This window comes from Plasmodium vivax, chromosome 12, assembly GCF_000002415.2.
Source record: "Plasmodium vivax chromosome 12, whole genome shotgun sequence".
In the NCBI taxonomy this organism is placed as follows: Eukaryota; Apicomplexa; class Aconoidasida; order Haemosporida; family Plasmodiidae; genus Plasmodium; species Plasmodium vivax.
The window spans coordinates 1,791,802-2,059,061 of NC_009917.1; the positions used below are offsets into that span (position 1 = coordinate 1,791,802).

The 267,260-nt window shown below is 44.5% G+C and overlaps 67 protein-coding genes across 67 annotated transcripts in view, besides 130 other annotated features; 32 read left to right on the plus strand and 35 right to left on the minus strand.

Annotated features, from left to right (window-relative positions):
• Positions 1-3,339: 3,339 nt before the first annotated feature.
• Positions 3,340-3,364: a microsatellite.
• A 681-nt stretch (positions 3,365-4,045) lies between these two features.
• PVX_117340 (hypothetical protein, conserved) lies at positions 4,046-17,542 on the plus strand (the record flags this gene model as incomplete). The annotated part of the gene is made up of 1 exon (XM_001615713.1): positions 4,046-17,542. One exon carries the CDS (start codon positions 4,046-4,048, stop codon positions 17,540-17,542), a length of 13,497 nt encoding a protein of 4,498 aa, XP_001615763.1.
• Positions 5,445-5,502: a microsatellite.
• Positions 8,216-8,242: a microsatellite.
• Positions 12,585-12,605: a microsatellite.
• Positions 17,543-17,690: 148 nt separating the features above from the next.
• Positions 17,691-17,716: a microsatellite.
• A 359-nt stretch (positions 17,717-18,075) lies between these two features.
• Positions 18,076-18,102: a microsatellite.
• Positions 18,103-18,514: 412 nt separating this feature from the next.
• Positions 18,515-18,543: a microsatellite.
• A 1,610-nt stretch (positions 18,544-20,153) lies between these two features.
• On the plus strand, positions 20,154-24,516 carry PVX_117345 (hypothetical protein, conserved; the record flags this gene model as incomplete). The annotated part of the gene is made up of 1 exon (XM_001615714.1): positions 20,154-24,516. Exon 1 carries the CDS (start codon positions 20,416-20,418, stop codon positions 24,514-24,516), a length of 4,101 nt encoding a protein of 1,366 aa, XP_001615764.1. The 5' UTR covers positions 20,154-20,415.
• Positions 22,255-22,324: a microsatellite.
• Positions 24,517-25,679: 1,163 nt separating the features above from the next.
• On the minus strand, positions 25,680-26,371 carry PVX_117350 (hypothetical protein, conserved; the record flags this gene model as incomplete). Its single annotated transcript, XM_001615715.1, has 1 exon — positions 25,680-26,371. The coding sequence occupies one exon, from the start codon at positions 26,369-26,371 to the stop codon at positions 26,150-26,152; it is 222 nt and encodes a 73-aa protein (XP_001615765.1). The 3' UTR covers positions 25,680-26,149.
• Positions 25,711-25,790: a microsatellite.
• Positions 26,372-26,782: 411 nt separating the features above from the next.
• Positions 26,783-31,990, plus strand: PVX_117355 (hypothetical protein, conserved). The gene is made up of 2 exons (XM_001615716.1): positions 26,783-30,967; positions 31,187-31,990. The coding sequence occupies exons 1-2, from the start codon at positions 27,399-27,401 to the stop codon at positions 31,542-31,544; spliced, it is 3,927 nt and encodes a 1,308-aa protein (XP_001615766.1). The 5' UTR covers positions 26,783-27,398; the 3' UTR covers positions 31,545-31,990.
• Positions 28,717-28,749: a microsatellite.
• Positions 31,991-32,012: 22 nt separating the features above from the next.
• PVX_117360 (valine-tRNA ligase, putative) lies at positions 32,013-36,037 on the minus strand. The gene is made up of 2 exons (XM_001615717.1): positions 35,892-36,037; positions 32,013-35,764 (listed from the first exon to the last, which is right to left on the minus strand). The coding sequence occupies exon 2, from the start codon at positions 35,301-35,303 to the stop codon at positions 32,088-32,090; it is 3,216 nt and encodes a 1,071-aa protein (XP_001615767.1). The 5' UTR covers positions 35,304-35,764; positions 35,892-36,037; the 3' UTR covers positions 32,013-32,087.
• Positions 32,510-32,531: a microsatellite.
• A 585-nt stretch (positions 36,038-36,622) lies between the features above and the next one.
• Positions 36,623-42,997, minus strand: PVX_117365 (hypothetical protein; the record flags this gene model as incomplete). Its single annotated transcript, XM_001615718.1, has 1 exon — positions 36,623-42,997. One exon carries the CDS (start codon positions 42,995-42,997, stop codon positions 36,623-36,625), a length of 6,375 nt encoding a protein of 2,124 aa, XP_001615768.1.
• Positions 41,298-41,318: a microsatellite.
• Positions 42,359-42,392: a microsatellite.
• Positions 42,998-43,807: 810 nt separating the features above from the next.
• Positions 43,808-45,624, plus strand: PVX_117370 (hypothetical protein). The gene is made up of 4 exons (XM_001615719.1): positions 43,808-44,128; positions 44,459-44,563; positions 44,794-44,824; positions 45,012-45,624. The coding sequence occupies exons 1-4, from the start codon at positions 44,006-44,008 to the stop codon at positions 45,152-45,154; spliced, it is 402 nt and encodes a 133-aa protein (XP_001615769.1). The 5' UTR covers positions 43,808-44,005; the 3' UTR covers positions 45,155-45,624.
• Positions 44,725-44,767: a microsatellite.
• Positions 45,409-45,451: a microsatellite.
• A 425-nt stretch (positions 45,625-46,049) lies between the features above and the next one.
• PVX_117375 (splicing factor 3B subunit 2, putative) lies at positions 46,050-48,659 on the plus strand (the record flags this gene model as incomplete). The annotated part of the gene is made up of 3 exons (XM_001615720.1): positions 46,050-46,395; positions 46,587-46,698; positions 46,879-48,659. Exons 1-3 carry the CDS (start codon positions 46,306-46,308, stop codon positions 48,657-48,659), a joined length of 1,983 nt encoding a protein of 660 aa, XP_001615770.1. The 5' UTR covers positions 46,050-46,305.
• A 647-nt stretch (positions 48,660-49,306) lies between these two features.
• Positions 49,307-50,881, plus strand: PVX_117380 (hypothetical protein, conserved). Its single transcript, XM_001615721.1, has 7 exons — positions 49,307-49,466; positions 49,573-49,642; positions 49,819-49,872; positions 49,997-50,081; positions 50,202-50,353; positions 50,471-50,557; positions 50,668-50,881. The coding sequence occupies exons 1-7, from the start codon at positions 49,328-49,330 to the stop codon at positions 50,693-50,695; spliced, it is 615 nt and encodes a 204-aa protein (XP_001615771.1). The 5' UTR covers positions 49,307-49,327; the 3' UTR covers positions 50,696-50,881.
• A 211-nt stretch (positions 50,882-51,092) lies between these two features.
• Positions 51,093-51,131: a microsatellite.
• Positions 51,132-51,591: 460 nt separating this feature from the next.
• On the plus strand, positions 51,592-53,876 carry PVX_117385 (phosphatidylinositol-4-phosphate-5-kinase, putative). Its single transcript, XM_001615722.1, is given in 5 exon segments — positions 51,592-52,263; positions 52,390-53,008; positions 53,197-53,333; positions 53,550-53,723; positions 53,739-53,876. The coding sequence occupies 4 exon segments, from the start codon at positions 52,102-52,104 to the stop codon at positions 53,610-53,612; spliced, it is 981 nt and encodes a 326-aa protein (XP_001615772.1). The 5' UTR covers positions 51,592-52,101; the 3' UTR covers positions 53,613-53,723; positions 53,739-53,876.
• Positions 53,081-53,107: a microsatellite.
• Positions 53,634-53,654: a microsatellite.
• Positions 53,709-53,729: a microsatellite.
• A 64-nt stretch (positions 53,877-53,940) lies between the features above and the next one.
• PVX_117390 (50S ribosomal protein S28e, putative) lies at positions 53,941-55,168 on the minus strand. Its single transcript, XM_001615723.1, has one exon. The coding sequence runs from the start codon at positions 54,687-54,689 to the stop codon at positions 54,486-54,488; it is 204 nt and encodes a 67-aa protein (XP_001615773.1). The 5' UTR covers positions 54,690-55,168; the 3' UTR covers positions 53,941-54,485.
• Positions 55,169-56,451: 1,283 nt separating this feature from the next.
• Positions 56,452-57,892, minus strand: PVX_117395 (U3 small nucleolar ribonucleoprotein protein IMP3, putative). Its single transcript, XM_001615724.1, has one exon. It carries the CDS (start codon positions 57,265-57,267, stop codon positions 56,716-56,718), a length of 552 nt encoding a protein of 183 aa, XP_001615774.1. The 5' UTR covers positions 57,268-57,892; the 3' UTR covers positions 56,452-56,715.
• Positions 57,893-58,261: 369 nt separating this feature from the next.
• On the minus strand, positions 58,262-60,715 carry PVX_117400 (hypothetical protein, conserved; the record flags this gene model as incomplete). Its single annotated transcript, XM_001615725.1, has 3 exons — positions 58,262-60,140; positions 60,385-60,532; positions 60,661-60,715. 3 exons carry the CDS (start codon positions 60,713-60,715, stop codon positions 58,262-58,264), a joined length of 2,082 nt encoding a protein of 693 aa, XP_001615775.1.
• Positions 59,932-59,951: a microsatellite.
• Positions 60,716-61,462: 747 nt separating the features above from the next.
• Positions 61,463-63,586, minus strand: PVX_117405 (hypothetical protein, conserved; the record flags this gene model as incomplete). The annotated part of the gene is made up of 5 exons (XM_001615726.1): positions 61,463-61,541; positions 61,799-61,865; positions 62,028-62,074; positions 62,181-62,266; positions 62,504-63,586. 5 exons carry the CDS (start codon positions 63,584-63,586, stop codon positions 61,463-61,465), a joined length of 1,362 nt encoding a protein of 453 aa, XP_001615776.1.
• A 615-nt stretch (positions 63,587-64,201) lies between these two features.
• PVX_117410 (30S ribosomal protein S10, putative) lies at positions 64,202-66,215 on the minus strand (the record flags this gene model as incomplete). The annotated part of the gene is made up of 5 exons (XM_001615727.1): positions 65,527-66,215; positions 65,147-65,343; positions 64,886-65,007; positions 64,414-64,690; positions 64,202-64,277 (listed from the first exon to the last, which is right to left on the minus strand). The coding sequence occupies exons 1-5, from the start codon at positions 65,593-65,595 to the stop codon at positions 64,202-64,204; spliced, it is 741 nt and encodes a 246-aa protein (XP_001615777.1). The 5' UTR covers positions 65,596-66,215.
• A 146-nt stretch (positions 66,216-66,361) lies between these two features.
• On the plus strand, positions 66,362-68,161 carry PVX_117415 (hypothetical protein, conserved; the record flags this gene model as incomplete). Its single annotated transcript, XM_001615728.1, has 1 exon — positions 66,362-68,161. One exon carries the CDS (start codon positions 66,362-66,364, stop codon positions 68,159-68,161), a length of 1,800 nt encoding a protein of 599 aa, XP_001615778.1.
• A 939-nt stretch (positions 68,162-69,100) lies between these two features.
• PVX_117420 (60S ribosomal protein L27, putative) lies at positions 69,101-71,115 on the plus strand. Its single transcript, XM_001615729.1, has 4 exons — positions 69,101-69,821; positions 70,173-70,412; positions 70,597-70,707; positions 70,901-71,115. The coding sequence occupies exons 1-4, from the start codon at positions 69,811-69,813 to the stop codon at positions 70,977-70,979; spliced, it is 441 nt and encodes a 146-aa protein (XP_001615779.1). The 5' UTR covers positions 69,101-69,810; the 3' UTR covers positions 70,980-71,115.
• Positions 69,281-69,303: a microsatellite.
• Positions 69,517-69,549: a microsatellite.
• Positions 71,116-71,415: 300 nt separating the features above from the next.
• Positions 71,416-72,527, minus strand: PVX_117425 (hypothetical protein, conserved; the record flags this gene model as incomplete). The annotated part of the gene is made up of 1 exon (XM_001615730.1): positions 71,416-72,527. One exon carries the CDS (start codon positions 72,525-72,527, stop codon positions 72,072-72,074), a length of 456 nt encoding a protein of 151 aa, XP_001615780.1. The 3' UTR covers positions 71,416-72,071.
• Positions 72,528-74,474: 1,947 nt separating this feature from the next.
• Positions 74,475-74,506: a microsatellite.
• A 105-nt stretch (positions 74,507-74,611) lies between these two features.
• PVX_117430 (hypothetical protein) lies at positions 74,612-79,786 on the minus strand (the record flags this gene model as incomplete). The annotated part of the gene is made up of 1 exon (XM_001615731.1): positions 74,612-79,786. The coding sequence occupies one exon, from the start codon at positions 79,784-79,786 to the stop codon at positions 74,849-74,851; it is 4,938 nt and encodes a 1,645-aa protein (XP_001615781.1). The 3' UTR covers positions 74,612-74,848.
• Positions 74,713-74,734: a microsatellite.
• Positions 75,665-75,707: a microsatellite.
• Positions 76,561-76,610: a microsatellite.
• Positions 78,803-78,853: a microsatellite.
• Positions 79,659-79,683: a microsatellite.
• A 3,301-nt stretch (positions 79,787-83,087) lies between the features above and the next one.
• PVX_117435 (ubiquitin carboxyl-terminal hydrolase, putative) lies at positions 83,088-86,266 on the minus strand. The gene is made up of 9 exons (XM_001615732.1): positions 85,590-86,266; positions 85,357-85,410; positions 85,151-85,219; positions 84,896-84,968; positions 84,570-84,637; positions 84,131-84,211; positions 83,925-83,978; positions 83,777-83,836; positions 83,088-83,609 (listed from the first exon to the last, which is right to left on the minus strand). The coding sequence occupies exons 1-9, from the start codon at positions 85,719-85,721 to the stop codon at positions 83,514-83,516; spliced, it is 687 nt and encodes a 228-aa protein (XP_001615782.1). The 5' UTR covers positions 85,722-86,266; the 3' UTR covers positions 83,088-83,513.
• Positions 86,256-86,373: a microsatellite.
• Positions 86,374-86,571: 198 nt separating this feature from the next.
• Positions 86,572-87,976, plus strand: PVX_117440 (hypothetical protein, conserved). Its single transcript, XM_001615733.1, has 3 exons — positions 86,572-86,937; positions 87,245-87,310; positions 87,558-87,976. The coding sequence occupies exons 1-3, from the start codon at positions 86,902-86,904 to the stop codon at positions 87,657-87,659; spliced, it is 204 nt and encodes a 67-aa protein (XP_001615783.1). The 5' UTR covers positions 86,572-86,901; the 3' UTR covers positions 87,660-87,976.
• Positions 87,344-87,385: a microsatellite.
• Positions 87,977-88,699: 723 nt separating the features above from the next.
• Positions 88,700-88,723: a microsatellite.
• A 547-nt stretch (positions 88,724-89,270) lies between these two features.
• On the plus strand, positions 89,271-90,131 carry PVX_117445 (hypothetical protein, conserved; the record flags this gene model as incomplete). Its single annotated transcript, XM_001615734.1, has 1 exon — positions 89,271-90,131. One exon carries the CDS (start codon positions 89,271-89,273, stop codon positions 90,129-90,131), a length of 861 nt encoding a protein of 286 aa, XP_001615784.1.
• Positions 90,132-90,178: 47 nt separating this feature from the next.
• Positions 90,179-90,198: a microsatellite.
• A 118-nt stretch (positions 90,199-90,316) lies between these two features.
• PVX_117450 (kelch domain-containing protein) lies at positions 90,317-92,095 on the minus strand (the record flags this gene model as incomplete). The annotated part of the gene is made up of 1 exon (XM_001615735.1): positions 90,317-92,095. One exon carries the CDS (start codon positions 92,093-92,095, stop codon positions 90,317-90,319), a length of 1,779 nt encoding a protein of 592 aa, XP_001615785.1.
• A 419-nt stretch (positions 92,096-92,514) lies between these two features.
• Positions 92,515-92,557: a microsatellite.
• Positions 92,558-93,568: 1,011 nt separating this feature from the next.
• Positions 93,569-94,492, minus strand: PVX_117455 (hypothetical protein, conserved; the record flags this gene model as incomplete). The annotated part of the gene is made up of 1 exon (XM_001615736.1): positions 93,569-94,492. The coding sequence occupies one exon, from the start codon at positions 94,490-94,492 to the stop codon at positions 93,569-93,571; it is 924 nt and encodes a 307-aa protein (XP_001615786.1).
• Positions 94,493-94,725: 233 nt separating this feature from the next.
• Positions 94,726-94,752: a microsatellite.
• Positions 94,753-95,480: 728 nt separating this feature from the next.
• Positions 95,481-96,927, minus strand: PVX_117460 (hypothetical protein; the record flags this gene model as incomplete). The annotated part of the gene is made up of 2 exons (XM_001615737.1): positions 95,481-96,455; positions 96,558-96,927. The coding sequence occupies 2 exons, from the start codon at positions 96,925-96,927 to the stop codon at positions 96,211-96,213; spliced, it is 615 nt and encodes a 204-aa protein (XP_001615787.1). The 3' UTR covers positions 95,481-96,210.
• A 1,486-nt stretch (positions 96,928-98,413) lies between these two features.
• PVX_117465 (hypothetical protein, conserved) lies at positions 98,414-98,995 on the plus strand (the record flags this gene model as incomplete). The annotated part of the gene is made up of 1 exon (XM_001615738.1): positions 98,414-98,995. One exon carries the CDS (start codon positions 98,414-98,416, stop codon positions 98,993-98,995), a length of 582 nt encoding a protein of 193 aa, XP_001615788.1.
• A 1,823-nt stretch (positions 98,996-100,818) lies between these two features.
• On the plus strand, positions 100,819-102,511 carry PVX_117470 (Bax inhibitor-1, putative; the record flags this gene model as incomplete). Its single annotated transcript, XM_001615739.1, has 4 exons — positions 100,819-101,602; positions 101,892-102,026; positions 102,171-102,234; positions 102,419-102,511. The coding sequence occupies exons 1-4, from the start codon at positions 101,154-101,156 to the stop codon at positions 102,509-102,511; spliced, it is 741 nt and encodes a 246-aa protein (XP_001615789.1). The 5' UTR covers positions 100,819-101,153.
• A 714-nt stretch (positions 102,512-103,225) lies between these two features.
• On the plus strand, positions 103,226-105,277 carry PVX_117475 (hypothetical protein, conserved). The gene is made up of 8 exons (XM_001615740.1): positions 103,226-103,484; positions 103,643-103,915; positions 104,027-104,087; positions 104,252-104,340; positions 104,505-104,571; positions 104,713-104,830; positions 104,991-105,034; positions 105,167-105,277. The coding sequence occupies exons 1-8, from the start codon at positions 103,293-103,295 to the stop codon at positions 105,190-105,192; spliced, it is 870 nt and encodes a 289-aa protein (XP_001615790.1). The 5' UTR covers positions 103,226-103,292; the 3' UTR covers positions 105,193-105,277.
• Positions 105,278-105,707: 430 nt separating this feature from the next.
• PVX_117480 (hypothetical protein, conserved) lies at positions 105,708-109,532 on the minus strand. Its single transcript, XM_001615741.1, has one exon. The coding sequence runs from the start codon at positions 108,886-108,888 to the stop codon at positions 106,060-106,062; it is 2,829 nt and encodes a 942-aa protein (XP_001615791.1). The 5' UTR covers positions 108,889-109,532; the 3' UTR covers positions 105,708-106,059.
• Positions 109,533-110,169: 637 nt separating this feature from the next.
• On the minus strand, positions 110,170-113,654 carry PVX_117485 (hypothetical protein, conserved; the record flags this gene model as incomplete). The annotated part of the gene is made up of 1 exon (XM_001615742.1): positions 110,170-113,654. One exon carries the CDS (start codon positions 113,652-113,654, stop codon positions 110,673-110,675), a length of 2,982 nt encoding a protein of 993 aa, XP_001615792.1. The 3' UTR covers positions 110,170-110,672.
• A 1,822-nt stretch (positions 113,655-115,476) lies between these two features.
• Positions 115,477-116,502, plus strand: PVX_117490 (hypothetical protein, conserved; the record flags this gene model as incomplete). Its single annotated transcript, XM_001615743.1, has 1 exon — positions 115,477-116,502. The coding sequence occupies one exon, from the start codon at positions 115,477-115,479 to the stop codon at positions 116,500-116,502; it is 1,026 nt and encodes a 341-aa protein (XP_001615793.1).
• A 779-nt stretch (positions 116,503-117,281) lies between these two features.
• On the minus strand, positions 117,282-118,393 carry PVX_117495 (hypothetical protein, conserved; the record flags this gene model as incomplete). Its single annotated transcript, XM_001615744.1, has 1 exon — positions 117,282-118,393. The coding sequence occupies exon 1, from the start codon at positions 117,828-117,830 to the stop codon at positions 117,282-117,284; it is 549 nt and encodes a 182-aa protein (XP_001615794.1). The 5' UTR covers positions 117,831-118,393.
• A 1,659-nt stretch (positions 118,394-120,052) lies between these two features.
• PVX_117500 (hypothetical protein, conserved) lies at positions 120,053-122,359 on the plus strand (the record flags this gene model as incomplete). Its single annotated transcript, XM_001615745.1, has 1 exon — positions 120,053-122,359. One exon carries the CDS (start codon positions 120,053-120,055, stop codon positions 122,357-122,359), a length of 2,307 nt encoding a protein of 768 aa, XP_001615795.1.
• Positions 121,236-121,264: a microsatellite.
• A 245-nt stretch (positions 122,360-122,604) lies between the features above and the next one.
• Positions 122,605-122,625: a microsatellite.
• Positions 122,626-122,655: 30 nt separating this feature from the next.
• Positions 122,656-122,691: a microsatellite.
• Positions 122,678-125,065, minus strand: PVX_117505 (hypothetical protein, conserved; the record flags this gene model as incomplete). Its single annotated transcript, XM_001615746.1, has 1 exon — positions 122,678-125,065. The coding sequence occupies one exon, from the start codon at positions 125,063-125,065 to the stop codon at positions 122,678-122,680; it is 2,388 nt and encodes a 795-aa protein (XP_001615796.1).
• Positions 122,690-122,785: a microsatellite.
• A 1,053-nt stretch (positions 125,066-126,118) lies between the features above and the next one.
• PVX_117510 (DEAD-box RNA helicase, putative) lies at positions 126,119-129,098 on the minus strand (the record flags this gene model as incomplete). The annotated part of the gene is made up of 1 exon (XM_001615747.1): positions 126,119-129,098. The coding sequence occupies exon 1, from the start codon at positions 128,480-128,482 to the stop codon at positions 126,119-126,121; it is 2,364 nt and encodes a 787-aa protein (XP_001615797.1). The 5' UTR covers positions 128,483-129,098.
• Positions 127,145-127,165: a microsatellite.
• Positions 127,547-127,566: a microsatellite.
• A 1,528-nt stretch (positions 129,099-130,626) lies between the features above and the next one.
• PVX_117515 (hypothetical protein, conserved) lies at positions 130,627-131,717 on the minus strand (the record flags this gene model as incomplete). Its single annotated transcript, XM_001615748.1, has 3 exons — positions 130,627-130,975; positions 131,178-131,303; positions 131,494-131,717. The coding sequence occupies 3 exons, from the start codon at positions 131,715-131,717 to the stop codon at positions 130,639-130,641; spliced, it is 687 nt and encodes a 228-aa protein (XP_001615798.1). The 3' UTR covers positions 130,627-130,638.
• Positions 131,718-132,702: 985 nt separating this feature from the next.
• Positions 132,703-132,725: a microsatellite.
• Positions 132,724-136,001, plus strand: PVX_117525 (hypothetical protein, conserved). Its single transcript, XM_001615749.1, has one exon. The coding sequence runs from the start codon at positions 133,284-133,286 to the stop codon at positions 135,600-135,602; it is 2,319 nt and encodes a 772-aa protein (XP_001615799.1). The 5' UTR covers positions 132,724-133,283; the 3' UTR covers positions 135,603-136,001.
• Positions 133,757-133,799: a microsatellite.
• Positions 136,002-136,149: 148 nt separating the features above from the next.
• Positions 136,150-136,173: a microsatellite.
• Positions 136,174-136,671: 498 nt separating this feature from the next.
• On the plus strand, positions 136,672-138,285 carry PVX_117530 (hypothetical protein, conserved; the record flags this gene model as incomplete). The annotated part of the gene is made up of 2 exons (XM_001615750.1): positions 136,672-137,007; positions 137,216-138,285. Exon 2 carries the CDS (start codon positions 137,221-137,223, stop codon positions 138,283-138,285), a length of 1,065 nt encoding a protein of 354 aa, XP_001615800.1. The 5' UTR covers positions 136,672-137,007; positions 137,216-137,220.
• Positions 136,834-136,858: a microsatellite.
• Positions 137,720-137,790: a microsatellite.
• Positions 138,286-138,332: 47 nt separating the features above from the next.
• Positions 138,333-138,356: a microsatellite.
• Positions 138,357-138,765: 409 nt separating this feature from the next.
• Positions 138,766-142,707, minus strand: PVX_117535 (hypothetical protein, conserved; the record flags this gene model as incomplete). The annotated part of the gene is made up of 1 exon (XM_001615751.1): positions 138,766-142,707. One exon carries the CDS (start codon positions 142,705-142,707, stop codon positions 138,766-138,768), a length of 3,942 nt encoding a protein of 1,313 aa, XP_001615801.1.
• Positions 139,581-139,632: a microsatellite.
• Positions 140,164-140,183: a microsatellite.
• Positions 140,536-140,611: a microsatellite.
• Positions 140,739-140,832: a microsatellite.
• Positions 142,290-142,425: a microsatellite.
• A 1,201-nt stretch (positions 142,708-143,908) lies between the features above and the next one.
• On the minus strand, positions 143,909-148,699 carry PVX_117540 (hypothetical protein, conserved; the record flags this gene model as incomplete). Its single annotated transcript, XM_001615752.1, has 4 exons — positions 143,909-143,931; positions 144,156-144,274; positions 144,393-144,457; positions 144,584-148,699. The coding sequence occupies 4 exons, from the start codon at positions 148,697-148,699 to the stop codon at positions 143,909-143,911; spliced, it is 4,323 nt and encodes a 1,440-aa protein (XP_001615802.1).
• Positions 145,589-145,625: a microsatellite.
• Positions 146,212-146,276: a microsatellite.
• Positions 148,700-150,329: 1,630 nt separating the features above from the next.
• Positions 150,330-151,666, plus strand: PVX_117545 (hypothetical protein, conserved; the record flags this gene model as incomplete). Its single annotated transcript, XM_001615753.1, has 1 exon — positions 150,330-151,666. One exon carries the CDS (start codon positions 150,330-150,332, stop codon positions 151,296-151,298), a length of 969 nt encoding a protein of 322 aa, XP_001615803.1. The 3' UTR covers positions 151,299-151,666.
• Positions 150,814-150,838: a microsatellite.
• Positions 151,346-151,377: a microsatellite.
• Positions 151,667-152,834: 1,168 nt separating the features above from the next.
• Positions 152,835-152,898: a microsatellite.
• A 118-nt stretch (positions 152,899-153,016) lies between these two features.
• Positions 153,017-153,120: a microsatellite.
• Positions 153,051-157,477, plus strand: PVX_117550 (hypothetical protein, conserved; the record flags this gene model as incomplete). The annotated part of the gene is made up of 2 exons (XM_001615754.1): positions 153,051-157,225; positions 157,366-157,477. 2 exons carry the CDS (start codon positions 153,051-153,053, stop codon positions 157,475-157,477), a joined length of 4,287 nt encoding a protein of 1,428 aa, XP_001615804.1.
• Positions 153,297-153,394: a microsatellite.
• Positions 153,630-153,817: a microsatellite.
• Positions 153,849-154,031: a microsatellite.
• Positions 153,915-154,070: a microsatellite.
• Positions 154,613-154,696: a microsatellite.
• Positions 154,733-154,762: a microsatellite.
• Positions 155,060-155,093: a microsatellite.
• Positions 155,208-155,311: a microsatellite.
• Positions 155,332-155,422: a microsatellite.
• Positions 155,642-155,737: a microsatellite.
• Positions 155,819-155,885: a microsatellite.
• Positions 155,981-156,042: a microsatellite.
• Positions 157,035-157,061: a microsatellite.
• A 198-nt stretch (positions 157,478-157,675) lies between the features above and the next one.
• Positions 157,676-158,241, minus strand: PVX_117555 (hypothetical protein, conserved; the record flags this gene model as incomplete). Its single annotated transcript, XM_001615755.1, has 2 exons — positions 157,676-157,833; positions 158,064-158,241. The coding sequence occupies 2 exons, from the start codon at positions 158,239-158,241 to the stop codon at positions 157,676-157,678; spliced, it is 336 nt and encodes a 111-aa protein (XP_001615805.1).
• Positions 158,205-158,227: a microsatellite.
• A 100-nt stretch (positions 158,242-158,341) lies between the features above and the next one.
• Positions 158,342-158,361: a microsatellite.
• Positions 158,362-158,511: 150 nt separating this feature from the next.
• On the minus strand, positions 158,512-158,688 carry PVX_117560 (hypothetical protein, conserved; the record flags this gene model as incomplete). Its single annotated transcript, XM_001615756.1, has 1 exon — positions 158,512-158,688. One exon carries the CDS (start codon positions 158,686-158,688, stop codon positions 158,512-158,514), a length of 177 nt encoding a protein of 58 aa, XP_001615806.1.
• Positions 158,689-158,699: 11 nt separating this feature from the next.
• Positions 158,700-158,725: a microsatellite.
• A 409-nt stretch (positions 158,726-159,134) lies between these two features.
• Positions 159,135-159,178: a microsatellite.
• A 406-nt stretch (positions 159,179-159,584) lies between these two features.
• Positions 159,585-162,067, minus strand: PVX_117565 (cysteine proteinase precursor). The gene has a single exon (XM_001615757.1). It carries the CDS (start codon positions 161,748-161,750, stop codon positions 159,999-160,001), a length of 1,752 nt encoding a protein of 583 aa, XP_001615807.1. The 5' UTR covers positions 161,751-162,067; the 3' UTR covers positions 159,585-159,998.
• Positions 159,945-159,965: a microsatellite.
• Positions 160,784-160,833: a microsatellite.
• Positions 162,068-162,738: 671 nt separating the features above from the next.
• Positions 162,739-162,771: a microsatellite.
• Positions 162,772-164,339: 1,568 nt separating this feature from the next.
• PVX_117570 (hypothetical protein, conserved) lies at positions 164,340-175,133 on the minus strand (the record flags this gene model as incomplete). Its single annotated transcript, XM_001615758.1, has 1 exon — positions 164,340-175,133. Exon 1 carries the CDS (start codon positions 174,450-174,452, stop codon positions 164,340-164,342), a length of 10,113 nt encoding a protein of 3,370 aa, XP_001615808.1. The 5' UTR covers positions 174,453-175,133.
• Positions 165,598-165,622: a microsatellite.
• Positions 167,676-167,701: a microsatellite.
• Positions 168,191-168,217: a microsatellite.
• Positions 168,360-168,383: a microsatellite.
• Positions 171,718-171,781: a microsatellite.
• Positions 172,480-172,577: a microsatellite.
• Positions 172,639-172,673: a microsatellite.
• Positions 175,134-176,604: 1,471 nt separating the features above from the next.
• PVX_117575 (hypothetical protein, conserved) lies at positions 176,605-178,068 on the plus strand (the record flags this gene model as incomplete). The annotated part of the gene is made up of 1 exon (XM_001615759.1): positions 176,605-178,068. The coding sequence occupies one exon, from the start codon at positions 176,605-176,607 to the stop codon at positions 178,066-178,068; it is 1,464 nt and encodes a 487-aa protein (XP_001615809.1).
• Positions 176,737-176,763: a microsatellite.
• A 2-nt stretch (positions 178,069-178,070) lies between the features above and the next one.
• Positions 178,071-184,102, minus strand: PVX_117580 (hypothetical protein, conserved). The gene has a single exon (XM_001615760.1). The coding sequence runs from the start codon at positions 183,303-183,305 to the stop codon at positions 178,854-178,856; it is 4,452 nt and encodes a 1,483-aa protein (XP_001615810.1). The 5' UTR covers positions 183,306-184,102; the 3' UTR covers positions 178,071-178,853.
• Positions 182,203-182,237: a microsatellite.
• A 1,304-nt stretch (positions 184,103-185,406) lies between the features above and the next one.
• On the minus strand, positions 185,407-187,733 carry PVX_117585 (hypothetical protein, conserved). The gene is made up of 2 exons (XM_001615761.1): positions 185,842-187,733; positions 185,407-185,624 (listed from the first exon to the last, which is right to left on the minus strand). The coding sequence occupies exons 1-2, from the start codon at positions 187,335-187,337 to the stop codon at positions 185,495-185,497; spliced, it is 1,626 nt and encodes a 541-aa protein (XP_001615811.1). The 5' UTR covers positions 187,338-187,733; the 3' UTR covers positions 185,407-185,494.
• Positions 187,734-189,044: 1,311 nt separating this feature from the next.
• PVX_117590 (ATPase, putative) lies at positions 189,045-191,103 on the plus strand (the record flags this gene model as incomplete). Its single annotated transcript, XM_001615762.1, has 2 exons — positions 189,045-189,928; positions 189,989-191,103. The coding sequence occupies 2 exons, from the start codon at positions 189,045-189,047 to the stop codon at positions 190,362-190,364; spliced, it is 1,260 nt and encodes a 419-aa protein (XP_001615812.1). The 3' UTR covers positions 190,365-191,103.
• Positions 191,104-191,107: 4 nt separating this feature from the next.
• On the minus strand, positions 191,108-200,470 carry PVX_117595 (hypothetical protein, conserved; the record flags this gene model as incomplete). Its single annotated transcript, XM_001615763.1, has 1 exon — positions 191,108-200,470. One exon carries the CDS (start codon positions 200,468-200,470, stop codon positions 191,108-191,110), a length of 9,363 nt encoding a protein of 3,120 aa, XP_001615813.1.
• Positions 194,140-194,159: a microsatellite.
• Positions 196,051-196,072: a microsatellite.
• Positions 196,988-197,024: a microsatellite.
• Positions 197,780-197,807: a microsatellite.
• Positions 197,957-197,997: a microsatellite.
• Positions 199,106-199,148: a microsatellite.
• Positions 200,471-201,077: 607 nt separating the features above from the next.
• Positions 201,078-201,113: a microsatellite.
• A 510-nt stretch (positions 201,114-201,623) lies between these two features.
• Positions 201,624-201,657: a microsatellite.
• A 120-nt stretch (positions 201,658-201,777) lies between these two features.
• Positions 201,778-201,826: a microsatellite.
• A 1,153-nt stretch (positions 201,827-202,979) lies between these two features.
• PVX_117600 (hypothetical protein, conserved) lies at positions 202,980-205,793 on the plus strand (the record flags this gene model as incomplete). The annotated part of the gene is made up of 2 exons (XM_001615764.1): positions 202,980-204,868; positions 205,676-205,793. The coding sequence occupies 2 exons, from the start codon at positions 202,980-202,982 to the stop codon at positions 205,791-205,793; spliced, it is 2,007 nt and encodes a 668-aa protein (XP_001615814.1).
• Positions 203,070-203,196: a microsatellite.
• Positions 203,317-203,458: a microsatellite.
• Positions 203,625-203,721: a microsatellite.
• Positions 204,400-204,435: a microsatellite.
• A 1,557-nt stretch (positions 205,794-207,350) lies between the features above and the next one.
• Positions 207,351-209,325, plus strand: PVX_117605 (thioredoxin, putative). Its single transcript, XM_001615765.1, has 2 exons — positions 207,351-207,629; positions 207,764-209,325. The coding sequence occupies exons 1-2, from the start codon at positions 207,602-207,604 to the stop codon at positions 208,048-208,050; spliced, it is 315 nt and encodes a 104-aa protein (XP_001615815.1). The 5' UTR covers positions 207,351-207,601; the 3' UTR covers positions 208,051-209,325.
• Positions 208,094-208,133: a microsatellite.
• PVX_117610 (hypothetical protein, conserved) lies at positions 208,777-211,209 on the minus strand (the record flags this gene model as incomplete). Its single annotated transcript, XM_001615766.1, has 1 exon — positions 208,777-211,209. One exon carries the CDS (start codon positions 211,207-211,209, stop codon positions 208,777-208,779), a length of 2,433 nt encoding a protein of 810 aa, XP_001615816.1.
• A 1,785-nt stretch (positions 211,210-212,994) lies between these two features.
• PVX_117615 (signal peptide peptidase domain containing protein) lies at positions 212,995-216,018 on the plus strand (the record flags this gene model as incomplete). Its single annotated transcript, XM_001615767.1, has 9 exons — positions 212,995-213,356; positions 213,633-213,745; positions 213,890-213,981; positions 214,129-214,237; positions 214,668-214,743; positions 214,843-214,973; positions 215,099-215,149; positions 215,311-215,376; positions 215,512-216,018. Exons 1-9 carry the CDS (start codon positions 213,260-213,262, stop codon positions 216,016-216,018), a joined length of 1,242 nt encoding a protein of 413 aa, XP_001615817.1. The 5' UTR covers positions 212,995-213,259.
• Positions 215,589-215,611: a microsatellite.
• An 864-nt stretch (positions 216,019-216,882) lies between the features above and the next one.
• PVX_117620 (hypothetical protein, conserved) lies at positions 216,883-218,566 on the minus strand. The gene is made up of 6 exons (XM_001615768.1): positions 218,310-218,566; positions 217,960-218,046; positions 217,711-217,813; positions 217,476-217,574; positions 217,295-217,350; positions 216,883-217,201 (listed from the first exon to the last, which is right to left on the minus strand). Exons 1-6 carry the CDS (start codon positions 218,433-218,435, stop codon positions 217,136-217,138), a joined length of 537 nt encoding a protein of 178 aa, XP_001615818.1. The 5' UTR covers positions 218,436-218,566; the 3' UTR covers positions 216,883-217,135.
• A 1,552-nt stretch (positions 218,567-220,118) lies between these two features.
• PVX_117625 (V-type H(+)-translocating pyrophosphatase, putative) lies at positions 220,119-223,310 on the plus strand (the record flags this gene model as incomplete). The annotated part of the gene is made up of 2 exons (XM_001615769.1): positions 220,119-220,335; positions 221,157-223,310. The coding sequence occupies exon 2, from the start codon at positions 221,157-221,159 to the stop codon at positions 223,308-223,310; it is 2,154 nt and encodes a 717-aa protein (XP_001615819.1). The 5' UTR covers positions 220,119-220,335.
• Positions 220,893-220,917: a microsatellite.
• Positions 223,311-224,591: 1,281 nt separating the features above from the next.
• Positions 224,592-224,650: a microsatellite.
• Positions 224,651-227,866: 3,216 nt separating this feature from the next.
• On the plus strand, positions 227,867-229,999 carry PVX_117630 (hypothetical protein, conserved; the record flags this gene model as incomplete). Its single annotated transcript, XM_001615770.1, has 1 exon — positions 227,867-229,999. The coding sequence occupies one exon, from the start codon at positions 227,867-227,869 to the stop codon at positions 229,997-229,999; it is 2,133 nt and encodes a 710-aa protein (XP_001615820.1).
• Positions 227,900-228,025: a microsatellite.
• An 876-nt stretch (positions 230,000-230,875) lies between the features above and the next one.
• Positions 230,876-230,954: a microsatellite.
• Positions 230,955-231,612: 658 nt separating this feature from the next.
• PVX_117635 (hypothetical protein, conserved) lies at positions 231,613-232,458 on the plus strand (the record flags this gene model as incomplete). Its single annotated transcript, XM_001615771.1, has 1 exon — positions 231,613-232,458. The coding sequence occupies one exon, from the start codon at positions 231,613-231,615 to the stop codon at positions 232,456-232,458; it is 846 nt and encodes a 281-aa protein (XP_001615821.1).
• A 289-nt stretch (positions 232,459-232,747) lies between these two features.
• Positions 232,748-232,789: a microsatellite.
• A 1-nt stretch (position 232,790) lies between these two features.
• Positions 232,791-232,823: a microsatellite.
• A 69-nt stretch (positions 232,824-232,892) lies between these two features.
• Positions 232,893-240,101, minus strand: PVX_117640 (hypothetical protein, conserved; the record flags this gene model as incomplete). The annotated part of the gene is made up of 1 exon (XM_001615772.1): positions 232,893-240,101. The coding sequence occupies one exon, from the start codon at positions 240,099-240,101 to the stop codon at positions 232,893-232,895; it is 7,209 nt and encodes a 2,402-aa protein (XP_001615822.1).
• Positions 238,896-238,921: a microsatellite.
• Positions 239,053-239,088: a microsatellite.
• Positions 240,102-242,317: 2,216 nt separating the features above from the next.
• PVX_117645 (hypothetical protein, conserved) lies at positions 242,318-245,462 on the plus strand (the record flags this gene model as incomplete). Its single annotated transcript, XM_001615773.1, has 2 exons — positions 242,318-242,669; positions 243,031-245,462. The coding sequence occupies 2 exons, from the start codon at positions 242,318-242,320 to the stop codon at positions 245,460-245,462; spliced, it is 2,784 nt and encodes a 927-aa protein (XP_001615823.1).
• Positions 242,769-242,793: a microsatellite.
• Positions 243,104-243,150: a microsatellite.
• Positions 243,207-243,229: a microsatellite.
• Positions 244,281-244,303: a microsatellite.
• Positions 244,562-244,584: a microsatellite.
• Positions 245,032-245,064: a microsatellite.
• Positions 245,340-245,371: a microsatellite.
• Positions 245,463-245,905: 443 nt separating the features above from the next.
• Positions 245,906-245,932: a microsatellite.
• A 464-nt stretch (positions 245,933-246,396) lies between these two features.
• Positions 246,397-247,749, plus strand: PVX_117650 (hypothetical protein, conserved; the record flags this gene model as incomplete). Its single annotated transcript, XM_001615774.1, has 1 exon — positions 246,397-247,749. One exon carries the CDS (start codon positions 246,397-246,399, stop codon positions 247,747-247,749), a length of 1,353 nt encoding a protein of 450 aa, XP_001615824.1.
• Positions 247,750-247,929: 180 nt separating this feature from the next.
• Positions 247,930-248,035: a microsatellite.
• On the minus strand, positions 247,942-250,449 carry PVX_117655 (hypothetical protein, conserved; the record flags this gene model as incomplete). Its single annotated transcript, XM_001615775.1, has 1 exon — positions 247,942-250,449. The coding sequence occupies one exon, from the start codon at positions 250,447-250,449 to the stop codon at positions 247,942-247,944; it is 2,508 nt and encodes an 835-aa protein (XP_001615825.1).
• Positions 250,145-250,164: a microsatellite.
• A 1,150-nt stretch (positions 250,450-251,599) lies between the features above and the next one.
• PVX_117660 (serine hydroxymethyltransferase, putative) lies at positions 251,600-253,012 on the plus strand (the record flags this gene model as incomplete). The annotated part of the gene is made up of 1 exon (XM_001615776.1): positions 251,600-253,012. One exon carries the CDS (start codon positions 251,600-251,602, stop codon positions 253,010-253,012), a length of 1,413 nt encoding a protein of 470 aa, XP_001615826.1.
• Positions 252,445-252,469: a microsatellite.
• A 483-nt stretch (positions 253,013-253,495) lies between the features above and the next one.
• Positions 253,496-253,530: a microsatellite.
• Positions 253,531-254,053: 523 nt separating this feature from the next.
• Positions 254,054-254,083: a microsatellite.
• A 3-nt stretch (positions 254,084-254,086) lies between these two features.
• Positions 254,087-256,548, minus strand: PVX_117665 (hypothetical protein, conserved; the record flags this gene model as incomplete). The annotated part of the gene is made up of 3 exons (XM_001615777.1): positions 254,087-254,163; positions 254,397-254,628; positions 254,875-256,548. The coding sequence occupies 3 exons, from the start codon at positions 256,546-256,548 to the stop codon at positions 254,087-254,089; spliced, it is 1,983 nt and encodes a 660-aa protein (XP_001615827.1).
• Positions 256,517-256,606: a microsatellite.
• A 587-nt stretch (positions 256,607-257,193) lies between these two features.
• Positions 257,194-257,216: a microsatellite.
• Positions 257,217-260,196: 2,980 nt separating this feature from the next.
• Positions 260,197-260,230: a microsatellite.
• Positions 260,231-260,299: 69 nt separating this feature from the next.
• PVX_117670 (3-oxo-5-alpha-steroid 4-dehydrogenase family protein) lies at positions 260,300-263,077 on the plus strand. The gene is made up of 9 exons (XM_001615778.1): positions 260,300-261,048; positions 261,183-261,216; positions 261,406-261,538; positions 261,720-261,825; positions 261,979-262,018; positions 262,124-262,253; positions 262,374-262,417; positions 262,564-262,615; positions 262,760-263,077. The coding sequence occupies exons 1-9, from the start codon at positions 260,737-260,739 to the stop codon at positions 262,791-262,793; spliced, it is 885 nt and encodes a 294-aa protein (XP_001615828.1). The 5' UTR covers positions 260,300-260,736; the 3' UTR covers positions 262,794-263,077.
• Positions 260,511-260,531: a microsatellite.
• Positions 263,078-263,192: 115 nt separating the features above from the next.
• The window catches only part of PVX_117675 (LCCL domain-containing protein CCP2, putative), a 5,999-nt gene continuing 1,931 nt past the window's right edge, over positions 263,193-267,260 (minus strand). Inside the window, exon 2 of the mRNA XM_001615779.1 lies at positions 263,193-267,260. This exon is cut by the window's right edge and continues 676 nt beyond it. Coding sequence (XP_001615829.1) covers positions 263,501-267,260 — 3,760 coding nt within the window. The 3' untranslated portion in view covers positions 263,193-263,500.
• Positions 263,431-263,460: a microsatellite.
• Positions 265,032-265,053: a microsatellite.
• Positions 265,250-265,346: a microsatellite.
• Positions 265,661-265,747: a microsatellite.

Genomic DNA, 267,260 nt, shown 5'->3' on the forward strand with positions numbered 1-267,260 from the left:
AAGGGTTACTTTTCCTTACGGGGCTGGTACATTTTTGTTTTATTTTCCAAAATTGTACATGAAAAGACCTAAGTTTTTTAAGGGATACATTGAATTTTTGGAATGGCTTCCCATTTGCTATATTATAAAGGACAAAATGGGCTTGAATAGTTGGAAGTTGGGAATTTTCTCCTTTCTTTTTTAATTTACATTTTTTGGTAATTTTCGAAAAAGCAAAACGAAACGAAGCGGGTAGTGCACAAATAAATTTACGCAATAGTTTTACAGTGCTATAATGGGAAATGTCGCATGGTATGCTCTTTTTTTGCCGTTTTTTTCGCGTTTTTTTTTTTTTTTTTAATTCTACATATATCAAATTATGATGGTGGTCTATTTTGGCAAAATTAAAATTGGTTCACATGTTCCATGCGTTAAAATGAAACGTTTTAATTCCTTTTTTTTTGGCAAAACGGGTATTCATGAAATGTTGGAAGAAGGAAAAAAAAAATTGCTTCCCATTTACCAGTTGTCACATTTTATGCGTATAAAAAACGCGGTTTTACTTTGCCTAATTTACCCTACCATTTTTTTTAATTTTAAAAATCAAAATTCGCCAGCACTGGTTGCCATTTTTTTTGGCTTTTAGAAGCGATAAAATTTTTTTTTATACTTAAGTGCACTTGGCAAAAAAAACGAAAAATATATTTACATGTAAAATATGCATGGCAGCAAATACGCGTTTGAGTAATGGGTACACTGTTTAGTTTATATGCAGAATTGCCCGTCCACGGCGAAAACGCATAATGAACGAATTTTCTATGCGTGTTGAAAAAATCCGGTTTGAAAATTTAAATATAAAAAAGAATTATTGAAAATGCGTGTTTCCAAGAAAAAAAAAAAAAAAAATTATATACATATTTTGTATATACGTATATATATATATATGTTCATATTTGTTCATTCATTCGTTCATTCGTTCATTTGTTCAATTTTTCGCGAAATGCTTTGATATAAAAAAAAACAAAAAAAGGATTTTTCGTTTAACTAAGCCCCCATGCATGGTTATTCATGTACATATTATACATATATTTTTTTTTTTTTCCATAACGGATGAGTAATGTAAATGGTTTTTTAAATTGTATGCGTTGCGATTATTTACCGTATACATTGTACATATATAGGTAATTATATGCATGAGATGTTTGCATGTTTGTTGTTTCTGATGTTTCTGATGTTTTTGATGTTTCATGTTTGATGTTTGCGTATGTAGATTATTTCAAATTGGCAAACTTGCGCACTTCCTTACGTTTGCCTGATGCATAAATACATGTACAAGCAGTGGCGCAATTGTGCTGTATTTTATATGCGTATATATTGTATGCATTCACGTTCGGTCCGCGTCGGCATGCACGTTTGAGCGGCCCCTAGTGCATATATATATATATACATACATACCTGGCATATACCTCGCACAAGTGCCCGCGTACATTTATATATTACATATTATATATTATATATGCATATTATATATACGCAGTTCCGCGCGCAGATCACGGCAGATCGACCGTGCGGGGATCTCAAGGATCGCGAGGATCTCGGCAGATCGTAGCAGATCATACGCATTTACGCGAGCACTCATTTGTACATTTGCGTGATCCCTCGTTTGTACATTTGTACATTTGTATATTTGCGCGTTTGCTCATATGCCATTTGCGCATGCTCGTAAACGACGTATTTTTTCATTTTTATTTTTAAAATGCATGTTCCCACTGCGAACAAAACGTTCGTACCATAAAGCGCTAATTAAAAAAAAAAAAAAAAAAGCGATGCTACGTACACGCCGCTTTTGCTTATTATTCATTGAAATGTTCATGTAGTGTTCATATGCGTATGTATAAATTAATAAATGGCTTACTGAAAACACAGGCCTCACAAAAAAGAGCGAAAGAGAAAAATTCGCCGAGCCGCGAAGCGTCAGAGGTGACATGGAGTGATATCGAATGGCGCGAAACGATGTGAGGGCCATGTGAAATTGATGTGAAGCGGCACGAAATGGTTTGCATGTCAAGCGTACGCGTGTGTATGTTTGTAAGCATATGTATGTATATATATGTATATATATATATGTATGTATGTATGCATACATTTGTACTATACGTATTATATATTCATATAAACATACGCATGTTACATGTACCTTTGCGCGCGCGCGTCCACAGATAAAAATGAACACGTGAGAACACCCCTCATCTTTGATTGCGCGTGCACTGCGTCGTACCTGTGGTTACATTCCAAACCGTACGTGCGGCGCGTGTGTACATATGCATGTGTGTTCATGTATGCCAAGGCGTCATATGCTCTTCCCTTCCCGCCTGCGCGCATTTAAACCACTTCTTAAAACAAGTGAAACGCGCCAGTGACACCAAATGTAGCAGGCGAATGAAGCATCCCTTTACAGCTAACATGTTACTGAAATGGTAAAAAAATGAAAATAGTTCCATTTATAACATTACATTTATGCATTTCCCTCCCGCGCAACACTGGCACATATACAGTATTGCAATCACTGCTATTGTCACTGCCAGTGCGCGGCTACCATTACACTGATTAGCGCAATTAGCGCAGTCGGCACAATTAGCGCAAGTACCATCGTTACCACCAGTACCACCATTGTTATCCCCCCTTCAATGGCATTTTTTCACCTTTACATGATTATCCCCTACCCAATGCCCAAAAAATGAGCCCTAAAAATTAAACTTCATTTGATGCATGTACTCATTTACATTCATAGTGGCAAAGCATTTTTACTTGACCAAGCGAAAAAAACGTACGCAGTGAACAGTTCCTTTTTACCATTAACTGTTTTTCATTTTTGCTTTCTCATGTTTACATGCCCCTATGTAAATGTAGGATATGTAAAGCTTCTCCTTCGGTTGTGGCGAAGAAGCGAGGCTACACGTGTACGTATGTATATCTCAGTATGTAACTCTGCAAGCGTGTAAAAAGCATGTGAACCTGTCGCTATTGTGTGGGCATATCGCGAGCATGTCAACACAAGCAAGCACGCCAACGCATCGCTAGCCTGTCAGCGCATCGCTAACCTGTCAACACTGCGATAAGCACAGAACACATGTGTATATTCATTTTTACATGCGTGCGCACGTACATACTTATACATACCCCCGCAACGCATTCGCATAATGCAATCATTTGAAAAATAAAGGCCATGACAAAATTGAATTCAACTCACATTTTTTAACATTCGGGAAAAAAATAAATAATAAAAAAAAAAAGCTTTGAGAAAATTAGGTTCTGCTGTACTACATAGTGATATCACGAATCATCCGTGCCCCTTTTGCTAGCCTATTTTTTTTTTTTTTTTTTGGCCCTGTAAAAGATACATATATTTATTTTTTTCCCTTGCCCTCTTGCATCTGTAGCACCATACGTATATATGCATACGTATGTACGCGCGCACATGCATATATATATGCATATAAATACATACGTACACACGTATGTACAGAAGTATGCATATATATATGTACACATGAGTGCATATGTATGCATATGTACAGAGGCGCGAATGCACAAGGGCACAATTGGCAAAGGCACAATTTCGAAAGGCACAATTTGAAAAGGCGCAATTTGAAAAGGCACAATTTCGAAAGGCAGGACTGTACAAAGGTACAACTGCACGGACGCACGGATGTGTAAACGAACGAACGCACAAACGTGCGAACTGCGATAAGGGGGACGGCGAATTGGGGAACTTCGCCTAGGCTGACCTCGCTTAGGCGAACTGCGCAAAGGCGAAACGCGAATAGATGCACAAATAGATCCACGAATAGATCCACGAATAGATCCATAAATAGATTCACAAATAGAACCGCGAGTAAAACCGCGAGTAAAAGCGCGAGTAGAACCGCGAGTAGAGCCGCGAACAGGCGAACCCTCGAATTCAGCTCACCGCCCAAACGCAACCACGCGAAAACACGAATGCATATATGGATGCACGCACAGCATCTGCACGCAACCCACTCGTCAATGCCCCACCTGTAAAATAATGAACGAACTAAACTCCGCGCACCTGTCAAGCATTACTTTCATTAATAGCAATGGGGTGATTATCACTACTGAAATTAAGGAGGCCAATAAAAAGATGCAAGGAAACCTTATAAATGATAATGAAGGTAACTATGCTTTCTGCGATAAAGATTTAGATCACATTAAAAACCTTGTTCTTACCCTAAAACCATTTCACAAAGAATATGAAGATAATATTTTATTTCGTATAAAAAAAAAGGAAGATAAATATAGGTGTGAATGGGTTTTATTGCTTAAAACGGTTAGGGAAGATTTGATAAAGCAAAAAAATGGTACCTTCATTGACGTAAGTCTTAAAAATGACCTCGGACAGGTGCGCGAGCAATCCGGCTGTGTACTCGAACAATCCGGTCGCGTAGCTGAACAACCCGGCCGCGTAGCTGAACAACCGGGCCATGTGCGCGAACCCAAGTGGGTTCATGGGAAGGAGGAGGAAGTGGAAGAGAAAACTTTCGACTGCACCGATATAAAAGACATTATGCTGAAATACGTGTACTGCATCACCTATTTCGATAATTACATTATCAACTTAAGAAACGAAATTGGCATCATGTACAGTTCGGACAGCGACAATTTTTTAAGTCAACTGATTAAAATAAATAACGACTTTACGAAAAAGGGCAGCAAAAAATGCGACGAGTTTGTGCTTGCGAATGGGCATATGGAGGCCGACGGGAAGCTTATTCACCACCGCGACGCGGGCAAATGCGGTGCGAACGAAAGCGACGCGAGCAAAAGTTACGCGAACAAAAGCGATGCGAACAAAAGCGACGCGAACAAAAGCGACGCGAACAAAAGCGACGCAAATTTGGGCTTGCTCAACGGCGCGTTTGCCAGCATCAGCGGTGGAAGCAACCTTTCCAACGAAAACCTAAACGGAAACGTTCGCAGCAGCGGTGACAAGCTTCGAAGTTGTGGCCACTGCGATGGTGGATCCAGCGCGGATGCCACCCGAACCACCTGCGATAACGCGGGCCTCGAATTAAGGCAAAAACTGTCTGTGAAAAACAGCACGCCCAAGTACAACCTTCGTAAAGCGGTGAATGGCAGCTCCAACGCCAACTCGAACGTCAGCACATGCATAAGCGCGCGCGCGAACGTGCTGCCCAGCGTGAACTCGAGCGTGACCGCTGAGAGAAGCGCGGACAGGAGCGCGGACTCGAATGCTGCCTCGAATGTTGACATGAGTGCCGCCTCGAACGCCGACTTGAGCGGCGACCCGAACGACGACCTGAACGACGACTCGAACACCTACGCGAGCGCCCACGCCAGCGTTGAGGCAAACGTGGATGTGAATGCCAATTATAACTACAACGAGTACGCCTCGTGCGCATCGCCCAAAATGGAAGATACGCACAAGCCACGAGACGACGAAGCGGCTGTGAAAAATTGTGATGATGAGGAGGAGGAAGAGGAGGAGAAGCACTTGAGCTTTTTTAAAAAACTGTTTTACAGCAAATTCGGATTTGAAAAAAGTAGCAAACCGAAGGAGAAAAATAAAAATGCAAAATCGCATAATTTGTCCGTGAAGAAGGAAAATGAGGAGTATTCTTTGAAAAAGGTGAAAGATGAAATTCGCGAGCTGGAGGAACCCAGCTCGGCTGTACATGCTGAGGGGAGCCGCCCGGCGGACGTGAGTCTCCACGATAGGGGTGACCTCCACCAGAGAGGAGATAACCCCGAAAGGGAACAAATTGACAATAGTAAAAGTAAAAATAGCAACAGCAACGAGAGCGGCGGCGGCAAGGAGGAAGGCGGCGCGCCCGCTATGAAGCGGAAAGCGAGCGGTGACAGTGCCGCCACCAATGTACAGAGCGGCGGAGAAGAAAGCACAAACATTTTAAAAAAAAACAACAAAGGGGGGAATAACATCCTTGTGAACGTGGATAATTTGAGGAGAGAATTGGCCAACTTTTTGAAGGAAAATGAGATGAACGAAAAAACGGAGGAAAAAGCCGTTAAAAATAGGAACTCAAAAGAAAGGCATCATCACATGCGGCATAACAACAACAGTTCCCTTTTCCATGAAAATGTCAACATGTTAAGTGAAATTTCGACGGATGCTCTGCTAAACATTTTTAACAAGCAGAATTGCAGTGCTGTGAAGCACGATTTGCTCCACCAGGAAAATGGGCATCCAGGTATTCCCTCATCGAGCAGCTTTCAAAAGTTCGTGGAAGACTCTGCAGAGATGCACAAAAAGTGGGCGCATAGGAGTGGCAGCCGGAGTGGCGGCAAAAACGCGAACAGCGTCGATAGCAGCTGCAGCCGCAACGTGAGTGGAGGCGGGCACGGCGCTGCCGCTCACCGTGAGAAGAACAGAACCCCGCAGGGGGCAGAGCCAAATGGCGACTTCGAGGATGAAGCCAACATAGAATTAATCAAACTAATTCTGCAGCAGCAAATGAAAAGTAACTGCAGTAGGGGAGGAGCAGCAGGGGAAAGCTCCCTCGAGCGCAGCAGCAATATGTTAAGCAAACAGGTACCACTAAATGAGTACAACAGGAAGGACTACTTTGACCAAAGATATAAGGAGGAAGAGTCAAAAAAGAATTTATATTTGGGGGATAAACATGGGAGTGATAGAACGAGGAAAGATAAAAGCTTCCATTTTCATCACTACCATCATCAGCGCGACAAATCGTTGGAAGAGGGGAGTGGCATGTTGCCCAGCGTAGCAGTGAGCGAGGAGGAAAAAATCAAGGAGGGCTGCCTGAACGCAGGCGATTATGCCAGTAACAAAGTCGGTAGAAGAGTCGCTAGCAAGGTAGTTAACGCAAAAGCTAGCGGTAGTAGCGCCCCCGTGAGCCGTAACACCGATGGAGATATTAACAAATGCAAGTACGATTTCCGAAGCAGGAAACGGAGGGACTGCAATATTGACCGAGGAGAGTATACCCATTACAATATGGTGAAGCAAAAAAGAGAGCCCGCAGAGGGTAAGGATGAAAACAGGGTAGCAGATAACAACTCCCCTTATGAAAGCATCGCAACGGATGTAATAAAATTTATGCTGCAGTGTAACGATCACTGTAGGGTCATGAAGGCAGATATGAACGACAACACGAATAACACCACCACGAGTAATGACAGCCAGGAGGGGAACTACGGCCATGATGGCTGCGGAAGTAGCGACTACAACGGTAGTTCAAACGGCGGCAGTTTGAACAGCTCCATTTTGAACAACGCCATAGCAGATTTTTTTAAAAACCTCCCCCCCAGTGAAATAAACCACCTAGTAGCAAATAAAGGGGATATTTTGTCCAAAATGGTGAAGGTCCCTAAAAGTGGCAAAGATAGCAGGGCGCAAACAAAAAGCGGTAACGAACCCCTCTGCGGCAACATGACGAAGAAGGAGAAGGAAGTCCCATCGCATTGTAGCAGCGCATACAATAACGCTAGTAGCAACAGTCACCTAATTAACAGTTGCAGTAAAGCGAACAACCTAAGTAATCCCGACGATGGTTCCCATTTTTTCAGCAACGTGAACATGGCACATATAAGCATCAACAAATTGTGCGAACAGGCCTTGGACCCACATTTTCAAAGCAGCTCTGCAAAAAACGAGACTGAACTTAGGAACCCACATTGTAATAACATTGAGAATATAATCAATTTGATAAAAGGAACAATGAAAGGTAGCTATGATGACGTGGGAAATATCCACAGTGGGTTGCTGCACAGTGGAAGCAGCAGTAGCAACAAAATAAAGGTAAAACAGGATATTACGAGGAGGGGCATTTCCCCCCCTTCGGCAGCTACAATTGTTGGAGGTTCAAACCACGCAGATAGTGCTGATTACCATCTTAAGAGTGAAACGCTGCCGAAGGATAAGGTGATAGGCAGCTTGGTGGAGGGCGGCAAAAGGAAAAGTGATCACCCAAGTGGCCGTGTTGATAACGAAAACAGCAGCAGCGATGTTAGCGAAAATATTCTCAGCAATGGTCTGATTAACAGCGCGAGCAGTAATAATAAGAGCAGCAGCGGCAGCAGCAATAATAGTGCCCTTAAGGGGGTTCACCCCAAAGCGCGCGAAGAAATAAACGCCAAAAATTGCACCAACGTGTGTTATAGTAATAACGATACGAATGACAGCAGTGGTAATAGCCAGGTAGACAATTTTAACCACCCGAGCGATGCTCATAACAGCGGCAGGCAAACCTTTAACCTGTCGGACGAAAATATGGACCTATTGTACAACTATTATCTGCAGGCTTGTAAGAACTGCATGGCGCACACGAAGAAGGGGCTACATAATGAAAAGGGTGACGCACCAGCGGGGGGGTTGGAGCCGGAGCTGCACGCGAAGTCGAGCAGTAAGGGCCTCGGCCTCAACCAGAGCAACCATCTGCTAAGCGGCAATTGCAGTAGTGGCGGCCACAACGTAAAAGCGCCAGCAGGTAAGAGGGATGACCCGAAGGAGAGTGCCAACTACGGCAGCGGCGGCAACCTTAACGGTAATACCAACGTTAGCGTTACCTTTAGTGACACCTATATTAATGCGAACAGCGTCGCGGATCAAGTGAATAGCTTCTTTCACAGTTGCCTTTGCAATTTGAAGAGCATGAACGATATGGCTGTGTATGACAAGCTGGGCAGCGTCGAAAAGGAGAGCAGTGGTGGGAGGGATGATGGCGGTAAGGACGGTGGCGGTAAGGACGGTGGCGGTAAGGACGGTGGCAGTAAGAACCATGGCAGTAAGGACCATGGCGGTAAGGACAATAGCGCTTTCTGCAATAAGCGTAGTGGCAGCCGCGCCATCAACAGTGCGTATGACCAAATCGAAAGCCACATAAAGAACAGCCTCAAAATTAGCGGCAACGCGAAAAGGGGGGACGGACAATTGAAGGAAAAATTGAAAGCCACTGAAGAGCAGCACCACCACTACCACAAGGGGAACGCCGAAGGGAACGACCTAATTAAACTTAGCGCTCTGCAGAATGTCCAGGCCAGCAATTTGTTAAAGGCGATAAGGGGGAAGGACCTAAGCGGCGCGAGTGGAAGTGCGAGTGGAAGTGCGAGTGGAACCGCCAATGAAGTGAGCCTGTTGAACGATTTGAGCGACTTGAACGATTTAAACAGCATGAACAGCCTGAACAGCACGCACAGCCAGAACGGCATGCACAGCGTGAACGGCACCAAGGAGAGCGACAAAGCGGACGCCTTCCAAAATTTCGACAGCGAATTTAGCGCCCTGATGAACAAGTATGAAAATAACGAAATGCCCGGCAACTATCAGAAGAGCCTTTTGAAAATTGTAGAAGATTTGAGCAGCAAGAAGAACGCGAGCTTTCCTTCCTTTCAAGCGGGAGGCAGTGGTGAAAATTCCAGCGGGAAATACTCCGATGAGCATATTTTGAAGGCCATATTAATTAACATGATAAAGGAACTGTCTGCTGCGAAAGGTGACGGCTCCTTTCCCCGGGGTGCATCCACGTCAAAGGGTGCCAGCGGGCGAGGCGGCTGCAGCGGAAGCAGCGGCAACAGGCATAGTGGGCACCCCCGCCATGGCAAGGGCCACATCAGACATGGCAATCACGGGCGTCGCGAAGAACACAACAGGAATAGCGGCCACGGGAGTAGAGACGAACATACCAGGCATGGCAACCACGGGAGTAGGGACGAACATACCAGGCATGGCAACCACGGGAGTAGGGACGAACATACCAGGCATGGCAACCACGGGAGTAGGGACGAACATACCAGGCATGGCAACCACGGGAGTAGGGACGAACACGCCAGGCATACCCGCCACGAGAGCCGCGAAGAACACAATCGGCACAACCGCCATAACAGATATAGCAGACGAAACAGCCACAGCAGCTGCAGCAGCCAAGCAAGCAACGACAACAACGGAAGCAACAACGAATGCAGCAGCGTCTTTACCTCCAATTGTGACGGCAGAAAAAAGAGTTCCTCCAGCCAAAAAAAAAAAAAAAATACAAATCAAAACAGTACAAGTGCTAACCCTACATTTGGTAATTTCCCCAACAGTATGAACAGCAATATTAATTTCCAAACCAACGTAGACACCTTCAACAATATTTACAATAATCTTGTCATCAAAAATAACATAAGCAACTCGAATAATTACTACAGCAATTACTGCCAGAATAATATCATCAATATTAACAACTGTGGGGGGAGCAATTATTTTTATAATAACAGGAGGGCCAGCAAAAGCGAGAGCAACCTTCTGAAGGAGGGGCACGTAATGACCGACGCGATAAACATAAAGAGTAACGTAAAGTGCAAGGCAAACAACAATGTAGATTTTAACGCCCCCAGCAATATAATTAGGAGACTGCAGAAGAAGAACATTAGTGCCTTCCACATGTCCGAGTTTAAGCACCCACATGGCGACTCGCTCTCCTTGTACGAAAATGACGCCTGCGAGGATAGCAAGCCGCGTGGCGGCGCGGTGGATGCGGGGGCCAACGATGTGAGTGCAAACGACGTTAGTGCAAACGATGTTAGTGCAAATGACGCGAGTGCAAACGATGTTAGTGCAAACGATGTTAGTGCAAACGATGCGAGTGTAAATGATGTTAGTGCAAACGATGCGAGTGTAAATGATGTTAGTGCTAATGACGCGAGTGTAAACGATGTTAGTGCCAATGACCCCAGTGCCAATGACCACAGCGCAAACGACCCCAGTGCTAATGACCACAGCGCAAACGACCCCAGTGCTAATGACCACAGCGCCAAGGACGACAGCTTCAGCCATGCCAATGCGAATGAGGTAAATGCGGACCGACGCGGGAGCGACCCGTTCAGCGGAGACGTGCCACATGAAGACGAGCTGAACATGAACGAGGCCAACGCGGATGACACGAATATGGACGAAACGAATATTGACGACCCAAATATGTTCGATGCAAATCTCTACGAGGAGAATATCTTTGACGCGAATATGGGATCTACGAACATTGGAGACGTCAACCTTGATGTGGTCAGTATGTATAACGGGAATGTGTACAGCGGCAACATCTGCAGCGGTAACATCTGCAGCGGCAACATCTGCAGCGGTAACATCTGCAGCGGTAACATCTGCAGCGGCAACATCTGCAGCGGTAACATCTGCAGCGGTAACATCTGCAGCGGCAACATCTGCAGCGGCAACATCTGCAGCGGCAACATCTGCAGCGGCAACATCTGCAGTGGGGGCATTTACGCGAGCAACAATTTGAACCACACCGATAATAATGAAGACACCAACAACGATGAGGCCAACAACGAGGACACCAACTACGACGATAACAATAACAATACGACCAATGACGTGCAGGAGGAGGAAGAAACGCTGCTCGTGCAAGGGGACACCATCCTCATGCAGAAGGAGAGGAAAGAGGAGGAGGAGCTGCAGCAACGGCAGCAACAGCAGCAGCAGCAGAAAAACGAAACCCTCTCCAACCTTAACGCAGAGCATGCAAAATTTGACCAGTTAAAAATCGTCCAAATGGACAACTGGAAAAGCGACCTGAAAGGAGGGAACATTTATGACGATGATGATTTTTCCCAGGTGAAGGAAATCACCCTTTGCAAAAATGGAAGCGCTAAGGATGAGGAGGGAGACGCGGCTGCGGATGCCATACACCCCACTTTTGATTACACCGTTGGTAGTGTTGACCATGCTGGAGAGAACGCTCATCATAGTGAATGCCAAGCCGACCGGGGGAACACCCAATTGGATGAGAGTGGCACCAAAGTTGAGCACCAAATTGACGAGAACTTCCACACACCAAGGGCGGGGGAGGACGAGGCCACCCCGAGTAACGCCCTGCCAAAGGTGACGAAGAAGATGGAGTGTTTCGACGAGTTCCAAATGATGAATAGGGAAAAATATGCCTTCATTTTTAACTCAAATGTGGAAGATTATTATATGCCCGTTTGCAATGCACCGAGTTATACGCACACTGGTGGGAGGCAGAACGTGCCAGATGGGCTAAACGCAGACCTGAAGGAGGAAGAATATGTCAGCTTAAGGGACACACCCTGGGAAAAGAAAAGGAGCCACGTTTTTAACGATCCAATTGGAAGGAACCTTCACCAGGCGGATGAGGCGAATGGCTCTCTGCCCATCGATGTGAAAAATTTAACGCAGAGTGATCTCAAAGAAATGCTCTTCCAGAAGATGTGGTACAGGGGCGCCGTGAAGAGGGAGGAGCAGGCCGAAAGGGGGAAAGAAAGTAAAAGAGAAAAAGGGAAAGAAAACCAAGCGGACGAAGAAGAGGAGGAAGAAGAGGAAGAGGAAGAGGAGGACGAGGAGCAGGGAGAAGAAGAGCGACCCCCGCAGCACCAGCGGATGAAGCGTGAGGAAGGCAAATCGGAGGGTAGCGGCCCCCACGCAGTGAAGGAAAGGGATCCTCCGGGCCAAGAGTTATACTACGATGATATGAACAAAAATGCGGGTGCGAGTGGAAGTGCGGGTGGAAGTGCAAACGGAATTGCCGGTGGAATTGCCGGTGGAATTGCCGGTGGAATTGCCGGTGGAATTGCCGGTGGATGTGCCGGCGGGAGTGCAAATCCAGACGCGAGCGGAAGAAGCAACGTGTACAACAGCTTCTCTTCATACATCTCCCTGAACATAAACTTTTTCTGCCTGTTTGACGACATGTACGATAACTTTTTTAAAGCAGATTTTGACGATCGGGAAAAAATGCTGAAAATTCTCAACCTGAATAAGAGCCTCTGCTACAATCAGCTGCTCATGTTTTATAAAAAAAAAATATTCTTCGATTGCAAAAGTGAGAAGGATTCTAATTTGCCTTTGGACTGTTTACCCGGGCAGGACGGTTCCACCCGGAGCTTAGAACAGGCCAAAGGCAGCATCAGTAGTGGTAGCAGCAACGGAGGAAGTAACCTCCTCTATGGAAGGGGCAGTACAGTGATGCCCCCCTCAAGTGATCAGAAGAGTAATGCCATTTTGCTGGAGAAGAGAAGTTCCGTGGATGCCCCCCACGGTAAAGAGAGCCTTATGCCAACCGCGCTCTACAACGGGATCGCCCATAAAGGGGATGCAGACACCCACGTTAAGAGCACCAGGGAGGGTAAAGAAGTGATTCGGAACTTTAGTGGGCAGTACGGCCTGAGCAAGGAAGAATATGCAGATACTCCCCCCCTTCGAACTAAGGAAGAAACGTTCTGCTTCAAGAAGGTAATAAACCAGCTGAGAGATTTCCAAAGCGCCATTAATAACAAGCTGCACCAGAAGGGCAAAAGCCACATGGGTGAAGTAAAGGCTGAGGAAGATGGCCTCGGTTTAGGGATAGCAACTCCCATTAGGAAAAAGGAAGAACTAGACATGGATGAGATGAAGAGAAGAAGGGGAAGCATCCCGCTTGACGCTGCCACCACCAACGAAAGTGATTACAAAGGTGTGGTGAAAAATGAGTTGAACCTTTCACACGGAATTGTACAGAAAAGTGAAAAGGGGGAAGAATGCCACCCCGTAGGAGGTATTACCTGTGAGAAGAACTTGGCTCCCAAAAATATAAACGACTCAAGGGAAGAACAGAACGTCAAAAGTGACATCTCCTTTAAGGTTGACGAGGATTGCAAGGCCGCTCTGAAAAGTAAAGTAATCAAACCGAAAGAGGAGAAGAAGATGAAGAGTGATACCAAGGAGGAGCTTGAGGAAAGCAAAAAGAATGTGGAGGCGTACGACGGGTATGTGAGTGAAAATTCGTTCGACAGCGACCACGCGCATGAGCTGGTAGACTGTGTGCTGCAGCCCGGAGTGGAGAACAGCAGCAGTGCTGAGGTGGGTGGTGGCCACTACGCTGACGGGGAGTACCCTCATGGCGGCTTCCCAACGAGCACGCAACCCCCCGCGGGCGACGCACCCATCGAGTTCGAAATAAACGTGGACTGCCCCGAGGAGGAAAACGACGTCATGTTCAAATTCATATACCACAAGGTTAACTGCATACGGAACAACATGTGGACGCAAAGCATTGACGAGCTGCAGAATAAAGAAATACAGGAGACGCTCCGAAAGTGTCGCAAGAGGGGCGGCAGGCGGAGGGGCGCAGCATGCGGATCGGACGACCCGTACGGCGATTACAAAGTGATGAAGAGGGAAAAGGAGCAGTGCGCAGGGGAGGTTACCCCACCAATCCACGCGCAAGCGCAGACGAGTCAGGCAAAAATGAGCAATAACAGTGGCAACGATATTTACTACTTCAACATTTACACCAACCTGTGGGAAAATATCGACCTGAATGTGAGCCACAAACTGCTGGAATCCCTGGAGGTGAAAAAGAAAAGGATTAACAAATATTATAAAAATAATTCGTATGAGGACACGAAATTTATAACCTTCACAGAATGGCACCTCTACAATTTGATCATTTCCAAAATTTACAAAAGCTTCGATGTGAAGAAATTCGAGGAGTACCAACTGAAGGTTTACAACATGGACAAGTTCCAGTACGAGCTTAAAAAAAGGGGCACCTACAATTTTGGCATCAAAATTATTGGAGATTCGACTGGCAGAAGGGGTGTTGGCGGCGTTGGCGGTGTTGGCGGCGTTGGCGGTGTTGGCGGCGTTGGCGGTGTTGGCGGCGTTGGCGGTGTTGGCGGCGTTGGCGGTGTTGGCGGCGTTGGCGGTGTTGGCGGCGTTGGCGGTGTTGGCGGCGTTGGCGGTGTTGGCGGCGTTGGCGGTGTTGGCGGCGTTGGCGGTGTTGGCGGTGGAGGCCCCCGGGGTGGTAAAGGCGCCAAGGGGAGAGGGCCCAAGCTAGACAAAGAACACAATAACAACAGCCGGGCGTCGAAAATTTCGGATCATTATTCAGACCTTAACTACGATGAGGATGATTACTACGTGGAGGAGGGAGACGACGAGTTTGAGTTTGAGGGGCAGGAAGACGATGTGGAGGAAGAGGCTGAAGAGGAAGAGGTCGAGGAGGAAGAAGAGCTAATGGATGACGAGGAGGGAGAGAAGAAAGAGTACAAAGAATTGGAGGCAGAAGAAGACGATTCGAAAGACTTTGTATTTATCAATGGAAGCGCAGGCAACTCGAGAGACGCTAAGGATGCCAAAACAGGTGGCAATGTAACCCAACAGGATGGAGAAAAAAACTCCCCAATGATAGCCAAAAATTTGCGAAGCAGCAATGGGAGCAGCAACAACAGAGGGAGTAGAACCTTCTGCAAGAGTAAGAGCAAAAATGGGAACAGATTATGCGTCAGCAACAAGGATTACCAAATGTATAATAATAGTGCCGACCAGAAGGGCGCAAAGGAATTGAGGGAAGACAAAATTAAGATAGTCACCAGGGAGGAAGTGGTCTGGAACAAGAAAATGAAAAGTGCCTTCCCCGCCAATGAGGAGAAGCAGCCCCTGGAGGAGGGAGAAAATGGCAGTAAGAGAAACACAGGCATGTCTTTGAGAAGGAAAAAACGGAACAGCGTGTTAAGCGGAAACTCCACAGAAAACAGTTTAATTAAAGCCAATAAGAGGAAAAACAAAAAGTTGAAAGTTAGCGCAAAGGTGGATAAGTACGCTGAAAAGGTGATCGACCCAGGGGCTACCCACGTTAGAAGTGGCCGCGTCACTAGCGGTGCCGCCAACAAAGGAGGTAACAACGGACACACCCGAAACAGGAAGGTGCACGTTTTCAAAAAGAGGGTAAGTCGCAGAAGGAACTATAACCCCCTGGTGGATAAGAAGCCAAATGTATACCACCTGATACAGCTGCCAGATTATGCAAGTCACAAGGAATTGATAAAAAGCAAAAACGACTGCCTACCCACATACATTCTCCAGTATGAACAGTTGAAGAAAAACGAATGCATCTTCTTTAACATTCAAAACCATTATAACAATTTTATTAATAACGTTTACCATTTTGCGGTTAGCTATGAGCAATCGTTGAAGCATAATGAGTACCTCAATAACACGCTGAATAATGTGAAGGCCAGATTGCACATCAAGAGGTTGTGCCTTAAGAAGAACGTCACCTTGAGGGATAATTTATTTGATGTATGCAACACCTATTTTAATGATATGTATACGTACGACTCGGTGAGCAACACGTATGTTCTGTATAAGACGAAGAAGCTGCGGATGGATAGACTGGAGAAGACAATAAACAATCAGGACTACTACAGCATGTATGTGAATGACTACATTGAGAGCGAGTTGCTGAACAAGCGGAAGAGGAGCAAGAAGAAGAGCCCCGCGAATGCGCTGTGCGATGGGGGGGCCGCGGCGGGGAAGAAGTTGCCGCTTTGGGGCCGTCAGGTAGGGGGGAGCGCTTTCGAAGTGGGAGGCGGTTACCAAGAGGGAAGCGGCCACCCCGAGGGAAGCGCTTATCTTGGAACAAACGACTACGCTGCGCGGGACGATTACGTAGAGGCCATTGCATACGACGTGGCCAACCAGTACGAGCTGGTTAACCCGTATGGCAGTTCATTCCAGAACGGGAATGAAGTGAACAACCAAATGGAAATCGCGCCAAATGACCACGTACAGGGAGGACGAGCTAGCCACGAGGATGGCATCTACGTGGCGCGCAACACGTACCATGTGCAGAGTGTGCAGGTTAATAATGATGAGGACATTGGGGGTGAAAGAAACGGCAACGAGGGAAGCGTAAACTGCATGGGTGAGGACCACATTAACCGGGAAAACTGCATAAACAGCGTAAATTGCCTACCACAGGTGGACGGCGGGGGCCACCTCTACGGAGCGGCAGAGCTGGCCCGTAGCGACCTCGAACTGCGCAACCAGCCGAAGTACCTGAACTACTTTGTGGACAACGTGGAAGACGACCTTGACTGCAACAATAATGGCACATGCAAAACTGTCATGTCCTTCAGCGAACGGACGATCGAAGAGGAGTTGGGGGATATGGACCACGAGCTGGAGCGGGGGCCTCAGCAGGGGCTCCAGCGGGAATATCAGCGGGAGTATCAGGGGGAATATCAGCAGGACTTCCAAGGGGACTACCAACAGGACTACCAACTGGAGCAACTCGAGCGGGACGAGCTCTTGGGGGGGACAAACGCCTTTAAGCCAAAGCAAAACAGGGCCTTTCCGCCCGAAGAATTAAGCACATACACCAATCATTTTGACGACGAAAATGATAAAACCCATTTTAATAAAACGAGCGAACATTTCTTTGACTACTACGAGCAGAATGGTCTCAACGGTAATGATAGGAAGGGCAACAATGACCACGAAAATTGCGACGACCACGAAAATTGCGACGACCATGGCAATTGCCACGACCATGACAGTTGCCACGACCATGACAGTTGCCACGACCATGACAGTGGCCACGACCATGACAGTGGCCAGGACAATGACAACGCCAGTGAGGGTAGGGGGAGCTTTTTCCAGGAAGCGGAAAATGGAAAAAATAAAAATTTCGGCGCGAACAGCAAAGAGTTTTATTTTAATGGCAGCGTAAACCACGATGACATAATTCAGTATATTGATATACAGTAGGCAGGCGCATCTGTGGTTTGGGAAGTACATTTGGACACATGCACATTAGCCTTGCAAGTAGTATCATGTGCGGATATGCAGATACATGCCATAATGTTACGTGCGTGTTGTCCCTATGTACGTGTGTGTATGTGTGTAAATTAACTTTTTTTTTTTTTACGTCATTTTTTAATATCCTTTTTAATCATCCATTACTGTATTGTTTTTTATGGTAAATATCGTGATGGTGATAATTACTGTAATGGTGATAATTACTGTAATGATGGTAATTACTGTAATGATGGTAATTATTATTTTTCCTTTTTTTTTTTTTTTTTTTTATCGTTTGTTTCTTTTGATAAATCCCCAAGACATAATCGTCTATCCCTTCCCCCCCCTATTTTTTTTTTCGCTCATTTTTTTTTTTTTAAGTGTACTTTTTATAAGTATAATATACCATACTTTGACAAGTATGTTTTATCATATTGAGTTATATATCTCATATCCAGAGATATAGAGATATTTGTTTGATATAATATATTTAATTATTAATCATAGAAAAAGTTGCGCTGCATTTTTACGCGTACTGTGTGTGTATATTCACAGCCTTATACATGTGCACGCTTATTTTAGTGGCCCCAATTTTTTCCTATTCAATATGAATTTTTTTAAAGCTATTGCAATTTTTTAAAATAAAACCCATTTATTTATTGAAGATGAATGGTTACTCCTGTCAAATTGGCGCTTACGTTAGGGTGTACAAAAAAAGGTGCACCCGCCGCGTAACCGTGGTTGCCTCCTCCCAGTTTTAATTTTACATTTCTGGCGAGCTTCAATAGGGTTATTCTGCGTACCAAGTATTTACCCTATTGAAAAAGTGTGTAGCCATTATTAGATGATACACACATCCGCATGGCGAAACGGATTTGCCAGCCTCTTTTGCAAAATTAAGGGAGGAGGCCCTTCCCATTCGTTTGTAGAGTTAAAGGCGTGTTTTGCCCACCTCCCCGTGTGGCACCATTTTTAATGGGCAATTTCTCCAGCGCGAAGTCCCTTCTTCGGCACGTTTCCTTAACCCCGTTTTAAGTGCGCACCGGTGGCTAGCTCGCTTGGCAAGTCCGTCCATTCGTTTATGCGTCTATGCACCTATGCGTTTATTCATTTTTGCCGCGCGACGAAAAAATCACACGCGTGGCCTATCTCTCGAAACGCGCCTCCTCACCTCAGTGCGTACGACGGAGCGAAAATGACAGAACCGTTCTGCCTTTAAGCGTGTGCCCATAGCGCGTTATTTACATCGCCAACGTGCGCCATTTGGTGTGCGTGTTTGGGGAGCCTTTTCTTATTCTTTATCCCTACGTCGGTGCGCGCTGGTATGTGTTACGTTCGCATATTTTTTTTCTCTCTCTTTCTTTCTTTTTTTTTTTTTTTACTCGAATGGGCAGCACGCAGAAGGAAATATTTCCATGCACATCACATGCCGTCTTCAAAGCATATTCAAAAAAAGTAGTAAGGTCATTTGTACATTCGCATGCATACTTATGTGTATGTGGGAACGCCTCTTTAGTAAGCCCCCTCCATTTTGAAATATTCAACGAAAAAGTGCGTCCTTCTGCGATGGGGGGAAAATATACATAAAGGGGCCACACAAATGAGAAACGTCATTTTACGATTCCTGCCATTTAAGGCGAACGTGAGCTCCTCACAATTAGGGACAACTGTGCCAAAAAAAAAAAAAAAAACATTAAAACGTTGAAACATTAAAACCTTAAAAGATATTTTTTGTTAGCTCCCCACGAACTGGCCTTCACTTTGTACATTTCGCGCGCCTTAAAGGTGGAATTTTCCCTCAAGTATGATGTGCCCTCCTCCAAATATAACTGGACGGCATTTTTCTTCCTTTCAAATTCACACTCTTTTGTGAAAAGAACGAGCAAAGGAAAGTACTCCCACGTAGTGAGGCAGTTACCGAGGGGCCAAGAGCTGACACGCAAGTGGGGCACGCACAAATTTGTATAATAATATGCGTGCACGTATATATGTCATTTTATTTGCTTACCCGCTTGTTTGGGCCGCGCTTGCCTGGCGCTTGAATTGATAAATTTGAAGAAAAGCATCGTGACAATTGTGGAAAGTTTGCAAGAAAAAATTGACGTCTGCGTTGAGAATTTCGCCGCATTTTTCGCCGCATTTTTCGCCGCATTTTTCGCCGCATTTTTCGCCGCATTTTTCTCCGCATTTTTCGCCGCAATTTACGCCGCAATTCTCACCACAGTTCGCGTCGCTTTTTTCCCCATTTTTTTTCCTCCCCCCAACCTCGTCATTTTTCCCTTCACGGAGGCTTAAACTGCATTTTTTCATTTTTTAAGGTTTCCTTTTTTTTTTTCACTTACGGATAATTGTTAAAATGAGAAGCACGACGAAAATATTTTTTCTTCCCCTTTTGATTTAACGTAACAGAGGAATTGCTCATCTGTGACGAACATATACAGGCGAGCTCGTGTATGTACAATTCCGTACGATTGTATGCATAAGCTTATATGCATACGCTTATATGCATAAGCTTATATGCATACGCTTATATGCATAAGCTTATATGCATACGCTTATATGCATACGCTTATATGCAAATGCTTATATGCATACGCTTATATGCATACGCTTATATGCAAATGCTTATATGCGAACGCTTGTATGCTAACGCTTGTATGCATGTACGTACGCACGTGATTACGAAGGGCTAACTGAGAAGTGGTGAATCGAACGGGGGACACCCAAGCTGTGAGCTGCAAAGAGGGGGAATTCACTTGTGCGCTGCGAAGAGGGGGAGCCGCTCTCTCTGCAAACGTGAGAGAGGAGAACAACTGGCAGCAAATGTAAGCAAAAAAAAAAAAATGAAAAAACTATTTTTTTGCTTCCTACTCGTCCTTGCCAACTCAGTGACTGTTCATTGCAGTGGTGGCGATGACGACCAGGGAGTGGCTTTTAAGGAGAAAAATGTAAAAACAGAAAAGGGGGCAGAGGAATGGCTTCCCAACAGTGATGTGTGGGGCAGTGGAAATGGCACTATTGGAAGGCAGGCCAATGGCCGCACTTTGAGAATGCTAAATGCGGGCGAAAGCGGAAGTGGCGACGGAAGCAACCCGTACGACAGTGACGACTCGGATGAGGACGACTCGGATGGCGACGACTCAGATGATGACGATGAAAACCAAGACAGCGACGAGAACAACTTTGAAGTGCCCATCAACTGCACAGATGGAGAGTGCCTGAACTCGATGGACGATATTAACAAAATAATCGATGATAAGAAAAAAAAATTAAAAAATAAAAAGAAGAGAGGAAAAGCTGTGCAGATAATAAAACCAAATGTAAACCATACGGAACTGATAATCATTGAAGAAAATTTAGAAATTCTCAAAAGTATTGAAAAGCCAATCGCCATCGTATCCGTTTTGGGAGACATGCACACAGGGAAGTCTTTCCTCCTAAATTTGCTCAACGAACATGTAGTGAAGGACGTCAGTAAAAGTGAAAAAAATATCGAAAAGGGATTCAAAGTGGGAAATGACATCACGGCGAGTACGTACGGTATATGGATTTGGTCAGAGCCAATTAAAATCACCGTAGGGAAGTTAAAAAAAATGTATGACTATATAGATCAAAATTTCACCAACTTTGTAAAAAATTATGAATATGAAAAGGATGAATATAATGAAGAAATTATAGATTTGCTAAACCTGTACAAGACAGACGATTGGCTAGCCAAAATTGACGAGTTGAATTTGGCTGAATCTCAGGAAGTGAATTTAATTTTAATGGACACCCAAGGGTTGAACAGCCCAAATGTGAATAAGCGGTACGACGAAATATTGTACGCCCTTACCAATTTAATATCCACCGATATTATCTTCCTAACCATGAAAATGATTAACAATAAGGACTTGGAGTTTATAGAAAATATTACGAAAGATGCCAACCTGTTTATGCTCAGAGCGTACACCCGATCTAACGGATCCACTTTTTCTATAAAGAAAAATAATTTTGACAAAATTTTAGACCATATGGAAAGCGTAGAGAATAACTCCCTAATATTGGAGAGCATCGCTTCGAAGAACCTGATGTGGGTGGTGCACGATTTCAGTCAACGGCTGGACGTGCGGAAGGGGAAGCTGTGGCTCGACATTTTGTTAAACTCTGACCGGAGGGACCTGGACATCAAGTATTGGAAGAAAATCATTTCCAATAAGAGCAAGGAGAAGTACGACGCGTACACGACCAAGCAGAGGAAAATCGCCTACCTGGGTTACTCCGATGGGGGGGCCTCCAACCAGGCCGACCAAAGCGCCGGCGCCGTGGCGGAAACGTCCTCCAACTACAAACTGAACGTGCTGTACAAAAACATAGACTGCGTGCTGCTCCGAAATATGTATAACAACAAGGAGTTCGATTTTACGAATGCGAACCTGGCCGACCTGAACGATGAGTACAAAAATGACGTGATGCTGCTGAGGTATAAAATTTACCTGCGCGCTTTGCTGTTCCCAAAGAAGATGTATTCCAATGTGCAGATGAATTACTGGATGGGGAAAATGAGGAAGGAGCAGCAGATGCGCAACCAGGAGGGGAAAGGCGGGGCCGCAAAAAAGACCACCGATGGGGGAGAGAACCATAGCAGCGGTAGTTACGGCGCCGAGATGAGCAACAGATACATGTCGGGGCAGGACGTGCACGACTTTATCACGTTTCTAGTCCGATCGGCCAACCAAAACCTCTTCACAAATGTCAACCAGTTTTTCAAACAGTTCAAAATTAACAGAGCGGAAATTAGCAGAAACGATTTGGTATTCCTCTACAAGAAGTACCTCCTACAGTTTATGGAAAATGAGGATGTGGAATTTATAAGCTACCTGAATGACGAGGGGGACGACTTGGCAGCCAGTTTGGGAAACAAATTCAGCTCACATGAGAGGAAGAGCACCTTCGAAGAGGAAGAACTCTTCAGCGAGGATTTCCCAGAGGAGGAAAAAAAAAACACGGAGGAGCGAATGGATATGTATAAGCTCCCCCCGCTGCTGAACGAAATTAGAAAGTACGAAGAACTCATAAGGGAACAAATTTTAAACATCTGGTATAAGTACACGGAGAGCGATTTCCATGACGATGAGGAGAAGGAGCTCATCAAAGATATCGAAGCGAACTTGTATGAAAGGTTGGACCAAATAAAAAACGAAATGGTCGAGTTGGGCGAAGCCAACATTAAAAAGTTTTGCAAAATTGCATGTGAAGATGCGTTGCAAATCGTCGTGGAGGACATCAAAATGAAGAGCGACCAGTACCCCATCAAGCAGAAAGATCTCATGAACTTCTTCGAATCGGTTAGCTACAATTTGTTGAAGTATTTGGAAAAGAAGCTCTCCAAAAGTGCAGAAAAGTTAGACTTAATATATTACAAGGACGAAATTTGCAGCCCCCTGATAAATAGCACCTTCCAGGAGTTTTACTATTTAAAAAAGAAGAACATTACCTTAAATGAGAGCCGTCTGAAGTTTCATTTTTCCAATGCAGTGTCCAAGGGGAAGGAAGTCTTCGAAATGCTGGCAGAGAGCACCGATAACATAACTGAATATTTCAAAAACAAAAATTTGTTTTATGCCATTTTGGACAAGTGGAATGCGGAAGCGGTCAACGTGTATATGACCTCGTTGAGTGATTTTTCAAAAGAGGAAAAGGAAATCAGCGAGGAGTACCTAATCATTCTCGATAACGACATAAAGGTTCTGAAGCAAAAGGCCATGGAAAAATGGCACAACCATTGTAAGGACAAAACTAGCGCCCTCTTCAACATGCATAAGGGCAATTTGAAGAAAAACTTCCTCGAAAATTTCAACTTCCCACTAGACGAACTGGTACTGCAGGATATATTCCTGAGTCTTAAGGGGCAGGAAGAACTCAAGTACATGGATATCTACTGCTCCAATGAGGAGTCCTGGCAGGGGGAATACAAGAAATTTCTCCTTCTAACAGATGAGGTGTATAAATTTATAAAGGATGAAAATTTGAAGGCCATTCAGATAACCTGCCAGCAACCGCTAGACGATTTAAAAAATGGCATAAGACACGAAATAAAGAAATACTACCTGTGGAGGTCCCTAAAAAATGAACTCTACAGTAGAGCGTTGGTTGTACTGTCTAGCAACATTGAAAATATTTATCTGAAAAATCAAAGGGAAAACAAAATACAGTCTTCTATAGAGGAAAAGCTCAGCACCAAAAATACACACTACAGAAAAATTTCGAAAGAATTAATGAGCAAAGTTATAAACCGGTGGTTAAACAATGATATATATAATATTTACTACCCCATAATTAGGAAGCAGCTCATTCATAAGATTATATGCTACCTGGGAATGCTCATTCTGATGTTCATAACGTGTGTAGTGTTGTATTTTAAAAAGTTTCACATCAGCTTCTTCTTCTTAATAATCATTTCGCTCTTTATGATATTTGGATACGCTCAGATATCGCTCTACGTTAAGAAGTTCTTCCGCCATGTGGTCTTTTACTTTTACGAGGGAATTGCCAACGTGTTTGGAACGGAGGGAGCCATCATTTTCACCATTCTGTTCATCAGCGTGACAGCTATTTACCTGTACAATTACCACATCGTGAGGATTAAGAACAAAGTGGCAAAGAATACCAAGAAGATTTTCCAGTCCCAAAATCTTATGAACTTGTCTGGCGTGAATGGCTTTAAAGATATGAATGGCAACCCCAAGACGAGGATATTCAAGCCGAATATAATGAAGTACTCCGATTATGATAAGAGGGATGGCAAGTACCTCACTTCTAACCTCACGCAGGATTACAAGATGCACAATGATGCCTCGCAGTTCATAGACCTTAAGAGTAGGCCAAACCGGGGCAACAAGGTGGACGACTACCCGCCGTACAGCAACCCCAGCAAGTTTCAGCGGCGCTCCTACTTGGATTAGCGCGCCGCCCATTGGCGGGGAGCGGCCATTTGGTGGGGCAGCGGCCATTTGGTGTAGCTGCACATTGGCGTAGCTGCACATTGGCGTAGCTGCACATTGGCGTAGCTGCACATTGGCGTAGCTGCACATTGGCGTAGCTGCACATTGGCGGAGCTGCCCATTGGCGGAGGAGCGGGATAAATGTTGCACCACGTAAACTCGAGCCCCCTTTTGTTTGCCCTCCCCCATACCTTGCGCACATCTTTTCCCCCCTTTTTTTTTGCGTGTTTTCACTGCGATACCCATCTTTATACCAATTTACAGAAATATAATGCGCGTATGAAGATGCACAAATTTTGTCCCCACAGGGTTGGCGGCATGCAACTGGGCCCACTAATCCCGGACGAGCACATCGTCCCCCTGGCGCACTTTGTTTAAATATGAACTGCCATTTATTCTTCCATTTTTTGAATATGCATTGCCATTTTTTCTTCCTTTTTTGAATATGCATTGCCATTTTTTCTTCCTTTTTTGAATATGCATTGCCATTTTTTCTTCCTTTTTTGAATATGCATTGCCATTTTTTCCCCTTTTTTTTGCTGCCCGGTCAGGGGTGCAGTGCGTCTCCCCCCGCACGCTGCGCCTTCTATGCTGTGCCCCCTCCCCGGGGGATACACTTTGAATTGCAGCCCTCCATGCAGAATTGTAAATTGTAAATGTAAAATGTTAATTGTAAATTGCAAATTGTAGAATGCACGTTGTGAATTTTAAATTGTAAATTGCACACTGCGCGTGGCAAATTGCGCGCTGCAAATTTTACGTTTATGCCTTTCTCCTACGTTTACCCCCTCTGCTTTTCCCCCCGCGCTGCACCGTTGGTTTACCACCAAACAGCACCTCTCTGCCCCTTGTGCCACCAGGTGTGCCTTACCCCCACTGCCGCGCGGCGGCCAGCGCATCTGCCCTGTGTACCCTTTTTCCACCTCCCATGTTGCACATCAGCGGACTGCCTGCATCAGTCTGCATGCAAAAATTAGACTAAAGGAGACGTGCGCACTCCCTTACCCTTTTATTAACCAGCGCAACCTTTTTTTTTTTTTACCCACCTACTCGTGTTCGCCTTTTTATATGAATACAAATTTTTTGTTTTAATTTTTTTTCCCCCAAAATAAGACTTACTCATTTGGGCATGAAAAGATCGTATTAGTTGTTTTAGTCTGCTGTGCCCGGGCGTTTTTTTCGCGCGGCCTTTGCAAGGGCCCCCATTTGCAGTTTTAAGCAGGGAAAAAAGAGCGGTCAAATGGAGAGGAAAAATTTACGCAAAAAAGGAACCCCTGTGGGGACAGTAAAGGGGCCACGAATCGGGCGCACTGGGGATGCAATAAGCAAAATGGGGGGGAGGCTATCCTCTGGGACGTCTTTTTCATGGCCGCTCTTCAGATGGTCAATACTGTACAGCATACGGTGCCCGAATGGTGAAGCTTCTACGCAGTTCCTTCTTTGCACTTCCCACCCCCCTACGATTTAATCCCCCCACCTTGCGCACATTTTGCAGAAACGAATGATAGGTCGTCTCCCCCTAGGTGCCCGTCCTGGTACAGAAAAAAGGTGCCTACCCTCACATGTGTAAATAATATATATGTGTAGCCCCCCTTCAGATGGCCCTTTTCCCCGTGTATAGGGTGTTCCTCGTATCATCTAGGCCGATCCGATCGTGCACGTAATTCACACTCTTGCTGCAGGTTCGTTCGAAGATGTGGACTTCTGGCACGCACTTGCTTATATCATCGTCATGCTTGTGCAGGCACATGATTAGGGGTTGCATGTTGCACACGATTTGCTCCTTCAGCTTCGACCCGACTTTGAATTCCCCCATCGGCGGCAAGCAGGCGTGGACAGGAAGGGTATCGCTATGGCGCTGTATGCATACGTGAGTATACTTGCCGCACGGGCGAGCTGGCCAAACGTGGTACCGTCGCTTGGCTGGTCTTCCGCCGGGAGCTTCAACCCTGCGGCAAAAGCGTGGGCGAATGGTTAAGTGAGTGCACATGGGTTACATAGGCATGTTATCTTGCGCACGTGTGGCCTTTCTCTTGGCATACTTAAACACACACCTGTTTCGCTTGATTATGTAGGACCAGATGTTTATCCTTTTTAAAAAGGAGGGCAGATGAATTCGCCGTGATGGGAGGCGTTTCTTTTTTCCTTACAATTTTTTTTTTCTTTTTTTTTTTTTTTTAATTTTTTTTTTAACTTTTTTTTAATTTTTTTTTTTTTTTTTTTGTTCGCCCCTTCGGCGCACAGCCAACCCGGTCGACTCCCACCATTTTGCGAAATCGCTTAGGAGTTGCCCTCAACGCAGAGTGGAACGGCTCGAAGGAACGAATTGTTGCTTTAAGCGGATGTATGAGATGGCCCTGTGGTAAACTGAAGGGGATGATAAGCAGCAACAAAAGAGGAGAGCGCCACCTGCACGTTCGGTCATTCCGTGCCGGCGCTGTTTGACCGATTCATTGATTGTTCCCCAATTTGTGCATTTGGCGTTTCCGTCAAAGAGGCCCAAAACATGTGCTTGCTTTGCGAACAAAATAGTGAAGATTCTCCTTCACCGCGAAGGGATTCCCCGTGTGGTTCCAAATAAGGGCACATTCACACGGCGCCTTTTTCCTTTCTAAACGTGGGGTAGCCTCCCCATGCAGGGTGTAGGAGCACACATGTGGGATATTCCCTGACATGGAGGTGACCGCTCACACGTAACCGCTGACATGTGACCGCTCACACGTAACCGCTGACATGTGACCGCTTACACGTGCACTCCTACGCGTAGGTAGAACCGCCGACCGAAGCGGGGGCTCTAAACGAGGCCACATCGAATAGCGAGATCACCCCCCCCGGCTGGCACCATGAAAGTTGACGCTAGTGAAATATTTCGAAACTACGACCAGAGGAAAGCAGAGGAACACATTGAGAGCCTGCGAAATGACATCAGGAGCAAGGAAGAATCCATAAAAACATTTTTGAAAGAAAAAAGCAGCCATGTGATAGACAACACTATCAAAATTAAAAGTGTGTATGCAAGTGTAGACAAAATAAAGTGCCAATTGGAGGATATCATTTGCACTTATAAGGATTTAATCGGTGGCGTTCGAAACACAGCGTCGGTGAATTTTGGAGAGTCATCAGTGCACACAGAAAAGTTTAGCGAATCGGAAAAGGACATCATAAAAGAGGTGTGGAAAAAAAAATGCGACAGTTACTATTTTTTATTTGAAGGTACCCATTTGGGAAGAAGCGCAGGAGAGGGGGAAGCTCCGCAATGTGACGCTGCCTATCACATTGTAAAAACGGAAAAGGAGGAACTGCTCAATTACGACTGCTTCTTCCTTAACAACTACATCAACCATGTGTACCTTGATGTGAATAAAAAGATGAGCGAGGGAAAATACTCATTTGTGCTGAACAAATTATACACAGATATATTTCTCTGTATGAAGGTCCTCAGCTCTTTGCTCAAAAATGAAAAAATGAAAAATATTTACATTAACATGTTTAATAGCAACAGGTCCATTTTGTATTTAAATACGTATGTAAATAAGCATAAGGAAAATTTCTGTGAAATTTTGCTCAAGTTGATATATTCCTCGTATCACAATTTGGCATACAACAACGCATGTACAGTGGAGAGCATTCCCCAGTCGGTAATCGTGCTGTTGCTTTTTTACAGCAAACAGAATTGCCAACTCGTGGAAATTGTGAAAAACGATTTGTTTGGGGAAATTCTCAACGCGAGGATAAATTTGTTACACACCTTTGTGCGTAGAGGGAGCCACGTACAGGATGGACCGCTCCCCCTCCGCAAGGTGAAGACGTTATTTTTGCAAATCACTTATCTTGTTTTGCACACGAAATATATGGCCCTTCTGCTGATTGATGTGACAAATGAGGGGTTGCGCCGAGGGGTGAAAAATAGTCAGGTTGGCGGTCTCGAACAGGGATGTCCCCTGCAGTGGGAGGAAAAAAATGAACAAAGTTGTGACGATAACGCTCATGGGGATGAGGCAGAGGACGCTGAGGGAAACCCCTTCCTGCGGAGAATGCAGAGGGAGCTGTTCATCCTGCAGAATATACCCCATGAAAAGGCAAAAAAAAACAAACAGTACTTTAACTATGCTGTGAGTAGCATGGAAGAAATAAAAAAAAGTTTGAACGAAGGAATTGTTGAGAAGTTCAGCTTAGCACAAAAAACGTACGTCCAATTTGCCTGCCTGACTTATGAGTATATGCTCCACCTGCTGCACGTCTACTACTGCAAAAATGATTACGGCGTAACGTGCGGCCAGCTATTCACAGAGTTTGCAGACATAAACAGACTGCACAACAAAATGAAGGGGAAAATCGAAATGAAAGAAAGGCACTATCGCAAATATGTTAAAGATGTCGATTTTTACCTGAACAATAGTTATTTGCATGCTATTCATGATGAAATTTTCGAGATATTTTTTTTCCTTTTTTTTAACAAATTTGTGTGTGCAATTCCGTTTTTTGATCATAATCCAGTTGACAAGTGGAAGCTCGTAATGAAGATATTTTTGCACAATCTGTTTTGCAACATTTCGATTTCTTATGAGCGAAATTGCGAAATTAAAAGTTGGGTGTTTTACTCATTCCTGCTGAATTTATTTTACTACTACTACGAATTTTTTTCCATCGATTTGGGGAGAATATACGCGCAGTTTTGCACCGTGGACAGGGACTCAAGTGAAGACCAGCATACAAAAAAAGATGATCAGAAAGAGGCGGCTGAGCGGGCCAAACCGCGGGGTAAAACATCCAGAGAGGGACACTTTCATAGGGGCTTTAAAAAAATTTTAAAGGAAAAAATTCACCCCCTTATATTTTCAGCCTACAAGCTGATTATCTTCGTAGAAACCAAAGAAATCAACCACAGCGCGAATGCGGACTTTCTGCTCGTAGACCAAGGCGCACATGATGTTGGCGATTTTTCCAAAATGTTCGACTCGTTTATGAGTATTTTGAAAAGCCACACTGGGGAAGGGGCACACGCCAGGGAGAGTGCAATTGCAAAGGCGAACGTGGAGGGAGAACCAACGTCCACACGCAGTTGTAGCTTAAGTAGGTGCCCTAATCTGGTCCGCTTCTTAAAAGTGCCGCTGGGGGGGGAGGCCACCCATGTGCAGAACACCCCAGAGGGGGGGAAGCGCCCCAATAGTAGTGCCACCATGCGTGATGGTAACGTGGATTGCGAAACGGTGAACCTCCACCAGGAAAAGCAGAGTGGCATGCAGGAAGGAAGGGAACCCCCTCACACTGGGAACATGCCCAATTGTGGAGACCAAATCGAAGAGAGAGAAAACTCGGAGGAGCAATATAAGGAGCTCCATCTCTACGTCAACCTGCTTAGGCATAATGATAAGCGATCGTGGACCCATTTCCTCAGTCCCCGGGAGGGCAGTGATAAAGAGGAAGTAGCGAACGGCTTCGGGGGGGAGCCCAATTTTTCCCTCAATGATTTAAAGAGCATTTTTCTACACATTGTGTACAAAATATTGAAGACATCTGTGAAATGCTTCTGCGTGGGGTACCTGGACAATTTGAAGCAACATTTGCATTTCTACCTGAACATGTTAATAAATAATGATATAAAAAATATTTTATGCGAAAAAATGAATGGCCACTTGGTGAATATTTTCTCCTTTTCCAACCTGTTCATCCTCTACGTTGAGAAGTTATTCAACACGGACGTGTATCGAAGCGTAGCTATCTTCCTAGTAAAAACTGCCCTACAGAAGGAGGTATACAAAATATATGCGCAATTTATTTGCCTGGTGAAGGAAGTGTACGCCTCCCAGTATGCACGTTCGAATGAGAAAAATAAAACGCTGTTAAATAAAAAAGTAACCGAACTGTATAACATTATTTTGCTGGACTTATCATTTTGTGAATATATTTTGGACAATAATAATATCATACACAAATCCACGTATGATTATCTGATGCGGCGGTATAGGAATTACGAAACGTATTACATCAAGTCCTGCCTTTACTTTGTTCACATATATAAAGAAAAATATAACGTGTATAGTGAAAAGGATATGAATGAATGCAGTGCGGGGAGGCACCCATTTTGGGGAAAGCTAAACGAAAAAGACGCGGAAAAAAAGAAAAAAAAAAAAAATGCAGAAATGTACCCCTTCAAATGCTTAATTGATGACGTTTTGACGGAACTGAATAAGCTAGATAATCTTAATGGAATTATTTTCCAAAAGCATATACGCCTCTTCGCTCAGAACGTGATACGCGATACGTATTTATTATATTACTTATTTGTGCAAGGGCCCACCATTAATAACCTTTTGGGCAATGTGCAGACGGACGCAAATACGAGTTCTTTGGAAATTTTCCATTTTAATCAAGTCAGCTCCGTTGGCGACAATTCGATAGAGGACAATTTGTTGAAGCTTTTTTTTTAAAGGGGAATTTTTCTCCGCAGTTTGGATAAACCCCCCCTTAATGTAGCGCCCATGTTTGATCTTATGTAATATTCCCTTTTGTCATTACGTCTGAAGAGATAGAGGGGTACTTCTTCTTTTTGTTCTTTTTTTTTTTTTTTTTTTTTACGAATTGGACCACCACCTCCTTTTTGCGTCGCACCCCCGTGCAAAATGAAAAGGGCTGAGGACAAAATGTACGAGGAAATTTGCAACGAAGAGGAGTATAAAAAACTGTTTGAAGAAAAAAACGACGTCCTCTACATCGTAGACGTTTACACGAAGTGGTGCGGACCATGTCTCTTCACCTTCGAAATTATAAACAAAATTTACAAAGCCAATTTTACCTTCACAGAGAGCGTAAAAATAGTAGCCGTGTGCGCGCAAAATATCGCCTCGCTAAAAAACTACGATAACAATTCCAAGCCGTTTTACTTAATACTGAAGAATGGAGAAATTATTCGCCAAATTCAGGGATGCAACACGCCCCATATATTTGCGCTGATTGATGAACACTTGCTGGGTACCAAATTTAGTTGAGGGGTTGTGTGGTGCGAAAATGTGCCACGGGGAATGTCGCAGGCGGGGGGAAGAGCAGTTACTGCGCTGCGTGGAGAGGTGAAAAGCGCACACATGTGGAGGTGTCCCAATGTGGAAGTGGTCCAATGTTGAAGTGCCGCAAAATGGCTAACGCGCCTCTAACGGCATATCGAGTTGTCGCATAATTAGCACGCGTTACAACGCGCGCGGTTGGAGGAATGCCTCGCCATGCGCCCCGCACACCTCACCCCGCATGTCATGCATCTTCTCTCTTTATTTGTGCTTGGGCGATATGTCCACGCACATGCGTGTACACGGCTGACGCTGCTATCTGTGCATGTTCATTTGCACGGAGGGGGCTGCTCCTGGCGCCGATGCACACGTGCAAGCGTGCACACTTATGTGCAAATGTACACACGTGTACCTGCACACTGCGCGCAAGATAAACTCCGTGAAGTTGTTTTTTTTCCCAAAGGGGTACTCCCCTAGTTGACCCTTTTACGCGAAATTTCCCCTTTTTTCCCCTTTTTTCGTTACGCCGAATTAGGCATTTTTTAAGCACTCGTTAATCTCCGAAATGATGTTTGACACGGCCAAAATTTGCGCGTTGAGCTCCTCCATCTTTTCCGCGTACAAATTTCTGACCTGTTCAGGCACTTTTTGCTCATAATTCGGATCATTGGTTTTTTTCAAATAGGCGTCTAGCGAACTTTGGAGTTTTTTATTTTTGCTCTGCATATTGGTCAGCAGCGGCTTGAGGTACTCCTCACTGGACTGCACGTAAATAATAAACTGGTTGGCAACAATATCCTTCAAGCATTTTTTTATTTCAGCTTTGACATCATCGGAAAGCTCCTCCACGTTGTACTTGATAACAGTAAGGGTAGCCAATTTGGCCAACGTCTGTATTTTATTCTTCACCTTTAAGATAAAACATTCGTCTTCCTCATTCTTCGCAGCAATGTAGCAGTTGAGTTTCGTCTTGGGAGGAATTTCCAAATTTGAAATGAACGACCTGAACTGCTTAACAATGCTCATAAATTTGTTCATTTCGGAGTTAATTTTTTCATCGTTCCAAGATGGTATGTACTCTGGGTAGGGCGCCACAGAAATGGACCCAAATTTGTGTCCCTCCGCTGCGATTTTATGGTAGAGCTCTTCCGTTATGAAGGGCGAAATGGGGTGCAGCAGTCTCAGCCCATAATCCAGGCACGCGTGCAGTGTTTTGTTAGCATGGAGTGCCGTTGAACCGGTGAGGAGGTGTCCCCCACCGATGGTGGTGCTCTCCTGGATTGGGCTCCCCCCCGCTGCCGCGTCTTCCCTTTTCCCCTCAGTAGGCGCTTCCTCCTCCTTGACTGCTTCGGGGGGCTCCACATTGAGGCGGGCCTTGATAAGCTCCAAGTACACATCGCACAAATCGTACAGCCAAAAGTTATACGCAGAAAAGGCTGCCTCGGAAAAGTTAAACGTATCGAAGCTTTCATTGGCATTTTTTATATAAACATTTAACCGGTGGAGAATCCATTTATCCTCCCACTGCAACGACTGTACACAGTCCGGTTGTGAAAGGAGGACGTTACAGTTGTCGTAGCTATCTGGCAAAGTTTTCAAAAAGAACTTAACAGCATTCCACAGTTTATTGCAAAAGTGTCTGTACCCAATTATTCTATTAATGTCTAGGTTAACATTTCTACCCTGCTTCAGATATGTTAGGAGACCAAATCTTAGAGCATCTGTTCCACATTCTGGGATTCCCTTGGGGAACTCCTTTTTCTGCAATTCTAATGCTCTTTTGATTTCTTTCTCTGGTAAATTCCCTTCATACAGTTTTTGATTTAGCCCGCTAAGGCTAATTCCATCGATGATGTCCAGGGGGTCCACGACATTACCTTTACTTTTGCTCATCTTCTCTCCTTTGGAGTCCCTAATCATGGCATGCAGGTAGATGGTGTTAAAAGGGAGGGTCTTCATTAGGTGGAGCGAAACCATTACCATTCTAGCTACCCAGAAGAAGAGAATATCCTGCCCCGTCTCTAAAATGCTGTTTGGGAAGAAGTGCTCCAGATCTTCTGTTTTTTCTGGCCACCCTAAAGAACTGAATGGAACAAGGGCGGAAGAAAACCACGTGTCTAGTACGTCTTCATCTTGCACCAACTGAAAGTGTTCATTTGGGAGCACCATCTGTTTGGCCTTCTCCATGCACTCTTCGTAGGATCTGCCGACGACCCACGTTTCCTCTCCTTGCTGCGAAGTGGGGTCTGCCTCTTCCGGCTGATTGGAGTTGTCCCCACTTTCGTGTGCAGCGCCGATTGGCTCCCCGCTCTTTTTGACAATTTTGTAGGCCGGAATTCGATGCCCCCACCACAGCTGCCTCGATATGCACCAATCGCGAACGTTTTCCAGCCAGTAAAACCAGGTGTTCACATGGTGGGAGGGAATAATCGTGAGTTTCTTCTCCTTCACGCAGTTGATGGCTTGCTTGCCCAACTCACTACAGTTTACATACCACTGTGGTATGAGCATGTACTCGATGATGTCATTCGTTCGGGAGCAAAGCGGAAGAGACATCGCGTTGGGAACCTTATCCGAAAGAAGATTTAACTTTTTTAATTCTTCCTGAATTTTAAACCTACACTCAAATCGGTGGAGCCCTTCAAATAATTTCCCTCCATTTCTGTTAATACGTCCATCAAGGGTAAAAATATTTATAGCCTTTAAATTATGCCTCTTCATCATTTCGTAGTCATTCTTGTCATGCGCTGGCGTAATCTTCACAGCTCCTGTACCGTATTCCATATCTACATAGGAATCCGCAATGATGATCACTTTTCGGTCGGGGATAAAGGGGTGTAAAATTTCTTTTCCTACTAAGTGGGCGTACCTCTTATCATTTGGGTGTACAGCCACGGCGACATCTCCCAACATGGTTTCTATCCGTGTGGTTGCCACTTCAATTTTTTCCTCGCTGTCCTTAATTTGGTAGAAAAATTTATATAACACGCCAACTTCCACCAAGTGATGAAATGAGGGGATTTTAATTTTTGTTGGTTTTTTTATTTCCTCCAGGTCTACCTCAATATCTGAGAGGGCAGTCTTCAAATGTGGGCACCAGGCAACCAGTCGGTTGTCTCTATAAATCAATCCGCTTTCATAAAATTTAATAAACGCCTCCTTCACAGCTGCTGACAAACTCTCGTTCATGGTGAAGTACTCCCTGGACCAATCAACGGATGCACCGATTCTCCTAATTTGGTTGTTAATTTTATTTCCATGCAGATCCTTCCATTCGTGAATCCTTTTCACAAATTCCTCTCTTCCATAGTCTTGTCTTATCTTTTGCTCCTTTTTAAAAAGCATTTTTTCCACAACGGTTTGCGTGGCTATCCCTGCGTGGTCCGTCCCAGGCACGTACAGTGTTAACAAATTTTTCATCCTCTTGTATCTAACTAGGGAATCCTGAATGGCGATGGTTAACGTGTGGCCAATGTGTAACGTCCCTGTGACGTTGGGTGGGGGTAACACAATTACAAACTTGTCACTCTGCCCCTTATTTGCTAGCAACTCCTTTTTCGGTTTGAAATAATCATTTTGCTCCCAGAAGGAGTACCACTTGGACTCGACCTCCTTCGGGTCATACGCATCCTTCATGCTCTTCAAATTTTCTTTTATGTTTTTTCCTTCCATTTTGCTCAACGTGTGGTGTAAGTATCTCCTGGGTTGGTGGTACGCGGCTATCCGTTTGGGGAGTCGTGCGTTCATGCGAGGGGGGGTGCAGGGCAATCCCAGGCGAGTTTGGCAAAGCGGTTGTGCTGTTGGCGGTGATGATGCCGCTAACGATGCCGCTAACGATGCCGCTAACGATGCTAACGAGGCGATGGCGGGAGCTCAATGCTCAGGGCCACTTCGCACAAGCGGGTGACGCGCTCCCCTTCGAGGGCGAAGGCCTCCTACCTGCAGCGGCACCCAGCGGGGGGATAATTTTTCAGAGCTACTCCTACAGTGTATCCCGCATAGGTAGTGTTATATGCTTGCCTTACAGGGATGTAAATTTTTCTGGCCAGTCAAGCGCCACATAGGCAAAGGGCACATGTGAGTAACGTTTTGGGGGGGCTTCTTCCTTCCGAGAGGTGACCGGATCGACTGGGGAATATTCTTCTGGGGCGTCAAAACATTCACAAGAGCTGCTTTTTTTCGTTTTAAAAAAATGTGGGACAGCTTTCCTGCGGGGCGCAGAGGGTATACTAAAATGAGGGGGAAAAATGGCCAAGTAAAAATGGCGATGTGGCAACGGCGAGGGGGAAGCCATAACGCCACCCAGTTGATGGCGACACTTAGGCAGCGACCCACCTTTCGGAGTTTAGCATGGCGAGTTATTTTACCGCTTCTATTCAGCGCAGAGCTGCGCAGTTATCGCTGATTACCCGTTCGGTAGAAAAATTGAAAAAAGGCCTCCCACCATTTTTGTTTCCCCCCAGAGGCTTCATTTTTGCCGTGAGGCATTTTGCATGTGAAAGGGTGGCAAAAAAGGGGCAATTTTTTCGCTCGCCATGGTGCCATTACGAACAGTCCCTTGTCGAATCGGGCGAGGGAGCAGAAATAATGCCACACGGGAATTTAAGAAGGAAAAATACACGGTGCATCCGTTTCACCGTTCGGGGATGTGCTGCTTACATGTGCAAGCGCGGAAGTTACACTCGTATGGGTTCTTTTATGTGTACAATGGGCCCAAAAAAAAAAGAAAAAGAACCGCATGGACAGCAGCCACACAGTTGAAGTGTTCCCGTAGCTCTTTATTCCTACGGCGAGCTCGTGTATACCGCCGCGGACAGAGGTAGCCTCTCTCATGGGTGGGCGCTTCTTCCAATTTTGGCGTCTACCCCCCTTTGCCGAGTCTGCTGAGTGGAAATATTGCATGACGCGCCCAGCACGCCTGTCGCTACGTTATGGAGTGCCCCCAAGGGGTAGCCGACCCGGTCAGCATGTGTAAACGCCCACCAACGCTTCCAACACCTCGACGGCACTTCCAACACCCCGACGGCACTTCCAACACCCCGACGGCACTCCCTGCACCCCCTTCTCTACATATACTCGTCAACGAAGCGGCTGCCGCTCTTCGAGCTGCCCCAAAACTGAAACGAATCGGCGGTGCCCCCCGTGTGGAACAGATCACTGAGCATTCCCATTTCCAAAGCATGCTCATTCCGCGTACCGTCGTATGTAGAGAGGTCTCCCATTACCGGAATGTTGCCAGCAGGATGGCTAGTGTCCCCCCTAATTGTTATTCCTCCAATGTGGTCAGCATCTCCCATTGAAGCCGTGCCAGTGGAGTTCCAATTTTGATGAGTAGGTGCCCCCCTTGCATGCAGAAAATTTGCATCAAAAAAGTGGCAGGTGTTTTGGAGCTGGTTGGAATTCTCTACGCCGATCTCATCTGACATTTCGGGGTCATCCGTCAGGGTTCCACTGAGGGGTCCTCCTACTACGTTGGAAAATCTATCCTGTGTTGAATAGCCAAACGGAATTTTACTTAGCGAGTTACTCCTAGTGTCTGCACTCACGTAGTTTGAAGCAGCTGTGTAAGCTACAACTGGGGCGTTACTCATTTGGGGGGGTGGAGACAACTTGTCCTTATGCTTCTTTACGAAGTCCGTTTTTGCATCCCTGCCGCTTCCAATTTGGCAACTCCCATCATTGGTAATTCCCATTTGATTTTTCTTTAACCTTCTGAGGAGTGCATCCCTCCATTCGTTTATGTGTTCACTAGGGAGATTGTTCCTTGGAGATGAGCAGCTTACCTGGTTGGGAGTTCTCTTAGCGTCTGCCATTTTGGATTCTCCTGTGGAGAGGTAGCTCTGCTGTTCCGCTACGGTGTAGCATGTTTTATTTTCCCTCTTACATTTCTTACTGTGGAGACAATCACTCGGTGTAGTGCCTGCTTTACCATCATGTGAGCAGTTGGGGCTATGGGAAGATTTTTTGCGGATGGGGGAAGGTGCCTCTAACATGGGTCCCCCGGGGTGAGCACCCCTTTCGAATGTTGCCTTAACCGCCCCGTTTGTGTCCACCCCCCCGGGGTCCCTCTTCTTTGCGCGGTTATTATTACTACTACTGTTACTACTAATCTGCTTCTTCTTCCCGGAGGTGGAAAAGTGCTTACTAGTGAGGAGGTGCCTGCTCCTCAACTCTTTGAGTGCCTTGATGGTAACCTTAACGCCACTACTCTTCAGCATAGCGATCCATTCCCGTTTATACCCATTCCGTTCGCAGGCCAGAAGGCAATACTTCTCGGCCACATTCCATACGCCCAAAATGTGGGCAGCCCTGTAAAGGTCCCTTATTTTCATATCCCCGAAGGTGGACCTCGATGTAGGGAACAACCCATTGGATGATAAAAGCTCATCACATTTCTTCACGTCTGTCATTCTTTTTTGGTGTAGCGCCTTTCGTAGTATGGCCCTCCCATAGGTTCCTATGGGGATGTCAAACCCTGGGTACCACTCGATTAGATAGCTGTTTTGGGATTTCTTCTGGAAGGTTTCGTTGGTACTCTTCTTCAAATCTTCAGGAGGTGCATTTTTGAAGCGGTGGGCCAGTCCTCCATCACAGTGCTCATCATGCGGATTAGGGACTCCTCCACAGTTGCCAACATTTGAGGGAACGTATTCCAACTGTTGGATTTGCAGGGGGGGAGGCAGATTCCTCCTTCCAGTGGCAGCACTCCCATCCTTGGTGAAGAAGTCGATGGGTAAGTTTGTCCTACTGGTTAAGTTGTCCTTGTAAAGGTCTCCCCCTAAATGGTGAGCGCTTTTGTTAATCGCTTCGATTTTTTTAGGACAAGTGCCACTCGGGCTATTTGGTCCCAATTTGAGTCTCCCCTGTTGGTTGTAACTCCCCCCCTTTTGCTGCCCTACACATGTGAGTCCCCCCTGTTGGTCGTAACTCCCCCCCTTTTGCTGCCCGACACTTTTGAGCCCCCTCTGTTGGTCGTAACTTCCCCCCTTTTGCTGCCCTACACATGTGAGTCCCCCCTGTTGGTCGTAACTTCCCCCCTTTTGCTGCCCTACACATGTGAGTCCCCCCTGTTGGTTGTACCTTTCCCCCTTTTGCTCCCCTCCAGTTCCTCCTTCCACACACTGCGTCCTCTTATTCACTTGCTCCCAATCGGCGAGACGGATGCACCTCTTTCTCGAGCTGGGGTGGTCCCCCTTACGTAAGTAGTCTAATCCACCATCATCGTAGCGGTAACATTCTTTGTGGTCTCTCAGAGGGGAGTCACCCTCGCGGGGCTTCCCCAATTGAGATTTCCCATTTAGACCTCCAACCGAGATGGCCACTCCGTTTCGGCTTCCCCCCCTTTGACTGTCCGGTAAGCGTCTCATTTTGCAATTCCCCTCCAACTGGAGAATACCATTTCGAGGTGGATCCCCTAAATGTGTTTGCTCAGATGGGGAGAAGTCCTTTTCAGTCGCTTTCGAGGTTTCTTCATTGGGACATACTGAATGGGTGAAGCAGTCCCACTTGAGATGGTTACCCCAAAGGGCTTCACCTTTGGTGTTCCTTATATCCGCACTATTAAAATGGGTTATCTGTTGGTTGCCCTTTCCAGCAGTGGTGTTGTTCGTCTCCAATTTGCTTCGTCCCTTTTTGGGTCTCCTCTTATCAGTCGAATGGCTTCCACTGGAAAGGTTGCGGTTGACCACCTCTTTATCACTCAGACAGCTTTGCATTTTAGATTTTCTTTCCCTTGGCAGGGGGTCCTTCGTGTGGGGGCAGTCCACTTGGGGATCCTCCTGTTTGTGGGCGTCTCTTTGTTCAGGTGTGCAGGTGAACGGGGTGTCGCTTTTGTCGCTTCTGTTCATTTTGCTGCCTTTGCTGCCTCCATTTTTGACCCTTTTGCGGGAGAGGGGAAGCTCCTCAGCTGTGGAGTCCCTACCAGGTGGAAGGAACCCACTGGGGGGAGCACACCTGGTAAGTCGATTCTCAGATAAAGAGTTATCCTTCACTGGTGGTAGCATTCCACGTTGCTTCCCCCACGCAGTTGTTTCCTTCGTGTGCGTAAATGGCTCCTCCTTTTTGTCCACCAACCGTTTGGTGTAAATGCTCTTCAGCTGCGTCTTGCTCTCAAATCTGTTACTGCTCATTTCGTTTGATATGCTTGATATGTTTACCATTGGGGGGTCGTTTTCCACGAGGGTGGGGGGTGGAAGGTCGCCCTTGAGAGAGTTCCCATCACTGGAGTGGCTCGTTTTCATCCCCCTTCTGCCTCGTTCCCCTCGTCTTGGCCGGCCAACACGCGCACGGCTAGAAGACAACCTGGAGGAGGACTCCCTACTGGAAGCCGCACAGGAATGTCCACTTCTGCTCCTCATGCTGTCATATTTATTTGCATCAACTAAGGACACGATGTTGGCGGATAAATTTTTTCTACATCTGAATATGGGTGTTTCGTTTATGCAAGAGGTTGTGTAACTTCTCTTCTGAGCATTTCCACTGCTACGTATGATTCTTCTTTCCCGGGGGGATGGCAGCTCATTTGTGAGCGTCCGTTTGTGAAGAGGGGTACTCCTCAATGTGCATGTCGAGTCACTAGTAAGGGAGAAGTTCCTAAGGGGTTGTTTCTCACCCTCTGTAAATACAAAACCGATGTGGATCCCCTCGTTTAAGGTTATAATGTTTTTCTCTGAATGGACGTGATCTTCTTCCACATTCTTTAGGGAGCCCTCTCCACAGTGACGTTCATCTGTGTTTGTTCCGCTACGCATTCCTTCTTGCCTATTTTTGGCTATGCCTCTCTTGGGGGGTTTCTCCTCCCAAAAGGGTCTCCTTTTGCTCCAGTAGACTTTCGGTTTAAGCGCAAACTTTTGTTTGTTCTCCAATTGGGGGGTCTCCAAAAGGATGGGATTCGTTCCTCCACCTATGACTCCCCTTTCGCATGAACGTGTTGCCTGATCGAAGGGGTCACTCGATGCTTTGCCCCCCAGTGTGCCGCTTCCCTCACGGGGGGTATTCTCCATTTTGTTATCTTCTCCTTTTAGCGACTTTTCGAGCGGCGGTCCACGCGGGTAGCTATTACACTGCGAATGAGCTATACTTAGGTAACCTCTTTCCGGATGGTGTACGCGCGCACCACGGGGCGATAACACTCTGCCATGGGGGGAGCCCCCCCTCCTATCACCTAAGTTGCTACCCCATCCGCGTTGGTAATCCCGCCCCACAGCACACAACCGTTCGTTATGGTAAATACTCAATTTGTCTTCCTCTACCTGTGCATGCCTCAAATGCAGCTGTGGGGCCTTTTCGCTCCACTTGGATTGGCTACACATACCCCCTTGTTCGGGTTCGCCCAGGGGTAGCGGTCGTGCTACGTTCTTCACGGAGAAGTGGGTCCCCCCCTCCTGGATGTCCTTCGCGTGGTCACTATATCTCTTCTCCATGCTGCTATTCTGCGTACTGCTATTTTGCGTACTTCTGTCCTCCATACTGCTATTCCCCCTGTCTCCTTCCTGGTGTGTTTTTTTGAACTGCTCCGACGAGACGGAACCGGCTTTACGCTCGTCACTGCAAAGGTCATCAATGGGGTTAGCCTCGGACTTGGATGCGCTCGTGCACGTGGTGCCGCTGGTTATGTAAAACTTGTTCGTATGTTCGGTCCAGTGCTCATTGCGATGCTCCTTCCAGTGCTCATTTCGATGCTCCTTTCCACCCTCCTTCCCGTCTGTTACTCCTACATAAAGGGGATCAATGCCATTAGGATGACCCATATGGGATGCGTTCATGCCATTTGGAGTTCCCTCTTCGGAAAAATACATTCCACAGCTTTTTTGCAAATTGCTAAAACTCGCATCACTCTCGCTGCAGGAACACCATTTCGTAGTCCCCCCTGCTGAGCCAGCCCGATGAGGTTTCTCCATCTCTGTCTCGTTGTTCTCTCCGCGGTTGTGCGTGAACCCATTTTGGTAATTCAAAAGAGAGTGGTATTCGTTGAGGCACTTGTATTTGACCCTACCCAAATTGACAACGAGTTGGCCATTGCCATTCTTTGCGGCGTTATTTCTTTCGCGGTGTGTCTGTACATGTTTAGGGGAAAGACGTGTGTACTCTTGGCCTTCAGTTTGGTCTTCTTCACGTTTATCATCCGTTTTTCCCCCTGTGAAGCTTCCACTTCGGTAGAGCACCTTCATCGCTTTTTTTTTTGCACAAAAGGTACTTCTCCAACGGCTGGTTGTTGAGAAGCGCGCTTCATTTTTGCACTTGTCTCTGAGCCTTTTTCTCATCAGTTTGTAAAGCTCCATATCGCCATAGGACACAATTTGAACCCATTGGTTGGGTGGAACAAACTGCGAGTGCCTGTGAACCCCTTCCGACTTGGTTGATTTGTCATCTCGGTTTTCTTCCAACTGGTCAGTCTGTCTTTTTCGCAAAAGGAAAAGTTCGCTAACGCCTTTTGTACCATCGGGGGAGAGTAGAATGTCTATGCCGCTGCTCCCACAACTGCTGAAATGTAGATGTATCCTTTTTAAGAATTTCCCCTTTTCGTCACGTGACATTTGGGGATTCCTTAGCAGAATCTTCTTCTCTTTGGGGATCCTTCTAATCGATTGCTTCTGCCCATCACTATGGTTGGGTTTAAGAACATTTCCCCTTTTTTGGGAATTTTTTCCTGCCCTGGAATTCCCCCCCCCTATGTTGAAATATTTGCGGAGGATACTTTTAGACTTAAAGGGAAAGCCATTTTCGCCTCTTCTGCCTCTTCTGCCTCTTCTACCTCTTTTCCGAAACTGAGCGAACTCCGCTTTGGGGGGAGTTGCCAACGTACGTGTGTACTTCTCAACGGAGTTCAGATGATTTTTGATAATTTTTTTAAAAAGAGCATTTTTGCCATATCGGTTTTTCTCTCCGTTGGCAAAATATTCCCTTTTAATTTTTTTAAAATTGGATAATTTGCAAATTTGGGTAAGTACAGGCAAATTTGAAAACTTATCGAATGAGTCAAAGTGGTATTTTGCACCAAAATACATTTGAGCTTCACTCGCAAAAAAGCTGTTCATATATTCACAATAGTCATTACACAAAAAAGAGTTGTTATTATCATACTGAAAAAAATTACAAAACTGTTCCATTTCGTTTTTTACATTTCCATTGTTTATCATGTGGGTGTATCTTTCATCATCAATTTTTTGACGTGTCTTTTGCTGCGGAAAGCTTCTTCCATTTAGTACATTTGGGGTTTGTACTTTATGGCCATTTTTAAATTGGACGTGGTTTGCTGTTGCTGCCTCCACGCAGTTTGATCGTTTTTTCTCACAAAGTTTGGAGCAATATGTATCAGGCGAGAAGACCTCAGTTGGGGAGGCGGACATCATTTGAGTAGAACGATGTCTGCCTGTGTTTAATCCTTTTGGCGCTGCTTTAAGGCCATTCCCATGGCTATAAAATCCGGCATGAACGTTCATGCGGCAAATTTGCAAGTATGTTGCTTCTCGCAGTTCTCAATTATCTTTCTCATGAAAGATAAAAATTAAAGCAGTTATCAAATAGGGTGTACACGTTATAATTCCACAATGTGGGTGGAAATTATAAACATTTAAAAAGCAAAACGAAATTATTTATGTATATGTATATATATATGTATATTTTTTTTTTTTTTCTCAAAACTGGAAATTCATAGAATATTTTTACCTGAACAGTGCAGGCAAAAAAAAAAAAAAAAAAAACAAGACGTATATGACACAATTTGCAATTGTTTTGTTTAAAACGCGTTCTACAGAAATGCCATTTGGGGAATTTTCCAAAAGTGAATAATTTTTTCAATTTTGGGAATTTCCTCCCAAGTGGAGGGTATGCCATGCCAGTGGCTTGCGCGCCGCAGGTTTTTCTTTCTCACCATGGGTATGCCTACATGTATATTTGCATTTATATTTATATCTACATTTACGCATATATGTAAATATACGCGCATACACGCGTTCGACACTTAACGCATTTCAGTGTACGTACACGCACCAACGGATGAGCGAGGCTAAAAAAAATGGCGAAACCAAATGAGAGCACATTTTGCAGGATGGACAGCGCCGTTGCACGGGCGGCTTGTGTACACCTCATCGGAATTTCCACGCCTTAAACGTTTGTGAAAATAGGCTCATGCGAGTATGTTCAATTGTATGTATGAGAAAAATTGCTTTCCTCCCAAAAATGAGCGAACGTATCCCTTTATATTTTACCCCTAAGATTAATCTTTTTTTTTTTTTTTTTTTTTTTTTTTCCCTCTAATGAACAAAAATTGTCTTTCCTGTGTTCGCAATGTGTACCCTTTGTTTACTGGTGTGATTTTCGCCCACCCGTCATTTTATTCACCATAGTTACGTTCCGTTTCGCATCCTCTTATTCATTTTATCTTTGGCCATTTTGTTAGCCATCCGTCTGCCCCCACTTGCGTACCAGCCTTTACAGCTTCCACAAAAATGAATAAAGCGCAGTTCCTTTTTCTGCTTTCGCTCATTTCGCTACTCTGGAAAGGTGCAGACATAAAATGCTCAGCCCTCACTGGGGCTGCTCCCGAAGGCCCCAGTTTCGCCCAAACGAAGGTACAAAACGCGCCTACCTTGCTAGTTGGGCACATTTTGTATTTCTCTATAGTATGCCTCACCTAACGGTTGCCGCTTTTAGTGAACAGTTTTTTAACTTTCCCGTGTGTCATTTTTCGGGGGAAAAAATTTTTTTGGACGAAATTTCCGCTTCTGCTCAAAATGTAGAGGCAGCGGCGGAACAGCATAGAGAATTTTTTCGTGATGTTGAAGTGCCGCCTGTGGATTGTTCGCAAAATCATGGGGCAATTTTATTGGGCGTACTAATTGAGCTTATTCGTTGTGCAAATTTATTGGGATTATTCATTATGCAACTTTCCCCCCCGTTAGGCCCAAAGCGCGGAAAAAAATATGCCCGAATTGTTCAGCTTATTTTCCGCAAAACCGAAATCAGCGCAGCCAATGTTTAACTTTTTTCTGGAGGAAAATCGAAATGTAAAAAGAGGGAACGACTGCTCCACATGTGAACTGTTGTGCATGAAGTTTTAGCGTATTATATATGCAGCTATGTTGCGTACTTTTAGAGATAATTTTTGAAGAAAATTAAGAGCTAGCAGTTGTACTTGTGTGTGGGGGAATAATCTACTGTTCTTTGAGCGTGTTCCCCGTTCGCTGCCCCTTTGCTAACTTTTTTTTTTTTTTTTTTTTTTTTTTTGCCATTTCAGTTATGGCTACATCGCACGAAGAACAATGAAGGTATGATCAACATGGCACACTTTTGAGAACTCTCAAAGTTAACAAATGTTGAAGTGGCGTTGCGATGGGGAGAGGCGTTACGTTTCACTCGGCTGCGTATGCCCACATGAGGGAGTAAAGAGTAATACGTGTAAAGTACAAATAACACTCGTACGTACAAACCACCCCCCCACACGCACCCTTTCAGCGAACAGAAACACGCGAAGACGCTTTTCTGACTTTCAAGAACTCAGACAGAACGACTTGTCGCGCTTTCACGAATTGATGGGCATCCAGAATGAGCAAATGGATATGCTGAAAAATGCCATACTGTCCATGGAGGAGGTTTAAAAGGATTGGAAAAATGCGAAGCAGTTGTCGCCAGGCAAATGGCAATTCTCCCTTTAAGCGTTTTCTTCTTTGTGTAAACATTTTATTTCGGCTGCCCATTCGTCCGTTGCGCTTTCTTTTTACAATTTTTTTTCCCCATTTGTCGTTAAGCAGTGGTTAAGCAGCGGTTTGGCAGCGGTTACGCTTGACTTAGTTTGCATGCCCCTTTGGGGTAACGCTGCCTTTAAAACGAAGTGCCTGAATTTGCTGCGTAAGTATAAGCGCCATCGTGCAGGGGTGCACACGCATATGCATTCGTATAAAGTAGTACATTTTTTTTTCCCCCACATTTTACCCCTTCCTTTTTTCTGTTTTTTCGTGAAGTGGTTTTTATGGACAGACAGCGGATATATAAAATTATTTAACTGTTTCCTCTGTCGCTTCCGCGCGGTATGCTCGTCTAAAGGCGGACTTACAACATGGTAAAAGGCAACATCACCTTTATTAAGTAGTTACCAAAGTTTATGGTATCTGCACGGGGAGGGGTGCCCCTTTTTCAGGAGAAAAAAAAAGAAAAATAAATGCAAATAAAACGAAACAAAATTTTATCAAATGAAAAGAAGTAGGTGATTTATTCCTGGCACAAAAAAGGAAAAAAAAAAAAACGCAGTGTATGGCAACGCACAGGAATGAGACCATAAAAATGTACACGCGCATTCGCGCCTCTTTTACGTTTACTTAATTTTTTGCCGCATGTGGCCGCTCGAGGGGCAAGGAATTGAATCGGATAAGAGGCGCTTTTTCAAAAGTGTAAAATAAGTATGCTTCGCAAGCTAAGCAGCGAGTGAATGCGAGTTCCCCTCTTTTTTTTTTTTTTTTTTTTTTTTCCCCGTCATATAATAAATCCCCTTTTTGCATGACTAACAATTTATGAGGCCTTGCTCGAAGAAGGGCTAAGCGATCCGTATGGTTAACTTGATTTTCAATTTTTGTACTTTTCTCTTCCTTTCATGCCCATGTAAAAGGCGAATGCGAAAAGGATGCACTTTCGCCGAGGCATAAAAGCAGAGCCGTGCAACGTAGAACTTGCAAAACAAAACGAGGAGAAATAGCGCCCAGTCAGGAGGCAAAGACGAAGTGCTAGCTGAACAGAAACTGCATTTGAAGAAACCATGGCTGTGGCAGACCTGATTGACATTAAGAAGCTGAAGGAGCTGCGGAGGACCAACCCCACCAAGGCCAAAAATCTCATAAAAAAGATAGTACGTCGAAGGAGAGGAAAAACTATTTGAACGTGTGAAAGGAGCTCGCATCACATGTTAAACGGGGCAGTAGCACCCTCGTGGAGCTTATCTGCATGTATGCAGATGGGAGCAAATTGTATGCGAATAACTCCGTGAGAATCTCGCCTGTGCTCCCCATTTGCACATCCTTTCCACTCATTTTTTTGCAGAAAAAGAAAAATGCCAAGAAGGAAAAGAAGGACAAACCGGAGAGGAAGATCGACGCCACTGGTGCTGCGAGCAGCTACCGGAATGAACCCTACGTGGAGTACGTGGAGGAAGGTAGGAAGGCGAGAAGAGGCAGCCCTGTGCAGATGAGAGCACACGCCGGGGGAATATGCCACCCAGCTGCGCTTAACGAATTCTTAGTAGGTGGTGCGTAGGTCCACCATTGCTAAGACCCACCTCTGCGCATCCCCACCTTTGCTTAGACCCCCATGTGCCCGTTTCCCCCCCGCGCAGACATCGAGGAAGAACTTTTCAGAAACTTCCAAGACGTGTACAAACGGTTTAAAGGCAACGCGGAAGACTTCGCGGAGTACGAAGAGCAGAATGAAGACGAAAAAAAAATAAATCTGGAGGACAGCCACTCGGAAGACGACTCGGAGGAGCAGGACGATGAGGAAGAGGAAGAAGGCGGGGGAAAGGCCAAAACGAAAGAACCCATTTCGAAAAAAGCTTTAAAACTGTTAAGTAGACCCTCCGTTGTGAAATTAAAAGAATTTGCAAAAAAACCGGAGCTAGTCGAAATATGGGACACGACGGCAAGTGACCCATTTTTCTTTGTCTGGCTAAAATGCCTAAAAGATTCGGTGCCCGTACCACAGCAGTGGTGCCAAAAGAGGAAATACATGCACGGGAAGAGGGGAATTGAAAAAATCCCATACACATTACCCCCCTACATTGAGGACACCAAAATTAGCGAAATAAGGCAAGCCATAAAAGAAAAGGAAGAACAAAAGTCATTAAAGCAAAAAATGAGGGATAGGGTTAGACCCAAGCTGCACACAATGGATATAGATTACCAAACACTTCATGATGCGTTCTTCAAATATGCAACAAAACCAAAGCTAGTCAAATTTGCAGATGTATACTATGAAGGGAAAGAATTTGAATTAAAAACGAAAAAATTCCGCCCAGGAGTCATTTCGGAAAAGCTCAGAAAGGCTCTAAATATAGATCCATCCGAACCCCTACCTTGGCTATTTAACATGCAGAAGTATGGGTTGCCTCCCTCCTTTCCTTATTTAAATATCCCCGGGTTGAATGAACTCACGGCGGAGAACTCTGGGGGGAGGACTAGCCAAACCAACACACCAAACTTGCACCCCCCACAGGGTGGCCAGAACAAACCGCAGGAAGATGGAGCCAAAGGAAAATACGAAAATGTGGATGACTCGGGGAATATCGTCTACGGGAATTTTATATCTCACCACACAAGTGACAATAGTAGCAAATACCCGGATGACTTCCTCTGGGGAGAAATTGATGAGAATTATGTAAACTCTGAAGAGGAGGAAGAGGAGGAGGAAGAAGAGCAGGAAGAACAGTTAGAAGCAGGTGAAGAGGGCAAAAACGAGAAGACGAAGAAGAAGATAAAGGGACTGCCCAAAGAACAGCAAGACAAAATGGATGGACTCGATGCGGAAAATGCAAACCTCAATTTGAATGAGGATATGATGAAGGGCAATTACAACAGTGGACTCTACAGTGTTGCCACGAATACGAAAATAAACGGGTCGTATACCCCCTTCATGGAAAGCGGGGCAACCTCCGTCGATCTGACTTCTTTCATTTCGGGATACGAAACTCCCAAATATGTTTATAACAATGGTTATATGAATCCCTCGCATATGAACCCCGCACATATGAAGCCGTACACAGTGCTGCAAAAGGAAGACGTGCCCATCTCGCAAAATCACTTGTTTGCTTCAAATGTGAAATATAAAATTAATCCCGCAGTTTCCCTCATGAGTAAGTCATCAAACGTTTCAGAGGCAGGGGGAGGAGGTATCACTCCATTTAGCGCAGTCTCATTGTCAACCCCCTATGCTCCAAGTGAGACGGGGAAGAAACTCCAAATTAACCCCCCACAGACGAATATTGAAGATATAAAGAAGGAGCTGAGCAAACATGAGGAGTTATCCAATAAGGCGAAGCTCGTGTCGGCCCAGGTTGACCCACCCAAGAAGGGGAAGAAGGAGGAGAAGAAAAAGAAAAAGAAGAAGTACTTCAAGTTTTGAGCAGTCTTCCCGTACGTATCTTCCGCGTTTTTCGCAGTATTATACTGATCGGCGTACCTGCTGGGTGGCCACCCACAGGGGAAAGCTCATTTTCTTCTGACGTTAAGCCAACCGCAGTGTGCATTCACGCGCCGATGTTGGAACAATTTTTTTACGTTTTCAAAGTGGGTTGGATTAACCCCCACCGCGTTTGCCATTCAGGCACTGCGCAATTTTGCGAAACTTTTTTTTTTTTTTTTTTTTTTCAAAAATTGGTGAACGTGCGTCATTTTGTGAGGCATCCATTTGGTGAAGCACCCATCTGGTGCGCATGCGAAACGGCGGAGAGGGGAAATAATTTGTTTTGTCCTTTCCGAAGGGATGTGCATTTCGCTTTGGCGAGAGAGAAGTCTCCAATGTGTATCCCACTTCTCTCGCCAAGTTGACTGCAGTTGCTTGCTCAATTTGGCGGGCCGCAAACAAGCGACTTACGTGTACGTACACAGCATGGCAACGGACGGAGATGAAGCAGACGGGATGCACATGCCACGCCCGTTCTGCGTGCAAGTGTGGCCCAACTAAGATAAACCTCCCCACACAGAAGTGAAAAAAAAAGGCAACGTGAGGTAGGCCCCTATCAGCATAACCCTCTTTTACACCCCCCGTTTGCCAAACAAACCGAAGAGATAATGAAAAAAAAGGGAAAAAGCAACGACGAAAAAAAACAAATTTTGTACGACATCATGCTGGAGAGTGAGTCCTTTTTCATCCTAAAGGAGTTGGAGGCGCTCGCGCCAAAGAAGGGCATCCGCTCCCTCTTCGTCAAGGGTTAAAACATGTGCACAGAAGATACACGTGTTCGGCAGATAACCCCATCGCGTGTGCAAACATAGTTATATTTGAAGCCCCCCTGGTGGGTTCCTTCCCCAATTAGACCTGCTGCAGCAGCTGGTGGATGATAACAAAGTAAAGGCGGAGAAGGTCGGCTTGCAGAACGTTTACTGGTATGGGTAGAGCGGCGGGTAGGAGCGGCACAGTGAGTCGTCGTTCCAACAGGGCTACCTGATGAGGGTGCGGATGATGGTGCGCCTTTCTGTTTACTCCTTTTTTTTGCTAATTCTCTACGCACATGCCTCACTCCCCCTTTCACCTCGCCGCATTTTTGTTCCTTCCCCCCAAGGGTGCTCAAAACTGAGGAGTCCTCCACCCTGCAGAATTCGTACCAGGAGATGAAGTGTGCATAATCGGCTTTGCAATGTGGAGCAGTACATCCAGCGCGCAAAAGAAAGAAGCGGAGGGAACACAACCCCCCCACACACACGCTCATTTACCAACACACCCACTTCTCTCCTTGGAAGGGAAAAGACGGAGGAGTATAAAGAGAACGCCAAGAGGGAGAAGGAGGGCTACGAGGAATTCGCGAACTCGTTAAGCATTTCGCAGGTATTATGGCAGCGATTCATATTTGTTTTTTCATTATCCGCAGTTCGCCGTGTGCGAGTGTGCCTGTCCGTATGTACATGTGTACGTTTACTATGTACCTCCACACCGCTGCCCACGCAGGACCACCTGAGGGACAAGCTAGAGGAAGCCAAAACGCTGATGAGCCACCTGGAGGAGAAAAAGAAAGAGCTCGAAAACGTAAAGAAGACAGACATAAAGCAGATAGAAAAGATGAAGATGCAGAATGAGTGCGCCGTGGAGTCCATTCAGAGGTTCGAAAATGTAGCCACTCCGCGGTTATGCTGAAGCGGCACTGCCCTTTTAACATTGCACACATTTCCGTGGAGAAAATTTTTTTTTTTTTTTTTATTTCATTTTTATCGTCAAAGATGGAACAACAACATCTCCTTGGTGAGGCAGTGGATCCAGGACAGAACGAAAAAACCCGCAGACACGGTCGATAGACTGCTGGGAATGTAATTTGAATTTACGAAGAAAAAAAATTACAAAAAGGGAACTTCCAATTTGTTATGTAGAACGAGGTATGTACAGCCATTTTGAATTTTTTTTTTTTTTTTTTTTTTAGCAAAGATATATTTAATAACTGGAACTGAAATGGTATAGCCCTCTCATTGCGCGAGATGACACCTTGGGATGTGCGTTCAGGCCGACTCACATGTACAGTGGGATGCCTAAACATGTGTGCAGGGATTTGTTGCCGTTTGTGGAAAAACGTGTAACATTCTCCTTTTTGGGAAATGTTCCAAATAGGGCATTTTTTTTATGGGAATTTGCTTCGCTATAAGCGGCGTACGCTTGGCGAGGAAATTTTTAAAAACCGGGGGAACAATCGCGTAACATCCACGCAGGAGAAATTTCAAATTTGAAAGTGGCTTCCTACATGTGAGTGTGGGTGAGTGGACTTGCTGTTTTCCCCCCCCCAAATGGTACACACTCGTGCCAAGCGCTGACACCTACGCTTACACGCATGTACGCCTTTGCCAATTTGTAAGCGGCAGCGCAAAAGTGGGAAATATCACAAGGGAATCCCCAAATGGTTGCCTCTCCCCCGTTCCACATTTAAAAGGGCCGATCATATGGTAACAACATTTCCCATAAAATGAAAAAAAAAAAAAAAAAAAAAGAGTTCCCCAATGTGCAACTTTTTTCATTCTTGGATAATTTTTTTTTTACACATTTACGCAATTTTACAATAACGAAAATGCCCCTTTTACGTGAATTTAATTTTTTTTACACTTTTACGGGTTCGCATGACACATGAGAAGTGTAAAGTGGGAGATAAAGCAGGCGGGCTGGGGTGTCCCTGCGATCGCGCTGAATAAAAAAATGTTGTACAGCCATGTGCGCCAGTGTACACGCGTGTACACACTAGCGAAAATTGGCTTCACATTTATTTCACAATTTGGCAGTTGCTCCTCTAGCGTTGCTAAAATGCGTATATTGTCCCGTTCGCACTTGCGTTGACATGTTTTGTTTCCGTTTTGTTTTCGCACACCGCAAGGTACGTTGCGCGAGTTTTTACGCTTTACATTCGCATGTGCGTGTACATAAGCATTTGTGTTTTTTCGCTCGTTCGTTCGTTCGTTTGTTTGTGAATATTTGTACTTGTGTGTGTTTTTTTTATTCTCCACCTTTGGCAGCGCAGCGCAGCAGTCATTTGGCGCGCGCGACGACTTCTTAGCCACCCGTGTCACTTGTTCGCTCGAGAAACCGTTTGGCGTAAATTTTGTGGAAGGGCAGATACGCGTGGAGGCGCTGCGCGGGGGTAACAGCGGCTCGTGCGAATTGTTCTGCCCCGCCCGGTCGCTGCCAGGCGAAGCGCGCGCGCGTGCAGGGTGCATGCGCACAAACGTACATATATACATACATATATATATAAATATATACACATATACATACTCATATACACCTATATATAACCTTGCGAGTAACCTTTTACGGCTAATTATGCCTCCCGGCCTGCGCGCACAAATCGAGGCAGCTTTTTTCGATCTCCAAAATGAGGTGTTGCACTAAGGATGCAGTAAACGTAGAAAGCCCTAAGAAGGTAGTCGTTGGCGAAACGGAGGAAGACACCCGGGAAGAGGAGAACCCGTACGAAGACCTCCCCACGGTTACCGTCACGCTGAGCGACGGCTCAGTGTACACGGGCACTACGAAGGTATGAGCTGAGCGGATCTGCGGCGGCATACACGTAGAGGTATACCCGCGTAGGTACCCCCACACTGGGATACACTTACGTACATGGCTGCTCGTACCCCCCCCTTCCCTCCTCCCAACGCTGCAGGACAACCGCGTGCACGGACGGGGAGTTCTCAAATACGTAAATGGAGACCAATACGAGGGAGAATTTGTCGACGGCAAAAAGGAAGGAAAGGGCAAATGGACCGACAAGGAAAATAATACGTACGAAGGAGACTGGGTAAAGGACAAAAGACATGGCCATGGTGTGTACAAAACAGCTGAGGGATTTATTTTTGAAGGAGAGTTTGCAAATAATAAAAGGGAAGGAAAAGGAACCATTATCACTCCGGAAAAGACTAAATATGTTTGCTCATTTCAGGATGATGAGGAGGTAGGAGAGGTAGAATTTTTTTTCGCAAATGGTGATCATGCCCTTGGGTATATTAAAGATGGCTATTTATGTCAAAATGGGAGGTATGAATTTAAAAATGGGGACATTTACGTGGGCAATTTCGAGAAAGGGTTGTTTCACGGTGAGGGGTACTACAAATGGAACAACGACGCTAATTATACCATTTATGAGGGGAATTATTCTGAGGGGAAGAAACACGGGAAGGGCCAGCTCATCAATAAGGACGGCCGCATCCTGTGTGGCATGTTCAGGGATAATAATATGGACGGCGAGTTTTTAGAAATCAGTCCGCAGGGGAACCAGACGAAGGGTACGTGGCAAAGCGGCATAGGGTGGCACAGCGTGGCATAGCGTGCCATATGGTAGTGGGGTCTTCAACCGTTCGACTTCCTCCCCTAAGCAGCCATAGCTCATATTTTTCTCTTCCCTCTTTTAAAACTCACCCCGATTCACACGCACATCCAATTTCCCCCCCTCCCCAACACACCCACCTTGCAGTCCTGTACGACAAGGGCTTTTTTGTGAAAGTCCTAGACAAGATTGAAGAAAACCTGGACGTGCAGGAATTCCTCAAGGACTCCATCATCCACACGACTATCTTTTCCGACCCGACTACGTACAAGAAGTTGTACGAGGTGGGTGTTCCGTGTATAGGGGGCGGCTTCGTTGAGCGGCTTCGTTGAGTGGCTTCCTCGTGTATCTCCCCCGTGGTGATCCCTTCTTTTTGCGGAGCAACCCTTTCGCAATTGCGATTGGGTGGTATACACATTGGGGGGATATTTTTCCTCCCTATACACCTTTGCTAACAAATTTGAAACAATACCTTCTTTTGTCCGCCTCCCCCCTTGCAGATCACGGAAAAGAAGAAGCCCCAGTTTCGCCTTAACTTAAAGAGGACGCAGCCGACGAGTTGAGCGGCGCGGATGCAGCTGTGCCGTATGCGGGGCAAAGGGAAGGCACGCCCGTCAGTCTGCATCACCCGCGGTTTGTACATTTGTGCGTTTAGAGGGTTGTGCATTTAGAGGGTTGTGCATTTAGAGGTTTGTTTGTCTACACATTTGTGTGTTTACACGTTTGCTTTTTCCCTGAACCGTAACAGCCGAACTTTCTTGTTCCTTCGCACTGCCATTTGTGCCCATTTCAACCCACCGAAAGTGCTTATCACTAGTTGGTACTTTAACTGGGCGGACGCGGCAACGCGGTGGAGTTCCCCGTGAGGGGAAACATACGTATATATGTATGGCTCCTTTTTTTATTTCTTTCGGTTTGAAAAGTTCTTTGTTCATGTGGTTCCCTTGTTGGGCGGTGTAGGAAAAAAAAGAACGCAGCGCAGGCATGTACATATGCATGCAGATTTACGTGCAGATTTACGTGATGACATTCTGCGAGCGCGGGTCTACACCCCATGGCGCCGTTTAAAATGCCCCAGGTGAGGAAAAAGGAGGTGATGCATTCACGTAAACATGTGAGAAAAAAAGGAGGGGAAAAGGATGCGCTAAAAGGTACGCAATTAACGACTGGCCGTAAGTTTCACATTGCGCATATGGGTACATGTGGTGTGGCTCCATCTTTTTATCGCTTCCATACTTGCGGTGATGGTGGGGGGGGATATGCTCTCTTCCTCTCTTAACAAGGCAACGATGATGCGCGCCGGATGACGGGCATGCTGCAGTTCAGGCCATAAATACAACCATTTGTACGCCCCTCACGTAGGTAGTCCTGACATTGGTACTTCTTCCCACCTTCCATGGTCGGGGGTTTTCTTCCCCTCTTTTCTCCTCCTCCAATTAACGTAATCTTCTTGCTTCTCTTTCCGTTTCGAGTAGGGCCAAAATATCTCCTTCTCTCACTGGGCCCTTAACATTTCTGATTAAGAATCTTCCTGACAATTCGGTATCTCCCATAAACTGGGCCCTGACTTGAATGACTCCTCCTCTGCTTCCAGTCCTTCCCAAAACCTTTTCAACTTTGGCTAACTTGGATTTTTCCATTTTGGCAAAAAGTGAAGAAAAAAAAGCGGCGCGTTGTTAAGCGGGGCGGTTAAAAGGAATGACCAGTTAATTGGATAAATGGCAAAACGGTTAAGTAAATGGTTAAACGATTGGATATATGGTTAAATGGTTAATTAATTAATTAAATAAATGATTAAATAATTAAATGAATCGCCTTCTGGGCAATTGCGCGGGATGCAATTTTTACGCGGCGTTTTGTACGTAATAATTCGTTGCAATCGCACTGTACTGTATTTTTTTTGGCGAAAAATTGCCCTTTTGAAGAAGTTTTTTTGCATATATTATGTTATATTACATTATAATATATATACCGCGCCTTGTTAAATATTTTCGCAAAAACGGCCAACCTTTTCTTTTTTCTTTTGTAAAATTGTACGTGCAGAAAAGAAGCCGAAGCCGCGCATATGTTCGTGCCGTACGTACAAAATGGTACCGCGGGGTTGGTATTTTTCAAGTGCGCCTTTGAAGCAGTAAAAATACCGCTTTCACTCCGCCCATTAAAATTAACTGGTGATTTTGTGAATACCTCAAATGTTGCGAATATCTTTTCGATCAATTTATCCATTCGATGAAGCTTTGCGAAGTACCGCGGTGGTGCCAGATGAAAAAAAAAAAAAAAAACAAACAAACGAACGAACAAGCAAACAAAGAAGCTTTGCTGACCCAACCCGAACTGCATAAACCGCACAAGTTGAGGAGTCCTTTTTTTTTTTGTTGTTTTTTTTTTTTTTTCCCCCTTTTACGTCATTTTATATGGTCAACTTATGTGCTCCTTTTTTTGCGATTGCTCGCTTGGGGGGAGGGAAAAAAAGTGCCGCAAAAATGCTGCGGTCACGCAGGTGACAAAGTACCACCGTTAAACGTTTAAGGGGAGCACTTCTCATTTTTGTCACGCCAAATGTGAAAAGAAGTGATCTCAAAAAAAAAGGGCGAAAAATGAGCGCCCTTTTGCATTAAATGTGAAGGTTCAGCCGCTTAAATGGTGAACATTTTTGCCATTTGTTTTTCCTTCTCCCTTTTTGTGCTTTTCAAAAAACAGGGGTGCTGTTCCGGCTGGGCGGGTCAGGGGCAAAACGCACGCACAATATAATGACAATTCGTTGCCATTTCGGAAAGGAGAAAAAAAAAAATGAAAAAGTACCATCGAGAGGGGTGTATATATAATTGCACGTTGTTCGCCATTTTTAAGTTTCTTTTTTATGCAAACACCCCCGCGAATTAAAGGGGAAACAACCCGCTGACCAGTCACACCACCCCATGGTGAGTTCATTCTGCGAATGGGAAAAGGCGCCCCCCAAAGGGTAGACAGTGGTGACGCCCTATCAAAGCAGAGAAAAATGAACACGCATAGGGGAGTCAATCCTCCCCTCGTGATATAACCACTGCGTATTTATCTTAAAAGGTGCCTCCCAATTACATGGGTTGGCGCAGGGAACATGACATGTGCGAACCAGAGTGAGGGCTGCTTCACACTCCTCGCGAGATACCCATGCATGCTTCTTCCGTGTGGGATTTATCTCCTCATTTGGCGAATATCATCATGCTTGCGTTATGGGGCAAAGCATACTGCTTGGCGAGCTCCAATTTATCACACGGCTGCGCAGCCACTCGAAATGAGTTGCACTCAAATGGGTGGCACTACGATGGAGTCGTTACGTCCGCAATGCATGTGCTGTTAAGAGGGAAGTGTTATACTTTTTCTTTTTCATTTTTCTTCTTTTTTTTTTGGCTGCATTTTGCTCTTTCTAAAAAACATCTTAACCAAACGGCGTGTGGGAAAAGCGTAAGTTGGGTTACAAACAGGTGGGGTTAAAAAAGGGGAAAACAAATATGGCGGTGTCGAAAGGATGCGGAAAGTTCCAAATGATAAGTAACCACCATAAGGGGTACACTCATTTTATAACACGCCACAAGAACATCACAAAAAAAAAGAAAAATTTTGATACACTTCTCTTCGAAAGAGTGAAAGGGCAACCGCTTGGGGCCCTCCCCTCCATTTTTCCTGTCAATTGCCCAGTAGCTCGTAGTCATCCCGATTGTTCTGATGCCTCTGTATGTGCTTTACGATTTTTGATCCATCGGCCCACTTAATGTGGTCTTCCAAATTTCTATTAATATGAAAAGCAGGGTTGTTAATTACGTTATTTCCAACCCGAACATTTCCGTGTTGGATGTACGTAATGGCTAGCTGTATCGTTTGAACAAATTTTTGCCTGAACAAAATTACGGCTAGTCTCCTTCTACAGAAAGAAGAAACGGAGATCTTTTCACACTCAGCTAGACTGGACTTGCAATTTATTACCCCCATCTCGTACAGCTTGTCCAGCAACTCACCTGTCATTTTAATTCTAAACTCATCATTGTCTGGCAAAAGTCTCAATTTGGAAACTAACTTGGTTATGTAGCCACAGATTTTATTGTACTTGGTGTAGTCCTCCCTATCCTGCACTACGTATTTCCTTAAAACTTTCACCTCGCGCACATTTCGGGTCCTTTTCCAGTCGTACAGGTTCACCTTTTTGAGCAGCTTCTGCTCGTGGTACTTCAGTTTACGCATTTGGTAAGAGGGGTGGTTGGCGAAATGGCTACTCGGTTTGTATGCCCTTCTTTTATCTCCTTTTATGGGTGCTTTTTTACCCCGAAAGGTGTAGCAACATTCGAGCGGTATGCAAAACGGTTGGGGAAAAATGGCCGCTATTCCCTCAAGGTATAGTTTGCCTTCCCCGGGATGTAAAAACTGTTCTATCGCCACAGAAATGCAACGCGCTTCTGAACAGGTCAGGCGATACTTCCGTATAACTCGGCCCTTTCGCAAAAAAGTTAAATTTGCCAAGTCAATATGCGCCGCAAGGCATTACTAACTTTACTTCCGCTTCTTTACCCGCGATGACTCTTATGAGGGTATCTCACCGTGCGGGAAACGAAACTGCAGTTGGGAGAACCCCCCCTGCCTGCTCAATAAATTGACACAGTACGCTGCTCTTCAATTTTGAAGTCCCCTCTCACATTTGCTGAGAAAGGGTTATTATTATTGTGCCCTTCTCCGATGCGCTGTTCATCCCCAATGGGCCACGCCGCTTCCGTGAGAGACTCGTTCGTGAGCAGCTGCCCCTTTGTTGAAGCCGCTTAACCGTAGTATACACTGTTAATTAAAAATTGTCACCTTATCGTAAAAAGGAGGGAAAAAAAAAAAATTGCAACTCAAACAGACGAACGGGATGCAAAATCGGGCGCGTTTCATTTGCAGAGGAAACAAAAAAAAAAAAAAAAAAAAAAAAAAGCGGAACGGAACGGAGCGAGGCGAAACGAACGAACGAACGAACGAACGAGCGAACGAATGAAGCGAAGTACATATCGATCCGGGAAGGAAAAAAGAGTTACTTTTTTTTACAAAAAAAATAAATAACTTCCAATCAGCATGCGCTTACTGCTGCATCGTGGAAGTGCCACTTGCAGGGGATGTGCTTGTTATCGCTATATGCATACCCGAGTGGAGGAGAGCATTGGCCGTAAGAATGCTGGCACGCTTGCTCTCCGTTGCCGCGGCGGCTCTACGTCATTTTGCCCCTCTTCTTGACCTTCGCGCGGTCCTCCGTTTGGCCGAGTGGCGGGCTGGTTAGGGGGAAGTTGGGCCGCTTCCCCTCCCGATGGTCAAAATCCACTGGGGGGAGGGGCTCCGGCTGGTACAGCGCAGCCTCGTCCAGGTTGTCCAGGAAGTTCTCGAAATCTTTGGAAAAGATGATTTGCGGGTTTGCGTTTGCGAACACGTTAGCCTCTGCCATGTGGTGGCGGTGGTGGTCGCTATGTTCGCGGTGGTCGCGCAGATCGTGATGGTGGCGATTGCTCCCCTCCACGGAGTGGTAACTCCTTGCAACGTTGTGCAGGTATGTGTCCAATTGGTTGCTTCGGCTGCTTTGGCTGCTTTGATTGCTTTGGTTTGGCTTCCCCACCGTGTAGGCCTCCCCCAGCTGTATCCCTTTCTTCTCTGCATGACTGTTCGGGTGATCCGTGGTGCGCACCACGGTGGTGCCTTGCTGCTTGGTTTTCTGCACCAGGTCATCTGCGCCGCGGGGGTTGGCGTTTCTTGAAGAGTAGTCGTGCTTGGGGGGCGGCTCACGCTGCTGCAGGTGGGCTTCTCTGGCGTAGTAGGCCAGCGCGGAGTCCTTCAGGAAGGCGTCCAAGTCCCCCTTGGCGGAGCCCCCCTCCCTGCCGCCACTTTTCTTGTTTTGGGAAAAATCCAAATTGATCGACACCCCCGAGGTGGTTAACGTGTTCCCATACAGCTGGTACGGATTGTGGTGCCGTTTTTGCACCTTACTCGTCGGCGGTTGCGACGGTGGCTGCAACTGGGGCTGCCGCTGCGGAGGCGAAATTGGTGGAGGGAATTTTCCGCCCTCAAATTGGTGCCTACAAATTCGATTCAGCTTCGCAGAGAGTTCGCAGTCATCCTGATCATCCCCCTGATCAGGCCCATTGCCACCCCCCAGTTCCTTCTTTACCCTTTTCCTATTCTGGGGCAGGGCAAGCTCGTCGTAGATATTTGTCCCCGCCTCATCCCATTCGGAAAACCGAAGCAACTTTATCTGGGCCCTCTTTAGCAACTCAAAAGTGCTCAAAAAATGGCAGACGTAAAAAAAAGGGTCATTCTTCACTGCGACGTTTAACCTGTATATGTTGTCCCTTAGGAGGACTCCTTGTGGGTAGTTAAATATTCCTTTATAGAGTCTCACCTTTATAATTTTTTTGAGAGCATTTTGGTTTAGCACATACCCGTGTACGTTCAGCCAGTAATCCTTGTAGTTGAAATTTCGTTCCTCCACTTTAGCGTCAGAAATGTCTACGACCTCTAAGACGGTAGCCCTCATGGAGCAGCGCGGGAGACAATACACAAACATATTTTCGCAAATGTGTTCCTCCACTAACGGAAGAACCTTATACATGCTTAACATAACCTTTAAATGCATCTGCACAAAATGTATGGAGTTTTTTTTTTGGCTAGCTACCCTATAATTGGTATTTAATATGTGGAACTTAAAGCCTATGCAGTTAAAATATTTGGTAGAATTATTTCCGCAAAATTTTGATTCTATGATGGTGTCCATATTATCCCATATGTGGACCCACTTCCCACATTCCACGTATTTACACACGAGGGTAAACTGGATGATGTAGGAGAGGAGGCACTTGTCTATCTCGTTGCAGTTACTTTCCCCGTTACCCTCCCCGTTACTCTCCTCCGTTAGACAGATGGAATAGCTTCTTTTTAACTCCTCTTTCAGCCTGCGCAGTATCGTCATCGTCTCCTTATCGTTCCGGTAGCAGAGGATGATTCTGTTGGACACGCACGTCCCCATGATGTGGTTTTCGCTCCTCATGATGATGAACCTCGTTATCTGCACGCTGTTCCGGATCGGCGTCCCCAGCTCGTCCCTGCGGTGTAGCGGCGGTGTGGGGTAGAAGTGGTGTGACGTAGCAGCGGACTAGTGGTGACGTGGCAAAACCGCATAACAGAAGTGCTCCCAGAAAGGGGGTGGTTCCACGGTACATCCTCTCACATTCAAAAAGGTGTTACGTGGAAAAGGTACCACTCTGGAGCGCATTCAGGGGGGTGCAGTAGATCCTCCTCACATGCTCACGTCGAGGAGAACAACACAAATGCCCCTCTCCAAATTACCTAATGTCAAAGAGATACCTAGAAAGGATTAAATTTTCGAACCTAAATTCCATGTATATTATAAAATTATTACTGTCATTGCTTCCGCAGGGTTTCCTTTTCGCCTCGACGTTTTCTTCATTTTGTTTCTCCTCTCTCCTTATGGACGCTGCAGTGTTGGGAGTTGGAGGAGGTAAAAAGGAGAATCTTAAAATGGTGCGCTTTCTCATAGAGAGAGCTATGTCCCGTTTTGGCAGGGGGGGGTGAAGAGGTCTAATGGTTGGCCTGCCGACGTACCTGACAGGAGCAGCTTCTGGTACTCTTCGGACTTGCCTTTCAAATTGTCTCTCATTTTTTCACTCGCGTGGTCATATTTGGGTGATGGAGGTGAAGCGGTGTAAAGTGGACGCTCAAAGCGGTGGCCTATCCGAGCGAAGAAAAAAGCTCGCAGCAGCGGCACAACTGCAAGCCAAAAAAGGCATTTTAACGCGGTGTAGAACAAGTGGCGACACTTTTTTCGAGTTCCGCGCAAGTCGATTGGGTTATTTATTTGTTCATTTTATTTGTTCATTTATTTGTTCATTTTATTTTATTTTTTTCCCCCCAAATTGATTATACAGGATAAGCTTCCATAAAAAGGAACTACTTTAAATGCTCACAGAAATGGGAAAAAAATTGGGACGGGGAAATGGCGCTGCTTTGTGGACGCCTCCAATGTGCATACCACTTGGAAAAAAAAAAAAAAAAAAAAAAAAACAAGCGAATAAACGAATAAACGAATTGGCGAAACTCCCATTTTGGCACTTTTCACAAACGCCTTTTTTTCTTCTTCACATGTCATGCAAACATTTCCCTGTGCACATTTAGCATTTGCGAAGTAGGTGTTTTCCTTTTTTTTCCTTCACTTTTCCGTTCTGCATTTTCGTCAATTTTTTGTGAAACGTTCGAAGCCGCGACAGGGGCGTATCCCTGACTGGCCGTGCGGCTGGCCACAAATGGGGGGGTTGATGGTACGGCAACGCATGCAAAGTCGCACAACAACAAAACATTTTTTTTTTTCGTTATTTTGATTTCCCCTGCGCATCGCCACATTTCGGCGTTACGCAAAATTGAGAAGGGACATGTCAGTCAGGGGTTGTACGAAGTAACACAAATGCGTTCCGTTCATGTTGTACTCCCTTGCAAGAAAAAAAAAAAAAAAAAAAAAAAAATGAGTACATGAATGTGCAGCTAATTACCAAACGGGCGCGCTGCTGACCGAATAAGCAGTAGCCATACAAATGATGCATCTCATCCGTTTCGAAAAAAAAAGACAATTTTTAGGAGACCTTCTGGGGGCGTGCGCCAGAAATGGGAGGGGCCAAGACGTGGGCAGCAACACATGGGAGAGCATATCTGCTCAGGGAATACGCCATCAAGTATTCCTCTCACTCACCTGAGGGTAAACTGAAAGCGCAGCAGGCCGTTTTCCTGGAAATCCATCCTGAGGTGGGAACTTATTTCTGCCGAGGGGGAGCGGCGAGCGGAGTGTCACGTGTGCGCGGGGGGGAAGTGGTGAGAGGTGATGTTAGCAGGGCGTTTTTTTTTCACACTTTTTTTATTCCCTTTTTTTTTATTCACATATTTTTTCAGTTTTTTTTTTTTTTTTTTTTTTTTCGCATTACTGAGAGCCTGGTTAATTTTTGACAAGTCCCTTATCCGGTACTTGAATCTGCGAAGGGGGGTCAGCATATGGGTGGGGAGTTGCCTACCTTGGTGCGTACGCGTGAGTAATCTCACAGCGCGCCGCTCTTGGCACATCACTCCCATCGGTGTACATTTGACTTTTGGAGCTCTTAAAGTCCTGGAAGTTCTCCTTCGGCATGAGCTGAACGGACCGCTGGTAATTCCTGTTCTTCGTTTCCTGCGGAGTGGCAAGTGAGGAGGTGCACATAGGGTGCCGTGTGTGTGTACATGTTCGTGTGTACGGGCTTGTGGGGTGGGGGATAACGGCGGTGAAGAGAGGAGGGGCAGCTGCAAAGGGTGGCGTTATCATGAAAAGGTTGGTGAACAGTGCAATCTGGCGACTTGCGTAATATGGCGATTTGCATATGCCTAAGGGGCGTCCCCCCAGAGTCTGTACCCCCCCCCCGAGCATTACCATTTTAAGCACCGCGCTGCTATCGTTGGCATATTCAGTTATGTAAAACGTAATGTACTGATCGTTGCTCCTAATTAAGTAATCTAGGTAAAAGGAAAAGGTGGTGGACTTTATGGCAAAGAAATTGTATTCGTTTTGTAAAAAGGTATGTTTTTCTAATTTGGTTATTTCATAGTAGAAGTCTACGATGACTCTGACGAAGGTCTCAGACGTGTCCCCGTCTTCATCCGTCAGTTGCAAAATCAGCTTCCGATTGGCGTAGTCAAATTTGATGTTCAACAGAATAGGCTCCAGGAACTCCACCGCTCTGAGCAGTTCGTGCTGGCACACCAGAAATTCAACGCCGCTGTTGCTGCTACTCCTTTTCTCGCCATCGACCCTTTCATACACCCTTTTTCGTATAGAATACTCGTCCGCATTTTCATCTTCCCTCTTGCTGCTCTGCGTGGGTTTCACCTTCAGCGGAGACACCGCCTTCAGTTTGATTAGGCTGTTGCTCTCCATGCTTAGGGCGTGGGTGGTGTACAGGTTATCCGAATTTACGCTGTTGGTATCTTCTTCGTGGCTCGCTCCTTCCTGGCTCGCTCCTTCCTGGCTCGCTCCTTCCTGGCTCGCTTCGTCGCTGTGCATATATTCACATTCCCGTTTGCAGCGCTTCGCCCTGGGGGTGTGGCATCTGCTGCATGCACCGTCGGATAGGCCACTTGAGTGATGACACCCACATGGGGCATTCTTCCCCCCTGTGGAGACGTCACTTCCTCTTCTCCGACGCTTCCCCCCATGCTTCGCTTCCCAATGCTTCGCCCCCTTTTCCAAAATGCTGTAGCTACTAAAGCAGTCAGAATCGAGGAACAAAAAACAGTAAATCTGTTTGCACTTGGACCAGCTCCTTAACATTAACCCGTCTTCAAACAGATTAAACAGAATGCAATTTTCCCCCTCCGACTGGTTGCTGCCTGTGCTTCTCCTAACGGTGGAGTTCCCTTTGGTGTCATCTACGCTCAGGAGGGCCAAGGCGCTTTTGAAGAAACTTACGTTTTTCACGGAGAAGTGGTAGTTCGTCTGGCTGGCCCCCTCCATCATGGGGGGAGCAGCTCACAGGATGCCGCTTAAGGGGTGCCCTTTCGGACGAGTTAAAAGGAAAAATAAAATTGCTTCTCTCTTGGAGCGCTCAGAAGGGTGCGCGGGAGGAGGGGCCAAGTTGGCAAAAAAAAAAAAAAAAAACACACAAAAGTTTACGTTAACACAAAAGTTTACGTTAACGCAAAGGTTTACGCTAACGCAAAGGTTTACGTTCACGTTCACGTTGAAATTGACCTGTGAGGCGCAAATGACGGCCACGCCGCCTACACGATGGAGTGTAAACTAAAAAAAAGGGAAATTCCTGTGCACATGTGCAACGTTTTTTTTTATTCCCCCCTCTGTTCTCCCTGTTTGCCCGTTGAATGGCGTAACGGGCATGGGACTTCAACGAATCGAGGAGCAGGAATAAATACGCAGCTCTGATGCGGCTAAGGCCAAGGCTACCGCTACCGCTACGTTGCTTTCCCCTTGTTCACATGGGACACACCCGGGGGGGACACAGTAGAAGGCGCGCGATTCGTGAAAAGGGGCGGCCGCATGACAAACGGACCAACGGCCCACGCGACCGAGTCAACGGGTTAACCGCGTCGCACCCCATTTCGTCGGCCAACCGAACTAGTCAAATGAAAGGGACTCGATCTTCTTCATCAAGTCTTCATTTTCGTGGTACCACTTCTTCTTCTCCATGGTTCTGCGGAAAGGAGGGGGGGTTAATTTGCACATGTCGCTCAGTAATTATCTCGTTGAAGCAGCATGCGTGGTTAAGCTTCCCTCCAGTGGGGACCCTTATCGAAGGCACCACCAAAGGGTAATTTTCCCCCCCCTACTTTTTATAATAATGCTGCAGAATATGCAGGGGAAACTTATACAAGTCGTAGACATTCCTGGGCAGCCTCACATTCATGTACTTTGCATTTTCGAGCAACAACTCCACAATTTTTTTTTTCTCCTTTCCGTTTAACAAATTTGTATAGTACTTGCTGACGTATTTTTTTTTTTTTTTTAAATTTTGGACTTCCCCCTTTTTGAGTCCTTTGTAATTTTCTTCAAAGTAGTATTCGAAGCCCACGAACCGGGGGAGCTTCACCGATAGGAAGTTGGTGACTGGGAGGGGGGGGGGGGGGGGAAAGCAAACATAAACAGGGTGTGACGTTTAATAGGGGGGGAAGATACCCACCCGGATGCACGTGAGGTGTGCTAAAACGGTTGGCATTCCCCTAGGGGGGGGGCATAGGGAGAGTGGTCATTTTTCCTCCTTCGGTGCACCCCGATTTGTTACACTCGCTACTCTCCACCTACACTCGCTGCCCCTCAAGCTGACGGAGGAGTTCAAAAAGATGTCGAGCTTGCAGCCGTACTGCCTTATTTCAAATTGCTCCCTGCTGTCCTTGTCCACGTGGGGGGATCTCAAGAAGGTGAATCTGCCAAGAGGGGGAGAGAGACCTACCGAAATGAGCTACACATGTGGTGGCAAATTTGTATGTGCACAGGTATTTCTATACAAATGGGGGCTCGTAAATATGGAGAGACTTAACAATGCTGCGCCCCCCCGTGAGTCACCTCTTCTTTATGGTCTTCTGGGGAATCGGGCCGGCGATGATAAACTGGGGGTACTGACTCACTTTCTCCTTCACATTTAGGACCGCCTTCTGCAGGTGGTCCGAAAAATAGGAGTTCAGGACGATTCGGAGGTGGTAGTTTTCCTTCCACTTGTTCAAAATGTCCAGGTCTTTTATATGCGTGTTGACTTTTTCTAGCTTGGGGTGGGAGAGGCGGTGGAAAGAATGGGCGCGTTGCAAAAAACGCAACGGTGGGGGGGAAAGCAAACGCGTTGCAAACTCGCAAATGTGGACGAAGCAACAAACGCGCGGCTGAACACACGGTGGTGGCACCCCTCGGAGGGGGCAAAGCGGCCCCGCGGCTGCTTCCAAATGCATTACGTTGTTGTACACTCGAGCGTTCCTCGGGGAGGTGTTTTTCTGGGGGACTGCCCTCAAAAAGGCTGCCATCCCTTCGGGGGCTGCCCTCAAGGCGGTGCTCCTCCCGTAGGCACAGCGTAATGTCAGAAGAAGGGTCCAAACGCGCACGTTCATTTTGCTCTGCTCATTTTGGGTTGCCCATTTTGGGTTGCTCTTCTTTGCTCTCCATGTGAGGTCAGGTGGGTCCTTCCGGGGAGTGACCAGCCCCACGTCTGTTAAATCTTAGGCAGCTACGAGCCAAGCGTCAGGAGAGCACTACGCTGGGGTTTGTTCTCCCCCAGTTGGCTTCCTTCCCAGTTGCAACGCAGGTAAAGGGGACGAACGAGTAGCTAAAAAGAGGGTGACAAAGGAGGAATGCACACATTAGTGCTTTTTTCCCCCTCCCCCTGAAATGGGTTATTCTCACCCGCGATCTTTTGCGCCGCGCCGCTGAATGGTGATTGCGCAGGGGGGGCACTTCGCGCCTTTTTTGGGGTCGCTTCATCCCTTTTTTGGTGCCGCCTTCTCCTTTTTTGGCATTTTTTTTAGCCATTTTTGCCCCTTCTCCTGCGCGTGGGCGCCCCCGTACCGCTTTTCGCGAGTGGGCAAAATGAACTTCCGAAAGTGGGAAGGCAGACCCAAGAAGAGAAACTCCTTTGCGTTCGCCTCCCCGTTGGCCCCTTTAGCCTGCACCCCTCAACTGGTAGCTTTTTTTTTTTTGTTCTTTTTTTGTCCCCGTTTAGCCGCGTGACCAAGCACACATATAAGGTCTCGCCTTCACCCCCTGCGTTTTGCCTTTGCTCTGCCGGCCCTTTTTATGGATGAAAGAAAAGACCAATCGCTCAGCTTACCCATTCCTCACTTTCCAGTGAAGCTCCTATTCGAGACAGACGGATACGATTTTTATAAAATTAAGCAGAGGGAGAGGGAAGAAAGTCGTTCGAGGGGTACTACGGGGGTGGGAGATGTGCTGAGGGAAGGCGGGGCAAGCTCTCTGGGGAGTGTGTGCGGAAGCGAAACAGAGAGTGAAAATGAGAGGCTCTTCATGAGCTACCTCAAAAGTATTGCAAAAAGGGACACGTCTAACAGCCGCAAGGGTGGCGGCAAAGGTTGCAGAGGCCACACCGGTGGCAGTAGTCGCCATAGCAGTAGTCGCCATAGCAGTAGTCGCCATACCAATAGCCCCCACAGCAGTGCTGACCACGGGGGGGGAGCCAAATGCACCAAGCAGCCCTCTGCAGAGGAACCGGGGGAAGAAGGCCCCTCCCTGCTGGCCTCACTAAATAGTAAATCCCATGACGATAGCGAACTGACGGGGAGGCAGCCTTGCCACCTTTTTGAAAAGCACCCAGATCTACCCATAAGTAAGGAGCTGAGATGGGAATGGATTTACCACACCCCCCCGGGGACCTTCACTCCTGCGAAGGTTCGGCTGAATGATTTTCAGGAAGAATGCCAGAGGGTGGAGAGGCGGCTACGCGGGGGGGCACCCCATATAGTCACCTCTATAGAAGGAACACAATTAGCCGCACCAGGAGACCCCCTTTCCAAAGAAGCCAAAGCCGCATCGTGTGGCCCCCTCATAGGGGCACTGCAGTCGGGAGTACGATGCCCCAACGTGGGGGAAATAATAAACCACATAGTGCTCCACAACTGTAAGAATTGGCAGCAAAAGGTAGATTTAGAAGCCCTGCGGAAAGAAGCATCAAATTCGAAAAAGGAGAGAGTACTGAACAGGACCAAATGCTTCGTACCGTGGCTCCCCCCAACAGAAAAAAATCCATTTAGCAAGTATCAAATTATAGCCAAATTAAAAGGGAAGACCCTTTCGAAAACTTTTAAGCTCGTTTGCGATTTTAACAATTCGCTACTAAAGGGGGTGTACATAAATCAAAATTTGTTAAATACTCTGTATGTGGGAGAAGCAAAGCGCCCCCTCCTTGTGTCCCCCCCACTGCAAAATTTAAGTTCAAACGAAACGTTCATAATTTCAGTCTCCTTTTACCACCCGATTAGGGGCATAAAAATAGCCGAGTACGAAATACTGTCAAGCCAAACGCTGGCCGACTTGACGGACGTTTTTTTTTGTTTCGATTCTTCAAATTATGGGTTGCCCCAATTTGAAGGTTCCGTATACTACATTGATGGAGTGCTCTACCCCGATTTGAGATCACCCAGCGCGTTAGACTACTCAGCATGCATCTTAGAATTTTACAAGAAAAAAAAAGAAAGCAATTTTATTCGCCCCCCTTATAAGGTACTGCAACATAAGGCTGTCATAGGCCAAATGGAAATCCCCCTGTACCAGAGGTGCTGCTTCCTTCACCAGGGAAACTGCGAACACAGAATTATTTTCAACAACATTCGGCAGTATAATAGCCTGCGGGATGGGGAGTCTTCCAAGTACCCCCTCAGGACCTTCAAACCGAACATCGCAAAGAAGCTTTGCCTCTGCTGTCGTAAGAACATGGCGCAAAGGATCGTCCTCGACTGCTACCTCTTCAAGGAGAACCCATCCTACGTCTGCAACTGCTGCTTTGATTTGTTTCTGCTCGATCGGCAGGGCCACCCCGTGGACGCCCTCATGAAGCACTTCGCCTACATCGACGAGGTGTGACAGGGCGGAGCTAAGCGGTAGGCAAGCGGCGTAGCAAAGCGAAACTAAGCGGCGTAACGAAGCGGCCTAACCGAGTGGCGTACCCCCCTTGTGCGTGCGTACACATTTCTGCGAACGCCCAACATGCGGGGGCACACCACGATTGGGCGCAGAAAGAGGCCCCTTTATGGCCCCCCCGTCTTTCGCACGCAAAACGGCCAACCTGCAAGTAGCACCACTGTCAAGGAGTATTCCCATCTTGATGACATGGGAATGTTTTTTTTTTTCTTTTCTTTTTTCAATTATTTCTTCATAAATTAACCCAACTGTGACCCACTGCTGAATTGTTTTTTTTTTTTTTTTTAAACACGCGGTGTCCTTCACCAGTTTGCCTCGTTTGGGATTTTTCACCAAATGGGAAAGGTTACCCCCCCCCAAGTGTTCTTTCTGCCGCATTTTTTTTCAATTCGAAAGAGCGCCCATAAAATGCTAACAGTGGCACTCTCTCACGGGGGGTAATTACTCCAGGCAGTTCGGCCACGTGACGAGTTGAAATACTCCCAACTGGGTGTAGAAAAAAATTAAACAGTGGTTCCCCTTATGGGGGATTAACCCCTGCGCGGGAACAAATCTTTTGCGGTAACTTTTTTGCAACATGTAAAATGCCTCCATTGAGATATGCTCGCCTCGGATGGCTGTTCCCCCGTTGATGCGTAGCATCGCCTTAGGCTGTTGCTCCTCGTGGGGGCCATTTTTCAACATAAATATGATGGGATGGTAGTTCGAAAGGCTTCGCATGGCCACCCCCGCAACTTCACATTTTTTAAAAAAATGTTTTTTCGTTATTACGGATGATTTAACGAAGCGCCGTTATGTCATTCCGCGGGAAATGTGCAAATTAATTTTTTTTTTTTTCCCGATAAGGTAATTAAATTTGGGGGCTCCCCCCTCCGAGCACAGGAAATAATGTACCCTCTAAGTATTACGTACCTACGTATGCATTTTTATATTTGTATGCCCCCGTTTCGTTTTGCTTCCTTTTTTTCCCCTCATTGCGGCCTCCATGTTGCTTTATCCCCCCAACTCTACCTCAAACGAGGAGAGCGCTTTGGGAATACGGCGCGCAAGCGAGAGGGAGTTCGCCGGCCATATCTTCACAAGAAAATATTCAGCCCCATTGTAACGACCACGCGATACGCGCGCATATAAGAGGATTGTTCGCTTTTCCCATTTTGTGCGTTACGTTTTTTTGGCATCTCCACCACGGGGAGTTGCCTCTTTTGCGTTTGAGCGGCCGCTCCGTTATTCTGTTCGCTTGCAAGCGGCATTCATCGTCCCACGTTTTTTTTTTTTTTTTTTAACCTCATGAGGAAAAACTTTTCGCAATTTTTTTTTCCAAACCACATGAGCTTTGAAAATCAGAGAAGGCTTAAACAACCGTTTGGCTTTTCATTTCATTTTAAATTCGCTCTTTTAACATAACGCAAAAAAAAAAAAAAAAAACATTGCAAAGTAAAGGAAGAGGGGTAGAGGCCGTTCGTTCATTTTTGCGCTTTCCGTTTTGCTTCCCCTTTTGCGAACTTTTTCTCACCCTTTTGGCATAGTACGCCCCATCGAATTGTACCAAAATAGATACCACCAAGTAGTTCCCCCCTGACCTGCTATTCAAAATGGGAAAATTGTAAGTTTGCCGAGAGCATTGTGAAGAGGGGGGAGATAGCTAACACTGTTTAGGAATCATTTTGGTGCGATGATGATGGCGCATTTGTGTTATGCTTTGTTGGCAACCCCTCCACTCGCATACCGCTACCCAGTTTGCAATTCTTACGTGGCCTAACGAGTGCATACCCAAAGAACGCACTTTGCTTTGCCCATCTCTGCTTGTAGATTGCATGCATCTGAGCGGGGGAATGTGCTAACCCCCCATGTGAAGCAGCTGATATAGGTGCCACCTAGCACACCTGCGCACTTACGTGTTCTCTTCATCACCCCCATTTGCTTCTCCTCCCATTTGCTTCCCCCCCCTTTGCAGACTGAAGCCAGGAAAAGTTGTTATCATGCTGAATGGACGTAGAGCGGGAAAGAAGGCTATAATTATAAACACGTATGAAAGCCAAACGAGGGAGAGACCCTACAGCTATTGCCTCGTCGCGGGAATAGAAAAGCACCCACTGAAGGTCACCAAAAAAATGTCTAAGAGGAAAATCATGAAGAGATCTAAAGTTAAGGCGTTTGTAAAGTACATTAACGTGAATCACATTCTCCCAACGAGGTAGGCGGGAAAAGGAGCGACCAAAGAAGGAGCGGCGAAAAAAGCGTGTGTGCGTGTTGGGGCGCCATGCGCAGGGGAGCCCGCTGCAACTGCTGCTATGCATAAACCCGCCCGTGTGGCTAACACTGCATGGAAACCCCTTTTCATTTGCCGCAACTCGGCTTCTTCCCCCCCCGTCCTGCAGATACCAAGTGGCCAACGACTTTGACATCAAAAGCTTAGCCTCGGACGACGTCTTAAGATCCAAGAATAAAAAGAAGGAAGTGAAAAAGTTGGGAAAAATGTTCAGAGATAAGTAAGTTTGCACGTTTTGCTCCCCCCAATTGGTTTGTCCGTGCGTTGAGTGTGCGTTTCTTTGCACGCCCCCCATTGGATGGTAGTGTATACAGTTTAAGGATGCACCCCTGGTTGGTTGGCTTACTGCCTGACCTTCTGACCGACTGACTTACTGATGGACTTTTTTTTTTTTTTTTTTTTTCCCCTGGCAGATTCCTAGACCCAATTAACAAAAAAACGGGAGAAGTTTCCAAGGACATTTCATTTTTGCACAAGAAACTATACTTCTGAGTTTACTTCACCTTTGTGCAATTTGCTTGATTTTTTTTTTTTTTTTTTTTTTTCGCATTTTGCACGTCGCGCATATTGTGCCATTATTTTAATTCCATGTGATAAAGAACAACAAAGGCGTTGCATGCGTAGTTAAGCATTGTAAGATAAGACACACGGACGTGGAAACTAACGAGTGAGTTGTGAAGCTGCTCGGAGTGTTAAAAAAGGAAATTTATTCAAAATGGGAAAGAAAAGAAAGAGGTTTAATTGACATTACGTACAAATAGGGGGAGGGGACTTTTTCCCCCCCTTTTTTACTCTTTTTTTTTTTTTTCTTTTGGAGACCCCGCCAAGTGTATACCCCCGTTCCGCACGCAGCCACTCCGTTGCCCCCTGCGATTTGTTCCGTTTCGGCTTCTTCTCAAATTTGCCATTAAAAAAGGTAATTAAAATGGTTAACATATAGGCGTATGCGTACATTGGGGTTATTATTGTAAGAATCAGGAAAAAATTAAAAAAAAAAATACATATGTGTGCACTTTGGAGGAGTAAAAAAAGACGCTTCCATGGTAAAAAAAGAAAGGAACAATATGGGTTAAAAAAAAGAAATCATATGGGTAAAAAATAAATAAACAAAGCAAGTTAACCAAAGAGCACAGCGCGTATGTATATGTGGAGATCAAATGGCCAACCGCAGATAAGTTAAAAAAAAAAAAAGGGGGTGGGCTTACTTAAGCGTTGGGTGTAGGGTAGAAAAAACAAACGTGGTTTAAAATGCGTCAACTGAAAAGCAGTTCGAATTATGTAAAAGGCTTCATCTGCGCAAGCGCAGGCAGGTTGGGGTGTACCCCTCACACGCATTGTATACAGTAATACACACACGCGGGTACAGGACGGACGGCGTGGCGAGGTTTGCGCCAGTCCCCATGAGTCACCTGCGAAAATGACTTCCCTCATTTGGTTAGTGCACTCTGTTGTTCTGGGTGGTACGGGTCATGCGTACCGGGGGGTTCTCCGTTCGACGTCTTTGTTTTAGTGCTTTTTTGGCTTCTTTTGGCTTCTTTTCCATTTCGCTTCTTTTCCCTTTCGCTTATCTCTTTTCCCACTCGCCTAACCGTTTAGGCAGTACTTCTCTATAAACTCGTAAAACATGCGTGCCTCTCCGGGGCTGTCCATGGCAAAGGCAATGGCCTTAAGAGTGCTTATCAAGCGAATACCTATGACCTTGGGGGACTTCAGCAAGTTCTGCTCCGACTCTAGTAACGACTCGCAGCTGTTTCTATGAAGTATACAATTTATGTCATTGAATTTGATGACTCGAACTTTATTGTCTAGGGATAACTCAAAACATCTTTCCTTGAGAAAGATTTTAAAGTGGCACTGAATTTCATTACCATCTGGAAAGGCCACTTTAATTGAGTTTCCATTTTTGTACTTGTCGATCCAGCTCTCCAAGGTCCAGTCGTCGTAGTCTCCGTATATTTCCCTGGGGTCATATTTATATATATCTATGCTCGACTTGCTGTTTTGCAAGTCGTTGTTAATGCAGCACAGTTTGTTTCCCATGTTGAGCGTTTGGGGGGGCGCGCCCAGGTGGGGAGGGACCAACCGAATTAGTGAACGGAAAAAATGGGGGCGTGGCAAGGTGGAAAACTTTACACCTATCGTGCAACCCACCAAAAAAAAAAAAAACGAATCGAAGTGTTTTCGGGAGAATTGGGGCTGTGACTAACCAACCGCAGTTTCGGTTCGTGCGCGAGTATGTATAAACCGCATAAATATATTTCTATACGCGCACGTGCACACAAGCTGTGGGGAAACCAGCTCTGCGTTAAAATAGAACAAACGGGAAGGAAGAAAGATTGGTTAAAGGTAAAGAAAAAAAAAAAAAAAATGGATTAAATTAAAGAAGAACAATTGTATAATCGCTTAACAAATAAAAAAAAAAAAAAAAGATTTAATGGAAAAACCCTTTTCCCTTTTTTTTCTTTTTTTTTTGCTTTTTTTTTCTTTTTTTTTTGATTTCGCCCTGCCCGTGGGTTTTCCAAGTGGCAAAAAATGCTTCCGACAGAACATGAACAATTTTTGCAATCACGTGCGCAAAAGGGGAGGGGAACAAGTTAATGGCAAAAAAAAAAAAAAAAGAAACAAAGAAAAAAAAAGAAAAAAAGGAACGGAAGAAAGAGCGTAAATCACTTCTAACGTGAACAAATCTTCCCGTTTACGTTAGTTACACCCCCAAACAAATTGCACGAATTTTTCTGTTCGTTACACAAATTGTGATGCCAGAAGGAAAGGCAAGGCTGAAAAATACAACTTTGCCGAAGCAAAAAGGGGCTCTTCAGAATTTGCCTCCGCGACCCAGCAGTCGTAGTGGCAAAAGGCAAAGCACGAAACGTACATATGTGCAACATGTGTACCGCGGGGGGTAAATACACATATGTATACACTTATATATATATGTATATATACATTTATGCGTGCTAGGTGTGCCGCCCCTATGGAGGTGAATTTATTTCGCTGCGCCCCTAACTGGGGAAACACCCCTCTGCTTATGCGTACGTTACGTTGCTGTATTGTACTGTGCTGTAGTGTAGTGTACTATACTGTACCGCGCCGTGCCGCACTGTTCTGTTCTGTGCTGTGCTTTTCTGCGCATGCCATCCCGGTGGGCGAACATGTGGCCTAAACGGAAGGGAGTTATACTTCGATGAAAGGAAGTTCCATCAAGCTGCAACTTTTTGTGCGTTTTTTTTTTTTTTTTCCTAAATTTACCTGACTTGTTCAGAAGAAAAAAAAAATTGGTACACCTTTCTTATGAACAGGTCATAATTAAATGGAAAACCAAAGTTGGCTAACATGGCTATACAGTTCGTTTCGCTTAAAAATACAGGATGTTTTTTTAAACTTTTTTTGGCACACGTTGGGGGAAATGAATGCGGAGAAGAGGAGGAAAACAGGTTTTATTTTCCTCGCAATGTTGGAAGGTCCTTGTGGCGCGCTCCCCCCACAAGCACACGCGTTCGCACATGTACGAATACGCATATGCAGCAAATTGTCGCAGGAGAATGTGAACACGCGAGCCAACAACGCGGAACTATCTCGCCACGTGGACGGAGGGGGGGGCAGAAATCAGGAAAAGAAAACAACGCCAACTGGTTATACTCTCAAAATGTACAAACATTTTTCGTTTTAATTTTAAAAAAATTAATAAAACTGCATATCGAATTGGGAAGAAGCGTGATGCACATGGCAAATGCCGCGTGACACATGCCGCGCGACACATGGCGCATTTGTGCTCACTCGTTGGTCCGTTTAATATCCCCATTGCTATTAGCACTGTTGTTGGTTTGTTCTTTTCTGCCATTCGAGGCATCGAGCACGCATGTCCCTCCTGCGTGTAGCCAGTGAGAAGTGTCCGCGGGTGGAACCAATTCGTCACTGCTGAAGGGTCGGGGAGGGAGAAATAGCAACGCAAAAGAGTACATGCATGTGTAAATGGTCATAATATGGGCACGTATTTATTCCCCCTTTTCGCAGCATTGTTTTGAGGGCAAATGTTCCGTCGTTCACTCCATTCTCCATTTGCGCTTTTTATTTTTCCTGCTTTCTCCCCCTGCGTGCGTATTTTCCTTCATATTTTTCGCTTCAGCTGTGGTGAAACGTGGTACTCAAATGAGTCTCTTCCGGGATGTACTTCCTCACACAACTTGTCACTAATTTTGAAACCTTCGCATGTTACACGATCGTCAATGGGTCTGCGTGCTACGTGTTGAGTTTGGCTCTTCTGGGGGCCTTTTCACGGGACTATAATCACGCCATCATACGAGCACACACAGGCACAAACATATGTAGGTACATGAGTATGGGCTTACCTTGCTCGCACATCACTCCGGTGTGTCTTTCTGCGGGTCTTCGGCCATCCGCTTACCCCTGGTGTAGATGTTTTTCCCCTGCCTCTGTAGGTCCCTCAACTTACGGCTAGCTATTTTAAACAATGCGCTTTCGAACTTGCTGCGGTCTATGCTACCCCTTGCCCTTTGGCACCTCTTCACTTTTTCTTTATTTTCCTTTTCTGCTTTTCCCGCTAGCTGATTATTCCTCCCTTTGTCATTTTTCCTTTTGCACCTTTCGTTGCACCTTTCGTTGCACTTTTCGCTGCACTTTTCGCTGCACTTTTCGCTGCACTTTTCGCTGCACTTTGGTTGGTTTTTGTTCTTTTCATTTGGGAATTTTTCATTTGGGAATTTTTCATTCGGGAATGCTTTGCCTTGGCAGCTCAAGGACGCCGTCGTGGAGGTCATGGACACTTCGTGGTTTTCAAAATTGTAAAAGTGGACGCTGCTTCTGTTGCTTCTGCTGCTGGTGGTGAGGCCACCGTTGGTGAGGCCACCGTTGGTGAGGTCACCGTTAGTGAGACCATTGCTGGTAGTGCCACTTCCAGTGCCGCTTCCACCGCCGCTACCACCGCTGCTCCTGGCATGGTGGCTAACCTCGGACGGGATAGCGCGCGCGGGGGCCGCTCTTCTGTTCTGACTTTTGCCCCCAGTGGTGCCCACCCCGTTCACCCCGTTCACCGCGTTCATCCCGTTCACCGCGTTTACCCCGTTCATCGCGTTCACCCCATTCACCCCGTTGTGGAATTTCGCAAGCTCGCCCCTATACAGGGCATTAAAGGGGAGACTACCACCGAGGTCTGCTCTACTCGCTGCACGAGTGTCCTTCTCCAAATTGTGCGTCTCCAGCTTTGCCTTCTCCTGAGGCACTCCACTGTTGTCTACCCACCCCTGGTTTTTGAAGTACCTGTTACAGTCATGAAACAAAATTTGGGTATCTAAAATGACATCCAGGGGGGTCATTTTATTTTCTATTTTTTTTAGCACATAGCAGCACTGACAAAGCATCAACTTTTGGAGTTCCTCTCGGTTCAAATTTTCTATTAAATATTTGAACAGGTAGAAATGGCTCCCGTTATTTTTCTTCTTGCAAGAGTTCATGCTGTGCAGACCATCATGGGGGGGTAGACCATCATGGGGGGGTAGACCACCATGGGGGGGCAGACCATCATGGAGGGGCAGGCCATCATGGAGGGGCAAACCATCATGGGTGGGCAGACCACCATAGGTGTGCAGACCACCATAGGTGTGCAGACCACCATAGGTATGCAAACCACCATAGGTATGCAAACCACCATAGGTGTAACTGCGCCTTAGCCGGGAGCTGTAATCGCTGCAGTGCAGTTTCGGTTCATCCCCTTTTTTCGTGGCGGCTTGGTCTGTTCTGTTTAAAATGTCGTTTGTCCTTTTTTTTAAAAATTCCCTCCTGTGGAAATTGCAGAAGTGGTCATACGTCAGGTTCTTATTTGGGCCTCTATGCTCTGTGATGAAGTTGTAGGAAATGTTGATGAGTTCCTCCTCTAGGGTTGCCTTCCTGGGGGGGGGTCTGCCCTTGGCACTGCTCTCATCGCGGTTGCGAAGCAAATCGTTACGATGCTCATCGTTGTTGTGAAGCAAATCGTTGTTGAGAAGCAAATCGTTCTGCGGTTCATCCCGGTTGCGAACCTCATCGCTGCTGCGCAGCTCACCATTTGCTCCGCCCTGACGCTGGCCGCTCTCCCTCTTGGCCACCCCCCTGGAACCGCTGTACATGTTATACGGGATGATGTAATTCTTTAGTTTCAAGTAGTTGTAGTATCTGCACAGAATTTTTCTAATTTCGCCATTTTGCGTGTCGACCCCCTGTTTGTCGTTAGCGCGGGGGGGGGTGCCCTCCGCCCGGTGGTCCGCCTTTTGGTCCGCCTTCATCTCGCTGCTATCACCGCTGCTCTTGCTACCGCCGCTGTTTTTCCCCTTCTCTTCGGCGATACCCTTCTCATCTATGGCCCTCGCAAAGTGACCATTCGCGGAGTCCCCCTTACCTCTGCCGTAGTGACTGTTCATACTGTTGGGAAGCGCTCCTTCGCCCCGCACCCCCTTACTCTCTTCCTCCTTGGTAAGAGCGCGGTTGCCCCCATCTGCCATCTTCGCGCTATTCACGGCGTACTGCCTTATGTACGCATAGCAATACAGGTTAAGCATATACTCGTGCACGTTTTTTTTTTTCTTGTTTAAACTGTTCAGGTAGTTTTTCAAAGATTCGTAGTTTCCTTTGAAGCTCTTGGTGAGGTCGCCTATGTGAGCGATGTCTTGGTAGATGCCGCCCTTGGCCGACGCGCTGTGGGCGGGGGGTTGCGCCACGCGTTGCAGCCCATCCTCGGAGTATCTGCCATCCTTACAAAAAAGACTATCACTTTGGTTGCCGCCTTGACTGCCCCCGTCTTCCCCCCGCTGCTGGTTCAAAATGTGCAGAACGCAATACCTGCACTTTTCAAATTCTTTCTTGTCTACATGGGGGAGCTTGGCGAAATGCTGCAGGAGAAGCTCCTGGTACTTCCTAATAAGGGCAGCGGACTCGTCTTCATAATTCTGGTTAACGGCTAAATTGGGGTTCATCTGTTCCCTTTCCGTTTGATCATTTTTATGTGCTTCTTTCATTTCTACGTTGGCTCCTTTGCAGGGATATTCTTTTTCATGTGTGGAGGGGACATGATTGGAGCCGTTCCCGGAATGGTTTGAAGGTTCATTCTTAAAGCTGCTCAATTGGATAAACTCGTTTTTCCCCTGTGCATTCCTACTCACCCTACTGCATAGTTCATTTTCCGCACTGGCAGATGTGGTGGGGCAATTTGAGGGGAAGTTTCCCCCATAGCTTGAGTGGTCTCTATTTTTGGGTGCTCTCTGTGGATCTCCTTTTGCCTTATTCAGGCTAACCTGCGTTGTGGCGTCTCTCTTGGTTGGCTTCTTTGGCTTCTGCATCTCGGCGGTGCACCGGCGGTCATACGGGGCGGTGCGCCCCCTGGAGTTGCCTCCCTGCTGGTCCTCCCGCCCATCATGGGTGTTACGCGCATCGGCGTTATGAGAATGGGTGTTATTAGAATCGGCGTTATGTGCATCGTTGTCATGAGCGTCCGCCTTATGAGCGTCCGCCTGATGCGCACCAACGTTGCCTTCACCATGCTGGTCGGCCGCCAGATGGTCTACCTCCAGATGGTCTGCCTCCAGGTGGTCTCCCTCCTTCCCCCCGTAGGTCACTCCCCTTTTCGAACACGCGCGAGTGCACACAGGCAGTACTTTCCCCTTTTCGTGGCCTCCATTCCTATCCTCTGCTGGGACTTTAGCGGGCTCATTTTTCTTGCCGTTCATGTACTGCTTATTAACGCACTTAATAAAATTTGTTAAAACGTTTCTGTCAATTATATCTTTTATGTTGTGGGCCCTCCTGGGGGGGGCGTTGAAATTTTTTTTTTTTAGGAGAGCAACTCTGGTCCTGCTTTCATCCGCGCGGGGTTGCGCTCCGTTTAGGTTAACCCGATCAATGATGTCTTCGGCGTGGTCGTAGGGGGGGTTTCCGGGGATGCCCGGGTGGCTTCGGCTGTCCGGATTGCCTTGGTTGACTGCACTGCCTTGGCTGCCTTGACTGACTGCACTGGCTTGGTTGCCTTGACTAACTGTACTGGCTTGGTTGTCCTCGCCTCCTTCGCCTCCTACGTTCCCCCCGTTTCCTCCCCCTCCTACACCTCCTCGGCTCCCCCCGCTGCTACTCCGGAGGCCCTTCTTCACCCCGCCCGCGCTTTCCTTGCACGCCTGCTCTCCATTTCTCCTAAGCGATCTCTCCGAATGAACATCCCGTTTGATTCTTTTCCTTACGTGGTTTGCACCTCCCATGTTATTGGCATCACTCCCACTGCTGGGGGTGCGCCTGCTTCGATTTTTTCCCCTTTGTCTGCACTTCCTTTCTCCCCTTTTTTGGTTACCCAAGGGCCCCGAGTTCTGTTTATTCACAGAGTCCGCATTAGTTCCCTTCGGAGTGACATGCCTAAGTTGGTAGCATCCAACAGAGGGTTCATTTTGAAGATCCTTTCCATCCATTTCGGGAGTCCCCCCCTGGCTTTGCTCACAACTTTGGTTGTTCTGCTGGAGGGTCTCCTCTTGTGGCTGTTCTGTGTCTATTTCCCCTTTACCTGAGGGTTGCTCATTCGTTAGGGGTTCTTTGGGCGCATCGCCTGCACAGTTGGGGGCATCCATACCTGTGGTGTCTACAGTTTGTTCACCCCTGTTTGGATTTTCCTTTTTTATTTGATCGGATTGGAGAGTGTCTCTTGGGAGGAGGGCTTCGTTAAGCGACTCTGCATTTCTGAGAAATACCTGCAGGTCGACGCGCATCTGTCTCATGTCTTTACGCGTTCCATTATTTGCCTCTACTCCTTTTGCACAGGTGCTTCTTTTTTCTGCATCTAGACAGAGGGGAATCGTTTCGTTGCTTTCCTTTACATTCGGTTGATTCCTCTGTTTAACTCGTTTCGCGCTGCACCGTTTGATTTTTCCAAGCAGAGTTTTGCCTTTGCTTTGCTTGCCTTTGCTATGGTTGCTGGTCTCTTTGGATTTCTCCTCGTCTATCACTTCGTCTCTCTCTTGGTCTCTCACTTCGTCTCTCACTTCACCCTTCCCTTCGCCCTTCTCCTCCGTACTTGCCGTGCACTTTTGCGAAGATACGCTTCCACCATTGGTGCAACTCTTTCGCGCGCAGCTTTGGACCAGTTTCGCCTTGCTGTTCAGGTTAATTTTGATTTCGCCCTTCCCGCTTTCGTAGTTAATGGACCGCGTGCGAGACATGCTTTTGATGTTCCTAATGATTTTCCTCTCTTTGCACGTGCGGTCGTCGTCGGGGGGTTCCTTCCCGCTTTTGCGCGGGTTCGGCAGTTCCTCACTTTGGTTCTGCTCCATCATTTTGCGGTGCGGTGAGGAAAGAGGCGAAAGAGGCGAAAGTGGCGAAAGTGGCGAAGGAGGCGAAGGAGGCGGTTATGCTGGAGGCTGCTATCTGGGCAGTGGTGCCGTCTGGTCGAACTCCCTACCAGTTGGGCCGCACACACGCATGCACTCACCGGAAGCCTTCACCCCCCCCCTTGCGCGCTTCAATGCAAGTTTCTCAAAAAATTAAAATGAAAAAATTTGAAAAAGGAGAGTAGGAAAGGCTCTGACAAGGAACAACTCGCCTTGGGGCAAAAAACGCAAAACTGTTATACAAAAGTGCATGCACAGGAAAAGGGGGGGAGGCAGAATTCACCAACAGGAGAGCACTTCCAACGGGGGAAGCAAATCAGTGTAGCGAAAATATAATACAAATGAAAGAGGTGAGGTTACAAATGAAAGAGGCGAGGTCCACCTGCATACGAACGGAGGAACTTCCCGCGGGAGGTGTGTCTCTTCGGGGGGGGAACAAAACAGTACACAGATATGCGAAGGTCGAAGGGGGGGAGCTTCCACTCTGCAAACGAATAATGTTACAAAGAGGAAGACGCTCCAAGTGGAAGAATGTCCAAAAAAAAAAGTCGACGCAAATTTTATTCCTTATATTTGCACAATTGGGGGGGAAGATTTAATTACTTGTGAGTCGCTCAAATCTACCCAATTTTTTTCACAAAAAGGAGTTTTAATTTTTTATCTTTTCAATAGTATGTTTTGTTGCATATAAGAAGGGGGGGGAAGCGGCGAAACGTTGTGCCCTTCTTTCATACGCACATTTGAACCAAATGGCAGATTATATCCCGCGGATATGTAGTGTGAAAATGCAGCGAAATAGGTGGTGAACTGGTGAATGGCTTCACTCTGCGGGGAAGAAGCACACGCAAGTGCAGGCGATGGGAATGGCCGCCCCATACATGTCATCGTATTCCTTGGCTTAAACGATCTAGGGGCATGCATCACCCACCGCTCAGCTTTTGCAAATCCACGTAGGTGAAAAAAGGAAAAAAAAAAAAATTAATACAGTCTACACAACATTTCTGGTGCAACACAAGGCTCATCACAATGTGTCATTCGCACAGGAAAAAAAATGAATGCATAGCGTGTGTGGGGGGGAAATCAAAGAACGTGCAACTTCAGTTGTGAAACAGTTCCACATGGTTGCAGTGGAAATGGGGGTTATTCGCTGGGTGTTGTGCCACAGATAATATTGTAAAGCAGATTGGGTTATTTTTTCACTTATTTTTTCGCTTATTTTTTAACTTATTTTTTTTTATTTATTTAATTATTTTTTTTTTTTAATTTTTTTTTTTTTTTTTTTTTTTGGCTGTACTGCTGTGGGAAAATGGCTTGGCAAAGTGGGTGGCAGCCGCGTGGTAGGCTGCTGCCAACTCGCTCTGGCGCGCACAAGCAGGCAATGAAAAAGCTACAGTGAGTGGTTGCTCTTGTGTGGGCGCAGTTGACAAACGAATTGAAAAAATTGAAAAAATTGAAAATTTTGAAAAATTTGAAAAAGGTGAAAGAGGTGAAAGAGGTGAAAGAGGGGGACAAACGCGGAAAAGGAGAAAAACGAAAAAAGGAAAACGCGAAAAACGAAAAAACGAAAAAACGAGAGAAGATACAAAGTGGGCAAACCGCGGACCAACCCGTCGCGTGCAAGTGGCACTTTCAGTTTTGACCGAGGACACACCTATAGACACATGTGGCACGCAGGCATATTGCTCCCCCCGAAATTGCTGAGCATGGGTGAACTGTGCATGCGCGTGATGCGACGCGCGTTAGCCCCTGCGGAGCAGAGGGGGAAGCAAGGGGTACACGGGGCCTACATGTAGGAGGTGGTAGGCTAGCGGTTGGTTAGCAGTTCCGCGGTTGAGCGGTTGAGCGGCTGAACAGGGGAAGAACAAACGAGGGAACAACAGTTGCGGAAAAAAGCATGCGCACCAGTAACTTCCTACATGGCCAAAAAAAAAAGAACCGTTTCGCCCGCACAAAATGTAAAGGACTCACCTTGCGGGGTTTCTTTCCACTTCCAGTAGTTCACCCTTCCGTTGCGCCTTTTTATTTTTTTTTCTACCCCTTTTGCATTCGTATTACTCTGCATGCGACAGACCCGTATGCTATGCTATGCTATGCCGTGCGCTATCTCGCACGCGCTGTCCCGCGTCGCCCACTTGGCACAACATGTTAATGGCCTCGTTAGTGACCGCACTGTTAAAAGGCCAAATAAACGGGTGAAGGGAAAAAAAAAAAAAAAAAAAATAGCGTATTCCTTTTGCAGATAGGAAGAGTGAAAAACGTTCGTTCCGTGCCCCTCTGGAGGTCACCCCTTCGCGTGATTTTTTCACACCTCATTTGGTTCACCCTCCGTGCAACGGGAAGAGTGGTGAAAGGCGAAAAGGGAGTTACCTTTTATGCCTCTTTCTTTTAGCGCCAGTAAAATTTCTTTTTTTTTTTTTCCTCATCTTCAATGTGGTTACAGCTGCAGTTGTGGTTGCGTATTTTGTTGCAACAACGACTGTACACTGTTTTGGGCTCCGTAGCATTGCCCCCTTCCCCCCCGTTCACTGTTTTTTTTTTTTTTGCATGCACGGATGGCCGCTGAAGTGGCGCATTTTTTATTTCCACGCTGCGATTATTCCGCGCACGGAAAAAAAGAAGTAACGCATGAACGATCAAAAGAGTTCTTTTTTTCATCCCTTCGGTTAAGCAGTTACATTATATGTCCCTTGTTTTGGTCCAAAATAGCAGGACGAGTTAGCATTATTCTTTGCCCCTTTTGCAGCACACGCGGGGGGTGTAGTGATGTAGGTTTGCTGATATATGGTATATGAATTTTTTTTTTTTTTTTTTTTTTTTTTTCCAGAAGGTGTATTCCGGCGCCTTCACACATAAGTTAACCACGTGGAGTTTAATCGCCCCAAAGGATGGGACGCCTCCAAACGGTTGCTCATCAGTGTAACTCCTGAACGCGCGAAAAAGCAGACCACATGGAAAGCTCAGCTGCATGTGTGGAGCCACACGGAGGAATACGCCGCTTAAACTTGTGGGTGACTACATCTTTATGCTTCTTCCTTTTTCACCCACGTATGAAACTTCCCCCCACGCATAAACAGGGTGTGCATCAACCCGTAAAATATGACCAAGCGCTCCTTTTGCGCGGAAAGTAATCCTCCATTGGGAAGGGCACTACTGCCAAGGAGTTCCTCCCTTCACGGCACACTTGTTAGCATCTCACGAAAATGCAAAAATGCAAAAATGCGAAAATGCGAAAGTGTGAAAATGCGAAGATGCGAAGATGCGAAAGTGTTAATTACGGCGCACCATGTGGTGAAGCGAAGAGAACGAGCGAGGTACACCCACGCGCTGGTTGAAAAAAAAAAAAAAAAATTGGGAAATTGTGTAAAAAAATGCACAAACTGTACAAATTTTGCAACATTCGCGGGATTCCCTAAAATGAGGAAGAGAGTACCCCCTCCTGCGCGTATACCCTCCGAGGGGCAAAAAAAAAGGAAAAAAAAAAGGCACAGGAGCCGCTTTATAAATGAGAAACGTAACTTTCCCGCTACTTACGCGCATGCACATGCATACACACCGGTTGGCAATCGTGCAAAGATTTAACAAACAGGTATTCACATAAGAAAGGAGAGGTTAATTGGTGAGAGGAATAACAGGGTGATCTTTAACTGCACACGCATTAGGGTGGACAGTTCCTCTACACAACGTCACTTGATACAACTGCTAGGGCTGAAAATCTGTTGTCATCTTCGCACTTTTCTATGAACTTTTTTTGTATTACACTTCCCGTGTCCTGCAGTTGCGGTGGGAAGGGGGGGAAAAATAATTGAAAAGCGTGGTGCGTCCGCCTGTCGGGCGAAATCCGATCGGAGTTGTACCCCTGTTGGAGTGTTTGTACAGTCGCGTCTGCACACTCGCGTCTGCACACTCGCGTGTGCCAGGAGTGGGTCAATTCATTACGTATTTGAAACTGGCCGGAGTTGTCGGGCAGTGAATAACGGGATGGTCCTTCCTTCCGTCCTGCACGGGAAAACAAGGGGAATCGCGGGGCGCTCATTTGGCTGCAAATCGCTACGCTGGAAAGGTGGGTGAAGCGGGGGAGGCTTACCAGCTCGACGAGCCTCCCGTCAATTTCGAGAAAGACGATGAAGTGGGTGTCAACCTGGGGAAAAAAAAAAAAAAAAAAGATAAAAAAAAGAAAATAAAAAAAATAAAAAAAAAAAAAGTAACATTTTTCATTTCCACCATTTGGGCATCTTTCCAATCTGACGTAGTTTTATTTCCCCCCCCAAAAAAAAAAAAGTTTCGCCTTACGTCTATGTCATCCCCCGTGCCGGAGGACTTTCCGGAAAATTCGTGATGAAGCAGTTCGATGCTCTTGTTCACTTCGAATTCCTGTAAAGGGGGGAGGCGCGGAGGGGAGAGATAGCGCATATGGGTGTAACCGCTCAAAGGGAAGCAATGCCCCATATGGGTGTAACCGCTCAAAGGGAAGCAATGCCCCATATGGGTGTAACCGCTCAAAGGGAAGCAATGCCCCATATGGGTGTAACCGCTCAAAGGGAAGCAATGCCCCATATGGGTGTAACCGCTCAAAGGGAAGCAATGCCCCATATGGGTGTAACCGCTCAAAGGGAAGCAATGCCCCATATGGGTGTAACCGCTCAAAGGGAAGCAATGCCCCATATGGGTGTAACCGCTCAAAGGGAAGCAATGCCCCATATGGGTGTAACCGCTCATAGGGAAGAATTACCTGGCCTCGTTTCTCGGGCGACATGTCCTTCACCTTGTCGAAAAAATTGGCCAAGAGGGAGTCCTTGTCTTAAAGGGGGAACATAAAAAAAGGGGGGCGGCGTGTCACATGATGGGTTTCCGCAGCAGAAGTGAGCAGCAAATGTCGGGGGCAATTCTCGGGAGCAAATGGCAGAAGCAAATGGCAGAAGCAAATGGCGGAAGCAAATGGCGGAAGCAAATGGCGGAAGCAAATGGCAGAAGCAAATGGCGGAAGCAAATGGCGGAAGCAAATGGCGGAAGCAAATGTCCGAAGCAAATGTCGGAGGCAAATGTCGGAGGCATTACCCAGCTCGAATTTATTCTTTAAATTTCCGTAGAGGTGGAAAAGGGCCACCGTTCCGCAAGAATTCGGAACAACCTTTTTTTTTTGAGGGGGAGGGAAACACATGCAAAAGGAGAGGAAAAAAAAAAAAAGATAAATTCGCAATGATAGTTCTTAAAATGGGGATACAAACTTGCCCAGGCGCTTTTCCACGTGAATACAAAAGGGACTATCGAGCGAAAAGGGGGGGATATCCTTTGAGGGCAAAAATAATTTACCTGTTTTATGAACCAAATATTGTCAATGTTTTGTTCAGCACTTCCATCGGTTGCAGCATTGGGGGTGACCTTTGGGTGGTTAGCGCAGCGGTCCAAAAGATGAAAAAAAAAAGGGAAAAAAAAATGGGAAAAAAAAAAAATGCAAAATTGGAGCGGCTTACATAAGTAGCGGCACGATCACAAGTCGACCACACACGTGTCATTACCATGCCTTCTTTCAGGGGGTACAACAGTATTATTGCATGCACAGGTTGCGGGATCTGTCAGCGGAGGGGACGTGCAACAAAAAAAAAAGAAAATGTTCTACGTAGAAATTTGTGATGCACAGGGGGATTGTAAAATTGCGCCTTCTTCCACATCGAAGAAATGTGCATGCTCTCTTAAATTCATAAGTGCCATGGGTACTCCCCTTCCACGTCACCCATGAGAGGCCACGTACCATATCTAATAGCTCCGCGTCAAACCCGTAGATGTCCTGAAACGCCAACTTTGTCTGCCCAAGTTTGCAGGAGTACAGGTAGAGGGCCTCCGGGTTGGACTCGATGGGAACCCAAACGTTGTTGCGTAGCATTTTGCGGAGCGGGGGGGGATACAGCGCGGCGTATGCTGTGTGGCGTATACCGTGCGGCGTATACTGTGCGGGGTACACCGTGTGATGTTTTTACGCAGAGAAGGCACTGGCGTTGTCCTGCACGTTAGTGCCTCCCCGTTGTGTTGGCTTATATATGTGGACCGTTTTATGGGGGACAAATTTGCTTTCTCTTCATTGAGGTGTGAAATATGTGCACATGAAAAAAGGCGGCGTTTAAAGGGGGTGTTTAAAGGCGGCGTTTAGGGAGGGCAGTATTGTTTTATTTTTATTTCCCTTATTTGTACTACTTTTTTTATTTTATTATTTTTTTTTTTTTTATTCTCCGCGATTTTTCAATTTGTCAACCCCCCGGGAACGCATAGCCAAGTTGGGTGTACAAACAAATGCGCAGAGTGAAAAGGTCGCGAACGAGCAACGTACTTCAAAAAAAAATTTAATTAACAGGTTTGGCGCATGTGCTACACGGATTAAACAAATTCGGTTGAAGCTTCTTTGTATTCCTATTTGTTGTTTTTTTTTCTGTTGTTTTTTTTTATTTTTTAATTTGTTTTTTTTTTTTTTTTTACAAATTTCTCGATAGGTGACGGTGACACGGGAACCCGGAAGGGGTATTAAAATGTAAAGCGGGAAAGAGGGGCAGTGGCATGCGAGGCGCTTTCAAAGGCAAGAAAAATTGCCCTACAGTATTTTGCGCCGCCAGTCCGCAGCATTCGTATTATGTAAACATGTTAAAAAGGAAGGAAAGATGAGGCATAATACTCTGCACGTATAACCCCACTCGCGTATGCGCACAAAACGGTTAGCGCTTTTTTTAAAAATGGCAACAAGCAGGCCCCAATTGCATCTTTCAAAAAAGCAAAATAAAAAATAAAGAAATAAAAAAATAAAGAAAATAAAATAAGTATAATACCTCAGGAAAAACTCGTTAAAAAAATTGCCACTCTTTTGCTCACCCACACGGTCGTACTTTCCCAATTGCGACGAATTTTAAAATAAGAGAAGTTACATATCGCAGGGAATATATTTCTTCGAGGATTTTTCCCCTTTCAACGAGAAAGCGTTTTTTTTTACAAAATTAGCGCTAAGTGTACATAATCGCTTTGCATCACATCGCATCATCGTATTTACCTGAACGCAAAGGAGGAAAAAAAACGGCAACATGGCGAAGTCAAAGAATCACACGAATCATAACCAAGTAAGTTTTGGGGGGCTACATAAATGGCCCCATGGAGGGCATCTTCACTGCGCTGTTCCGCTACAAATTTGCGGTCGTTTTATGTTCATTCGTTTCTCTCTGTTGCTCCTCCACTCGTATGAACTGTTCAGCAGTTCCCTGCAATACGGTGGTTTGCTCGTTCGCCAGATGGCATATTGTGCAGTTTTGCTCTCCCCCACGTGGGGTTAACATACGTATGTGATCATTTTGTGTACATATCACTATTTCATCGCTCTTTTTATCACCTCGTTTGACCCCCCCCCCCCCTTTTCTTTCCCCCCCGCAGAATAGGAAGGCACACAAAAATGGAATTAAAAAACCGAAGAAGCACAAGTTTATGTCTCGCAAAGGGGTACGTAACAAATATGCATTTGATAGGAGCGCTTACATATATTTGCTCACATGTTGCACACCCGCTTAAGGAAGTTTTGCGTTGAGATTATATCTTCCGCTGCTTCCCCCCTGCTGTCGTGCCTACATGCGTTTTATGTTGATCAGCTTAGCTTCCGCAGCAGAGGATCCGCTGCTCCACCTGCAACACCTTTTCCACGAGTGCTTATCCGATTTACGCACATGTATTTTTTTTCCCCTGTACTCAGTTGGACCCCAAATTTTTCAAAAACCAAAGATACTGCTTAAAGGGAATCTTAAAAAAGAAGAAGGAATTGAAATTGAAACAGAAGCAAGAAAAGAAGAACTGAGCGGGGGAACTTAGGATAATGAAATTTCAGATTTCTCCCCGAAATTTTGTTGCCCCTTTAAATTTTTGCCTTTTCAAAATTGTATGCAGTTGTGCGCAGTTGTGTACATGTTTTTTTTTTTTTTTTTTTTTCTCACCTCGCCTTTTCGAACAGCTACATGAAATGGCTTACATGTACACGCGTGGATTTGCGCCCCGTGTGCATACGTGTTTAAGCATGTTGCTTCGGTGTGCATGAAAATTCATTGGACTGCTTAAAACGCGAGTAGACTCAAAGGAACTATGAAATGCTAATTCGCCATATCGAAAGGGGTATTTATAGACCGGGGGAAATTCCACCTATTAAGTCCCCAGAGTAGGGGAATTTCCCCCATCTTCGAGTGTTAACCTCGGATTGGGGCGCCTTCTTGTGTACCTATACATGCAGGGATGGTGGTGGATTGCACAGCTGGCAGGAGCTTCTAAGCATTGGCTTCCCATTCAATGCGCTGTGTGTGTGCCACCGCTGATACGTAGTACGTATAAGATCATTTAATCTGCGCACTAAATGGAACCAATCAGAGTCACTTTCTTCTTTTCCACATTTGTGCAGTGTAAGATAAGGTAAGGGGGATGGGCTGTCACTTGTTAGGATGCCTTCCTCCCGATGTTGGCTACATTAAATTGTTGCGTTGCTAAGTGAGCAAAGAAAAAAAATGCCCCCATGGCGGTCTTCTCAAATGGTACATATTGCTGCCAATCACTTTGGTGAAACGCTAGTAGCATCGCACACGCAGGGGTACACTTTTTTTTCCCCCCCTTTTATGATAACAAAATGGGGGCTAACGTTCGAGGGTGCGAAAAAATTATGATTGCCGGGATGTGGACGAACCATCCTTTCGTTTTTATTTCCGCCGATCACTGATAGTAGCGAGTTCCTAAGGATGTCCTAAACTGTGTAGTGTGCAGGAACGGCGCGGAGTACATAAACAGGCAAAGGGGCTATTCTGTTCATTTGTAATTAAGCCAAAGGATTTTTTTTTTTCCACAGTTTGTTACTGCGAAAACCGCTGTGGTAGCCAGTTGAGTTATTTTTTGTTTACCTCTCAAAGAATGTGCTCCCTCACATAAATCATTTCCTCCATTTCGGAGATTGCACCGAAAGGGTGGGGGCCCTTTTCTATGCCACAAATGGGAATTGCAGTTAGCCAAAAAGGGGAAAAAAAAAAAAAAAAAAAAATCACACTTTTTACCTGCACGTTCAGGCGATTATTCACACATACATTCTGACATGCCACGTGGTGACAATATAACTCCAGCAGAGTGGTTGCTATTTTGGAAGGAGATAAAAATGACGTACCAAAATGTGTGAAAATCGCCGATAGGTAAACTTCCCACGACGTGGTGAGTTTAAAGATGCCTTCCTTTTTTGCAGATTCGCGCGACGCTGTTGCGAGTTGTTCATATTCGATATATTATTATTTTTTTTTATTTTTGCCCCCCATTTTGCAATCGCAATTGTAATACCCTACGACGCGTTGACAGACACGTTTGCAGAATCGCATTCGCGAAGTAGCGAAGACGCAAGGGGGACATCCCATCGAACAGCTACATCGCTTAGCCGCACCGCGAGATGTCAATCAAGATAAATAAAGATGAGAGCAAGCGGGTGCACGTGTGGATAAGGAGTGCCATCGGCACGCCGAACAGGAGGCAATACAAGCATAAAAATATTATGTATCCCTATTTTCGCATGTACAAGTCACCATACAGAGCGCGTGACTCGCGGACTCGACAGGCATTCTGGCCATGCGTTGACAAGTACCCGTGGCACACCCATCAAAAGAGGTGGGTAAAGCCAGAAGAGCTAAATGTAAAATTCTTTTCCGAGTTTGTTAATAAGCCGCCGGACAAGAAGAACCTATTTGAGACGTGCCACACGCTGCCGTTCAATGGAGTCAACTGTCTTTTTTGGAACCCGGTTTATCTGAATAGCCATAAGTATTTTGCGAAACGTAGCAAGGTGAAGAAGCAGGCGGACACGGCGGAGGAGGACACAGCGGATGAGGAGAAGCAGGCCGTGGATGGTGGGGAACACCCTGGAGAGGGGCCCCCCCCGATGGGCGGTCACGCAAACCAAAAGGTGATAAGGATCAACAACTTCCACTACATTGTGCACAGCCAGGCTAAAAACGGCCTCTATTTTTACCTCAAATGCATCCGCTACAGCATGAGGCCATTCAGGGGAAAAATAATTGGAGATCTCTACATGAACGAAAGAAAGATCCGAAGCAACATCTCCACAAATGGGATAATAAATGGGGAGTGGAAATATTCCTTTCCGCATGTTAAGATAAGTGAAAAGTTTTCCGACGCCGCGTTGGATGACCCTGTCGCGGGGGAGGAGTCCGGGGGGGGGGTACTTGCCCAGTTGGTTATAGCGGATAAGTACACCTACCGGCCTCCCCTGCCCGGGTGTTTTAGCGGGCCATGAGGAGGGGTTCGCATGTAAAAGGGGTGCCCACATTTCGTGTGACGTTACATTTTAGTTTCTTTTTTTTTTAACCCCCTTTTTGAGTGCTAATTACACCCGAACTACATGTGCTACCGATTCAGTAGCCCTGGTGAGGTTCCCCCCGTGGAGTGAAAAACAAAAAAGAGCATAGGATCGCTCCCAACTCAGTTGAAGATCCACTTTTTGTAAATCTCGCCCAGCAAGTAGGGCTCCAACGTAAGCCGGTTAATCTTCGCCTCGTCCAACAGTTTATTGTTAATAATAAAATCGATGCAAGCTGTGCATAGCTGCTTGCAACAAATTCGGTAGCTCAAAATGAGGATGTCCATAACGTTCGCCTCGTTTATATGGTGGCTGATGGCTCGCTCACAGAGCTGCATGAGTCTGAAGATGCTGTATCGGTAGGCGGCCAAGACGATGTGCATGTAGGTGTCCAGGGAGTAAAGCATGGAGAGTTCATCTGTGTAGAGGTAATTTACAATTATTAGGAAGATGTCGTGATCCATATCATGAATTGGGATGACTCTGAGGTTTTTTATTTTCTCTCCTTTTTCTGTTCCGTCGCTCTCTGGTGAGAAGTCCCTCCCCGTGTAGTGCTGTTGCCCTTCTCCGAGGGGTATTTCACTTGGTGACCCCACGGAGGAAGTCCCCAAATGGAGGAGCGCCTTAAAGCCTGGGCACCTGGAAAGCATAATGGAAGAACAGCCATAAATGTACTTATTCTGCACCAAAAAAATGACATCTGCGTACCTGTAATTGTTAACCATCATTCGGTAGTATTCGATGAGGGAAGACGGCTCGATGTGGACCTCCTCCAATTTCAAAGCGTACACATCGCTGAGGGAATTTTTCCCATCAAATCCTGCTATGCAGTAAATGACGTTTTTATAAAAATGGGTATTCATGCTGCTCCTGTTGGTGAAATTATTACGGGTGTGTATTTTATACCAGATTCTTTTGTGCAGGTCAAATTTATATAAATCGTTTAGCCTTTCACACCTTAGGCCGTTGTACCCTCCCAAAATGTATATACATTTATTGTGTATAAATGACCCCATGAAGTATCTCGCCACGGGGATTGCTCTATCGTGGGGGGATGCCTGCCTTTGGTTTTTTCTCCTCTGTGAAATTCTGCCCAGTGGTGACTCTCCGAAGAGGTGGGTCTCATCGACTTGGTTTTCTTCCGCGGCATCTGCCTCCTCCGCCGCTTCTACCGCTTCTACCGCTTCATTTGCCGCCCCCCCCTGCAGCATGTTATACTTCATCTCCGTCCAAATGCCCGTCTCCAAATGGTACTGGTAGAAAATGTTCAAACCGTACTCCCCGTTGTACCCCCCGAAAACGTAGAAATACCCGTCGGAGATGTGCCCTATGGCACAGGATCGGGGACTGGGTATCTCTCCACTCTGCTTCGTCTGAATCCATTTTTCTTCCTCCAAGTTGAAGGCATACATTTTGTTATGCACCGATTTTCCGTCGTATCCTCCAAATAGGTAGAGCACCCCTTTGAGTTCATCCACAGCTAGGGCGAATCCAAATAAGGAAGGGGGGGCAAACCTCATGCTCTCCTTCTTCACATTAACCACTTGCCACTTCTCTCTCCTCAAATCGTATACATAAAAATCATTCAGCCATATTTCGTTTCCTTGGTATCCTCCTAGTATATACATTTTATCTTTAAATAAAAAGGAGGGGTTATTTTCCCTCTTCGATGGCCCATTTAGGGACTCGATTTTGATCCACTCATTTTCTGCAATGTTATATTTGTAAAAATCGTTTAGCCTCTTTTCAGATTTGTACCCCCCAAATAGGTATATGTGGTTTTTATACAATACGGAAGCGGCTCCGGTACGTCTGGGCAGGCATACATTTTTCTCCTCATTCCAGTAGCCTACATTTTGTGCTGCTGCCCCACCTGCGTGAGCTGAATTGCCTTCTTCCATCTTCTTATAATTTGTCTTTGCCCTGTTTGGCGATCCATTCAATTTGTTCCACGTCAGCACTTTACTACCTCCGTTTTTACCTGAGCGGATGCTTGGGCAGGCGCTCGGCGGGGCTTCTTTGCCCCTCGGGTTGGCTTTCCCCGGGGGGAGACTCATCATAGGATACGCTACCTCGGGGCGGCTAATCAGAAGCGGTAGCCCCAAACAGAAGCCGCAATGGGGAGGCCCTAACACCAACTGGTGGTTCACACAGGGAGGCCTACACAAAGGAAAGCAACCCCTATGGGGGGAGTCTCACGAGACAAATGCGCTTTATACCCCCCACCTGCAACCAGGGGAGGTGCCACGTGCGCGCGAACAGCGACCTGAGTGGCAATAACAAAGTGGCAATCACTGCGAAAGGGGTGCTCCTTTTTAAAATGTCACGCGGTTGGGTAAGTGGAAAATTTATATTTTTTTTTTCTCCCTTCTGTTGTGTTTCCTCGCACTGCTATTTTGCTCATTTGCAATTTTGCAAATATGCTGAGTTCGAGAAGGTTGCCTATTTCGCAGCACCGACAGCGCCTGCTGGTTTATTTTTTCCCTCAAAAATGCTGCCACCAAATGGAAAAGAGCTGCAACTGCAGGGGGTGGACCAGCATGCTTACTCATACGTGCACTTCCGCTTTGCTCTCTCCTCCATGAAGGAAAAAAAAAAATTCCCCCTCGTTGTCTTTACCTTGTAAAAATTAAAAAATTGTACAACCAGTAGGGGGAAGAATAAAAACAAACAAGCGAGTTGGTCAAAATGGGAAAATACGAAAGATGCTAGGAGAAAAAAAAAAAAAAAAATTGTGCCATATCGACTCATGCGCGAAATTAAGCGGATCCAATTTTATTTTAAAAAAAAGTGACAAGCCAAATGGGCTGATATGTTAACAAAAAAATAAAGGAAAATAAAATAAAGTGAAAATAAAACGGTAGCAGAAACTGTACAAGGAAAACTCTTAAAATGGCTCGAAAAAAAAACGCCGGTGTAGGGTTTCACACAAATGTACATAATTGAGGGGGAAGGTGACGTATGGTACAAATTAAAAGTTAGTGGGTTAATTATGGAGGGGGTATCAAAACGCAAACAAACATATGGAACAGATTTAATTAAAAGTATTCAGGCGTATGGAACAGATTTAATTAAAAGTATTCAAGCGTAGTACACAGGAATCAAATGGGACAAGGTGCGCGCGGGGGCTTCTTGCACAAGCGCGCGGGTGGTTAAGTGTACCCAGGTGGGGAAAAAATAGAGAAAAAAAAAATATATAAACAGCTAAAACTGCCCTTTTGCATACGGGACACAGCACAGCGAAGTATACAGACCAAAAAAAAAAAAAAAAGGCGGGAGATACATACCAGCGCTCCTCTCGTGCAGCCTAGCGTGGGCATACATGTGGATGGGCCCCTCATCGACATGTACACTGAAAAACCCGCGCTCCAAGCTCACATAATCGAGCAAACCCTCCTCTGGCAGTAGTTGCAGCAGTTTTCCTCCTCCGGGTCATCCGAGGGCCCCTGCGCAACAGTGTACGATACGCTCATCTCGTTCTGAGGCAACCTATAAGAATTCATCATGTAGGACTGAGAGCTGCTATTGGTAAAGGAATAATTGCTAGACTGGTCGGTGTAGTTTTTCCTCTTCTTCTCTAATTCAAGTTGGTTACACCTGATAATTAGTTTCTCCACCTGTTTCTTATACGAATGGATAATGCCTTCCGATTCTTCCTTCACTAAAGTCAGTTCGTTTTTTTCCTTAACAAGATTTTTAATGTTCATATTTTTCTGTTGAATCTCATGATTTCTTAAGTGCAAAATTTTGTTAAGTTCTGTTTTTTGTTCCTTTTCCCTTTTTAAATGTTCTAATTCCTTTTTCTGATTTTCAATAATGGAGTCATAATTCCTTATTTTGTCGTTCAGGTCTTTCAATCCTTTTTCTCCCCTCTTCAACAGGGACATGACATCATTCGAGCCATCTGCATGGTCACTATTGTTTAAAATTTCGCTGTCAAACTCGAGTAGGAAAGTTTTAAATCTCTCTACGATGGCCATTTTTTCACTTAGCGCTTTCTTCAAATCTTGATTGATTTGTTTCCTCGCTCCTAAATCTTCTTGCAGCAGCAACGTTTGGGGAGAAGACCTCTCCATAAAACACCTGTCACACACTCGAACTTTCTCTGCATAGCTGTATTCGCTAATTTTTATCTTATTGTCTGAACAGTTGGAACAAAATACATTTCCACACGCTCTGCAATGGTGTTTTCTTACCCTTACGTTAAAAAAGGCATTGCAGCTGTAGCAATTCGTCACCTCCTCATCGGGGACCCATAAACATTTTTTGTCATTTTCATTATTTTCTGCATCCCCCATGGGAGATGCTGACTTGTTCAGGTAAAAATCGTTTTCTGTGTAATGGCCCATATATTATTTTGGCTAGCTTTTTTTTTTTTTTTTCAGCGAGGTGGTCAGGCGATTTTATCATAAATGGGGTTAGCAAAATGGGGTGATTATGATGGCGATAAGAAGTTATTTGCCAAAGTGGGGAATGTCAAGCGGGACAGGTAAACACATGCTGCGGTGGACTGCGCACATTATTTGTTGCGTCTCACGAGGCAGCCCGCCGAGTTACTCTACGCTACCCCGCGGTGGAGAAGCAACATGCGGATTTGCCAGCGCATATGTAGGCATGTAAACACGCTTACATATGCGACGCGGTTTGGCCTCAACCGCCGCGCGCACGCCAACTGTCAAAGGGCAAAATTTAAACTTAAAAATTGAAAAAATTAAGAATCAAGGGAGCAGTCACTTTTTCGCAAAAATGCTGGCTCGCTTTTCCTGTTCGACTTTTTCGCAAAGATTGCATAATTGCAAATTTTGCGCGCTTTTAATTTATTTTTTTATTCACATTGAGGGCATTTGACGCGTAAGTTAAGTGAAGCCTGGCCTGTACAGAGGCGCCAAAATGTATATATGTACAATATGCTGAATTTACGCACAATATACTGTGCTGCCATGAAGTTTAAAAAATGATGTTATTATTTTGTGCTTCGAGGCGAAGCATCAGAAGTGGCAAAAATATTTTTTTTTTTTTTTTTTTTGCTGCACTGCACACAAAATAGTTAATAATGAAGAGAAAACTTATGCATCATGCATGCTGCTACTTTGGGGGGCATAAATCGGGTAAAACGAATTAAACGAAATAAGCACGCAAAATTCAGCCCTTTTTTGTTGAAAAAAAATGCATAAAGAGGTTTCTACCACATGTGGGTGTTTAAATCACCCGTTTCGCATATTCTTTAAAATTATTTCAAACTGAAAAAGGCGCAAAATGTTTGCTTGTTTGTTTGTTTTTTTTTTTGACAGCTTCACCTTCGTTGCGTAAAATTCACGTGGCGCAAGTGATGTTTGCCAGTCAGGCAGAAAAAATAAAACGAAGCGAACGCGTGTCCGTGGTTGCTACTGTATTAGCTTATTTGCGCACTTTATCCCCTTTGGAAGTTTATAAGCTGGCTAAGGTCCCCCAATTGGTAGAAAGGTGTTGCTTTTCAGTATGACCGCTTATCCATGTGACAAAGCGGCCACTTTGCTTTCCCTGCTGATGTTCACTCTCATGCCAGTTGGCGCATGTGTGAGGGGCAGCGGACAGAGGGGGCCGCCAAAATGCGAAAATGGTGAGAGAAGTGGCAGACGAATGGAGGGGATAGAAGGACGAGAGCGCGCTGCGTAGGTACGCAACTAAGGCACACACGCGAATTGAGCAGTTGCGCATGCGTGGAGGAGTGTTGGTTTTCCCCCTGGCGAGCCCACCATAAAGGGATGTCACCCCAATTGGGCGAGCCGATCCATCTGCATTAACGCCGCGGTGATCGGCGTGGCTGTCCTGGAGAGCGTTGCCGTTCTGTTCACGAGGGAACTCACAGGTTAGTCACCCCCCATTTAGCGGCATCACCAAATTGGATACAACAAAATGGTAGAAGACCCGTTTTATATGCCGTTCGGGCAATCACGTAGCTCGTACCCCCACATGTTAATGCTAACCTTCCCTTTTTTTCTTTCTCTTGTTATTCGCCATGTAGACTTACATCTGATCATTGTGCACACTCCAGCACAGTTGAGCACCCATCAGAGAGCAGTTCACTCATAAGGGCGCAGAATTTTTCTATCAGTTTTTCAATAACGCCTTCAACCATCGGTGGGGTAGTGGCAGGATAGCTTACCCCCTGTGTGTGCTTTGTTGTGCTAGATTCGCTATTCCCCTTTTGCGCATTCGGAGGCCGTAGCAAATCTGCGTCGATTTCTATGTCCGTCACGATGTAGACTGATTGGTGTTCTCCTGACGGGGAAGAGCAAATTGGGGTGGAGACTGGCGTTTCTCTTTCCACAAAATGGACGTCCACGAAGCAGCCGCGAAGTTGCTTATCCCCAGATGGCATACCTTCCGCTCCGTTTATGTTAAATTTGATATGATAAAAATCTAAAGTTTGAATAACTGCAGTTGTGGAGAGTTGCGTTAAGCAGTGAGCTCTCTCTTCCAACTCTTTTTCTTTCCACAGAAAAATAAAAGAAACGAATAATTTTCCTTTTTCTGATAAGTGGAGAATGTCTGCCCTCCCTTGGTTATCCTCTGCTTTTGTTTTTTTCGTCTGGAAGTTACTGCTAAGTATGACCACATGGTGGCTATCTTTTAATGTCTTCTCGCCAACAATCGATTTGATATTTTTTTCACTGCATAATCGGTTGAAGTGAAATCTGTGTGCATTAATCGCGGGGTATATTTTTTCGTACAGCAATTTTTCCCTTTCCATTTTGAAAAAAGGGGGATTTTTTTTATGGCAGCTTTGTTTGGGGGGTCAGGATGAGTGGAGAAGGCGCGCCTTGGCTAGCTTCCTTACTTATGGACGAACAGATTATTCTTTCATGTGTATGGAGAAATTAGTGCAAATCTTTTGCCTACTCTTAAGCTGCTTAAAAATGAAAAGTCCCCGCAAGTGAACCTTTTCGCTTTTCACCTGGGGATGGTTCGTTCATTAAGCGTGACAGCAACGTTGTGTGCACGTCCTTTGGTCAAAAAGGAAACTCACCGCTTTTGCTGCCATTCGAGCTGCCGCTGTAAGGACAGCTAACGTGTGGTGATATTAATTTTCTGCGTTCCACAATTGCGCGCGCCGCTGTCCTGCGCTACGGGTTGCTGTCCTAACCGTCAGGAAAGCAAAACCGGTCGCTCAACGATAACAAAAATTTACATGTATCACGCGAAGTTGCACTTTCGTTGAATTTTTTTTTTTTTTTTTTTCTCCATAGCAAGTTGCTGAAGTGTGTTTGGGAACATATGCATGTAGGAAGCGCTCTTTTTTTTCCACCCCTCCCCCTCGCAAAATAGTTGCGAACAAATGGACAGCGTTGCACTTGAAAGCAGATTTTTTTTTTTTTTTTTTTTATGGACGGACAGGTGAGACAGGTCATTTGTAACGCGGCCAAGTGGAGGAAATGGCTGGCCGTTCCTTCGCTCGATATGCTTCATTTCTTCCCCCCATTCCACCCGTCTGCTCCCCTGGTGGCTGACTTTTTTTTTCCTTGCCACACAAAGCGAAGTCGAATCTTAGCCGTGTCAAGTGAAGAAAAAAAAAAATGCAGGCAAATGGACAGTGCGGCCACGTGGCAGACTTTTTTTTTCAGCGTGAACTTTGTTTAGGCGCGCACAACAGGACTGTTTCTTAGCAAACAAAATAGAATTTGCCCACTCAGCTGGAACAGCAATAGCGTAACAACCGTTGGTGTTTCCCCACACGTGGACCAACGGGGGGAAGACGCCAAGGAGGGAGAAGCAAATGTAAAGGTATTGCCTATCCGAAAAAAAAAAAAAAATGGCAGCTCAATTGTGAATATAGTTGCATACACAGTTACGTTGCAGGAATACCGAGTTGCCGAGAAATGCTTCCGGCGTCTTTCCGCGGACAAACGTGGGTGTACAAAATTTGCATAAAGATATGTGTGCACTTTTTTGCAAATCGCGCCCTCGTTCCACCGTCCCCCCCTCAGAAGATCTGCCCTGTGTGATTTCAGCGTGTATCCAGTGTCTTTCCAGTGTGTCCCCCGCTTGAGAGAACAACCAATGAAAGTATCAAGCAAAATCGACCACCCCCCTAGTGCTTCCTCACCCCATAGTGCTTCCTCACCCCATAGTGCTTCCTCACCCCATAGTGCTTCCTCACTCCCTTGTGCCTCCTCACCTTGTGAACGCTCCCCAGCGCAGCCGTGAGTGCACACCATAACCCCAAGTATGACGAGAAAATGTTCAGGTCACAGGGAATAAAAAGATGGACCATGAAGAGGTTTTTATGTTTCTCCATAGGGACAGCAACTATTATTTACGCCATACTCCTGATACTCATGTCCATTCTGATGCTAACACATATGTCGCACTACAACGAAGCGTTGTTCATCGTCATGTCAATTTTGAACTGCATTTGCTCGATACTCATATTCATCTCAGTTGCACACAAAAATGCCTTTACAGCCTACATAGCGTATAATGTGGTGGTGATAAATTACGTTGTGGAAGCAATTGAGTGTTTAATATGCCTCTACAACACCTGCACGTCGCATAGCATCCAGTGGTACTACGACAATTTCGATTGGCACAGGAAAATCATTTTTAATTACCTCATTTATTATGGCATACTTGAGATGACTGTTCATATTTTTATGTTCATCATGTCCTTCTTCGTTATACAACTGGTTTGGAGTTTTTACCGAATTTTGCAAGTGGGGGGGAACATTTTTTCCTTTCAGAGGGCGGAAGACATTGAGAAAAGCCTGCACGGGACGTACTACTACTCCTATGGGACCATACCGCATATGCAGCCTTACTGATGGGCCTCCCCCGGGAGAGGAGCGGCGGATGGGGAGGGGATGCACCGCCCATGAAGAGGTACTTCTGCATGTTCCCTTCCAGGCCGACTTTGCCTTCCCCCTTTAGGGGTACTTGATGCGCCTACTCACCGATCTGCAACTGGGGGTATTGTTCCCCGTTTTGCTGTCACCCTGATTAGCTGCACGTATTTATTTTAACGTGCGTAGGTCCAGAGTGGCCCTTTTTAACCAATTCAGTTTTGCCCATGCGTGGGGCATATGTGGGTGTGCACGTTATAGTGTTTGTTTCAGTTTACGTTTTTGACTCTTTTCCGATTTGGCCTTTCCTTTTGCTTTTGCTTTTTTTTTTGTTTTTTTAATTAACGCAAGTGAGTCAGCGCCACGCCGTTGTCCTTTAAATAAGAAGTTGTCCTTTAAATAAGAAGTTGTCCTTTAAATAAGAAGTTGTCCTTTAAATAAGAAGTTGTCCTTTAAATAAGAAGTTGTCCTTTAAACAAGAAGTTGCCCTTTAAACAAGAAGTTGCCCTTTGGCTACGCCTCCCCCCTTTCGCAGCCGTGGAAGCGACCTCTGCGCGCTTGTCAGCACGCGAGGAACGCACCAAAATTGCCCAGCGATGATAAACCCACTTAAAAGTGACCACAGAAAAATAACAAAAAAGATTTTCGACACGATAATCCCTCCATGCCGAGTTAACCCAAAAAGGCGACTGTCGCGTGGAGCCAAGCTGCGCAGCGTATCAAACAATGTTCAAAGGGAAGAAACGCATAACGCAAATGTCACGCTCGGAGTTAATGACCAATTCGGCCTATAACAGGAACACTTAAAAGTGGCCCATCCGAAAAGGGGAGCAAAATGAGCGAACAGAGTTCATCCCCAGCGCGCTCATCTTCTCCATCAGACCTGTATACGTATACACCTGCGTGTCCACATTTGTGCAGCTGCTGAAGGTGTGGACGCAATCCCCCCATGCCGCTTACTTTTGCACAAATGGACCAAAGGTGAATAAATGGTACTCACAACTCGGCCGCTTCGAAAGGGTCTCTCCCGTAAGAGTCGCTCGTGTATGCCTTAAAAGGGAATACCCGCTATGCAATTTTACGCATTTTTAAAAAAAAAAGTGCAAACTTTTCTTTCCTTAACAAGTGTCTATTCAAGCTTTTAAAGGACGGCAAAAAAAAAAAAAACATTCAAACAGCGGCTCAAAACAACGGTTTAAAAAAACGGTTTAAAAAAACGGCTTAAAATAGTGCGTCCCCACTTTGCGCCATTAAAAGGACAAAATCGTATCGTTCGAATTCGATAAAAACCGCAGAATGCATTCATTTAAAGCCATCCGTTAGGAGCTGTTAAAGTTATGTGAGTCCTTTTATTCACAAATGGATCGAACGGGTATGCATAAAAAATGGTCTGACCTGTTCAGGTAAAAATTGAAGAAAAAAATGGAAAAAAAAAAAAAAATATTTCCTGTACATGTGAAAAAGTATGGCTTTTTTTTTGGGGGGCAAATTACGCAATCCATTTTGTAACCCTCCTTTTTTGGCGTTATTCAATAAAACGCAATTCCCCCCCAAATGGTATGAAAAAAAGGGGGCTAAATTATATACATAAAACATTATACGCATTTTTGCGCGCTTTATGATTCCCCTCCCTTTGCGCATCAAGTGGTCGAACTGTTGGGAAAGCTCGCCGGGCATATGCGCAAAATAAATATGCGGCACAAAATTGTATGGGAATAATGGAAGCATTATTTTTGGTACGATTTACTTTGCTGGCAATTTTTTTTTTTTTTTTTTTCTTCCTCCCTCCGTGCACAATTTTTTTTGAGATTTTTTTCCCAAAACGTGATTAAATGTTAGCAAATATTTTTCTTTACAATTTTTCGCTTAAAAAGTAAAAAAAAAAGAAAAGCGAGCACTTACAAAACGGCAAATCAACTTTTCGTTCATTTGATAATTCAGATATTTTACGAAAGAGACTGCGGAAAAAAAAAAAAAAGTACGCATCATTTAGCATATATTCAAAGGGATTGTTTTCAAGTTAAATCTCCCATTGTGCAGAATAAAGAAGCCCATTTGTGCGGCAAAGCGGTATATCCTATATATTTAAGCGCAGCTTTCTTCCTTTTTTTTTCCTCCCCCCTTTGATGAACCTTTAAAGATGGATTTTCTCAACCAGATTAGGAAGCGACAGAAAGAGCTGAAGCTGTCGAACATTTTAAACTTCTCACCGTTAACAAATGAAGAGAGGAAACATTTAATTAAAATATACGGTCTGCTCGCCGTGGGAACGATGTTAACTGCATTGAGTTGCTATGTTGACATATATTTTTTGAAAATCCCGAGATTTATAGCGTCCATGGTTAGCTTGTTTTGTTCCTTTGCCTTGGCAGGATCATGCAGTTATTCTCATTACGGCAACATCTTGCCTGCTGCCTCGAAGAAGAGGTTACTTTATTTTGCCGGCATATCGTCTGCCATTGGAATTTTGATGAGTGACTACATCGCGTACGTTAATTACCTGAACCCGTCCATCCTTCCCTTGGCCTTTTTTGGAAGCCTGTCCATATTTTCGTGCTTCTCCTTGTCGGCCATATTTTCCAAAAACAGGTAGGCGCTAGAGGAGCATCAGCACAAATGTGTATATGAGCTTTGCCCGTATGAGCGCTCTTATAAATGCACCTTTTGCGGGTCCTATACCTTGCCAATAGGTCCTTTTTGTGTATTAAACTCCCCATGTATGGGGAATTCTTTTTCATGTATATGCCCTATGCTTCTCTGTGCTGATGTGTTAAGGGCTCATCCCCACAGCTGCGAAACTTCGCGTAGTGACCTCCCCATTGTGTGCCATATGACACATTTTTCAACCGCTCATTTTTTTTTTTTTTTTTCGATACAGAATTTCCCTATTCCTCGGAACGGTATTATGCGCCGTGTGCTCCTACGTAGCGCTGATTTCGTTTATGAATTTTTTTATAAGGTCAAGACATATTGACGCCACCTTGTTGTATGTTGGATTCTTTATGTACATGGGGTAAGCGTCTTCGAGGGGAGAGTGGGCCTGCGTTGTTTAAGAAGCGTACCGGTCGATATGCACCTTTTGGTAAGAAAGCACACAATAAGCAGAGTGAACCATTTTTTTTTTTTTTTTTTTTTTTCTTTTCCCCCCCCATTGCAGATTCGTCTTATTCGACACCCAAATAACGTTGTTTGATTTTCGCCGTGGGAACAAAGATTACATAGTAATGATTTAAAAAATAGGAAAAAAAAAAAAAAAAAGAAAAAAATTCATAAGGCAGAGATGACCACTTCTGTGTGAATTGTGCAGCCGAGTTGGGTGTGCATAATGTTCCTCAGCCACTGCCCATTTTTGACCGCTGCCCATTTTATACCGCCGCTCATTTTTGCTTCGCCTTCCCCGCGCAGATGCACTCCATTTGTCTGTACCTCGACTTGGTGGGACTCTTCACGCACTTGTTGAGGATACTTGGCCAGAAGGAGGAAAAAAAGAAGAAGTAAATAGTGCCCCCCCCTCCCCACTTGTGGACTTCATTTGTACTTGTAATTAAGCTTCTCCAATGGGTTGGAACAAGTGAATGATTCAGCAGAGGGGTGGACGGCGCCGTGTCTGCACCTGCCCGCGCGCCGACCAGCGTGTGCACATGAATACATATATATATATATATATATGTATGTATGTACACCTTTTTTATGAGGAAAAAAAAAAAAAGATTTTTTTTTTTTTTTAATGTTACATTTGTATGATAATTTGAATTTTTTTTTTTTTTTAATTTTACATTGTTGTGTATACTGATATATTAAATAACTACCGAACGAGTTGTTTAATTAAAAGAAAAGAAGAGAAAAAAAAGAGAAAAAATAGGAACGCTTCTTTTCTGCGAACTGTGGTTCCTTTTTATGGGTACTAACTCTGCGGGGTGAAATGACTCCATCAAAAGTTATCTCGCTTTATTCCACTTTTGGAGTGAATAGAATGGGGGGGAAAAAAAAAAGAAAATTTCTACACTCCTCACACGGGTGCGTTTCTCTCAAAAGTGGTGTTCGTCGGATTACCGAATGATGGCATATACACGCAAAGGTGCGTATGGGAGGACGGCTTTCGTCGCAGCAATGGTGAGAAAAAGGCACCGGTGGGGCATTCATACTCATGTTCAGGTTACTGCTCGCCTGCTCGACAAGATAAGCGTTCGCTCAATTGTGGTGATGAAGCCTATGGTAGGCTCTCAGCGAAAGAGTATTCATTCGTACACTCTTCCAAGGCTAATCAGGCGAAGCAGTTATGAGAAAGGAACTTTTGTTGCGAACCACCAACCACTCTGCATTTCAAAATAGCGTGTACCTGCTGGGATTCCTGCGGTTTGCAAAATTTCAGCTCAGTAGTAGAGCCAACATCAGTAACGTAAGGCCATTTAAAGGGAGGAGAACTAACTGTGCCGCTACTAGTGTGCATTCGAACAGAATGGAAGTGACGGTGAGACCTGCTAAAAAAAAAAAAAAAAAAAAAAAAGCTTCATAAGAATCAGCTCAACATTATTCCCATTTGTACAAATGGTTTAACATGTAATGTATTGTAAAATTTTCTTCAAATTTTTTTTTCTTTCTCCTTTTGATGCCATTTCACCCGAACAGTACCTATCCCAATCGCTAGCACAAACGATTGACAACGAGTTGATGAGTGACGATGTTGGGTACACCACCGAGCAGCTGATGGAGTTAGCCGGACTTTCCATTGCTCAGATAATATGTAGGGAATACAGTTTGGATAGATTTAAAAAAGTTCTCATATTTTGTGGGCCAGGTAATAATGGGGGCGACGGTTTAGTGGCGGCTCGCCATTTGAAGCATTTTGGCTACGACGTCACAGTCGCTTATCCGAAGGAGAAAACGAAGGTGTTGTTTCAGGTGAGTACCGCTGCGTGGTGGGTAAGCGGGGGCGTGTCTTTGTCCCCTAGCCGGGACCGTAGCGCCGTAGCGCCTGTCTCCACGGTGCCGCCTCTTTCCTTTCCCCCGCAGAGGCTGCTGAAGCTGCTGCAGCACTACCACGTGCCCGTCGTGAAGTCCGCAACAGGTGAAGGTGCGCCGAGGGGGCTCGCAAAGAAGCAAAGAAGCATAAACATATAAACATATAAAATATGTGTGTGTGTGCTTATATGTATATATTTCCACACGTGTGGAAAGAGCCCGCACGTACTCCCCCGTCATACGCCAATTCATAATGCCGTTTCGCCGCTTGCGCAGATTTGAAGCTGTACGATTTGGTCGTGGATGCCTTGTTCGGCTTCAGCTTCACAGGAGAACCTCGGAGCCCCTTCGACGAGATAATCCACGTAGGGCTCGCCCCCCCTGAGGCGTTTCACATGTGTCTTTTTGTGTGCCCTATGTTGGCTGGCTGGATGGCAGTGTTGACCGCCTTCCTGCCTGCCGGGTTCCGTCCCTCCACTGTACCCCTTTACACCGCGAACAAAACGAACTTTTTTCACCCCCCCCGCAGACCATTAACCAGAGCAACAAGCCCGTCGTGTCGGTGGACGTTCCATCGGGCACGAACATCGACGGGGGTGAGCAGAAGGGGAAGCGGCAAAATGGGAAAGCAAACCACGCTCACGTGCGCCTAGTCAAGTGAAACAGATGTGTACATTTTTATACATTTTAATATTATTATGTGTTTTTTTTTTTTTTTTTTTTTTTTTACAAACTAGGCAGCGCAGCAAACGCCCTTTCCGTCAACTCCGAAATGAACATATCGCTGATGCTTCCCAAGGAGGGGGTGCGCCATTACGGAAAGAAGCACTACTTGGGTGGTAGATTCATCCCGAAGTAACTGTTTTTTTCACCTCTAAGTGTGTCCCATTTGGGGTCCACAGCTGATCAGGCCGTGGTTTACAATTTGGCGCACATCATCTGATGCAGTGCAATACGCTACCATATGGCATGTTTATTTATTTTTATTTATTTTTTTTCTTTTTTTTTTTGCCAGTTCCATCGTGGAGAAGTACAACTTGAAGGTTCCCCAATTTGCAGGTTAACCCGCAGCACTTGCGAACTGGTCTTTTTATTTTCCCATTCGTTTAACATCACAAGAGTGAAAAAAAAAGGAAGTAAAAACGATGTGACTTTTTTTTTTTTTTTTCGCGCTCATTTGACGCTTTGCAGGGGATAACTCATATGTGCAGCTGTAAGCGGTTGGGGCTACTCGGGGACGTTGCTTCCCACCACACGGCGCTGCATAGCAGTATGGTGTGATACGTTGTGGTGTGACTTTTTTGGGGGGGTCTTTTTTTCCCTGATGCCTCTTTTGTAACCATTCAGTATGAGAAGCTCCCCCTTTGTGGCCTCCTTCACGAACACGTTGCTGAGCGCCCCGTGAAGGAAATTTCCAGGCGGAAGGAAAATACACCCGCGCAAAGTTCAGACCGTTCTCTCCACTTGAGCGGCACGTCCTTTGCAAAAGTAGGGTGACACACCTCCGTTTCGCTTTCTCCTTTGGGAGACAAAACGGGGTGTCTACCTTCATCAGGAGAAATAATACCAACGTTGGAAGGTTAACCCAGCTAGCACGCTCGCCAACATTTTTTACAACCGTTTTTTCACTTCCCCTCTGCGGTGTGCGACGCGCCTTTAAAGTTTTGCAAACAGAATGGGAGGCTCGGTTCGGGTCCCCTCCGTTACTCTCCCGGTTGCTTTTTCCCCATTTACTATCATCTCAACTTTAAACAAAAATTTGATGCGTTCCGCTTGGCGCCCACGGAAGGGTTTTTCACACAAAATCAAATGGTACAAGGGGGTGGGGGGTATTCCAAAAAAAAAAAAAAAAAAAAGAAGGAAAAGGGAAAAGAGAAACGCAAAAAGGGAAGCGAAAAATAAATGAACGCACACACGGAGTAAGCGGAACGAGTAGGCATCTTACCACCTGTGAAGAGCCTCCTTTTTGGGGGGGTGCAGGGTGGCCTCCTTACGATGGGAATTTTTCTGCTCCTGTTTGTGCCTCTTTCGCCGCTCCCCTCGCTGTGGCCACCCCTACGTGCGCATCCCACACGGAAACACCCTCACAGCTTCAGCTCATCAGCCAACAACTCGAACGCGTCGATCTGCACGCTGGGCTTCTTACTTCCCTCTTCATTCCTCTTGGATGAAATGGCAAAGGAGTTAAAGAAGTTATTAATCTGGTCATCTGTGCTGGGGAAATTCCCCGAGTTGGTTAGGTGGCTCTGAAATTTGTCTGCGGATTTATTAGGCTCATTCGTATTCATCATGTGGTAGTTCCCCTGGGGTGGGCGGCCATAGGGGGGGCTGTTACTGTTCATTATGCCTCCTCCGTAAGGGGGAGTATATCCCTGGAGTTGCCCCTTTTCGCAACTGAGTGGAGAGGTTGCACCGGGGAAGGGGGACTCACCCGTCAAGCTCTGAAACTGTTCGCTCATATCTAACAGATTTAAATCATGTGGTTGTGTATTTTTCCCTTCGACAGTTTGGTTTCCTTTAAAAGGTTCCCCCCCTTGCTGTTTGGCAGCATCGTAATTTTTCGTCGGGCCATTTTTGTCTCTACTCAAGTGGAACCTCGAGCTGCCATCCATGTGAGCATTATTTGTTTGGTTACCATGTCTGGTGTTCCCCTCATGTGGGATGTTACCCCCCCGGGTGGTTGCCCCCTTTTTATCCCCTCCACTGCCTCCTCCCATAGCGTTGTCAAAGGCGAAGAAATAATTTGGCTCGTTAAACTGGGGGAGGTTCCTCTCCGCGTTTATGGCTCCCTTTGAGTTTCCCCCTTCATTTTTATTTTCTAGAAAAATCAAGTTGCTAGCCTCAACATCGTTTAGGTCAATTCGGTTGGAACTCTGTGGGGGGGCTAGTGCACTGCTGGGCATTTCGGGTGGGCCTTTTTTTCTCCCCTTTTGGAGGCCTTGCCCAGTGGTGACGTTCATATCGTTGCCTTGGCCTGTTTGCTGGTACTTCACGTGGAGGCTGCTAAACAGCTCGTTGTGGTTCGCTCCACTGTGGCAGCGGCCACTGCCCTGGGGGGGGTCCCCATTTGGAGGGGCCCCCAGCGAGAGGTGGTCAAAGTGGAGGATTAAATTATCCACGGGGTCCTCTTTCACATTCTTCTGATTGCCCCGTTCAGTTGGGTAGTTTTTCCCATGGGAGAGGAAGTCCAAGCTGCTCGCCGACGTGCTGCCATTGTGCAGGCCGCTTGCATATGCGTCCCCCAAGGGCGGGCACCCCCCCCGGGGAGCGCTGTTCCTACCGTTGCCAATGTTGCCACTGTTTCCGCGGTTACCACTGCTGCTGGTCATGCCCACCTGCACATCGTCATCGATGTCGAGCAGGTTGGGCACCTCCACACAGGGATTCGCTTCCACACCGGGAATGGCCTCCGCACCGGGATGGGCTTCCCTCCTGCGCGAGTCCTCACCCGGCTGCTTCGCCCGGAGACCCATCAACACAAAAATCTCCATCACTTGTTTTTTCAAATGCTTAATTTCTTTGCACCTGTAAAGCTCCTCCAAAGTGAGGTCCTTCAAATTTTGAATAAGCACTTCTAACGTCTCAATTGCCTTCCCATTTTCCCTCCTCTTCCTGTGTATAAGCAAATGCCTTATGGCGCAGAGTACCTTCAGTTTATTTTTCCAGTTGTCTTCTTCGCTAATATATTTTAATCTCAGCTTGGAGGTCAGAATGGACACTATGAGCTTCGTGTCTAGGGTTTCACATTTTTGGGCAAATTCATTCAGCAGACTTTCTGCCGGCACTTTGTTAATTCCCGCGTTGATCAGCACATCTTCAATTATTTTTCTTTCGTAGATTCCGGCCGTTTGTGATTCTTGCGGCTTTCTCGCCTGGTCTTCTCTCCTCGCGCTTTGGATGCCTCCACTGGGGGGGGGCAGCCTTCCGAGGGGGCCCTGTCCAAAGAAGTTACTACCCCCGCTGAAGTTGCTACCCACTGCGAAGTTGCTACCTCCGCCGAAGTTGCTACCCCCTCCTCCGGGGTGACCGCCTGCCGGCCTGCCCACGCGGCCCCGATCAAAGTTCTTATTAAACGCGTTGCCATTCATGATGTTCTGTATGTTGAGGGACCCATTGGCGTAATTTTTCGACAGCGACGCGCTGACCTTGTTAATTTTGTTTACGAAGGAGGAGGGAATATACTTGTTGGCCACTTCATTCAAATACTGCATGGCCATTTCCCCCTTGGTCTTCTGCAAAGGGTTCTGGTTAAAGTACGGATTTCCAAAGCCGGACATTTTGCTCATGTAATTATTTCGGCTGTTAAAACTGTTCGCCATGTGGTTGCTTGGGTTAGTCTCCAGAGCGCTTCCTCCCCCTGCGGCGGTGCCACAACTGCTCTGCATGCCGCTGTTGGGAGGGCCATGCATGCCGCTGTTAGGAGGGCCATGCATACCGCCACTCACAGCGGTGCCCCTTTCAAAGTGGGAGTTTCCAAAGCCCTGTATTCTGTTATTTTTCACCACATCTTGATTGCTGTTGGAGGCGCTTTTCGCATCACTCTCTGCGGCATCATAGGAATAAATAAGTTTAATCAATTCGGATGCTTCCTTCCTCACCAGCATGGAGGGAGTCTCCCCCTTCAGTTCGTCATGGACTATATTGCACGATTGGCAATTTTTTATTATTTCAATTTTTTTTTTTAAAAAATTTCGAAAATCGGGTCTTTTTTTATCACAGAGATGCTTCAAAATTTTGAGCGTTTTTAACTTCACGTTGACGTCTGTCCTCTGCAATTTTTTGAGGAGGTACTCCCCCACGAGGTTCATGGACTCCTTCGAGCAGAAGGCCATTTGCGATATTTCGTTGTAGAGGTATCCTGGCGTGGGCTCGTCGTTCGACGAGGTCGCCTTGTTCAGGATGAGGCGGTTCATCTTGGGGGGGTATTTTTGTGAGTGACCACTTCCTGCCGCGGGGGTGGCTTGGCTGGGCTTCTCTTCGCCTGGGAAGTAGTTCCCCTTTACCACGTCGCTACTTCCTTTTCTGTTCGATTAAGCCTTCCCTGATTGACGCGCTTCCCGACGTGGCGTGAATTCCCTGGCTCCCCTTCCCGCTGTGCGTCGTCCGTTTGGATTTGCCGCTTAACCGATTAACCGCGCCTCCACACATTCCTCTCCTCTGGGCGCTCCCCTCGCCCCTGGTCTGAAGCAGAGGAATCTTCCCCAACTGTAATGGGTAGGTGCGCGTTGGTTCGCTGCGCTACACCGGTAAATTGGAGTCAGCAAAACGGGGAGGAACAATCTCTGCTGCAACGTTTCTTCCTGAAGCACTCATTCGCGGGTGAGCTCTCCGTTGCCAAGTGTGCCCTTCGCGAAGTGTATTCATTCGCGCTTACGCCTTTTGCTCTTTAGCCATGCGCACGTTACGCGTGTGACGTATGTGACGTATGTGACGTATGTGACGTATACGACGTATACGACGTATGTGTTCACAGCAAGGTGCGGCGACGTTCATCCGTTACGGGAAAAACGCGCGACTGGCGCCTTCTCCGCGCGTACTCTTGCGGGCCTCTCCAGCCTTCCCCCTCGGTACCTCTCTCCTTCAAAACTGGCACATCAATCTTAAAGGGTTCGTTCAGTTGCTGACTTGGAAGGAAAAGCAAAAGGGTGACGGGCACCAAAAAGGGGGTAACAAAGGGGTAATAAACGGCAAAAATGGCAAAATGGCAAAAATGGCAAAATGGCAAAAATGGCAAAATGGCAAAATGGCAAAAATGGCAAAATGGCAAAAATGGCAAAATGGCCAAAAGGCAAAACGGCAAAATACGTACATAGTCATACGTACATAGTACTTCCGCACATATGCATACCCCCATACGCACGCGCGTGGCCTACATACGCGCTTAACATTCACAAGTCCGCTCAACTTTTCACTTTTTTTTGAGAAAAAAACGAAGAATAAAATACATGTGCACATAAAACGTGTTACCTTTGCCAGTCGGGCAAGTTGCTTCATTTTACAAATGTGTTTCTCCACAAATGGGGGGCCAAACCGGTATGCTTTCGCCGTCGTGCGGAAGGCATTCCATTCAGTGGCCCCCCTCGCGTGTGCCAATGAAAAAAAGATGTTCGTTCGCAACTTGGTACATATACGTCACCCAAATGTGTAACGCCCTCTGGCGCAAAATGCGCGTTTTTTTTTTTTTTTTTTTTTATCCTTTGGGATGGCGGCGGTGGCTCGGCGCGTCTGCGGGATGACCAGTGTTTGTAAAAGTTGTAAACATTTGCAAAAAAGGCGAAATGGTTAGCAATTTTCATAATTTTTTGCGTTCTTTCAAATGGCTTTCCAAAAGGCAAAGACGGAGCGGGGTAGACTGAACATGTTAACCGTTTTGGTATATCTCTCCGAAGGGAGCAAAAATGGAGAGGGGCATTTTGCAGGTGTGGTATTCCACCCCAAGGAAACGTAAACAAGCAGCCCGTCCGTTATTTCCACCGCACATAGCACGGGGGGGGGTCCCCATTTGGGGGCACCTCAACTTGTGAGTAACGCGGAGAGCGGTACGAATGAAAAGGGGGTGAGAACGCGAATAAAAAAAAAAAAGGCGCATCCGTAAAATTGGAACACCTATGATGGGATTGCCACACCTATGATGGGATTGCCACACCTATGATGGGATGACCAAATGGGTAACTCGGCAACGGTCTTGGGGAGGAAGCTAAAATGCGTAGGAATACAGATGGTTCCTTATTCCGCCAAAGAGAGTGCCAAAGCTAACCCCGGCATTTACCAAAACGAGGAAGTTAAGCAAATGGGCGCAACAGCCATTTTGCATGAGCGTATTTATTATGTGAATAATTTGGCCCCCCAGTAGGGGGGTGCTCACCTGGTCAGTCCCATTTGAGCATATGAGAAACGTCCCATCATTCTGATACGTTAAGGCGCAACTACAGTTGGCCAATTTTTGGAGGATGTTCGTAATATAGGAAAGCATATCTTCATTACCAAATGGGCCAGTAAATTTTTTAAAATATAATTTTAACACATAATTTGAAAGGGCCCTCTCAACATCCTTTTCGAGACGCACGTAGGTTAAAATATTCTTCACCGCTTCGTAACAGTTATCACTTCTATCCTGGTATGAGGTTAAAAAATTCAAAATGCAAATTTTTTGGAAAAATAATGTAGCAATTTTTTCACCCCGTGGGGCTCCTCCCTTGGAATGCACACTGTAGTAATTATTTATCTGCACAAAGAGCCACAGAAGGTGATTGACCAACGGTTGGCTATTCACATAGGGTAACACATTTTCCAAATATTCGAACGTATCATTCACCATATGTTTGTACGCATAATGGAAAAGGAACTCGTCCAAATTTTTTATTTCCTTTAAGTTTAAGTTGATCAGATTTGCCTGAACATGTTCATACACATTTGGGTTACTTTCGCGCAGGGACGCGAGAAATCGTTCGTTATTTTGGTGAAATGTTCTCCCATTTGGTGAAACATTCGAGGGATTGCCATTGTGTTTGCCTCCCTGCACAGCCTCACAATCGCTACGTATACGTCTGTGCAAAGTTGACAGTAATGCCGCTACTTTCTCTAAATTAAAATTGGCTCGGCTGGAAAAATCCTTGCTCGTGATGGCGCATTTGTAAAGGTACCCCATGTAGGACAGCACATAAACATTGCTAACATGTTCACATGTCAACTTGATGTATGGGAGCAACACATTCGCGCCGCTTCCTACGTCCAAATGATTTATAAAGTAAAGGAGCATGTGCTGGAATTTTTTTTGCCCTTTCAAAATGGAAAGAAGGGTAGGGAGGTACTTCTTGCAGGGTTCACTTCCCACCGCAATGTACTCATTAATGTTGCTCAGAAATGTTAAGTTTGGGGTGCAATTGGGCACGCCTGGTTGGTCCCTTCCGCGGTGTTCGTGGGGAGCTATATGGCTACTTTCAGCGCGATGGGTGCAATTTTTCGGCCCACCGATCGGGTTGCCCCTGTTGTTCATTTGAGGGAGTGACGTGTCTGAGTGGGCTTCCCCCCTCGACTCACCCACGTTGTGCGCCTCCCCGCAAGTTTGATCGGTACCGCCACAGGTAGGTGGTTCCTTCATGCTGATGCAGTTGCCATCTGAACTACACCCATCTGAGTAGTATGCACCGATAGCGTCTAACACCTGTACGCACTTGGACTCATTTTTGGACGCCTCCTTTGGGTGGGTCCTCCTTCCGTAGTGGTGATTCTGGTTTGTTTGCTTTAGCCTACCGTCGATAAGGTTTAACAGGTGGCACTTTAGGCGGTCCCCCTTCTCCATTTCGCACTTCGCATCGGTGTGCTCACCCAAAGGGTCAACCCCTTTTCCTGCTACTTCACCCACTCGCAAAAGCATGAACAACTTGCGGAGGGGTAACTGAGTTAATAGGCCAAAATTATCCCCCAGGAAGAGTGCAAACTGGGAGAAGTACTTCCGGCGGGTCTCCTCCAAGAGGGTTATTTTTTTAATTCCAGAAAGGTGATAAAAGCATTTAATGAGGAGGTTAAATTTATTCACCTCATGAATGGACTCCTTTTTAATTTTGACCAGAGGGGAAGACTCCCCCTTTAAAATGAACTCAATATTGCCCACCTTTAACGAATGCATAGACCCTTCGATCACTCTGATGAAGTGGTCGAATAGTTCCTTTTGATACTCATTGTACTTGCTCCATATGAATAGTATTTCCTCAATTTGGTTTAGGAGCAATTGCTCTCTCCTCTTGTAAAACAAATGGGAGGTGTATCTTATCAGTTCCTTCGCAGTGGAGCGAATTTCATGGTTCACGCGGTTGGTTATGTAGAGGGACGAGGCACCCTCACCATCAGCGCCAGCGTAGTGGTGGGCACGTTCGTCTTTTCCCAAAGGGGGCTCAACCGAGGTGGAAGTATCGCCATACATGGCAGTATCGCCGCAAATGGCAGTATCGCCGCAAATGGCAGTATCACCGCAAATGGCAGTATCACCGCAAATGGCAGAACCACTTGGACGCCCCACCACCCCGGGCGATTCGCCAGCCGGCCCATTTCCGCAGCTCCCCTCGAAGGAGACATAAAACAGGTGAATTAAAATCAGCTCACTCGTTTTGAAATTAAAAATGTTATTTATCACATGCTCGTTTATTTTTTTCAAGTGCTCCACCTGGACGCCGTGCATGATGAAGCTGTGCAACGTTAGGAGGACTTGCTGGGGGGTCAGCGTCTTCAGGGAATTCATCACGTAGGAGTAGACCTCCTTTATGTTGCCCCCGCTTAGATGTTTGGCTCTGCTTGCAAGTTTGCCTCCTTTTCCCGCTTCGTCATAGCTAAGCACAACTTCATGGTACCAGCCGAGGGAGTCCTCATTCCTCAAATTGGAGAGCACACCACCGGCGTATTCACCAGACGGTTCATACGGCATGCCTTTTCTTCTCCCCACTTTGTTAATGGTAACATTTTTGTAAAGGTAGCAGAATCCCAAATGGGTGATCTGTGCGTCGTCCCCCTGGCTGATGCCCTTTTCTCTCTGCTCACTTGGAATGACATCCTTTATTAGCCTAACGAGGTGGCTGTTGTTCTTTAGCTTGCTCTGTAACTCCCTATTGGTGAGGATGAAGCGGCACCCCCCCTGTGTGAATTTCCTTTTTTTGGCGAATATCACCTGTCTTTTTAGTTTCATTCGGAGCAGCATGGTGTTTCAAACTTTCGGGGGTACTCGCGTGTGTCTCTTTAATGACGGGGGGAATCCGTCAAGTGCAGGGACACATCGAAGGGAGGTGTTCATAGGCGCTTCTTTTGTTTTTCATTCTTTTTTCCTTCCTCCTTTGGTGAGATAACGGCCAGGGCGGGCTCCCCTCGCTCGTGGTCGTTGCACAGGGGAAAGTGTCCCTCCCCCCACGCACATTTAGCAGCAAACATATGCACTGCTACATTTGTGGGGAAAAGCCCGCTGGGTGGTGCCCCCCCAGGTGGAATTGCCTTACCAGGATGAATCTCAGCCTGAACCGGATTGGAAGCGCAACGGGACGGGTGAGGCGGGGAAAAAAACGCACCTCGAAAAGTGCTCAACTTGGGGCGCGGGAAATTCCTGACTGCAACATTTAAAAGGGAACATTTTTTTTTTTTTTTTTTTTCCGATAATGTAACTTGAACTAATTTTAATTTTTCTCCCTTTCGCATATTCGCCTCGTTCTTTTTCCGCTTCTTTTTTTTTTCCCCCAATCACATCATTTTTCGAAAGAAGAAGGCGAGTATTATCCTCCCATTTGGGTGAAAAATACTGGGGTAAGGAGAAAAAAACGCCCCCTCCCCCTCCACCAAATGGCTAGCTTATTTTTAGAACCTTCTTCTTTATGGCTCAGCAATTGGCGAAACAGAATTGTGTAAACGAATGGGCCACGCATTGTGGTATGCCAAATGTAGTTGCGTCATCTGTACGTGTATACATGCGTGTATGTTTTTTCCCCTCGGGGGTGGCACCCTTGGAGAAAAAAAATTTGCATGAAAGGGGCAAACATAAACATGCACAGGAAAGGGAATTCTGTTCACCGTGCGAATGGGCATTTGTGTTGTACTGTACTGTATTGTATTGCATTGCATTGTGTTGTGTTTTTTTCTTTTTTTTTTTTTTTTTTTTTTCCTTTCTCTCTTCTGCTTAGCGGCCGAATAGGCTTCCCCAGCTGTGCCCCTTTTGAACATTTTGAGAAATTTTCTCCTTTTCAAAGTTTATCAGTCGTAAGTTTATTGCCTACCAAGTGGCGCAACTCCAGTGGCTCGCGGCGCACGTGAGATTCGCTCTTCCCCTGGAGTTTCCCATTGGGCGACCGCTCAACCGAAATATAGTTGAGTGAACCAAAAGTATAGTTGAAGATAACCCCTCGATGGTGGAGCAAAGCCCTCCAGGTTAGCGGCGCAAACGTGTACCAGCAAATCGCTGCAGCGTAACCTCAGCAGGGAAACAGCAAACCGAGCCGTTCTGCCAATAAAGATAAGCGGCCATTCTTAAAGAAACGAAGAAGAAAGAAGCTGCATTAGTGGGCCGTACCCCAAGGGAGTTTGCCAAAAGGGGAAAGTTATTCCCGTTGGGAACAACTCTGGAGAGCTCTCAAATTGTGGGAAGGTCCCAACTGCAACGTGGCTTTCAGGTGTTGAGAAACCGTTCGAGGAAGAGGGGCAGGCCACCACCACCCCAGGGGAACATCACCTCTGTGTTATAGAAGTACATATATAGGAGCATATATATAGGTAGGAGCGTGTTGGGGGGGAAGCCACTGCCTTGACCACCTCGACTGTCGCGACTTCCCCATGCAGACACACCCTTTGGCAGCCACTCGGTGAAGGCGCTCCGCGTGAATGAAGAGACCCCATCCAAATCAGTCAGCGGAAGGCCCTCGTTACGCAGATTCCTTTTAAAGTATACGCCTGCCCTGCCCACCCACCTTACACGAAAGGTCACCCCAAAAAAAAAAAAAAAGCGCGTTTACCACAGAGGTGAAAAAAAGATGAACTTTTTGCGAAGCAGGAAAGGAGGAGCGGGGGAAGGCAAAAAAAAACCCCCAGAGGAGGAGAAAAAGGAGGAGAAAAAAAAACAGAACTTTCTCAAAGTTGCGTTCAACTACGTAAAGTACATTTTGGATAACAAAGTGAAAAGCAAATATAAGTACTCCTTTTTTATGGGTCTGTTTATAATTTTTTTAATCTTCAATGGGTTTTTTCAAATGCTGCTGGAGTTTTACCACACGCATTTTTACAAATTCAAGTACATTGACGTATCTGACACGGACAAGTTGAAGGAAATCTTTTTCAGCAACAAGCCATATTTGGTGTACTGCAAAAATGATAAACAGGAGACAATTCACCCAGCCATTAATTCCAGCCGGTCAAATTTTCCAGACATTCTTAACATTGCAATTATTAACTGTAATAGTTTACTTCCAAGCAAGCAGACCGTCTATGAGCGTTTCGCTATGGACCCCAAGACGAAGGCCTTCATCATTTGCTACGGAAGGAAACCAAAACCAATTACGCTAAACATGCTGAATAACAAGAAAAAATTCGTATCATTTGTGAGGGAAGCGCTAGTATTTAGTGTTCCTTTTTTTTCCAAATTTCCGCAATTTCAAACCAAATGTTTAAATAAAAATAAAAAATGCATCCTCTTCATTTGCGGAATTCATATTACCAATAGGGGCATAAAATACAATTACATTAATGACATTTTTGTTAATAATAAATATTTTGATATAAGTCCTATGATTTTGGACAATAGGAAGTTTTTGCTCAAACTGAGTGATGAGGTGTTTTCCTCCTATAATAAGAAGCGGGATATTCATGTGCTTTGCCTTTTTAACTCCCCCGAGGGGGAGACAGACCACTACTACGGGTACTTTTACAAGGACGATTTTGAGGACTTCCCCAAGCTGTCCTCCTTCGTCTCCGACTGCATGAAGGCCACCGGCAAGAGCCCCGAGGTTGTCAAGCTCTCCGCCGTCCCCCAAATTAAGTACAGGACGAGCAAGAAGAAGTGATTGTGCGGCGGTGCTGAAGCTTTTTAGCGGGAGGAGCGTACCGTTTGGGGGGAAAAGCGCAACCGCCGCCGAGGGGTCTCCACTTTTCATGCATGCATCAAATGGGTAGCCTTTTTTTTTTTTTTTTGTGTAAATACGTGTTTGTACTTCTTTAAGCCGACGCCACGTTGAATAATTCAACTTAAAATTTTAATGCCTATCAGTTGCGACGTTTAAGGGGGAGCTCCAAATGGGGAAATTCCAAATGGGGAAATTCCAAATGGGGGAATTTCAAATGGGGAACTCCAAAAGGGGGAGTTCCAAATGGGGGAACTTTCAAATCGCGGTTGGTCCACACGCAGGCGCTTCGCGAGCAGCGACGGAGTTACACAAAAAAAAAAGGAAAGTGGCAAAGCGGTTGTAGTGGCGAAGCAACCGTAGTGGCGAAGCAACCGTAGTGGCATAATCCAGCACATGCGTGTCCCCCCCCCGCTTACAAACCAGTGTGACAAAAAAAGTGGCGGCCTCGCCGACGCGCGCGCCGCGTAGCATTTGAGGTGTAGCTAAGGGTCTGCGCGCACCTCCCCAGTGAAGCGTTCACATGAATGGGCTCTGTTATGAGGTTATAAGTATGCCGCCTGGGCGCTTCCCCCACCGCTGCCCCACCGCTCCACCGCCGCTACCCCACCGCTACCCCACCGCTACCCCACCGCTACCCCACCGCTACCCCACCGCTACCCCACCGCTACCCCACCGCTACCCCACCGCTACCCCACCGCTACCCCACCGCTACCCCACCGCTACCCCTCCGGCTTGCCCTTATCTGGCTGATCGTCCCCGGGCCTGCCCACAATTCTGTTGTACACATCTCTAAAAAAATTGGAGTGCGTAACCTGGAAGCTTCTGCTATCACGCACATTCTTCCTGTTGGGAAAAACGACTTTCATAATTTCGTCGTTTTCCTTCTGCAATTCTAGTACTTGCAATTTGAGCGTTTCCAGCTTATGGTTTAACACCGTTTCCTTTTTCGCCTCCTTCAAACTGTTCCTTTTGTACTCAGCTACAATGATTATGGCCGCCACTAAAAAAATGATAGTCTCTCCAAGCAACTCACTCCCTACGTTAACTGATTTGCTCTCACTTATATAGGAGCTGTAATTAACGTTGGTCGCATTTGCGTTGTAAAATTTTTTCTGGATGTACTGCTCGAAGAAATAATACTTCTTCCCACAGTAGATGCAGATGCTTTTAAATTTTTTATTTTCTATGGCTTTCTTTTTTATGTAGCCCGATATGGGTTTGCTAACTTGTCTTATGAGAACGATTCCGATTTTGAAAAGGGGAATCATTTTGGGGGGCGGGCGTATGTGCGTGGGGGGGTACAAAGAGGTGAGCTTGCTGGGTGACTCTTTCGTTACGCCTGCATTTTTTTCTTGCCTGTATAATTCTACTTCACCTGTTTGCCTTATATGGCTTCCCCTTTTTGCGCCCCCTTACTGGATGCACGTTTTTTCCCCCCTTTTATCCCCCCACGCGGTGTCTACTTTGAAACGCCTCGTGTGCTCACAGAGGGGCTTCTCAACTGAAGCAACTCCAGTGCAATTACGGATGGGCGCATTGGCAAATGGGGGGAGTGGAGAGGCAGAGGGGGGGGGAGAAGCTCTTTCTCTGTGCCGTAGCGTACTCCCTTTTTTATGCTTCTATTCTGGTGACTTCTACTCCCTTTTTGGAGGCTGCGCCAAACGGACAACGCTAGAAAGGTGCTGGAAAGATGTGACAGGTGGTCTTGTTTTCCCTTCCTCCTTAACTCAGCTCTCTCTTGGCAAAATGGGGCAGGAAAAAGGGAAAGGACGAACCTGTAAGCGAATTCGAAATTTTTATTTTTTCCCCCCCTGGTTTGGAGATACACATAATAAGCATATCGGATTATGCATTATACCTACGTGGTGATTTTTTTTTTCTTTAAATCTGCATTGTGTTTATTTATTTTTTTTTTTTACCCGTTTATGGGAGGGGAAAAAGGTCGCTTCTTTCTCATCTTCAGTTCTTCCCCGCTCATATTTATTTATATATTTATTTATATAATTATTTTATTTATTTTTTTTTTTTTTCTCCCCGCTTTGCACTCAATTCGTGTAAGTAACACCCTGTGCGAGTAAAAAAAAAAAAAAAAGTTTCTTTTCACATCTTCCCTTCGTTTATGTAATCAATCTATAAGTTGCAAAATTCTGCCCTCCGCGTTTCTTTCCGATTGTTTGACTGTTTGATTTTTTTTTTTTTTTCAAATCTCGACCTGCTTAAATGCTCATTTTTCATTTCCACACTTCTCCGGAAACTTCGCTCAGCAGCTATTTTTGCCGCGCCGCATGACCCGCCGTCCCATCGCTGCCATACCGCTGAATCATCGCTACCTTACCGCTGCATCATCGCGCCCTATCGCTGCCCTATCACTGCTCCTTCACTGCTCTATCACTGCCCATATCGCTGCCACTATTTCAATGTCATTACCACTCGTCATTCACTTTTAATTTTTTTTTTTTTTTTTGGGCTCATCTCCATGGCGCAACTTGCATTGGAAAAAAAATAAAAACAAAATAAAGCAACCGTTTGGTAACGCAGCAGGGGTGAAAAAGGATCGCCGAGCAGTGTATTTTTTTTTTTTTTTTTTTTTTTTTTTGTTTACTTCTTCCCCCTCTTAATGATCGCTCCCGTACGGCACCACAAAATTAGGAGCTTTAAAGTGGAGAATAAATTCGTCATATCTCCACATGTGGCAAAATGTATATGCACTCCTTTGGTGTAACTCTACATACAATTTTGTACTTATAAAATAAAAGGAGTTTTCTTTTTTTCTTGCTCTTTCCCCCTGCACATCATCATCATACAGAGGGGCCATACTCTATGCACATACAGAAGCACGGCATTTGGTTCCCCCTTTATGGTGAATGTTCTAAATTAAGGGGGAGGGGGGAAAAAGAAAAAAATAGTAAAATAAAGCAAAAAAATAAAGCAAAATAACGTAAAATAAAATAACTGCCACCCCCTTTTGGAAGCCGCGTGTATCAGCATGAACTCCCGTCCGTGGAAGTCCCTACGAAACGAATTAGCTCCACCTCGAAGGAGAGAAGCGACTCTCATAGAGGGTTAACCAGGCGCAACGGGGACGAGCACAGTGGCAAACGCGCGTGAAGCCGGGCGGCTTGAGGTAGGCCATGGAAATTGCTAGAAAAACCGCTAAAGGGGGGATCAGCGTAAACGGGGCGCGGACAAGGTCGGCGGGTTCGTGTGGACTCAAATGTGAACGAGCGGCTTGATGGCATTTCCAAGGAGAACATCCCTCAGAAGGTGTTTTTTTTCGGGGGCGATGCGCAAGCCCGGCCCGACCTCGCGAAAAAAAGGCTGCTCAGTAGTAGTGGCAGTGATAGCGGCAGTGATAGCGGCAGTGATAGCGGCAGTTGGGACCCCGTAACGTTGCCGAACGGAACCCCCCTCAGTCGCGGGGGCGCAAAGAAAGTTGAGCAGCCCGAACAAGGGGGTGTCCAAAAGGGGGCGTCCAAACGGTAGGGAAAAGATGAAGCACAGCAGGGGGGGCCAGCCGAGCGAAAGGGCCAACACGCTGAGGAGGAGCAAGTACCAGCTGAGGGGCAAAAAAAGCGAGGCAGGCAAAAATGCACAGGAAGAAGAATCGGATGGGAACTCCAACGAGGCAAGTGATTCCTCCCTGTCTTGTTCGTCCAAATATATGACAAGGGAGGAAAATGTAGAGGAAAGAGGAACCTTCCACGATCTGCGAAACGGCCAGCTGATTCGAGACGGACTCAACTGTGAGGTAGACACAAGGGTAGACCTCCCTAATGATGAAGCGAACTACCAAAAGTACTCGCTCCACCATGTGAGCAATGCATTCACGAAGCAAACCCTGGTGTATGACCACTACAAAAGGAAGGACATCCTCCTTAGCCTCTGGTGGAAAAATATGATAGACCTATATTCAGACATTTTAATAACCAACGTGTATAGCAACGTAAGCAATATAGATGTGCTCAATATGAATCGAAAGGTGAGGGAAAACTACGAGTACTTGAACGAAGGCATTGTCTTGTTTCACAACTCCAGTAGGAGAGAGAATTACAAAATGAGCATCCTACGGGTGGTTACAAAGGAACAAGTGAACAAGAAAAACGAAAAAGAAATTTTCTACTCCTCATCCCTCAGGGATAACACCATCGATGACTCTTTTAAGAAGTATTATAAAAATAAATATAAAAACATCCCAGTTATTAAAAGGTACAACTGTTTGAATCTTCCCTATTATTGCACCAATTCTAGCATCCTGTACTGCGGTAGGGATGGGGTGAGCAACCAGGGGGAGAGTGACTGGGGGGGAGACGCAGGGAACGTGATCATAGCGGGCAAGTCCATACGGGGGAATATATTCCTCTACAATGTTGGCAAAACCATCGACCGGATTAACAGGATGGAGGATGAGGAGGCGGAGGACAGGAGAGTGAGTGAAGATGGGGGGGGTAGCAGCGGTGGTAGCAGCCGTAGCAGCGGTGATAGCAGTAGTAGCTGCCGTAGCAGCGGCCGAAGCAGAGGCACCGTCCGGGGTAGCGCCAAGGGGAGTAGCCTCGTGGAGGGGGAAGACGAAGCAGAGGAGCGCGAGGAGGGAAGGACCACCCCAAGTCGTTTCAAAAAAAACGCACAAGTTGTTAATAGCAAAAATGGGTACCCCCCAAACTGGGATAACCATCATAGTAGAAAAAACAAATCATCCGAAAGTTATAAAAAAAAAATAAAAGACCGAAAAATATGTGATGGGGAATTACTACTCGAATTAGTTGGGCATAAGAAAACAGGAAAGGGTCTTTTCTTCAGAAATAATTATCTCCTCAGCAATGGGGACGACAAGAACATATTCATCTACGACATTAATGGCGGCACTGTACGGGGCAGCGAAAATAAACACGAAAACGATCACGTCAATGTCTCTAAAATGAATCCGTTTATCTCGATCAAGACGAATGAGCTGTATAGCAATGTGCGGTGGCTGTACGACTCGCTAGTCATCGGCTCTACCTACAGTGGGTACTTCTCCTTGTTTGACATCCGCATGAGGAACAGGAGCGCGGGGGGCGTTGGCGGCGGGGTTGGCGGCGGGGTTGGCGGCGAGGTTTGCAGCGGTGGCGAGGTTTGCAGCGGTGGCCGCCTTGACAGCGGGGGAGGCGGAGCGAGTGCTCCCCCCCACCACGGCGTGCAAACCCGCAGCAACGTGGACGTCCACTCCGTCCACAAGAAAATCACAAAGTACGAAATATCCGACATTGACAAATACAACAGCGACGATAACAACCTCATCTGCATGAGCTCGCTAAACAACATTTTCATTTTCGACTTGAGGTTTATTAATAATAACTTGCCTTATAAAATTATGCACGATAATTCATATAACAACTATAGCATTAATGAGTCCTACTTTGAACCCTACCAGACGGCTGTGCAAAATGGAGAGTACAGCAGCAGCACCAATGTGAATTACTTTTACGACCATTCGTATAATAATTATTATAATGAAGATTTCTTTAACTCGGATACTTTTATTCACTCTCTTTTTTGGTGTAACATTGAGGGGTTTAACTACATCGGGTCGCTGAACAACAAGGGCATCATCAATCTGTTCGACGTGAACAAGAGCAAGCACCACTGCGTTTTCACTTACGGCTGCAAGTACATCAAGCTCTTCAGGTTCAACCCCTTCAAAATTAACAACTTTGTCTCCGTGGACAAGAACAACATCCTCATCCTTTTTACCCTCCCCGACCAGATATACAAGAGCGACTTGGACCTCTACCTCCAGGACAGCCTCCGCGAGGGGTAGCCACGGAGCGGCGGGGGAGCGGCGGAACAGCCACACCCCCACATGGTTACCCTGTGCTGTTCCCAACCGCTCAATCACCCAACCGCTCAATCACCCAACCGCTCAATCACCCAACCGCTGAACCGCCCAACCGCTGAACCGCCCAACCGCTGAACCGCCCAACCGCTGAACCGCCCAACCGCTGAACCGCCCAACCGCTGAACCGCCCAACCGCTGAACCGCCCAACCGCTGAACCGCCCAACCGCTCAACCACCCAACCGCTCAACCACCCAACCGCCATCAACAGAGACACACATTGCAGGGCAGGGTTGGCGGAGTTACAAATGATGGGCGATGCTTTCGACCTCGCGCGGGTCCCCAACGAGGGGGGCGACTGGCGTGGAGACCGCCGCTCCGCCCGGCACAGCGCTTGGCTCCCCCTGCAGGGTGAGGCCCTTCATTTGCTGGCGGCGGCCGGGGTTCTGCCGATCGAGCTCCTCAATGAGCTTCTTCTTTTTCCGGAGCACCTTGGCGGTCCTTCCCCGGTAGGACTTGCATTTGAACACGTCCACCTGGGTGTGCCTAACGGCATCGCTAATCATGGACGGCCTACGGTATATCTTCAAATTTTTAGGGGCGTATATCTCGAAGACTTTAATGCCGCGCCCAGTGACAGAGAACCAGCAGAGGTCTCCAATGACAATATCGTCGATGCTTTCGAAGTCTTTCCCAACCACTTTGACGGTGTGTTTCACGAAAGGCTTCAGAAGCTCAAAATCGGCCTTCACATGAGGGGGGTACAAAAAGGAGCATTTTTTTCTCTCCAAAAAAGACTCCACTTTTTCACTTCTGCACATGTGGATGGTAACCCTATTGGAGATGTAAAGGGTTAGGAGAGTGAAGGAGCCGTATACCAAATTTATATAGCATAGACTACCCAGTATCAGGGACGCATTTTCCTTCAGCTTATAAGTGAGGGGTTGAATCCGTTTGTGGAAGGAGATGCTGTTCAAATCGATATCCTTGTAGAGAATGGAGGAGTACTGATATTTGGTTGGAATCCCCATGGTGTCAATAATTTTTATATTTTTTTTTAATTGAAAAGTGTTATAATTTAATGTTGTATATGGGATGTTCGATGTGGTAACACCTCCTTTTTTTCTCCTACTGTAGATGTCTCCCAAATGTTTATAATTAATATATTTTAAAAAAGAATTTACGAAAGTTGACTTGCCTACATTTACACAACCGACTATGTATATGTCCGTTCCTTTCTCTAAATCCACGTGGAACTTCATTCTTTCCTCTAACACATTAAAATTGAAAAACTTTAAAGCCGAAATGAATATTAAATCATTTATGTGTGCGTTTTTTATTTGCCTTACTAAGTTTCGGAACCAGATTTTTACCCTCTCCAGATTTGCCATTTTCGGTAGGCAGTCTACTTTATTAACTAGCCATATGATGTTAATGTCTTTATTTTTACATCCTATGTAGAGCTCGGGGAGGATTGTATTTTCAATATTTGTTATATCGATTAGGTACAACACTAGCGATTTTCTTTTCATTTTTTTTATTAAATTGTTCATGACCTCATTTCGGTCTCCTTCCACGTACTTGGCTGTGCTCACCTCCATTTTTTCCGCGTCCAGCCTTTTCATGTCATTTCGTTTTTTCAGGATGTCCCTTTTCTCGTAGATGTTGACGCTCCTCCGGTCGATGCGGTACGACGGGTCGTGGTAGTGCCTTTGCCCAGAAGCCACCTCTGTATCCTCCATTTGGGAGTCCACCTCCCTTCCCGCGTCATCAGTTACGCTGCTTTCCCTTTTTTCCTCCTCAATTGGTGCGAAGCGGCCATTTGGGCCCCCCCCTTCCGCCGCCTCTCCTTTTTGCGCCTCCCTCCTGTGTGGTGAAACACCCCGCCGATGCTTCCTCCCGCGCGAAAGGTGTTCCAACAAAATTGTCGCTTCATTTTTAATATTGGAGGCTTCCGTTGGGTTGCTCATCTGGGCGGGGGAATCGCCATCAAGGGGTGGTGCACCTTCAACGGGTGTACCTTCGGGGGGGGTACCTTCAACGGGTGTACCTTCGGGGGGGGTACCTTCAACGGGTGTACCTTCGGGGGGGGTACCTTCAACGGGTGTACCTTCGGGGGACTTCCCCCGGGAGGCGTGTTCTTCCTGTTCAGTCTGTGTGGTGGATTGTCCCCCTTTTTGGGTACCCCCCTTCTTCCCCCTACGCTTCACCCCCTCCTGCAGCTGCGTCCTGCACTTGATAATATTTTCAATCCTCTTCGTGTCCACCTCGCACTGCGTGTCTGCACATTTATAATGCTGCAGCCTGTAGCACCTCCTGCACAGAATAATCTTCGTCTTGACGCGGAAACTGGGGAAGTTATTCACATCGACCTTCACCCCATCAGGAACTGAAGCCACTTCCTCCCCCTTCACTTTGGTGTAGAATTTTATCCTCCCATTACTGTACTTTTCATACACGCTAAAGGGGACGAACCCAGATTTTCTTTCGTCTGTGGTTTGGAGGAACTCCCCACATCCTATGCAGGTTAGTTTCCTTAACGGGTTGACGTAAAACTGGTCCTTTTCAATAGCCAAGAGGGAGTTATTTTGGCTGCTAAATTGTGGGACCCTTACGTGTGGGCGGTTCAAACGGGCAGCAATGTGATACCTGCTTCTCTGGAGAGCGTTCTTCAGAATTAGGCCAAGCATTTGTGGTGTTCGCGTGCATGTGGGGGGGGTGATGGTCCTTAGCACTTCCACTTAATGGGGGGTAACCACGTGCCTATTGCATGCACAGGTGTGCTACTTTATTTTTATGTTTCTTCCCTATCGCTCTGCGCGTGGTAAGAAGTTTTCGCTCGCGGGGGGATTCGTGCGAAAGTCGCGTCGAAGGAATGAAGGTTAGCTTTTTTTTTTTTTCCCCCAAGTGTGAAGCAGTAAATATCGCTGAGCAGGAACATACGTATGCGGTTTGCTCGCTTGGAAAAAAGTTCACTCTTTAGTAGTGGCACCAATCCGTCACTGCAACATTTGCAATTTTTCTTTGCGAAGAAATGCCTTTTTCAAAATGTGGAGAACCCGCGACAAGGGCGATGTCGTGAAAGGGCGCACATGCGGGAGTAACCACACTGCATGCACTGTTGCATATGTGCAAAAGGAGGGGGGGTTTCCTCCGAGTACCCCCGTTTTAGGGGCCATAACATACGTGGTTTCCCCCACTCCGTCGGAAAAACAGAGGGGCAGCTCCAATCACCCACAGGTGAGCGTTTCCACAAAAATTTAATTCTGCTTTGTGAGAAGTTGACGCATCGCTCAGTGGGCATGGCGTGGGCATACCATGGGCGCGTGGAAAAACGAAACTGATGGTAGGCGTAAAAATGCAAACGCACGCACCTATGCCGGCCCGGCTTGCCATTTCCTGTTCGGCCGAACAGGGCGTGTACGCAGATAAACGCTTTAAAAATTGGAACAAACAAAACATGGAGGTAGGAAAAAAAAAGAAACTCTTAGAATGGTGTGCGCCAGGCAGGCGTGAAGAATTTCAAAATGGGCGAAATGGCCCTCGTGAGCAGAAGTGAGGTAGAGGCAATGTAGGAGCAGTGCAGCCGCGCAGCCGCAACGCCGCGAGTCAGCCGCCACGCCGCCACGCCACGCTGGGGTGACGACATGGTGGCTGCTTCCCCCTGGTCGCAGCTTCCACGTGGGGGGGAGTTTTCCATTTTCCCCCCTTTGGGAATATCGCAGCACGCGCAAGTGGAGTGCCTACCCCCCCTTGGAGGAAGAAATCATCAGCTCGGAATCGATTTCCAAATCCGAAATGACGCACTGGTAAAACTGCTCTATTTGCTTAATATGAACGAGCTGACTTTTGCTTATAAAATTGATGGCCATTCCTTTGGTGCCGAATCTTCCCGTCCGTCCGATACGATGGATGTACGTTTCCATGTTCACCTTCCTGTTGGAGAAACCGTTTCCATAGTTGTCTGAAATTCTCCCTTGGTAGACGTAGGGGAGATCAAAATTGATGACCAAGCTGATGGTGGGGACGTCAATCCCCCTGGAGAGCAAATCTGTGCAGATTAGAACCTTCGAGACGCCACTCTTAAAATCGGACATAAGGGTATCCCTCGTTTTGGGGTCCATACCCAGCACATTCGCCTTTTGTATTTGATTTCGTGTAAACCTGCTGATCACACTATCGGCGCAAATGAGAGTTACATTATGGCCACGCTCCGTCATATACTGGTAGAGACTATAAGCCGAAACTTTAGAATTCACAAAAATGACGCACTGGGAAATGCTCATGGAGCAGTATAACTCAGATAGGTAGTAATACTTCTGCTCGTCATTTTCCGTGAGGAGATAATACTGCTTCACACACTTTAACGTCAAATCCTCCTGACGGACACTTATTTTAGATGCACGAGGGGCAAACCTATCGGCGAAGGTTCGTACCTCTTCATTATACGTAGCGGAGAAGAGAAGAATTTGGCAACGCTTTGGTAAAAACCTTTTGATACTTTCCACTTGGGATGACATATTATTTTTTATATCAATTAAATCATCAGCTTCGTCTAGTACAAAAATGGACACATGCTTAGTGTCTACATATTTCCTCTTCAAATAGTCCAGCGTCTTTCCTGGGGTTCCCACGTATATTTGGAAGCCTGCATTTTTATTAAATCTTTCGCAGAGCGGTACAGCTAGGAATACTTTCACCGTTAGGTACTTGGTGAATTTCCCCACAACTTCATAATTCTGTTGAGCGAGTTCCCTCGTTGGACAGATACACATGGCTTGCAGCACCCCTTGGTTTCTATTAATTTTGGACAGCATCGAAATGACAAAGGTGAGTGTTTTTCCTGACCCATTTTGCGCCTGCGCTATTAAATTCTTATCGCTATTTAAAATGTAGGGAAGAGCCAACCCTTGTATTTTCGAAGGGGCAAAAAATTTTAAATACGTGAGAATCTGTATAAGGTCATTGTCTATGTTTAATTCTTCCCATGTGTTTCTCGAGCGATACAGCTTAATGTCTCTCACTTCTTCGTTATTATCATTGCTTAACGCTTTGCTGAAATCGAAATTGGTTAGCTTCCTCTCCTTCTCATTGCTATTGACTAGGTTCATATTTTCTATCAAGGAGATTGCTTCTTCTTCGAGTGGCTCCTTCGTATCTGCGTTTTCTATAATGTAATCATCGTCGTCGTTGACCAGAGTTTCGAATTTCTTCTTCACCACGGTGCTGCTCTTTTCAGCTTCTTCCTCCTCCTTCTCATTGCTTTCACTGGCACCTGCTGCGCCCGTTCCCTTGGTGAAGATTCCGTGGGCTGTTTCCCCCTGTGTGGCGGCCCCGTCTTCGTTCTTCTTCCCGCTGCCAAAGGGGGTGCCACCGAACCCGCTGAATCCGCTAAAGGGGAACTTGTTGCTCGCACTGACGTTTCGGTTTTTATCTTCGCCAAATTCGGCAAAGAAACTTTTTTTTCCGTCTCCGAAAATGCTTCCTGCGCTGGGAGGTCCCTCCTTTGCGCCATTCCCCGTGCTGTTTAATCCGCTGGAAAAGCTGAACGTGGGAAAAACGTTTTTTTCAATTTTGGTGCTAAACAGGTTTAGCAGTTTGTTTCCCGTCTGTTTCACTTCCTCAGTTTTTTGGGCACCATCTGTTTGTGCTGCCTCTTCGTCTTTCTTCTTTCCCGCCTCTTTCTCCTCCGTTTTTTTGTCTCCTTCCCCCGCGGTGCCGTCTTTGCCCTGCCCGCTCATCATGCTCAGCATGGTTTGCATGATTTTGGGGTCGTCCTTGTTCCTCTGCAGGTAGTTCAGCAGCATGTTCATGACGTCCTCCCCGCCGGCTGCGCCCTTCGCGTCGTTTGTTCCCTCGTTTTTCAGAGCATCTTTGCCTTCGCTCTTGGCATCGCCTTTGCCTTCGCTTTTGGCATCATCTTTGCCTTCACTTTTGGCATCATCTTTGCTTTCACTTTTCAGATCATCTTTACCTTCCACCTTAGTGTCCTCTTTCTTCTGCTCCTGCTCGGCGGGTGCACCCTTCACCCCCTCGTTCGTCGACTTGTCATTCGTTTTTTCATCGTTGGTTTTTTCGGCACTGGGGGTTTCCTCCTGTACGCTCATTTTGTCAACCGGTTTGTTTGATTATGCTGTGTGAGGGGGGGCTTCAAAGCGGGAGGAGTACTCTTTTTCCTCGGGCGCTTTCCTACTCACCTAGGGGTGGGGCAAAGCGGCTACGGATACAGCTACCTGTACGCCTTGCGAATTCCTCTTCAGGAGTTGCCGCTTTAACACTGGCGCACGCAGGAATCTGGGCGCTCCAGCTCTTGCACAGCGAGACTGGGATGTACACTCACCGTAGCAAGCGCGCAAGCTGAAAGGACCCCTTAAGGATATCCCCCCTTTGACCAACCGTTTTCCTGCTTCGTTGCTTTAACGTGCGTTGGGGCCTTTTATTAAATAGCCCTGCATCTGGCTGGGGAACATATTATATATATGTGCTTACCTTCTGCAGTTATAAGAGTAACTACTGTGGGGTTGACACAAAAGAGAGGGCTTCTATTTTTTTTTCCTTTTTCATGGCTTTTCTGGTAGCATATGCCGATTTGCCGCTGTTACGTTGTTTATTTTATGTAACTTTTTTTTTTTTTTTTTTTTTTTTATCTCAGGAAAGAGATTGGCTAGTGGGAATTTACGCTGCTGACTCCTTTTCACTTTGGCTTATCTTTCCCGTTCGCATGATGGAAGGGATTTAAAGAAGGTAAAATAAAACAGCAAAATGGTTAAAAAAAAAAAAAAAAAAAGAGAAGCAATTTTGAAAAGTGGCGAGTTCCCATCGAAGCAGTCACAAATTGTCATCCCCAACGATGTAGATATATTTATGCATACGCATATGAGCAGCGCAGAGCGGCACAGCACATATGGGCGAGCGGGCAAGCGGACTAACGGAAGAACAAACGAACGAACAGACGAACAAACACGAGGGCAAACGCAGAACGCACGCTTACACTCCCGTACATTTTCGTCGCGTTACATTTTGTGCCTGGGGGGGCACAACCAGTGTGCTCATCTCGTGCTAGCCACACAAGCGTTTTTTTTTTTCCCAGCTTTTGTTCGGCACGGTGAGTGGTAAGCGATGAGTGGTGATTGGTGAGCGGATATCGCAGGGTGCATTTTTTTTTTTTTTTCCACCATATGTGATATGAAAACATAGGCAATCCCTTCGATCTTCAAAATGGCAAATTATGCTACATGCTTGACAGTAGAAGCGGGATACCGCTTTGCTGCGATGCTTCCTTAGCGAGGTGAATAATTCCAAAGGGGGGGAGAAAAAAAAAGTTCTGTTTAGCTAGTTGTCGCTTACGGTGCATCGCGTAGGGGCTAACAAATTGACCATTTATTTCCCCCTGTGGAAAATAACATAACGCTGGGGGGATAAGTTCTTTTTTTCTTATTTTTTAAATAAATCACCACGCGAAGGGTGAAGGAAAACAAATATATCCATTTTTTGCACATTTAAGATAAATATATGGTCAAAAAAAAAAAAAAAAAAAAAATGGCATACCAACAGGTGTTAAATAACGCGCAAAAAAGTATCAACAACGGAACAAAACGAGAACTTGCAGATTGAATTTCCTTTTTTCAGCGCTGCGATATTTTGCTGTTTTTCTCCATGCGTTAGTGTAGCTTAAATTTGAAAAGTAAAAACGACGTAGTTGCACTTGCGCGATTTATGGAAACTTTAAATTTTACGACAGTAAAATGGGGGAGGCCTGACGATTTGCTTCCACGTTCGTTCCATTTTAATGTGTGAAAAGAATTGATAAAATAAGTCGCTCCTTCTGCATTCAAGCACATATGCATTTCGCGCCGACACCCTATTTGGGTACGCCATAAATGGGCTATATGCGTTCTGTGTAAGGAGAATGGGGAGAGCCTCGCATGCACTGCGCCCCCCGTGCAACACCGCAAAACGATCTCTAAAAAAAAGAAGCTTTTGCAAAATTGAAAGGACGTGAGTTCTCTCAATATGTATAAATGCATCCTTCACACACACAAAAAAAAAAGGTCTTATTTGAAAAGATGAGTAAAGCGCAAAAAGATTGTCTCGTCTCCGGTGCGGTTCTGACATACAGGTGCCATTTTTCCCACGAGGGAATCATTCGTACGTAGGCATCTTTCGCTCAACTGAGAACGGGGGCGATGGGAAGGCGCCATCCACCCAGTGGATACATCCTGCAAGTAGTCGCGCAGAACCCTTCTACTTACCAACGGCACATCTACCCACTGAACACCTTCTTGTAGAGCTGACTCAAATTGATGCGGTTCAAAAAGGTGCCCACGACTTTATGCTGCTCCTTGGAGCACTTCCAAAAATTAAATAAATTGTAAAAGGAGAGAAATAGGCACAGAAAGCAGAGCAAAAACCAGCAAAACTGAAAGGACATCAGCATCTGTAAGGCCTGACTCAGCCATATTAAAAAGTTTGCATACAGTGCGTACCAAAAAACCTTCTTGTCTGTGCCATTCAGCAGGCTCTCTTCCGACGACTTGAAAATTATTTTGTTGGAGTAATCCTCATTGGCGTCGATCCACCAGATCATCTTCACCAGGAACCTTAAATGGTGGAAAAACAGGGGGAGGGGAAAAAAAAAACACGTCACTATATTAGCGTCACTATATTAGCGTCACTATATTAGCGCCATTATATTAGCGTCACTATATTAGCGCCACTATATTAGCGCCATTATATTAGCGTCACTATATTAGCGTTACTACCTCCTCGTTATTGTAACCCCCTTGCGCTCTGTTTACCCACCTGCCGGTAATATTTTTAACCAAATAAAAATCCAGCGAAACTAAAAATAGGGTAACCGCAAACGTGATGATGAAGTCATGTTCATTCGATTTTTCACTTCGAAATAGGAAGGGTCCTAGGAAGTATCTGCGAGGTGGGCGGCAAATCGAGAGAAAAAAAAAAGGAATCACTTTATTTTAACTAAGAAGTTTAACCCGCTTGGTAAAACGAACTTCACGATTTAAACTCGCTGGGTGAGGTAAGCGGTGTTTCCAATTCATTTTGAAATGGCAACCACTCACATGTCTGCTGCTCAACATACGCATGCATTCATTACAGCGACACGGCGAGGAGCTTAAAAAAAACGTGGGCGAAACAAATGTACGGGTGGTTGGTTTTGTTGAGGAAACTGTCAAAGTAGATGGTCAGGTCGTTTTTATCAAATGGCGTAGGGTTATTCACACTGAAGGAGTGGTTAATGCTCATGGGGGTTCCTAAGCCGGTTGGGAGCTGCGCACTTCCCGAGTCATTTTTGGAGCTAGCAAATGGGTGTCTGTCCATTTTGCTCTAGGGGATAGCGTGTGTGGGGGGGAAGTTCGTTGGGGGGGCTCATGCAAAACTGACTATTCAAGACGTGCCGCTTGCGGATGAGCATGCGCGGGAAGGAACGTCCACAACTGTGTGTGCAGATATAGATCTGTTTGTCTGTGCATATGAGCAGATTAGCGGCGCAGAATAGGACCGGGCATAAATGGGTTTCTCCCCCCCTTATGGTAACAACGTGGGAAACTTCACATCAGTCAATGTGTTAAGCAAAGTTACATTTTTACATTTCATTTTTGCCGCACCCCCAAAAGATGAGAACGTTTAAGGGGGTCTCCCCTTTGGTAGCTCTCCAGCTGTGCCCTTTCCCCGACTTGTTCTGTTATGCTATCCAGCGGTAGGCTATCCAGCGGTAGGCTACACTTGACATTCGCTACTTTGCCTTCCGCGACTTTACCTTCCGCTACGCTATCACAGATGGGGCATTCTTTTTTGTAATGGAGAGCCCCAATTGGAGGGTGAATCATGAAGAGTACTTCCCCGGAGATGCTTCCCCGTCACGATTGTTAATATTTCTTCGATGCAGTTTCTGCGGAAATTTTCTTCAAATGGGACATAAGCCAACGGGACAAAGGGGTAAGAAATGGCACATGCACTTAAACATGCCTATCTGCTCATGCGCGTGCTTCCCATTTCGTCCGTTTGACACCTTCCCAGGGATGTGTCCTCGCGCAGTGCGCTCACGTGGAGTACTTTCGGTTTACAAAAACGGTAGCGAGGTTTTGATCAAAGGTTTTCTTTTTTTTTTTTTTTTTTTAATTTCTTGCGAGGGTGAAGTGCTTACCTTGTATATTTTGCTCATATGGGGGAATATTTAAAAAAAAAAAAAAAAAAAGCAACTATGGACGATACGAAGTTGCGTGCGCCCGGAAATACGCCGCAGCGGTGACGGAACGAGTTTCCAAAAATGTGCTCAGGGGCGTTAAAAAGGAATGCCTACGTGAATTGCGCTAAATGGGCGGCCGAACCCGAGCGCAGTAGTGAAGCGGCAAAGCGGCAACGCTGCGCAGCGGCAAAACACAATTGATGACGTGCTCGAGAGAGGAAACCCCCCCGCAGAGAACACTTTCATATCGCTGGCGCAGCAGCACCATTTAGCCCCCCTCCCGTTTAACTAACCAAAGGGAATTCGCGCCAAGTGCCGATGTAGAACAATCGCATCTGCTTTTTGCGCAAGGAGGGAAACCATTTGTGTGGCTCCCCCTTTAGGAATGCATCCCATCAGTATAAGCAAGTGCTCATTTAGCAAATATACATACCGCTCTGCATAGTAAGGTACAAAAGAAGGCACCGAAGGAGGCTGCCACATTTGTCATTAGGCTGCACCATTACCACCTCTGAGAAGCGCGAAAAGGGGTAGAGGGCCATTCCCTCCGTCGCAGATCATGGCAGCGTGGCGAACGTTCTGAATTGCAGACTCGAACTGATCGCGCCTCGCAGAAGGGTGAGGAGGCGCGCTGGAAGGAAGAGCCGCATATATGTATGTATATATACACATATTTGTGAGGGAGAAACGCTAACTTCATGCCCTGCATGCCCCCCCTGAGAGCGCCGCAAACTCCCACCACGCAGAACAACATGCACGAAGACCTAAAGGAACTGAGCAACTACAAATATGAAGAAGAGTCCGATGACAACTCGAGGACCTCCAACTCGGAAGACGACGACGAAATTGAAGAAGAAATTGACATTTACCTGAACAACATTAACGAAAATAACCTGAACAGTATTAACACGTATCTTATTCAGTACCCCCTGAGGCCAAAGTACAGGCCATATAACTACACAAACAACATCCAAAAGATATATGCTTGTAAAAACTATAGCAAATTGAAGCAAATAAAAAGTAAATGCAACACAAATGAAGAGACGTACATTTTCGAGTACAAACTGCACGAATATATGAAGGAGGAGGATTCGCACGACTCCATTACCATCTATAGGGACTCAGAAAATGAAAGGAATGTAAGCAGACTAATCAGCACCAGTGTTCTATGCGAATATATAACCAACTGCGTCTGCCTATTTCAATATAACGAAATTAAGAAGAAGAAAGAAATTTACATGGTCCCTTTGAAGCACATCTACCAGTTTAAGCCCTGTCATGATACCATCAAATTGGGTACGGATGTAGAAGGGGAGAGTAAACCCAGTGAACAACCTGCCCAGGCAAACAGTGCAAAAGAAAGTGCCGAACAGGGGGAGGGTAAGAAGTACCCAAGTGAAACCAACCAACCGGCTACTACAGCAGACCATCAATGGACCAGCATTGTAAATATTTATGAACCGGATTCGCTAGAGGCTCACGAAATGCTGGAGCTCTTCACCAATGTCAGCAACAAAAGGGACATTCTCAGTTGCAGGGATGACGCGGGGGGGAGTAGCACCGTCAATGATAACCCCGCCAGTGGTAACCCCGCCAGTGGTAACTCCGCCAGTGGTAACTCCGCCAGTGGTAACTCCTTGGGGGAGAGCCCCAATGGGGAAGCCCCCCAAATAAGGTTCCACAACGATGGACAGCTGTACCTAAATCATATGTGCAAAAACGCCAAGGAGGATAACACGAGTCATTTGCCTTCAGATGGAAATGTAAAGGACCGCAAGGCGAAGGACAGCAGCAGACACGGTAGCAGCGCTATGCAGAGAAACGAGGAAGACGTGAGCAACAGTCTCAATATGCTCTATTTCTTTTCGCTAAATCTGGATGAGCAAATTTTAAAAATAATGAGGCTGAAAAATGTTCAAAAATTTGGAGAAATTCAAAAAATCATAAAAAAAAATATCGACCAGGAAATTTTGCTCAACACGGTGCAGAAATACTGCGTGAATGTCCTGGGCCTGTGGATCATCAAGTCGAAGTACTTGTATAAATTTTTGAAAGGAAAGGAGCCGAAAGGGGAGGGTGAAAAGAAAGATAAACAGGGGGAAAATTTCTCCTACGTGGATTACAAAATAAGAGTTCGCGATTTATTACTGGTGATTATATTTAAGCAGGTAGAGCCCATTTTGCTGAAGCATGTGTATGACATACGGGTTGGGAAAAAGGGTCCCAACGATGCGAGGAGGGGAGGGGAAAACGATAAGCGCAGCGATGGGGATAGTAATAACCACCCTAGCAGAAATGCAGACCCCGATGGAGATTCCAAAAAAATCAACTCCTCAACGTCCATCCTGATGGAAAACTTCGAAAAGGCCACCAACCTACCCAATAATGCCCTCTCAGAGATGTTCCTCCCTCTGTGCGAATATAAATACACAGGGTACTTTTTCAAGCACAAAATGGACGAAGAATTTGTGAATAACCATACCCAGTTGTGTCTCTCCATTAATGAAAAGTGGAAAAAAAAAATGGTGAAAATTGCGAAAATTATTCAAACGTATAAAAATAGTAAAATCATAATTAACGACTACAAATTGGACATTAGGACTTTGGAAAAAAACATTACAGACGTGCTGCACAATAATTGCATTCATTTTGATGATATATATAATAGGATAAGGAAGGATGCCAAAAATACGAGCATTGATTTGCCCTTATTTATGAAAGCGTTAAATAACATCGCCCTGCAAATTAACAATATTTGGTTTTTGCGCATAGAAAACCAGAGCGAGTTCAACAAGTGCAGGAATGCTGTTATTAATATTTTCCAAACGAACCATAATTCTGTTTTTTCAAAAAATGAAATTGTGAAGCATGTGGAAATGTTCATCCAATCCTCCTTAACCATTCCTGATATTTATTTTAGGAACATCTTAAAGGAGTTCTGCGTTCAGAGGAATGGAGTGTATTTGTTTAAGGGCAACGACCAGCTGCGTGAGGGCGAGGCGGCTCGTTGCGCCTGAGTGGGGGGAATCCCACGTGGGTCTGGCGAAATGAGAAGCGAAAAGCGTAGCGAAATGCACAGCGAAATGCGCAGCGAAAAGTGGAGCAAAATGCACAGCGAATTGCACAGCGTAATGCGTGGTGCTTCCCTTTTTAGTAAACACAGCGTGTAATTTCGTTGGGACGGCGTCCTTTTTTACTTTTTTTTTTTTTTCCCCCCTCGCGTGGCGAAGCATCCACACAGAGCTGTGGTACGGCTTCCTTGTGTGTCCCTCCGTCAGTTTATCACTCACACACGCAGGTACACACCGGGTTAACCAAACTGTTGTGCGCGGTTGGAGCAGATATGCAATGCAGTTTTGCGCTCGGCATATGGCCCATTTTGAAACCTTACGTGATTATAAAGAAAATATATTTACGCACTTTTTTTAATTTAGCGAGATCACTGCCTTTTTTTTTTTTTTTTTTTCGTATTTACGGTGACGCTTTTTTAAAACTTTGCAAAAGTGGGCTGACAAACTTTGTCGGTAATTTTTTTGGGCCTACAAGTATCATTGTGAATCCCACTGGGCATACGCGCATCGTCCATGGCCGCTTATCGGAAAAATGGCATTGCCGCTAATGGTGACCGCTCGGGCAAAGCTCACCTCTATGCACACATCCTCTTTCCGCTTTTGCTGAAAAACGGCTCGGAAATAATTTCCAAGCGGCGTCCTACACCAGATTGTAGGAGTGCTAAAAGTATTTCCCTCTCATCAGCAAACGTACCTCGTGGAGGAAGTTTTTAAATCATCCTTCTGGGTAATTTGAGGAGCGTCTTTTTTTTTTTTTTTTTTTCTTCACTATGCGCCGCTTGGGATAGAAAATTATCTTTTTATTTTGTACATGTCCTGTGTTTTACGTGAGATGCGGAGGCGCCAAACGGGTTCTCACCATTATTCATAATAACTCGCTACTTAACTGGGAGTTACCCTCTTTCTTTATTCTTCACTTTTTCGTGTTATTTTATGTGTACTAGTACGCGGTTTCGGAGGGGACTTTTTTTTTTTTTTTTTTTTCTCGCAAAATCGTACACCTCTTCCTTCTTTTGGGCATTGAGGCATCCCCCGCGAGAGAAAATTTTTTTCCCTGCACGTCGCCTCACGAGAATGCGTAAAACTTTTTGACGTCATGAAACACACGAATGCGCTTTACACGTCCGCATAGGTCCATTTTTCCCTCCGCGAGTACGTACACGTGGGTGATGTATTCAACTGTATGCATTTGCATTTATCCGCTTTAAGGCTTCTCAATATCCATGAGTTGTTCGTATTTACCAGAAGTTTCCCCCCCGTGAAATCCCCGCCCCGTTTTTCCTCACCCTTTGGATGCACATCTAGCGGCAGTGGCATTTGCGGCAGGTATACCACGCAGGCACATGCGCAGGTAGGGCAATACATTTGTCTAGGAAGGCCTAAGAATGGCCATTTTGTGCGTGCCCTTTGGGGGCGTTTTTACGATTGGGGTGGGAGTTTTCCCAGCCCCTGCTTCGCGCGTGTTGGAAAGTTCACTCGGCATGCGGCTTCGTAACGCGGCATCTACACTCAGCTTCGTAACGCATCTTACCCCTTCTTGCCGCCCCCCCCCCCCGCAGCCACAATGCTGACGACGTATAACATCATCTGGAAGAAGGAGGAGGGCGAAGGCGCGAAGAACGAAAAGCGGTGCAAAGCGCTGAGCGAGCCGCCAGCAGGAAACGCGCACAGTGACAACCCCTCGCCCCTCTCCGAATTTGACCAACTGGTGAACGACGTGGAGGACCTGCTAGAAGAGCAGCAAATTAACGAAACGGAAAAGCTATACAAGGAATCAAAATCCCCCAATGAAAAGTTCAACAAAAAAAATAAGTTAAGTATCACCGATTTATCAGCCCAGTTATGGTGCGAGCAGCAACTGGAGTTAGTTTTAACAACGGGGAAAAGGAGAGAAACGGAAGCAATGCGATTAGGGATAGAAAGACATGAAGTGTTGGAAAAAGCAGATCACCTGATTATTGATGTGGAAGTGAACACAAGAGAAGAGTCGTTAGGATACCGTCTCCTCAACACAATTACGCTGTTAGGACAATTGTACGAATGTAAGAAGGCAAGAGAAGTGTGGGTTTTTGGGGTCATTAGAGGCTACGTATTGAGAGGCATCATTGACGAGCTAAGAATTGAATATGATAACGTTTCCAGGAGGGAATATTTAATCATTTCTGATACGAAGACGAGGAAGGAAAAAAAGGAACCAAGTCTTGCTCAGAAGAGGACGTCCGCTATACAAGTGCAAACGTATTGCCTACTGCTACAGCATTTGAGGAATGGCAAGGCGGATTTTAAGAAGCTGTTTGAAATATACGAATGCGATCCCAAGTTTGAATTTACCGCAACAGATTTGATAAAATATAAAAATTTGGAAAACTTATCCAGCGTAGTTAATTGCCTCTTTCTGAGACTTCCAAAGATTAAAGAAGAAATGGAAATCGTGTACGAGCACCAAGGGGTTGAATTCTCTCGAAATCACATCCCCTATTTTTACCACTCCACTTTGTATACGATTAACATTCTGCTGGACTACTGGGATGGCAAGCGCTCCTGCGACGTGGTGGAAAACTCGGACAAGTGGAAGTGCAGGTTCTGCGACTTCGTCCGGAACTGCGTCAGGTGCCCCCTGGACGCCTAGCACGTGGGGGGGAGCAGCAACCGGGGAGTAGCAGGGGGGAGCTACCGGTGAGGTTGCACAGCTGACACCGCGTTAGTGCGAACCGGTCCGAATGCCACTCACCGCGCCAAAGAGAAGTCCGTTTTTTCCGCGCACTTAAGCAGCGCCGTGTTTTTGTTTCACTCTCTACGAAAAAAAACTTTTTAATTTAAAAATTATTTTTTTTAAGGTTTAAAAAAGGTACTAAAAAAAAGGGGGGCATCCTCGTCATGCACACATTAGAAAAATGTAATTTTCGCAAATATATGCCCACGTGGTGAAGCAGTCGGGGGGTGTATACGCGGTATGTGAAAATAAGAGGAAGGCATATCAGACAAACGCAAGATACGCGACGCACACCTGGGGGGGTATCCGCTACCCCGCTGACAAAACAAACCATAGATAAAGCAAAAAAAAAAAAAAAAAGCAGCCAAAACAGAAGCGATGACTGGTGGTGAAGCGCTAAAAGTGCCTCCTCACCTGGAGCTGGCCCGCCTTACGAGTCGGCCTTCTCCTTGCAGAAGGACGGGTGCCCCCTACATGCTTCACCTCAGACGTGCCAAACTTACAAATGCGATGGTACGCCTTGAAAAACTGCCTCACAGCAGATATGACAATTTTCTTAAAAAGGTGATGATCCAATTTGGTTAAGAAGTAGTACGGGAAAATAAAATAATGCACATAATTTTTAAAACACTGATGGTGAAAATAAGTGAAGTTTGTGTGCAAATAATTTTTGGAGGGAAAATAGATATTCGTAAAAGTGTCCTTTTTTTCATTATCGTCATTTATGTAGCAATTTGTCATGTGGGTGAAAATATGTTTATCCATTTTGTTCCTTTTGTAGATATTTTCAAACAGCGAATTGGTCACTTGCTGCGTGACATTTTCGAAATAATTCACAAAATCGTCAATTTCGTCATTTGCATATTCATGATTAATATCAAATTGGGAGACATCATTAACGTTGACGCTGCTCCTGTTTTTATTTTCCTTCTGTATGTCATGGAGAATGCTCACTGTTTCATGCGGAATGCAAAAATTTTTAAATAAATTATTGTAATGCTGCATGTGGTCATCTTTTTTTTTTTTTTTTTTCCCCTTCATATTTTTCATTTGGCAGTTATGTTTTAAAGCCGACTCGATCACGGTTCTTTTCAGGACACAATTTTCACCAATTATTTTTTTTACATTTTCGAGCAGGTCATTCATGCGTACTGAGCTGTGGGCCGCTTTGTGCCTTTCGCCAAGCTGACCATCAGTCGCAGCAGCAGTGGCAGCAGCAGTAGCAGTTGCCGTAGCAGTGTCATTTTTTTCCTCCTCCGATTGGCTCACTCCACTGCAAACGTGTGCGTCTCCATTTTGCATTTTCTGGAACAACATTTCCGCTTCCCCAATTCCGTTGTCCAAAATGTCGTAACTGGGATCGTTATAAATGCACCTGTCGCTCAGTTGGTCAATCATGTTGGCACTAAAATTAAAACTGTATGTGTGCGCCTGGTCCTCCTCATCCTCGAGCAGGTTATTCAAATCCACGGCCACAGCATCAGTGTAGTAAAAGTCATTGTACTCATAAGAATAATCGAACAGAAATTTCTCTTTACAGAGGAAACACTCATTCGCTTGGTAATTATTCGTGTCCAGTATAGCCATTTTCTGTGTATAATTATTTTGTATATAACTATATAGCCTCTCTTCTATATTGTTAAAATTTGCATCGTCGCTGAGGTGATGGCTCATTTCGAAATAGTTGCTCCTCAGGTAGAAGAGAAACGTCTCCTTGAAGACGCTCGTTCGTTGGAAGTACTTCTCGTCGAAGATGTGCAGGAAGGAGCGCATTATCGTCTCCTCCGCCAGATCGTCCGTAGAGTAGTCTACGTTGCCCAATCTTTGCAGTTTCCCTCCCTCCATGGCGCCTTTGGAAGTGTCGATTTCATTACTGGGTCGGTTTATCCGGTTGGACTTTCCCTCCGAGGGCTCTTCTCCCCATTCGTCGCTGACCCTTTTGCCCACTTCCTGAAGAGGGGCTCCCCAATTGGCCGCCTCCGTTGGGGGCTCTCCCCGTTTCGCAGTTTCGCCTCGCGCGGTAATTTCACCCCGCTTCGTAATTTCACCCCGCTTCGTAGCTTCACCCCGCTTCGCCATTTCACCCCCCTTGGAGAGGGAAAAAAAAACGTTGATGGGGACCAGCTGCTTGGCTAGGTAGAACTCCCCACGTGTGCACAAATTCCAGACGTTACTCTGCACGGCAAGTTTATTTCCACACGCGGCATCCTCCTGGGCGTACGTGTTCATAAAAAGGTTGCCCATCCCTTTGGCGGCCGCAATATTGGCAAAAGAATTACTACTGGTGACTTGCTGCCCATACATTTCCGTAACCGGTCTGACTAAAAAATTCTGTATGCTCCTCCGAGGGATCCAGGAGGGGAAAACGTAACTGCTGATATCTTTGATCTCTAAACACTGCAGGATATTTTTAAACATAACTTCCCCATCGATGTAGCTTATGTGCACGTTGTTATCCTCAGTCACGGTGTAATAATTGGACAGGTTCACATCGTACGTGTTTTGGTTTCCATAGATAAAATCAAAGAAGTTAATCTCCCCGTCGTTTCCGCCGCCGCTGTTCCTGTTGCCGCTTCCGTTTCCGCTTCCACCCCCGTTGTTGTCACTGTCCGAGGAAGAGCCATTATCGTCATCTTCCACATTACGCAATTTTTTTTTCTTCTTCTCATTTTTTCCATTCTGCGCGTCGTTCCGCTTTGCCCAAAAGAAATTATCCATTTCGTTGGACTTTGTTCCAAAATGGAATACGTCCTGTACGCTTTTGTCGAAGGGGGCGTCTTCTACTTCCTTCAGTTCGGGCCCCCCCGAGGATATGTAAAAGGCCAACGTTTCAGGGGGGGGTTCTCTTTTCCTCTGCGCAGGGTTGTTTGCCTTCCTCGCATGGGCCCCCCAGTTGGGATCCCCCCCCGGGGCACGCTTATCAGAGGTATACTCACCAGTATACTCACCAGGGGCATTTTCCACATCACCAGGCTCCCCCTCGTCTGTCAAATCGATTACACGCGATGCGAAATTCGCCTCGTGGTTCTCCCTCCTGGCGCTCTTCAAACGGGCCGAATCACTCACACCTTCGTAGTTCCTCAGTTCGTACTTCCCCTCTTCGTAGTTCCTCACTTGGTAGTCCCTCACTTCGTACTTCCCCTCCACATGGACGGTCTTCCGGTCGGCCTCCCACTTGGCATTATAATTAAAGGAATTACAATTTTTGGTAACCACATTTTCATACACATCCTCAAAAATGGAATACTCCTTACAGATGAAAAACTCAATGGACATACTCATATGATCTAGAAAAATGATTTTCTTTCTGTTCCTATTGGTACCTGGTTTTTCTGCCCCGACATTTGTGTAGTACTTATTTTTTTGGTAATGATTTTCCAAATGGTTTAGCTTCTCTAAGCTCGAGCTGAATCGTAGGCCGCACGTAAAACACTGAAAAGTTTTTTCTTTAAAGTAGCTCCTAAAGATTTCCTTTAGCGAATGTGCATTCACTTGAAATTCGTCAATGTTGGCTAGTACTTCTAAATTTTTTTCTTCCTTTTCATTTTCCTTCTGTTCATTTTGTAACTGCGTGACGAGGGACACTAGCAGCAGGATGTCGTACGTGGACAGGTCATCGATGTAGAGTATTTGGTTGGAGACGCTATTAAGTATTCTTTTTCCGAAGGCGGGGATTCTACTGCTCCCTCGAGGGGGGCCTCCTAACTGTTCCTCACCCGCTATGTGGTAATTATTAACGCTGTTATCACCGCTAATGAGGTGCATATTTTTCCCACTTTGAGGGTTCACCGCCCCGCTGCCTCTTCCCCAGTCTGCACTCTTCTCCCCCACGGGGACTACATGCGCCTCCATTTCACCCACCCCCTTCTTCCTTATAAGTGCATCGCTACTGGCATTCACTCCACTCTTGGCATAACTGTATAACCCGTTGGTACACCTCTCCGTAGAACTCTCAAAACAGATGTTCCTATCGATGATGTCATTGCACTGTATGCTGCAAAATTTTCTGCTCACGTGCAAAATGTCATGTTCGTTTGTTAAATGGTCGCTGAAGAGGAAGTTGTAAATGCTTCTTAACTCCTTTACTTGACTGATGTACTTGTCCATATCTTTAAAGTGGTCTATGCAGACGTCATTTTCACTTAACCTTTGTTTTTTTAGCGATTCGAAATTTTCATATAGTGATACTTTGGCTCGCTTGTTCACATGGCCAAGGTTGTCCCCCCTGGCGTATTCTTCCTCCAGCATTTTTCTCTTTTGCGCGATGAAGAAGTTGCTATACGGGATGGTGTTTATGCTGCTCTTCGTGGCGTACTTGCTTAGTATTTCTTCGTCCATTTTGTGTAACGTGGGGGGGAAGGGGGAAAAAGCAGGGAGGGGGTAACAAACGAGAGGGGATTGCTAAGCGGGTGTTCTACGCGGGCATCCTACGCAGGCTCCTACGCGGCAAATAACCCGCCTGCGATTTTGTTTCCCCTCTTCGGCTCCGCGACTCGGCGTGCGACTTAATCCCCTGCTATGTGCGTCCCCCTCTGCGTACAATAACACAGGCAAGCAGGCAAATGTTCCCTCTGAAAATTGCGCCTCACCCATTTGAGCACAACGCGAGAAGAATGTGGCTGACTACGTGCGCGCAGTTCGAAGAGGATTATTGCGAAGGGGACAGGTGGAGGATCTCCTCGACAGCGTAACTTCATGCAGTGTTATTGCTTATAATATGTACACCTGTGAGTACGTGTACAATATGCTCGCCAAAAGAAAAAAAAATCAACACGGAAAAAAAAAGAGATATCCTACAGAAAAACGTCATTCCGTTTTGGATATTTTGCCCAGCCGCTTTATCACAATGGCTAAATGGCCAAGAAGGGGCTCCCCTTCAAAATTGCGGGGGTAACTTCAAGCTGTACATTCATCGCTCGGGTTGAAGTCATCCTTCGCAAAAAAAATGTTACTTCGTTGAAAATGTATGCACTTGAAAAAATTTCCTTTTTTTTTTTTTTTACAGCAATTTTGTTACAAAGAGTAGCGGCACTTTTGTACCTTTTGCGCATGTGCGAAAAAAACAGCGACTGCAAAAAATTAAAAAGTTTAAGAACTGCAGAAACTGTCGGAACAGCAAAGTTTAAAAAAAGGGGGGGTATCGAATGCGGCATTTAAAAAGAGGCAAACCAGTTTATAAACTTCAAAAAAAAGTAATAAGTAAAAGACTTATGTGTGTCAAAAGGGGTCAGCACAAAACTGATGCGCGTCAAAGTGATTGCCACAAAACTGCTCCAGCTGCAGGAAGACGCCTGCGCGCGAACCCCAGATCGACAAATGACTCGATGTGACGTTTTCCCCGTTGGGATGCCCCCAAAGGAAAGATCCGTGTGCACACGAAATGGATGCATCGGGACAAAACAAATTTGCGTTTCGCAGTTGACAAGGGGTCCAAATGGTGAGGGAGATGCAGATGGAAATTGAGAAGTATACGGCCTGCGAGGGGCCGTGGTGGAGAAAGGAATTTACGCGGAGTTCATTCCCCGTGGACGCGAAGGTGCTAACTGAGCTTTTTGATCGTACCTGTAGGGGGTGTAAAGAGAGGGAATAGGCAAACATATTAATCGCCTCGAAGGTTGCTACTCTGTCGCTTCTGTGGAGTGCCCCCCCCATTCGTGAGGGCATTTCTACTCCCTACAATGCGCCCTCAATGGCATAGCCAAGTTGTGCTCTACATAAATGAGCTCATTTTGTGTACTCCTCAGGGGGTCCCATCCCTCTGTAGACTCCCCCTCTCCTGCAAGTACCGTTTCGCAGGATGGCGTATTCCTCCTTGTTAGGTAGAATCTCCTTCCTTCGCCCATCGCAAAATAAAATTTGCGTGTGCCCATCGGTGTATTTGCAGTCTATTTGGCCATTCGGAAATCTGGCAAAAAAAGGGGGGAAAAAATGAGGGCAAAAAAAAGACATTTCTTTGCTGACCCCGAACTTAATCAAAGAGTGCACTTCAAAGCGGGTAATAAAATTGTCCCTTTTCTTCTTACTTATTCAGTTGGCACTTATTCGGTATGTTCACTTGGTATATGCCTTTGTTGACAAAGCGGAATAGCTGCGGAAAAACGGTCGAGGGGGTAATTTTTTGAGCTTGTGAGGAGTGCACCCATTGGGGAATTCTACATCTGCGGTAGACACGCTGGTCACACCTCATTGTGGGCACCCATCCTTCCTCCCTTACCGTGTACGAATTAGGCAACTGCGCACGGTAGTCCTTACTGGGGTAAAGATAAATGGTCAAATTCGTGGGGTCCACAATTTTCTTGTTTCTGTTTTTCTCAATGATTCGTAAGCCGTCTTCAAATAACGTTTCCACCTTGCCATCGACAAACGCCTGTCTATATTTCATCTTCTTGGTCGACGAGAAAATCGATTCGATCACATTTTCGCAGCTGTTAAATAATTCGTCAAAATTGAAATTTATTATGAAGTCCCAGTTTTTGCCAAAGGGGTTTAAGTGGTCGTTGCCCAGGGGAGATATCTTCGAGCGGGTTCTCCAATCTGCGTTATTCTTTGCAGACTCGTCGTCGTTGCTGCTTCGTCCGATGGTGCTGTTCCTTTTCAGTTCACCGCTGAGTGTGCTGTTCCTATTTAGTTCACCGCTGCGTGTGTTTAATGCGGATGGTCCTTCCCCCCCATGACGTCTAAACGGCGTGTTGCCCATCGTGGGGACGTTGCTACTTGTGCCAGTTTTTGCTCTATCATTTGGTGTGGTCTCCTTTCCATTTTTTGACGCCCTGGATGGGTAATCACCCTTCGTATGGAATCCCATCTCGTTCGTCAGCCTGTGAGAAATGGATTTGGAAAGGTTGCAGTTTGATTTACCTATCACTGGGGGAGGATACCTTATGGGGGTAGATATTCCCCCTGATGGTTTACTCTTGGGAGCTTTTGTCGAGGCCCCCCTGGATGAGACATACCTTTCCGCTGAAACGTTCATGGGTGCATCCCCATGGACTCTTCCCAGTGGGACCCCTGCATCTTGTTCCGTTTCACCTCGTTCCGTTCCACCTCGTCCCTTTTCATCTCCCCCAGTTTGCTTATCCCGCTTGGGGTAGTCCGTTAGAAAGGAGGCCTTCCCGAGCTGTTCGTGGGGCTCCCTTCTTTCTTCCTCCTCGTTTGTGAAGCCACTATTGTAAGACAATTTGTCATTTATTTTGCTGGAGTGGTCAAAAAAGTACTTTCTAAAAATTTTATTATGTTCATTCGTAGTAAGGCTACTGCTGTCTTCCTCGTTGTATACGGTGTCCCTGTTTGGGGCATTTCTATTCTTCTCTAAAAGGAGTTTCATTTTTTTTAAATTTTTATCTATAGACGCCTCATCCTTTGCGGCGCTGTTCCCAACCTTCATGTCATTTTTGTGCACGAATAAATCGTTAAGCGTAATTTTTTTTTTCCCTTTCAACTCTTTTGGTGACACTACAGAGGGGTCTCCTTCGCGAAGTGCATTTTTGTGGACTGTTTTATCATCGCTGCTGACGGGTTTATATAACGAATCCGATTCGCTTGCCGGTCTTCCGCTTCCCCCCTTTGGCTTGCTCTTCACGGGGGTGGAACTTCCTGAGCAGTCCGAAAAATGCGGCAAACTCGTCGCATCGGCACTTTTTACCATCTTCTCCTGAACGACATTTGTGGCTAACTTCATGATGGTTTTCTGCTGGTAATTTTCTAGCTTACTTCTATATTCGTCCGAAATTTTTAACTCCGTTTTGAGTTTTTCATTTTCAATTTTTAAACTTTCGACTTGTTTTCTCAATTTGTCAGCAGTTATTTTGTGCTGCCTCTTTTCCGCTGTCAGTTTTTCTTCCAATTCTTTAATTTTATTTTTGAACATTGCCACTTCGTTGGTTAGTTTTCTTTTGCTCATGATGATGCTCCTCTGTTTGTCTACTTCACTTTCAATTCTTTTTTTTTCTTTGTTCCACTTTTTTTTTTCTTCTTCCAAATTTTTTATCATTTTTTTTTTTTCCTCTTCCATTCTGTTTTTCATTTCTTCTCTCTCAAGTTCTATTTCTGCACTTTTCGCAATGAGCTCATATTCTAGCTTCTTCACTTTATCTTGTTCCCTTTCTAATTTGTTAATTTGGTTGTTTAATTCTTTTCCTAGCTCCTTCAGTTGGTCACTGTTGCTTTGTTCGGCAAGCTCCTCATGGTTAGGCGGCGCGTCTTTTTTTCTACCACCTTTATCGCTAGAGCGTTTCCTTCCCGTGGTATCTCCCTCCGCTTCGCCCTTCTTCTTTTTCTCTTTTTTGTGCCTATCCTTTATAATCGCTACGATTCCTTTCTTCTTTGCGTCCCCCTTTTTGTCGTTTGCCCTGTCCGTATCATCCCACGATTCTTCATCATTCAAGTCGACGCAGATGTCCGTGCTGTCATTGCTGTTGCATGCGGCAGTTGCAGTTGCAGTCGCAGCTGGAGCGGCATTTTTCCTTCCCTTGTTGGCAAAAATGGAGTCGCTATCCGAGCTGCTACGAGCAGAGTCGTCCCTTTTTTTTAGTTCGTTTGAAGAATCCCCACGAGAGTTCTTCTTAGGTGAGGCCAAACTGTTCGATGCTTTCCCGCTATGGCCGCTACTGGTGCGTCTTTTTTGAAAGCCCTCAAGGTTGGTGCCTCCTCGGGGGGTCTTCTCCTCCTTTTTCTTACTACTATTTTTTACTTTCAAATTGTTCTTCATAGATTCTGAAGTGGCGTCACTGTCTTTTTTGGTGGGGGTTGTTTTTCTAACTGGTGTGTCCGTGGTGTGCTCGGCGTGACTACCTATTCTGTTGACCCCTTTTTTTTTGCCTTCACCATGGGAGCGGTACCCCCTCACGCTGCTCTTCGAATTAACCCCCAAAGAATCTGCGTTACTGTCGTTTTCACTACTACGCAAAAGGACTCTTCTGTTTTTTTTCCCACTGTCATTAAGCTTACTTAAACTTAGGCTGCTGCTCGCCTTCGAAAGGTTGTAGTCGTGGGAGTTATGAAAAGACTCCTCGTCGTTAGAGTTACCTTTGGTCATGCTGCTCTCATAACCCTTGTTGTTGCCCAAAGAGGTGTCCCTTCCTTTGATGCTCTTCCCAGCATACACATCGTCTGCGCTCTCGTGGGAGTGTCTACTTTGGTACGAAAAATTCCCGACAGCTGTTCGGCTTCTATTACTATAAAGTGGGTTCATTTCTTCTGGCATGTCCCCATTTGAGAGGCCCACTGCTTCTCCCTCGTTCCTTTCATTGCTCCCTCCTGAGGAGTTACCACCCCTTTTGAAGTAACCCATGTCTTTGCTTCCCCCTTCCGATTCGCTTATTCCCATTTGCTCCTTCAAAAAGGAGGAGAAGGGGCTATCCGTTTGCGCGCCGAACTTCTCCCCATAGTCGCCAGTTCGACTCTTCATGATGGAGAAGCCTGCACTGCTGTTACTGTGCTGCATGTGATGTGCCTTTCCGTTTGGGGAAATTCCTTTGTAGTCTTCACAGATGCTATACCCACTATGCAGAAAGGCCGCGCTCCTCTGGGGGGTTATATCACACTCGTTGGAAAAATTGGCGCCGTCTCCATTCCCGTAGTCGCCATAAGGATCACCATCGAGGCAGTCTACGCCATTCCCGTAACTTGCCGCGTCGTTGCTATTTATCTTATCCCACAACTCCATGGATGACTTGTCCATAGGAAATAAATTGCCCGACGGACCTTCAGCGTTAACCGATTCGTTGTTACTGCTGGTGAATTCTAATTTATCTAAAAATTGTGCATCGTCATTTTCTTTGCAGAAGTTATCATCATATGGGTAGCTACTCTCCTTTTCATCGTGCGGGCGTTTTTCTAGCTCTTCGTAAATGTCCTTAAATAAGAATAGTTCCTGATCGGTTTTTTTGCTTTCGCCTAGTTTGTCACTGATGGGGTCGTCTGCTTGGTCCCCGGGGTGGTGACCATCTGTATGATTTTCGTGGTGGTCTTCATCCATTTGGTCGACTGATTGGTCTACCCCCTCTCGTGGGCCATTTCCTTTGGAGCTACCTCCCCTCTCGCTTGATCGGCTAAATTTTAAATGGAGGTCTCCCTTCTCCTCCTTGGAAGTTTCCAACTCATTGATAAAATTTAAATCGCTCCTACTTAGCTGCGCTTCCTCGGCATTACTCATTTTGGTGTTATCATCTGTGCAGAAAAATATACTTTGCTTTGATTCTTCTTTACTTAATTTTTTTTTTATATTTTTTTCGAGGCTCTGTGTATATTCTAGTTCCTCGAAAGTGTCGTTGGTCCAGTTCTCCTCATACACATCGTAATAGTCGTCAAACTCCTCATTGCGTTTTTTCATTTTATTTCCCTCGTGCGTTTAATTGTAGATTCCACGAGGGGGGGAGGGTGTGTGCTGTCGCGGGTATACACATGTGCAGCTGGAGACATGTTGGTATACATGTGTACACACATTCGCTACAGGTACAACGTTCACAAGTCGGCAACAGGGTGGAGGGAAGAATGCCTCGGCTTTCCCCTTGCCCTCTTTCTTCGCACGCTTAGGCCTCTTTAACAAATGCGTTAACGGCAAGCATGTTTTATTCCAGCAGTTTTGCAAATGTCACCTTAATTTATCGTTCACTCTTCAGTTTCGTTTGTGCGTTCGTTTGCTTCTCACACTTTGTTTGACTAGCTATTCCTCTTTCCCCTTTCGCTTTTTTTTTTTTTTTTTTTTTTTAAAAAATAGTTAACAGGGCCCAAAATATCCAATCAGTAATGGCAGAGACAAAATTGAAGGAAGTGGGCATGAAAAATGTCCTGCAAAAATAGTAGAATGGAAATTTAAGTATGCGTGATGCTTGAAAGGGAATTTAACCCTGTTGTGAACGTTTCTGGGTCATATGTCTTTTTCCCTTTTGTCATCACTGCGGACGGGGATTTAACAAATTTGGGATCGCATATTCGTAAAGGAAACTCCCCTACGGTATGGCAAAAAAAAAAAATAAAATAAGCAGGAACATAAACAAGCAAGTACGCAGGAAAATGACAAAAAGGAAAAATGTGCATACGTTTAAAAACAAATTAATTGACTTCAATCAGTGAACGCGGCGCAAAAAATTGAGGATAAAAAAATGTATGCCTTTTTTCCACATGCCGGAGAGCGCACTCCGCGAATATGCTAAATGCCGCAGAGGGGGTCAACTACATTGTTGTTACGTAAAAAAAAAAGGTTTTTTTTTAGCAAATTGTTTCTGTTCCTTTTTCTCGTTAACGTAGAGGCATTTCGAAAGAATGAATAAAAATTAAATCTGCTGAAAAAAAAAAAAAAATTAGGATGCTCTCCCCTGTATATGTTCACTTTTGAAGTGGGAGTACCACACGTTGTTGTTTCATATTAATGGGGAAAACGTGCTTGGTGAAGGAAGAATGAACAAAAAAATGAGCGAAGTTTGATTTCCTTTCCGCCTTTACAACGTTGGAAAAGCGATTCTGAGTGTTTTCCTTTTTTTTTGAAGCAACGTTTGATAAAGCTAGAAGGGTAACTAAACCCACGTTGTCACGGCTGGCCATAATTCCTTGGCAGTTTTCACGTAAATGTGCTACCAGGGTGTTGCTACGTGGACGAATGTACTTCTGTACTGTTAAGTTTATTACCTGCAGCTGCAGGAGGAAATCTGCCAGAATTATGGGCACTTCCGCTTGCACAAATGCACGCGAATTTGCATCTCTGCCCCGTATGTATGTTTCGTAACTATTTGTTTGCTTACATTTTCGCCTGATTTGCGTGCATGAGGAGTGGCGATCCATTCATTGTTGTGGACTTGGTTAAGTCAGCAGAGCGACGTGGGTAATTCGTTCCGCAAAATTGGCCAACTGGTGCGGTAAAATACGCTCACCAAGGGGGCTACATTTTTCTGTTTACACACAAAAGAGAATTTTTCTTTTGTGCATATATTTGCAATTTCCTCGCTTTGGAAAATAATAAAAAAATGGCGGTTTTAGTAAAGAACTACGAAGCGTCGCTAGTCGACATGGCCGTCCAGGATTTCATCAAACTGGGCATAGACGGAGTGTACACGACAATGAAAACGGTGGTATCGTTTGAATACATTTTCAACTTCACCTCACACATGAGAAACTTACATAAGTACTCCACCAACTTTCTGGAGTTACAAATAAATGACCATAACAAAGAGTGCGTCACGAACATTCTGCAAAATTTGACGATGGAAAATATTCGCAAAAGCAGCAGCGCAAGCATCAAAGCAGGATTCGAATTTTTAAATGCCTTAAATGATGACATAAAAAAAAAGCACTTCAGTGAAAATGTAAATTATATGGTTATGGTTACCATTACGTGGGATATACACGGAAATAGCGGCGTATCTCCAAATGAGCCGTTTTCCATTTTATGCTACATAAAATGCCTACCAAAACATGGTAGCCATGTGCAGATAGACATCATGTGTGGGGAGAGGAAGACGCCAAATATTAAATACTCAAATGTGTTTGATGTGCGAAATAAAATGCTAAAATTGAAAAGCGAAGATAGCCACGAAGTCGTTTTATATAACGAGAAGGAAGAAATTACCGAGGGATTGACTTGTAATTTTTTCTGCTTTTTTAATGATACTTTGTACACAGCAAATGATGAACTTGTTCTCAAGGGCACCATGCGAGAGCAAATAATACACATATGCGAAGAGGAGGGCGTGAAATTAAAAAAGGAAGCTATCAGCATACGTGACGTTGGACGCTTCGAATTCTGCTTCATTTGCTCCACAACTAGAAACATTATACCCGTTAAAAAAATTATTCTTTGTTCGGAAAATAAAGCGGAGTTTGAAAAGGACGTCCATCACCCCGTTTTGGTGAAGCTACAGCAGAAGCTGCGCGAAGCAGTTGAAAAGAAGAAGGAAAAGTATGAGGCGTACGTTAGTGCAGCACTCGGTGTGTGAGCTATGTACAAGCGGGTAGATGCGCCGCGCGCATGCCTGTTCTGTGCACATTTTTACGAACGCAGGAATTGTGTCATTTGTGGAGGCACTTTATTTTTTCGTGCAAATACTCGCCGTTTTTTTGTGCATCTATTGGCCGCTTCTTCCTGCAATATTTGCCGCTTTCCCGTGCATATATTCGCCGCTTTCCCGTGTATATATTTGCCGCATTCCCCCCCTTTGTGGCCACGTTCGAAGCATGGCTTCACATTTATGAGTTAAACATTTAGTACACATTTTATCCCCCTGTTCGCGGCGCGCAGGTTCGCTTCTGAATTTTTTTATCATTCTGAGAAGCGCCTGCGCTGATTTGATTTTGCCACACCAGTTGGCTGCGACAGGTGGGCGCTGCATATTTCACCAAGCTCATTTTACGCAGTTTGTTGGTTTTTTTTTTTTATCACTCCTTGGATTCACGCACATGTGACACAAACTGACTTGTTTGACGAAAAAGAAAAAAAAAAAAAGCAGCGAACTTGACACATCGCTATGACTTTCTTATACCCATTTTTACATTATACAATAATAAGCCAAGAAAACATATGCCTCAAAAAAAAACAGCACTGAAAAGGGACATGGTCGAATTGTGCGAGATGTGATCATCTTATGACTGTTTTCTTAAATGGCCCATTTCTACTTTTAGCAGCTCGCAAAGGTGTGGCACGAAAAGGCTCCCTTTTTTAATGCTTCGCAAGTGTACGCAGTTGGCCTTTCAAATTGCCCTTTCAATTTGCCCCTTCCGAAGGCTCCATTTCAACATCCCGAAGAATCGAAACATACGTGACAAGTTCCCGTTTGCAAACGCGTTCTTTGTCTGTGGTATTGTACGCATTTGTGTGCTTACATTTGCATGTGTAAGTATATGCAACATTTACGCTTCTTTTTTTTTTTTTTTTCCCTTTTCCATGTGTAATACACAAAATGAATTGCCCCTAACGTGTACGCAAAAGGAAGAAAACTTATTTTGGCCAACTTCTCCCAATTTGAAAGACCCCAAATTGTTAACTTGCCTCTGTTGGTGTTTTTGAAGACGCAGTTAAAGATTATCGAATTGGGATTATGCCATTTCGCGGGGAAACAAATTTATTGTCACTTGTGTAACGTATTTGTAAAAACATATATATATGCATGAATGTCATTATCTGCGTAAGTGACACCCCCCCCACACAGCCTTCCAACAACGTACCCTTCTTTTTATGCTGGCGAACGCACCATAATGTACACCCCCGTACGCCGCTTCAAGCGAGAGCAACTCCCACCCATACACCACACAGTTTATTGCCAGTTACCCCATGTCTACAATTATGTTTTGCAAAAAATTGTTCAAAAGTTTTAAAAAAAATAGCTCGCTCATCGTCTTCTTCGTAACGTTACTCTATTTTTTTTACACGTATGTGTCCTTGTTTTTGTTCGTGTTCAACAATGCCCTGTTCTACCTGTTTGTGAATATTACCCTGTTTTACCTATGTTTCCATTTTGTGGTGCGGGCCCTGACGTACCCCGGGAGCCTCTTCATATACTTCCACAAGGTGAGTCGAGTGGGGAAAGAGGGGAAAAGGAGGGGAAAAATAGGAAAAAAGGAGGGAATAAAGAGTAAAAAATGAGTAAAAAAAGAGGGAATAAAGAGTAAAAAATGAGTAAAAAAATAGGGAAAAAAGAGGAGTAAAAAGAGGGAATAAAGAGTAAAAAAGGACCCTTAAATGACTCACACACATGCAAACCCATTCCAAACGATTGAACAAACGGAACCCCCTCTTTTTCACCCCCCACGTGCAGACAAACTACGACAACAGAATAGAACTATGCAAGTTTTACATGAAAGAGTCGGTGAAGCTGTCACTGATTATAAGTGACATTCGAGCGAACGCCAAGGAAGCGATTCGGCAGGAAAGTACCCCCCGTGGAAATCTAAAAATTAAACTAGAGCAGCTCTTCTCAAATAGCAATAACAAAGATAACTACTTCAATTTTTTCAGCGGCCTGTATATATTTTACACGCTCTACATTAGCTATTACCTCTACATCAATTTGGAAGAAAATGTCGATTTCAGTGATGAGCAGTTACTTTTTTATTACTACTTGAAGCTCTTCATGATAAGAATAAACGAACTGAAGGTGTACATTCATCAGGAGGATATTATATACCCGGAAATCCTCACAGAAATAAAAATCCACAAAGACTTTAACGAAGCAGTGCACGAGTTCATACGTAGTAGGAACCCCTCCTATGAGAAATTCTGCGCGCCCACAACGGAAAGGGGGAAGGACTCAACATTTCAGAGAGCAAGATGGGGGTTCAATATTTGGAAGTATGTATTTAGTAGGAAGGGTGTGCAGGACTGCGGGGAAGCGGAGGAATATGCAAAATTGCTGCCCGAAAAGGCGCATGAGAATAATTCCAAAGGGGATAATGGCAATCGTGGTGGTCTGCCCCCCGGGAGGAATCCCCCCCAGGAGGAAGGAAAACTAGGGAACTTCTCTAAGGCAAAAAAAGGGGACACCATTTATGATGGCTCGAAAGATGGAGACAGTTCTAAGGACATCCCGCCCAATTACATCGACATAAATATCTTGAGCCTGTTTTACCATGAAAATTACGAAAAATCAATCACGCACGTTAACTATAGGGACTTCTTTATGCTCATAAACGGTGACGACTTCCTGCGACTGATAGACGAGTTGACGCATTTTTTAAACAAACTGGGGGAACTTTTCAAAGCGAACACACAGAGGGAAAACGTGCACTTGAGAAATATCCCCAAGTGTATTAATAACTATATAAAAAGACACATTGCGGGGACGATGGATTTGTTCAAGTACGAGCTGATTTTTAAGTACTACGGGAAACAGCAGTATTTGCAAGTCAACGGGGCGAAAATAGACTGCATGTTCATCCCCTGTAAGAGGTTTCTAAGTGATAAAATACAGTCGTATATCGATTTGAGGAAGGCGGAAAGGGAGCGCCCAACGAAGACACCCACCAATGGGCACGTCTTCCTAAACGCCTTCAACAACGACTTTTACAATTACCTTTATCAAGACGATTATTTGTACGGCATCCCCGTCGTGCTCTACTTCAACCCCAATGCTGCCTACTACGAACTGAATGCTTGCTATTCCGGGTCACTCAAATTTTACCTAGAAAATAATGTAAACGTTTTCGTGTATAACTATCGAGGGTACAGCAAATCTAGTGGTTACCCAAATTTGAATAGAAACAATCTGGACGCTTTAAAAATTGCGGAGTATCTTTTATCCAGGAAGGTCAAACATTTAGGGCTACATGGGACGTCCATTGGAGGCCCCCTCTGTTCCTACGTGTCCTACCATCTCTGCAACTTTAACCAAAAAAGTAATAACATGGAGTGTTTAGACAAGTTGTACAAAAATGAAATTCGCATCAAGATCACCTGCAAGCAGATAAACAAAACGGTCAAGTTGATGAGCAGGAGGAAGGACAAAATTTTGAACATCCTCCTCATCCCCATTAAGTATGTCGTCCTGCTGCTCCAGTTCATCGTGCTGTGCAAGTTGAAAATGTCCAACGTGCGCCTTCGGAGGAGGATCAACCTGAGGAGAAGCGGCGCGAGCGGCGCGAGCAGCAATAGCGGGGGAAGCGGCAATTGCAACCGTGGCAACCGTGGGGACGGGGGGGACGCCCGCCCGAGCATATCCTTCGTGTGCATCGACAAGTCCTTCTACAACTTCGAGGAAGTGGCCAGGTACATGGTGGGCGAGTACGCCTACAACGTCCTGCAGTTCACCTCCTACAAACTGGACATCACCAAATATTACCTCAATTCGAACGTCCCCAAAATTTTGATTTACGACAACAACGATGAGATAATTCACTACATGTCGAGTGTCGTCACGGGGGTGTCAAAGGAAATTTCAAAGCTGTACAAAAGTGGGGTAGGCAAGGCGGGGGGCAACACGGAAAGCACCGCGGATGGCAGCGTGGATGGCAGTGCGGAAAGTAGCCAAATTTTGCTACCCCTGCTGGGGGGAGGTTCTAATGAAGGCGCGTGCACACCGCAGACAGGGATGTATTCCGACTTGTACTCGAAGAAAAGGGCCCTCCCCGAGCTGCCTCTCCCTCAGAGGAAGCAGCCCCTGAATGGAAGTATTCTCGGCAGCCTGAGTGGGAAACCCCGCTTTACCGCCCAACTAATCATAGACGAAAGTGTGGACAAGTGCTGGTTCGAAAATAAAGTGAAAAAAATTGACATTGTCCTTTTTCTGCAGAGCTGGAAGGTGCTAAACGATTGCATTTTGTTTCTAAATAAATCCTCCACAACGAACAACGCCTTCATTTCGATAGGACTAGAGACGTATAAATCTATCATGTCTTTGTACAATTCGAAGGAGAACAACCTGGAAAAGCAAACGCACAATGCTATTTATTGCATCTATAATGATAATATGAGCTTTATGGATACCTTTAAGAAGGTAAACCCTAATTACGACGATTTCGGGATGGCAAAAATTGCGGGTAAAGATAGCCTTGTGAAGAAGCCAAATGTGTGTGATGCGCTCCGAGAAAATGAGGACTTCAAATTGGAAATGGAAAAGCTGAACAAGATGTTGAAAGATCTGTACATGTCAAAGAGGAAGGAAGTGGAAAAGGTGCACTTCACGTATAGCGGATTTTTCCTCAAAAATGATTACCTATATAATTATATTAATACGAAGAATAAGAACAAGGAGGAACCTGCCTTTAACATAGAAGAGGTGGAAATCGTTAGCTTCTTAAACCAGTTTAGTGATTCTTTAACCGAAATTTCGAACGCGATCAATTACAATTTGAATTCTTGTGGGCAGTTATTAGCAGAATTGGATGAAGTTGCGGAAAATGAAAAAGTAAATTTTTTCAAATCTTTCATTTTTAGAATGAAGGTGTACGGTTCCTACCCCTCTCAGTGTTTTACCTCCTCAGATGAGGAGCAATACTGTAATTCCATTCATCAGCTCCCGTTTATTTTATCCGAGTGTTGCGACCAGGGGGGGTTGGATCTTCACGGGAAGGGTAGAAACAACCCCTACGATTTGAACCATACCCGAGATGACGAACCGCTCTTCGATGGGGAGTACCCCAACAGCGACTCGGAGGATGCATATTTCATGCAGAGCGATTCTGAAAAGAGGACCACCAAAGTTACAGGGGAGCAAAACAAAGACACTCCTCACTTCAGTCACACTTTTGCAGGGGACTACAACTGTGGTATGTTTCCCCCCTACGTGGTGGTAAAAAGGTCCATGTTTTTGCACGACTTGGTTGTATGCTTGGATTGGTTTAAGAGGGGTGCTTCGGTTGGTTCATCCTCGAGCGTTTTTTACCAGCTGGATGAGGACACCTACTTAGTGAACCCCACACAACTGCTGCACTCCCTGAAGGCGAAAAAGCAGAAGGAGCAGAGCAGCCAGAAAAATAACGCGACGCGCCCAAACAGTGGCAACTTTCTGGACATATTTTCCAGCGACATCGGGGTAGACATAAGCAGTGAGGATTTTTCGAAGGAGCTGGAAAAGTACGTAAGCTGGATGCGCCTGAACAACCGAATGAGCTTATGCAAAATATTGCTTTCCCTAAAAAGCGAATTGCGAAAAATGAAAAGCTACACTGAGAGCTTAGTGTATGAATATAGCACCATTAACCAAGGCACCAACATTCACTTTATCATTTTCCTAATCTACCGCATACTCATTTTTAAGAAGCTACTAACCCATACTTATATAATTTACACATTTTGGGAACGGTTGAGCACTTCCTTGGATGTGAAATTGAATGATGGTGAGGAGGCTGGACGAACTGTGGACCTTCTAACTTTGGAGCCCATATCTCACTTTGACGTTTTCTACAGGGGCGCCTATAAGGTGTACTCCCCCAAGTAAGGAGCTGCGTACTCAACGGGGGTTCCTCCCCACCGCAGCGAGGGGTCGCCGTGCGCGATATCACACCCACTCCAGTTGCGCTATATTTGCGCTTTATATGTGGCCCATTTGCGCTCCATTTTCCCCCCTTTTGCAGAATTTTGGGATGCCCCCTGATGGTGAACTGCGGACATAACGGCACGCTAACCAAGGAGGACCTCGGCTTTTTCAGCACCTGTTTGAATTACTACCTCAAGGAGTACACATGAATTGGGTTAGCAAAAAAAAAAAGGGTTGACTACGCAAAAATGCCCATTTGTGGAGAACTTATGGGCAAAAAAAAAGGGGAATAAACATTATGGGAATTGAAAGCAGAGAAGCGATGCGCAACAAGTGAAACTGGTTTAGTTGTATGTTTGTCTCCCCAGAGCTTCTTGGCAGAAATCTCTACAAAGTGCTTTCCCCCGTCAGTAGCTGTAATCATTCCACTGTGGTGATATGAAAAACACGAAGGAAACTATCCCTACGGTGGACCCGATGGTGGCAAAGAGAATGGCATTTTTGTACTTACACCTTTCGCTGCTGAACAATCTTTTCGTTTTGGCAACACGTGCGTGGCTGCGATCTGCGAATGGGGAAAGGGCATAGGGATAGGTGCAACTTTGCCCTAGGCGGTAACGCGCCCGAGGGTGCAAGGCGCGTATCTTTAATTTAACAAGTGTTGAGGGGAGGCCACGTGTGTGCGTAATGGTTCGAGTGGATGTGAGCACAGACGTTGACGCCCAGGTCCACGCTCACACCCGCGATGCTTGCATGCCTTCGTGGCCGTGTGCCCCTATTCTCTCTTCATCTTACCGTTTGTTTTTATGTCATACTCCTTAAAATAAACATAATGCTCCCTTTTGTTAATTTTATCATTTGCGTAAATGTTTTGTATTTTTATGTTGCTTAATATAGACGTCTGGTTTCTGTTGCCATTTTTCTTCTTCAATACTCTTCTGAATTCTCTCGCGAACGAACTTATCTTTTCCATTTTTCTTCACTTTTTAAGATGAGCAGAAGTTGTTTTTTCTTCTTTGTTCAATTAGGGGAGGAGGGCAGCGCAGCCTCGAAGAAAAGGCTGCTACGCCCCAGGGGGGAAAATAGCCCTGCAGAAATGTGCAGCTTCTTTGCCGCGAAGAAAGGCGAAACGTTTGTGGTGAAGTTCATGGGAGGGATTATTCCCAAATCGTTTTTTTTTTTTTTTTTTTTTTTTTCCTTTCCTGCTTTTCCGCACTTCAGCTTCGCTCCCCACCCTGTTGGCCTACAAATTATCCGCTTTCCATTTTTCAAATTTGGCCTTTTGTCTTTCTATATCTTTCAATACGCCCTCGTACCTCCTCCTGTAATCCGAATACTTTGTCGTCTTCACGTAGTAGTAAATTCCAAAGCTTAAAGCGCAAGATGAGAGTAGCATATATTTCCCCGAACGTTTTTTCATAATATCTCTAGGCGGTGGAGGTGAATTCGGTCAGCACGCTGGTTGTGTAGGGGCCTGGGTGCCCTTCAGATGTTCTGTTCCTACGTGGATGTGCTTTTATCTCCTCGTTGTAGCTTATTCGAAGGGGCAGTGTTAAGAAGTGGTGTACCCATTTGGAGGAAGTAGAAAAGAAGGAAAAAAGAAGGGAAAAAAGAAAGAAAAAAAGGGCTCTGTAAAATAACGGGACAAATGATTGGCCTTTGTTTTTTTCGAGAGCGGTTTTGCCTTGGCATCCGCAGGAGCACACTACGAGGCATTCGCCGCTGGGTTATTTAACTTTTGTTTTGCCATAGCGTTTCACGCGATATTTTGTTGCCACACTATGTGTTATTTTATTTTTTTTTTTTCCCATTTGCACTTCCTTTTGAGGCAATTCCACCTGATGTAATTTTCCCCCTGTGATACGCAAGCGGCACGCGGAGCAGTTTGAAACGTCCCAAAATGAGAAAATGTTGAAAAAAAAAAAAATCCTCAAAAGGGTCAACCTTTAGTCAACATTGTGCACAGAGATGACCAGCTCATCACGTAGATGAGTAAGTGTCACCTTCACCTCCTTTGCAATCCCGAGCATGTTGAAGGGGATAAACTGGAACTGCAAATGAGGGGCGCTTCTCCTTTTTGCGCCCTTTGGAGTGGGGGCCCCAAAAGAGATTAAAGCTTTGTCTGCGTTGTTACGCCTCTTTTAGTTGCCTTTTTCGCGTCTGCCTGGAGGACTCAGCATAAATAATGTGGTGGATGTCCCACCCTTCCCCTTTCTCCGTCTCCACACTTTGCATGGTGAGAAGAAAACAAGCCGTTTCAAACTGCTTAAAGGGGGAGGAAAAAACTCGAGTGTAAGCTTTTTCTTTTCTTTTCTTAAACCTTAAAGTTACATATTAAGGGGTGTAATAAGTTGCTAATTCTTGCAGGTTCAAAAAAAAAAAAAAAAAAAACTTTAACAAAATGGTTAAGTTACATACGTTACAACATCAAAGGGTAAGGACTACATATGGTATAGGAATCAAATCTTAGAATGGTACAAAACGGAAAAAAAAAAAAATTGAATATACAGAGGGGGTGGGTCCCTCGCCATTGTACATTGGTCAGCATTTTCACTGGGCCATACAGGCGGTGAGCTGGGAAATGCTTCAGTTCGGAAAAGCATCACCACCTCGTCTACCATAAAAAAGGAGCTCGTCCCTGCTACGCCAACAAAAAGGACGCCACTTCTTGCGTACGGAGGTTGCTGACGGGGTCTCCACGCTACACTGGAACGGTGTGTGGGGGTGGCCTTACAAAATGGGGTAGAAAACTTCGACACCGATTCCGCAAAACACGTTATCTCCCTCCTTATTTCGACTAATTCTCATAAATCCGTTTTCTCCCCAAAATTTGCTCCACGAATTTTTAATAATCCAATAGTACTGAATACCATCATCGGCCTTTGATGGGTATGATAGCGCTCCCTTCTTCGTAACTCCAGAGGCATCATCATAAGCGTTCTTTTCTTGAAATATTTTGCTGCTCTGCACTTGGCCATAGCCAACAAGAAGAACGGAGTGGTTTAATTCTTCTGTGCAAGTGCCATTGAATATTCCTCCGCCGTAAAAGGAGAAATCGTCCGTTACCCCGACATTGACGGACACAGGACCTACTTCATTTAGAGCACGTATCAATTCGTTTTCTTTCACCCCACCAACAGAGGAGAGAGTAACTTTATTCTTACATCTATAGTTTAGGCAAAATAAATTATCCATCGCTTTATATTTATAGTCGTCCCCCATGCAAATTCCATTTTCGATGGCATAAATGAAAGAATAAAATGGGTGTCCTCCATCACATCCGAAATTTAGCTTAGAACAATCTACAACTTCTTGCTCACTCAAAGTTAAAATGGTCTTGTTATGCTCCTTGGCGTACATGCATTCAACATTTCCTACACTGGCAAAGGCCCAGCACGAGCCGCATAGCCCTTGGTCCTTGGGTTCATGCACAATTCCTTTTTCTCTATAGTCTAAAATTTCTGGCACGTCGGCAAGAAGGTTAGCGCCGCTGCTGCTAGTCACTACATTTTTGCCCTTTCCGTTATTCATGGAACTGAACGGCACTACATATTTCTTCTTCAGGTGATCCGGGATGGGTAGCAACTTTCTAAAATAGCTCTCGAAATCTTTCTTCGAATAGTCGCTAAACTGGTTTACCTTCATTTTGTACATTTGATTCGTTTCATTATGCTTCTTAATTTTGAGATAATTCATTTTGAAGTTTTTATATTTCTCCATCTGCTCGTTGATGTCTTTATAGCTTCTTTTATACTTGTTCATGAAGTTGAAAAATTTCGAGGCATATTTCAGGTTGACGAATAGGCCTTCTATCTGCGCCACACTCACCTCTTCCTCGTCGTCACTATCATCTTGGTTGGCGCTGACTCGTTTGTAATTAAAACTTGGCACACTTATATTGATAACTTCTTTCCCTTCTTCATTATTACCATTTGGGTCTTCTCTCTTCTTCTTCCTTTCATTTATTTTTTTTTTCAAAAGTTCCCTCAACATTTTGGCTAGCTGTTCTTTGTTGTCCTCACTCATGTCCGCCACAATTTCGTTGTACTGCTTCATCAATTTGATGTGCTTTCCCGCGTCTGCAATTTTTACCTTTTGATCCTCTTCATTTGGTAAGGCGGCATCTGCTGGTTTTTCCACATCATCACCAGTTGGATCTCTATTCCCGTGGGGGTAATTTGAAAAGATAAATCTCAGCGTTTCTATTTCAGCCTTGTTGAGGATTTCTCCATCACCAGGGGTGGAAGAGAGACCCTTCAGGCTGCCGCTCTGGTTATGGCTGCCACTCTGGGTAAGGCTCCCATCACTGTTCGACATGGCAGTGAGGCATATCAACACCACACCGCACATTGCAAATGTCAGAATTGCGTACATGCATATCTTCAGAATTTTCCTACTGCTCTTTTTGGAGAGCATTTGGTTTCTGTTCAGGGCCTCCAGGCTGGACTTGGTCAGGTTCATGATTTTGATATCCTGCGCCATTTTGCATAAGGGGTGGTTAGCGGGGGATAAACAGGGGAGAAGCGGCGTTAAGAGGCTCCCAAAAGGAAAAAGCCTACGGTACACGTAAAAGCGGCTGGATCGTGCGCAAGAGAGGCGTAACCTACAGGCAGTGCGTACACTTGCGCTTCACCACCCACCGTGCAAACAGCCACGCAGTGAATCAGTCAACCAATCGGTCAGCCAGCCAACAAACCAATCAGTCGGTCGCCCCAATTGACACTCCCACTTGGCCGCTTTTATCAAATGCTCCCACGCAGCACAGGACAAAGCAGCCACCGCGCTATCCTATTGGTACGTAAAAACTGGTCAATAATACAAAACGGATGAGCATGCAAAAAAGGGGTGAGGGAAAAAATGCTATACGGATGAGAGCAACTCAAACGAACACTCTCACTTGATTATGTAACTTTATTCTTCTCCTTTAAAAAGAAAAAAAAGAAAAAACATAGGAACAGTGGAACTGATGGCACGGAAGCTACCGTACGTTTCGTATCACCACGGCGATTGGGCAGTCGCATATGTTTCTCATCGAAAGTTCCATTCACTAACGATTGTCGTTATGGCTGGAATTGAGTTTTACGTTACTGCCTTTTGTTGTAAGAAGGGAGTGAAAAGAAGTGAAAATAAGTGAATAAAGATAACAGGAAAAGAAACGAAAAGAAATAAAAATAAAACAAAAAGGAAGCAAAAATGAAACAAAAATGAAAACAAAAATAATGGCAAAAACGAACGGGAAAAATTAAAAAGTTGCAATGAAGCGCTACTGGCAAAAATGAAAAACAACACGTGCGCAGAGCTTGAAAAAAAAAAAAAAAAAAAAAATATATATATATATATATATATATACATACATATATGCTGCCTGAAATTCTCCCTTTATATATAAAATAGGTTAAAATCGAAGCTCCTTCGCCCCTCCCCCCGAGGAACGCAGTGGCTGCACGTATCGAGACGCTTAGCGATACGTAAAAAAAAAAAGGAAAAAAAAAAGTCACGTTGAAGACGAGCTTGGCAAAAACGGGGCGCGCGTTGTACCTGTTCCGACTTGCCACATTTCGAGGGAGAGGGGAAGGAAAATGATCTCTTGTGCACATGACGAGGATTAAATCGCCCCGTGGTGTGTCGCTCCAAAAAGGGGAAAAACTCACGTGAGCACATGCGGACATGCCTACGTGCGGGTAAAAGCATGTAGACCGACGCGCACGTCAAACGGGCATGCTAATATGCATTTCAGCGTGGCTCCCAAAGCGCATGCCCAACGCTCATGTCAATCTGCATCTCGACGTACTTTCCAAAGCGCATATTTAGTGCCCATATCAACGCACATATGCTTGTGCCTATGTCAGCACACATATGTTTGAGCACATGTCGATACGAATGTGCTTAATGCGCATGTTCCCGTCCGTCCTCCACGTGATGAGGAAAAAAAAAAGGACAAAACGGATGAACGTCAGCACCGCCGCACCGGCATATCCCCACCATGCCGCCACCACATCGCCACCACACCGCTGTGCATTTAAGCGTTACAAAACTTTGGCAAGTCGCCACTCCATGTGCAGCGCAAAAATAAAGGGCGAGTCTTTCCAAGTTTAATATATTTATTTTTTTTTTCAATTTTACATGCGCACTGCGTTAATGGGGGAAAAGCAAACATGTCGTTTTGTTGAATGATGTAATTTGTGCACATCATTTTTATGAGCAGCGAAAAAAAAGAAAAAAAAAAATCTTTAAAAGGCTACAAAAAAAAAAAAATTGTCACATAAAATTTAATAAAATAAAATATTGTCAAATGCAACTGCCTTTTTGCAGCTTCCCCGCATTTTCTACATGCAGGGGAAGCTTACACTTTTGTTACCAAACAAGGGAAAAAAAAGAAAAAAAAACGGAGCAAAATGGAGCGAAACGGAGCAAAATGGAGCGAAACGGAGCAAAATGGAGCGAAACGAAGCGAAACAAAACGAAACGAAATAACATTAAAACTGCTAACAAAGAAGCTGCCAACACGAACGAATCGACGTGGCTATATAACATTTATGTAGGACGCAGTGTGCCAACTGAGGGGGGCAAAATGGATGGCAAACAGGCAGGTGCCGGGAAAAATATGCACACAGTGTATATGCGTGCCTGACCTGCGCTGCGGTTATGTTACCTTTCGGTGCACAAAGAAATTACTCAAAACGAAACAAATTGACAAAAAAAAATTAAATTAAAACGAAAATGAACCAAACGATGCAAAATGAAGCATGGCAAAGTGAAGCATGGCAAAATAAGCACATGGCAAAATAAGCACATGGCAAAGGAGAAGGAACGAAGAATGGCGCAAACCAACGTGGGGGGAAATGATGGCATACCATCGTAAAACATAAGGTGGCTTGCGAAAAAGGGCATCTCCCACCAAAGCTACCGCTATGCTGCGGCACGCCGAACACGTCATATTTCTGGTCAGCTCTTTCAAAAGTGCTTCAACACTTCGTCATGCACAGAGGGTCAAATTTCTTATGCCGTTTTGCCTGCCACACACACTCCATGCGGGGGGTGGCAAAAATGAGTGCGTCACCCGAGTGTGGCTCACAAATTTATAAACGGAAACAAACCAAAGGGTATGATGGGGCAGCTTAAAAAAATGACGTGCAAAATATGCTTGTAATAATTCGACTTCCGGTAATTCTGTAGCTTCTCAAAGGACTGATAATACATGTATATATTTAAATATTCGTAGACGAAATCGGTTTGGTTATTTAAATGAAAGGGGTAGCCACTTGGAAGGGTATTTTGCTCACCCGAGATGTTCATATCGCCCCCTGGGCCACTACCCTCATGTGACCCTTTCCTCTTCATAATGAAGTAGTCCCTTTTCTTGTAGTGCTCATTCAGCAGAGACAAAATGCTGATAACTTTCAGGTACTTTTTTTTTAAAAAATAATATCGAGCATATAGAATGTTAACCTTCCTATCGTTGAAATAAATTTTGCTTATTAGGGACACGTAAATTTTAATGTTTTTCACGAGTCGGTATTTTTTCTGTCTTTTCTGGGCACTCTCATAGTCCACGCGAAACGAGTTGAACAGTTTCTCCTCGTCGGCGTAAAGCTTATTCATGCTCTTTCTGCTCGCTTTGTTCGCTCTGCTCGTTCTGCTCGTTCTGCCAGTTTTGTTATTTGCGTCTGCTTTGTTGGACGTGGAACATCTCGCGCCGTTGCCTGTGTTCTCTTTTGGTGCGTTCTCTTTTGGCGCGTTCCTTTGGGGGGGTTCCTTTTTTTCTCCCTTAGCGGCGCCCTCATCAGCACCCTTAGCGGCACCCTCATCAGCAACTTCATCAGCACCCTCCGGTGCGTACGCCTTCTCGGCCTTCCTCCTGAGGGGCCAGAATTTCCCCCGCAGTTCCTTCCCATCCCTTGTATGAAAAGGCAACTTAAAATCACTTTCACCAAATCGATCACTAAAGTAGATGTGGTTATTCTCCACTTTAACTTTCGGGTGCTCACACAGCTTCATTCTACCATTGTGCAATTCGTATTCGTTTTCGAAAAAGAGTATTTTACTATATAAATTTTTTTTAAAGGGCAAAGATGTTTTCCCCTTTCTGTTGCCCTTCCTTTTTTTACCCATTTCTCCAAAGGGGGACATTCTCATTTGTGGCAAGCGGTACCCACTGCTTCCTCTTCTGCTTAGGAGAAAACTGTCAGAATATCTTTTCCTCGGTTTGCATTTAGCATAGAGATAAAACAAGTACAAGCATTTCAGGCACATGAACTGGTGAGTCAAATTGTAAAAGAAATTTGTATTTTCGTAATTGTAATAATTACTGTCATTATTTACACTTAGGTAAAATTTTATATAAGAGTCTATAATGTTGAGGAGGTAAATAATAAGCTTCGCATTAACCCTAAGGTATATCAGAATTTCTCCCATACTGATCCAGGTGATGGCTTCAAGGTACACATTTTTCAGGCTAATTTTCCTCATCCCCTTGGCTGTGCTGGCAGTCAAAGGGGTGGTATTTCTCACATCATTGATGCTGCTCCGCAAGTTGAGGGTTCCAAAATTGTTACAATTTCCGCCATTCACTTGGCCTCCACTAACCAGGTAGCTCCCACCAAGCATACTACTTCCGCCAACCACCCCGCATCTGTTCCTCTCCGAAAAGTAGTAATTCTTGCTGTACAATTTGTCGCTCCCCTTCGCGTAGCTAAAGAAGCAGTTAGAGTTGTTAATCCCCCCATTTGGGAGGTACCCACTATCGCTCTGTTCATGCAATTCGCACTTAATCTTACCCACATCAACAGAGGACATAATTTTATTCAAACAGAAATATATATACATGTGCGAGTTTTTTTTTTCCTGCATTTTCTGAAGGATATATTTGTATAATATTAACAGTATGGGCATAACGCAGGGTAACAAGTTCACTTTGCTAATGTCAATGTATTCGCTCCTTTTTAAGTTATTTTTTAGTTCCTTAGGGTAGGCATCACACACAGGTGGGGGGTGCACAAAACTTGCGTTTCTCTCTTCGTTGTTGGCATCTTCGTCTGCCTTATCCTTTTCGCTGACATTTGCCTCCTCGGGGTGTGCCCTATCAGCGTGATGAGATTCTCCCAACTGTTCATCATCCGCCAGGCCACCACCATGCGTTGCGACAGTGTGTGGCCCGTCACCAGGGCCACTCTTCGTGACGGCGGAAGAAGCAACCTTGTTGGTTCTACCCCCCCTTCTGGACTCAACCCTCAACGAGTTGCTCTTCTTTTGCAAAATCTTTAGCGAAATCTGAATTCTGTCAATTTCTTCCTTAATGCTATTGGTTAGAAGTCGGTTCCCTTCGTCCTTCCCCTTGGCCAAGTTGGTACCCTTGCTAAGATTAAGTGAAACGTTGGGAAAGCTCACCCTCCATTTTGAAACCCCCCAGGAATCGCTATTTCTGGCGGTTTCATCAGTGTAACTAATATCGTCACTACCTCCGTTGTCCATCTCGTCCGTGTCGAATATTGCGTCGTACAGTTGGCTAAGATAGGCATCTCCCTTTTTTTCTTCGCGTAAAAAATTGAAATGGTCCGTAGGGCGGGGGCTTTCACTTGGGCTTGATTGGACGTCACACGGTTGAGAGGCCTTTTGCAGAAGCAGCTGTTTCAGCTGGGCACTTGGGAAGGTCCTCTTCTTTCCCTTCTTACTCTTCTCACTCTTCTCACCCTTCTTATCCTTCTTCTCTTCTGTTTCTTTCTCCCAGCAAAATAAAATATCATACATTACGAAGAAGTTAATTAGGTAGTACACATAGAGGTAAAAAAAAAAAAAGTTGTTTGGGAAGTAGTTGATGGCTTTCGTGAGGACTAAAAAGCAGTCGTTGTTGGGCGATTTGGCTCGGAGTCCCTCACCGGTGTGGGGGCGGTATGAAGTACTTCCTCTTCTTCCCACTCCTGTACAGTGTATGCTCAGCTTATCATGCGCGCTGCTCTCCACCGCGGGGGCTCTCCCAGTAGGGGTATTCACCTCCCCCAGTTGAGGACCCACCGGGTGCTCACCATGCTCCGTTTTGTTCTTATCATGGCTGCCACTTGGGTCGTCACCTTTCCCATTAGACTCCCTTTCGGATGGGACTTCACTTGGGTTTTCCTTCAAACTGTCAGCGGCCCTTTTACTGACCGAATCGTTGCAATTTATAAAATTCCCCAAGTTGCAAAGGTCGTCCATATAGCCTCCTCCTGCACCTGCCGTTTGCTCATCCTCTGCATCAAACAGGTTGTTCGGGTTAGTAATGGCGCTATAAAAGTTGGGGGCATTTCGCCTCAGCTGGTTAATTAGCCCTTTGTACTGTTCACTGTAGCTGTGTAGAATGCCCGCGTGGTTAATAAGTGCAAGTGCGTCATGTTTGCTGCCATGACCTTTATTTTTTTCACTTTTACGTTGCATTAAATAACCCTTATGTGTGTTACCTTTGTTGGGTTTCCCCCCCCTGTGTGGGGAAGGTACCTCCATTTTGGAGTACCTCGAACTGGTGACTACTATATATAGCAAAAAGAAGGGGAAGGCGTACACATTGTGGCAGTTTTGCAATAGAAAATTTTTACATATATAAATACACTTGGTAATTTTTAACTTGTATAGATAGATAACGCCAAGGTAGTAGTAACTCAGCAGGTGGTTGGGATCCACGCTGATGCTCTTTTTCATGTACTTGTAACTCAAGTTGAGCACTTCCGTATAATCATTTTTTAGCAAATTATTTACATTTATTTTTTTTCCAACCAAATCGTCCTCGTAAATGAGATTTATTTCTTTCACATTGTCATAGTAGTAATTAGTGTTCAGCTGCTTCAGTAGAGAGATGCCTATAATGTAGAAAAGTTTGCTGCTTCTCAGTTTGTTTAGGTCCAGGCTGGGGACAAACCTAGGCCAGTCTCCACCCTCCGGGGTGGTTAACGCGTCGTTCGGCTCGCATTTGACCTCCTTCCCCATTTTGTGAAGCCAATTCGAGTGCAGATCATTTTCACTGTGACAGCTTTCCTGGTTAGCATTAAGCGAGTTGTCCTTTCCATCACGCCTTGTGCTATTCTCCCCCGCATGGTTAAGTAGCTCCCCACATTTTCGATTCCTCTCATCCGTTGGTTTGTTTCCTCCCTGGGAGGTGTTCCCACTTTGGAAGTGCAAATTTTCTTCGCTTCTTACCCTTCTGAGGAGGGAGTCCACCTGGGGAACGTCACTCGAATGTTTATTTTTACTCCTGTGTAGGCCACTCCTCGGCTTCGCCCCGTCAGTGTCTTCCTCAACAGATTCACTCGTCCCTTCGCTGGCTAACCCCGGTAGGGTACCTCTCCTTCCCCTGCTAAGTCTCAAATCCAAGACGACATTACACTTGTGTGCATTTTTCAAAAAGAAGAAGAGGTACCTTAGCGAATTCTGCACACATATATGCGCGCTGGTGAGGTGGTTAAAATTTACCTTTAGCTCAAAAAATATATCGAAGAAAATGGAAAATCGGAAGGACTTTATATCCCCCAGTTTGTCATAGAAGGTGAGTAAAGACGAAGGGGAGTTATTTCTACCCTGTGCGGCATTCATATCATTGATGTAGTTGGTGCTGTACGTGTTGATTATGTAATCATCGTAGTGAATGTCTTCATCTTTCATGTAGAAGAAGGAGTGGCCATTTGGGGTAGAATTTTCTGGTTGATCTGCGAAAAAGGTACTCTTCCCCCTTTCGGGGAATTCCACGTGTGCTTTACCCCCTTGGTAAGATGGACCAACTGACTTTTCGCACACCGCTGGAGATTTCTTCATACGAAAAAAATGGCTGCGTGCATACTGGTTCATCAACTTACAGTGCACATGGTTAATATACCTCAGCATTGAAACGACCAAATGGTAATTCGAGTACAAAAAGTTTAGTAGCGCTATTCGTTGGTAGAGGGAAAATATCAAGTAGGTATTAAAGCGGGTGTAAAAAGCGAGAGCCACAATTTTTTCATATTTTTTTATGAGGAAATATTTGTCCTTGCTATGAAATTTTTTCTTTAATTCGTAGGTATCAATTTGGTAATACTCATTGTGGAGGAAGACCTTTTCAATGAGATTCTTCGCATCGAAGGTTATCCCCTTTTTGCTGCTCCTGATTTGTTCTACTGCTTCTTTCTTGTTGTACAGCGCAATGTAGTAGTTGCCATCATCCACCTGGTGGCCATATTTAGTGCTTTTCCTCCTCTTCAGCTCGGTGGAGTGCGTTTTGCTGAACAGGGCGTCATTCCATTTTTCCCTCCTCTCATTGAACAGGGAATATTTCTGTATGTATGCCGTTTCGTTTTTGATATTACTTAGGGTATTTTTTCGATAGAGGATTTTCCTACTCCTGGTTTCTTCAGAATCGGAAGATTTTTCTTTTTTTTTTTTATTTGAAAAGTTGAACAAGTTGGCTTTATTTACTTTGAAGAGGTTGTAAATGCTCGTGGATATGTCCTGCTTGCCATTTTTGAGCAGCCTCTTCCGCTTGCCCACTCGATTTTGCGCGCTTCTACGACTTTGTTTTGGGGTTTTCCTTTTGTAGTTCCAGTCAGCACCATCTGCAGCTTTGGCATTGTCTCCGCTTGCATCATCAGCACTGGCGCCATCGCCACTGGTGCGCTCACACAGGAGGTGTATATTTTCCTGCCTAAACCTTTCAATCAGGGTGAACTTCCCCTCGCCCAGATTCTTGTAGCCTTTCACGTAAGCAAAGTAATAATGAGAATTGACGAAGGGCAAAAAAATGAGAGACAGCATTTCAGTAATTAAGAAGAGGAAATAAATGTGTTCATATTTTTCCACATTAATTTTGATGTGATAATTGATGAAATTTTTCTTATACGTATCTCTCAGCAAATTTATAACTTTTGAATTGTATTTTTTTTTTTTATTGTTTATTAGGATAATGGAAGCCATTGGGTGGAGGGCCTCCTCTTTCTTATGCTCTCTAGCTATTTTGTACTCTTCCCCTTTTTTTGACAATTTCTTGGCACTTTTCGTCTTGCACTTATCATTCATATCCTTTTTCATGTTCACCTGGATGGTAGTTTTTTCCCCAAACATGGAGTTGTACATCATTTTGTTGTTATCTTTTTTTTTATTTTTATTTAGGTACCTCTCCTTTAGGTACTTCTTGTAGCAAGATATTTCGTTGCCAATGTCTTTCTTCGAGTGGCAAAGGAAATTGAACAAATTGTACCTCAGCTTTTGCTTCTTCTTCAACACATTTACAAAATTGAAGTACTCGCTTATGTCCTTCTTGTGCATGTTCATGTAAATATACTCGTCAAAGATGTACAGGAAGAGGAAGTTATAAATCAGTATTTTCAGCTCGTTGTTGGGGAAGTTGAAAAAATTCCTGAGCGAGTAGTTTTTCAGTTTGTCCCCCCCATCAGGGTCGTAGTGGTGATCCGTGTGATCGCAGTGGTCATGGTGATGACCATGGTGAGCGGGGTGACCAGCATGCGATTCGTCCAAGCTTCTATTCTTTCCGAACAAATTTTTGTTAATTTTTTTCTTAAAAATCGTTTCAATAAATTTGTCGTTCCTTCTCTCCCTGTGCGGGGCAGCCAGTTTGTCTTTCCTGTCCGCCTCACCACAAGGTGTGAATCTCGTTTTTTTCGAGCCTCCATTATACGTATTGTCAAATGCCCACTCGTTTTTCCCACCCACGCTGATGGAAAAGCGGTCGTTCAAGTTACCCGCCAAGGTGACACTTTTGATGATAGGCCCCGACTTGCTTGAAGGGACATCCGCGTTGTACCTCTTACTATCGCTAAACAGCTCGTGCGACGAGATGGTGTGGCTATATGGGCAGTTATTCACTTGTGGAGGGTCCCCACAATGGGGAAGCGGTATACGCACACCCTCCTTGGCATTACCATTTTCACAATCTGCGAAGCTGTTCAATGTTTCGTATACGTTTCCTGTCTTTTGTTCCTTCCTCTCCACGTGGTTGCAATCACTCGTTAGGTAGCTACTGAGCATATGGATTCCCAACTGCTCGCTCGTACCCATGGGGAAGTCAAAATTCGGGGAACTTCCACCAGGTGAGTTGTCGCTCAGGTGTAGGTTCTCCCTTACGCAGTTCCCGTTCACTGGTGAATCTCCCTCGTTTTTCTCCCTTGCTAACTCGTACTGCGCAGCAGTTGTGTGAGGGCATACTGGGTATCCCCCCAACTGCAGCTGCCGCTCCTCCAAGTTGATCAACGAATGTAAGATGCTCTCTTTCCCATTTTCGCTCCGTACGATCATCCTGTATTGGTGAATTAGTTCCGCGCGGTTCCAGCTGTTAAGTCTGCCAAGCATCTGCCGTTCATTCCTGCCCTGGACCTTTCGAGACGCATTTTTATAAAGATTAAAATAAATTTTGAAAAATACCGACTTTAGGCAAAAGTCATTCGTTAGGTAATTCTCACTAGGGTGAAATAAATTTACCCCATTGTCCAAAAAAATAATTCTCTTCAGTACGTAGAAGTTCTTCTCATACGTAAACAAGTTACAGTCATAAGACTTGACAATTTGGTCCATGTAAAGATGGTAAATCAGATTCTTTAAGTTATAATTATTTTGGTGAAAAATATATTTGGTTTCTACGTGGCTTATTAAATTAAGGTAAATTGAAATGTGCCTTTTGATTCCGTTGAAAATGTACTTGTAGTTAAAGCATATGGCATTTTTTATGATATTCCCCACGACGATGTCGTTAATATAATTCAGGTGTGGAGAGTTGAACGAGTTATTTAGGAAGGAATAATTTCGATACTTGGGGTGCGACTTATCCCCCTGCCAGTCCGCCACGAAGTAAAAGTTGCTGTTGTTTCGCAGCTGCCTCTGGAAGTGGTTAAACGCGTGCACCACCAGCTCGTCGTACATGCTGCACATGCCGTAGTTGTCATGCCGATCGAGGTCGTCCTCGCCGTCCTCACCGTCCTTATTGCCACCTTTCGCCTCGCCTTTCCTTATGCTCTCCTTTCCGCCTTCCCGCGCTGCGTCCGCCGCGTCCACCGCGCCGCTTCCCTCGAGGCCCCTGCTGCGATCCAACTGGCCAAACCCGGCGGGGCAGAAGTCGCCCCCCTCACTATTCTCCCGCTTGTCGCTCTCCATGGTCCCCACGTCGGACGTCGCAACCGCCATGGTCTTCACTTTCTTATGTTTCTTCATTTTTTTTTTTTTTTTTTCCTTCTTTTCCTTCTTTTCTTTTTTCTTTTTCGCGCTTCCCTCCTTCAAATCTTTGGGATGCTCTGCATACGAAGCGTCGGAATTCTCTTTCCCCTTCACATTAAACGAGTTGAGCTTATTCATCTCGTGATTTAAATCAAAGGACTTCCACTTTCTCTGGTAGCTCTCAAAGATGTAGTAAAAATACAGGTACACATTTTTATATATGTAAGTCGAAATGCTCAACAGGTTCAGCTTGCTGTACAGGAGCGCCATCACCAGAATGCCCTCTACAATGTTTATCTGTTTAAAGTAGGAAAAATAAATCAACACGTCAAAAAAGTAGTTGTAAAAATAGTACTTCTTATCCTTCAATTGGATCAAATTCTTCAGGATCTTTTCCTTTTTATAAATATTCTTTTTCTCATTGTATTCGATATTCATAATACTTCTTAATCTCTTTATTCTGCAGATTTTATCTTCCAAGGGGATATTCTTCACAACATCTGTTAGCCCTTCTAGCGTCGTCTCTTTGTGTTTTATTTTTAGGAATAGCAAATATTCATCTATGGTTATGTATTCCCTTTTTTTTTTTTTTTTTTTTATGTGTTTCTTTCTCTTTTGATATGTATAATTTTGTCTTCTACATGTGTGGTGAAAGTGGATGCTTCGTTTCTTGGCGGAGGGGTCTTCCTCCTTCGTCTCGGCAGCATCTCCGTGGGTATCTCCCCGAGGTGTGTGTTCCCCATTAGCCCCGCTGCTACGATGTTCCCTGGAATCAATTTTGTCTGCACCATTCGCTTCTATGCTATCTTTCACTGAGGGGGGTTGTATTTCCCCTCCGTTCGGTTGAGACAACCCGTTTGAGGGCTCCACAGGCAAGCTATCACACGCGGCGGGCCAATCACCTCCACGCAGAGAGGAATTCTTCCTTTTGCTCTTCCTAATTGCAATGGTGGTGCTTCCCGTAGAGCGCTCCTTAAAGGAGTCATCCTGTTTGTTCTTCCTCCCAGTGGATATAAATTTGTTCTTAATTTTGGTGCTAATTCCGTTACTTGGTAGAGCTAGACTATCTTTATTTGCCTTCTTTTTGTGAGCGCCCTTTTCTGCCTTCTCCTCATTGCCCTTAGAAAAGATGGACGACGCCTTCTTCTCATACAGCAGAGTGTCGTAATAGTTATATATCTTATTTTTCAGTTGCGACGAAATTAGGGTAGTTATCCTCAATTTCCTTTTTTCGCTTTCGGAGCAGTATTTATTAATTTGCCTAAACTTCCTCTTCAGGTAAATATACTCAAAGAATTTAATTCTGGCATTTGGGAAATCTTTCAAATGGATATACGAAATGATTACTGGGATGTAAAGGTAATAAAGGACAGAGCTAATGTCAATATATTTTATGTTCTTCTTGTTAATTTCGTATTTCAATTTTTTGTTATTGCTGAATAGGTAAATATCAAAGTAGCTGAAGGAAGGCAGGGCTATCTCACTGCTGTCAATGACTTTGTCCAATTTATCATAATCACTTTTTTTCAAATTATAAAAAAAGTTAATAACTTCATATTTTTTTTCTTCATTGGAATTGTCTTCGTTTGTAAATTTATTATCGTTTAGTAGTAATCCTATTCTTTCATTGTTTCTCCCTTTTTTATTTCTCGTCAGGGTGCTCTCCTTCATGTAATTGTTATCCCCATATATAAGTCTCTTCCCCTTTTTATTTAGGTATAATATTTTTATAATTTTGGAGTATCTAAAGGTGTAATTAAAAATTTTGTTTTTATTTAAGAAGCTATTGCTGTATATGATAAATACATTTTTAAAAGGCTCAAAATTGTCTATCACTTCTTTGTACTTGTGGTAGTTTAGCAGTCTATTGTTGTGCCGAATGTACTTCCTCAGTATGGCTCTCAGCTTATGTCGATCGTATTTTTTTAAATTTTCATTGATCACGTTTTTGTCCAGGGCTGTGTCTTTACCTTCTGCCTTCAGCTCCCCTCTGATGGTGTCATACAGGAGCATTTTCATCATTTTCGCGCGCGCTGGGACGTGCTGCTGCGTTCGGCGCCGTTCGCTCGCTTCGACTGGGCATTATTGGTCATCAGGTCACTCCGTTAGGCGGTTACTCCCTTTGGCGGTTACTCCCTTTGGCGGTCGCTCCGTCTGGCGGCCGCTTGATCATTTATTTTTTTTTTTTGCGTTTTCTCTTGACTTTCGATTTAGGCTACCCCCAATATGGCATACCCGTTTAGGCCCCTCCAATTTTGTTTCCCACTTTTTGGTCTCCCAATTTTGTTGCCCACTTTGGTCTCCCCAATTTGGTTGCCCCCCCTTCGTTACGCTTACCTTTCGCTGCTTCTCCCCGGTTTACTTCCTCCCCCTTTCTGGCATGATTGCACACAAACACACGCCTTAATGTTTTCCTCTTAAACTGGATGCGCTTTCAAGTTTGAACTTTCCCCTTCAGGAACTTGAATAATTGTTTCATCGTTTTCCAGGTTTGTCGCCTTTTCGTTACACTCTCTCAATTCGTCTGCTAGCAATTGCAATTGAAATTGAAATTTACATTTTTGTGATATTTTTTTTTTTTTTGCTCATTTTTTTTCTTCCAATTTTTGGGAATTTTTTTTATTTTCACTGGGGAAGGAGAAGCGAGTGTTTCATCAGAACTGTGGCATTCCGTTTACGTGTTTTTCGTCGCTTAGGGAAAGCGACCTCAGATCGTACGCGCGTGTTATGCGTACAGCATACGCGCAAACTTGTATTGTGCGTTCTGCGCCGGTGTATGCCATGTGCGTTTGTATGTATGTATATATATATATGCATATATATACACTCTTAACGAAACACACGCGTTTACATGCAAATGGGAAGAACTGACGCGCATGTTTTTTTTTCTTCGCGCCAGGCAGGGACTGATGAAAAATTGAAAAGCGTGGGTCCCCTTCTTTTCGCAATTCTCTGCGGTATGTAATTTTACTGGCATGACTGACTTTTTTTTTTTTTTTTTCTTTTAAAATTAGAGAAAAAAATAACGTGTTTATTTTTTCGCGCAGAGGATGTGTGCCCCCTTTTTTGTAGTTAACATGGCACACCGTAGCTGTGTATATTTGCGCGATGTGTATGACATGATGGTCCATTTGAGAAACATTTCGAAACAAATGTGCACACTTGTGTTAGAAGTCAATGGAGGGCATCCTCAAAAGGGAAGGGGGAAAATGCTATACTGTCTATGGAACACCGCTATGTAGAAGGAAAAGGTTTTTTTTTTTTTTTTTTATTTCTCATCCTGTCCTATTTTTTACGCTTTACGTGTGTATTTTCACGTGCGTCCGCGTGGGATACATGTCATGAAAGACCCCAAACGATATGGCTATAGAAAGGCGGAATAACCTTCATTTTTTGGTTAGCAAAATAGTGAGTTCCTGTTTTAAAGCCTGAACTTTTTTCCTGCGGTCACTTTCGCCGTACAGACACTGTAGGGCCATCTGCCTAAAAATCAGGTTGGGGACATTTAGTTTCACCGTAGTTCTTCCTTTGGGGGGGTCCTTCTAACACCGTTCTGTTAGTGTAAGTAGGTGCACAGGCAGCTAAACTGAGCGTAAGACGCGCATAAACCATATTAGGCACATAAGGCAGATTCGGCACATTGGGCAACCCCTCAGAGGCATCTAACCCTTCGCAGTACTTCCAACATGCAACAAAAAGGTGGAAAAAATAAAATAAAATAAAATAAAATAACCATCGCGTGAATAGTGCGCATATATGCTAAACGTTTTTATCTTAGTGGTAGGGAAATATTGGCAGGTGTGGTCCTCTGTGTACGTCTGTTTATGCCCCTTCTTTGGCAAACAGTTATATTTTGGGGGCCACCTTACCACGCATTTTAAAAGCCTAAAATTACGAGTTATAAAAGGAGAGACACATTATTTTACAACAAGGGTGTGGTAAATTACAGCTTCAATTTAGAGAAGGGGTAAAAAGGAGGGTTACTTAAAAAGTATTCGTCAGTGTTGCCCCTACGCTGAGCGCGTCTGCAGAGAAGCGGCATACTTGGGGAGTAGCACACGTAGGAATACCAACGCGGCGTTGAGCAAAATCCGCTGAACCAACCCGCTGCACGCATTGCATTGCAAGGCGAGACAACCTCCCCCACATAGGCACACCGCAGGAAGCTGCCAAAATGATCCAACAGAAAAAAAAGAAAACGAAGCCCCCCATAAACCTAGCCACGCTGGAAGACAAAATAAACATCCTCAATTTTATGAAGGATGACTTTGAAAAAATTCTCGACAAAGAAAATGAAATTCATGGAATAGTCACCAAGCAGCACAACACCAAGGAGGAAAAAACCTTAAATGAAAAGGAAAAAATAGACATCATTTTAAGCGAGCTGTTGCTATCCTGCGAAGAAAAAAAAAATCAACTAAATAAGTATATAAAAACTGCCAACGAAATAATCAGCCAAAATAATGACATAATTCAGAAGGAAAAGGAAGAAATTGAAAATTTAATTTTGGGAAAAAATCAAGAAATAAATTCTCTTCAACAAAAAATTGACTTGGCAAAATGCTTCTACGACGATGTAAATGATGCAATGGTGAAACTTTTTAACAACTTGGATTTATTTTTAAAAAATAAAATGAACGTGGAATTAACGATCGATCATCTGGGGAAAATCTCAAAGGGGGAGGAAAACATGGGCAATAAACCCCGGGGGGAGAATACACAACACAGCGACGAACATGTAAGGGGGTATAAAAGGGAGAACGAAGGGGAAGACCCATTTTTACAACAATTATATCACTCCATGGATGAATATGAAAAGAAAGTTTGCATCATTAAATCGTTTATGCGGGAAAATGAATTAGATCACCTCTCAGAAATGTTATTAACTGAAAAGGGAAGCGATGCTGGGCTACCTGCACAACTTCCGCACATCCCTCAAATGGAGGAGAAGAATATGAAGGGGCAAGGTAACAGTCGCAGCGGAGATCCCCACTCCAGGAAGGACAAACAGGTGAGGTACGAAGATACATGCGTGAGTAAAACGGGACAGAGCGGAATGGAAGACGATACGGGTGACGAGACTGTCAGCGGGGAGGGGGAAATGGACGAGGAAGAAAGCGAAGATGCAGATGATGGGGAAGACTTGGACGATGATGAGGATGGAGAGGAGAGCTTGGATGGTGATTCGGATGGAGAGGAGAGCTTGGATGATGATTCGGGTGCGGAGGAGGAAAGTGAAGAGTACGAAAACGACGATGAGGAGGAAGAAGTCGAAGAGGAGGATGAAGGCGAAGAGGAGGATGAAGACGGAGAGGAGGAAGAAGTCGAAGAGGATGACGACGAGGGGGGGAGCCTCACAGATGACGCAAGCGCGGAAAGCACGCAGAGAAAAAAATTCAACTCACCTGCGGAAAGTGCAGACAACTTCGGCGAGTCGCTGGAAGCAACGCCAAATGGGCATACAGAGAAAACGTGCGGAAAGAAAAAAATACTGAACGATGCAGAAACGACCATAAAGAGCTTCTCCTCAGAGATGTACAAAAAAATATTAAGCGACAATATGAACGTCCTCATGGACAAAATAAACAAAATCGATTACGACTACGTGTCTTACTTTGAAAAAAAATTAAAAAGTTAATCACTAAATGTTAATCATTAAATGTTGAAAATTAAATGTTAAAAATTAAATATTACATATTAAATATTACATATTAAATATTACATATTAAATGTTACATATTAAATGTTACATATTAAAGCACATCTTTGCATCACTCCCTTTTTCCTTTGTTTTTTTTTTTGCATAAAAGTGCATCAAAAATGAAAGTTCCACCTTTTTGTGACATGCGAAATGTGGTTATTTTGTGCGAAATTTTAAAAAGAGGGGGTTAAACAAAGAGTTCAGGTGAAGAGGTGTTTCCCTTGCGTGGGACGCGGCGGGGTGCGCGTTTTACAATTGTTGAGTGGGGGGTAGACAGGGCAAAATGTGACAAAATGGGGCAAAAAGGAGGGAAAAATGGGCAAAAGGGAGGAAAAAATGGGGCGACAAAACGCCCCCAAAAGATATTGCACATATGATCGCAACGTACGGTCACAACGTGCAGCTATAACATACAGCTACAACATATAACTGCAACGCACAGCTGCAACACACAGCTGCGACGTGACGCACGAAAAACAAACGGCGCAAGGCGAAGCGCCAACAAATTTAGCAAAGAAATGATCCACCCGTTGGAGGCGGGTTAAGAGCATTCCCCGTTTAATCTGCCATTTCGGGAAAAAAGGCACACAGGGAAGGGGTGCTTATGTGTGCATAGGTAGGTGAATGTGTTACACACGCATGTATATATACACATCAGTACGTGCATACGTAAGCACCTGCTAGACAAATGAGGGGGCCACGCATGACGTGGGGGAATTAATTTAGTCGCTCTTTTTCTTCTTCTTCCTTTTCAGCTTGGCGAAATCTGAAAATTCCATCACGTCATCCGTAGGAGCGTCAGCTTGCTGCTCCTTTTTCTTTTTGGAAATATTCTTAAAATTTTTGTCCTTGGAAAAATGATCTTGTTCACTTTTTTTCCTTTTTTTTTTTTGTTTCATCTGGTCAGGCAAAAACACATCATCGTCCAGGTCTCTGCCTACGTCAAAATTTTTGTTTATGTAATCATCCAAAAATTCGTCTTCCTCCTGTTCCTCATCCAGGACTGACCCCGTGGAATCATCATCCTCTTCGGAAGTTCCCCGAGCACCACTCACATCATCTACGCGTTTCTTCCTTCTCACTTGATATTTATCCTTAAATTTTTTAAAACTATTATTATTATATGCATTCAGAATGTCGTAAAAATATTTCTGGTATGGGTTTTTCATTAATTTAAACATTCCCTGCGTTTTCACTGGCTCGTTTTTTTCTCTTTTCTCGTTGATACACGAGTCGTGCATAAAATTGTTAAAAATGTTGAGCATGTTCACTTGTTCCTGGGCGCTTTTGTATTCTAGTGATAACTTATCTAGGATGTTAATGACGTCCTTCGTTTCGTAGCGGTACGCATATGGATAGGTAAAAGACGAATCGTGTACACTGGGGGGTGGTTCTGGAGGGCGTTGCTTCGCGGATAATTGGGACCAATTACCTGCTTTGTTGTTAATCGTCGTTTCGTTCATGATTGGTGGGGGGGGGATCGGAGCGCGCACGCTGGGGACTAAGCCGTTCGCGGTGCCACTCATTTGGGTGTTCCTCCACTGCCGATTGGTCTTGACGTTGATTACTATATCGTCATCATCGTCGTCGTCATTGCCATTTTGAAGAGGAGCCTTCTCGTCTGCGTTTTTCCCCTCGGGCGGGTTTTTTTCAAAGGAACCGCCCTCATTCGCGTCTAATTTGTCTTCACTCGCCGCGCCGCCACTCACGGTTGGGCCGCTTGCCCGCCCTGGCTCGCCCAAAAGGGGATTACTTCGCAGGAAGGTTTTATTCGCGAAGCCACTTTTGTAAACACTAAATTTGTTCATCTGAATAAAATTATAATTAAAAATTGTTATGTTCCTAAATTCGAAGAGGACATTCATAAAATTGTCGTTCAGCAGGGAAGAAAAATTATAAAACTCATAAAAGTGGGTTAGTATAGAATTGGAGTCCAGCGGATTATTTACAGATTTATTGTAAAGGAACATCTCATCATTGACGGTTGGATTTTTTTCCCCTTTATGGTATTTGTGAAACTTTACCAAGTAGGCATTTTTGGCATTATCTAAATTTTGTGCAAATAAGCTATTTTCATCGTTAAACAAAAATTTCATGAGGATGTTTTTTTTTAAAACTAAATAGCGTATCATCATCAGGGAGAACAACTGGGTCCATGGTTCCTTCGAATGAATGCTGTGTTGAAAAATTCTTTTTATAAAACTAACATTTCTTATTAAATTTCTGTCCGTAAGTATTAGCACTGTTAGCAGCCCGTAGAAATTGTACGTGTGATCACTTTCGTAATAATTTGAATTTCTTAAAATGCTATAGAAGTAGCAGTAGATATTATCGTCAATCTGGTTGGATGAATACAAAAGCAGGAACATGATGGTGAGGAAATTAATTTTTATTTTGTAGGACTCCACACTTTTTATTATTTTTAACAAGGAGAGAATGTTTAAGCTGTGCAGGTACTTCTCCTCCGCTGCCTTCTCGCTTCCCCCTCCGGAGCTGCTCTGATTTTTCAGCAGAATGCACCGGTTGTAAATGATGAAGTAGATGTTGTTCACCAGGATACTGGAAAGCACCTTCAGAATAGTTTTGCTCAGGTATCCGTACAGGCAGTGCTTGTGGAAGGAGCCGTCGTCCGCCGTTTTTTTGGGGCGCTCAGGGTGTTTGCCTCCGCGGGGGGGCCTATTGGGGGGTCCACAATGGGCAGCCGTTTGGGCAGCCGTTTGGGCAGCCACTTGGGTTCCATTTGAAGCTCCATTGGGGGCTCCATTTTGGACTTCCTTCCCCATTTGGTCCCCCCCTCCAAGGGGGTCTTCACTGCCTTCGCGGAACTCCTCCCCGCTGATCACGTTCGTCTCTCTAGTACTCGCGCCGATGGCCGAGGAATTATCGCTGTGCGCGGACTGGCTGTTGCTAGGCACGCCCACAAGCTTCGTGGTGCTTCCATTGCTCCAGTTGGACTCTTCCTCCTTGGTGGAGAATTCTCCATTCGTTGGGGCTCTTTTTTCCAGTTGGCCCGTTCGAGATAAGTTGTGGGGGGCCACCTGGCAAATGCCATACACTGGTTGGTCCTCCCGCAGGTTCCCACCAGCAGCGCATTTAGAGTCATCCTTTGGCGCTTTCCCACTTTCGCAACTTTCCCCCTCTACAGAGGTATATTTAATGTAGCTCATTTTGTCTATGCTCCATTCCTTGAGCAGGATATTCCTCTTATCGAAAAGCTCGAAAACGTTCTTCGAGAACATCTCAAAAATGTAGGTAGCAAAGTAGATGATATTTTCCGTAATGTCATTAAAAGAGTTGCTCTTAATTTTGTACAAAATGAATAATGACCTGTTCATGTTGACAATTTCGTTCTTCAACTTTTCATTTAATACATTTTCCCTGTCTCCATTTTTTAAAGATTGCATGATTTTCTCCACGCAGCATCTTAAATTGGATAATACCTCTTCGAAGAGGTAAAAAACGATATAGTGTTGCATATTTTCCATGGTTATTAAACGTTTGAGGATATTTAGAAGGAGCGGATTTCCCTTGGTAATTGATAAGTACCCCTCGAGAAGGATGTTCAGATTTGCGAATTTATTCTCCCTTTTTTTTAAACAAAATTCTTTTATATTATTCGCTGACACGAAGAAGATACTCGGTATTGAGCTGTACATGGCATTTTTCAAAATGAAAATGTACTGTAGGTACAGCTTTTTCGTGAAATTTTCAAGGGCGTATATGTAGAGTAACGAATTTAGGAAGAAATAAAAGGAAGAGAAATTATAATCTTTAAAGTTGAATCGGTTAAATAGGACATTTAAAATGTAATTAACAACCGCTCTGTTATTCTCCTCCAAAGTTTCTAAGCTCTCACTTGGCAAAATAAACATGAACACATGTTTTAAGCACTCCAAAATGGATTTCCTAATGAATACGTCTTCCCTCATTTTGTAATAATCTAGCAAAATTTTTACATACAGGATGTACACTAGTGGGTTTTTCTTAAACAGCACAACCATGTTGTTAATTCGATCGGTAAAGATATTGCTCTTGTTGTGGATAATTTCCAGGTGGATCTTTTCCTCATCTTCTGAATACTTTTCCACGTAAATTTTGTAGTATTCGCACATTAGGTTTAGGCCAATGTCGTAGAGCAGGTTATACACGCTGCTCATGTTTACCTTCCTTTTTAGCAGCAGTTTGAGCTTTATTTTGCCCCCTCGGTGGTGGTAACTACTGGGGCTGCCTCCACTACTGGCATTATTCCCACCAACGCCGTAGTTGCCGCTATCTTTATACTCGTTTCCAAGCTCGTACAACCTTCGCAGGCAAACTGGCACATCGCAATAATCGATCGTCCGGGACTTCTCCGCAAAATCATCCTCATTAGCATTGGCAGCATTTTTCTTTTCCTCATTGGCGGATATTTTCTTTTTCAATAGCTGCTTTATTTTACTTTTCCACATTTTGCTGTTTAGGGAAATTTCTTTGGCCTCCTCATCAAGCTGGAAGATCATATCCTCCGGGGTTAGCAAAAGCATTTTATTATGTTGGTTCTTCGCCAGTTGGTGGTACTTCTGCTCGTCGTTCTCACTACCAGGGGCTTCTTCCTCATTTTGGTTCTCATTTTGGTTCTCATTTTCTGTCGTCTTCCCCCTTTTTCTCTGCCTCCTCCGCATCTTCCTCAAATAGAAATTTACATTATCGTACTGGAGATTCTTTTTCCCTTTTTTCAAAACATATTTCGATACAATATGTTCCAGGTTTTTTTTTAAGGAGAACCAGACGTGGTTTACGCTGTATAACTTCTTCAAGTTGGCAATAAACTGCTCATCCGTTTTTTTTAAGCTTATTTTATTTTCCACAACGTCGTCAACGAGGTTCTCAAAGTCACATACAGGTTTCCTATTGTTCATCGGAGGAGTGGAGTTCCTCCCCCCTCCACTGGAATAATTGCCTGTTCCATGGTTGTTACTATTAAATCGTTTGCTGCTCCCTTTCTTTTCCTCTCTTCCGTACGTATTGTTGATTTTACTTTTCCAGTTCTTGTTAACGCCGAAGCTCCTTTTCTTTAAGTCGTTCTTCTCGTATTTGAAGATCTTTCCCGTTTTCTTAAAGTCCGAACTTCTTACATCCTTCTGCAGTTTTTTTTGCCCTTTACTTTTGTCCATATCGTGCACCTTTTTATTCATTTTGTGTTGTGTGCCTACGTTTTGGTGTTACCCTTTTTCCCGGTGTGCCCCTCTACTTATTGGTAGTTTTTTCACTTCCTTTTTTTTTTTTTTTTTTGGCGCTCCTTATTTTGTGAAGTTTCCACAAAACGGGGGGGATTCGCTCCTCTTCCTTCGAATTCGCAAGTGCTTACCAGTTAGTTGTCGCTCTGACTGGTGCATGGATGAAGAAGTAGATGGTGGAGGGACGCGAGCATGTTCGTCAGCTAAAAGGGTCGTCACATAATGCCTATTAAGAACTGTACGCGGTGGCCGCGGAGTGCTATTTGCGTACGCTATGCTCTAGGGCCGCTTCGTTCCGCCCGCTTCGTCGCGACTAATTCGCGTTAACAGCTTCCTCGCAACTGCTTCGCCCGCCTTCTTCTGCCTCACTTCGTAAAGCAACCCTTTATGCCATGCTACGGGGGTAGGCAAACATTCAGCCTATACGCAGGCATAGGCACGTATGCATATGTACATATATATATGCATACATATATACGTATGTATTCACGCTTACATAAGTTTATATGTTTTCCCTGTGGAAAAAACGAGCCCGCGGGGAGGAAGTTCTCCTTGCGCGCAAAGCTTCGTTTCAATAGCTTTTAAAAGCATTTCCTTTTTCCAGTTGTACGTTCCGCTCAACTGATTTAAAAAATGATTTAAAAAAAAAGAAGAAAAGGTAACGCAGGAACGCTCGCGAGTAACTACGCAACTGCGAAACTGCGCTGACACTGGCGATGAAAAAGGAAAGCACAAGGGCAACATAACATGGAAAGAAAAAATATAACGCGCTGTTCAATTGCAATATATTATATATATAAGTATATGTAATATATATATGCATATATATGCTTTTTTCTGGTGGGGCAGCCCGCAAATATTTATTTATCGCACCCGGCGAAGAGTGGCGTGAACCTTCGGCGAATGAAGGGAAGCCTGGGGGGTATAATATATATATACATACATACAGCATATGACATATGCACTTAAATGCTCACATAGCCAAATATGTTTGTAATTTTATATACACTATTTTGATATGCCATTCACTCATTCGTAAGTAGGACTGACGCATATGCGCCAAAAATTATTTTTTTTTTCCGAAGTATGCGCCGATGTAGAAAAACCTCCAAACCTTTTTCCTTCATTTTTATGAGGAACTTTTTTGTACTTTCTGCTTTGCAAGGTGGAAGAAGAAATCGATTCGGGTCTATTTCGTTGCCTTTTTTTTTTTTTCTTTTTTCTACATTGAAATGGCCAAAAATGGTAATTATATTTATATGATGTGGAAAAAAAAAAAAAAAAAACAGAAAAATGCTGAAGAAATGCAGCAGAGATATTCACCCAACGATATAGGGAAAAAAATTCCCGTCGTGATTGGTTCATTCTTTACGTGCCTGCTTCATATAAAGGCAGTTAATATTGCTATCCAATTTGGTCAATTTTTTCGATCTATTTATCCCCATGGAGGAGTTATTTCCTCACGTCATGTGGGCATATTGACAGCTCATTCGACGCATCCCCTTTTCCAATTTTCTGGAAATTTACTCGAAAAAGGTTGGAAAATTATTGGAAATTTTTTTAGCCCTTCAACGTGTTCGTTAAAATGTTTGGCCAATTGGGGGAAAAATACGTTTCTAAAGGGGACATATATACAGTCCTGTTCAAATGGTGACTAACTTGTGAGAATATTTTTTTCTCCTTTTTTTTTTTGGTATGCCCTCCATAGTTAACGTGCGGCAAATAAGTGACCTGATTATGTAATGGCTCCATTTTGTTTTTTGGGCCTATTTAATGGTTTACTCCCCACCGCTCAGTGTAATGATTTATATTTTTGTACGTACGTATGTATACCCGTTTTATCACCAAACAGGAGAAGGATAATCCGTTTTTGTTTTCTTTTTTTTTGTTAAACGCAATTGTAAAATTGTAAAAGAATTCAGAAAAAAAGAGTTAATTAAATTTTCGCTTACAAAATTGATGAATGGGAAAAAGCAAAATGTCAAACTTGCGCACGCCATCGTTTTTTCCCTTTCCCCACTGCGCGGATAACGACGGAAAGGGAATTCACACAAAAAAAAAAGAAAAACAGAAATGCTTGTGTTGGTATGTGCAGCAAAGCACTATGCACATACAGACGTCGGTGGCCAACAACGTGTCCTTTTGTCTTAAGAACTTTTGGAAACCTTACTCAGTTTCATCACGGAATCGTGCACTATGTAAAACGACCTTTCGCAAATCTTCTTCATCTGGAAGTTGATGTCCTTCATTCGGTTGGCGGTTTGGAAGATGAAGTCCCTGCGGGTGGAAGTGGTGGTGGACGCAATTGTAAAAAAGGGCATTCGTATTTTAAGCAGCCTGGCACGTAAACGCGCAGACAGCCAGTCCGATGTAACGTGAAAGAAGTTTACGCACGTGTGGGGCTCAAAAGAGGAACGCTCTCTCGCTGCCTCTCGTCTCTCTGCCTCTCCTCACTCCGCCTCTCCACCTCTTTGCGTGTCTCTTTTTTCCCTACTTGGGCGAATCGAAGTGCCTAATGGCCCCCTTGGTCGTCAAGTAAACGTCCCTTGAAAAATTGAAGAAGCTGTTTTTTACGTCGTAGTAAAACTGAGCATCCCTCAACTTGTTCATTTTTTCCCACTGGATATTTTTAAAATAACTCTGGAAAGAGTGGCTCACAATGGGGATATTCTTATACGGGTAGTAAATAGGTTTGAAGCTTATTTGGTTTCTATAAAATGGAAAATCAAAGTACAAATTTTCCAAATTTTTATTGACAGATGAATTTTCATCCTGGGGTTGATCACCGGAGTATACGTTTTGCTCTATTAGCAACCCGAAGCATTTTTTCACGGCCCTTTCTTTGGAGTATATATGAGTCCCTATACATATACTTGATTTTAAATTCTTTTCATAGGGGGATAAATATAAATCGTTATACAAGGTTTTTTTTTCTTTTTTTTTATTAAAAAGGTAATTTTTTATCATGTTATAATTTTTCCAAAGGGGATTACTTTCCTCATTTTGGTGCGCTCTCTCCAAATGGCTCCTCACTTGGTGTCCTTTCCTAATACTCTGCTGTCTTGTGTCCTCATTTTTGGGGGGCGCACTTTTGCTGCTTAGCATTTTGCTGCTTAGCATTTTGCTGCTTAACATTTTGCTGATGGCATCCTTGGAGTAAATCTTATCGAATGGTATCATTTTGTAAAAATAAAACGCATTGTTGTCTTTGGACCCTAGGCAGTTTACATTAATATTTTTGTTTATGTGCAAAAAGGAAATTCCTTTACATACCCCTATGGACTCAAATATAAGATTGTTGTTAATGTTTTTTTTTACAAAATCGTCATTATATGTGTCTACAAACTCGATGACAAATTTTTTTTCCTTATTTTTTGTTTTCGTTTTTTTTCTCCCAAATAAATTTACAGGGAAATCATGATAGTTGAAGATGTCCAGTATGTGCAATCTTTTGTTTTCCTCCCGCTCCTCCTCCTCTTCATAATCTTTATTTTTAAAAAAGCTTTCACTTAAAAAGTCAGTGCGCTGGTTCCTTTTTTTCCTGTGTATGGGGATTTCGAACTCGTCCTCATCTGCGCCATGTGGCTCTTTACTGGGTTGATGATCCTTCTTCGAGCCATTTGGCTCTTTACTTGGTTGCTGTTCCTTTAGGGGGCTACTTCCCCCTTTGTTGGGTTGCTCTTTCCTCTCTTCGCTGCTCTTTTCTGCCTCCCTTTGAATGTAGTTCTTAAAGATTAGCAACTTTTCCTTGGCCTCCGTTGTGTCATTCTTTTTCGACAGGCCTTGGTCCACCTGGGTGCTTCCATTTGTATTGGCATGTCCGTTCTTATCTCTGCTCGCGTGGAAATCATCCCTCGCCCGCCCGTCCTGCTTCTCCCCGCGAGTCTTCTCAACAGGAATGTCCATTTCATCTCCGTCAAAACGAATGCTGATGCTCTTTTTTGCTGCTTTTTCTCCCCCCCCTTTTTTTTCTTCCTCCTGGTCATTCATTTTTTCACTATTTTATGGGTAAACAAAAAAAAAAAACCAGTGGTTGAAATGTCCTCAAAAATGGGCATAAACCAAGTGTACTCGCCACACAAATATGAGCGTAAAACACAAAATGGGGGACGCGGGAAAGGTGGCAATCTATGTGCATTTCTCTTGCAACACTACATGATGGCTTTCCACGTGTTCGCTTCGTTCCCTTTGGAGTGACGCTGGTCAGGTTAAGCTGTTTCTTCTCATCGTGTTTAGCGTGCTTTCAAAAATATTCCCCTGTGGATGATGCTAATGCTGGAAGGTAAAAAAAAAAAATACCCGCATAAAGCAGGGTTATTTATTCATCAGTTATTCTGCGTTTATTGTATACTATTGTTCTGTTTATTTGTTTACGCTTTGCGCTTTATGACTTTTTTTTTTTTTTTTTTTTTGGCCGCTACAAAGGCGCTCTTCAAAATGTTCGTTTTTATAGAAAGTTTTTCTGTTTGCTTTTGACGCTACGTGACGCTTTGCTTTTTTTTTTTTTCCCGACTTGTTATTTGCCTTCTGTGTAAGAGCATTGCGGCGCGCCGCGAACGTTTCATGCATGTAAATTTTTTTCCTTAAGGAAAATGTTTCATGTTCATGTGCTGCTTTCTTTTTAGTATCCTGCGTTTGCCGCTTTTGCCGCCTTTTTTTTTTTTTTTTTTTTTTTTCCCTATTTGGAGAGGCAATAACTGCAATGACTCAGCGGCCAAACACACAATTTTGAAGAGTGAATGGGGCGTTTTAAAGTTCAATCTGAGTAAACTTGCGCAGACACGGAGGGGGGAAACATGTGAAAAAGAAAAATGAGAGGTTGAAAATGCGAAGTGGAAAATGCAAAGGGAAAAATGCAAAACTGAAAAGTGCAAAGTTACAAAATTGCAAAAGCGCGAAAAGGACAGAAGGAGCAGAAAATAACAGAACAAACTGTTACCACCTGGGGCCAAAATGACGCAGCGCTTTTACACGCACATGACGCAAATTGACGTTAACAAGATATACCTATGCGTTTATGTGTAACACTCACGGAAGCACATCCCACTGCACATTTCTTCCCCCTCGTTGCTCAGCTTTAAAGTGAATCGCTGTTGCGACCATTTTAACTCTCATAGGTAGATACGCGAGCGGGTGATTCTTAAAACGCATCCATCTTGCCAATCAAGGCGATACACTCGTTTGTTTGTTCCCTTTTTGACAGGAAAAATACGCGCATAAGTTTGGGGGCAATTCTTTGGAAGAAATTTTCCAAGCCGACACGGGGTTGTGTGCTTCGAAGTAACTGTTTTTTTTTTTTTTTCCCTTTCCACTTCACGATAATGCGCTAAGAACTACCTTGCTACATACATTTCGTGTTCGGCTTGTGCCATTGCAAGCGCAATTCACAAGGTGGCGTTACATGTACTCGTGTTTAACCGCGTGAATGTACATGCGCCTTTACATTTGCTCCTCCCCATTGCTGGGTGTACTCTGTTCGGAGGGCAACCGCGTTCACCCAATTTTAAGACCCGATTCTTCGCCCCCCGGTTGACCCCCCCAAAAGTAGCAGTTAAAATAACACAGCAGATCCCCCTTCGTCATGTGTAAAGTGCTAATTATTGACAGACCGCTCACAACAAAATCTACGGGTCGCCTAAAGTTTGCAACTCCCATTTAACCCCCGTTTACCCCTCCGAGGAGCAGCACGTAAGGAGGATGGACTCGGAGGAAACGATCAACCAAGCTGTTAAATTCGCCAAAGATGCGGTCATAGAGGATGAAAAGAAAAACTACAAAGCTGCCCTGAACTTGTACATACAAAGTTTGCAATATTTTAATTTCTTCTGTAAGTATGAAAAGAATTCAAACATCAGGGATTTAATTTTAAAAAAAATGGAAATCTACATGACGAGGGCGGAGAATTTGAAGGAAATAATTAACAAAAAGGAAACTATGGAGACAAAGGAAAAGGTAGGAGGGGGAGGAGGAAGCACAGAAGAAAGTAAAGAAAATATGAAAAAACAAATAAAAGAGTTTATTCTAAATAAAGACAAAAATGTGAAATGGTCAGATGTTTGCGGATTAGAAACAGCAAAGGAGATACTAAAAGAAGCAATTATTTTCCCCTTGAAATTCCCAAAGCTGTTTAACTCTTCTGCTTTGCCATATAAGGGTATCCTCCTATATGGACCCCCAGGGACTGGGAAGACCTTCCTAGCGTTAGCTTGCTCCAATGAATGCAACATGAATTTTTTCAACGTCTCATCATCCGACTTGGTAAGCAAATACCAAGGAGAAAGTGAAAAATATATTAAATGCCTATTTGAAACTGCCAAGGAACATGCACCTGCTATAATTTTTATTGACGAAATTGATTCCTTGTGTGGGTCCAGAACAGACGGAGAGAATGAATCAACTAGGCGGATAAAAACAGAATTTTTAATAAACATGAGCGGATTAAATAATTACAAAAATAATATCATCGTCATGGGGGCGACCAACACCCCGTGGTCCCTAGACAGTGGCTTCAGGCGCAGGTTCGAAAAGAGAATATACATTCCCCTCCCAAATGTGTACGCCCGGATGAAGATATTTGAGAAGTACATAAATGGGGGTGGAAGCGGAGGAAGCGGCGGAGGCACTGCTGGTGGCGGCGGAAGCGGCAGCCCAAGCAACATAGGAAAAGAAGACATAAAATACTTCGCAGCTGTGACGGAAAATTACACAGGCGCCGATATCGACATTATATGCAGAGATGCGGTTTACATGCCGGTGAAGAAATGCCTCCTCTCCAAGTTTTTTAAGCAAGTAAAGAGGAATGGCCAAATTTTCTACACTCCCTGCTCCCCTGGAGATCCAGACGCGACCAAAGTTGAAAAGAACGTAATGAGTTTAAATGAAAACGAATTGCTGTTGCCGCCGCTATCCGTGCAGGATTTCAAAACAGCCATATCTAACGCGAAGCCGTCGCTGTCTGTCGACGATTTGAAGAAGTATGAGGAGTGGACCCAGCAGTATGGAATGAATGGCACGTGAGCAGTGTGAAAAAAAACACCTGATAAGTGAGCATTTTTTTTTGTGACATAGTAACAAAACGTTACGCACGAATGGGCGCATTGAAAAAATGGAATTTTTTTTTTTCAGCAGCGTCACCCCTTCGTGGCGGTGCGTTTCTTTTTCGTGTCCCAAGGTGGGAAAGATAATGAGCCATTATGGCAACACCCCACGTGTGTTTATTCATTTATGTATTCATTTGGTAGCTTCATGATATTCTTTTTATTCGGAGGAGGCTGTGGGGATTAAACACTTTTCATGACCATCGGTCAATGCTTTCGTGTGACCATCGGTTAATGCTTTCGTGTGACCATCGGTTAATGCCTTTTTTGGGGGCCCCAATGTGGCAAGTGAAAATGTCCCACTTGGGCAGCTTTCCGCGTTGCACACGGGGGGGGGAATAAATATTTCGCTTTTTTTTTTTTTTTTCGGTTAACGCATGGTCAGAATGATCATATGGTGGGGAGTGTCTATCGGCACAACAAAAAAAAAAGGCACCATGTGGAGCCACATAGGAGTGGTCCCCACTGCTAACAAAAGTGGGGTGGAAACTGCAAAGGGGCCAACTACTACACCGTTTAGGCCACTGTTCACAAAAAAATATAGACAAAAGTGTGGGGAAGCGTATCACCCATGAGAGGCGCACACACAAACAATTATGCAATCGACGCGGAAAAGAAATTTGACGTCATGCAAAATACTCACTGGAGGGGTGAAGGCCTAACTCATATGCTTCTCCTCAAATCAGACAGCTCCTTCCTCAGGAAAACTAAATTGTTCAAACATTCGCATGACATGTAATGGTCATATATACTGGAGGTGTCCTCCCCGTCGCAGATTTTTTTTCCATAAATTTTTTGGCAGATTTTCTCCGAAAAAGGCGTTATGCTTTTCCGCTTGTAGTGGAGAATATGCTCATAACAGTACTCGCAAAGTTTCCTATTGAATTCTTCACTGGATAAGATAAAATTGGCATTTTCACTTTGTTCATTTTTTGCGTTGGTACCATTTTGCCTATTCGCACTTCCCTCCCTTTTTTTATACAAAAAATGGGTGCCATTCATATTCAAAATGTAGTTGACGATGTGGTGCAGGTGGGGAAATATGCTCATCAAAATGTTCATCATGACGTAATTTTTACAATACAGCGTTAGCGCTAAAGCATGAATAGGCAATTTTAACAATAAAAAAAGTCTTAATAAAAACCAGATGATGTCATTTTTGTGAATGCAGCAAGTTTCAATAAATGAAATTTTTTTTTTTTTTTTTTTCTGCCCAACATTTTTATCCTCCCCGCACTTTGCTTTCCCCTTAAGATCCACAATGGTGGAACAAATATAATTGTAAATTCTTTTCTTAATTTTATATTTTAAGAACCTCTTGGGATATTCCGTATTCTTCACATTACACACACGAAAGAAATAGTATAAATATTTTAACGTGTTGTAAATAGGTATGTATTTATAAACAGAAGGGGCAAAATGCGTTTCCAGAAAATTGTAATTTGTGAGTTTATTGTATATATTGTATGAATATAAATTTTCGCGATACTTGTTTTTTTCATTTTGTATTTCCGTCTTGGACACGTTGCGCGTGTATTCTTCGCTCACGCTTGAGGTGTCCTTCCTTTTGAGGTCCCCCTTCTTCGCCCTCCAGAAGTTTGTGTTAAAATGGCTCTTAAACGATTTATATATGTCGATGAGAAAGCACTTCTGTGGCCCCTGCTGCGAAAAGGACTTATTAATAACTTGGTTTTCTTTTTCCACTTTGTCAAAAATTGCTCCCAGCATTTTCATGTGGTTCATGTGTTTTGTGAACTCTTGGTAGTTCTCTTTGAAAGTGCTCGACATGTTTTGCGGTGGAGAGGCGTTACCGATACCGTTACCGCGACTGACGTCGTCGCCCTGGAGTTTCTCCCCACTGGGGTGATCCGCCTCACGACGGTCTTCATTACTACCGCTGGGGGGGGTCCTTTTAGAGCCATTTCGCTTCTTCCCTTTGCTATTTTTACAATCCCCCTTATTGTCCTTTCCCCTGGGATGGTTTTCCGCGTGGGTGTGCTGCGCGGCTCCCGTCTTCTCTTCCCACATGGTGCCACCCATATGGGCTGACTCACTACCATGGGGCACCGTTCCTGAGTTGTCAAAATTCACAAAATGGAATTCCCAATCGGTGTAGCCCTGCTGAGAGACGTCAACAGGGCAGATTCCCCAAAACACGTTCTGAAACAAACTCGATTTGAAAAAGTACGAATGTGAGAAAAAGGAGAGAACGTCCACCTTTAGGCCCGTCACAAAGTAGTACAGTTCGAACCACAGCATGTTGTAAATGTAGTAGCACACGATGTTCTGCACCAGCAGGATAAACCTGATGTAGATGTTTTTCACTTCTGCGAGGTCCACACTTTGTTCGTCTTCTAAAGGTGATGAGCGGAGTCCCCTCTGATTGGAGGGGCATCCCAAAACGGAGAAATTACACGTGTGTAGCTTGGCGAACGAATCGATATTGTTTAACAAAAAGGCTATCACATCCTGGTTGTAAAAAAACTCGCAGACAATTTTGTTCATTTGGAATTTCTTGAAAGTGAAGGTTTTGATTTTCAGGGAGAGTTTATTTCTTCTCTCTGTGTGTAGTGGCTCTTCATCCAGTACGTAATGATTGTTCTGGTTTGGGCTACCTCTCTCTGCGGCGCGGCTTCTCCTGCTCAGCATGGCGTCAGCGGTGTGGGCACTTCCTAGCAGGAATTGAAAGAGACTCACCCCATCTGCCTTCCCCAATTTGGGGTTGTTAAAAGCGTTTGCGCATGAAAGGAGAAAGAGGAAGTTATCACGGTTGGGCTGGTTGGTCTGGTTTGCCCTGTTCGCCCTGTTTGCCCTGTTTGCCCCATCCGCATGGTCGTCACAACTGCCGTGCATCCCTGCTAAGGCGCTCTCCATGATTTTCCTTTTTGTCGTTTCCCCCAGCCCGAAATAGTTGCAATGCAATGAGTAGTCTCTCCCCTTATTTTCAAAGAGGGTATAAAACAGGATGGACATGAAGTTGATCAGACCCTCCGCATACTTAATATCATTTCTGAGACTCATACAGAGAAAGTACATGCAATAAAATTTCCGAACGTCGTATATGCCCAGATAGTTCTGTACATTAATGATGAATAGGGAGCAGACGTTGTACCTCTGGTTGGGCAGGCAAAGCTGCATGAAATCGTGGGGCATATAATTGCCGAGGGCATATATCAGGATGGCACTCACGTAGGGATCCATTTTCCTTATAATGTTGATAACTACCTCTGCCATGTGAAATTTGCAAAATTTTCGCAACATTTTTAGGAGAACCATGAGGTGGAAGACGTGCCTCCTCTTCAGCACGCACAGCAGGTATAGGCCAGCGTAGTACACGTTGCAGTTTATTTTGTACGCGTAATCGGTGTGCACGTCGAACGGGGGAACTCGCCCGCCCGTCGCGCGGTTGCTCAGTTGGTGGGCAGCATCGTTGGCAGCAATGTTGGAAGCAACGTTGGAAGCTACTTTGGAAGCAATTTTGGAAGCAATTTTGGTCGCTCCGTTTGACACTCCTATGGACGCTTCCCCTGCCGCTTCCGCCCCCCCCTTCAGCCTCAACAAATGCAGAACCGCGCAGTAAACGCGCTCATCTTTCACACCCTCCTTGAGAAGGCCAATTTTGGGCGCGTCGCTGGGGGACACACTTGTGCCCATCTCCTTCAGAAACGAAATGAATTTTTCCTTTAATTTTTTGTTCGATTTGTCTACCCCTCCGTTTTGCTTCTCTCCATCTTTCCGCTTTGTCCCCCCCGCTGCTTTCCTATTTTCTCCCAAAGGCGGTTCTTCACCCGGATGGGCATCGTTCACACCAAACACTCGACGAAACAGAGCCTCCTCTAACCTGCTGGTGGAGCTCCTCTCTCTGTACCGCTTCGACAAAAAGAGGGTGTATAAAACCGCAGAGGATATATTCAAAATGGCATCGTCTCTTCCCTTTCTAGTAAACATGTCATAGTAAGGAGAATTACTCAGCCTGATGACGTAGTTGTAAATAATTTTATATGCCGCAACGTAGAGGTCATTCAGCTTGTTAAGCGATTTATACAAAACGATGTCCAAAATGTTGGTAGCGAAGATGTGCCAAGTGACGTATTTCGTTACAATGTTAATGATGATTCCGCCAAGTTTTTTTTTTCTCCATTTTGAATCATACACAGGTTGGTACTTCCCACTTTTGTAGGAGTATGCGTCACTGTACAGTTTGAAATATTTAAATAAAATTGTGTTAATGTAGCTGTTTATTTTGAAGCTTATTACGTCGTAAGAAGCGGGGGGTGGAAACGAATTGGCATGATTTGTGTTCCGCTTGTTTGTTGCAATTTTTTTCGACTTCTCTGGTTCAGTCGTCCCTGGTGTGTTTGTCTTTCCAGACGTGTTTCTCTCCCCCTTGAGAGGTAACGCCTTTTTCTTTTCCCCCTTCCATATTTGGCTGCACACGATGTGTATGCACAATCCCATGTGGTGCACCGTGTGATGCAAATGGGCGTTGTAATCATCTGCAAAGCGGGATAGCCCTACATGCCGGTAAATCACTAGCGGGCAATTGACATACCTCTGGCTGCCAAACAGGGCGACACACTTTAATGCGTTTAGGAGGCAAAACTGGTCGGGGCACTCGCTCACACTTATTACGCTCATCCTGTTGTTGCTGCTCAGGTAGACGTAGCAAGATTTCTCCCTATTCTCGAGCTCTTCCAGAATGGAATAGAAGCTGTATTTCAGCACCGTCCTGTTTAGCTTACTTGCAATTTTGTTTCCACGGTGTGTTATATGAGGAATTGCTGAAAGGATGAAATTTTCCAGCAAGGTGTTATGCCCCTTCCATGTGGAGCGGCCTTCAAACGTTTTGCCAGCTTTTCCCAAGTGAGCGTCCCTCTCCTCATACTGTTCGTTCGTTTGGTTTCTACGCAAAGTAGGCCTATCACTTAAAGGGGCACTATTTGTAATGTGCCTAAAATTGCTGAGGTGGAGAAGCGCTTCCTCTTTGGATCCTTCCCATCGGTTCAAGTCTACACGATTCAATTTTTTTTTCAATCGAACCAGACTTTTATAATTTTCTGAGTGTTTATTTAGCTTGTCTTTGAAAATGCTCTCAAATAATTTGCTCTTTTCGTTTGGCTTGCTCCCCTCCGATGGGCCCAGCGTGAAGAAGTCAAGGGAGGGTGCCTCAACTGGACACTCGCTCGGTTGGCAATTTTTCAATTCCTCAAAATGGTTGGCACTTCCCGCAGATGGTGCCGCTGCCCCGTTTAATGATCCCATCATTGGGGCATGTTCCTCATTTTGCGTCCCCTTGTCTGCATGTGTTTCCCCCTCACCATTCACCGTTCCCCCCTTCGCACTTGCAGAGAGTCCGTTTGTAAATTTGCCACGCGTCTGCTTGTATGCCCTATTAATGCCATACAACGCATAAACGACGTAGTAGTACAGCAAATAGGTGTAATAACTTGGGGGGGGCCACATATATTTTATCGGGGCCGGCAGGGCGTAGTAATGCGCGCCATTCGAGTAATTCTGCCCCCTCACAACTTCCAGATAGTCTACCCTCGTGCTGAAGGTGCGCGTAAATTCAAAATCGTAGCAATTGTTCCTGTCTACATAAATATGCAGAAAGTGAAGCGAATTGTCATAATTAAGAAACACGTAGTGGAAGATGTCGAAGAGAGCGTAGAAGCAACTTGGCTCGATAAATCGGTTGTCCCTATTTAGAGGCAAAATAAAAACGTTTTCTGATTTTAGAAAATATTCCTGCTTATCTGCATCTTTGCTTTTTACTTTACTAATTTTAAAGCAGAATAAATTGTAAAATGCGTCCAGCACTATTAAAAATCTTTCGCTGATTAGGTGGTTCATTTTGGGTGTATTCACTGAAGTGGCCTCGTTGGGCTGTTTGTTCGTCTCCCCTCTTCTCTCCCCGTCTTCCTCTTCAAGTAGGCCCCTTTTGTCGTAGTAAACATGGGTCAATATAGGCCTATAGAGCAGCTTTATAGACAACGTGTAGTTGCTAAACCGCAAAGCATTATTTATGTTATAAAGGTATATCACATAATAGAAGTTATTTTTGCTTATCATTTCTTCATACCAGCGTGTCAGTTGCGTTACGTACTGTTGTTCGTTTTTTTTTCTTTCATTTGTTTTTACTTTGGCACCGTAAGTGTCATCATACGGGGGGACTCCATAATGGGAGCTATCTCCTTTGATGTTTTTTTTTTTAAAATTACTTGCTCCTCCTTCACACACACTTGCATCACTCTGTAGGGAAGTGCTACTTTCGTATGAAAAGCTGCTCTCCCCGTTTTGGTCTTCACTATTGCGGCGCTTTTTCCCCAAGCTAGCATCCTTCTTTCCATCTTCCGCGTTGCCAAAAATTACGCTCGATTGTGCGAAAGCTTCCAATTTGCTTTGCAACTCGCTGTAGTAGTTATGTGTAAGGTGCGTTTTCTCATCAATGTGCGGTTCTGCAGCGTGGGGTGGGTTTTGATCACCACTTGGCCCCTTTTCACCATCTTTAGGGGGAACTTCTCCCGGGGTTGTCTCCTCCCCTGTGCGCTCTTCCATCAGATAAGCCCCTAAAAACACATTTTCATCCTCCTTCAGGAAGAAATTATTGTAAAACACGGAGAACGGCTTCGTATATATGTTCCCCTTGTTGGTGTTAAAATACTCCTCAAAGTATTTGTAGTACATGTCCGATTCGTTATGGTTAAAGTTGAAGAGATAGTTGAGCAGCTTCCATTCCTCCACAGTGCGATGGTCTCTGTTCGCTTTGGAGATCTCCGTTTTTTCGCGGACGTCTTTGCCCCTCGGGGGGCCTTCGAGCGGTGGGGCTGGCTGCGCGTTCGATTTGGACGATTTGGACGATCTGGACGACCCGTCTGATTCGAGCGACTCGAACGATTCGCTCTCTCCGTCTGCTTCTCCCTCTCCGTTTGATTCATCCTCCCCGTTTGATTCATCCTCCCCGTTTGCTCCTTCCCCTCCATCTGCTTCTCCCTCTCCATCCGCTTCTCCAAGTGCACTGCGCGCCGTTCGCACCTCCGCAGTCCCGTAGTCCATGCTGAACAACTCGAAGCTCATGCTGCCCTCGCCAGTCATGGCCCGCCTGAAAAAGATGCCGCCCCTCCCAGCGCCCAAGTCGTCCTTCCTCTTGAAGTGCCGAAAATTACTTTCATCATATTTGTTGTGCAAACATGTGACAAAAAAAATATCATCAAACAGCCATCCCGCAGGATAGTTGTGAAAAAAAAACTTCAGATAATCATCAATAAAAAAAGAAAAGGCTTTTTTTTGAAAGCTGTAAATGCAGATGGACTTAAAAATTACCAGCATATATGTGTTGCTAAAATTGGAGTAGCATTTCTTCACGTACTTAAAAGGGGTTATAATTTCCTTTATGTTTACGACATTTTTCTCGTGATTATTCAAATTAAAATTATTTACGTTCGCATCAAACATGACGATGTTATTTAGGCCAATGTAGACCCTCTGACTCTTCTCATTTGTATAGTAGTTACTATTATAGTGGAATGTTTTGCTGTTACTATATATGTCATTTAGGTACAAAAAATTTTTCACTTTGATGTAGTGGTGCCGTTCGTCTTTCCCATTCGCATGAAACAGCTTGAAATCGTTAAAGACGAAGGATATGTTTACATGTGTGTGTTTTATGCTATTCTTTTTATGGCTAGCCAATCGATTTCTGCAGATTGGGGATCTCTTTTTTGCGCTTCCCTTGGGGTGAACACCATCTGGAGAGGCTACCCCTGGTGGAGGCGAATGATCCCTCCCTTTATCTTCATCATTCCGATGAGGAGAACCATCCTGGTGATTATATTCTAGGTGGTTCACATTTTCACTTGACCCATCAGGGGAGGAAGAGTCCTGCTTCATCGAATAGTACAAAGTCCCATTCGTGTTAAAAATGTAGTAACTGTTTTGATTTACAGAAATGAGAAAAAAATTATGTTGCTTGTTCCACAGGAGGAAGTTGTAATAATGGGGTGAATTGCTCCACGCATTAAATGTGTCTATTGTGAATATGCTCTTTTGGAAGGTATGCTTGCACACGTATGGATAAATCCCATATGCTTTTACGACCAAATTTTGGGTTATCACTAGGATCATTTTTCTGTAGATGTTCATGCTCACGTCTATTATGGAGGAGCCCACGTATATGCCAATGACCGGTTTGGGTTTTCTCTTCCTTACGTTGTTATTGCTGAAATGGGTTTCATTATGGGGGGTTGTTAGTTCTTCCTTGTGCGTGGCATCCCCTCTGTTACATTTATCCCTCCTGCAGTGGTTAGGACTACTTCCTTGTTCCCTCCCTTCCTGCATTTTCTTTTTTTGCATTTTTTGACCCTCTCTGCTTGACATTTTCTCCCTATTGAAGTGCCCCGCGTGGACTTTCCTCCCAGAGTGGTAACAGGACTCACTTTTCGGGACATTGAAAAAATGACGAAAAAAGGAGAAAATGTAAAAATCTCCCTCTCTGCTTAGTAGCAACACATAATCGTTGTGCTCGCTAAATTCTACCTTTACTATTCCTTCCTTGGCGATTCGTCTCATGCGCTTATTTGTTGGGCCCATTTTTTTGCTCTTTATGAACTTGTGCAGGTTGTTTTCTCGGTTGGCGCTGTGCAGGTAGGTGGGTCTGCAGCGCTCCCAGCCCGGCTGGCGCTTCGTCCGACTGGCACTGCCGTTACCGCTGCGATTGGCACCGCTTCGATTGACACCGCTTCTACTGCCATCATTGTTGCTCCTTTTTTTTTCCCGCCTCCGTTTTTCCGTGTCACCCCCGCGCGACGGAAGCAAGCCGCGCCTCAGCCGGTCGCAGTACGCCTCCACATGCTGAAGGGCGGAAAATCTCCCCACGCGCGCCCGAACTTTCCACCCTTTTTTGGAGGAATAATATACACGGCCAGTTTTTTTTTCCAATTTTTGTTTTTCACTAATTCGTTGGAGATGACTCAACATGTGCTTGCTATCTGCACGCGCGTGGTTCCCTCTGCACATTTTATTATTTTCCTCTTTAGTTGTTCTGGCCAATCTGCTTCCCCCCCTTGCTCTTCTCCTAAAATAAATTCCCCTAAGACTTACAATCTGTGTGTTAATAACAACCTTGTTCACACCATCGTTACTATCGCCCCTGTTTCCGTTTGGAAGCAATTTCTTCTTATGTGCGTCATTTTTTCCATCGTTGGGAATGACGCTGCTTCGAGGCGCCCCCCTGGCTTGACGCGAGGAGGCAGCCAAGACAGATTTCACATTTTCCGAAATGAATATTTCATCCGTGTTGTAAGAAAAAAATAAAATGTTACTTTTCGTTATCATCAGGCAATTGGAGGGAATGGGGAGGTACAGAACGGTCAGCAATTTTATACGCACATATTTATGAATTTTTTTTTTCCTATATTTTTTCTTAATATAGGTGATGTAAGCATAATATTCATTTTCATTTTCACTGGAATCATCATCAGAATATTCCAAAATATTTATCGAGTGTGCATTCTTTTCATAGTCCAACATAACAACGTCGTTCTTGTTCGCTACATTATACGTGTAGACATATTTCAAATTTGTGCTGACGATATATATAGTGTTATCGATGGGCGATAAAACCACCTTGCTGTGGTGCCCGTACGTCCCAACATGGTCACTTTTTAAAGCGTATAAACTTACGAAGGAAAAATCGTAATTGTCAAACACGTAGAAGCAAATTTTCGTGATTATGAAGACGAAGGAGTTGCAAAAGCTGGTATTTATGTAAATTACTTCGTCGGTGAATGTTTCGTCGGCGCTGTTGCTCGGGGCGTTTCCGCCCAGCGCCGCGTTATTTGGGCCATTCGGGCCACTGCGATCACTGGGATAAGTGGGATCACTTGGGCCATTCTGCTCATTGCGGAGGTGCTCCCGCTCGTCCGCTCCACCCCCACGAGTGGGGCGTTTGCTCCCCTCCTGCTTATTTCTCGGCGCGTAGACTTTTTTGCAAAATTTTATCTCATCCTCTTTATCCAAACATAGCATTTTCGCGTACGACCTCCCCCTATACGTGTTCGCCTTAACGGAAAAATTCAGACGCACATGTGCGCATGGGCACTAATTCATGGGGGGGGTGCTCTGTTCGGGACTCGCCAAACGGAGGCAGTTTCGTCGTTGGGAGTTTACCAAATGGAAGCAGTTCCCCCGAGGAGGATTCCCCCAATGGAACCAGTTGCACTGTCGAAAAAGCCCCCAAGGGAGATGCACAATCCTCTGTTGTGCAATGACCCTCCTTTGGGCTTACGGAAAAAATAGCCACAAAAAAAATAATAGCAATAAACTAAAAGGAAGCTCGAATGGGGGGAGGGCATCCATTTATTCACAAAAAAAAAGGAGATCCAAATAACTCCAAAAATGCACAATAAGCCGCACATGTGCTGTAAATATGCGTACATTATCATCATTGCATTGTTTTCGTTTGCTTTTCTTTCCTTTTATTTTATTTTTTTTTTTCCATTTGGCTTCCTGCAATGGGGGGTAGGGGGAGTGTGCCGAATAGGGAACAGGGGGATCTGCTTTTCTTTCCCTTTTTTCAGAATTTTTTTTTTTTCACCCTGCCTTAATCTCGATCATGCACTCGATTCAGTCTCCCCCGATGGAAACCCTTGCGAAAGAGAGCACCTGGGGAGAAGCCATGAGGAAGCGCGTGTAGGTAAAAATAACAGCCCTTTCTTTATGCGTGTACGCTCTATGTGCACATATGCGTATATCTGGTAAGCGCGCTATGGGGATGATCATGCAAATATACTCTATCGCGCATGCGGTTGAAGGCATGTGCACGGGCGAAAACGGTGATCTACGAAATGGAGCCTTTTTGCTTACATTACCGATTTTTCTAAGAGAAAAATATCTTATCCGCCACGATTTGTAGCGCGAAAAGGGGGACTGAAAAAGGCGGTGCAAACACAGAACAGTGCAGCGAATGCGTATGTGCGCATAGTCTATGCACGTACGCACCTACGTGACTTTGCGTGTTTGCACGTTTGCCCGGTAGGATTAAAAAGCTTGCAGCGAATCGCCGCTTGGGCGCTCCTGAAAAAGGGAGGCGCTAGAAGTACGCAGTAAGAGAAAATATACATCACAGGCACGCATGAGCTAAATCGTAGAATCACTTTCCTAAAAAAAGAACCCACCCCTCCATAGTATTAATTTGGCTGACTAGTTTTGCCTCCCATTTTTCTGCCACATCTATTTGGTATAAAAATGTACTAAGTTAAATAAACTCTTTCTACAGCACAGCGACAGAAAGAAAGGCCTACCCCTTCTATTTCTATGTAGCATAGCATAAATCACCTTGCATCGGAAAGCCACGCCTCCTACCCACAGGCTGAGTAGTAAAAAGCTTCCTTAGGAGATAGAGATAGTCTCCCAAGCTCATTTAGCTTTATTCCCGCATTTCATTTTGCCATAAAGAGCAGAAAAAAGGATATGTAGATAGTTAAGAAGCGTAAAAGGTATGATGTAACTTGTTGGATCCAGCTTTGTATAATATTCCCCCCCCCCTAGCGCTTTAATAATTTTCATTTGTTTCCCAAAAAAGCAAGTTGTAATGTCAGAAATGTTCCATGGCATTAAAAAGAACTTATGGCTTTTCATGTTTTCCAAAAAAACAAAAAAAAAAAAAAAAAAAAAGTTTCCCCAAAATTAAAGCGACAAACTAATTTTTACATATAGGTATTTGTATACACACGCATGTATGTACAAGTGAGCATCTGGAAAACGCTGATTTAAAGATTTAAGTCAAGTTCAAACGTACACATGTATATACATACGTGTTTCGCCTTCATCTGTACATGCTAGGTGTATGTATCTGCCGGACCCACACCAGATTGACAGAATTAAGTGCAATCATTCTCAAATTGTGCGTTACAACCGCTGGCAGAATTAAAAAAAAAGAATAATATAAAATAAAATAATTGGCCAGAGTGACGCACTTGCAACTATATGTAGAAAAAAAAAAAAAAAAAAAAGAGGAAAATTACCACATTGTTACTGTGGAAAATATTTTTCAAAACGGTGGAAGTTTTTTTTTTTTTTTTTTAAGGTTTCTACGAGCGTTTGCGACCACATTTATAATTTTCTTTTTTCATTTTCGCTTACCTTTTCATTTTCCTTTTCGTTTACCTTTTCATTTTCCTTTTCGTTTGCCTTTTCGTTTGCCTTTTCGTTTGCCTTTTCCTTTTCGCGCGACCCCACCATTTTTAAGCCTGCGCACATTTTAATTTTTACACTGCACACACGCGCTGAGATACGTGCGCGACTTTTTTACACACACGTGTGCGTGGATACGGAAATTTATTTACACACAGAGGGACTCCCCGAGGAGGCTGCCGTTCATTTTTCACAGCGCAGCGTGTGAGTCTTTCCCCCCAGTGGTGAACACAGCAGTGGGCACGTTATTACGTAGGAGCGCTATCACTTAGTGACACTATCGCATAGGAACGCCATCGCGTAGCCACACTATCATATAACCACGCATTAGCAACACTCCAAGATGTCGTCCAACAAGCGCAAGAGCAAGAAGGTGAACCTGCTGAAGGACCAAATGTTCCTCACGAAAAAGTACGTTGACATGAACGACCCCATATACGACAGCGAAATTGAAGATGAAAACTGCTTCTACACAGTGGTCAACGCGGAGGAAATAGAATACTCGCAGAAGGTGTCCGAAATGAAAACCAAAATGTTCGAAGATATGAACATCTTATCATTTGAAGATTTCGAAAAAAAATGCGACACGCTGATTAACAACTTTTTTGTAAGCTACAATTTCCAAGAATTTATTGAAGACTTAAAAGAATTAAATGTGAAGAAGTATAACGACTTTTTAGTTTTGCAGCTGATTAAAAAGTCTTTCGATAAGGACGATGAGTGCCAAATTAATGTATCCTGTTTGCTCAACGTTTTGAACATCACCAAGTTGATTAACCCCGAACAGGTGCATAGAGCGTTTGAAAAAGTTTTGCTAAGCTTGGATGACATTAAGCTCGACTGCCCCTTGTGTTACGAAATTTTTTTAAAGTACGTTAGGTTTAGCACCCTAGATAACGTGGTTGATAAAAATTACATTTTGAAATTACCCACTGGCTTTTTTGATACGCTGGATTTGGACAACTGGGATGAGAAGGAGCTGGCCACACAGAACTCGAAGGAGAGTGACCACGCAGTGGATAAGGATTCGGAGCTCGCGCAGAAGAAGGAGGCGGAGGGCGCGGAAAAGGCGGGCTGCCCCAACGGGGTGGTCTCCACCAACGGGGCGCTCTCCACAAATGGGGTGGTCTCAACAAATGGCACGCTTCCAACAAATGGGGCGCTTCCAACAAATGGCACCCTTCCAACCAACGGGGTGGCGTCCACCCAGCTGGATGAGAACCACATGTACGCGCAGAACCTCGAGAACGTGGAGGAGAAAAAGAAGGTGAAGGACGAAATGTGGAAGGACACCATGCTGTGGGTGCTGGACCTGAACATGAAGCAAATTCAGAAAGAAAAAAAAGAATTCAAGCAAAAGTCCAGGGACTTTCTAGTGGACTTTTTCAACGACGGAGACACAAATGAGGTCATCGAATTTTTAAACAACACAAATAGTTTGTTTCACTACGAGTTCATAAGGATAAGCATCATAGAATCCTTTAGTAAAAATAATATATGCCGAAAGTATATCTCCTACCTGCTGGACAATCTGTGCGAAACGTACTATTTTAAAAGTGACATTATTATTGCCTTCATAAGAATTATAGGCTACATTGACGACTACGAAATTGACTTTCCACAGGCAAAGGAAATGGTGTGTAAATTTCTGCTCAGGTGTATATACGACGATGTGCTTTATCCTGCCTTCTTAAGTGATATATATAAGCTACACATTGGTGGCATGACCGGCATGATGATTTGCAACAAAACGCAACAACGAATTCATAACAAAAAAAAATTAAACTTAAATAATATTAACTACATTTGGGATGAAGATGATACGTATGAAAAGATGAAATTAAAGAGAAAAATTAATAACACCTTATTGGAATATTTTTACTCCTACATAGATGAGCAAGAATTTTATTTACACATTGATGAATTTCTGCCCCTCTATCATGACCTTTGCAATTATGTTGTTAAAAAAATGTTCGTGCTGAACGTGGATATTAACAATGACTTAAGTTTGTCCTTCAAATTGGTCGATCATTTGATGAGCAAAAATTTTATTTCTGAAAAAAATGTGGAGGGAGGGGTCATGGAGGTTATGAACTCCCTTAAGGACATTATGCTGGATATTCCAAAGTACCCGGAAGAATTTCTTAAAATTTTGAATTACCTTCATGAGAGGAAGTACATTTCGCAGGCCACCTTTGACGGCGCCTCCAAGGAAATCGCAGCGTTTGGTATGTAGCCCCCACGTGAATGGGTCACGCCGAAGGGGAGGCACCCACCCATTTGGGTCACTTCCTCACCCACGTGTGTTCATGTCTGCCGATAAGGAAGGTGCGTGGCTTTGCTCTGGGAAGCGGCAAAGATGTGGGAAGCCGCCAAAATGTGAGAATCCCCCTTCGAGGAAAACGACCCAACGGACAGAGCAACCACACGCACGTGCTTTTCCTCCCCCTGCACCTCCACGCAAGTGGGCGCACTCCATGTATGCCACTCACGTGAGCGCAAATCTGTATATATATATATATATGCATGTGCATGTGAATACGAATGTGCTTGTACGTGTGTGCATATGTACAGGTGCGCCGCACTCCCCGTGGGGGGAGGAGCACTCATGCAGATGTTGCACAAACGGATCATGCTTTACGGGCGACCCTGCTGCTGTGAGTAACTTTTTTTTTTTTTTTTTTTTTCTCATCCTATTTTCTTTATTTTTCATGATGAGTACGAACATCAAATTTGAGTGCAGGGTGTGCGCGTCTGTCGGTTTTCCCGCTTGCCTATCATCATACATGCGTGTCTTCCTGCCTACCTGCGTGTGCATGCTAACTGGGCACGTGAATGTACCCCTTCTCCGCATGTATGACCGTTTAGCGCAAGTATTACTTACGTCTTCGCAAGGCGCGTACGTGCTTATAAGGGGGAGATATATGGGGGGGCGATGGCCAGTGTTTCCTTGATCACATTTCAAGAGGGCAGTCCCTTCAGAGAGGAGACAGTCTATCAGGAGGTGCATCCTTTTTCTTTTTCTTTTTTCACCACCAGGGGATTCCTCCCCCCCAAGTTAAACACATTTTTAATTCAGAGTACTCCAGTGGTTATAATTTACCTCCCCCAGTTAACGCTTTGCAAAAAAGAGAAAGACACTTTTACTCATAAGTAAATATTCATATCCATTAGGCATATTTTTTTTTTTTTTTTTTCCAAAAAAGGGGAAACTTGAAACAAAATGGGATGACAAAATAGAGCGATACGACGGTACCTACCTCTCTGTTAAGCTGCCTTGAAGCTCATTTTTGCAAATAATGCGGTGCTTACCCGGTTCAGTGGTATACACCTACGGGTGTGTATACCTGTTGAGAATCTTCTTGTTTACCCCTCCCAATGGGCATCGCAAAAAAAGGGGCTACTTTCCCTCACATAGTTCGGAGTATCTGCTAATGCGGAAAAAACAACGGGGTCCCCCTGGCCGCACATTTCCCCCAATTTTGACGCCATACCGTCTGGCAACGTACAAACCTAAGTTAGAATTTGGTAACAAAAGTAAACACATTAGGGGCGCACCTCACTGAATGTAAAACGCTCAGTCAGGCTTGGAAAAGGAGGGATAAACGAGAAAAATGCTACGCTGGATGAACACGCTAAATTTTTTCATAGCCAAAATGGAGCCTTATCTCTTTACACGCCTCCACGTGGGTGTTACATTGACATGGTTCACATTTTTACAGAGCTTCAAAGGAGCTTACACTTAAGGGATGGAAGAGGTGGTAGCGGTACGAAACCCCTTGTGGGATCCCCTGGAATGTTTTTAAGACAAATTTGGGGAGGCAGTGTTCAAAGGGAAAATATCCTTATGCATGTGCCCCTTTCGATTTATTTTTCCCGCCATAATTGCCCCTTCAAGCGTATAGCAGTTCCTTTAAAATGACCATCTGTCGCTTGCATGGCTTTCTCGTAATGGACCAAGTTCGGCGTACGTGTATTGGGGAGGTTCAAACAGGCAGGGAGTTCTTCCCTGAGGATTCGCTCGGTCATTCGTTCACGCGGATTCGCAGCGAATTTGCAGCGGATTTGCAACGGCCATGCATAGGCACAGACGTGTGTACGTGAGTACGTCTGTGTGTGCATGTTCCAGCGCAAGCAGGCGGGCGCGCACGTACGTATGGACTGTTACGTACACATACATGCCACGCGTCGGGGGAAGCTTCTCCCACCTTCGCATTTTTGTGTGTTCATTTTTCAGGCCACATGACGCAGGGCGAAACGCATGGGAAGTACCTCTTCGGATGGTGTTTTTTCCCTTTTTTTCTTCCCATCATTTTTGAGGCTATCCTTCGAATAGCGCAAAGGTGATGCGCTTCCCTTTTGTGGGACCCTACCGCTAACCCAGCTTTGTGAAATAAAAAAAGGTGATTCAAGGGAGATGGCTTTGCAGCAAGGGAGATAGCGAATGTAGAAGCCAACATGGAAGGAAAAAAAAAAAAAAGGGAAGAAAAGCCAAGAGAACAGAAGCGAACTGACGCGAAGTGATTCGAAGTGATGCGATGCGATGCGATGTACCCTTTGCTCTCCGCCGCTCCTTCTTTAGAAAATTCATTCATCTGCGGCACACAGGGGGGCATGCGCGAACACAAAAGGGGATATCACAAATACGTGCATGTAAATACGTACATACATAAGTATACTTTCACGTACACAAATGAGCGCGTTTTTTTTTTTTCGCGCAAAAAGCAAAATTAAAAGCATGCGAACGCAAAACTTTCATTAAAAAAAAAAAAAATTTAACAATAACGCTGTACCATACAGATGCATTTATATATCCCTTTACATGTTCACATATGTACAAAAGTACCTGTAAATTATTTGACACATTTTCCCGAGCTGTTCCTGACCATATTGTGACTTTCCCTCAGTGACGTACATATATACACTTGGATTATACTTCAAAATTTTTCCCCCCCAAAAGTGAAAATGGTGAAGATTGTTGGAAGTCAAGCGGGTGAGAAATTTACGCGCGCGTGTATACATCGATGCGCCCATGTGGATTCCCCTCCCCTATAAGGGAACATATGTTTGTAGAGCTGTTCCACCAGAGGCATATCTCTGCACACCCATTTTCCCCCTCCTGCACAGACTTCGAAGCAGTCCTTTCTCAAAACGAGTTAGTCATTGTGGATTTTTTCGCGGAGTGGTGTGGACCCTGCAAAAGAATAGCCCCCTTTTATGAAGAATGCTCGAAGAAGTACACCAAAATGGTGTTTATAAAAGTGGATGTGGATGAGGTGTCGGAGGTCACGGAAAAGGAGAACATAACTTCCATGCCGACCTTTAAGGTGTACAAAAATGGAAGTGCGGTGGAGACATTGCTGGGGGCCAACGACACGGCGCTGAAGCAGCTCATTGAGAAGTACGCCGCCTAGGGCGTAGGAGCTGACGGGTGGGCGGATGGATGGGTGCAACGGTGGAAGAGAGAAAGCAGAAAGGAAAGAGTGTGCATCTTCCAGTGTGCGTTCACCCGTGTGCATCAACTGGTCACCCTTGTCAGATCAAATGGAAGGCCATCTTTTTTTTGTAAATGCGCGACGTACACCTCGCATTTCGACTTGTCACATGTGAGGAGTTAGCGAAATAACTTTTCGCCATGCTCACCGTTATGTGTGTACTCGCAACATTAGTCTCTTTTTGTTAACGTGCAACAAGGTGGCAGAAAAATGCAACACATAGGAGGGGGGATATATCTCTTCACGCAAAAGTATAAGTATTACTCTGTACCCCCCCCTTCGAAGGCATAATCGGTATGCGGAAGTGTTAAAAAGGAGCATTTTTTTTTTTTTTTTTTTTTTAAATTCCCCATATGGGAAGCAAATGAGAAAAATTGCACACGTGCGTATAAAGACACACATATGCATGTATATACACACATAGTGTGAACACTTCGCGTAACTGACCACGCGTAATTAACGAATAAACCGTGAGAGAGACAAGGCGTTAAATGGAAAACCGCTACAAAACAAAGCTGAGTGGAATTAAAAATTGCCCCATTCGAAAAGGGGCCAACAGGGCGATTACACTCATACAACACGCAACGCGAATGATGGAAACATTTAAAAAGAGTAGCCCCACATGTGCTAGGACTGCCCAGGCGCTTACACAAAGTTTACATTAAAGTAATCGCTCATTTTTTGGGACACAAAATCTTTAATTCGTTTCTTTAGCTGATAATCACCACCACCAGCACCACATAAGGCAATATTTGGTTTTTTCCCAACCGATTTTTTCTTCCGCATTTGTTCATGCACGTTTTTACCATCACTATGATGATCATTTTGGAAAACTCCCCCGCCTTTTTCCCCCCCACATTTTAAAGCTTCCTTTGTGCCAGAGTGCATATGTTGGGATATGCCATAGTAGGCGGGGTAGGAGCGCAGCGTGTCTTTATAATCATACACTCGGTTGAGCTGCCTTACATCACCACCAGCAGCATTACCATCCGCATCGCGTAAAGAATTTATGACAAACTTTCCAGTCAGGGAGTTAAAATTAATCCTCGTGAGCATCCTCTTTGTATTTTCGTTGTGTTCATTTAAATAGTTTTGAAAATACGTGGCCGAATCTTCCACTGACTTAAAATTATCCGCCTGGTTTATGGCGAACTGCTTTCCCTTCACCAATCGCCACTTGTCATTATATTCTATGACGGTGTCTTGATTACACTCCGCCACAATTCCGTTCTTCTGTTTCGTCGTTATCCCTTGAATGATTTGGGGCACATCATAATTTTGGTTGCCATATAAGGGCCGTTCCGGAATGCAGCTCCTTATTTCGTCCATTTGGTTCAGTTGGTCCATTTGATCCATTTTGCCCATTTTGCCCATTTCGTAGTCGCTCTGTACAAATCTGCTAAGGTAGTTCTTCCCGCTCGTGTGTTGGGGGCTGTCTTCGAAAATTCCACGTGCCTGGTTCATTTTTTGAGTATACGTAGGTTCGCTCATATTCTGTTCGTCTTCTCCGTTGAAGATGGCTGTCTTGGGGGTAGTGCGCTGGTCTGGCAGAGTGGTTACACTGGGAGATTTCACCTCGTGTGAGGGGTCGTCCTTGCAGGAGGGCGTGCCGACGTTCCGCGAGCCACCAACATGAAGAACGCGGCGTTTACTTTGTCTCAGTCCATATCCATTTGGTCCACCATTGAGAGGGGTGCCATTCACATGGTCGTTATAGTAATGTGTATTGTCATAAATCGGATCAGCAGGATCGTCTCGTAAATTCGATCTGGACAAAGCGCACGTGTTGTAATTTGCATGGAAGAAGTCGTGTGGCTGAACTTCTGCCCTTTTAAAATGGCCCATCTGGGTATTCTCTCCGAGGGGAATAAACGCGCCGTTGTTAGCTTCTTCTTCGTTCCCTGCCCAATTACGCGTCATAATTTTCTTCGAGGTGGAGGCCACTTTCTGGGAATCCTCCTCATGGACCACATGCCCATTTGACAGAACAGAGTCGTTCAAAGGGTGATGTAAATGTCTTTTAATATTTTCGCTTCCCATGGTTGTCTTATTAGCACATAGTAAGTCACCGTTTGGGCAATCTGCTAGGCTGCTATTAACAGGTTGGCGCATCTTCACATCTGCTTTCATATTTACGCTTCTCACATTGGGCCCGTTATTTTTGTACCCCTTCAAAGTGTCACACATTTCAGCCTCCCCCTTCACTTCGTAACTGTAATAGGCAGTCTTCTCATCTCGTGGCTGCTCCTTCAAAATGGTGTGGCCCCAAATGGATGCAGCGTTCTGTCTGCGTGTGCAGGGAGTGATCGACTCATTCGAAAGGTGTGTATTTCCCCCCCTCGGTTGGTACATTAACAGTTTTTCTCCATCATGGGTGAGTGCATCCCTTTTGTCGCTAAAAATGTGCGTGCCTGTATTTACTAGTGCGGGGTCCTCCCCCCTGGGGGGATAATCATTGTGCTGATAGCTTATAGTGCTCATACTATTTAACGCCTCTCTGGTGAAGTACACGTCGCTATTAGTACACTCCGGTGGTAAGGTCTGCTCCGAATTGACATATGCACCATTTTCAAATGCGCTTAAAATATTTTGTGCCGAATTGTATTCTGTTCCTTTTTCACAGTCGGAAGGCTCATCCTTTGGATAGCTATCGATTAAACAATTTTTGCTCAATTTCTGCATTGGGTTCATTTGAGAGTTCGCCTCATGTTTGTTCGTTTCTCCTGTTGGACCATTTTGACTCCCTCCTGATTGATCCTTTTGGGGCAGCTTGCCTGGGTAAGTGCCCTGGTTCGAGAGCAAAAACGTTTGGTGCATGTCTTTAACAGTTGCCTCCTTTGGATGAGCCGTCTCTAAGCCGCTATGGTAGTGATAGTACTGAGGAGCGTTTGAGTAATGATCACTTCGGTTATAGGGCAGATCTCTTCTCATCTCATCATTTGCCCCGTTTAAACGTTCATTCTGCCTTTGCTCCTTTTGAAGAGCCGCAATGTGCGCCATTTCGAGATGTTCCCTTTTGGGTGGGCTTCCAACCTGCCTCATCTTTTGGAAAGAACCTCCCCAGGTAGCTTCATCCATCGTGCTTTCACATGCCGGATCGCATTTGGCACTTTCCCTATGCGATGAATTAATATGGGTGCCCCCACCCATTGGGGAACTTCCCATGTAGTTGTGCTCGCAGTAACGTGGTACCTCCATGGTGATCCTCTTTATGCAGTGTGGTGGTGATTGCTCCAGGGGTGCCCTTTAATTACCTGGTTGGGGAAGCACAGTAGGGGTTATTATTCCCACAGGTATTCGCAAATTCGTATATGTATAACCCACATGCAGAATGTGGAACCTTTTGCTCTGCCAAAAAAGTGCCCAATCTGGCGAATTGGCTAAATGAACACACTTAAAAGGGTTAAACTTTGTTTCGAATTTTTTTTTCCAAAGTTGAGAAGTTCGCACAATGGTTTGATCGAATATGCGGGTGGGGAGTTTACTTCCGCTTCGTCTTTCAATTGTAAATAGGAAGACACACAGGAGCGGTCACGTGAATAACCGCGGTGGGGCCAATACTTCACGTAAAGGCGACACCCCGTCGGAAGACAAATGACACACGTTGAGGTAGGGCGAAACGTATAGACAAATTTTAATTAGAACAAAGAAAGTGATGATGGCTATTCGTTAGAGCGAATTATGATGAGGGAAATTCTCCCCGAATGCGGAATAAAATTTCTACAATATTTTCAAACATTTTTTTAATTAGCAAATTGCTTGGTGAATACAAATGCTACTTATCCGTTTTGCTGGTTCGCCGTAATTAAGTTGATTTCAAAAGGGAAGGCAGAGGGACGGCGTAAAAATGCAAAACAAGTGAACGTGATGGAAAAAAAAGGGAACAACCTGATGAATGGCTAAAGTGTAAGCAGAAAATGAGAAGAGCGCCATCAGTTGAAAAAAAAAAAAAAAAAATACATGTCTATACGGTTTACACCCGTGCGGAGGACACACCATGCTTCAACTGGCATATTTTTGGAAGCTCTAAAAGCAAACCTGGGGGGAGGGTTAACTCAAAAATGGTGTCACGTGTACGTATACATATGTGTGCGTGTGAGCATATCGTGCAAACGCGCGTGTTTTTTTTTTTTTTTCCCCCTTTCCCTAGCAATTTTTTAGCATGTCACTTTGGAAGTTATTCAATTATTCGGTCTGTTTTGCCAAGTTTGCCAAAAAAAAAAAGCGCAAATAGGAAGATGCCTCCAAAATGGCATGAGTGCAAAAATGACTAAAGTCACATAAAATAACCAGAATACACCAAAAGCGGAAACCAAAAAAAAAATACGCCGCAGCAAAAATTACGGCAGAGCAGATCAATTACACTCAACTTGACGAACGAAATAAGAGCGAACAGTTAACCACTGCACGCACAGGTTGTACAAATTAGGCAGTGAAGGAAGATACGCACAAATTCGGCGAGTTAACAAAAGTGTACTTTGGCTCTTTGTATGCTCGCGAATACATTACGCAAACGCAGCGAACGTACGATGTGAAATGTTCGTCCCAGCGCGCATTAACACACGCATATACTTTTTTGCATACGACCTGACACACGCTTTGGTATGCCCCTTCGCGAATTTTTTTTCACCTCCATTTTTGCGTGAAAAAAAAATTGTAAACGGTAATTCAGCAGATTGACAAACGTTTAGTGAAATTTAGCACAGTCACACTGATACATTGCGTACGCTAAAAGGAGAAAAAAAAAAGGCGCAAAGGCGAGGAAAAGGTAAAAAAAAACGAATGACAAGCGAGCGAACGGCAAGTAAGCGAACGACAAGCGAACTAACGACCAGCGAACTAACGACCAGCGAACGAACGACCGGCGAACGAATGACGAACGAACGAATGACGAACGAACGAATGACGAACGAACGAACGACGAACTAACGAACGAATGCAATAAAGCGATAACGCAAAAGCGCGAAAGTACCAAAACGAAAAAGAAAACGCAAAAAGGCGAACAGCAAAAGCGCCAAAGCGCAGAAATACAAAAAATTAATCAACCTTCGCAGCCTTGGCAAAAGCGCTAAAAATACGACGAAAAGATAATTTTTTTTTGTGAAAATATAAAACTCCGTTGGACTACATGAATTTACTCAAGCTGATCAGTAAGAACAATAAAAAAATGAAGAACGACAATATGGGATGCTCCATAGTTTATTATTCCAGCTATGTCATAATACGTAAGTGAGGAAAAAGCTTTTAGAAAATGCAGCACAGTATGCACATTTTCGCTGATGCCATGAGCGCGAGGGTTTTCCCCTCCTTGTGTTTGTAACGTGTATGCCAAATGTGCGCATTTGAGAAGTTCCCAAAATAGTGCATAAAGATAGGACAACGCGGGTTTCTTATGTAGAGAGAAACATGCCTGCGGGATATTTAACCCCTTTTTCATTGCACATATGAGTGAGAGTTCCCCACCTTGGCATTTCCTTTCCCCCCCCCCTTCCCCTGCATAGTCCTAACCATCGTGCTCTCGAAGTTTTTTGTGATCCCGTTGATGGCTCAAATGTTTCTGTACACATTCATAACGATATACATCGGGAGCCATGACAGTTTGAAGCAATTAGAGGTACGTCATATAGTGAAGGAGTGAATAATTTTAAAAACGAACGAGAAAGACACAAACCATTTGAGCTCATTTTATAGTTGAAGCTTCCTTCCCATGTGGTGCACTCATCACCTTTTAATGCCATTTTATTACTTCCCATTACAGCAAGTTGACGACAGGAATAAGAAGGCAGATAATATTACAGCCTACGATGCGATTATGTTCCCCATTATCGGCTCTGGAGCTTTGTTAACACTGTAATGGATGAGGAAAGGAACGACATAGCGCCAGGCATATAACAATGCCAAGCGGAGTGCTACACGACCAAAGTGATAATGCAAAAGGTGCGGTGATGTAAATATGTCTCTTTTTTTTCCCCCCCCTTTTTCTTGTCTCCCCCTCAGTTATTTTGCGTACAAGTTTTTAGACCCGTACTATGTGAATATGCTTCTGACGGTATACCTAACCCTAGCAGGAGTTTTCTCTCTACAAGGGGTTTGTGCGAACATTTTGGTAAGGACCCTTTTTGTGTATATGTAAATGCGGCCCGTATGAAAATTGGTCACGCCGCATGAGAAATTTACCCACCGTTGCCCTTCGAATGGTCTTAAAGAGCCCAAGAGGGGCAACAAGCATCAGAGGGAAGGAGTCAAGTTACACCAAATGGTGTGCACAATATGGCAAAGCTGATGAGGGAAATTATTTCCTTTGACTTCATCTCATCCCATTTCATTCCATTTTTGTGTTCGCAAATTTTTTTAAAAAATGCGTTGCAAAGGGGTGAACATGCCCCAAATGAGAGATCACATGCGCTGAGCAAAAGAGTGACACTTGGGGAACCCCCCCATTTGGTAGAGGCACATTTCAAGGCAGATTTACGCGTACGTGTAACTATACCGTTAAAACATTCACCACGGGGGATGACCCCTTTCCTCCTTTTTAGGAACCTGCTTTGCCGAAATTTTTCAAAAAAGACGAATATGTTAAGACGTTTAAATTGCCGGGATTCATTTCGAAGGGTAATCAATGAAGAAACGAAAAATAGCATCGTTATTTTTCCTATATAAAAGAAATTAAACATTTACATACCCGCGTCCGTCGCCTTTTTTCCCCTTCAGAGCCCGTCATTTTCAATACAAACAAGGGAGAAATAATCAGCTTCCTGTTTTGCTTCTTCATCGGTGCGCGATGGATTTTTTATAAAGACTTTATCACCCACAATGTGCTGGCCGTGTCCTTTTGTTTCCAAGTAGGAAATTGCTGTTCTGAAAGTTACTCTGCTGTTGAGGGATTTACCATTTTGTGGGGCACGTGGAGATGAATATTTAAATTTTATTTTATTTTTTATTTTATTTTACTTTTCCCCTTTTAAAGGCCATATCGCTAGTCATCCTGAGCAACTTTTTAATTGGATTCCTGCTACTGGTACGTTCGAAGGAATGAAAGAGAGTCCCCCTGTTTGCAACCCCCCCGTGTCGTTACGGTGTGCGTGCGTTAGGGGGGGGAAGAGCTGCCCACATTAATGTACACCCATCTGTCAACATTTTTATACATTTCACTATGTTCCTTTTTTCCCTTCCGAACAGTCCGGACTCTTCGTGTATGACATATTCTGGGTTTTTGGAAACGACGTTATGGTGACCGTTGCGAAGGTGAGGAAGAAAAGAATAAGCACGCCATTTGTTCGAGCCCAATTGATGGGCTACATTTTATAACCGTGCAAATACACCCAGGGGTGTAGTGGCTTTAACCCCAATTTCCTATTATTTGCCCCCCCTCCCCCGCAGTCATTCGAAGCCCCCGTGAAGCTCCTTTTCCCAGTATCGAAAGACCCAGTACATTACAGCATGCTAGGGTTAGGGGACATCATCATCCCCGGGATTGTAATATCCCTGTGTCTACGTTTCGACTATTACCTGCACAGAAATAAAATACACAAAGGGAATTTCAAAAAAATGTTTAACGATATATCAATTCATGAGGCCTTCAAGAAATATTATTTCTTCACCATTTCGGTTTTCTACCAAATAGGGTTGGTAGTGACATACTGTATGCTCTTTTATTTCGAGCATGCACAGCCTGCTTTGTTGTACCTTGTGCCTGCCTGTATATTGGCAATAGTAGGATGTTCCTTATGTAAAGGGGAATTTAAAATAATGGTGAAGTACCAGGAAATTACGGATAAGAGTAATTCTTCGGATGATGGGAAGAAGAAAGTGGCTGATAAGGACGAAATGTACAAGAGCCAAGAGTCCATCATATCGAACGCGAAGAAGAGAATAACGAATAAGTAGGTCTACTCCAGTTTGGTCTCTTCTTAATCCGTTTCTTTGTGTGTAAGTATCTCCCTGCGTATGTTCCTACATTTTTGTGTGCATCTATATATATATGTGTGTGTGTGTACTTTTGTGCATATCTGCATGTGCGTTTGCACCCGCGTGTAGTTGTGCGTGTGCGCGCTTTAGTGTGAGGCTCTCATTACCTAGTGAGCAGAGCCCCATCTGAAGCCTAGCAGAACGTAGTAAAAAAAGAAGAAAAAGTCCACTCAGCGGCGAGTTCGTCCGGAAGTGCGAAATTGAACCAGCGCGGAGTTCGAGCGGATAGGTGTTACGCGTGTTACACATGTTGCGCATGTTAGGCGTACCGTGTGTGTTGTGCCGGTTAGCGAAACTTCTTGCAGATTACCTAAAAAAATGATGATAATAATGTTTTTTTTTAAAGCTCCACGCGTGAGAAGTTTTACTATGTGTTTATGTACACCTATCCCTTTTTTTTTTTTTTTTTTTTTTTTAATATTTTTTTACAGTTACAGAATTATTTATGAAAAAAAAAAAAAAACAGTAATACGCATTTTAAAATGTTCACTTTTGAATGCATACGAAGTTGTAACGTTTGTTTGACGCTGTCATTGTGGTGTGTGTTTAAGTGTATTCCGATTGGGGACAGCCAATTTGTGCAAAGAAAAATCAGCGGATGTTGCATTTCCAGTACAGTTGTGCCCACGCGATCCCCGTGTAATTGCGTTTACGCGGAGTGTGGTTAATCCATTTGAAATGATTTTTACTTACACAAAGGTGGAAGCACCTTTTTTTTTTTTTTTCTGTTTTGCCAATTAAATGATATGACCTTTTTAAAAGGATATCTTACAAGTTGGAGTTATTTGGCTTCTACATGTGGGGATGTGTTTGCCGTTCGTCTGCGCGTCACAAATTTGTTGCACGCGATTGAGCATATATGCCCAACTGTTTGCGCAAAAAAAGCAAGTGAGTACAGGAGTTAATTTTTAAAGGCACAAAAAAAAAAAAAAAATAGAACAAAACAAAACAAAACAGTAGTAGCATAAGCTAACTGCCATGTGTCACTTTTGCGGATATTTTAATCCACAGTTGTCAAAAAAAACGACTTCGAACGTCACTCAACATTTTCGGCAATTTTGCTATTTAAGTCATCCAGGGAGATATTCGAAACCATTAAAACCTGCGAGATTGAGGGAGTTATTTAGGTGCAAATGCGGAACAGTAACGGTAAAGACAGCACACTTAGCGCTTCTTCACGCCATTTCGCTTTTACCTTGTCCCTTGATTTCAGCCCCGAAACGATGGATATGTCTCTCTTTTTCAAATCCACTGAAAGTGTGCGCCGCGGGGGGGAAGAAAAAAAAAAAAAAAATTAAAACCGCGTAACAGTGTAACAGTGTAGCAGCGTAGCGGCACAACAGCGTAACCGCGAAACCGCGCAATGTTGCACTTACGGATGTCGGAGAAGTAACCTATGATGGCAACATTGGACTGGTTATTTATTGGCTGCTCTTGTATATTAATGTTCAGCACTTCTCTATCCGAGTTAAAATCTGGAGTGGAATAGGGAAAAGAAATAAACCGGCGTGAAACTTAGCCATATGCGTAAGGAGTCACCAATGTAGCTGCGTAATTGCAATTTGCAGCTGAAGGCGCACTCCCATCGCCAGCATTGTGTGTAATAATTACATATAGACGTGTTCTTAGCATTAGGCTTAACACGCAGATTTATTAAAAAATTTTCATCTTTTTTTTTTATATAACTGGGGAGATTTTCAGTTGCATCTTTTGCCTGAACGGTCAGAAGAAAAAGGGGCACATAGCATATTCGGGGAGAAAGAAAAAAAAAAAAAAAACGAAAAAAAAAAGAAATCCTTTTAAGAGTTGCCACTACGGTGTGCAAACGCGCTTCCTCCGTTTTGTCCCTTTTTGTTTCACCTTAACCGTTTCTTTGGCTACACTTTTCGGCATTTTCCTCAAAAGGTTGTTTAGCAAAAATTTCATGCTCTTGGGATGTGCTTGCAACTGCGTACATGCAACGTGGGCACATGTGTATAAATAAATAAGCAAATTAATAAACAAGTAAACAAATTAATAAACAAATAAATAAACATGTCTGTGCGTGCGCAGTGCGAGCATGTATTTGCACAGACGGCTAAATCAGCGAGCTTTCACTTTTTAGGGCAAAAAACTGAACCCCTAATTTTGCATACTGATCGGAATGAAAAAAGGAGGCAAACTTTTACGCCAAACAAATGGGTTTATAAGTGCCGTATGCATTTGCTTACATGGCGGGTTTTCATACAAAGTGGAGCGATCCTTTTTAAGGTGAAACTTTTTATCCTTCCATTTGGAATAATAAAAAAAAATATAAATGATGCGCAAAGTCGATACATAAAATTAGCACACCGCATGGGGAATAGTACGAAATTGTTATCCTTTGTCGCGAAGTTGCAATTTATTTTTCGCGCTATTTATAAAAAAAAAAAATGTTCGGAAGTACATTATGGAAACGCGCACGGACCTACTGCTCTATGTGTGCCACTGTTCGCCTAAACGATTGTTCTTTTTTACAGTCAACCCAGTGGAGTGGAGTGCAGTGCAGCGCGTTTAGCTGTTCGATTCTTCCCTATGCGGGGTGATTAATTTGCGCAATTTAAATTGAAGTCCTACAACTATTGTCATCTTATTTTGCTTTGTTTATTTTGTTTCACTCTTTTTATTTTGTTTTACTTTTTTTATTTCTCTTTATTTTACTCTTTTTATTTTACGTTATTTTTTCCCTTCATAGCAAGTTGTACGCAGTATGCTACCTGGAACGATGTGCATGTGCATATTTACATAAAAAAAAGTGAATAGCAATTTTTAGCTGCTTAGTTTTACATTTTTTTTTTTGCCACCAAGCGAAGGGAAAAGAATTATAGGTGAGTGTTTACTTCTTCACAATGTAACGCTCCGGAGTGTATATATACATTTCTCATTCCGTGGTTACTAATTGAGGGGCACTGTCGAAAGGTATGCTTATTTAAAATTTTTTATTTCCCCTAATTCGGAAGAAGCAATCTGCAAAGGAGTGACTATTTTCTACATGCGCACCTTTCCCACGTTACCTTTTTTTTCGCGGATGGTATTTTTTATTTTGGTGTATGTGACCTAACATGATGATTAGCTTGCTGCTTAAGTCGACGAGGTTTTATGTGTATTAATACTCATGGGAACATACTTAAAAACGTATTGTAACCTTTTTTGACGCCTCTAAAACCCCTTTATTATGGTAAGGGGCACCCTCCCTAACTATGCCAAGGTTTAAACAACTCTAAAAATAAGCGGTTGTTACCGCCTTATGTACAGTTAGGTCACTTTCAGATGGGGGGAAGTAATAAGAGCGTTGCCCCTAAACTATACAGAATAGGAAAAAAAAGAACACAATAATAAAATTTACCATTATTAGATTTACGAAAAAAAAAAAAAAAAGAGGTAGTAAATTTATTACCTCCTAATTATTCACTTCTTTCACCTTCCCACAAAATGTTTTTTTCCCCGTGCGGCAAGCGTACATATGCAATGCGCACGTGTACCGATCGGTACCATCCCATTATATGTTTGTTATACACTTATCATAACTTCAGCAGATGTATGCGCAATGCAGTTATATGCATATGTAAATGTATATATATTATGTACATATGCACGTATACATATTATATATATGTTATATGCACCTCTGCCCGTTGACTGATTTAAACTGCCACCCTTTTAACCGTTCCTGCGAAGCAGAGCGTTCGTAAAAAAATTTTCTTCTTTTTTTCGCGTAAAGGGTAAAAAAAAAAAAATAGATGACGGTTTCGCAACGCAGCAGTGTTTATATGCGCAGGAAGGTGTATACCCCCAATGACGTACATTTGTAAAGAGGCAAACGCATTAAGCGCAAAAGTGCTAAATGCACATGAATTGCGCCGCACGGATTGCATCGCACGGATTGCAACGCATGGGGGTGATGCATGAAAATTTGTACTGGCAACAATGAACGAATTTGTTTTGTATAAATTATAATAATACACCTCGTGTTTTCCTATTTAATATATATTTTAAAAATAATATGCAATAAAATAAAATGCAGGTAAAAAAAAAAAAAATTATAAGATTGAAAACATGTTAACTGTTGCAAATTACCATTTTGAATTGTTTAAAAATTATGTACATTTTGGCTGATAGTAAAGCTTCACATCTTTTTTGTTTTTTTTTCTCCCGCTTTAAAAAACAAATAAAAATATGCTAATTTAACCAATACCACTGAAATTTGCTGTTTCCAAGGTAAGCAAAGATTTGCGCGATCAGCGAAAAAAAGAGAGTTAACGAGATGGGCCAAGTGAATGCATTAGCGGAAGCGCGAACAAATGAGTGAATGTATTATGTATACCATTAACTTACATGGCACAACTGTTTACCTCCTTTTTACAACACGTTGTAACTATTTTTGACTGTGAGGGTATATCCCACGCCGCGTAACTGTTACGAACTCTTTTGTAAAAAAAAACGCACAAAAATGGCATGGCGTTAACCTATACGCATGCGTTCATTTTTACGTTAAAGTGTACTAATATGAGGAATAAAAAAAAAAAAATAAAATAACAAGTTGAACCTGGCAAAAGTGCCTTTTTTTTCCCCCTCATTCGCTGAAAATTTTGTTTCTGTATCCGTTTTTTAATGCGAGAAATTTGTAGTACATTTCTTTATTCCGTTGCATTATTCGCACAGTGCATATATACACCCGCCGAGTGTGTTATTTTGTGAAATAAAAAAAAAAAAAAAAGCGTGCATGTAATTTGCACCGTCATATAAAATAGTTTTTTTTGGTGCCCCGTGAAGAAGGCTACATATTTGCGTAGTGCCGTTGTTGCGTAGCTTTTTTTTTTTTTTTTTTTTTTTTGCGTCGCGCTACGCATGTGCGTTGTGCACTCGTTTGTGTGCCCCGAGTGTAGGCGCAAGGCGTAATCGGTGGCCCGCAGCCGCCATCTGTAGCGCGCCGCTGTAAGCGCTACTTCTTGGCCGCTTCCTGGCTACTTTGCTGCTTTCCTGCTTTCCTGCTTGAGCTCTCCCTAACCGAGCCCCCTTTCTCCCCCCCCGCTCTGCAGATGTATCTGTGCTACCTCCTTCTGTTTATCCCGCCCGTGGTGGGGCTGATTTTCTCAATAATAGAGTGCATCTGGGTAAGCAGGATCAACATAAACGGGCCCGAAGATAAAGTAGATAAGGTGGAAGATGGCTTAGCTCAGGTAGATAAGATGAAGGAAATAGCCTCCTACATCGCAGAAGGAGCCAACGCGTTCTTAACAAAGGAATACCAATATTTAATAGTGTTCATTATTGTGTTTTCCGGTTTATTGGCCTTTTTCGTCAGTCACTACACAGCGATTAGCTTCGTGTTGGGTTGCTTAACGTCCATATTGTGTGGTTACATAGGTATGAAAATCGCAGTATATGCCAATGTAAGAACGACCAATGAGACGTGGAAAAGTTTAGATAGGGGATTCAAAGTGACCCTGAATGCTGGTACCGTTATGGGATTTTCCCTAGTATCCTTTAGCATTATAGCGTTAGGGTTGCTTATATATGTCTACAAAACATTCGTTTTTAAAGGCGTTACAATAGAGTCCAGCGTGTATAAGGTAATCGCCGGATTTGGTTTGGGAGGTTCTTCTATAGCATTATTTTCCAGAGTAGGAGGAGGTATATACACCAAGGCAGCTGATGTGGGTGCCGATTTGTCAGGAAAAAATGAATACGGTATTCCAGAAGATGATATAAGAAATCCAGCCTGTATAGCAGACAACGTAGGGGATAATGTTGGAGATATGGCAGGTATGGGTGCAGATTTATTTGGATCTCTAGCCGAAAGTTTATGTGCCGCTTTGGTCATTGGGTCGTCAGTACTAAGTTTAAAGGAAGGCACCAACTTTAACATAAATCATTGTATCATGTACCCATTAACCTTTTCCAGTGTCAGCATTATTGTTAGCATGCTAACCTTTTTCATTGTTACAAGGTCAGTCAAGGTGGTGGAAAAGAAAGACGTAGAAAGGACCCTCAAATATTTATTATTCGTATCTACCATATTGCAGTCCATAGCTATAATCGTGATTGGGTATTTTTCCCTCCCCATTTCGGTTAAGTATAATCTGTTGAAAGAAATCCAGAGATGGAAAATCATCGTCCCAGCGTTGGTTGGCTTATGGTCCGGATTGATAATTGGTTTTACCACCGAGTTTTACACCTCCTACTCTTTTAGCCCCGTTCAAGAAATAGCCAACACACAGAAGGTGTCAGCAGCGACGGGTATCATCTATGGGTTATCCTTAGGATATAAAAGTACCTTCATTCCAATTATTTGTTTAAGTGCCACCCTTGGTGTTTCCTACGGTTTGTGTGACATATACGGTATAGCCTTAGCAGCCGTAGGTATGTTAAGTACTCTGTGTATTTGCCTTACAATTGATGCTTATGGACCCATATCAGATAATGCTGGTGGAATTGCCGAAATGGCTGGTCTCCCATCAGAAGTTAGAGCAAGAACGGATATCCTTGACGCAGCAGGAAATACCACAGCAGCAATTGGTAAAGGTTTCGCCATTGGATCCGCCGCCTTAGTCGCTTTTGCACTATTTGGAGCATACGCAAGTAGTGCCAACTTACGCCATGTGAATATCCTAAACCCATGGGTCATTATAGGGCTACTCATTGGAGCCATGTTGCCATATTTATTCTCTGCCTTAACCATGAAATCTGTTGCTATAGCTGCGAACAGTGTCTTGAATGAATGCCTAGCCCAGTTTCCTTTAATTTTAGCGGATAAGCAGAAGCCTGATTATGAAAAATGTATCAAAATATCCACTGATGCTTCGCTACGGCAAATGATTGTCCCTGGATTGATTTCCGTTTTTTCTCCCCTTATCATTGGTGCGCTGATGGGGAAGTATGCCACTGCTGGACTGTTAGTGGGTATTATTTTATCAGGTATCCAGCTAGCCTTTTCCTCTACCAATTCTGGAGGCGCGTGGGATAATGCGAAGAAGTATATCGAGTCGGGTGCTCTAGGAACAGAACATTGCAAAGGGTCCAGCGCCCACAAGAACTCAGTCATTGGAGACACCGTTGGAGATCCCTTAAAGGACACCTCAGGACCATCGCTAAACATTTTAATTAAATTGTCAGCCATCACTTCGCTCGTTTTCGCCGGCGTGATTGCCAATAATTTCACCTCCAGAAGGGGAGGCCCCATCTGGCTATGATATGTTGCACGAGGGAAGCACCCACCCATTGGCACAGTGACCCACTTGCACGTCACCCATGTGGCGCATTAGAGACCATCCGCCTGTCATTTTAGCCAATGCGTCAGCGAATTGTGAAGAAGGAAAAGGGAAGATAAAAGGGAAAATAAAATGAAATAAAATAAAGTAAAAAGGGCGATCCGCAGTCACCCACGTATTGTAGCTTTAAGCGAATTCGCCAACTTTCTTGGGATTCGCGAACGTGGTGAATATCTAACTGGAGTGAGAACCAAGGCAAGGCGGGTCACCCAAATGTTGATGCTGCTGCGCGCAGAAGATTGTCTCCCCACATGTGCGTGCATGAGGATATGTACACCCCCCACCCACATATATACACACGCACATGTAGTAATATATACGCACATGCGCCCGTGTGTAGCAGATCCGTCGTACCGCTTTAAATGCAAAGTGGAACATCCCACCCGTTTGATTCCCTCCGGTGCATCTCCCCCACTTTTCTCTTTGAAGGAATGAGCAGCAATGTACATTTTTTGGCACACGAACCGCCCGGGGAGAAAGGAAAATAGCGTACATGTGTACGAATACTGCCGTGGTGCAAGTCCGCCTGAATGATTACTAGCACTATACATATATACGTACATACGTACGTACATGTATACACGTATACATTACATACATATGTATGCATGTCTATGTACATTTGCGCCATTTTGTATGCGTTTTATGTGTGTATGTACGTGCGTGTATAAGCGTACATATTTTTTTTTTCCGATTCGCTCGTTTGTTTGTTCGTTCCTTCTTCTTTTTTTTTTTTTTTTTTTTTTCCGCTGACAAATATAATAATGTTTTATCTGTAGGTATTTCGTTTTTTGGCAAATTTTTAATTCATCCCAGCTATTTATTGTGAAATTTGTTTTACAAAGTGTACCACACGTATGTATGTGTGTGTATACATATGTCTGTATATATGCCCAACTTTTAACTCCGCGTGGGCCTATATTTATGCATGTCCAAATACACTTTGTTAGTTTTTGTTGTCAAAAAAAAAGAAAAAACTCCCTTTTTAAAATAATGTGTGTGTTGTAGTTGTATTGAGGGGGGAACTGCTATAGTGTTCCCCCCCACCGCAGGTGTGACCTTTCCCAAGGGTTCTTTCTTAAGGGGTGTTTATGTGCGGGTGAACAGGACTGATAAAAAAAAAATCCTCGATAGAAAAATAAAACGAGTAGCTCCATATGCATGACATATCGAATGACGGAAGAACAAATGTAGTCAAATTGTGTCCCTTCAAATTTGTGACCTTTTGAGGATAATTTTATATGTTGTCATATTCTCAATTTTGGGACATTCGTACGGCCTACATAATTTTCACTGCGCATTGCAGTAGTACGAAATAAAAGGGGGGGGGATTTGCCCCATTTTTTGTTTTCCATGTGACGAGCGCAATGATCACCATAGAGGAAGTGTACCGCACGCGTCTTCATTATGCCTAAATGGGAAATATGTAATTTGCCAAAATGTTTCACCCCTGCCTGTGCAGCGTAGATGAACGCACAAGCGTTACAGCACACTGTATGGACGCTTTATTTTGTTCCCTCCTGGTGCAAGTATAAAGGGGGGCTTCTTTCCAGAGTACACACTTAGCTACGTTCCCAAATGGGCCGCGTGGAAAAATGGAAAAGGTGACAAAAACGTGCACGAGCTGTAAATTCTTTTCTCTTTCACACCTGACCGGTTGTAAAATTTTTTGTGTACATCGCCTGGGATGTGCTCTACTTTTGGTACACCCACCAAAATGTGAAGCAGAAGCGACTGCTGCGAGGAACATTCCAAAACGCGCGCTATGCAAAACATTTAGGGGTGGCATTAGAAAGGGCCCTTTGTTCGTGTCACTTACCCCCCTATGATTAATACGTTCCCATGGGAGATACTTCCCTGAGAGTATGTTTTTTTTTTTTAATTCCATTTTTGGATTTCTTTGCCAAACTGCGTTATGCTCCCTATGGCACTTAAAAGGACGAAGTAGGCAAATACGCGTCTACTTCCTCCATTTCGCCATTCGCAAAAGATCCGAAATGAAAAAGAATATTCGCTGAGATGAAGCTCAGCTGCATCACATGTTAACAGTGCCACACAGAATAGGTTCATCTGAGGGTGGATATAAAGGGTTCACCTGAATGAACAGCAACAGCGAAATGGGAACTGCTTATACGCACGCATTATGACAACGGTATGGTGGGTAGCCTTCGTAGCAAATAATCCCACATGCAGACATTTGCGTCTTTCTCTCTTTTAATATGCCCAGCAGTAATGGACGCGAAAAAATGCAAAATGTGTCCGCCTTCATATTATGGCTGTCTTTACACGCACAGGAAAACAATTCGGAGGGGAAAAAAAATTTACAAACATTTGCCCATTTGCATATGTAAGCATACGGAAAGATAAACAAAAGGGTTATTTTACGACCGTTCCCTTAATTTTTCACATTTTGCCAATTTTCGCAAACTTTCGTTCGCCTTTACAGAAAAGAAGGGGCTTTCCATTGGGGTCATCTATTTTATTATTGTTTTTCATTTCACCTTCAGGCATTACGAAGAGTTGTGCCTTCTGCGAAATGCGTAACATAGAGGGTTATACGGGCTGTACTGATAAGTATGCATGGCGTGCCTATAAACATATGCATACCGTACCTGTAAGCGCATGCATATAAGCCGTATGTATTCATAAGTACCTCCCTGCAAAGGTACAACATGTCACTCTGCGCACAGTACTGCGGTAAACAACATCGGATGGAGGGCAATTTTCTTAACTGTAATTTTTTCCCGCTGCTGGGAACTGCCTGTTATACACAACTGTGCCATATGCATTATGCATTATGTATTATGACGCGTGTTCGTTCATGCAGATATTTCACGCTCGCGAAATGTTCACTCATTTTTTTCCATTAACGTGTGTTTATGGAGCTGTTCCCAATTTTTTTCTCCCCTGCGCGTTTGGCATTCCCGCCCGTTGTACCTTGCAACATTGCATCGTTGCCGCATTGCAGCACGGTAATAATTGCCCCCCGTCGTGTTGCCATATGTTGAATTTTGCCCCTACCCCCTGCGACCCCTTCGTTGCTACACGTTCGCTGCCACACGTTCGCCGCCACACGCTCGCCGCCACACGTTCGCCATGTGAGGGTCATGCATTGCGGAGGAACGCAATTTCACTTCCCATATTGTTCGTTCAAGTCGTTCGCGAAATTAGCGCATGTAAGCAGCATATTATGTACGTGTACACGCATTTGCAATTCCCAGAGTTGTATCAACGTGAATCATTTGACTTTCCCCATTTATGACTTTTTTTTTTTTTTTTTTTTTTTAACGTAGGCAGTTAAACTTTTGGTACGCCTCCACCAAGGCTACTTCGAATTGCGTCATTTGCGTAAGTTAACATTGTATATATGTACGTGCGTATGTACGTATGTATATATACGCGCATATGTATGGGCGTACGCGCTATGTACGTATTACTCACGCGAACGTACTGGTATGCATGTACGCAGGAATGCAGAAGGCGAGAGGAAGGGGAAATGCAAAAATATGACCCCTCTGCTTGCGCGCACAGATTTACATTTGCGTCCCCTTTTTAAATGAACGAATGAATGAACGAATGGATGAATGAAATAATTATACGAAGCAGGAAGAAGCAAACTGGGGAGGGGAATGGCACGCCTTAATTTTAACGTGCATTTGATCCACGTGCGTGTACACATCCCCATGTGTACGTTCGTGAGCATGGTTTATATTATAACATGCATGTTTGCACTCTGTGTACGCGCGCGCCTGTGTAATTTTACGCTTTTGGTGCAAAACGCGCACTGCACGACCAGCCGCTCGACGCCTGAGCAACCTGCGCCTTCTTACACATATGCTGTGCATACATGTGTGAAGCGCGCGCACGTGGGATAATTTGCGCTCCACTGCCTTTCATTTGCTGCCTTGCCGCTAAGGTGTATTTGAGACTGATTTGATTCGCCCCTGAGTTTTTTTTTCTTGCCTTTATCAGTGTGTCAGCATATGCGCCAACTGCGTAGCGGTGAAGCGGTTAAGCGGTTAAGCGGCTAAGCGGCCTTTTTGCGTAACTGCGTAGCGGTGAAGAGGCTTTCTTACCTAACTGCCTTGCAGCCTCTCTGCTTAACTACCATTTTTGTATTCCCCGCAGGGAGTGACCCCTTTTTTTTTTTTCCCTCCCCCCGAAAAGCACCCCCTTCCCCAATCCCCTCACTCGCCCCTCCCATTTGACCTCATTTCACTCAAAGTTTCCTTTTTTTTTTCGAAGCAGTTAAATGCGCCTTACACATTCGTAATTGCATACCTTGGTGCATATTTTTAAGCAAACGTGTATGCGTGCCAATGTACCTTCCTACCCATTCGTGTGCTTATACGTATTTGCACATGTGCGTGTATTCGTTTGGTACATCCACAGTGAAGCAATAGGTTTCGCGAGCCCCTTTTTTTTTTTTTTCCCCTCGCCCCCCGCAAAATGAGCTCTTCCTAAAATGTCCTAAAAAAATGGATAACCCAAATTTCAGCAACCCCTCTTCTGTAAACATGTCATTCTTTTTAAATAGCAATAAGAACATGAGCAATGTGAACATGATTAGCAACGCGAATAGTAACAGCAATAACTGCAACAGTAGCTTTATACATGATGGGCAGGGACAAAACACCGATGCCTTTAACCAGTTAAACAAAAATGATGAGTCCATTGACATACTAGTCAACCAAATGGAAAACTCATTTTCCATAAGCACAGACATTATAAAGAACGTCAGTAATCTCCTTGAAAGTACAAAGGTGGAAGAAAAAATAAAAGGAATTCGCCTGGTATATGCCTCCTTACATTACAAGTATAAAAATAATTCAGACTACAAGAAGAATTTGCTGAACAGGGGTTGTGTGATGTTAAATACGCAGGAGAAAAATGACGTAGACAATGTCGATTCGGAGGGCACCCCTAATAACGCCAACGCACACCAGAATGGTTACGGGAACTTTTTGGCTACCAATTATAATGGAGACACAGTTGGGATGTTTTCCACCAAAAATGACCCAAATAATGGGATAAACGGGAGCGGTGGGACCTCCGCCAACTGCAGCCCTGGCGCGGTAGGAAGTAGCAGCCCCAGTGGTAATGCGCAGACACAAGCCCAAGCCCAGCACAGTAATGGCCTGCTAAACAGCTACCCAGGGAATGACCAAATCAATTTAAAGGTCCTAAACTCAATGATCTTTGCCAACTATAAAAGTATAAACAACGTAGATGAGTACTTCGATCTGCTGGATAAATGCCTAACGAGGGAAAACGTCATAGATATAAATCTGGGCGACATTTTCGAAATGAACATCATTAATGTGATAAAGGCTTTGCTGTACAATTACATATTCCATAATGATGAAATTATCGTGGAGGCATTAACCCTACTGATTATCATTTTTGGCTGCTGCGGGTCGGGGGAGAAAATCAAACAAGATGTGGTAGACGAACTGTATACCTGTTCCGTGTATATGCTAAAAAATATCTGCCAAAAGTCCTGTGAAAAGGTTTTCACGCCATTAATTGTGCAGCTAATTATATCCCTCCTGAGGACCATACTGATATACGACATAACCAAATTGAAAAACGACTTGATAGATAATAAGGGCATTGTGGAGGTCCTACTAAAGGCTGTGGAGAATATCCCCAATTTGAATGGAGTGCGTGTTTGCTATACCCTAGTTGTTTATGGGTTGAAAATGTTCTACGTGTCCACCTGCCAAATATATGAAAAGTCCTTTTTAAGGGAACTTGAAATTATTACCAATTATTTATCCACTTGTATCAAAATGAATGACGAGAGGGTTTTGTTCCTGACGAGCTCCACCTGTATTACCATTTGTGAAAACCAAATAGGCATAGACGTTTTGCTCAAGACGGACATACTGCACAATGCGGTCATATTATGTGAGTCGGCTAACCCGGACCTCGCCTTTGAAGCCTTGTCTATTATATCCAAAATAGCCTACGCTGCTAACCACCAGCAGATTTGTATCCTCATCTCGTGTAATGTCATTAAAGCGTTGAAAAAGATTTTAAATAATATGAAAATCAAACCGGGGGCACGTGCACGGGCATGTAACGCGTTAGGGAACATAGGATGCGAAACAGCATCGGAGGTGGAGTTGCTAATCAAAAATGACGTCTTCCCATTGTTGGTAGATATTTTCCAAACGGATAATGACTTTAACACCAAAATTGAAGCGGCGTATGCTGTTTGCGCTTGTTTGTCTAAAGCCAACCAGAAACAGGTTGGGTATATCATTTCCTGCACCGCCACGACCAACCGGTTGGGACAAAACATTTGCATGCAACTCATTGCAGATATGCTAGAATTAGTTAGTGAGTCGGATCCTATGAATAATGGAAGTGTCAAATTGTGTAAGAGCATTTTGAGAGGACTTGAAAATATTTTAGATAAGGGCGATGATGAAACACGCGATTTGTCCCTATGGGAGAATCCATATGTTTTTATGTTTAAGGAAGTGCAGGGCGATATTAAGCTCTTCCAGATGCAGTTCTTTCCCGAGTACTACGTCGTCAACAAGACGTATGACATACTCGCCAAGTACTTCTCCTTGACATCCACTTGGAACAATCGAAAATGAGGCAAACGGCTTTTTTTGTGTAACTTCATGATTTTACATGCAGACACACACCCTGTGTGGTTGTGCTCCCGCCTTCCATTTGCCGCGATGTGCACCCGCCTTCCATTTCGCTGTGTTGCGCATCCGCCTTCCATTTCGCCGCGTTGTGCTGCACTTCGTTTATGTTTTTTTTTTTTTTTTTTTTTCCATGCACTGCTCCCCCTCGCCCGCCACGTTATTTACTTCGCTGCGTGCGTATGTTTAGACTTAGCGCACGAAAACGTACACAGCGGTGATGAATAATCTGTCACGCGATCATGTCCACGAGGAGGCATATGTACGGGGGGTTGGCTTGCCTCGGGGTCAAGCGGAGCCCCCCCTGGGAGTTATCACCGCAGGGTGGAATGCAATATGGCAGCAGTTATGCGCCCGTACGAGGAATCATTGCGAGCATCAGATTTGACCAAACGGGGGAAACCCTGACGTACACATGTGCGTAATTCACCTTAGGGAGTCATTCACCCCGACATCTTCCCATTTTGCAGCCATACATACGTTGTTCCCTCGCATAAGCATGGTAACAATTTTGTTCTTGTTTACCAAGTGGGCGAGCAGACAAGGTGCTGACCCCTTTATGATGAAGCGAAATTGGAACAATCTTCTCACGTAAGGGCGTTCAAAAGGGTCATACACAAATTGGCAGGAAGGTAAATCCCCTGGGGTGAAGTTGGGTAATGCCCACTTGGGTACACTCCTAAGTGCCCATCAGATGTGGGTCAACCATTTCGGTAAAGGTGTAGCTCCCGTGAAGGGAGGCCTACACAGCTGAGTAGCTTATCAAAAAAAAAAATGGTTCTTCCCCGTGCCTCGGTGTACATGCCATATTGAAGAGCGAAATGGATGGGAAATTACTGTTGCCGCGTTGGCACACCCTTTTCGCCCCTTCCCGCTATTGCGCATTTTGCGACACTGATCTTTCACCGGGATAGCATCATCCAGCGCATCGTGCGTAAGGGTGTGCGCATACGTGTAGGTGTACACCTCAGCATTACATAAGTAGATAAAGATGTATGCCCATACGCATGCAGTGCGTGCTGCTATAATATAAGCTCAGCCTCTTTGTACCACCTGTGTGGACCCACAAATGAGAAGGCGGAACCTTTTGCGTGACTAAAGATAAAAAAAAAAAAAAAAAAAAGAACATGCGAGAAGCCTCTATTCAGAGATGCAACAACCAGATTTGCGAAAGGCCGATCGAACGGAAGAGCTGAAAAATTGAGGGGACCATCCCATGGGGCAGTGGCCCTTCTTTTTTCATCGACCACCACAAGTGTATGCCAATTTGGGGAAAGAAAAAATACGTGCATAGGGAAACACATCCATTGGGTGACAAACGGGAGGAAAAAAAAGCAATAAAGCAAAGAAGCAAAAAAAAAGTACCCCTTCGCAGGATGTTGAAACGAAAAGGGGAAAGCAAACTAACGCCAAGCAGAGCGAAGCATAACGAAGCATAACGAAGCACAGCGAAGCATAGCGAAATATAACGACTACGGTGTCCGCTCAACAGGCTGAAGACTGAAGAAGGCCGCGCCAACGCTGCACACCCCTGTGGAACCGCTTCTACACAGGGCAACATGCCAAAAAATTTAAACCTATTCGGGAAATATTTGAGAAGGCTGGGGAAAAGTCACAAGAAGGGCTTCAAAAAGAAGCAGGTAATTCACCCAGTGCCGGTGAAGGCCTATGGGAGAGTCCCATCAGCAGCGTCACAGACAGGTCTGTACCATGATGAGGATTATAATTATTACACAAAAGTATCCTACTCGTTAAAGAAGACGAGAATTAAATTAAAGCCAAACGTTTTTAAAAAACACATAGTTAGTAATATACTAAATACGATAATCCCAAATGTTAAGGTGACGACAAGTGCACTACACGCTATGGATGACGCGGGGGGATTTGACAATTACATTTTAAGGACTCCTCCAGAGGAGCTTCGATCAAACTTTGGAGAAAAATTAAAAAGTGTTATGTATTTTTATATGTCCCATCCTAATGTTAGATCCTTTTCTCTTCCGTGGAAAATTTTTATGAGCAAATTTCAGCAAAGTGATTATTACTATGCTATTTATCAGCACCTGCGGAAGAAAAGACTCCACGAACTTTACAAGGAAAAAGAGTCTGCTCAATTTTCGCCGTACTACTTGCCAAATGAAAAATATTTGCACCCGCAGAGACAGCCATTTTCTATTAACACAGAAGTTAGCAACCTCAATTTGTGGTATAATAAAAATAAATTATTGAGGAAGGCCTTTGTAGATAAGTTGAAGCAGGCCAAATCTTTTGACAAGGCCTATACGGATCACCACTTTTTGGACAGCTACCGAACTGGCAGGGGCCGTGGCGGAGGGGGGAAGCACGGGCGCACGCCCAGGAAGCGCTCCAAGACGTATAAGTACTTTGAGATTAGGCCGTACTAGCCCCAAGGGAAGTGGAGTACCGCACATCTGTAAGTACGGAAGGGTGTCCGTGCGCATATGTATCTGTACAAGGAGTCTTTTCTCTTTTGAGCCCCCTGCGAAGGCGTATTCCTACGTGGGTAAAGCACTCCCAACGGACTGCAAACGGGACGGACATCTCCATGCAGCTCAGAGCGGGGTGGCTTTCCATCCTGGTTGGTCATTCCGTAGAACTTCTTTCCTTTTTTTTTTCTCCTCGGTACGGGGCGCCCATCTGGGCGAATTGGCCCACCGAGTGGCTATTGCAACAATTTGAAAAATGTCCAGTAGCACATTGCGTAGCAGCTACGTAGCGTGATATATAAACGATGGGAGGAGAAAAAAAAGAATAAATAAATAAATGGAGAGTGGTGCGCGATGCGATCTACCAACCGCCATGCACCATCGCAGAGCTGTCAAAAGTTCATCAAATCGTCGGCGTACGAAATGGGGGTGGACAATTCACTTTTATTTTTGTTGCGAGCCTTCATCGGAGATATGCCTGGTATCACATCCGAATTGGAATCGTCATCGTTTTCTTGTAGATAATTCAACTTTTCCTTCTTCTCAGATATGATAGACACGTCATCATTGTCCTTATCGCTGACATTGTTTAGGGAGCTGTTGAGGGAGCGGTCATCCGAGTGTTTTGGAGTTCCATTTGGAGAGTGGTCAGCGCGGTTATTATTTATGTTACCTCCCAAACCATCGTTGCTTATTAGCTTGAGCTTGGTCACGTTTTTGGTCCTTATCGGTTTGGGGCTAGAATTTATTTCGTATATGTACTGCTCATCATTGCGGAGGGCTCCCTTGTTGACGCGGTTGACGACGCCGCTGACGGCGCGGTTGTCCTCCCGGATGAAGCACACGTTGTCCTCGTCTTCATTTTGGCTGATAAAGTTGCTGAGCGTTGAGTTGGACGGCGTCTTCTCATAATCCGAGTCGTCCGCCTTATGGCCGCGCGGCGCAGTGCTCTCCAGGTTTGGCGCCCTTCCTCCGTCTTTGTTCCTACCCTTGGGGAGTTCTGGAGGATCGTCCCCCCGATCGATGAGTTCCTCCTTAATTTTAGAAGCCTGCCCATTTTCATCTCCTTCTCCATTTACATCATTCTGGAGAATCTTTTCCGGACCTTTCGTTACACCCTCTCTGGATGCGTTTGAATCGGAATGAGAGTCCGTATCGCTGTGACTTCCATCGGAGTTGTTCCCATTTTGCGTCCCCCTCTTATTAAGGTGGAGGTTCACCTCCTGGGAGCTCCTCCTCGTTTTTATAGAGGGTGCATTAGATTGCCTACTAACCCGTTTGGCAATATTCTTGCTTATATTCATATGGATGCTTTCGTTAAGATTCATATACGAGTTTTCATAATTGGAGTCTTTAAATTCCTCGTTGAGCTTCCTTTTCTTGCAGATGATCAGAAACATATGCTCGAATATGCTGCTTTCAAATTTTATCTGCGTATTGTTAGCTGTGTTGTACGATTCTATAAGGTTCAGGATTTGCTTCTTCAGGTAGCCAATTTGATAATCAGACAGAGTTAACTTCTGGGCATACGGAAAAATATATTTAAGAAACGAATTTTGATTCTTTAAGTTCAGAGCACAGCTAACACATGAGTGGATAAACTTGCAGAGGGGAAGTTTCTGCCTCTCCACAATTTTAACTCCTAAGCGGCTAGCTATAGAGGTACTAAAGAGCAGGAGGTCCTTTTCTTCCAACGCGTTGTTGATATATGCAGTGTAGAGCCCTATCAATGCGCATAGCAATACTTCATAGAAAATGTCAATGCTGTATTTCTTCAATTTGTTATGAAAACTTAACGCGATGGAGGAGAGTCCTCTATTTTTTACATTCAAATGGATTAACAAAAGGACTCCAAGACAGCTGTTAAATATATTTATATTATTGCAATGTAAAATAAACTGAGCGATTATTAGCGTCATGTGAGTGTATTGCATTTCTAAAATTTTCTCATCTGTACTCAGTTCGTCCTTATTGTATATTTTGCACATGTCCGCAATGTACGTGTATGTGTTGATGGGGAAGAACACACCGATGTCGATTGATAAGAACGAATTGACAAAGTTGTAATTATCGTTGTTTATATTTTCCACATTTTTGAAGAGCTCCGTTACGAAATTGAACAGCACGTTGTCTTCCCTATAGACGTACCTCGCCACGCTTTTGTATTTGCTAATTTGTTCGTCACCATCCAGGTAGCCTTGCGCCAGCTCATCCATCTGCTTCGTCGGGTTGCCGCTCCCATGCAATGTTAGCAGCTGCTGCAGGTTGGCCAGACCGCTGCTATCTACCTGGTCTTCCCCCCCGCAACACGCATTTATGAATATTTCCAACGTTTTGTACCTCCGCATGTCCTCCACAGAGTAGAGCAGCACATTCTCCAGCTGCGCGACGTTCATCAGGTTTAAGAAGGCGCCATACTTCAGAATCGTGTTGTTCGACGCCTTGATGAGGTGCACCAACACGTCATTCAAGTCGTCTCTCAGGGTTAGCAAATTGTTGTATATATAATTCAGTTCCACGAATACGTTTTTTAAAATATTTTTTTTTTTTCCACTAAGGGTAAGCAATTTTTTTAAATCGTCCATATTGATGTTGCTGCTAGGGGTATCATTTTTGTTCTCCCCTTTCGATTCTTTTTCTTCCGCATTTTGTTCTTTTTCATTAGCCCCGTTGGTCCCACTTGGGTTATTCTTTTCGCTCATTTCCTTTTTTACGTTTTTACCCCCCCCTACGTCCGCTCCAACCGCGGAGTCGTTCAAAAAGAAGTTGCCATATAGGTAGTTGAAAAAGAACCTCTTCCTACATAGGTAGTAGATGTAATTTTCATATATGACGTATATGAGGTCTATGCAGAGTAGGAGCAGCCTGGATGAGGGCGTTTTTGGGGTGCTGTCTTCCTCTTCATAGTAGTACACCGAATTGATTTTCGCCTTTAGTATGTAAAAGCACAGCTGTATGGTTACATTTGCATGCATGCAGGCTTCCGAGCTGTAGTACAGGTTGTAAAAATTCTGTCCCTGGTGGAAATGCTCCTCCTTGTCAAATGCCGCTTTGTTGTTTAACTTCTGATGGTTGACATTGCCGCTTCTGCTCATGTAGCTGTCGTACAAGTTTCTTTCCGCATTTGGTTTGTTATTTTTGCCTTTTTTTCGATTGGCCCGTTTGCTCCTCCGGTTGGCGGCTCGGCTGGTGCGCTCCTCGTCTCGTTGGTCAGCGTGCGGTTCGCTGTCTTCCTCCTCGCTGCCCTCCTCCCCACCGCCGTAGTCCTCGTCATCGTCACCACCGTCGTTCCCGCTCTCCCCACCGCCGTAGTCCTCGGAGAAGTGCTCATTACCGTAATGCAAAAGGTGGCCGTCCAAAAATTCATTCACGAAAATATTCTCCTTGAAGTACGCCTGGCACTTCTCATTTACAATAAATTGGAAGTAGTCCTTCTCGAGGACCTTCTTAATGCTCTTGTTAATCTTCTTGATGTCATTTTTTTTTTCCACATAGTTGGACAAATCGCTGTTTATGTAGCTAAAGCAGAGGGTATACATGTGAATCAAATTTGTAAGATTGGAGACTAAGTCGTTTTCTATCGATTCCACAACGTTTCTCTCTTTTTGCATTAAATTTTCACTAACGATGACAACTTTGTTCCGTCCATTTTGTATGTACTCCTCCTCTTCCTCTTCGCACTCAATTTCTGCGTTGTAGTTCTTTCGGTAGTATAAAAAGGCGTCTAAAAAGTTATTAAAATGGGCATAGTAAAGGTCGAAAAAAATATCGGTGGATAACTTCTGGCTGCCACTTCCCCCACTGGTGGGACCCTCCCCCTTGAGGAAATCGTTCAGGGAGAGAAAGAGGGAAATCATATTCATGGTACATTTAGCAGAGTAATATGGCAGCTTCAGATTTTTTATTAAGTAGTATAGATACTCGTAGGTCTCCTTTAAATGTACAAAAACGTTGTTAAAGAAAAAATTGATGTTGCTGTCAATGTCGTTTTTAAAGTATTCCATTATCGTGGAAGCGAAATTGTAAACGTTATTTTTTTCTCCATTTCGATATATGTGTTTGCACTCTTGTATTGCCACCTTCAAAATTTTAAAAACTAGCAACAAATGTTCCTGATTCGTTTGGTGTAGCTTTATTAGGAGCTTACTGTGTTTGATTATCCCGAATGTGTAGATGATCATCTTTTTAATTTTCCCCGTCTCGTTATTTAGCTTCGCGTTGTGCATGCTGTTCCTTTCTGCTGCGTTCGCGCCGCTCACTTGAGGGGGCGTCTTCCTATTTTTGTTCCTCTCCAGTTCGTTTATGTCGTTTTGGAAATTCCTGTACGACGACTCGCAGATGTACAGGAGGCACTTCCTCAGGTCTCGCTCCGCGCTGGCTTTCCCCGCCTCCCCCTCGAGTTCGTTTTCCGCCCCGCTGCTGCGTTGGTCGTCATTTTGGTCGTCACTTCCGCCTTCACTTTGGTCGTCACTTTGGTCGTCACTTTGGCCTCCGCTTCTGCCGCTCTTTTTGGACCTTTCCTTCCCCTTGTTGCTCCCCTTTTTGGCTGTCTTCCCACTTTGCTGCCTCTTCGCGGCGTACTCCTCCACGTTGCACCCCCCACTGCCACCTCCTTCCACGTCGTTCTTATCCCTAACCGATTGGACGGCTCCTCCCCAGTGGGTCTCCTTTGCAATGTCATCCTTGCACAGCAGTTCAATCATAACATCGATGCAGTTCACGGCATCTAGCATTTCCCTAATCCCGCTGACGAACCTGTCAATCACAGTGTACAATTTCATATTCTCATTGTAGTTGGCCAGGTAATCAAAATAGTGCACGAAATTTTTAACAGTCGGGATATTTCTATTCAGGTACTTGGTCAAAAAGAGGAGGTTATATTTTACAATTTCGCAGTTGGCGTCATTCTGTTCTACGTCAAAATAGTTGTTCCTCTTCCGATCGCATTTTTTTATTTTGTTTTTTATTTGAGACTCGTAAATGAGGGATGTTATCATCTTCGATATTTTGCTATTATTGTTAAACCAGATTAAGTTGCTTACAATTTTCTTTTCTTTCTTAGAGAGAATGTTAACCACGTCGCTTGCTGTTTGGTTTTTCCTCCTCTGGGTGTTATGCAGCGCTATGGGTAGATGATCATTTGCAAGCACCTCCACATCGGAGAACGTATCTTTTTCCTCATACTCGCCACTTTCATACTGGGAAGACACATCGGACGTCGTTTCATCTCTCTTGTTGGAAGGCACGATGGGGTTCTTCTTGGCGCTTCTCTTAAACGCTATAAAGTCGGCTTTCCTAATTTTCATTTTGCTCATCTGGAGAATCAACTCGAACGTTTTCACTCGAACGTTGTAATCATCATCGAAAATAAAATTCAGCAATTTTTTCTTACACATGTAGAGCAGTTCCACAATTTTAAAGTTCCCATTCGTGTGATACAAAGTGCACAGATATATTAAAATGTCCAGAGCGTACGTCTTAACTTTACTATCTTTATCGTATAAAATCCAAATGAGCAGTTTGGTGTATTTCCTGTTGGTGAAGTAACTGCTTAGTACCTGTACATAGTGGAGGAAGAACTCTAGGGTTATTGCCCTAATATCTGCAAACACGTCTTTTATCTTGTTCCTATATATTATGTTATAAGTGCAGAGCAGGAAGTTGTTCAAGATGGTTAGATTTTTTCTATCCTCGTTTATGTTATCGATGAGCTGGCTGATGATTAAATTTCTTTCCACGATGGTTCGTATATTTTCGTTGTCCTTCTTTTTGGCGTACTGAATTAGTTCTTCGATGTCAGCGTTGTTCCATTTCTCATTCCCCGTGTTTGAGGTATGGGCACCGTTTTTGCTGTTCCTACCGGTGGCGCTGCCCCTCCGGTTGCCGCTCCCCTTATTGGTATTTTCCCTCTCCCGGGCGTACTCCGCGAGCAGCTGCTTCCCCGCCTGCTTCTCATGATTATTAATATAGTTAATCTTCTTGCATAATCCTAGTAATATGGAGTGACTAGCCAAAGAAGCGGTAAAGCGTATCTTCCTGTACTTGCTTATGCTGAGGGAGAAAATCCATATGCACACGTACAACACCTCGTGGATGTAATTCTCATCAAAATGGTAAGCAAAATCGGAGAAGAAACTTGTAAAGGACTTATACGATTTATTATTTTCATTTTTCTTTTTTATCAAAACGTCGTTGTCCAAGTCGGGGGATAAATACTGTTCCAATTTTTTACACTTGAATGTGCATATCTTTTCAAAGTTACTTTCGTCTTTTATAATTTCATCTAGGTTGGTGATTTTGCTCCCTGACTGCGCCGTCGAGGGGGTGATAATTTCCGTTATGGAGGTGGGAGCCGCTCCAGGCCTGTTCGAACCAATCGACGGGTGGGAAATTTGGTTATTATTTGCAATTTCTTCGTAGAGGTACACTTGCTTGTCTATATAATCAATTATGTCAATCGTCCACGTGAGCGTTTCATTGCCTGAACACTCAGCCAGGAAATTTAAAAAAAAAGTGGACACCTTAACCATTTCGTTGTTTTCCCTATTAAACAGGTAGTAATAAATTTCTTCGATAATTTCGTGCAGATTTTTGGGCCCTTTTTTAATTTTTTCGTACATATTAAAGTCGTCAAAGTTTTTGTGGGCATTCGCGTTCACGTCGTTTAGCCCACTTTGCCCCTTGTCGTTCGGTTTGCCATCATTTTTGCCGCCACTATTATTGCCACCAATGTTACTGTTACTTTTTAGCTTTTTCGCGGGCCTCGTTCTCTCAGCGGTGTACTCATAATCGCTTTCGCTCGAAACTTCACCGTTGCTGGACTCCACGTAAATGCTCTTCCTCTTCTTCGGCTTCATGTCTAGCGCGCTGCTGGCCCTGTTGATGGTGGATATCCGTTTGTTTTTGTCAAATTTGCTGTTCTTCTTAAAAATATCAAAATCGTCGTCGTCCGCATCTTCCTGCAGTCTTTCTATGTAGCTTTTCCCCTTTGGCTTCTTCTGCTTGTCGTTTTTGTTCCCATTGTTGGGGTTTTGATCCGAAGAATTGCTGCCTTTCTCGTTGCCGTTTTCTTCGTACGGCACGACACTCTGTTCGGCGCCTCCCCGTTTGTTCCGTTTGCTCGACTTGCCTTTTTTGCCGCGATTGTTTTGCTTTCCGGGGTTGCCTCCTTTGCCGCGATTGCTTCTCTTCCCTTTGGCGCCCACTGATGACGATTCGTCACTGTCCCGGTTGTTACGGATGCTCTTGCGCCTGTTTTGCTGGTCCCTACTTTTGCGAGCATTCTTCCCTTTGCTTCTTTTACCCCCCGTGGAATCTTCACTTGTGTCATCTCCCTGATCCTCACTGTCCTCTCCCTCCTCTTCGGAGTCCCCCTTCTTCTCATCCTCACTTACTGTGTAGTCACTATCCTCAGTAGTGTTGTCGCCATCGGTGCTTGTCACTCCCCCGCTAGCACGTTTCACATTTTTCTTCTTTCCCCTGTCGCGCACTTTACCACCTGAATTGTCATCCTCGTCGTCCGTTTTTTCAGCCAAGACGTAGTTCACACTTTTGCTCAGTTCCACATTTTGGTTCAATCTGGATGACCTCCTCAGGGCCATCTTTCCTTCCGTAATGAAGCTACTGTGCGGTGGCGTCTATGCGTTAGCGTCTATGCGTTAGCGTCTATGCGTTAGCGTCTATGCGTTAGCGTCTATACGTTAGCGTCTATACGTTCGCGTGGGTGTATACACACATGTATATGAATGTGTTTGCCTTTTTTGGGGGAAAATACTTAACGGGAGGCCTCACTTCGGGTGCCGCTTCACACCCCTTGGTGAGATTTAACAACTGCGTATTGGGGTTCCTTTCGCGGACCCTCTATCGCTACTTGCCGATGTGCTTCCACGATCGAATTGGCCCCCCCAAATGGCAGTCACTCCGACTATCGCTCGCTGCTCACCTTATCGCTGCCTTTTTATAGCCCTTTTTTGGAACCTTTGCTTATTGTAAACGATCCCGCGCGGTGGAAAAAAAAAAAAAATAAAATAAAATAAAAAGAAGCAAAATAAAATAATAAAACCAGCTGAGCGGGTAATAAAGTATGCCTACGCTGTGGAAAATGAAAACGAGAAATTATTTCTTGCGTTCGTTTCTCCTTAAAAAAAAAAAAAAACAGCAGGGAGTGGGTAAAATCCTCCCTTTGAATTTTATGCGCACAAAAAAATGGTGTAAAAGGGTGGTGTGAAATTTCACGAATTGGCATATAAAAATTTACTGCCCTCTGAAAAGAGGTTGTAAACACGTGCTGATGATGATTACCGTTTAAGTGTGTTAAAACGTGATGGGTTTTTTTTCCCCCCCTCCCACACTGCTATTAGTGTATCATTATCCACCGCGTAATGTTCACTGCAAATAGCAGAGCTGGGGATGGATCTGATTAACACTTAAAATGGCAGCACACAGTTGAGGGGGTGAATTTTTTTCCAAAAGGGGAAAAAAAATGATCTAAAAGGTGAAAGCTTATAAGCAAGCACAATATGAAGTAAACTGCACATTTCTGTTGTCCCAGGGGTAGTTTCGTACATTTGTCATGCGCGTTATTTTATTTTATTTTATTTTATTTTTTATTTATTTTTTTTTTCCTTTTCCGTGGATCGCAAATTTATGAACAAAAAAGGTGAAACAATTTTTCACTTAACGAAGAGTTTAGATCCGAATGGATAACATACACATATGTATATATGTGCTCATTTTTTTTTTTTTTTTTTCACTCCAGGTAAACATTGCAATACGCAGCGCACTCTATCATGTCACACTGCTGTTTAATGTGTACATACATTGTTCACTGTAAAGGTTTATTTATTTATTTATTTTTTTTTTTAATTCGTGCGCTTTGCCATGTTCAAGGTCCTCCACGGACAAGCTTCACCGGTGCAGTTCGCATTTGCGAAGGGACCCCGTTTTACAAAAAGAACCCTCCGTATGCTTCACTCCAAGAGGCGAAATTGCGGATAAGGCATTTCAGACAAAGGAGCATTTGCCCCCCCTTTGGGATCACGTCAAAGGGTGTTTTCAGATTTGAAGCGACGTTAACGCGGGGGTGAAACGCCCTCGTTCGAAGGGCGCATACACGGTTGAGTGGTCATATGAGGTGAGGGCGCATTCGGGAGTGCATACTAGAGTGAACGCTGGAGTGCGTGCTGGAATGAACGCTTGAATGCATGTTGGAACGAACGCCGGAGTGCATGTTGGAGCGCCTGCTCGCTTCTGACCCTCCGCCGTAATAACGAAAAAAAAGACATTAGGAAAAAAAAAAAAAAAATTTAACGTGTATGCTGAAGATGATTCACTTCTTCTCGTCTATTCAAAAAAAAAAAAAATTATTTTATCCCGCAAGTAATAATGTACCATATTAAAAGAGGCATTTCCCCCTCCCCCGCTGTGTTAATTTGCTAAAAAATCTTTTAACGTTAGTATGGTGAAAAAACACCGGGATGGCTTACATACTGCGTAGCAGCGTTATGGGCACCCTTTCCTCGCGGGATTAACACTTTGCCGTACTGGAAAAAAAAAAAAAAAAAAAAAGAAGAAATAAATAAATAAATAAAATGCAAAAGGGAAGTCTCGAAGAGGCACTCCTCGGTCCTTCCCATTTGTTTTTGTTTTGACACACGTGTGTATAAACATGTGAGCACGCAAGTGTGTAATATGCGAAAGGGCGAATGTACGAATGTGCCAATGTGCGAACGCCTGCACACACATGCCCTCATCCGCGCGGCGTTGTTGCTGAAACGGACTTGCCTCCCCCTTTGGAGCCCCCCTTTTGCATCCCAAAATGGAAAAAAAAAAACGCAGCGGAACATCCTCCACATTCAAGGAAATTCAAAGCTTCAACAAATCCTACCTGGACCTGAGCAATTATAGTAAAGATAATTATGGCAAGCAGAATTCCATTAACAATACAAATGAGGTCTTCGAGTTCTTTACCAGCATAACCAACAACCAGAAGGACATCAGCAAAAAGTACGAGCAGCTATTTTCCTTAATTAAAAAATTTGGGAAGGAAATTAAATACCTGCTAGCCAAAAATGACGAGTACAGCGGTATCCTCATCGACACCAAAGAATGTGTGAAGAGGATAAAGGCCAAGCTCAGCGGGGATTCCTGCGAGGAGTTCGAGAATTTAGGTAAAGCGGAGGAGAGGTGACAGGCACTTACAAGTGATACGCGGGAGCAAAACAAATTGGGACTAGCTAACGGCAGACACGCTGCAAAGAAAGAGTCACACGGAGGAGAAACCCAAACCTATGCAACGTAGCAGCGTGGAAACGTGGGCCCAGCGCTCCTTACACCATAGAAACGACCATGCACTCGCTTGTAAGAAGCGGTTCCTCATCGAATAGGCATCTTCACTAGGCATCAAACAGTTGAGCAATCGCTATGTGTAAGTACCACGTTTGCGAGTAGACCTGTGTGTGCATACACTTTTTTGGTATACCCTTCTACACACATACCAAATGGCGGTCCCTTTTCTCCCCTCCTTTTCAGAGGCGGAACTGCTGAAAGACAAAAACAACATCGACGTGATAAGCAAAATTGTGACCTACCTCTGGGAAGAAATAGGATACCACAACAAAAACTCCATTGAGTGGAATAAAAAAATCGAGGAGTTAAAAAAGTACATCGGAAGCAAAGATGAATTCTTAAAGCTAGAAAGGAAACTAACCATAACAAGTGAAGAACTGAAAAAGGAAATGGTCGACAATATGAGTTCCCTTAAAGAACAACAAGACTTGAAAATAAAAATTAAAGAAGAGAGAAATATCTACAGAAAGGATATCCAAAATGTGCACGAAAAAATCCTCTATGTGATTTTAAAATTTCTGTTGAGAGATAAAAGGTGGAAAACTCTGAAATATTTTTTTCATTTCTGGTTGAATACAACTAGAAGGAGGAAGGAATCGACGAACCAAATGGTTTCACGCCTTGGAAAGAAGATGCATTGTCTATTACTCTTCTGCTTCAGAAAGTTAAAGAGCAATTCGTTCGAAGGGTATTTAATTGATAAGGTTACGGGCCTGGTCGATTTCCCGCTGCATGGGAACGGGGGCCACGGCAGCTCGCAAAGGGGCGTCCAGAGCAAAGCGGGGCGCGCCTACGATTACAGCGGCAATGATAGCGGTAATCCGTACGGCAGCGGTAGTCACCAGAACAGCGGCAATGATAGCGGTAATCCGTACAGCAGCGGTAACCACCAGAACAGCGGCAACCCCTACAGCAGCGGTAACCGCCAAAACAGCCGAAACACCTTGCGCAGCACGCCGCGGGAGAGAAACAAAAGCAGCGTCTTCTCCAACCTAGTGAACAACGACAAAACCCGAGACGGTGATAACGTGTCTCCCGGAAGTTATGACCACCTTAATAGTAGATCGAGGAAGCGAAGCGAATCGATGCTTTTTTACAAGAAGGAAAATAGCTCTGCCACGCAAAAAAGTGAGGTAGCGACAAATTTGTATGACCAGTCTGGGGATTTCTCATCCGGGAAGAGGGGCACTCATCGGTTTGGAAACGATAGCGAGGATGGCGAGGGGGGTGGCGGCAACGACGGTCGCCAGGGCAGTCGCGTCGGCGCGAACGGCTCCTACGAAAGGAATGTCACTCACGATAGGAACTCCACTCACGATAGGACCTCCACTCACGATGGGAACTACGACTACCAGAAGAACAGCCTGCGCGGGCCGAGCCACGAGACGCAGGAACACCCCGGCAGGGAGTCGAACCACCACGTAGAAAAAATGTACGACAACTTAGCCCGCCAAATGAAGGACAAGGCGGACAGGAAAAGCGTAGAAATGATACACCAAACGATAAAAAAAATGAATAACAAAATTAATGACATTAGGGACACGCTAGACAAGCAAAACAAAATGATGGCCAATGACGACATGCTCAGAAATGTGCCATCTGGTAAATCTTCCCTAAACTATAAAAATCACTCAAATAAAAAACACCCCGATTTGGACTATAACCACTCGGTGGCCAACAGTTCGTTAAACCTTCCCTGCGAAAGAACGTTAAGTGAATATTTAACAAATAAAAACAAGTCCAGAAATACAAACACTGATGAGTTGAACAGGCCAAAGGGATTGAGGAAGCAAAGTGAGGACTTCCAAAAAATGAGTGAATATAATAACCGCCAAAAGAAATATGATAACCATGCACATAAAAAGAGCTACGAAAATATGGAAAAGTGGAACCTAAATAACGATCAATATTCCCACAGTAATTCTATGGATATGACAAGCGTTGACGAGAGTTACCTTTACCAGCGGCAGTCCAAAAGCAGCGCGCGCAGTGCTTCCCACCTGAAGAATGATGCCAACGCGCTCGGTGGTGGTCACGGCGGCGGTCACGGCAGCAGCATAGGAAGCGCAGTCGGAAGCGGCATGGGAAGCGGCCTCGGAGGAGGCCAATACAGCGCCGCGTGCAGCAGCAAGGGGGAAACCAAGCGTGGCGGCAGGGGGGACTCCAGGGGTGAAGCCAGGCGCGATTCCAGAGGTGAAGCCAGACGTGAGTCCAAACATAACGGCAGAGGAGAAGCCAGACACGACTCCAAGCACGACTCCAAGCGTGACCCCAAAAGCGACGGCAGAGAGGCGAAGGCCGCGCACGGTACTCACCACGCGACGAGCAACAGACGGGACTTTATCGAAAATAGCAATGCGAGCTCCTCCCCCTCGGATATTAAGCTCGTTCTCAGGACCGGAGGGGGCTTTCGAAAGCTAAGCGAGCACTGTCAAAAAAATTATATAGAAAAATTGAACTACCTGAATGATAACAATTTGTTGGGTTACGAAACGAACCTGAACATAAAAATAAAAGGACACCCATTTATGCATAATGTGCCCAATGGTCACCAAAAGGATCACAAAAAGGAAAAAAGACACAGATCGCTTTCTAAGTTTTATAATATGCATTAAAAAGTGAGCTCTTTACTATCACTGCAAATCGCTTCAAAGAATGACACGTGAGGAGAGGCAAATGTGTTTTTCCCTCCCGATGTAGGAGGAGAACATTCCAGCCCTTTATCGCCATTCTTCGCATTTTAAAAATGTTCCCCTTTTTTTTTTTTTTTTGTGTGTGTTTTTTTTTTAAATAATTCAGTCATTACAGCCTTCATTCCAGAAAACGCCAAGCGTGTTTACATCAACTTGAAGGACACATCGAAATTTTGTTCATTTTTATATACTCTCTGTTAACCCTGTTTTTATGCATTTTTTTTTTCACTGTACTGCATACGTACGTATTGTGCGTATCGATATGTACATCCTCCTCCCTTTTTGCATGGTTAGCTATTTGCCTTTTTTTTTTTTTTTTTTTTTTCGCATGAACTGGTCATAAAAAATGGGGTAAAATAATTCACGCGCTGTATTAGTGAAAGGGGCACCTCTCAGCGACGTCGTTCACACATAGGTATATGTGACTATATATACATATTTGCCCGTTTGTAGGGTGAGCTCTTTTTGAAAGCGATTGGAAGTGACGTTTCTTCCCCCGCCGAACGCGCTCAGTGCCCCTACGTAAGGTTATAAATGCCCACAAATAAGCAAACGGCCAACTGCTGAACAGCCCCAAGCTAATCTGCCCAGTCAGTACGCGCCGCTATCATCACGGTTAAAATAAAGGTTATGTAACCTTGGGTAGGCCTCTGCCTACATAAGTGTACATATAGGAACACCTGTTTGTGTATGCTTACTCACGTGGGATGCCCCAACCAAATGACCATACATTTTGCCAACCCCTTTTTGAGAAGAATGAAGAGGGAAAAAAAGAAAAAAAAAAAAAACGGACATAGTAAAAGTAGCAGTGTACCCCCACAGCCCAGTTGCCACATTTTTGAGCAAACTTTTTAAAATGAAAAATGAAAGCAAGCACATGGAAAAAACAAATTTCAAAAATGGCATAATATATGTAATATATGACGAGATTTATGATACACATAGGAAGGAAAAAAGGCGGAGAAATTATTACTGCAAAATTGTGAGGTTCCCCAACCCTCCAGTGCTAACAATCAGGGCGTTAAGTGAGGTGTACAATTTGAAGGACAGAGTGGAGTACCTCCCTCGTAGTTGCCATTTCGGCGTAGTAAACACGCACAGTTATTTCAATGGGGAAAAAAGGAGCGTCTACGAGACGCTGCTCCTTATGCATGCCCTGAATGGCAAAAGGGGGGTGGCAAAGAGCGCGAGTGGTGAAGCGGGCGTGAAATTTAACGGTGAAGGAACAAATGACGAGGAAGCGAACCCTAGCGGCGAAGGATCAAATGACCAGCGCAACAACGACGCCACAGCGTTGACCAATGTAGGAAGCACCAGGAAACATGAACACCTCCACTTATTTCACATTTTGAACGAAGCACACCAAGTGTATGAATATTTTTTTTACTTGTATGGCAAATGCTACCAAAATTACACGCGCCCATTTTTCCTACACATAAATCTAAACTACAATTTGATCAGAGGATTTATAAAATTGCAATGCATGAATGACCGCATGTCAAGCAAGTACAAAAATGTGTCCCTCGACAGTATGATGAATAGGCTGATAAAATTGCTGCATTTGTTTTCACAGCTTGGGAAGGATTACGAGCGAGTTGAGTGCATCGTCTTGTACGTATATTTCTACACCTTTTTATGTGTGCCCTTTTGTTTCTACCCATGGGGTTGCCCCGATTTCGATCGCTTAAGTAGGAAAATACGCAGCGACGGGAATGTTAATATGCTCATTAACCATGTGCACGCCAATAAAAAGAGCTTATTTTCTCTCCTCCTAAATATTACGGAAGAAACAGATGGTTATTTCGAAACGTACGATTTTAACTTGGCCATATTGATGAGCGAAGTTGCGGGGGAAAGCGACAAATTGCAGCCACGCTACGATGTTAGAAATGGTCTCCGTCACCTCGACCGTAATGCCGCTCTCTTCGAAAAGAAGGAAGGACACATCAACTTGAGTGAATATCGCCTACTGAAAGGCATCGGCTATAATTCGCTGAGGCAGCTGTACCAGCCGCACTTCTACCACTTGACAGTGTTGAGACGGACGTTTTTGTTTCACAGCAAAGTGGAAGTCATTTGGGTTTTTCTGCGCCTCCTGGCCGAACGGGTGGTCGACATGGACCGGCACTACAGGAGGTGCGCAGTAAAGGTGGGCCAACAGGGGGAGCAACATCAGCAGCATCAGCAGGAGCAGCATCGTTCTGTCTAAACTTCCCACCCCCCGCACACACACAATTTGGACCAATGCGAGCGCTTCTTTTTACGCCGCACCGGTCGAGCGCGCACCAAAGAGGTCGCTTTTGTTGCACCAATTTTATGTGCCCCCTCGAATGCTTCCTTCTATGTGTGCGTAGTTCCCCCCACCGATCACTTTGCACCACTTCTTTTCCCGATCGTACCCCTAAAAGGAGACCAGAATGGCCCGGACGTACTCGCGCCTCTCCCTGTCGCCCAGTGAGTCGAAATACTTCGTGTTGAGGGGGCGCACATTATAGCCAAACAGTTGCAAATGGCCGATGACGATTTTGGAATCGCCCAACTGTCTGCCTATTTCATTTCTCGTGGTATCCTGCGTGAGCATGATAACCTGCCTTTTGTCTCCCCCTATTAAAATGTCCAGCACATAGGGGCCATAAATGTCAACTGAAACGTCGTGGCCAATGTGGAACTCATCGAGGATTTGCGAAACGGACGACAAAATTTTCGAGAAGGAAAACATATTCTCCTTTCTTTTTAAAAAAAAAATTTTCAAACATTCCAAGACGCAAAACTTCGGTAAATCATATTCCATCCATTTGAACTGAATCATATGAGATAACCACAGCAGGCAAATTTGATTTTTCCTTTTTTCCCAGTAAGTGCTTTTTCCAATTTTCCTCCAAACGAATGAGAAGAAGTACGTATTGGTATGATACACATTTGATAGAACTAACGCGTAGGAAATATTAATTGCTGTTTCTTCGTCGATCTCTTCAATGTAATCTTCCAGATAGTTCACAGCTGCTGTGATGCACTGATCGATTGCCTTGTGGGGGAAGTGGAAAAAGGCCAAAGATTCCATTAAAATGGACACCTCTTTTAGGGATAAGGAGCACTGCCTTCTGTTAATATAAAGCTGGTGAAAATATGGCTCGAACTTTTCTGCCCCTAAAATGATACACCTTTGGAACAATAAATTCATCCTTTTGAATGAATTCAAAATGAGGAAAATATCTCCGTAGGAAAATTTATCAAAATTTTTCTCCATCAGCTTGGAAAGGTGGAAAAAAAATCGATCATGTTCTAGTGCAAAAATTCTATGCTTGGAAAACGCATCAGCTATCATGCTGAAGTTCGTGGGCGTCAAATACTGCGTGTAGTAATAAACAACTTTCTCGCTCATTTTAAAGAAGGAAGGATTGTACACATAAACGTGTTTGTAAATTTCTACGCTTTGGAGGAACAGGTCTAGATTTAGGAAAATGGGGCAGCAGTAGAAGGGCCTCTCTTTTGGTGGGGAAGTTCCCCAGCGAGGGGTTTCACTGGGCGGTATGCATTTCAAGTCATTAGCTAAGCTCGTTCCTACTACGCTACTCTGTGTGTAGCTTTCCTTGTTCTGCTGGACGGGGCTACCTTCCCGATGGGGTACCTTTCCCGTTAACCCCACTCCCTCTTCGGAGGCCCTCCCCAGGGGGGCGGTTAAAAAATTCTTTTTCGAAAAATATTTTTCACTCAAGTTGAGAGATGAAAATATTTCGTCACTCGACAAGGGATAGTTCACATCATATTTATAGCCCATGTAGGCGTAACTCCCTACCTGCTCATGCACAATTTCGCTTCTTAATTGGATGAAATTATTCAACAAGACGCTGTTTATCAGCCTGTTATATATGTCTAGGTTGTAGTACCCAGCCCAGATGTACGTGTTAAAGCATTGCAGTAGTAACTGAATAACCGAGTGGATCTGCACAATTTTTTGATGGCCATTTTCAAACTGTTCCTTAATGTACGCGTCGAAATTTTTTAGCGGATTCATAAACGAATTGAAGAGGAGGAAGTGCTTGTAATTTAGCTCCTTCAGGGATATCAAAATGTGGCAGATGGACACTACATCAAAGTGCTTTCTATTTTTGTATATATCATCTATGAGCAAGCTAAATCGCTCATCTCGCACGATGATTTCTTCCACTTTTCTGTTTTTCTCAAAAAAATTTTCACTCTCCAGTAACTCCTTGTTTTTTAGCACGTCGAAAATGTGTCGGTACCTTTCTATTAAATTCTTTTCAATTTTGTCAAAGGGGGAAAGATCTCTGCCTTTGCACAGTTCGGAGGTGCTCCCACCGGGTAGGTGTTCGTCTGGATTACTTGGACGGCTAGCTTCTCGCTTGCCAGGTGCATCTCCTATGTGGTTGCCTCCCGTCACATGCCCAATTACCTCTTCTAAGTGGTTGCCTCCCGTCACATGCCCAATTACCTCTTCTAAGTGGTTGCCTCCCGTCACATGCCCAATTACCTCTTCTAAGTGGTTGCCTCCCGTCACATGCCCACTTACTTCCCCCCCTTCTTCTACCCTTACAAATTTATTTGCGTACCTCCTAAATGGTATACTCACATCACTTTCGCCTTCCCCTTCGCTTTTCCTTTTCTTCCTCTCCTCAATGACAAACCCGGCTAGCATCCGTATCGCCGTTATCAAGTTCTGAAGGAATAGAGCTCCCCTGTGCGTTATAAGAATGGAGAGAATATCTTCGTACGTCTGGCACTTTAAGATGCTCTTATCCATCTGCATGCATATTTCGTTTACATAGATCATCGAGTTCGTTTCGTCTAAAATTTTTTCAATTGAGTTCGTCTCAGCGGGGCCTTCATTTGAGACTTCAAACCGCGTTGGCGCTTCTGCGGACTGACTGCACTGCGCAGTTGCGATCATTCTACTTCCCCTACTGGGGCATACGCCAACATGGCATGACGACTCATTTTTACATCTGCCGCTGATCCGGTATCCTTCCAGCGTCACGCTGTGGTGAATTTTTCTCGCCCTTTGCTGTGTTCCATGTGGGCTGAGGACACTCCTCCTTTTTATGAGATATGTGAGGCCCCTCTTTTGGCCCTGTGTGACGAAGACGTTTCTCTTCCTACGTTGGATCAACTGAAGTAGCAATTTTTTTAACATTTAAAGGAACTTTTTACTTTTCAACGTGGATCTCTCTGGCATGGTTGAGGCGGTCGCGCATGTGTCAGCGTTAATGCCAGCACGGATGTGCATACATTCGTGTATGTCACCCTGTGTGCCTGTAACACACTGTGTGGGTAACTTCCAAATGTTCCTCCCCCTTTTCGTTCACAAGAAAGTGGCTTCCTATTGTTTTATAGTTGTGGAGGGGGCCTTTCCAAATGTTCGCGCATGGGGCAAAATCGGGAACCTCCTGTCACCGCTTTCTTTTTTTTTTTTTTTGCGTACAATTTGGTGATAGTGCGAAAAAGGAAGAACCTATGCTAGTGCGAACTCACTGCGAATGATGAAATGTTTTTTCTTTTTTTTTCCTGCCCCATTTGTGCTGAGGAAGATTTAGGAAAGTCCTTAAAAGTGTTTTCATGAAAGATGTTGTTTTATCTTGGAGAGAAGCCAAACGGATCCGTTCTGCCCTTCACGCGGTGCACATGAGTGAGGAGGCTCTCCTGCGTGTGTGCTTGCTGTGGAAGAGTGGCTAAGCGGGAGGGCGTCCAACGAAGGGCAGAAATTGGCGCGCGAGTGGCAGGCTGGATTTTGTAGCGGCCATTTTAAGCGACCATTTTGCTATGCCCATTTTACCCCTACAAGAGTTATTTTTTCCAGTGAGCCAGGGAAACGCGGCGAGGCCCCCCGGGTGAACGCGCTCCTTTCCTACAGCGCAGTGCTGTGCGACCCTCTTCTAACCGTTTCGCAGATGCAGCGTTGGCGCGGATATTTCTATATGAATTGACTCGTGGGAGTAGCGAGGGGGGACCCACGAATTGGACTCGTGGAGGCAAACGTATACTGTCACCCCTGCAGCTGCCGAAGTCGCACTGGTAGGTGATCTTACAACTTTGCAAAGAACATGATAATGGCTTCATTCCACCCCCGAGGAGCGCTGGGCTTTATCGCACCATATTTGCGTGCCTTCTCACCCGTCGAGGGGAGAAGATGCATCACCTACCAGTCCCTGCGAAACCAAGGGAGCCTAAAAAGTGTGGATGACGAAGCTTTCAATTTGCTCTCATCTCATTACAAAAATGGAAACTGTCTAAACTTATCCGTAAGTAATAATATCATCCCAAAATATGTGCGAGATTATTTTTCACTCGACTTGAATAAAAGCCTCTCCTTCGATGTGAGCCATTTAAAACTGATTGAAGATATGGCATTGAGTTTGTTCCACTTGGAGCCAAAATATTGGGGATGTACCTTCGGCGTAAACAGCACTGGTGATTACCCCCCCGGAGAAGAGGACATCCCCTTCCTTTTCACTTTATTTCGGAGTCTTATAAATTGCAAAGGCAGAATAATGAACATAAGTTTTGCCTTAGCAGAGGAGGGGGAAGCAAATAACCCCCTCATAGAAAACCATTACGACTGCGTTAATGTAAAGCTGAAGGACAAAGTGGACTATGACGAAATACACAAAATATATGACGCGTTTAACCCTCATTTGGTACACGTAGACGAAACGAACAACCCTCACAATTTTAATTACGACTTTTTTAGCAGCTTGAAAGATATAAACAAATGTGTAGTTGTTGCAAATATAAGCAATAAGGGCAGTTTAATTTCGCAGGATTTTATTCCCTCTCCTTTTAACCATTCCGATGTTGTGTATACCTATTTTAACGAAAATATGAGGGCACATAACTGCCATGTTATTTTTTACAAAAGGGGGTATAAGCAGGTGGACAAGGAGGGGAAATTAATCCATTATGAGTATGAAAAAAAACTGAAAAATCAGTTCCTCCCCATTAGGGTTAATAACACCATTTTTTCCTTTCTGACGTCGTTCAAAATGATGAAAAATGCCGAATTTAAGGAGTACGTAATTCAGTCCAAAGAAAACACCCGTGCGCTTTTGTCCCACTTAAATAAAAATTTTTTTAACATACAATATGCGCAAAATGGTAACTTCCTAAATTTAAATTGCACAGTTCCCCCTTTTAACGTGTATGAATTTCACGAATTTTGCAAACAATTGAACATTTTTTTTGACATCCTTAATCCATTTAAGTATACCCAGAAATCTTTTAATGTTGGAGCGAATTATTTGACGAGCATGGGTCTCCTGGAGGGTGACATGAAGACCGTAGCGGAGTTCTTAAACCGCGCCCTTTCTCTCTACCTTTCTGCAAAGCGGCAGACCAATTGCGCCGGCAACGAATTTGTGCAATTTTTAAAACGCACTTGTGTGACGTCTCCCAGTATGTTGTCCCTTTCGAACGACATTTTTTGTTTCATTTCGTCCTTCCCGGATGTGCACAGTTAGACGAGTTTGCTCACCCGCTTTTTTTATTTTTTTGTGTAACTTACTTTTGCAAATGTGACATGCGGTATGGATTATTTGGACCATTCGCGGGGTGCCCCTTCTTCTGAGTAGTAAGAAGGGGAAAGAGCCGCACATGAATGTACATGCAGCCACGTGAGTCCTACCTGCGAGGGTGTACCCCAGGGCATTCCCACACTTATTCGTCGTTTCCCCCATTTCGCCGCTTCCAATAAAAAAAAAAAATTAAAGTCAAAATAGACGTCGAAATGGAAAAGAAATCCCCAGCGTGGGCATGGAACTTACCGAGTGGGCAAAAATGAACTACCCAAACGGGTGCCCATTTGACGGGACTCGCAAAAATAAAATGACAGCAGAGTTGGTCAGAAAAAATACCCCCCGTTCATCATCGCGCATGCACTCTTAAAAGCACTTCAATCATTTTAAAAACCTTTTCATATGACAAAATGGGGTGGTGCAACGTTCGTTCCACCGTATGTCTTCCTCCTTAAAAGGGTGTACACACGAGCGAAAGCGAGCTTGCACGTACGGGTGCGCACAGAAATACACACAAATATGTGAAATCATGCACAGGTGAACACACGCCTGGGCTCTTCTCCATGCATACTGAACGGTATCGAGGGGAAGGCCCAACTTTTGGGCGTCCATCCATTTGGTAAAGCTGGCCAAGGGGCAAAAACGCCCACTGGGGCTGCTTCATTAAAGAGGAAAAAAGCAACGGTCGCGTGCGCCAAGAGGTACCCACACAAATAGCACCTACGCAAGCAGCCGTGAAGAAACACTCCTCGCTTAAAAGAATTCGAAGGAGACAAAACTAAAAGGGTAACTCTTTTGTCACTTAAAAAAAAAATAAAAAAAAAAAAATAACATTTTCGTTGACATGCGAATGGTCCTCACTGCAAATTTAAAAGAAAACGCTTTGGTGTCCCCTTTCGAGTAGAATCATCCTTCAGCCCTCCCCCCCAAAAAAAAAGGGAAAAAGATGCAAAGCTAGAGAAGCTGGTAAATGCGTGCCAAATGAATTATTAAAAATGAAGGGAATGTTTGCGTAACGCGTCAGAGCAGAAGTTCTGCCTCCTTTTTTTCTCTCCACTCGATTGCCTTTTGTCTAGCTAGTTGAACCGACTTATACTCTGAAGGGGGTGGGGAAAGGCGCGCACGTGTGCGTACAGACATGTGTGAAGAGGCGGTGAAGCAGCGAAGTAGCAGCGAAGCAGCAGCGAAGCAGCGTTAAACGGGAGACATTCATACAGACACACACATATAAATAGATACACATATAAATACACACACATATAAGCGCACACATATGTGCCCAGTTCGCCACTCTGTTCAGCTGACCGCGCTGCCGCCCCTCCCTCTTTACCGTTGACTGAAAATCCCTTCGTCTGAATCTTCCCGTTTTCCTTCCAGTTCGCCCTCCAGAGCTTCCTCGACTTGTCATAGTAAACCCCCTTCCGGGCCTCAAAGGATGCAACGACCCCGTCTATCTCGAGGTCGTAGTACCCTGTTCTCTTCTTCGGCTTGGGGTTTACGGCAGTGTTTACATTTTTCACCTTGTGATTTTCTTTCTTCTTCGCGCACATTTTTTTGACCTTCTTGGAGGCATCGTTCGGTGAAGAGGGGGGCCCATTGGGGGAGGCTCCCCCGTTTGGCGTGGCCATCACGCTTGGTGAAGGCACTCCATTTGGTGAAGGCACTCCATTTGGTGAAGGCACTCCGTTTGGTGAAGGCACCCCATTTGGTGAAGGCACTCCATTTGGTGAAAGCGCTCCATTTGGTGAAGGCACTCCATTTGGCGAAAGCACTCCTTTTGGCGAAAGCACTCCTTTTGGTGGTTCCACCCCATTTGGGGGCCCCTCCCCGTTTGGCGTGGTGATCCCATTTTTTGCTTCCTCCAAGTCGCACAAGTCAAAGATGTAGGTGGGGATCTCCATCGCCTGAATGACATACGACTTATGTTTCTGGTTTTCCAAAATGTCCAAGGAATTTAAAAACTTCTTAATGTCCATGGACTTGTTAAAATTCTTCCTATACCAGGGCTGTATAAATTCATTCATATTGACGTAAATATCTGGGCTCTTTTCAAATGGACAGGAGTATTCGTAACGATTTAGACACTCCTGTGTAAATATGAAAGGCTTGTAATTAGGCTCATGCACCTTCCTCAGTTCGTCTAGCTCATCTACAATAATTTTTAGCATAAAAAAATCCAAATGCTTAACCGTTTCTATGTTTAAAGATCTAAATATGAGGATGTATATTTTTAACTCTTCTATACATATGGTCATAATTTTTTTCCAATGAAAAAAAAAGTTCGCTTCGTATTCTCCCCAGATGGGTATTTTTTTCCTTATTTCTAGTAACAAATCGTAGCAATTAATTTGGTGATGTAAAAACAGTTCCATGTGTACCTTTTTCCTCGTCAGGCTGTTCAATTCTAGATATTTTCTTAACTCCTTTTTGTAATTTTTTGTAAAATTTCTGGTGGAATGTTTATCTTTTTTTTCTTCCCCTACTAGGGGATATCCATTTTGGTAATCATCTTCCTCCTTGATGTTTTTCTCTCTTCCTTTTTCTTGTTCATCTTCTTTTATGCTTTCCCAGGGGACAGGATCGCACCTTCTGATTTCCTCACTTCTGCTTCGGCATGCATTCCTCTGTCTATCTCTTCCTCCTTTGGGCAGCTCCCCACAGTAAGCGTCTTCCTCCCTTCCAGTTTGCAACTGGCCATTATAGAGAAAGGCGTTCTTTTCTTCCACCTCGTTTTCTTCATCCGTGTCGGGGGGTCTCGATTTATCCTTAGCATAATCGTTCAGCGTGGGTTCATTGCAAAATGGGTAGCTAAAATTGGTGGCGCCATTTGTGATGGCATTTATGGCAGTCGCCCCGTGGCCGTTTGGTAGCCTACTAACTCCATCCACATCATGCACACTCTCTATCATGGGGGTCTTCAGGTTGTAATTTTTGCCCCGCTTCACCTCCTCAACGTTAACTATTTTGTTAACATGGGTCTCCTTCAAATGCTCGCCATCGTCAAGTGTCATCGTATCCCCCAGATGATGCGTATTAATTGTTTGCTCGTCTAGCATTATTGACGTTTCATAATTTATATCGTCGCTTACTCCATTTTTGCACTGAGGCATGTACCTGTTTTCATTCTCATCATAATTTGATTTGTCTCCTTTGTACTTATGGACCGGCTTACTTTTTCTGAACATTTTTTCCTGCGTATGTGGAAAGTCCCGTGTGTCTCCCCGGCCATCATCGCTGTAGTTGCTAGCTTCGCTATCGCTGCTGGGGGTGCTTCCGTTGCTAGCCACACTTGGGTTGCCATTCGGGCTGCCATTAGAGCTGCCATTTTGGCTACCATTTGGGCTTCCATTAGAGCTACCACTTTGACTGCCACTCCTGCAACCGAAGGTGTCATTCGTGTGCCCCCCTTTCTGTCTGTCCCCACCTCCACTGTTACACACCCCACTCGCACTGTTCTCTACTAGCGAATCCCCACTTGACATGTTGCAACCTTGGCTAATTTCTCCCTCGTGTAATTGGTCGCATATATGGTAGACCTTTATGGCGGCTTAACCCCTCCGTTTTTTATTTTTTTTGGAGAGCTATCTTTTGTTCTCTCACCCCTTTATGCAACTGGTTGGAGCTGGTAGATCAATTTTGTTTTATTAAATCTGAGCCCTTTTTTTTTTTTTTTTTTGGCTAGCTCCGATTGTTCATTCGGCGTATTGTTATAATATCTTTGTTATAGTATCTTTGTTATAATAGCTTCTTGTTTGGCGAGTGATTTCTCCCTCGTCCATGTGCGTGCATACCCCTGCTTACTCATGTGCATGTGTGTTTGTATGCACTTGACGATCTAGAAGGGAAACTGGGGAGGAGAGTGTTCCCTTTTTTTTTTGCCAATTCGAAAGGGCCCAAATGTATTGTGGCGCGGATTTACCTTCACGGTGTGCTGGTGATGCTAAAGAGGCATCCTGGCACAAGCGCGAAGACGCAGGCGCAGACAAAGACACAGACGCCTTTGCGTGCAGTTATGCGGCTGTACCTACGCGGACGTGCAGCCGTTCAACCGCTAATCCGCTCATCCGCTCGTCCGCTCAGCACCCAGCACACAACTGTTGAAAGACCGAATTCGTTAAAGCGAAATAACATATGGACATTGCGCAAAGGTTAAAAAGGAAGCGGGAGGGAAGTTTCCCTGATGGAATTCAAACTGCATACACAAATGGGGAGTTAAAAAGAAAAGCGGGCAGATCAAAGCGAAAAATGGGCAGAGCAAACGAAAAGTCATCAGAGAAAAACACAAAATGAGCAGAAAAAAACGCCAAGTGAGCAGAGCAAAACGCAAAACGGGCAAAGTACAAAGAAACATTTAAAACCGAAAAAATGTCTTCAATGCAAAGGGGGGGCACAACCTCGTTCGTCAGGTAAAGTCGCGCAGGGGGGCACTTGGGCAGATGACTGAGCAACCGATGGCAACTGCGCTGGCCGTACCTTAACACATGGTTGCACAAACGCAAATTATTAAAGAAATAAAATCATGGCCTCATTTTTACGTATGCACGGGAATCCTGACTCATGTGTGTATTGGTGTGTGTGAGCGTGTGCGTATGCGTGTGTGTACGTGTGCGTACGTTCCCGTAGGTATCTGTGAAGGTGGTGCTACCGGGGGAATAACCAGATCGAAAATAAAACACTAATGAACGAAATTAAGAAAAAAGTAAAACACAACGAATGGAGCAAAAAACAAATGAACATAAATGCATCTGCACTGTTTTAGCAATGCCAATTTTTTTTTTTTTTTCTTTAATTTTTCCCCACCCCCCAGAAGAGCTTCAAATTACTCATTGCAAAATTATCCGTTTGTGTAATAGGCGATTAATCACCCCCTCTAAATACTCAGCAACGGTTGCAGTGGTGACGACAGAGCGTTAGGGTTGCACGCTTTGTGGCACGAGCGCCCCTGTTAAAATGAACACAAAACCATGTTAAAAAAAAAAAATAAAAAATAAAATAAAATAAAAAAATAAACCAGTTCTGCAAATTTTACTCGGTAAGCATATAAAACGTTGCTTGTAGAAAGAAGGAAAGAATCCCTCTTCATACATAATCAATCATGTGTGCCTCATTTAATTAAAAACTTTTGTGTAACATGCGATTGCCTTTTGAGTTGTCTGATTAAGGATTAACTGGTAATGCCTTGCCATTTGTGCTTTTTTTTTTTTTTTTTTTAATTTCTGTGCAAAAAAGTTGAATAGTGCATATATGCCAATTGTCAGTGAAATGTATATATGTGCCAGAAAAAAAAAAAAAGGGGAAAAAATGCTGCCAAATTATTTAAACAAAAAAATGATTATCCTTTGAGTCTGTTGCAAATGTGCGGTGCGATTTTGCAGCGGCGGTGGCAGCAGTGCAGGTCCAGGGGGTGAATCGACGAACGGGCGAATTGGCCAGTGGGGAAGGAAATGAGCAAAGGGGGGGGCAACAAAGGGGCAGCAAGGGGCAAATAAACGGGAAAAAAGGCAAGTAAACCGGAAAAAAGGCAAATAAACGGGAAAAGAGGCAAATAAACGGGGAATAAAGGGCAAACAAAGGAGCAAATGAGCAAACGAGCAAACAAACGATCAAACAAATGCGCAATCAAACGAACAAACGAATGAATGTGTGATGCCGTGCAATTTGCTCACAAAACTCATTTCGAAAAGTCGATTTCCGTTTTGAGTTTACTCTTTTTTTTACTTACCGCGCAGGACAACGCAAATGGGAGTAAAAAAAAAAATGGCATACACACGAAAACGCATGATGATGTGTGCCCTGGCTGCTCATTTTTTTTTATTTTTTTTTTACACCCCTCCGTATTGTATGATGAGCAGGCTACTCGTGAGGCAAAATATTTCCAACGTGAAAATCGGCTTCTACATTTGGAGAAAAAGCGGAGAAAAAGTGGAGAAAAAGTGGAGAAAAACTGCCATACGTGGACCGCTATACCCACAGCGTAGTGGGGCGAAGCCATTCGCGCGCTCTGCACAGCTAGTTAGCCACATTTTGCAGCTATTTCTATGCGCCCTGTAGCTAGTTGGTTAGGCCGCTTATCTATTTCTGCTAGTTTTGAAGGTACCTTCTGACCGCATTACCCTAATTTGAAGAGCTTCCCTCCCTCATAATGTGTCCAAAATGGACGCATTCGCTTTAAGGGTGGGCAAACAAAAGGGAGAAAGACTCCAGAGAAAAGCATTACTCTGTCACTTTGAACATTATGCATGTGTGCGACCTCGCCTGGGTCCCTTCTCCGTGTCTGTGGCGGGGAGGACCTCACCCATAGACATGAGCGTATATGTTCGCATGAATAAATAGACACATGTACATTTAGCAATCGGATGGTAGCGTAGCAATTCACGAGAGCAAGCCATTTTAAATGCACAGCGTTTAAGTGATATGTTGTTCATCCAAAGACACGATGCGTTTCTCCGCTTGGGAAGAAGCATGTATAATGTCAACTGTTTCGCGTGCTCCTTGATGTTATTCTAAATTTTCCCTATGGGAAGAGAATTGCTAGGGCAAGAAGGAACTCCCATGCATCGTTCATTTGGCGGGCATCTCGCGGAAAGTCGGTCCATCATCGGGGGTGGGGGTATAGAAGTGTACGCACAATAGTAGATTAATTTTGCTAAATCGATGGGTAGGTAAAAAAAAAAAAAAAAAAGAGGAATGAGAGGATAACTAAATTATGCTACACTGAGTCCTTTCTCGTGGAGGAACCAAAAGAACGCCCAAATGATATATACCTACACATACGTGAACCTGTAGTGGATAAGCAATACCGTTTTGCAAAACGAAAATAAGCTTATCCCTTCCTATGACGACACGTTCTTTTTTTCTTTTTTTTTTGGTACGCGTCTTCCTCCCCTCACATGATGGAATAACCTTTTACTAATCTAAAATTGCCTAAGTTGCAATGTTTTTGTGGAGTGGGTTTAACAGGGGGAGAGGATCCTTGCCTAGGGGTCTACACGTGTGCCCCCTTACGTGGTACTGCACGAAAAAAGGCAACGTTCCGGCGCAAGTATCTCGGTGTACGTCGCAGGATCTTAAGGCACCGCCTCTGATGTGGCACAAGAAAAAAAAAAATAAATAAAAAAAGGTGTAAACTATCAACGCGCCTAATTTTTTTGCATGTTTGAATGGGTGTACAGTTCTCGCTTATCACGTGCCAAGAGCACATCGATTTTTTTAAGAAAGCAAGAAAAAACATTTGCCCACGTATGCACAGGAGTATCTGTGTGCGCATAGATGCTTTGGCAGAGTTGGGAACGGTGACTGAGGCCCTTCGCACCTGAAAATGAGAAAAAAAAAAAATATATATCAAAGCATACTATAGTTACAAGTTGATTAAATGAACCTCTCCCCCCCAAAAAAATAGGTTAAAAAGAACGCAATTTTCTTTTTTTTTTTTTTCTTTTCACGAAAGGTACGCATAGCACATAAAATGCGGCTGCACTTTACCCGTTATGTGCTTGTAGTGGCCACCTAAAAGGGTGCCCCTTCGACCGTTCAGTGCTGCCATTTGCAAAATGAAAAGGTGTGCCTGTGGCCATGGGTGTGCAACCAACCGTTAAACGTTTAACAAATGGGGGAAAAAATTTAAAGGGGGGCAGTGAGAAGCCAGAGGGAGTCCTGACGGGGTGTACAAAATGATGTGCGACGTCTCTTCATTGGTACACGCCTTGGGCGAAGAAGGGATTCTAAAACTTATCTGCACAGCTTATTACACCGTTGGATGTTTTGCCCTCCTTCTTTCCTTCCATTTCAAATTCATAAATGAATGGTCCCTGCATGGGAAGAATTTGTACATCAAAGTTGAAAAGGGTGAAACGGAAGGGAAAAAAACGCTCTCCGCGATTTCGAAGCTGAGGGGGAAGATAGACCATATGACAATTTCGAAAAAGCACTTCGCGCATTTTTATGTGGTCGGCTTGGTCGTCAATTCTGTGTTGCTCATCTGTGTAAGCTGTAGCTGCTGCAGCTGTGTGGAAGTGCACATGCGTAGAAGGGCACACATGTGGAAGCACACCTACGTGGCACCCCAACACATGCGCGCTTTTGCTTCCTTTTGCTTCCTTTTGCTCCCTTTCCGTAGGACCTCAGTCAACGCGCTGAGAGTAAACAAACCGGTAATGCACATCCAACGAACCCTTTTCTGCAAAATGGGAAGAACATTAGAATAGCACATGCGGGTGCATACATGTGTTTGGTCTAAGAATGCGGAGGGGGGAACAATCCAAGGGAAGGGCGCCCCTAATTTCATCCCCAGAAATGTGTTGTTACATAGGGAGACCTTTTCCTTTTTTTTTTTTTTGTAGCCCTCCACTGTATCTCCATAACGAACGTTTTGCTTCAAGTTCAGTTGGTCAGGAGGCTACTGGAGCAGCTGCTCATCGTCAGGACGACGCCGAAATCGGTCATGCACGTTTTTTCGTACCTCTTGGGCGTAACGTAATGAAGGCTGGGGGGGAGGAGAGAACAACGCGAGAGGGGGGACACCGCAAAAGGGAGAACGTCCCGAAAAACCTTACGTGGCACACCTCCATAGCGTGATGACCCTCTCTCGCCAATGCACTAAACCAAATGAAGGAACAAAATTAAAACGTCTTCTCTTTTCCCCCCACCCCTTCAGCTTCTACATTGTAACGCCCTATTCCCTCCACAAGAATGACAAAAGGGAGTATACAACAGTAGGGTTACTCCCTGTTGTTGTATTCCTGTTGGGAACATTAATTCAGGTAAGTACCTTCCTCCATAGATAGGTGTCAATTTTTGATAATTGCTCTCTTCCCCCATTTTATCCTAATGGGATGAGACGTACGCATACATGTTTGGAGATCACCACGCAGAGGGGCCTCAACTTATGTATCCTTTTCTATGCCGCACTTCAGTATGATTCCCATGTCCGCTTGGCCAAGCTTCGTCCCAAAGGTTTATTAAAAATTTGAGAGCAAAGGGGGAAGAGCGTATATCTCAATACAGAAGGTGTAAAAGGAAAGAGAATTTCATCCCATTTTGATTTCCCCCCTTTTCTAGACGCAAAGAAGTTAGACAACCCGTACAAAGTGCCGCATGGGGGCCTCTTCTACTTTGTCAGTTGCCCGCATTATTTCGCCGAAATTTTAATCTACTTGTCCTTTTTGCTGCTGAACTGGAATTTCATCAGGTAAGAAATTGCTCGCGTGGCGGAATCACACATGGAGAATAGGCAAAACGGTAGAGCGGCATTACAACAAAATGCGAAGCGCGACACCCCTTTTTCCCCTCCCCAAATCTTTTGCCTCAGTCTGCTTAGCTGCACCTTCGTTTGCCTAGTTCTAATCAAAAATGGTAACTCTCATTTGGACGTTGCGCGAATAAGCTGGGTTTCTATTTTTCCAAATGGCACCCACAGGGGGGTTCATCTGTGTGTAGAGGTTCATATCCCCACGTGAGGCCTTCCCCACATGCGTCCGCTTGCCCCCTTCCCGAACTAGGCTTGCAAACGCACAAGTGGTATCTCAGGACAGTTCGAGAGGCATATCCCAAGTAAGACCAAATGGGTAGAGGCCCAACCAGTTTTAATATTTAAAGAAAGAGAAAAAGAAAAAAAAAATATATATGTATATATATATATATATATATATATATATATATATATATATATATATATATATATATATTTCTTTTCAGACAAAGGAGGGCCATTTTCCCGTATATCTTGTGAGCACGACCAGGATGAACCTGTCGAATTGGAGGCCATCTCAACAGTGACGTCACTTTGACACATCGAGGATGGTTGCGAGGATGGTAGCGATGAGGGCACTTTTTTATAACAATGTTTTATTCCTCCTTGCCCACCCCTATGGCATCTCACCGTCACAGCCATTTTAATTCTCACCGCAATTTGCGCACAGACTTAGTGAGATATGTTCGCGCCTGTTATGTTTTACCTGACTGTTCATAATTTTCAGCGCCGAAGTCGCTTCTCAAAAGTTGCGCGATATGTTTAAAGGGGGAGGGGAAAAAAAAAAAAATTCCAGTTGAGCCTCTCCCCTTTTGCAAAGCATAATGTAATAAAGTACAACCATTTCGCGTCAAATGGAGCGCGTAAGGGAACCCTTTCTGCAGACTTAAACGAAGTGGCCTCACTTCATTATGCACACATGTGCTAGCAGCCTGCGGGGGGACTTACGTGTGTGGATTCATTACCTGTGCGGTAAATCCCCCTTTCTTCTTCAACTTGTGCTTTAAAGTGACAATCCCCCATGAGGGAGGAGACCCCAAAATGGCGAATTTCGCAGAGGGTTTTTTTTTCCTCCATTTTTGCTTAACCAAATGGGTGCATATACAAATGCGATGGTGATCACAGCTATGACGCAAATGTAGACACTATTTTGACCAAACGGGCTGCCAACAAAATGGGCAATCCCCTCAGCAGAGGGACATGCACTGGTCGATTAGGGAACCCATGTCGACGCCATTGGGAAGGAGCTTCTCCGGGACGGTGACGGACTGGCAACACATTTGGCACATGTCTGTAAGGCACTCTTCTTTATCGGCATCACTTTCGCATTCCTCTTTCAACTGATCATTAGGAGATTCAATGCAAGACTTTTTAAGGAAGTTGAAAATTTCCGACGTCTCCAAAATTTTGTCGTCTAGCTTTTGGCACAGCTCAACACAAGTTCGGTTATCCTCCTGCTCAGCTGAAGCGACATTTTCACAGCAAAAGTTGCAGAAGTTATTTGTGCAGTCTGAGGTATTTTCCTCTCCGTGTTGATCACAGTAAGCCAAACGGTCAACAATATTTTTGTGCGTAGCGCAGTAGTGGATGTTTCCCTTTACAACGTCATCCTTTTTATCTTGAAATGAATGCTTTTCAATTTCGGCGTGGTTAATTTGGCTAGCTGGAGTATCTTCCCCTTTGGCGTTCCCAACAAGGTTCTTCAGTTGTGGGGATCCTTCCAACGTATCTTCTTTTACAGTCGAAAAAAGAGGCAGCATACTTTCAGTTCCTACGGTGGGAGTAGGACTATACGGCTTGAAATCAAAAGGGTGTATGAAAATGTGACTAAAGGCAATGTCATTACAGTTGTGCGATGTGAACCCTATCTGTTGTCCCCCTTGTAGGTCTAAACCGATTAAACTAAAAATAGGATAAGTCATTAGACCGGTGCCCATATTAACATTAATTTCGGAAGAGCTAAACGATATGGTGATGCGATTCCAGGTGTTTTTCTCATACCCAGATATGATCGATTTGGCTAGCAGATGAAATGTTCCATTCACATTTTGTCTCAAGCGGGTAAAATTGGGTCCTACTTCTAGCAAGGTGTAATTCTGAGAGTTTACAAATTTGAAGACTGCCCCTACTACTCCACTGGTACATTTAGGATAGATAGAAAAGTTGAAAATTCCCGATTCGCATATTTTCTTTTGTAAGATGGCAAGAGAAGGAATACCATTTGCTGTTTCATCTCCTTTCATATTCGAGTTTTGCAAAATGACTTGTTTTTCATTGGCTACATTTGCGGCGTAGTTCCAGTTGGATGGCCCATTTAGAGCATTTTCTGGGTCGAAAACGCTATACGATTTGCTAAACTTGCCAAGGAAAAATTCTTCATATACATTACATGTCAAGGGGGAGACGTTTTTATGTGCGCTTCCTCTAGACAAGCACTCAACAGATTCAACTGTCGGGTTGGTAAATTCCACAGAGTCGATTCCGTATGTGTAGAACCCGACTGTTCCGGCGGAATTAAAGTCATCATTTATGACCATATCAGGGGTGGGTAATTCGTATAGAGGACCACTACTTCCAATGATGCTCACTTTTATTTTGGCCCCAATGCATTCTATTCTAACGACAAACCAGGTGTTTTCATCAAACCCGGCATCGTTAATAATGGCTAGTTCTGTTGGCTTGTTATTTTCAAATTTTAGTAAACGCTTAAACCCACTGGAAAGAGAGTTGCTCATCTCTAGCATGTAGTAGTTATACTTGTCGTGCGCTCTGAAAATGATTCCCACTGAGCCTGTGCCCTTCACGTGGACATACGTGGAAAAGACAAAATCGTAGAAGGACTTATATCTTAAGAAGGCGTAGCTACCGGGGAATGTCCCCTCTATAGTGGTGGTACTCACATCGATCGGGTTAACCACGCGGGCATTCTGAGAGAGTGTGTTCCCCGTCATACCTCCCTCAAGTGGATTATCGGAGAGGTCCCATTTCCCCCCTTGCTGAAGTTGCAAAGAATTTATTACTTCAAACACGTTGTAGAGGTTCTCTTTCCCAATTGTGCCGTCCAATTTCCACGAATCGAACTCCTTCTGCCTGAGTCTCTCATCTATTAGGGCCTCCAATTTGTACTTCCTCTTTTCCATCTCGGATGTTACTTTGGAAGTTAGCAGCTTAATCGTGTGTGAAACTCTCTGCACATCTTTCAACGTTTCGTCGGACAGAAGTTCTATATTTTTTTCAAACAGCTCCGTGGGCTTGAGGTACCTCCTGGCATTGGAAATGATGCTAATGGCTTGTCTATTTATTAGTGCTAGAAAAGTCGGGTCTGTGCTTCCAACTTGCTTATTCACGATGGTGACCAAGTCGTTTATGGCATCTGCGGTGGATGGGTCTACATACACGTTTTCTTTTTCCTCTGCGTTGTCCCCAGTTTGGTCCCTTTCGAGAAAGTTGAACGTGTAGTTTGGGTTAGACTTCCCGGGACACTTTGGTGGTACGTTGAACAGTTTGAAGGCAACTTCATCATCCTCGCTGGTGTAACTCTCTGAGATGATTCCATTTTGAAAAACGCCTTCATATTGTGCCAGCGCGTTTACCACTCTGAGGCGAATTAAGTTATGCTTGTCGTACATCCCCGCGTGGATTGCCGATAGACAGATGGAACTTTCATCCGCGTATACGTTGGATTCCCCCCCGATGACGGCCTCTTCTGTTTCCCTCTCTAAGCAATCATGGGGACACTTAATTAGGTATTCATTTCCGACCATTTTCTTAATTTCGCTACTCCCTTTTAGGCTCGTTTTGCAGTTTAAGTTAACAAAGGGTTCGGGCAAATTGATCGAATTTACATTATCTGAGCAGACAAATGCTGACATTTCCGAGTTGGAAGAATCGAAGAAGACTACTCCTTGGCTGTCTAACCCGAATGTGTTTCCTGTTGGGGTTCCAAATTTTGAGACGATGGCATGGACGTTTTCTTCAAAATCTAGGGAAAAAAAAAGCGACTCGTTTTCGTCTTGACCGCTTCCTTCTACTCTTCCCCTTCCTCTGATGGCTAGCGGTACGGGGTTCTCTATACTTACATCCATAATGCGAAAAAGATTCTTAAGTGCATGCAACTGACTTTCGTGGTGTAGTTGGATAGGACTCAAGCCATAAATTGCACACACATTTTCCACGTCCTTTATTTTGTTAATCAAATTTGAGTCCACCGCTGGAACGTAGTAAGTAGCGCCAATTTTCATATCGCAGTAAACTCGCAGGACATTTTGTGAACAGGCAGGTAGAACGTAGTAAAATCCTGAAGGCGAATTAGGTAGCGTTTTCTTCAAATGAAAACAATCATCTGCTGCATTTTCAGGAGTCTGTCCCAATTCTTTCGTCGAAGTGGAATAATTTGAGCTGAAGGAATTTCTTCTGATAATTTTCTCCGATTCGTTAATAACATGGTATATATTTTTCAGTACCACATTTTTTATGTTGGCTATATCGTTATGTCTTTTTTCCTTTTCATTTTTACATTTTTTTAGCTGAGGATTTAGTTTCTGAATTTTCAAAGCTTCAATTTGTATCTTCTCTGCGTACTGCTGCAGTTCTGCGTCTAGCCGTTTCAGTTCTTTCCCCTCCTGCATGTTTACCTCGGAAACGAATTCGAAAAAGTACTTGTCCCTCGCGTCTTCAGAATCTTTTACTATATCACAGTCCTCCACCACTGATTTTACCCTGTTGGTATATATAGACAATTTTTTAATACCATAAAATAAATTTTCTTCTTGAGAAAACTCAGGATTAGGAGCCATCAGTTTGAGCCTCACGTACTGTCCTTCAAAGCTGTGTAGGTTATTAATAGTGCTGCTCAGAAAATTTGCCAAGTTGCTGCTAACCTCTTTGAAGTTCTCCCCGTCAGTACTTATCATAATTGAATACTTGGTAGCGGGGAATTTCCAGTCA

What these genes read in the sequence shown, in the direction of transcription:
- PVX_117355 (XM_001615716.1), top strand. Translation starts at nt 27,399, where the DNA reads ATGAAAGTTGACGCTAGTGAAATATTTCGAAACTACGACCAGAGGAAA. An exon ending in AATTCGATAGAGGACAATTT is followed by an intron (nt 30,968 to 31,186) that starts GTTGAAGCTTTT and finishes CAAAATGAAAAG; the next exon opens with GGCTGAGGACAAAATGTACG.
- PVX_117360 (XM_001615717.1), bottom strand. Translation starts at nt 35,303, where the DNA reads ATGAACGCACGACTCCCCAAACGGATAGCCGCGTACCACCAACCCAGG.
- PVX_117370 (XM_001615719.1), top strand. Translation starts at nt 44,006, where the DNA reads ATGAATAAAGCGCAGTTCCTTTTTCTGCTTTCGCTCATTTCGCTACTC. An exon ending in CCAGTTTCGCCCAAACGAAG is followed by an intron (nt 44,129 to 44,458) that starts GTACAAAACGCG and finishes CCCCCCCGTTAG; the next exon opens with GCCCAAAGCGCGGAAAAAAA. An exon ending in TCGCACGAAGAACAATGAAG is followed by an intron (nt 44,825 to 45,011) that starts GTATGATCAACA and finishes GCACCCTTTCAG; the next exon opens with CGAACAGAAACACGCGAAGA.
- PVX_117380 (XM_001615721.1), top strand. Translation starts at nt 49,328, where the DNA reads ATGAAAAAAAAGGGAAAAAGCAACGACGAAAAAAAACAAATTTTGTAC. An exon ending in GGCTTGCAGAACGTTTACTG is followed by an intron (nt 49,643 to 49,818) that starts GTATGGGTAGAG and finishes CTTCCCCCCAAG; the next exon opens with GGTGCTCAAAACTGAGGAGT. An exon ending in AATTCGTACCAGGAGATGAA is followed by an intron (nt 49,873 to 49,996) that starts GTGTGCATAATC and finishes TCTCCTTGGAAG; the next exon opens with GGAAAAGACGGAGGAGTATA.
- PVX_117385 (XM_001615722.1), top strand. Translation starts at nt 52,102, where the DNA reads ATGAGGTGTTGCACTAAGGATGCAGTAAACGTAGAAAGCCCTAAGAAG. An exon ending in TGTACACGGGCACTACGAAG is followed by an intron (nt 52,264 to 52,389) that starts GTATGAGCTGAG and finishes CCAACGCTGCAG; the next exon opens with GACAACCGCGTGCACGGACG. An exon ending in GCAGGGGAACCAGACGAAGG is followed by an intron (nt 53,009 to 53,196) that starts GTACGTGGCAAA and finishes CCCACCTTGCAG; the next exon opens with TCCTGTACGACAAGGGCTTT.
- PVX_117390 (XM_001615723.1), bottom strand. Translation starts at nt 54,689, where the DNA reads ATGGAAAAATCCAAGTTAGCCAAAGTTGAAAAGGTTTTGGGAAGGACT.
- PVX_117395 (XM_001615724.1), bottom strand. Translation starts at nt 57,267, where the DNA reads ATGCGTAAACTGAAGTACCACGAGCAGAAGCTGCTCAAAAAGGTGAAC.
- PVX_117420 (XM_001615729.1), top strand. An exon ending in AATCACATTCTCCCAACGAG is followed by an intron (nt 70,413 to 70,596) that starts GTAGGCGGGAAA and finishes CCCGTCCTGCAG; the next exon opens with ATACCAAGTGGCCAACGACT. An exon ending in GGAAAAATGTTCAGAGATAA is followed by an intron (nt 70,708 to 70,900) that starts GTAAGTTTGCAC and finishes TTCCCCTGGCAG; the next exon opens with ATTCCTAGACCCAATTAACA.
- PVX_117435 (XM_001615732.1), bottom strand. Translation starts at nt 85,721, where the DNA reads ATGCTACGCAACAACGTTTGGGTTCCCATCGAGTCCAACCCGGAGGCC. An exon ending in ATATTTGGTTCATAAAACAG is followed by an intron (nt 84,969 to 85,150) that starts GTAAATTATTTT and finishes CAAAAAAAAAAG; the next exon opens with GTTGTTCCGAATTCTTGCGG. An exon ending in CTCCGGCCAGTTTCAAATAC is followed by an intron (nt 83,610 to 83,776) that starts GTAATGAATTGA and finishes CCGCAACTGCAG; the next exon opens with GACACGGGAAGTGTAATACA.
- PVX_117440 (XM_001615733.1), top strand. Translation starts at nt 86,902, where the DNA reads ATGGCGAAGTCAAAGAATCACACGAATCATAACCAA. An exon ending in ATCACACGAATCATAACCAA is followed by an intron (nt 86,938 to 87,244) that starts GTAAGTTTTGGG and finishes TCCCCCCCGCAG; the next exon opens with AATAGGAAGGCACACAAAAA. An exon ending in AGTTTATGTCTCGCAAAGGG is followed by an intron (nt 87,311 to 87,557) that starts GTACGTAACAAA and finishes CCCTGTACTCAG; the next exon opens with TTGGACCCCAAATTTTTCAA.
- PVX_117475 (XM_001615740.1), top strand. Translation starts at nt 103,293, where the DNA reads ATGAGAAAGGAACTTTTGTTGCGAACCACCAACCACTCTGCATTTCAA. An exon ending in CCTTCGACGAGATAATCCAC is followed by an intron (nt 104,341 to 104,504) that starts GTAGGGCTCGCC and finishes CCCCCCCCGCAG; the next exon opens with ACCATTAACCAGAGCAACAA. An exon ending in GGGCACGAACATCGACGGGG is followed by an intron (nt 104,572 to 104,712) that starts GTGAGCAGAAGG and finishes TTTACAAACTAG; the next exon opens with GCAGCGCAGCAAACGCCCTT.
- PVX_117480 (XM_001615741.1), bottom strand. Translation starts at nt 108,888, where the DNA reads ATGAACCGCCTCATCCTGAACAAGGCGACCTCGTCGAACGACGAGCCC.
- PVX_117525 (XM_001615749.1), top strand. Translation starts at nt 133,284, where the DNA reads ATGCCCTGCATGCCCCCCCTGAGAGCGCCGCAAACTCCCACCACGCAG.
- PVX_117565 (XM_001615757.1), bottom strand. Translation starts at nt 161,750, where the DNA reads ATGGCGCAGGATATCAAAATCATGAACCTGACCAAGTCCAGCCTGGAG.
- PVX_117580 (XM_001615760.1), bottom strand. Translation starts at nt 183,305, where the DNA reads ATGAATAAAAAGGTGCACGATATGGACAAAAGTAAAGGGCAAAAAAAA.
- PVX_117585 (XM_001615761.1), bottom strand. Translation starts at nt 187,337, where the DNA reads ATGAATGACCAGGAGGAAGAAAAAAAAGGGGGGGGAGAAAAAGCAGCA. An exon ending in AGGCACTTCGATTCGCCCAA is followed by an intron (nt 185,625 to 185,841) that starts GTAGGGAAAAAA and finishes TTCCACCCGCAG; the next exon opens with GGACTTCATCTTCCAAACCG.
- PVX_117605 (XM_001615765.1), top strand. Translation starts at nt 207,602, where the DNA reads ATGGTGAAGATTGTTGGAAGTCAAGCGG. An exon ending in GATTGTTGGAAGTCAAGCGG is followed by an intron (nt 207,630 to 207,763) that starts GTGAGAAATTTA and finishes CCTCCTGCACAG; the next exon opens with ACTTCGAAGCAGTCCTTTCT.
- PVX_117620 (XM_001615768.1), bottom strand. Translation starts at nt 218,435, where the DNA reads ATGCGGTGTGCTAATTTTATGTATCGACTTTGCGCATCATTTATATTT. An exon ending in TGCTAAGAACACGTCTATAT is followed by an intron (nt 217,575 to 217,710) that starts GTAATTATTACA and finishes ATTCCACTCCAG; the next exon opens with ATTTTAACTCGGATAGAGAA. An exon ending in AGGTTACTTCTCCGACATCC is followed by an intron (nt 217,351 to 217,475) that starts GTAAGTGCAACA and finishes GCACACTTTCAG; the next exon opens with TGGATTTGAAAAAGAGAGAC.
- PVX_117670 (XM_001615778.1), top strand. Translation starts at nt 260,737, where the DNA reads ATGATGTGCGACGTCTCTTCATTGGTACACGCCTTGGGCGAAGAAGGG. An exon ending in ATTCTGTGTTGCTCATCTGT is followed by an intron (nt 261,049 to 261,182) that starts GTAAGCTGTAGC and finishes CCCTTTCCGTAG; the next exon opens with GACCTCAGTCAACGCGCTGA. An exon ending in CTGAACTGGAATTTCATCAG is followed by an intron (nt 262,254 to 262,373) that starts GTAAGAAATTGC and finishes CTTTTGCCTCAG; the next exon opens with TCTGCTTAGCTGCACCTTCG.